Raw genomic sequence first — 237047 nt, forward strand, 5'->3', positions numbered from 1 at the left:
CGTATCAGTGTTCGTCCAGATGGATCCGGCGTTTTAGGCGCCTGAAACCGGTATATTTTTTTAACCGGGTGAGTGGAGAAATCTGAAACTGACACCCTTGCGTTTTCGTGTGTACAGCCAATCCATATATTTTGTGAAACGGCGATGTCATCACACCCTGTCCCACACGGTAAAGACTAGAAGTAATACAGGTGGGGGGGTTGGATGTGGCCATAGTTCACTAAGTTTGTGTCTGACGAAGACCTGTCGGTCGAAACGTTGTAATAAACTGGAGCAGTTATATCAGTGTGGGGACATTTGTTTTTTCCTTCAGTTGTCTTCTTTGTCCTGCCCTGTTTGGGTTTGAGGATTGTGCACACTTTTTTTGTATTTTTGACTCCTGTATGGACACGCAAAGATTTTTTTTCCGCTTTCCATAACATCTTTGTTGATCCTGGAACATGCCAATCAACCAATCAGATTTGAGGGACAAGTTTAGAGGTTATGTGAAGTATAAGCTTACAAAAATGGATCTATATGGACCCACTGACGATGTCTGAATGTGCTGTACTCTTAAGTCCGGGGCTCTCAGCGTTCCGAAGTCCAGTTTAATGAAAAATGTTCAGGGTGGAATTAGTGTATTCTACACAAAAAAAAATATATATTAACTTTTTGCATGCTAGATATTATTTAGATTAATATACATGTATTTTAATTTGCCACCCAAGTTCAGATCTGATTCAGAGTCATTGGCAGACCCCCTCTCTGCCTAAGACGACTGATCTTCAGAGGATAGACAGCATGTTGTTTTAACAGACGAGGGGTCGGTTGAACTCCTTATGGACCCACTGTTCTCCACAAGCAGAGATAGAGGGATTTGAAATTAAAAGAAGAGGGAACTTGAAGGAGGATGGAGTCCCATCACTCGCAGAGACGAGACGCCCACAGAGATAACTGGTGAATGAATGGGCTGCTTATTTTGCTTTTATTTCATCTCGTCTGAGGATGGATGGACTGAGAGAGGGAGTGAAAGAGAGGAATAAGTAGATGCACATTTATCACGTTTGGACTGTATTGTTCTGTTTAATCTGGGCCACCATCTGAGAGCAGGAGACGTGTGTGGAGAGAGGAATGTGTGAAAGAGACTACAAGAGCCACATGAGTGAGCTGCAGCGGCTCAGACTGCAAATGTGTGTGTGTTTGCACAATTATTTTTTATAAATCTTTAAAGGGATAATTTACCCAATAATAAAAATTGCGTCATTATTTACTCACTCTCATGTCATTCCAAACCTGATAGCATTTCTTTCTACAATACAAAAGAAGATATTTTGAAAATGTTGTTTTGGACCCCACTGACTTTCATTTCTTTTGTGTTCTGTTTTGGATATGAATGATACATGAAACCAGGGGGCTTGTTGAAAAGATGTGTACTGTTACTTTTCCAAGCAATCAATCTTGTGATTTGACTTAAACAATGAACTACATACTGTAAAAGTTGGGTAAGATTTTTTTTTTTTTTTTTTTTGAAAGCAGTCCCTTATGTTCACAGAGGCTGCATTTGTATTTAAATATAGTTAAAACAGGAATAGTGTGTAGATAGACAGACAGACACAGAGACAGACAGACAGACAGACAGACAGACAGACAGACAGACAGACAGACAGACAGACAGACAGACAGACAGACAGACAGATAGATAGATAGATAGATAGATAGATAGATAGATAGATAGATAGATAGATAGATAGATAGATAGATAGATAGATAGATAGTCTTGTCTGTCGATATCGACTTCTATAATTTTATATGTATGTTTCCAATGCGCCTTTCATAAAAGGATTCACATTGTATAGCCACAATGTGTGTGTGTGTGTGTGTGTGTGTGTGTGTTTGTGTCCAGTTTCCCCTACAGCTGCAGCTTCAGCGGATTACCCATCATCCACACGGCAACATTACACAAGTCGTTCTTTGAACAAAAGTCATGGCTGCTATTAATGAGATGGTAATCCCGGGCACCGCTACCTCCCAGATCTGCTTCCACTGACAGGGGAAGAATGTCCAAACGGCCTGCTCACAACACCCAGCACAACACTGAGGCCATTGTCACCAGCGCTGGTCTGAGCCCTGGACCCAGCTCAAGGAGTTATCCCCTTCCATCCCGTTCCTGTCCCCACACCCCCGTCTCAACCCCTTCACACCCCATGAATAAAAATGAAAGCCCTAAATGGGTGGAGGGAGGAAAGGAAAAAGAGAGAGGGACCGAAGAGAGAGAAAGAGGAAAAACAAAATGTTTTGCTGGAGATTAGGGTGGGATATCTGGGATTTTGACGTCTGAGGTTCCCACACGAAGATCTGACATCTACACATCCTATGACTGCTTGGTTTCTTGGTCTCACCATAGGGACCACACAAACTGTGAGGGGCCCAACAGCCCTTTAGGCCACTTTAAAACCATAGAGAGAGGCAGACAAATCGAGCTAAATCGAAGCTGATGAAACTCTCTTAACACTACAAGTATAACCAGATGTGTACAGTAAAAAAACACATACATATACAAACACACACACACACACGTTTGTTTTTGTGAAATGTGAGGACATTCCATAGGCGTAATGGTTTTTATACCGTACAAACCGTATTTTCTATCCCCTTACACTGCCCCTGCCCCTAAACCTAGCCCTCACAGGAGACTGTGCAGTTCACTTTCTGTGAAAAAAAACTTGTTCTGTATGATTTATAAGCATTTTGAAAAGTGAGGACATGGGGAACGTCCTCATATTTCACCCTCTTTTTGTAATACCTGTGTCATACCCATGTCATTATACACATTTGTGTCCTGATATTTCACAAAAACATGCCCACACACACACACACACACACACACACACACACACACACACACACACACACACACACACACACACACACACACACACACACACACACACAGAAATACATATATATTCATACTCCCACGCAGTATAAACAAACATAACGGAAGCAGAGCCTTCAAATGTGAAGAGGGAATAGAGTAACGTGAAATTCATCTTCATGGATAGGACTATACCTCCTTTTATATTACATTATATTATATAGATACAATTATAAATCTTTATATTATAAAGATGCATTTAAACATATTCCATAAATTCTGCTCATTTTAAACATCACATCATCACTTGGCTCCTGCTCCTCCCAACATCTGACTGAAGCTTTAACTTGAGCTGGCTGACTTTGTATAGCAATATCTGACTGCCTCCATATTACACAGTTTACATAGTATTATCCACACACATGTACATTTATTTTGTATTGTTGCTATTAAATGTCCAATATAAGGTTCAATAATGTGATTAAACTCAGAAGAAAGCTAGAGCGGGATGCGAGCGATGTTAATCTGGTGAGCTCTGAATGTTGACAGCTAAAGCTCTGTTTGACTAACATGTCAAAGTTTCACCAAAACAGAGGAAATGCCACACAGGAACTACTGACACTGGGATCAGGCCGCTTTGGCATGAATGATTTAGCATTTCTCATGGGACAGAGGGAGAGCGAAAGGGAAAGAGCGAGAGTTTGTAGCTGTCATTGGCGAGGCATGGCCAGCCTTTCTCACTGTTCTCTGCGAGTATAGAAGTTCTAAAGTTTTCTTTCTCTCTATTCAGGAGGTCCCTTGGTGCATGGGCTTTTTCCCCACTGTTAGTATTACAAAATCCCCATTCAGTATAACCCTTGTCACCTGTCAACTAAGCCAGGCTGGTTTTCTAGGTCTTTATCCCCTACACACACTGAGAGAGAAAATAAAATGAGCTAAGCTTATACCCTACCCCCATTTGATGCGTGCACACACCCTAGACACACAAATACACACACACACACACACACCACACACACACACACACACACACACACACACACACACACACACACACACACACACACACACACACACACACACACACACACACACACACACACACACACACACACACGCACACACTAAAACCACATGTCTCAGAGCTGCTACTCTAGCAGATTAAAATTCATTACCCTGTTCTATTTAAGAAACGTTTACATTGCGCTGGTTATTGTTGGTCATTCATTAGGTGGTTAGGGGAGTTCACATGGGTCCCCCAGGGTGGTCAGAACCTAATCCTCATATCCAGCCATTTTAAAGCATCTTCGCACAAAAACAAAATATGAGGGCTTATTGCAAGAAATACGTACCATATACAGGTTATTCCTATATTTCTCTATTTATTTGTTCCCCAGCAATGCATGTGTTGCATTTATTTCATCATTGGTTCACTATTGTGTTTTCAGCAACATAAAAGTTTGGTTAACACTTTTTTTTGATTGTCCACTTTTGACATTCTACTAACTCTAAGTAACTTTGCAACTATGTCAGATTCCAGTCATTTGAGTATTATTTTGTCGGGGTGTAACAATATATCGTGTCACAATATATCGCAATCAAAAAATGCAACAATATGTATTGTGGATAGTTCACCCAAAATGACAAATTCAAGTTTACAGAGTTTTAGTAGTGTCAGTATTACATAACTATAATGTTGAATATAATGTATAATAATGCAATGGGGGAATGTTTATAATGGCAAGTAAAAAGTGACCTACATTATTTTAATATTTATTCAGTGACAGAGTGCAAGCATATTTGTCTAAAATAATTCTGTATTTTCAGCTTCAGAATCATGCATATTTTTATTCTGGTGTCACCATTGTCCTGTGCATTGGGTTACCAGCACCAAGTACAAGCCTATTCATTTCCACCCCCAATGTAATTTAGCATTTTAATCAACAGTACATTTTTTGTTAACCTTTTACCATATGTCTTGGAGTATCGCAATAATATCGTATCTTGAGTTCAGTATCGTGATATGTATTGAATCGTGACATGAGGGTTTCTTTACACCCCTATTATTTTGATATTCCCCCAACAGACAATCTACTGACTATAAGTAACTTTGTAAGTACATGTAAACTTATTCTACTAATCCTAACCTATCAGTCTACTAATACTCTCATGAGATTTAGTTGACATGAAATTGAAATAAAGTGTAACCAATGTTTGAGTTCAAAGCATTCTGAGTTTGAATCAAAGTTTAGATATCTTAGTTCAGTTGATGTGGCAATTGACAACATTCAATCATATAACTTAAAACTAGTTTAAAATGAACTGAAATTCATATCTGACTTACATGCTCAATTCTAGGATGATTGTTCTTGCAAATTAGCTTCAATCAATCAACCAATGTTACGCATACACTTGCACATAAGTTGTTTTATACATTGTATATTTTAGGCTGGCGTAGGCTATTTCTTTCTGTGGCATCCTACTGGTCAAGCACAATGACAAAAGCTAAGGAAAGAGCCACCCCGAAGCATGATGTCATAGAGACCTAATCTCTTCCCTCTTTCTGAATACAAATCAACTGTTGTAGCCATAAATAAAACACACACACACACACACACACACACACACACACACACACACACACACACACACACACACACACACACACACACACACACACACACACACACACACACACACACACACACACACACACACACACACACACACACACACACACACAGATCACTCACTACTACACAATACAATATCAAATGCTTTTCATTTATTTGAGCAAAAGAAGGATTAGCAAAAGGAAGTTTGTTACTTGTTGCTGAGATTGAAACCAACAATAAGATACAGACATGACATGTAATTTCACTGTAATCAAAGAATGTCATTTTTGTTCTTGGATTTTCAGCATTTGGTTAAAGTCTGTAAAATACAACCAAATTAAAATGTTTCTACATTTAAATTTTAAATAGGTAAAAACCAAGTAGAACCTTCTAGTTGGAGACTATTTTCACAAATGGTAATACATTTAAATATTCTAAATAATCAACCAAACCATGCAATTGAAAATGGCATGTCTTGTCACCAATTTATAGGTTAATTACTTTTTTTTCTAAAAGAGATTTTCTAAATCTCTTAGGGATCCTTGAAACTAATGCTAATCAAGATCCCAAAATGACATCTTTTTTTAACTTGAAAGCTTACTAATTCCCACAAAAATGACCAAAAATTATTCAGACACCAGATATATATTTTTACTACTCGGTGCAGGACACTATAGTTCATTTATGTAAGTGAGTATAGCAAAATAAAGTAAACTGTGACATATTACACCCAAACATTCTTCATACAGTTGACTATACCAGTAAAATTGATAAATTTGGGACCAAAATTATTCAAAAACTTTGACCTGACCATGTTTTGCTTAAGTATTTTTTCTTTAATTGCTAATTTGACCTTTTACACCACATACTGAACAAAATGAAGCATTGCTTGGTAATTGGTTGACCAAAATTGGTATTATCTAATTGTGTACTTAAATTTAACAGCTGATTGGTTGATTGTAATCTATTACATACCTTTCTATCAAAGTTATCTAACGTTATCAAGATTAATTTTTGACACATGTTTAACTGAGTTCTTGTCATATTTTATCACCATTTTCTAAACTATAGTGAATAAACTGTGATGTGAGAAGTGTCTGAATACATTTTGTTTTGACTGTACCTCAGTGTTCAAAACTAGTGTGCAGTTAACATAGCAAATGTTAAGCTGACCGGTTTAAAGGCTATGTACCTGCTGTCAAAGGTTGCCATGAAGATCGGGTACTGCACATTTCCGTGGCGGTCAAGAGGGAGCCTGTCCAACAGCTGCTCAAACTGAGGGTCGGAAATCTCCAGGCCAAACCTGTGGAGAAGGTCAGGGAAAGGTCAGCACGAGATCACTGATGTCACCAGAGGCAGAGAGTCCACTCATCAGGGCTGACCAGTGCAGCAGGCCTTAAGCATACGCCACGCATTGACCCTCTCGCACACTGCAGAGTCAAGAGGTCATAAGGTCAACTGCCCTCTTCACCCGGGCATCGCACAGAGCTGGACACACACTGGCCAGTCAATCAAGGGATTAGACTCCACATACACGTATGCACACCCTCAAATATTCACTCACACAAACTACAACCTTCACTCGCTCCAGAAAACACAGATAAAGGCAAATTAACCTATCAAAGATTATGAATAAAAATGTGAGATTGTCCTTCAGATCTGACAGACATGGTCCACACTGAGTACAATACTACATACTCAAATAAAGAGGATTACGGTGAGGTAAATGTGTTTTAAAAGATGGAGACAAAAGACAGGGGAGTTTCAAACTTCAATAATATGAGTAAATTAGGTTCTCACTCAGTTTAGACTAATAAGGCAGAGTCTTTTTTGAGGGGGCACCAGTCTCAGTAATGACTTACAGTAGGCAAGATTACACGTGACCGAAAAAATACTTTCAAACAACTATTCATCATATACACATATAAGTCTTGAACAGTGTTTTCAACCAAGGGGTGGAGGGATGGGGGGCAGAGCCCACTAGGGGGTCTCAGCAAACTTCCAAGGGGCCACAAGATGGCTTAAAAACAAGAAAGGTAAACTTTAAAACAGCTAAAACATAAATAAATATGTAAGCTGACATTGCTGTCATTTTTATTTATGAACCTGGATTCTCAGTCTTGGAAAACCTTTTTAAATTTTTATTTGTTTTCTACCTGGAAAAGTCATACAAATTCAAATAAACATTTTTCTAGTTATGTCATACTCTAAAATATTGTATTGGGTAGACATTGCTGAGAAATTGCAATTTGTGATTACAAAAAAATTATAATTATAAACTGTAATCACGGTTCACACGTATGGGGCCCTATCATACACCTGGCACAATGCGACGCCAGGCGCAACATAAGTGTTTTTTGCTAGTTTCAGCCCAACGCATTTATACATTTTTAATGTCCAGCGCAACGTTGTTTAAATAGCAAATGCACTCGTGCCCATCTGCTTGCCCATGGCCGTGCAGGTCTGAAAACGAGGTGTGTTCAGATTCATTGCTATTTTGAGGCAACTGAAAACGACTGCGCCATTGACCAACAAAAAACGCAAAAAAATGCAGTATTTTTGTGTTATTTAAAGGGCGCAATATTGTAATATGCGCCAGGCGGGTGCACAATGCACATACACTCTGCTTATTACATATACAGGGATGCGCAGCAGCACACAAACATTTTTAAATATTAAAAATAAAAATGATTCCTCTCTGGAGAAGCGTTCAGTCTTTCAGCTCACAAATTCCCCCATGTAAATAATGAATCCGCCATGGTACAAGCGCAACTGGCTTTTAAAGGGACTGGGAGATGAGACTCCCTGATTGGTTTATTGCACGTTATGCCCAAAACAAACCCATGACTCATTAAAAGACTAGGTACAACCCTTTTGGAAAGCAAGGGGACCCAGGTTCCAATCCTATGATACATGCCTTTTGTGTCATTGTGATGTGATTTATGTCACCAAATGGGAGTGCTGATGATGACGACAGGATTTTAAACATGTAAATATGCTGAAAGTGAGACTCAATCAGACCATGTGAATGTGATTTCTGCCACACATTTTTAGACAAACATTTTCTGCCTACAATAATCATGCAGCTTAATTATCAATTAGTTTTGTTTTAAAAGCTGCATTCACACTCCACAAATCTGAGGTGTTCCATGAGAGACATTGAAGAGAAAATGATTTTATGAAAGATGAAAAATGTACCTGCTCTCCATAGCAGCTCTAAATTCTTCTTTACTAATGGTCCCTTTATTAAGTTTGTCAATGTTCCTATACAAATACATACAAACAGAGAAACACACACATATTGTATTAGTAAATTAAATTACATTCTCTTCTCAACATATAATAGAGCATTTGCTAAACGCATAAGCTGTAGGTAAGTAGGCGAATGGGCTTTTCAAACTCAAGAGAGATGCCTCTAGTTAGAGGATTTGGAGTTGAAGGAGTTGTAAAGGAAACTCATTTGAGCACAAGGGTTTCTGTGATGAGGTTCTTAGTAACAATGCAAAGGTATAATTAAAGAGACCAAAAAAAGTGTCAACCTTTGACCCAAAAGGTAGTAACACATCTTGTGTGTTAAAAGAGAGAGAAAAGATACCTGTTCTCAATTTAGAGGGTGTTAATGGGGCCTTGTTCACGAGGAGAAAAGAGGAGAAAGAGTTGAAGGAAAAAAGAGAGAATGGGATTGTACTCACTGAAAGGTCTGGAGGAGAGAGAGGTATTCGGACTGAAACAGGCGAGTTAATTTAGCCTCTATGGCACTTAAAGAGGAAGCACAACTGAGCTTCTCATCAGAATGAAACCTACAGAAAACAAAACACGGCATATAAAAAACATTTAAGGTTCAAACATCTACTACAAATGACCCTGGAAGCATTTGACTCAAATAATGATGATAATAAAATTCTTGCAAAAATATATAAAGTGAAGTTAGTTCAGCCGTTTTTGTTTACAGACTGCATTAGATCTATAATATGTTGTTATCCACCGCAATAAAATTCATAGATTGTAAAATGTGGCTCAAGTGTCTAAATACTTTTGGGGCCACTGTATATTGTCACCATGGTGAAAGGTTTTATACATTGTAACTGTTTGCCTGGCCCATTTTATTCATCCGCCAATCCTTTAAGCTGTGGACCACCCTAATCAAACCAAACACAGTCAGTCTAGGCCTAGTGTTCAGCAGCTGTTTACTGATCCCTGTGTGCTGGGTGACCCAGGGCAGGGAAGAACTATGGGCCGTAAGCTTGTTAGAAATGGAAAGAGTTTGACTACAAGGCTTAAAGATCACTTTCTCTGGATGCTTCTGTGTAATTTGGGCTCTGTGTAAGCAGAGAAAAGAGTTTCTGTTTCCACACTGCTCTGTTACTGATGACAGAACGGAATTATCGACACTTTTCAGAATCAATATTGTATGTGCGAAAATGTTCAGATGAAATCCTACCATATACAACACCATTCAAAGGTTTGGTGTCTGTAAGATTTTTAAAAGTCTATTCAAGTAATTTGACCAAAAATATAATAAAAATAGTAATGGCACAATAAAAAACACCTATTTTTAATATATTTTAAAATGTTTTTTTTTTTCCTGGCAAAGCTGAATTTTCAGGATCATTACTCAGTGTCTTCAATGTCACTTGATCCTTCAGAAATCATTCTAATATGGTACGTTTATTATTATGTAATGATTATTATCAATGCTGAAAAAAGTTGATCTGCTTAATATTTATGCTTATTAAGCTGCTTAATATTTTTGTGGAAACTGTGATACATTTTTTCAGGATTCTTTGATAAATACAAAGTTCAAAAGAACAGCATTTATTATAAATAGAAATATAAAATGTACATTTGATTAATTGAATCCATACTTGCTGAGTAAAATTATATATTTTTTGAAATACATTTTTTTACTGACATCAAACTTTTGAACACCAATGTGTACAATGATTTCCTGTTTTGTTTGTTCTCCATTGGCAAAATTTAGAGAAATATTCTGATATTAGATTTATTTAAACATATTTTGGTTAATATTCAGTTGTATGTGTCATGTAAATCTAGTGATGTGATCGTCATTCCCAATCAATTCTGGTTTCTCGAAATCCAAATAAGGCAGCTAGCATATGTCTGTATTAATCCAATTGAGTATGAAATATTTATTTATTTCTATGCATCTATGCGATTGAACCACTGTCATTGTTAATGCAGCTTAATACATGCACATAATTTCTTGATTGAATATTGGAGATTTTTGGAGGGTAACAGAATATACTCTAAACATTAAAAAAAAAAAAAAAATCTCACTCATATTCTTAAGAATAAAACTACTAAAATATAGCTTATGAGACTCCTATAAATGTAGGCCAGGCCTGGATTTCCCGAAACCTTCTTAACACTACGTCATTCTTAAGTTATACCTTAAGGTGTATCTTAACGTTAATACGTGTTTCCCGAAACGATCTTAGTTAAGACCTTCTGTAAGTCATACTTTCGTAAGGTTGGTCTGGACCACTCTTAGCTACCTTATCACTATTGACAGTTCATTCCGATAGTGGCCACGACTGTTTCTTTACATCTCAGTCTATACGAATATAATTCTGATAATTGAAGTGTTTTCATGCAAAGAATACAATTGTCATTACACTGATGGTTGTTAGCTTTTTATTTATATTATCCAAATGTACATCAGCTGGCAAACCATTATGGAGTCTATTTAAAGGGAATGATTGTGGAGGGGAGTTTGGTCAAACTATGGCAGTGATACAGCGAATAGTTGTGCTAAATCAAAGACGGGGCGTCCGCGGAGCCATTTCAATGTGCACTATTTCATCCGTGAAAACTTTAGTCCCCTGGCTACCATGTCAGAAGCTGCAATTCAAAATAAAATTTGCCTGCCACGGCAGCAAATTCAGCAACTTTTAGATCTTGTTGGTCCGACTTTGTCAAGACAAACTTGATGGAGCTCAGCCCCGAAATTCAGCAGTTGCCGCTCTTTTCTTTCTTTACTTTTTCTCCACTACAGTAGCTGTTGATTGTTTCGCGTGTTGCCCTTTTATCGAGTAGGTCATCCAGTAAAATAAAGTGTGTGAAAAAAAGAGGGATTTACACCAATAATGTGATGCAGGCAATTAACCCTGCTTGTGGAGTAAATGGCAAAATATATTATGATAATATAAACGGCCTACTGCTAGTTTGTGTAGTGTTGATTCATGATACGTTTGGACATGAGAGGTTGCGGATTCGCACAATCATTTCAAAATTATATAAAATATCCACGGTTGGATTTAGTTTGCAATTTTGATTATATTTAAAAGATCTCACAAGTCCTGATAAATGCAATTTCAACTATTTCTGAAGTGCTTCTATTATAAAGAACACCGCTTTCTCACATAATGCAGTTAAACAGCCCCTGCATAGAGTGAATAATCGATTTTTGAGCCACTGATAAATTCATTCAACCCCACCGCCACGGACAGCACCTGCTAACATCGCACTTAAGAAGGTAGACACCTCCTAAGATATAGTTTGGGGAACATGCCAAGAAATAGGATACATTTAGTTAGGTTATACCTTTAGAGTCTTCGTAGCGTGCTAAGAGACAACGTTATCGAGAAATGCAGCCCAGGGTGTTTCTTTTCATGTTTTTAAAATCGTTAGCTAAAGTGTGTTGCCTCTTTGCCGCAAAGAATTGCAGATGTTGTGAGACATCAAAGCTCCATATGAATATATATTATTAGGATTATGCTATGTTGTAAATCTGACCGGTGTTTTGGATTGGAGATGATCTTGTGAGTGATGCCATCTGAACTTCTGTCCTGGAAGGAGCGCAGGAAGTTCAAGTACCGCACGCAGCCCTTTTTAAGCTTCAGACCACACCGAGACAGAAACAGACCCAGGTGCTCTCTCTTCAGATGCAGGCCAAACTTCCCTAGCACCTGCACAAAGTCTGCACCCCTCACCTGCAAACAGAACACAGACAATATTTACATCAATCAATGTTATAAACCAGCCTGTTTAGGAAGTGCAATGCTGTTTGTTACCTTCCCGCTGTTCTCAGGATCCAGTTGATCAAACTCTGTTTTCATCTTCTGAACTCCTTCTCTGAATCTATCCTTCAGCCATGTCTCTATGGCGATAGATGTGTGACGCTCCTCTTCGGCTTTAGAGAGTGTCCTAGCAGGAGCTGCAGTGAAGAGGAAAGCACGACAGGAAATTATGGATGAACATTTAAACTCTCTAATGACAGGTCAGGATTCATTTAATCTTCTGATTAGTTCAAATTAGACCAAGCTAAGACTAAATCATTAGTACCGTAAAGGAACAGGACCACGACACCCTCTACAGGTCGACTGTTGCTCAAATACACATCACTATAAAGCAAATTGAAGCTAATTTTTCCAAACTCTGCTTCTGAGACAATCAATACTATTGCTCTATAACAGTTTCAATTAATAATTTTAGTACAATAATAATTGAACTTCTGTTTACTTTCACTTATGACTGAAAATGTTTGAATACTGATTATTTTGTAAATTGACAGATGAGGATACTTCATAAAGCAGAAAAATTCAGCAGTACAAATTCTATATTATTAGCCAACAGGTACCTTTACCTTTTGTGTCCTCAGCTTTAGTGTGGCAGTTTTTCTCATTGTTTGGTTCAATCCTTCTGCTCAATCCCAATTTCTTCAGAAAAATAGTCTGTTTAACTGCTCTAAGTCCATCCACATCTAGCCTGTTTTCGATAGAAAATTATATTCTAAAAAATTCTCTGTATTGATTTGATGGTATATTTCATATCAATGCATAAATAAATAAATGCACAAACAAATACATTCAAACCTTTTCCATAATTTTTCAAAATCAGGATCTTTCAGATGAAGTTTGAGCTTGTTTAGAATATTTCTGAACTCTGTGGCCGAAATCCAGCTTTCAGTAAGATTTTCTGATTTACACAAAACCTCTACACACTCCAGAAACCTACAGTGGGAGAAATGGGTTCACAATCAGGGCAAACAGCAACTCGGAAGCTCATCTTTCATGTTTAAGTCCTACTGTTCGAAAGTTTGGGGTCGTAAGATTTTTAATGTTTTTGAAAAAAGACTTTATTCTCACCATGCCTCCATTTATTAGAACAAAAATACAGTAAAATCAGTAATACTGTTATTATATTATACTATATATTAATATTGTGAAATATTTAAATGTTATTTTTTTAGCAACGCTACATTTTCTGAAATCATTCTAATATGCTTATTATGTGCTCAGGAAACCGTGATTAACTTTTTTGGCAGGATTCTGTGTGGAATAGAAAGTTCAAAAGAACAGCGTTTATTTGAAAAATAAATATTTAGTAAGATTATAAATGTCACCAAAGTAATGTCACTGACTAATTGTATGCAATTTTAGTATAATATTAGTATAAAATAAATATTTAGTATTAATATTAGTATAAAAAATACCTAAATGATCTACCTAAAATATTTTAATAGTGTATGCTGTGACATTGGTATCATTAAACATTCAACATATTGTCATATTGAAAATCCCTTATTTATTTATCATGTGTACCATTCCTTTATTGAAGACAGTACAGATTTAAATAGACTAGCAGCTAAAATATATATAAAATACATAGTTTTAATAGTAGTAGCACATTTTCTTGTTCTAAAAACAGTTTTGTATTTTCGTCACCTTGGAATTACAGTATCTGACATTTTGAGTTATTCACATATTCTTATTCTGTGACAATTTATTTACATTATGTGATGTTTTAGGTTGTGTACATTTTGGGACTTCTATCTACAGAGTCGAATGGAATGCAAAAACGCTGATGCTCAATATTATCTCAAAACCGTTTAGAATGCAGATAGAACCTTATAATTCCAAGTGGCGATTTGCAAGTTATCAAAATAAAGAGTCATAGTTAACTTTTATTAATTTTTATCTGAGTGTGTGTGGGGATGTTAAAGAAATTAAGTATTGCACAGATCGTTTAAAAGCCTGTTTTTTTGTTTCTCCTCTTTTTGTCCCTCACACACACACACACACACACACACACACTGTTAATCATGCATATGAGGAAGAGAGCAAGAGATTAAAAGCTTCTCTTTATTACGTCCCTCCATCTCTTCCACTTATTCTTTTCTCTTTTTTTTCAACCTTTCTGGACCCATAAATCTGCCTTTTGGGCACTTTTTATGCATGCCACGTTTCTTTTCTTTTCCTGTTGCTCTTTCATCTTTATCCCTCTCTTGCTGTCTTTTTATTCAGTCTTTTTTCTTTTCCTCATCCTATCTTTACCATCTCTCACTTGTACTCTCATAATCAATGTGTCTGTAAGAAAGAGAGGGAAAATGTGTGAGATTAGTCACAGAGATTTCTTTCTTTTTCTTTCTTTTTTTGCTCACGGCTGGAGTGTGTCTTGGTCGGACCAAGTCTTATGCAATCAGTACGACACACACACACATACTCCGACCAAACTTTCGCAGTCTTGCACACTCCCTCTACAACATCATTGTATTCCATTGCTGCTTTAAACAGTTAGATACAATAGTAGCACTAGCAGTAGTACAGAGAAGGAGAAATGGAGGGGGTGGCAGATCAGTAAGCTGCTTTGCTGATCATCCTTTTGCCTTGAGTTGCTCTCTCACTCCCTGCTGGTGAACTTTGAGTGTGAGTAGTTCACATTCTCTGTTTCTGAATCGTCATGTCTTTCTAGAGTATTGTTTGTGTGATTTTTTACAATTTAGATTCAGGAATCGTCATACAGTGACCCCAAAATTTATTTGTAGACATAAGCGATGTTTGAATGTCGCATTATATACAAAATATTAAAATAAATAGCATCTATTAATGATGCTAGATCCATGGTTCTCAACCAGGGGGCTAGGAATGACTACCCAGCTAAGAGGGAACATTCTTAGAACGTTTGGCTAACATTCTGGCAAGGTTCTCTCAAAGTTATACATTCTTCCAGTAAAATGAATAGAATGTTTATTCAAAATTATCTGGTCTTTATTAATATTCTCAAAACGTTTGCCCAAAAACGTCTCGGTTACGTATGTAACCCTCGTTCCCTGAGGAGGGAACGGAGACGTACGTTAGTGACTAACGAATGGGGGTTTCGCTTAGAAGCCAATTACCTTTTAGGATTTTAACAGCGCCCAATGGCAGTGCCAATGCCATGGGCATGCGGAATTTGCATGCGTAACTCCGCCCCACCTCGTGGGTATATAAGGAAGTACGCTGGCAACATCGCATTATGTTACTGCTGCGGAGCCAAGACTGAACTCCGCGTTCCAGCAGCACAGCTGATGTGCCAACGGAACATACGTCTCCGTTCCCTCCTCAGGGAACGAGGGTTACATACGTAACCGAGACGTTCCCTTTTGTTCAGTCACTACGACGTACGTTAGTGACTAACGAATGGGGGTTCCAATATAACAACGCCACTCAGCTGTCTTCCAGTGCCCTGCGTAAGTGTGAGATCCCTGCCGTATATGGCCGAAGGACTCCCACTTATCACAGGAATACCAAGGTACACTGGGAAGCATATTCCAGTGGAGATATGCCAAGAGTGCCTACCCGTAGGGAGGACTTAGAGAGTACGCATGTGACCCGCTAAGGGCTGCATATGGAAGAACTCTAGGGTACCAGCCGAAGGTGGATTTTTAACCCTAGGGGTGGCAGAACCATGCACACAGGGCACCTGGCCGAACATGAGGGTCTGGGCTCGAAAGGGCAGACTGAACTGATGTCGGCGTCGACAGTGCTGGAGGAACTCAGGGCTCTCGGGGAGCTCACCTGAGGAAAATATCGCACGTGTCCAGTCCGTGGAGTGGAATGGCGAGCAAGCGAAGACACCTTTGCCTGGTCCATTACCGGCCACTAGTAGAGGCGAGTACATAGTCGGACACTGGCTCCACTCGGAGATTGTAGAACCTGGCGAATGTGTTAGGTGTCGCCCAGCCTGCAGCTCTGCAGATGTCTGTTAGCAAGGCGCCATGCGCTAGAGCCCAAGATGAGGTCACACTCCAGGTGGAGTTAGCCAGCCCGAATTCTAGGCACGTTTCATCAACCGAAAATGCCTGCAGGTCCCCGACCCTCTTAGCGGAGGCCAATGCGGTCAGCAGAGCCCTCTTCATTGACAGGAACTTAATATCAACCGACCGCAAAGGCTCAAAGGGAGGCCTCTGCAGAGCACTTAAGACTACTGAGAGGTCCCATGAGGGAACGAGAGGAGAGCGAGGATTCAGTCTCCTTGCCCCCCTCAGGAACCTGATGATCAGGTCGTGCTGACTTACCTTTTTGTCCCCCAAGAGATCGTGGTGGGCAGATATTGCAGCCACATACACTTTAAGGGTGGAGGGAGACAGCCTTCGCTCCAACCCCTCTTGGAGGAACGAGAGCACGGACCCGATCGGGCATTTCCAGGGGTCTTCTTGTCGGGAAGAACGCCAGGTGACGAAGAGGTTCCACTTCAACGCATAGACATGCCGAGTGGACTCTGCCCTAGCAGAAGTGATGGTGGCGACCACCGTAGGTGGTAGGCCACTCAAACCTGCCGTGTCCCATCCAGAAGCCACACGTGGACAGCACGAAGGGACCTCAGGTGCTTCTAACTCCATAAAACGAGATGGTGGGCGAGTTGAGACATACGGCGGGAGCGTAGACCGCCCTGGTGGTTGATGTACGCTACTGTGGCCGTGTTGTCTGTCCGGACTAGTACGTGTTGACCCCTCAGCAACGCTCGGAAGCGGGGCAGGGCGAACCGTACTGCCAGCAACTCGAGGCAATTGACATGCAGAAGGCACTGGGGTCCTGTCCAGGAGCCCGCGGCTACTTGTCCATTGCACATGGCACCCCAGCCCGTGGAGGAGGCATCTGTTGATACAACAACATGCCTGGAAACTCGTTCTAAGAACACTCCGGTCCGTAGAAAACTGAGGTTCGACCACGGGGTGAGCGTCTATAAGCAGGCCCGAGTCACTTGTACCCGGAGCGTGCCAGACCGCCATGCCCATCTCGGGATCGCGTAGCCAGTGCTGAAGCGGTCTCATATGTAGCAATTCGAGCGGCGTTACCGCGGCTGCAGATGCCATATGCCCCAGGAGCCTCTGAAATCGTTTCAGTGTAACCGCACTCTCGCTCTCGATTTGTCGGAGGCAAGTCAGCAGAGATTGCGTGCGCTCGCTCGTAAGCTGCGCGCACATGGCGACCGAGTCGATATCCATACCAAGAAAAGTGATCCTCTGCGCGGGGCAAAGTTTGCTCTTCTCCCAGTTGACCTGAAGGCCCAGACGGGCTAAGTGATGGAGCACTAGATCTCTGTGTTCGCAAACCTGCTCTCGAGAGTGACTCATTATGAGCCAGTCGTCGAGGTAGTTCAGGATGCGAACCCCGTGCTGCCGGAGAGGCGCAAGGTCTGCCTCGACAATCTTCGTAAAGACGCGAGGGGACAGAGATAGCCCGAATGGGAGGACCGCATACTGATATGCCCGCCCCTCGAAAGCAAACCGTAGGAACGGTCTGTGTCGAGGTAGGATGGAGACATGGAAGTAGGAGTCCTTCAGGTCGATCGCTGCAAACCAATCGTCCGGACAAACGCATTCGAAAAGGCGTTTCGCTGTCAACATCTTGAACGGAAGCCTGTGAAGGTAACGGTTCAAGATGCGCAGGTCCAGGATCGGTCGTAACCCACCGGTCTTTTTGGGTACAATGAAGTAGGGGCTGTAGAACCCGGACTTCATCTCGGCTGGAGGGACAGGCTCGATCGTACCCTTCGCCAGTAGGGTGGCAACCTCCGCTCGCATGACAGGGGCATTGGCGAGGTCGGAGGGCGAGGTCGGTGGCGGCAAGCAAATCGTCCACAAGCCCCGGATCAACTCCACCCTCGTGCATGTCCCTGAGGATCCTGGCCTGGTAGACCTGGAGGATCGCCATGGCATGTAAAGAGGCGGCAGCCTGCCCCGCAGCTCTGTACGATTTCGACACCAAGGTTGATTTGAATCGACAGGCTTTGGAGGGGTGCTTAGGATCACCACGCCAAGTTGAAGCGCTCTGCGGACACAGCTGCATCGCTACAGAAGGTTCAACTGGAGGGACCCCAGTGTACCCGTTGGCCACGGCCCCATCAAGGGTGGAGAAGGTGGAGGAGGTCGCAGAACGGTCACGGGAAGACAGGACCGCGCAACCTCCTCATGCAGCTCAGGAAAGAAAGCTATTGGAGGCGGGGACTGACGGGTGTCAGCGCATTATGTTTCTGACAGTAGATCGGGGTGTGGTAGAGGGGACTCTCACTTCGTTACGAAGGTCATGGAGTCTAGACCGCAGCACCGTGATGGTCATGTTCCCGCAGTGGGAACATGACTCATCCACAAACGCTGCTTGAGCATGCTGAACGCTCAAGCATACCAAGCAGAGATTGTGCCCATCGGAAGATGACAACGACCGGCCACACCCAGAAGTACACGGGCGAGACATCCTGAAAAGGACGTGCCACGTGTAAGCTCTTTTGTGAGAGGAAGCTTCGCAGAGAACGCTGAAGCGCCCAGGGACCACACACCAGCTGTCTAGCAGACCACTGCGCAGATCAGCAGGCAGGCAGTATGCGATCACTGGAACACGCCGTAGACACCAACGCCTCTGAAAAGCTGATCGTCTCGAAGGCTGACAAAGACTCAGTTAGCAGGCTTGAAGGAGTGAAGAGATACTCTTGGCTCCAAAGCAGAAACATAATGCGATGTTGCCAGGGTACTTCCTTATATACCGACAAGGTGGGGCGGAGTTACGCATGCAAATTCCGCATGCCCATGGCACTGGCACTGCCTTTGGGCGCTGTTAAATTCCTTGAAGGTAATTGGCTTCTAAGCGAAACCCCCATTCGTTAGTCACTAACGTACGTCGTAGTGACTGAACGAAAGGGAACCTAATTTATACATCATTCATTGAAGGTTTTTTTAGACTGTCCTCGATGCGGCCTGTAGCACGATGACGTACTGCATTAAATCCAATATGTAGTGAGCTCATGCTTTTTATTTCCCAAACATGTTTAGCGCAAACTCCACCCCGCAGTCCATTCTAAAGTTTTCATTACTCATGTCAATCACAGTGCTGATCTTCTACATAATGCTATACTAACCCCTAAACCTACCCTACACCCTAACCTTAAACTGGTTTGGAGAAAAAAATGTGTCCAATGTGTATTGGATTTTTAATACAGTACGTCATTGCACTATAGGCTGCAATGAGGACATCTTTTTGTTTTTCTGAAACGTTTTCTTGTTTCAGAATGTTGAAAGAATATTAAAAAGTATCTCATAATATTTGCTAAACTGTAAGGAAACCTCCAGGGGGGATCTAAGTCTTAAAACTATTCAAAGCTAGTCATATTAACATAATCTTAATTGAAATGCTAAAAAATAAATAATAAAAAAAAACGTTTCTAAGAATAATAACTTTTATTTTTTTGAGCCACAGGTGGCCTAGCAGAATTACCACAGATGTAGTTCATAACTGGATGTGTTTGACAATAATAAAGTAGCCTCTATAGATATAAAAGCAATATCGCATTATTCCTGTTGTTCTGAATACCAGCAGAAGTAAACACAGCACACAAAGCATTCAGACCAACAGCCCAAAACAAGTGAGAAAGAGTATGACATTGCTTCTATACAACCGTTCAATAAACAAGAAGTTACTTTACACTTTAGACACAATGGGCCCTATTTTAATGATCTGAGCGCATGGTCAGAAGTCAACACGGTCTCGCTCCTATTCGTCACATATTGATGCTCGGTCAGTTCCCTTTGGTGTCACTTTTTAACGCACAGGGTACCCCTTTAGGGTCATTTTTCGACGTGGAGGATACTCCTTTGATTTCAATGAGAAACCTTTGCCGTCATACACAGACAGGTTGGGCATGGTTATTGTCATGATGAAACTATATTTTGGGTTATGATTTTGCCATTATGATATGGAGTGTGATTCTCAATTTAATCAGCCAGCATACTTTTATTTTCATTTTCTTATTTTTTTTATTTACGCTATTTAGACACGTTTGAACACGTAACCCGACCCCATCCCATCCCTAAACCTACCCATTTGTGTATTATAAAAAGAAGAAACGACTGCAGCAATTTATTCAAAAAGTACAAATATTCCAATGTTCTGAGGCCAAAAGATTGATTTGTGTGAAGAAAATTCCCAAAAGCGATCAGTGTCTCCATCCGCCGAAGATCATGAACACATTTCAAAAATTGCCGCCCGAAGAAACGTTATGTCAGCTTTGATAGTGAAATTGCATTGACTGTCGTATGTCTCGTGACCAATTGCGTCATTACGTCAGCTTTGATTGTAAAATGCCATTGGCTCTCGTGTGTCTCGTGACCGATCGCGTCATGCTAAGAGTCGGGTGTATCATTTGAATGAGATATGACTGAGTGGAGTGTATGTGTTCACGGAGTGGCATGATCATCATTTCAGTGATTAAAACATTAAGATCAACTCTGTTCTTCACATAAAGATATTGGGCCCTATCTTGCACCCAGCGCAATTGACTTTGTACACCGACGCATGTGTCATTCCTATTTTGCACCCGCGCAAAGCGCGCTTTTCCCTCCACAGAAGCACGTCGCTAAACTAGTGAATGCACTTGCGCTCCCTGGGCGGTTCAGCGCAAAAAAGGAGGCGTGTTCCGGCGCAAACAATCCCTGGTGCTATTTTGCTGTTCCATTAAACAATTGCGCCACTGACCAGAAAAAACCTAGTCTAAAGTCAGTGGCGCGTTGCGCGTTGTTCATTATGCTATTTTAAGGGCACATGCTTGACCATAATGTATAGCGTGCACAACGCGCATACACTTTGCTCATGTAATCTACACAGATGCAACAGTTATTTTTGCAAATCATAAATTGTTACACTAAAAAAATATTAACACATGAGATGACGGAAATCATTGTGGTGTGCCACGAAGATGTGAAAAAATAGGCATAAATCTAGCTTACAAATGATTCAGGCTAATTGTAATAATTAAGGATAAGACCTGTTTGCCCAATAGTGGCAAGACATATATGTATATAAGGACATCTGACAAATTGGTTTGTCCGTCAAGAACCAGGAAAAAAAATCGACTGAAAAACTGAAAAAACTGAAAGACTGAAAAAAAAAGACTGTGAAATCACCTTTACCATAATGTACAACATTACAACTTCACTTCTCTGTCTTTCACTGCTCTTACAAGAACATCAGTCTCCTCGGCTGTGAACCGCTCCTGGCGTGCGCCTGGTAAATACGCCATAATAATAGCAATCCATAATGGAACTTGCGCACCTGCTTTTAAAGGGAATGTTGGATGACGCTCGGATTGGTTTATTCACGTTACGCCCAAACCACACCTATGAATAATGAAGCTACTTCAGACCAACCCATTTTAGATTTGCGCCGGGCGCAAGAGCCATTTATCCCGCCGGGAAAATAGCAACAGCGCCGAGACCCGCCCACAAAGTTACTTGCGGTTCGCGCTCTGACACTTGCGTTTCAGATCGTTAAAATAGGGCCCATTGTATGACTTCAGAAGACTTGGAATGCAACATGAGTTAATAGTTCTATACTGTTTTTGCAAAAAATACATGTGACTGTACTTTTATTTGCCTGTTACATGTTTTATATTGTTGAGAAGTGGGTAGGTTTAGGGTAAGATTGGGGTTAGTTGCTCCAAAATATAAAAGTAGCCTATAAATATTCATAAAATCATGTCTACTTTTACAAATGCAAAGAATTAAATGCGTCTTGATCAAACAACTGAAATCAAACGGAGTACCCTGTGGTCGGAAAATGACGCTAAAGTGGTACCCTGTGCGTTAAAAAGTGACGAAGAGGGGTCCTGACCAAGCGTCAATATGTGACGAATAGGGGTGAGACCGCGTTGCAGAAGTGCATGGCACAGGTTCACTTAGGGCGTGTCCGAATCCACTTTAGCTAGTTTAACGACGGAAAAAAAAAACAGTGCATGTTCAAAAGGATTCTTAATGAGTCATGGGTGTGTTTTGGGTGTAACGTGCAATAAACCAATAAGAGTCTCATCTCCCATTCCCTTTAAAAGCCAGTTGCGCTTGCAACATGGCGAATTCACTACAGTATTTACATGGTGGAATTTGCGAGGGGAAAGACTGAACGCTTCTCCAGAGAGGTGTTGGCGTGTTGTGGACCCACATATAGGCGCATATTACTAACGCGCCCTTTAAATAACAAAAATACTATTTTACTATACATATATATAACATAAAACTTGTGAAATGTTTTGCTTGAAAAGTATGCTTTTCAAAAAGTATATTTTTCTTTAATATTAATGCTTCTTTTATTCATTAAATTATCTGAACTGTATTTTTATGTTGCTTTTTTTTCTTTTTGATAATAGAGAATTGTGATATTTTAATTTCCACTTTCACCCAGATGACAGATGACACCAAAAATATGTATTCAACATGACAATTAACTGGACTATTAACTTCAGCAAAAATACTGTAGTGTGTCAAGACTGCAGAGATCTCACCTGCTGCGTGCAGGTCCTCTCAGCAGGGCCAGTGTCTGAGGAATTGTAAGAGGACCTGCAGGGTTACTTTTATAGGAGTCTGGGTCTTTCAAGGCACCATAAAACTCATCAAAACTGATAAGCACCCGGTTAGAGAGGTGCAGACTACACAGAAAGAGCAAGAGAGGACATTTTTATATGGTCAATGTTAGACAATGCTTTATAGCATAACAACTGTTTGTTTTGAGAGTTATTAGAGCACTGCCATCGTGTACCGGAATAGAAGGTCTTTCAGCTGTTTAGCTGTGACAGGCCGCCTCAGGAACTTTGTAAGGATTTCAAGTAAAACAGGTCTAGGAAAAGAACAAACCATAAGAATATGGAAACATTTTCTAGATTTACATCTGTGTGTGCCTGTGTTTTTACCTGTTGACCAGAGGTTTGCCATCAGGGTTGTTGTTCTTGAACAGGATTTTGAGTGTCAGAGCTCCAGTAGTTTGAACGCGCTCTTTTAGTTGATCTTCCAGCTTTAAATGAAAGGGTGAAATCGGTATATTGGTTAAGTGTAGTTTCTGTATTTTTTTTTAAATAATGATTTATAAAAACCTTCCACTGCAACACACTGCTGCACAAACCAAAATGGACATGTTATTGATGCAAGACGAATAACAGAGAAGAACTGAAGGCTTAGGTAATCAATGGAACAGGGAACAGGTGTGACACTAAGGGACTATGGCAACTAATGAATGACTAGGGGTGGGTCTCAATCAGCTCCCTAGTTCAGTCAGGGCACTGATCAGGGAGTGGGCCATATTAAGGGCTTTCTCAATCGCAGAATCCTTCCAGTGCACTGAAACGTTCGCTCCCTAAAAAGTCCCACAATGCACCGCAAAACTCAGGGTGCATCGATGCTCACTATGTTCCCTTACCGGAAGTTCTGAAGCGCGAAACTTAAAACACGTGAGCCAACTCACTACACATAACGACCGATAACAACACGCGATATAAGTTTTTAAAAATAGAAACCATATATTTTTTATGTATTTCAGCATAAACATATAGTACATCATTAGACAGGTATGAACACAATCTAGCAAACATTTATAATTTATTTACGGATGAAATGTTGCACATATATGCAACGAGCAATGTATTTTTTCATTATGTACTTTAAATAACATTACAAGTAATGTCAGAAAGATATCAGCTCTGCTGTTGTTCATAAATACCAGTAATGATGTTGTACAATCAGGAAGTTCTCACGTCACCAGAAATAGAGTCATCAGTGTCCCAATTTGCAGTTAGCCAGCGTCCTATACCATCCTTAGCAGTGCCCAAATGCAATTTGTGTACACGATATACTGATTCACGAGCCCGGGAGCTAGGGAACTGATTGAGATGCACCCTAGGGCTGTGTCCAAAATGCCCCCCCCCCCCCCCCCCCCATACCCTAAAATAGGGCTCTATTTGAAGGGACAGCCATTTGTAGTGGTGTCCCAAACCATAGTGGACGTTACTGAGTGCACTCATTCTATCCCACATTGCACTGCAATAACGAGTGTATAACAAGTGTATAACGAGTGTACGCTCAACTGCTAGATAATACCCATAATGCACTGCGGCGGTCGAATGTGGGTACAGCGTAATATCATCCAGGTATAAATTCCTTTTTAATTTATTATGAAATAGTCCATAACAGAGTTCAAGATAAATCTTTTCATAACTACTGAGGCTGCCAGTTTGCTAACTCTAAAATGATTATTAAACGGCAAGCACAAATGATGCAAAAGCAACAGACGCAATTAGTGTCCGAATTAACTCACTCGTTTTCATTCTCTTTCAAGTGGACTATATTAGTTGAGTAAAGTAGGTAATAGTGAATGAGGATATAGGGGACGATTTCGAACACAGCCTAGAACTATGGCAAAACAGTGACTATCAGCTCCCGAGCTCGTGAATCAGTATATTGTGTTCACGAATTCGGGCACTGGTAAGGACAGTAAATGACGCTGGTTCATTACACATTGGGACACTGATTGGGACAACGTCCTCATTGTACAACATCACTACTGTTGAGCAGAGCTGATATCTTTCTGACATTACTTGTAATGTTATTTAAAGTACATTATGATAATTACTTTACTTGTTACATATATATGCAATATTTCAGCTGTAAATAAATTATAAATGTTAGCTAGATTATGTTCAGTCTATCTAGCGATGTACATTTATGCTGAAATATAATAAAATAATGGTTTGTATTTTTAAAAACATCTATCACGTGTCATTATGTGTAGTGAGTTGGCTCACGTCATTTAAGTTTCACGCTCAAACTTCTGTTAAGGGAACATAGTGAGCATCGATGCACCCTGGTTTTCACAGTGCATTGTGGGACTTTTTAGGGAGTGAACGTTCCAGTGCCCTGGAAGGATTCTGCGATTGAAACAGCCCTTAAAATGGCTGAGGGAGCTGATTGAGATGCACTCAATGAAACTAAGGGTGTTTACATGATAGCGATGTACTTTTTTAGTTTTTGAGTTTTTCGCGTACAGACGACAATATTATCAAAACTATCCCAGTTCACATGGATCCATGAAAACGACTAAAACGCTGCATTATGGATGCCAGGCCAGTAGTTGGTGATGACACTTTGTAAAGAAACTGTCACATGTCTGTCTTGTCTTGTTTAGCACATGTGGTGTTTTGGTTTATTCCTGGGCCATGTGCTCTTGTCTTCTGTCTTGACCCCACCCCTCTTGTTATCTGATTATTGTTTAATCTGCCCCACCTGGTTCCCTCCTGATTTGTACCCTTTATAGTCTCGTGTATGCAGTTATGTGTTGGATCGTTGTCTTTTGTCGTCTGTTCCCCGGTGTGCTACATGTTTCTGCTCCCGTATGTTTTATTGTATTTGTAGTTTGGTTTCCCCCTCGTGGGTGCTTTGGTTTGTGTTTGTTTTATTTTATTTTATTATTTAATAAAAACCCTTATTTCCTCCTGCAATTGAGACCTCGCTCCATTTCTTCCTCCCGGACGTGACAGAAACACTAAACGCCTAGACTGAACACGTAATACACATGTGCATGACGTCAGTGTTTTCACAAATTCATGTTTTGGTAGTTAACATGGAGACGATAACAGTATAATTTCCAAAAAGCTTGCACTTTGAAACCGGTTTTAAACAGTTTGCTTTTTTGGCCCTAAAAATCCCTTGTTGTGTATGGCCAAAACGCATAAAAAGTTTTCAGTTTTAGTTAAAAACAGTGTTGTGTAAACAACTAGGACTAGAAACTAGACAAAACAGAACATGATCGTGACAGAATGATTACATGCATATATATATCTGAGAGATCATATTTCCATGTATTAATGTAAGCCTAAGATTAGCATGCAGATTCATTTGAAAACTGCACTAACTGAAAGATTTTAAAGTAGGCCTTCTGATTGTATTAAATATGATGAGTGACAGCATTTCAAGCTTCTTTTGTGAGCGTGATGGGATGGAGGGGTTGAGTGTTCATCCAGACACCCTCTCTGACTCTTGTGACGGGTGTGTGAGTTTGTGTGTGTGTACCCCCACTGTGTGACTAAGGCAGCTCTCGTGACCAGGCGGAGTCGAGGGGGCCTGTGTGCTGGGTTCAGTCGGTCAGACAGACAGGACCCCAGGGATAAGACTGGCAGGGTTAATCACACACAACACCCCCTCTAGAAGACAGACACCTGCAGATTTGCAGGACTTTCTCTCTCACACTCCCATTTGCACATATACTCCCCCCTTCTCCTCCTCTTTATCGCTCTTTGCTAATATCTCTCCTGGGTAAACTCGGCTATGCATTGGTGTTAACCACTGAGCTGCAGCTGAGATTTTATCAGTTCTTGTGTTTTATTCTACATGAGCAGTAGCTTTCTTTCTCAATGGGATAAATCCAGGCTTTGATGTCAAAAAGGAGGAACACAGGCCAGCAACACTGTCATTGAGAGGAAAGCACATGGGGATACTTGAGAATATGCCTGTATTAGTGCACTGCATTCAGAATTAAACTCTGTATAATCACAATATGCATGGAGACCTATGCACAGTGGCTCCAAACATATGTTAATTAAAATGTATTGTTTAATTGCATTAAATAAAATATGAAACCAGGTTGCATCTGCAAAAAAATGTTTCTTAGCTCCAATTTCACTTATCTTTCACATTTATTTATTTATTAGATTTTTTTGCCATATTTTTTTATCAACTGGTACACAGATGAAGTGGATGTGTTAAAGTCAGATAACCCTAAGTTTGTAATAATTAAAAGTTTGGAATAATTCATATTTGTAATGCTTTTGAAAGAAGTCCTAATGCTCACCAAGGCTGCACTTATTTGATCAAACACACAGTAAAAAACAGTACTATTGTTAAATTTACCATTTAAAATAACTGTTTGTATTTTAATATATTTTAATTTATTCCTGTGATGGCAAAGCTGAATTTTCAGCAACATTACTCCAGTCTTCAGTGTCACGTGATCCTTCAGAATTAATTTTAATATGGTGATTTGGTGTTCAATTATTATCGGTGCTTAAATATTAATAATGGTCCTTATTATTATCATCAATCATCATTAATTATTTTTGTGGAAACAGTGATAATTTTAATAGTAAATTCCAATGATTTCAAATTAATAATGTTTCACAATTGCATTTTTTGATCAAATAAATGTAGCCTTGGTGAGCATAACAGACTTTAAATGTAATAAAAAATGTAAATGTAAAAAACTCTTAATTACTCCAAACCTTTGACCGGTAGTGTATTTGTCTTTATTTACAGTAAACAGTACATTTATTTTATATTGTATGTAAAAGCTAACCAATTATTTAAATTAAATTAAATTATAAATGATGTAATTTGAAAAATAAAATGATATTTTATTATCAAATTTAATGATATTCATGTATTAAGTGTTCAAATAGTGCTTCATAAATACTTTTTGGGCTACTGTATGTAATAGAAAGCCACTGTGTCGTTTAACCCAATAATCCTAAACATATCACTACATAGTACACCCCACTTTATATTAGGTGTCTTTACCTACTATGTAGCCTATTTACATTTAAATTAATCATTTGATGCAATGCACTTATTGTGTATACATGTTTTTACGTTTAAAATACCTGTATGTAATTACATATGCAAACCATTTCTGTAATTACATCTATAATAACACGGTTAACCTTCCCTTTATACCTTAAACCACCTTTAACCACCTACCCTTGCCACAAACCTAACACAAGTGTCTTGCAATACAACATCACCACAATATGAACATTGTACTTTTTTTTTGGATGTAAGTACATAGTAGTTAAGGACACCTAATATAAAGTGTGACCAATGAGTAAATGTGTGCAATACCTGATCAGTTTGATTTGTCATCCATGGAGCAGTGCTGGAGTATGTTATATGAGAAACCCTACTAATGGATCGGTTCTCTGATGCCGCCCTGTGACCTACCAAACACACAAACCAGACAAACATGAATATAAATTACTACATTTAAAGGGTTAGTTCCCCCAAAAATGAAAATTCTGTCATTAATTACTTACCCTCATGTCGTTCGACACCCGTAAGACCTCCGTTCATCTTCGGAACACAAATGAAGATATTTTAGTTGAAATCTGATGGCTCTGAAAGGCCTCCATTGGCACAATGCACGGTTCACTCTCAAGACCCTTAAAAGGTACTAAAGACGTCGTTACAAAGTCAATCTCACTACAGTGGTTCTAAAATAACTTTATGAATCGGCGAGAATAGTTTTTGTGCGCAAAAAAAACCTAAATAACGACTTCTATAGTGATGACGATTTCAAAACACGGCCTCATGAAGCTTCGAAGCGTTATGAATCACTGAGTGGAATCATGATTCGGATCGCGTGTCAAACCGCCAAACTGCTGAAATTTGGCGATCCAAACTGCTGATTCGACTCACTGATTCATAACGCTTCGAACGCTTTGAAATCGTCATCACTATAGAAGTCGTTATTTAGGGTTTTTTTGCGCACAAAAAACTATTCTCGCCGATTCATAAAGTTATTTTAGAACCACTGTAGTGAGATTGACTTTGTAACGACGTCTTTAGTACCTTTTAAGGGTCTTGAGAGTGAACCGTGCATTGTGCCAATGGAGGCCTTTCAGAGCCATCAGATTTCAACTAAAATATCTTCATTTGTGTTCCGAAGATGAACGGAGGTCTTACGGGTGTCGAACGACATGAGGGTAAGTAATTAATGACAGAATTTTCATTTTTTGGGGAACTAAACATTTAATACATCCATTAAGCTATTTAATGGGGGAACAAGTTAAATAGCAAAAAAGTTTCCAAACTTGGTTGTCATGAAAATATCAAAACAGAATTATGTAAATAAAAAAATATTTTATATAAAATATTTTATATTTTATTTTATATTTTATATAATTTTATATAAAATTATAATACTTAAAATATTTTATATAATTATATAATTATGTAATTTTATATTTTTATATGAAATATGTTATATATTTTATATACAATATTTTATATATTTTTATATTTAAAAAAAAAAAAAAAAAATATATATATATATATATATATATATATATATATATATATATATATATATATATATATATATATATATATATATATATATAAAAAAATATATAAAATATTGTATATAAAATATATATTTTTTTTTTTCCGGACCCATAGGCTACATGTTCCTGAAAAATGTCCTACGGTCTCTGAAACTGAGTAAGAAGAGATACTCAAGTTTCACTGACCACTAGACAATTCAGTCCCCTGATGAGACAGCGCCCTCGTGTGGTCGAATACGTGACAGCTTGAATATTTATGAAATTGAGAACGGGTAAAGGGGTAAACCTAGCCTGGGTAAACCTTTTCAAATATACCAAATTATATATCATATATCAAATTTTCATGAATAAAAGTTCCTTTAAATGTTCTTGAATGGACATTCTTCTACAACATAAAACCACAAGTGTGTTTTATTTTATTTTTACTTAGCCATAAAATGTATTTTGATCCAAAACACTCCAAACCGCAAGTAATTAGCCTACCTTCTGAAAATAAAATAAAATAAAATTGGCTACTTTTTAAAGCATTTTAGGCTATTCCATAAATAGGACGATCCGTCTACTGCATCAAATTCAGTTGGATTTGATGTATTTTTGTTATTTGTGTTGAAATCTGAAATGATCTTATAAATTGGCAACTGACTGGTGAGTCAGTCTTCTGGTCAAATATACAGTAATTATGTAAATGCATATATGTGGTCGGTGGCTCATTGTTTTTAAAACAACTATTATAGATGTTTCACAGTCAGCAATTTATTTGTCCTCTAGCGCTGTTTCAGGTGCTTAGGCTACATGCTGATTTACAGCCAGACCTCCATAAATTCACAAAGCATTAGCTACATTATCACCAGCTGTAGGTGGTGCAGCCCCTTCATACTAGTAAAAGGTCATTAATGTCAGGCTATAGTGACTCACGGAAGGCTGTTAGTCTGGCTTTATCCTGGTCGTGGATGCCCTCGTCTCCTTCGGGGATTTGCTCTGGAATATCTAATCCTCCTCTTTTTCCTTTCTCCATCAGAGAACTTCTATCACTTCTGCTGCTCTCACTGCGAAAAGCAGAATCCAGGCTCTCCGTGTCAGGAGACTGAGGTCTGGTTCCTTTTTGAGGCATCCAGCATCTCTGTTCTCGGCCGCAGTCTGTGGAAAAACCTCGAAGAGAGATGAGATCTGGATCTCCAAGTCTCGATGAAGGGTGTTGAATGGCCGGGAGCCGCACAGAAGCCACCGTGGACATCCTGACTGAAATGTTTACGTTTTAATACAACTCTCCCGGAAAGCCCTTTTCCAAAGTGCGTTACGCACGAAGAGATTCAATTAGATAACTAAATTGCGCATCGAACTCAGTCGTTTTATAATGGCTTAAATGTTAAAAGTTCCGTGTTGTACAATGTTGAAGAACTTTTATGAGAGGAGATTCTGTCTGCCTACTGTTTCACAAAAGAGAAGCCAAGTTGCCCTTAGCAACAGCAAGCGCTCGCGCCAAGGGTTGCAGGTTACGCAAGCAAATCTTAAATGCGCGTTCATACAGGAGTGTTCATACATGAGACATAATGCACATTTTTAAATTGTAGCCTAAATGTAATAAATCCTAACCCAACCCGTAAAAGAAAACGTTTAGCATGTTCCTAATCATTTGAGGTTTTGTCAGATTTAATTCCCTTTTGGGGTCCGTTTTGTCTCCAACAACCTAACAAATTATTTTAATTAAATGGTACTTGTATGAGGTTTTATTATCAATTTTTATTTTAAGTGTTCAAATACTGCTTCATAAATAGGCTACTACTTTTTGGCCTACTGTAGCCGATGTAACAGAAAGCCGTTGTGTATTTTAATCCAATAATCATAAACATATCCTCCTGGGACCCAGAATTTTTTATTTATTTATTTTTTTTTTCATGTTTTTTTTTTCATTTTTCATTTCATGTTTTTCATGTACATTGTTTAGAGCATAAGAAACAAATGGGGGTGGAACATTTTTGGAAAATATGTATGTTCTGCTATGTCCTCTGCAGTGGACACCAGAACGATGATTCTCAACTATGAAAGATATAAGGGAATGATTTGATATACCATTTTACTTTATGCAATATGAGGATAAAATGGCCATACAATGTATATATAGGCTGCACTGCATCTAATTTGCAGATGAATGTTTTCTGCATTAACATTTTCATAATACTATCTAATATTTCATAGGAATATGTAATTTCTTTGCCTATTCACTTGTTGTGTCTCCCAAAATGCCTGATAAACATGATTTAAATCCTAGTGTCCACTACAATGGGCATGTATGAAATCAATGCATTCCCCAAACCCCATAACATTTTCCTGCAATGTTGAATTATAACAAACAATTTGAAAATAATCTGATTTATATGATAATTAAAAATATGATCATATTTCCATAAGAGTGCTAAATTGAATCACTAAACTAATGTCAGTCATTTTTAAAGACAGAGGAGAAGTTGGAGAAGAGGGAGAATGTTTGGATGACCTCCAGACTCAAAACTGTGACATGTATGGTGTCAGAGAAATCCACTAAAATATAATGTCCACTACAATGGACAAAAGTTTATTCCTGGGTCTCATATTACACAGTATGTCCCACTTTATATTCTAAGTAAACCCACCTACTTGATTTAACTAAATAAAATGCAAACATCCTCAGTAACAGAAACAAACACTTGTCAATCTGGCGTGTTTATTAATGTCTGAGCATAATATTCCAGCTTCAAGGGAGAGAGAAAGTGAATAAAATAATTGTAATCCTGTGACTGAGGAAATTTGAGCTGACGTATCAGTCCTGCTGGCACCCAATCAAACTCTCATTGTGTTGTTAATAAGAGTCTCCCGCATTGTTTTTAGTAACATTCAAAACTACTTAAGAAGAATACGGCTGTAGCCGACTGTAGCCAGGCAACAGACTTAACTAACAGACTGAGGGGGAGAAGAAATGGGCAAGTGGTTTCAAATATCTAAAACTGCAATCAAAATGCGCAGGGGTCTGTGCTCTGAACGCATATCGTAACACTCTTGTAGAGTGTTACGATAATATCCATGTTATATACAGTAACAGCAATAGGCCTATTACTCACAAGTTTCCACAAAAATGAATTACTCAGAACGAACATGTGTGAACACACAAACAATTAGCATCCAAACTTTGAAGTTGTTGGGTATCAGGCAGTAGCACGTTAATACGAAAGTATTTCAGCATTGTGCTTAAATGATAACAATAAATAATAAATGTAATCTCATTTGCCACTATGCAATAAATCAGCGTATCATTATAAATAGCTGCAGAAGACGTCCTGTGTATTTTAGGACAGTCTGTCACGTGACACAGGTGTGCAGGTCAATGAGATCAGCAAAAGTGAGATGGATTTCTTCAAGCATTTTCTTGATAAATTTTCCTGTAAATATCAGGAGGCAAAATGCGTGAAATGCCGTTCAAAAGTCTAACATTGTGAAACAAATTAATTGTGACGGTTAATTGTGGCATTACAAAAACTCTGGGGAGAGATTATTGCGAATACCTAGAACTGTACTTTTTCTTTTTTTTATCTTAATGTAATTGTGTCTCTTGTATTTTTAGGGCTATTTACCTTTGAATACTAATGTGAATCTATACAATCAAAAGAATTTGAAATATCACAATGCTTAGACCTGTAACTATAGACATTTACGAATATGCTGCTACAGTTTAATCCTGGAAGCATAAATTAGGGTAGAGTGGGGGAAAACGCCCCCCTTAAGGAAAATGTGACATTACAGTGAAACAAAACATAAATGTGACTTGAATTGCCATCCCGGTTTTGAGTGACTATGGCAGGAGTTATTCACCAAATATTAAAATTGCACAGCCTTCATAATTAATTAGTATTTTGACTGAAAATATTTTTGTACAAAGGGGGCGTTTTGCCCCAGCGGTGGGGTAAAACGCCCCCCAAGGTGGGGTAAAATGCCCCCTTTCTTCCCAACCAGTTTGCTTCATAGATCAACAGCAAAATGAGCAGACTATAGTTTTTAATCTCTCAAAGTAAAAGGCAAGTAATGTATCAACATGTATATATATTAATATTTATTTGAGGAATATCCAAAATATCCAAATTTTTACCATTTATATTTATATATAAGCCATGCAAACAAATATGTTGTAATAAATAAATGAACATTAATTCATTAGCCATTCACAGCCATTTTAACATTTATATTTATACATATAACTAAGCCATGCAAACAAATATGTTGTAATAATAAATAAACAAATAAATAAATATATACATAAATAAACATTAATTCATTAGCCATTCGCAGCAATTTTACCATTTATATTTATATAACTAAGCCATGCAAACAAATGTGTTGTAATAAATAAATACATAAATAAACAAATAAATACTAAATAAACAAATAAATAAATACATACATAAATAAACTTTAATTCAGTAGCCATTCACATAATCTAATATGTTATTATAGTAATTATGATAGAGAGAAACTATGCCCTTTGGGGGGCGTTTTACCCCTCAGCGTAGGGGGCGTTTTACCCCACAAGCTATGACTTTAAAAAAAAAAAAAAAAAAATTAAGAAATAATTATATTTCTTATAAATAACATTTCCTCTCAAACTACAGACTTCACTATTCATCTATCATACATCACTGTGATATCCTGCAGAACAATATTCTCTTAAACACTTGTTTACTAATATCTGAAAATTATAGCACTTAGCATGTAATCCTCTTCTCTTCAAATACGTCGCTGGTGTCAGCTTCTCCAAGGAGATTTGTTTATCCCCGTTGTCAACGAAGTGCATAGCAACAGTGAAAATATATCTTGACTCCCTCTAGTGGTTATTTTGGGAAAAACAGGTGGGGGGCGTTTTACCCCAGGGGGGCGTTTTCCCCCACTCTACCCTAATACATAATTTAGTGAGCAAGGCCTTATTTTTTATATATTGCATTTTATTTAACAGTTTAGGCCTAATTTATTCCATATAATATTCCTCTAGGAATGCTTTCGGTGCAAGGCATGGTTCTGTGGTAAAATGGCTTCTCAATAATATATGTGAGAAATAAAATGTGTCCTTTAAATGTCCTTAATTCCATGACCCAGGACATTAATGAACTTGCGCGAGACTCTTGGCCTGTGACACGGGATATTTATTCAGCTGTGAGTTTCTGTTTGGTCCCTCGTTGATCCATCATCTGCTCCTCTCGCGATAATGAGTCTGGATATATTGAGAGCAAACACGAGCACTCGTCCATTTGAAGGGGCGTCGCTGGGGGTTCTTTTAGGGTGGTGAGTTCTTTCGTGGTGAGATTGTCTTCCAGGAGATAGGACATCATGTCTGACGCAGTGGTCAGCTTCTTGAAGGATTTCTTGGCCGGTGGTGTGGCCGCTGCCATTTCCAAGACAGCAGTGGCCCCCATTGAAAGAGTCAAACTGTTACTGCAGGTACGTTTTAAAATCCTAATGCATAATTTCAGAATTATACACTCTAAAAAATGCTGGGTTGTTTCAGCCCATGTTCGGGTCAAATATGGACAAACCCAACCGTTGGGTTTCAAATTAAACCAACGGTTGGGTTTGTCCATACTTGACCCAAAACATGGGTTGCAACAAACCAGCATTTTTTTGCCTATCCTCATAAATGCATTAGAAAAAAGGTACAGTGAATGTGTATGGCAAGTTAGTTTAGTTTAAAAATGTTTCATTAAAATAAATGAATCAAACATAATAGACCAAACAGGAGTTTTGCTTATTATTCATATACAAATCATGGCGCTGTCCATGGTGCTACTTTATAAAGCATTACTATGAACTGACAAAAAGTGCAATTTCAGCACAGAGTAAGTTTAATTAATGTTTGATTAATGTTATTTGGTCATTTAAATGGTGCTTTTCTAAAAACAACAACAACAACAAAATATATATATTTTTAAATGTTTAATAAAAATGATTAAATATATTTAAATATTTGACCTTGTCGACTTCCGTCACTGTTTCCACCAGAGTTTATAAAGGCCAATCATGTGGGTTAAGATCGTGACTGTGAAGAGCAACGATATTTGGTGTAAGTTTAAGGTTAAAAATAGTCTGGAGGCTGCAACCCAATACTTAAACCCCACGCGCAAGTGGGGTGTGACGCCAAGTGCTGCTCGCGCTTGTGGACAGACTGATCCCCAAGTGAAAAAAAATCACACTTTTTTTATTTATTTTTTGTGTATACAAAACTTATACAAGAAGATCATGCAACACTGACACATGGAAATAAATGAAATTACAGCTCAAAAATCCATATCCCTTTAATTCACATCTACCAATCCAAACTGTGCTGCTTCACAGGTCCAGCATGCCAGCAAACAGATCACAGTTGAGACACAGTACAAAGGCATCATGGACTGTGTGGTGAGAATTCCCAAAGAGCAGGGATTCGTGTCCTTCTGGAGAGGCAATCTCGCCAACGTCATCAGATACTTCCCCACACAAGCCCTCAACTTTGCCTTCAAGGACAAGTACAAGAAGATCTTCCTTGGAGGAGTGGACCAGAAGACCCAGTTCTGGCGTTACTTTGCTGGTAATCTGGCCTCTGGCGGTGCCGCTGGTGCCACCTCTTTGTGCTTTGTCTACCCTCTTGACTTCGCCAGGACAAGGCTTGCTGCTGATATCGGCAAAGCAGCAGGGAGAGAGTTCACTGGTCTTGGGAACTGCATTTCCAAGATCTTCAAGTCTGATGGTCTTAAGGGTCTCTATCTTGGATTCAATGTGTCTGTCCAGGGCATTATTATCTACAGAGCTGCTTACTTCGGTGTCTACGATACAGCTAAAGGTAAGCAACTATCGGGGAACATCTGACATGGATCAAATCAATTGCTTGTTAAAAAACAACTCGGTGACATTGCCGAACTCTATCACTTAGGTATGCTGCCAGACCCCAAGAACACGCACATTGTCATCAGCTGGATGATTGCCCAGACTGTAACAGCTGCCGCCGGTATCATTTCATATCCCTTCGACACCGTCAGACGTCGTATGATGATGCAGTCGGGACGCAAAGGAGGTAAGCCAAAGGACCATGCCATTTTGGCACAAACGAATGTTCTATGTGTATGATTTTGTGTAATGACCTGACGGATCATTTTCTTTCCAAAAGCGGACATTATGTACAAGGGCACAATCGACTGCTGGAAAAAGATCACCAAGGATGAGGGTGCCAAAGCTTTCTTCAAGGGTGCCTGGTCCAATGTGCTCAGAGGCATGGGCGGCGCTTTTGTGCTGGTTCTGTATGATGAGATCAAGAAGTACACATAAACATTCTCCATCCATCATGTCGATTCCATCAAGAGAACCCCTGAGCACTGTGTATGTCTTAAGTGTGTAGAGTGTTAACAACCAGGGCGAATTAGGGAAAGTGTACTTAGCTAAGCTGGCCCCAGGGGTGGATTGTGATCATGTGATCGTAGCCACTGAACCCTCCACCACTACACTTGTAAATATATTTAACTCTACCTACTGCCCCTCAGTTACAGATGACATTCAGTCAGGTCAGATTGAAAGTGATCTTTCTTTTCTCATTTATTTATTTGAATCATCCCTCGAAACTCTGAGAGTCTACATGTTCTACAGTGGCTCTTCTCTTCTGTAGCTATCTGAACACTCCCAGACCGAAGCAAGGGGCTTCAAATCAGCCGGAAAGCTGATTGTCTTGTGGTTTACTCCACCTTATGTGTTCTTTTAATAAGAATAAAGCTGAAAATACAACTTCTGTTCGGTGTTTGTGGTTTCTTTCTTTGACATTATTTCTTACTGCCTGATTTTATGATGATAAGTTTTGTTACAGCTCAGTAATAGTGTTTTCACAAACATATAAATGAACAGAATTAATGAAGAAAAACTGTAAACATTTCATTCCCATATTACATCAAATACGGAATATACAGTTTTTGGGGATGTTTTAAAGACATTTTGTAAAGAAATCAGTACTTTTATTCAGCGGACGCATTAAATTGGTCAATAGTGACAGTAAAGGCATTTATAATGTTACAAGTTTTCGATTTCAAACCAATGCTGTTCTTTTGAACTTTTTATTTATGAAACAATCCTGCAAACATGTATCAGGGGTTCCACAAGCAGCACAACTCTTTCCAACATTAATAAGAAAATGTTTCTTGAGGACCAAAACCGCATATTGCAATGATTTCTGAAGGATCATGCGACACAGTAGCCTGGATGCCAGCCGAACTTAGCCCCGCCCACAACATTTTTATTCTGACTAGAATTGAGTATGACGACGTCAGGCTAGCGACACAGAAGACTGCTGAAAATTCAGCTTTGCTATCACATACATAATTTACATTTTAAGAAGTATTTTGCAGAAAATAGCTATTTTAAATCATAAAAATATATTTTATTTTTGATAAAATAAATACAGCCTTGGTGAGCATAAAACACTTCCAAAAACATAAAAAAAAAAAAAAAACCCTGAACAACCACAAACTTTTCTTTTCAACGGCAGTATATAGATAATATAATACAATTAATTATACAATTATATTATAAGGCTAATATACACTGCTCAAAAAAATTAAGGGAACACTCAATCATCACAGTTTAACACCAAATCAGTTAAACTTCTAATATCACTCTGTCCAATTAGGAAGCATAAGGGATTCTGAATCAATTTCAACTGCTTTGGTGCAAATTAAAGTGACAACAGGTGCACTGGAGAGGTAACGGCTAGTCAACCCCCCAAAAGGGAATGATTTTGCAGGTGGTGGCCATAGACAAATGTTCTCTCCTGATTTGTTTTTAGTTCTGTGTTTTGTTAGGGTCCTTGTCACTGTCTGTAGCTTGAGGCAGTATCTGCAACCCAATCAGGTTGTACAGGCAGTCCTGCTCCTCAAGGATGCCGTCGCAAGGAGGTTTGGTGTGTCTCCCAGCACAGTTTCAAGAGCATGGAGGAGATACAGAGAAAAAGGCTGTTACACAAGGAAAGCTGGACAGGGACATAAAAGGGCAACAACCCAGCAGCAGGACCAGTATCTGCTCCTTGGTGTGAGGAGGAAAAGGAGGAGCACTGTCAGAGCCCTAGAAAATGACCACAGGCAGGTTACTTGTGTGCATGTTTCTGGCCAAACTGTCAGAAACAGACTTTGTGAGGGTGGCATAAGGGCCTGACATCCTCTAGTGCAGAGATGCCCAAACTAGGGCCTGCGGGCCAAAGTTGGCCTGTGATGTACTTTGATTTTTCCTGCCATTTCTTGAGAGGAAAAACATATATTTTTAAAAACTGCCGTTGAAGTAGCCTAGATGTGTGCCGCCAATTCGGAATTACTGTTTATTGTGGCAATTAATATACACCAAGTGATCTTATTCCTCAACTATTCTCCTTTGTCTATATTAAACCTTTGACAAAATCACACAGGAAGATTTAAATCTGCGTTTGCGCTGCAGCTGAGCCAGAGTTGTATGAAACAGGTCTTTTTAACCACACAGTAGCGTTATTTCTGTCTTACAATCATTCAGATTATCACAGAAGTACTGAGATAAAGCTTTATAGTTCAGATATAAACACTGATGTCTAGCCTGGATGCCAGCCAAACTTAGCCCCGCCCACAACATTTGAACTCGGGCGGTTCGGTCTGGACTCCGGAAAAAAATGGCATTTGGGGGGTAAAATATGTGTTATATTGGCAGGGCTGCCTGCTAAAATTTGCATTCCTGGGTCTGTATATCACATAATTGGGGTCGCTTCAACCCGCGGACTTGGCAACACACTTGGCAACACAGTGCAGTTGAGTTCTGTTGACATTTGACAACTAACGTTATGCGTCGCTCCGTTGCTCTGATTGGTTGTAGGTCTATCCAATTGAGGTCTTTCCTGGTTCGGTTGAAACACGCCCCATAATCACTGCCCAACGGAGCAGTATCAGACTCAAATTCGGACTAGAATTGAGTATGACGACGTCAGGCTAACTGATGTCTACAGTAGCGATCAAAATAGAGTAAATCACCTTTTAAAAGTAACTTGACGCTTCAAATAAAGATTATTTTGTTATTGAATCATTCATTCAAGAGATTCGTTCAAAAATGCTGATTCATCCAGTAATGAAACTAGTGAAGTCTTTATGAGTGAGTCATTGAATCATTCATTCAAATGGATAAAAAAAAAAAATGCATTCATTCAAATTGATTCAACCTTTTTAAATACTCTGCAGCAATTAACATTTTGTAAACTACATGTTATTTTGTTTAGTTATTCGTTCGGAATCATGGAAGAATGGTGATCGCTTTTTGTAAAAAAAAAAAGACAAGAAAAGGTGATTCTCAAATTATCCAAAATCGTGCAGCTCAATACGGTGTCTTTTGTTTATTATATGTTATGTAAGAGATAATGTGCAATCAGTAACAAAAACACTGACAGGGTGCAAACATATTACAGTAATATTAATACTGAACTGAAGCTCTCTGATATCTTTTCTCAACACAATCAATAAATTAAACGCAAGCTGGCACGTTCAAGATTCTTTTGCTTTTTATTACATTTTTCTAAAATACCAGTTGGCGTTTAAAAAGTAACTAAACATTAAAAACAGCAATAAAGTTTCATTGTATTATAAAACTTTAAAACTAAAACTGGATTAGTTAAGCAGATTGCTTAATGTTTTAAAGTTATGAAATCATAAATTGGGGGAACAAAGGCTAACCACTTTAAAAATAATACTGTATAAAAGTTTGATATAATGCAATTTTTACTTTCGGCCCACGGACTTGTAAAAAGTTTGGACACCTCTGCTCTAGTGGGACCTGTGCTCACAGCTCAGCACTGTGCAGCTCATTTGGCATTTGCCAGAGAACACCAATTGGCAAGTCCACCATTTGTGCTCCGATCTCTTCACAGATGAGTGCAGGTTCACACTGAGCACATGTGACAGACATGAAAGAGTCTGGAGATGCTGTGGGGAACGTTGACGACTGATGTCACACATAATTTTGCTCTTAACAAATTATAGAATGTATATAAATAAAGATTTTTAAATTGAATATTCATTCATTCAGACCCAATGTGTGATTTACGTAAGTGTTCCCTTATTTTTTGTGAGCAGTGTATCATAAACTATAAATCACCTTTAAAAGTATAAAAACTTTACTTGATGTTGAATGCACATTAAATAACGATCTGTAAAGAAATATATAATGTATAATGTTTGTTTTATAATTCTAGTATAATAGCCAAGTAAAGGCTAGTAACAGTAACTAGTTACAGTAATGTGAGTGAAACAACATAACCGTGTCTTCCGCAACAATGACTACTGTGCCAGTCTCTGTGTTTGCATAACCTTGTTAGTCTGCTATGTGTCATCAAGTGTCAGTCAGGCTTTTCAAAAGCAATTTAAGAGTGACCGGTGAATGACTGGCATTGTTACACTGATTGTAAAAGACGGAACACTGTCTGAGCATGTGTGGCACTTCATACCAGCATTCAAGTGTCATACAGCTGGGTCAATAAACAAACCACTTTTACTTTCTGAATAATGTAACAACACTGGATATTACATAACATAAAGCATTTATTTTCACATGAAATGTACAGTTTCCATACAGATGTGTCATGTGTCATAATTCTAATAACAGCAACATTGACTTTAAAATTATACGCAGCTTATATACAAATTATTTTTGTTGTCTGTCAAATATAGGCACTGGTTTACTTTTGAATGTCTCAGAAAATGGAATGTCCCACTTTACAGTCCCCAAACAGTTTTGATTGAATTTATTTAGTCTCCAACAATAACTAAAATGTATATAAACCACACATTTTCAAGTAATGAACAACAAATATTTCATTTTTATATCACTCCACATCTAGACAAACTAATGTGAGCTCAAGCAGTTTATCCCGAGTGTTTCATGTTGTGAACTTCAGTCATATTTTCTACTTACAGTCAGAGCGGAACAAGTATGTGAAAGGGACCGGGGGCAAAGAAAGAGAAGGAAAATGTTGGAGATCAGGACCATGCAGGCCGCGGTGATGCCCTGCGGAGTTTAGCATTTTCCGGTCTAGCTCTGTGAGGACTACTGCCAGGTCTAGAAGTCTTCCCTGTGTTCATGGAAAGACAGGAGTTGGTATTATTATTATTGTTTATTAAAATTGTTCATTTGAGATTAACAATTATGCATTAAATGCATGCATGCAGTTAAAGCATTTAGCCAATCTACATGACAACAGTTGTTTGTGTTCAAATTCAGTGGCTAGACTCTTGTTTATCAGTACATTACGGAGAAAGACCAATCTAACAGTTAATAATATTTTTTTTAAATCAGATGTGACTAATTAAAAGTTATTTGCAATGGCAGATTTTAATTATCACTAACTAAAACTAAAACAAGTACAAAACAACTCATACAAGCGGATTTCTATTTTCACAGCAGGAGTTGGATGCAAACTGAATGCACTATTTTAAAGGGTAAAAGTATAGTATATCATCAATAGCCCAAGTTATGAATGTATTATTTCTGGAATCAGCGGCACACAGCTGAATATGGGCTGATGTAATAGTGATGACATGCTGAACATGTCTTCATTGAAAGCGCCTAAAGCAAACTTTTGCATAAATTGTGTGTGTGTGTGCGTGCGTGCATGTACCAGATGTCTTGCTGGACAGGAGTTTGCCCGATGGAAGAGCTGTAACGCGCGTTCCCAGGTATCGGCACTGCCGCTGATAATCAGACAGCTGCTCATCTCGGGTCATACCAGGAGTGGGCTTCACAGATTCTAGGCGTTTCAGGAATGCCTAAAAGCACAAATATTTACACATACAATAAATTATCCTCAGAGTCTCAGAATCCTCTGAATTAGCCCTCTGCTGTAGTAAATATTTTGCAGGCAACAAATTCGTTGTTTTATTCAAATTGTGTGTGACTGAATTGGTTAAGGATACCTTCTAGTAAACCCTGTGTTATGCAGTCTTCACAGACGGGTCAGAAATGTAATTCCCTTCCTGAAGTGAATTCAACATTGGAGCTTGCTAAATTACAACATGATTTATTAACACGTATTATTATTAACATGCTGGCCAAGAATGCCAGTTATTTAGCTTGGCCAAAATCCTTATGGAAAAAGAATCCAAATAATTGTTGAAAAAAAAAAAAAAAATTTGCATTATATAAATTAAACATTAAAACGAATTAACATATTAAACAAAAAAAAACAATAATGATATTAACAGCATTAATAGTCAATTGTTTATTGTAAATTATATAATGAATACTGCCATACCATAAAAAGGTTTACTACAATAATGAAAATTTTTTTTGCATTACATTAATGAGAATTTGGGAGGAAAATATACTTAATTTTCACAAAAATACCACAACGGTCCTTGAAAAAATAAAGGCATATTTATTTATTTATTTTTATTTAGGATGAAATACGACAAGTGAATTTTATGCGATTCACCCTAAAGCTAAAAACTTTCAGACATCTATGTATGAACTCACATTAACTTGCCTCAAACAAGATGACCAAGTGAATAGTGTAGACTACAACTATGAACTCTGAAAAGCCACAGTGAACCATTGAGAATAAAAATAACCTGTGCACAAGGATCAGAATGTCACAGGCTGTCATGCCTCCGTATGCCGGCACAAACACCCCTTTGGAAACCACTCAGTAAGCAAAGCCCATGAAAAGAGCTGGGGCTGGAAATAGAGTAAAGGTGAAGATAGAGGACAGCTCGCTGAGTTCTCTTAAAGAAAGAGAGTGACTGTCTTGTACTCTTGTTCTTGTGCTCCAGCAGTAGTTGCTAGGCAGTAAAACGCTAACAAGACCTGTCCTGGAGGAATATGCAGTCTGAGTCACAGCTCATATTCCCTGCTTCCATTGATTAAGGAGTATTTTATTTTCAGTTTTCTTCAATAAAAATTGACAAAGAGGAGGATATGACTCTGTAAGGCTCTGTGAGGATGATGTTGCTTCAAAAAGCACAGAGCAAGAGAGAGATCCTCATCATTTACTCGCCCTCCTTCAAATATGAAGAGTTGCATAATCTCTCTCTCTTTCACTGAAGCTTAGATGAGGAAAGTACGGGGTGAATTCGCTATAATGTCAAGACCACCATGTGCGCAAAACTGCTTCCACCTGTCTCTTCTCGTCTGAGTCTGGTGGTAACTGTCTCTCTGCTTTCACTGGCTATGGCCGACAGCGCCCCCCACCCCATGTACACTTTCACAGAACACCATAACATGAATGAATAATATCACCAAAGAATCTGGTGATACATACTGGGACATCTGAGTCTAAGAGGCAGAGCACTGTAAATGACAGAATCGAAACATACATCGTTCAAAAGTCTGGGGTTAGTAAGATTTCTTATTTAAAGACAATTTTTGAAATAAGTCTCTTATGCTCACCAAGGCTGCATTTATTTGAACAAAAATACAGCAAATAGAGTAATGTTGTGAAATAGAACTACAATTAACCATTTTATATTTGAATAGATTTTAAATGTAATTTATTCCTGTGAAGGCAAAGCTGAATTTCCAGCATCATTACTCCGGTCTTCAGTGTCACATGATCCCTCAGAAATCATTCTAATATGCCAATTTAGCACTCAATAAACATTTATTAAAAGTGGATTTTGGTGGATATAGGATTTGTTGAAGAATAGAAAGTTCAAAAGAACAACATTTATTTGCAATAGGCCTTTTTGTAAAATGTCAAAATATTTACTGTAACTGGTGAGTTTAATGCATCCTTGCTGAATAAAATTATTATTTTCTTTAAAAAAAAAAAAAAACTCTCATCTTATTGACCCTTAACTTTTGAATGGTAGTTCAAAAGTTCAAATCTAATCTAGTGTTGAAGGGGAGTTCACTGCATAACTAAAAAGATAGGGAATAACTCCCTCTAGTGGAGGGAGAGGTAAGATTTTCTTGTTAAAGAGGCCATTATGCTTTTTCAACTTTAGTTAATGTGTAATGTTGCTGTTTGAACATTAAAAAAAGATTTGCAAGGTTACAAAGCTCAAAGTCTAGCCTGGTCCTACCAGACTCTCTGTACATTTCATTTGTACAGAGAGTCTGGCCACTCTCCATTGACAAGTGTTAACTTCCTTGAAGGCGGGTACTCTGTTGAAGTTTATAACTATTGGATCTGCCCAGAGCCACTCTGGATCTGCCATAACCAATCAGTAACGTTTGGTCGTGACCAAGCCAGTAGTGCTCCAGTCAGAAATTGAAGCTTTCGCGCCTCGATCGCCCCCCGGTGGCCGGTCCCAGTACAGCTCCTAAACCCCGCCTCTCCATGTATTTGAATGGGCGCGAGACACACTAAACAATTTAATTACACTTCAAATAATTGTCTCCTAAAGATGGTTTCTGTCATTTTAGGCAGTTTTTATTACATTAATTTCATTTCAAGTGTTAGTTTTTTAAATAAGTTTAGTTTTAGTGAGTTATTTGATGCTATAAAAACGGGGGGTGTGACGTCATGATTGACAGCTGAGATTGACGGCTTCTCTGAGTGAAGTTGTCACTGAGGCACTAACGGACTTTTTTCTGGATTTTTGGGAGGAGATTAGAGCTTTAGCTTTAATTTCTACATTTCCATAACTGTTTATTTCACACCAACATAATTAATTGTTCTGCATCTGCGAGAGTGTGGGCGGGCTTTTGATAATCGCACCTCTACTTCCTGTTCTCTACTGCGCAACTCCGGTCCCAAGATCGCTACTGCGCAGACTCGGTCCCAAGATGTCAGCGCCGTGAGCGGGCCTATGAAAGCTTCAACTTTGGTCAGCGGAAGTCAATGAAGTCGCGTCGTCCATATTTTTTTACGGTCTATGGTCGTGACGCATGAGGCGAGACGACAACAACTATCGGCTTAGCCCCGCTAGCTTTCGCCTTAGCCAACTCCTTCACCACTAACGGAGCGAGCTGGAAAATCAAACTTTTCCCAAACCCGTGGGGAGGAGGGCCACAACATCATGGCCACCAACAAAACTCAGCAAAGATTGTTCTTGCTCCGGCTTTAACTTCTGGATATTCGGCAGCGTTGCCACTACGGACCGAATGGCTTCGCTCGCATCTTTCTACCCCGCCATTACTGAACTACAACTCAAACTAGCGCACAACACCAATGTCATCGTTCTCAGCCACTCCCTGTTTGCTGATTGGAACGGTTAAAATTGGGCCGGAGAAAACCAGCGAATATACCGCAAACCCAGACGACATACTGAAGGAAGTACGTAGGAGGGCGGAGCCAGCCTACTCAAAATCCACTCCAAAGGGAGATATTTTATTTAACAATATCCACTTTCCGAGAACTGCAATGAACGACTCGTTTGGACTACAATGTGTTTTTTCCAGATCTTATGAAGTCATAATGTTACTCATTAAATAATCCTGCCAACGGGATATGCAGAAAAGGGGACAAGGCCTGGTTGAGTTGCGTTAGAGAAGACAGTGTTGTCGCTATTTCAAAGAGGCGTTTTTTTCCACCGTTTCAAAAACTCATTTGTCTGACGTTCCTAAGGCTGACGAACTGAAGAGTGGTTCAAATGAATTTGAAACACTGTTCCTGAACATTAAAACCCAAACATTTATCTGTGTGCTCCACATTTTATGAAGAACAGCTTGTTTTCTGTAGCTTTTGTAAGCTCTCGCTTTTATAAGACCTCCTTGGGAAAATTAATGGTTTTGTGATCGATTACGGTTTGCATTACCTTAGGTTTCTGACAAATATCTTGATTAAATGGTGGATAACATCATATCTATAATGTATAAGGAAAATACAAAAAACAAGGAAACGTCCGGTGAAATGCGTGCTTGCAAATTCTGTGCATTAAATCCGTTCTGGACAATCCCCTTGTTCGTTAACATTGTCGGGAATCGGGCTCGAAATGGTTTGAAATTGCCATCATTAAAATGCCATAATTAAAATTTACACTAGAAGATCTCGCAGTTATGGAGGAGCGGGACATTTCCTGAATACGCACTAATCATTGCCAATCACAACACACTGGGCCAGCTAATCAATTCCGGCACATTTCGTATTTAGGAAGGAGGGGCTTCATCGAAATCGCTGTGTTCGAGCCAGACTGGGGTAGTGGTAGTATTTAAGTTTATTGCCATATCAGCATCACTGGCTATTACATGGCAGATACAGTGCAAACGGAAAGTATTCACAGCGCTTCACTTTTTCCACATTATGTTATGTTACAGCCTTGTTCCAAAATATTTTTTCCCTCAATTTTAGAAACAATACCACAATGACAACAATAAAGAAGTTTGTTTGAAATCTTTGAAAATTTAACAAAAAAATTAAATTAAAATCACATTATACATAAGTATTTACAGCCTTTGCCATGACACTCAAAATTGAGCTCAGGTGCTCCTGTTTCCACTGACCATCCTTGAGATGTTTCTCCAACTTGTTTGGAGTCCACCTATGGTAAAGTCAGTTGATTTGTACATGATTTGGAAAGGCACACACTTGTCTATATAAGGTCCCACAGTTAACAGTGCATGTCAGAGCACAAACCAAGCCATGAAGTCCAAGGAATTGTCTGTAGACCTCCGAGACAGGAACAACCAGAAGAACAACCATCTCTGCAGCAAGCCACTCCTCAGTAAAAGGCCACCTGGAGTTTGCCAAAAGGCACCTGAAGGACTCTCAGCCCACGAGAAACAAAATTCTCTGGTATGATGAAACAAAGATTGAACTCTTTGGCCTGAATGGCAAGCGTCATATCTGGAGGAAACCAGGCACTGCTCATCACCTTGCCAATACCATCCCTGCAGTGAAGCATGGTGGTGGCAGCATCATGCTGTGGGGATCTTTTTCAGCTGCAGGAACTGGGAGACTAGTCAGGATCGAGGGAAAGATGAATGCAGCAATGTATAGAGACATCCTTAATGAAAACCTGCTCCAGAGCGCTCTGGAACTCAGACTGGGGCGAAGGTTCATCTTCCAACCGGACAACAACCCTAAGCACACAGCCAACATATCAAAGGAGTGGCTACAGGACAACTTTGTGAATGTCCTTGAGTGGCCCAGCCAGAGCCCAGACTTGAACCCAATTGAACATCTCTGGAGCGATCTGAAAATGGCTGTGCACCGACGCTCCCCATCCAACCTGATGGAGCTGGAGAGGTCCTGCAAAGAAGAATTGGAGAAACTGCCCAAATATAGGTGTGCCAAGCTTGTAGTATCATACTCAAAAAGACTTGAGGCTGTAATTGGTGACAAAGGTGCTTTAACAAAGTATCGAGCAAAGGCTGCGAATACTAATGTACTTGTGATTTTTTTTAATTTATTTTTTATTCAGGTTTTAATTTTAATAAATTTGCAAAGATTTCAAACAAACTTCTTTCAAATTGTCATTATGGGGTATTGTTTGTAGAATTGAGAAGAAAAAAAAATATGAATTTAATCCATTTTGGAATAAGGCTGTAACAGAATAAAATGTGGAAAAAGTAAAGTGCTGTGAATACTTTCCGGATTCACTGTACATATTAAATATTTAACAACACAATTCATAAACAAACATTAAAAAAAATAAAGTACATGTACAGAATGAGTAAAATTGTATAAAAGATTATTTAAATGTACTAAAAATTTGTAAACGATTTTCTGAATCCATAAATAAATCCTCAAAAGTTTGTCCTGATAAAAAGCACTGTCCCATAACATAAAAAAATTGGGCAGTCCAAAAGCATATGTTTTACAGTCAAGCTGGTACTACAGTACTGCCAGACTGGGGAGAGAGGTGCTGTAATAATTGAAAATATGCGGAAAATAATTAATTGTTTTAACAATCAAGCATGAAAACATATTCTAGTACAGCCCAAAAAAAAAATAGCACCCCTTTAAGAATCTGAACTGACCAGGTTATCCTTTTGGATTCGCTCTTGCTCTCGTTGTCTGTTGAGGGTGGTGTGGTAAAGGCGTACAGCTGGCGCACTGCTCCTGCGACTGCTGGTTTTGGAGCAGGTGGAACTGCCACTACGCGAACGTGCCGTGGAATGGGATAGTTCTCGTAATAGTCGCTGATTCTCCCGGTCGATGTCCCGTACCTCTTCATTGCTGAAGGAATAGTTCTTACGGCTGCTGCCAACACTGCCAGGGCTGGAGACTACAAGTACTCTGTCTAATTGTTTCTCTACTTTTAAAAACACTGCAAGGGAGAGAAACAGAGATTCTTAAGAAACAGCCACAACAAACAAAAAACATCTCTATTCCTTGCACAAACCTGATCCATTCTCTCCTTCAGAACTTATACTGCCCTGACTGTCCGAACCATCATTCACAACCATCTCCTCAGCAACACTGGGCTGTTGTTGAACATCTGCTGCCAAAGGTTCAGAGGGCAGAACCAAATCAATGGACTGAGAAGGACTAACATTTGGTGTCGAGAGAGGGGTAACATCAGTGACTGTGTCTTCAGATTCTGCCACTTCATTTTGTCGCACTTTCTGGTTAGCTGAACCTACCCGCTGATGTTTCTGTGAGCGAATTGAGCTTCGTTCTTCACTACTGTGGGAGGACTCGGAATCAGATGATGACGAGCAGCTGCGGCTCAGCTTGTGGAATTTACCAGCAGATTTTTTAGGTGTTCCGTGAGATCTCTTATGTTTTGTTGATCTCACATCATCCTCACTTTCATCATCACTACGATGATATCCATCCTCATCATCATAATGGTTAACAATACCATTGGTTTTCCTGAGTTTAACATCCAGCTTCTCATCCAGCTCTCTTTCCTCATCAGAGGAGTATGAATGCACACTAGATCCTTCTTCTGATTGGCTGTTGTTCATAGTCTCTGAGCTTGTGGCACTTGGGAGTGTTGAGGAGCCTTTGAAAAGTACATCACTACTTTGTCGCTCTCTTTTATATTCGGTCTCTTCACTCCGTCCTTGTCTGCCCTGCTGGTTTGAACCATCCTCCAATCTGGCTTTAACTTTAATGTTCCTCCCACTTTGAACTCCACTCCCTATCTGATCCATTGAAACATGCGTCTCTTTTCCGGTTCTCTCATCATGTTGTTCTGAGGCCTTCTGTTTATTGAGCCGTCCTTCCTCAGAACCATCAAGTCCATTAGCTTCACAGTCACTGTCAAAGAACGAGTGGTCAACTTCTTCCTCTAGCTCTTTGGGGCTGTACATGTCTGTAGTGTGCTTTCCTAATGTGCCCTCATTCATTGGAACCTGAATGAAAAAGGAAAAGGTTTAAAAGCTTTTTTACTACCAGCAACTGTTATAAGGCTCAACATGTGGATAAATTAATTGTCTAAACTATTTTGATGTTTACTAGAGCAGTGTTTCTCAAACCATGGGAGGTGGGGCCTCAGCAAACTAACAAGGGGGCCTTTAATTTTTTTTAAGGTAACTTAAAATGATTTAAAATAAGGGTTAATTACTACAACTACAGTTGTAGGGTTCCTACTTCCTAGAAAAAAAAAAGTTATTGATTCAATATAATTATTTTATACAATGGTGTAGTTATGCCAAGATTTTAAAACATTTTTTAATGACTGTTAAAATATTGATTCATGCAAACTGACTGTTTCTAACAATTGTTTTGTCTTAATTAATATTTGTTGTTGTCTAATGATTTAAGTAAATCAACAACAATTAACACAAACACAGCAATTTTGAAGTCTTATATAATAAAAACAATAACGGACAAAGTCATTACAAAGTTGGAATGTTTCTGAAAAGAATTATAAAAAAAGATTTTTCAATTTATCAGTAGATTCATTACACCCATATTAAGGGGACTAATAACAGAGTATAAAATAATAATATCAAACCAATCACCAGTGTATCTTTAGTGTTTTCTGACATTCCCCCAAAACATTTAACGCTTGAGACCTTGGAAAGCTGTTCAGGTATCAGGAAAATGCTCAATTAGCACTCTTAAAGTAGAGATGCTCATAACACACACACACACACACACACACACACACACACACACACACACACACACACACACACACACACACACACACGGGACATGTTTCTATGACAAGAGCTTTAACAAACAGTTGACAAACAGCTTTAACAAACAGTTGATTTAGCAATGCTGCCAGACATTCACGTTCAGCAGACTGGCGTGTTCTACGTTTAATGTGCATATGTTATTTATAATCAAGACCACAAACCTGTTTACTCGAATGGCTCGAGCAGGACAACGCAAACGCAAACGCAAACGCATAACTTACGTTAAAGCTAATGCAGTTAGCAGTGCCTACCTTTTGACATTCACACCCAAAACATGCGGGGCCGCGACACTGTCAGGCAAAGTCTCCAAACCACAGAGCTGACGTACTTCATTTTATTTCGCTTTAAATCTCCACAAGCTGTTCAGAAAGATAAAGGCTGAAGATAAGAGTTAAAACAGACTCTTTCAGCTGTTCAGCTCGCAGCACAGATGAGTGTGTGGGCTCGATAGTTACGGTAACTAAGTGACGTCATTTCCTCAAATAATTTGGCGCCGCATCAGGAGAACGAGGCTGCGTTTAAAGGGACAGTTCACCCAAAAATGAAAAATATGCCATTAATTTACTGTCACTCCATGTCGTTCCACACCTTCATAACAAAAAATAAGATCTTTGGACGAAATATGAGAGCTTTCTGTGCAACTAGCTATGCAAGAGATCGTAAAACTAATCCAGATGAATTGAGCGGTTTAGTCCAAATTTTCTGGAGCACTTTATATGATTAACAGAATTTTTATTAAAAAATGTTGGCTTTTTACTCACATTTTATTCATTAATGAATCGACTGCTTGTATACTAGTCTAAACAATATTTTTGTAGATTTTACCTTTTGTAGATTTTACGATATGTAGATTTTACCAAGGCCGGAACCATGTCTTGAACGTTTTCTTTTCCTTTAAAGAAATTACATATTTAAAGGATTAAAATGGATTTAAGTAAACAAAGAAGAAATAAGAACGGCAAAATAAGATATAAATAATATAGCCTATAGTTGTGAAGTAATCCGTTTAAAGGGATAGTTCACCCAAAAAACGAAAATTTTATGTTTTTCTGCTTACCCCTAAGGCATCCAAGATGTAGGTGTCTTCGTTTCTTCAGTAGAACACAAATGAAGATTTTTAACTCCAACCGTTGCTGTGTGTCACTCATATAATGCTTGTCAATGGAGTCTAATTCTATTAGAGTAAAAAAAAACATGGACAGACAACTTCAAATTAAACCCTGCGGCTCGTGACGACACATTGATGTCTTAAGACACGAAACGATCGGTTTCTGAGAGAAACCGAACAGTATTTATGCAATTAATTTCACCTCATATCAGACGAACGCTTCAGCTCTGCAGACTACCATCACTTCCCGTAGGTGGGGTCAAAATTCCGGCCAGGTCATAGATATGTATATGTAGATTCCTCATTCGAGCGATCCATACCATGATCCACGCAGGCACTAATGAGGTATCTTTGTATATATCTAAGACCCGGCCGGAATTGTGACCTCACCTACGGGAAGTGATGGTAGTCTGCAGAGCTGAAGCGTTCGTCTGATATGAGGTGAAATTAATTGCATAAATACCGTTCGGTTTCTCTCAGAAACCGATCGTTTCGTGTCTTAAGACATCAATGTGTCGTCACGAGCCGCGGGGTTTAATTTGAAGTTGTCTCTCCATGTTTTTTTTACTCTAATAGAATTCGACCCCATTGACAAGCATTATATGAGTGACACACAGCAACGGTTGGAGTTAAAAATCTTCATTTGTGTTCTACTGAAGAAACGAAGACACCTACATCTTGGATGCCTTAGGGGTAAGCAGAAAAACATCAATTTTTCATTTTTGGGTGAACTATCCCTTTAAACTCTTTGCAAATAATATTTTATTTCAATGCACACATTCACTCTTGTTAGTATATCTAATATGTCAAAAATTAAAAAAAAAAATATATTAACTGTCTGCCATCTTAACAACAAACGTAGCCAAGCAGGCCAGGCTGGCTGGCAGGCTGGCAGGCCTACACACACATCAAGCCATGTGTGTGTGTGGGACCGTTCATCCTATTTTCATGTGATCGGATTTCTTCAGTCAACGCAGAACAAATCGATTGCAACTTCAACACCATCAAACCGAACTATCAAGACTTTCTCCTGTGACTGTACATCGAGCGCTCTTCAACCGCTCAGGCAAATACAAGTAACGTACGACATACAAAATCGCTGTTTAGTTAGTAAAAGCTGTGAACCCCTTTGTTTAACAAAGGATCTTGCAGTCATAACTGATGGTTCTCCCAGGTGTTTTTCATAGCTTCATTCCTCTGTTCTGATCCGGTTCTTCAACCACTTTAGCCAACACCTTAAACACGTTGTTGTGCTCCTCAAACCATTCCTAAACCATTTGTGCTTTGTGGCAGGGCTCATTATCCTGCTGAAAGAGGCCACAGCCACCAGGGAATACTGTTTCCATGAAAGGGTGCATGGTCTGCAACAATGCTAAGGTAAGTGGTACGTGTCAAAGTAACATCCACATGGATGGCAGGACCCAAGGTTTCCCAGCAGATCATTGCCCAAAACATCTGCCTCCACCGGCTTGCCTTCTTCCCATAGTGTACCTGGTGCTATGTGTTCCCCAGGTAAGTGACCAACACGCACCCGGCCATCCACGTGATGTAAAAGAAAACGTGATTCATCAGACCACACCACCTTCTTCTATTGCTCAGTGGTCCAGTTCTGATCCTCACGTGCCCACTGTTGGCGTTTTCGTGGTGGAAAGGGGACAGCATGGCCTTGCCTGTTTGATCGGATCACACAGGCCAGCCTTCACTCCCCACGTGCATCAATGAGCCTTGCAATGCAAGCAATTAATTTAATATATATTTAACGTCTTCCTATTTTTGCACTGCAATTTTGTTACAACTATTAACCCTCTGGTGCTCTTTGGTAATTTTTGACTGAAAAATTATACGTTTAGGTTTTTTTAATAGATTTTTTTTACTTTATCGGAGTGCTAAACTTTGCAAAGGTTTTGGAATTGGCAATGCATAAACCTTGGCATAGGCATAAGGTCATAAAACACACGCACACACACACACACACACACACACACACACACACACACACACACACACACACACACACACACACACACACACACACACACACACACACACACACACACACACACACACACACACACGCACACACAAACAAAAACAGACATGATTCGAAAAGGTTCAATGTTCCTGAAAAAAAAAGTAATACTTTTACTCCTTGCGGTCATAAATGCAGCAATAATCAAACTTAAGGGATAGTTCACCCAAAAATAAAAAAAAGTAATAATTTACTCACCCTCAAGAGCTTCTTTCTTCTGCTGAACACACTGCTTGAACAAATAAAGTATACAAAAAATTGAAGAATGTATGTTATCAAACAGTTGACGGTAGTCATTGACTTCCATAGTAGGAAAAAATACTATGAGAGTCAATGGCTATCGTCAACTGTCATAAATGACTGAACCAATTATTATATTAATATAGAAAAGAAAATTAAGAGCAACAATTTAATGCAAGTCAAATTATGTACTATTATTAACTCATTTTCACTGTCTTATATTGTTTTGGACTAAATCATGCATTCATTTATTTGTTGACGTCAGTGACAAATCAACAATCTCCACGTTAACCATCTGAGCTGCATTATCTATTTCATAATATTAATTAAGCTGTTAAACAAGCATTGCCTTTGTGTGTGATATTATAGTACGTGACCACTGTGCATGTTTAATGATGCTGTTGCCAACTCGGTCTTAAAGTAGGGCATTGTGCTAAATTGTGGGCGTGCAGCACAAAACATTCCCCCAAAGCCCCTTTCATCTTTGCTTGGCACAAGTGGCATGACAGATGATCCATCATCCTCACACCATGCAAGGCCAGACTTGCAAGTCCACAATCCCTATTGACATTGCCACCTTTTTTCATTTCAATAAATTTGGCTAAATATGTACACGTGTACATGAGCAAGTGAAGGACAATGTCAAATAGTGCCACATTGCCATGCGGTTTACATTTATGACGATTTTATTAGCTTTGTTCAACCTCATTTGTGATGGAATGTGTTGTAATTCTGCAGCAAAGAAAAGAGTGTTAATTTGGGAAAGCATCAGAAGCCAAATACACTCTGGGTCAAAAATGCTGGGTCAAAAACAAGTTGGGTTGAAAATGGACAAATCAGTTGGGTTAAATGTTTGCCCAACCTGCTGGGTAGTTTTATTTAACTCAACTATTGTTTAAAAATTACTGTATTGCTTGCTTAAAATAGGCAAACATTTAACCCAACTGCTAGGTTTGTCTATTTTCAACCCAACTTGGGTTAAAAAAACAGCATTTTTTTTACAGTGTAACCATCGAATAAAAGAAGAAGAAGAAAAAAATCTGCTTCTTAAAGCAGAGTGTCTCAGAGTACGTGTGAATTGATGGACAAAGTGCCTACGTGTGGAACTGCACACAGCTTGTTCGAGAGCGGTAGGCGGACTGATGCATGGTCACGTGACAATGATTGCCCATTCCCGATTCTGATTGGTCAGCATCAAAGAACCATGTGGTGTAAATAGCGTTTACACTTCTGCTTTTCTTTAATATTGTGCATGCATGTGTGCTTGTTTGATTGCAGAATCAGCAGCGGGAGAGCTCTGTCACGCCCAGCGAAACGGCATAATTCTGTGTTGAACTATCCAGACATCAGCTATGTTTTTGCTAGAGACAGAGTCGGTAAGTTAATTTAATAAAAATGATAATAATAATAAAAACTATTATGAGTATAAAAAGAAAGTGCTATGTTTAAAGTCGTTAAAAAGTGCTTTAAGATATTAACGCAAGTTATTCTTTTTGTCAAAATCATTTCATAGCGCGCTTTAAAACTCCTTGAAAATATTATAGCTGTCTTGGTTCAAAAATGGGTTCTGTTTCATTGAATATCCTTCAGCTGGACTGCACGGGAAATCTTTTTGAGAGCGGATTTGCTGTGAATGGTTTGAATGGTCCCGGACACGGACAGTCTCCGGCGCATCTCGCGGCATGTGGAGGTCAGGCTTTCTGCTTGCTTTGGCTGCTGCAGACCGGTGCTGATGCAAACCAGCAGGTACGTCGCCAATAAAACGTAAAATAAATAAATAAAACACCTTAACCCAGCGGTAGTTACTTGGGTTTATGTTGTTGATCATGCCATTCTTCTGTTCTTTAAGGACGCAAGTGGAGAGACACCCTTTCATAAAGCAGCCAGAGCGGGCAGTTTGGAGTGCATCAGTGTGCTGATGGCAAGCGATGCACATTTCGAGTAAGTATATATTTTCTGCTTCCTGCGTTTGTTTGACAGAGAGAAACTGCTAAATATCCACAGTATTTGCATATTTACAGATTAATAGTGTCGTTCTTGTTACTCGGTACATTAATGTAGTCATAGTAGTTGGAATTGGAAATCATAGTATCAGTCTATGCATAGGGATGAACTTTTAACCTTTTTTCTTGAGAATATTGTTTTAATTGCTTACGAGCTTATGGATTCTGTGACGTTTTATGGTAAGCCTATTAGTCGTTTTTTCACTTTTAAATATTTCAACCTATTAGATGCAATTACATGCCTTTATTTGATTAAAAATAACTATTGTGAAATATTATTATAATTTAAAAGTTTTATATTTAAAATTCCTGTGATGGCAGAGCTGAATTATTCCAGTCTATCAATGTTGAAAACAATTTTTGTGGAAATCGTTAGACATTTGCAGACTCTGATGAATAGAAATATTCAAATTTTAAATCATTTTTTAAAGTGTAAAAGTCTTTACTGTCGCATTTTATTCAATTCAATGCGTCCTTGCTGAATAAAAATATAAATTATAAATGTATTAAAAAAAACTCAATCCCTCACTGAAAAATGACTACGTTTCTTTTTCCTGTTGTTACCATTGTTCATATAATCAAGCCACGTCCCAGTTAAAGTGTTTGAGATTGTCCCCGTGCTTATCTTAAAGTCTGGTAAAACATTATAGACGTACACAGGCGTATTGATTTAAAAAAAATTCAAAAGAGCTCAAACATAACAGGAATGCCCCGTTATTGACCTGTTAATGCAAATGCCATCTTCAAAAACTACAATATTATGAATATGAACACTTCTCCAATTATTATTATTTTCCTTCTGTTCAGCATTTGCAACAAAGCTGGACAGACCGCTGAAGATATTGCATGGTCTTGTGGGTTCGAGGAATGCGGGAGGTTTTTAAACATGCATCGCAGAACACGGGACATGAGGAACGCTTCATCATCACCTCTCGCTGAACGCCATGTGCTGAGCAGCACTCTCGCAGGACAGAAGAGAGGCCGCGCCAGCTCCAGTGCTCAAGACGGGAAGAAAGCACGGGACTGGTGATCAATGCTCTCATAAAGAGAGACAATTTAAAGTATCATAGGCTGTTTAACCATTACTGGAGTGAATGGTAAACAGATGATGTTTCAGGACATTTGGTATTGAGCCTGAAGATAAATTGACCCTGTTCTGGGGGGGTCAGTGATTTGGGTTCTTAAGTTCAAGCGGGATCACTGACACTGTAGATCTGCTCGGAGTGGACATTATACCTGCCAACACAGGGCAGATGGCGTTCAAGGCAAAAGCAGAGAATTTCCCTTAAAGGTGGAGATTGCAACTTCTGGGTTTCTCTCTGGAAAAAGTGCAATATTTAACTTGGATCACATACGTCTTGTGAATCAATCGTATGAAATGCCTTCAGGGTTTTATATCAGTCAGTCGGGGACAGTGGAAATGAGTGGATATAAATGAGCAAAACAGAAGACATCTGACTTGCTGTCAAACTTGGCTAATCCAGGGTACCTGCAGGTTTCACCAAGTCAAATTTAAGACATTTTTAAGACCATTATAATTATAAATTACATTTAAGACCTGTATCACGCAATAAAAAAACCTACAAAGGAAATGCTGTCTTGCAAAGCAAATTTATTCAAATTGATCAAAGTATTAGTAAACTTGCACTTCCTCATAGTTCAATCCCACCAGGATTTCACATATGTGTGTGTATATATAGAATTTAAGACTTTTTAAGGCCTAACATTTTTATTTTGAAATGTAAGACTTTTAAAAGACCCAGCAGGAACCCTATAATCAAGACATTCTTCATAAGGCTTGATTAGTTGTATGTGACATTTTTGGACTGAATAAACAACTAAGTTAAAACATACTTTATGCTGTGGCAAATATTAGAGGTGCAGTGTGTAGTATTTATGAGGATCTATTGACAGAAATGCAATTTAATATACATTGAGTGGTGTATAAAGACCTTACATAATGAGCCATTTCTATCTACATTCACCACGGGTCCCCTTACAGTGAAATCGCCATTTTGCTCCTTCATGTTTACATGTCTACGGAGTGCTAGTCACTCTCTGACGACAGCATTTTTGCCCTGTGTCGGCCACCATAGCTTCTCCATGTGCTTCGAAAGGGAGGGGTGAGCAGTGGGTGATTGCAATTCACAACCTCACTGCTAGATGGTGCTAAAATTTACAGACTACACCTTTAAAGTCATCATCAAATCAAAATTGACCCTATTTACTTTGTTAGCACACATTACTGGTCTTAGGGTGAACAATTAATCTGTGCAAGTTAATAAGCAGAAAAAAATAGTTTGTCGTGGTAATCTTTAATCAATATCTGAAAAGTTACTTCCGGTCTGGAATGGCGTTCCTTTTTCGTTGACGGCTTGACGTGAAAAAGCTTAACCACTCCCCACCAACCATCAGTCTACTATGAGCGAGAGTTGGAGAGGAGGTGTGCTAAAGTAAAAAACCCTGGCCTCTATTCAATATTCCGTTTCACTTGGAAGTACGTCACAGCACTGAAATAAAATCAGTTGCAACTTCCTGTTCACTGGGACTTTAAAGGAATGTTGGACATCTTTTAGCTGCTGTTCCTTTTATTGAATTGCAATTTGCAGCAAGCCTTATCTTGATGGTTCAAAGATATCTTGTGAATGTGATGTATGATGTACTAATAAACTTTTGTAGTCAAGTACATTGTCATTGCAGGGTTTTTTATGTTTTTTACAATCGCTAGGACCCATTTGTCTAAACTCTTCACACAGTGAGCACAACAGCAGTGTATGTGGGCTAAACTGTTAATTATTTTCCATTCTGTGACCCAAAATAATTCAATGACTACTTTCAAATTTTTTTTTCTCACTTAAGACTCAACCACAGCCAAAACGCTGTACCTACAGGCAATTTTCATGTTTAAACACTAACACAAAACATAATGCAAAACTGAATAAGACATCAATTTGCTACATTTTTCTACAGTACTACCATATTGAAATGTATTACAACTGTTAATATATATATATATATATATATATATATATATATATATATATATATATATAATCACATCACAAAACAATTAGATGTAGCTGAACATCTACACAGGTGTCAGTCTTTCAGTTTCATTACCATTTATACAAAATGGGGCAACTTAAGAATAACTTTGTGAGGTAATGAAAACATGGAACATGAATTCAAAACAGTAGAGAGATGCAGTTCTTGTTCTGTAAAGAAACGCTACAAAAGTAAACTATAATGCCAGCTGTTAGTGTTTTTTAGGTCATTGGTTTATGAGTGACAAAGTGTGTTTGTTGGGTGACAACCTTTGCTAGTGTTATGGAACACTGAGATTATTTGAGACATATGTTTTGGTAGTTTTAGTGCATTTTAGATGTGAAATGAACTGCTGTGCCAAGCTGGAAGTTGGTAAAGAGAACTGTGTAAAGAGTTGACAAAGAGAACTACTGAAGAATTGAGAAATGTGACCTAGTGATTGTAAAAAAACAACTACAAAAAAACCTGTAATATCTGAATGAAAATCACATGAGACTGAAATCATTGTAACCTTTAGCATGACTGAAATCGGATGTTAAAATAGGCATGAACGTTTAAAACATTGTAAGAAGGACAATGGGTAATAAATGATAAATCACTGTTTACTGTGGAATATAGCTTTGTCCTCATTAAAAACAATGAGACTTCCTGTGAATCCATGGACTCGCAGGAGGAGTACGAGTGAATAAGTGTCATGCACGTGACTCAGATGGTCTTCGGTCTCTGGGGAAGGCAGAGGTTGTAATAGGCATTTTGATCCCAGAACTCTGGCCCCTTCCATCCACACCAGCCCTGAAGAAAACACACAAATTATTAACAAATGACCTACTTAAAAAAAACACTGAGCTATCTATTCCCAAATGATACAACCCATAATACACTAACGTTGGGGCCAATATAAATAGGATATTAGGGAAATTGTAGGTCCAACTAAATCTGGCAGGTCATATTTGACTTACATTACTTGAACTTTAGACACCATTAAAAGGTCCCATGGCATGGAAATTTCATTTTATGAGTTTTTTTAACATTAATATGAGTTCCCCTAGCCTGTATATGGTTCCCAAGTGGCTAGAAATTTTGATGGGTGTAAACCGAGTACTGGGTGTCCTGCTCTGCCTTTGAGAAAATGACAGCTCAGACAAGCCGATCTGCAATCTTGCCTGTTATGTCATCATACCAGGAAAGGTTACCTCCCCTTCCTCTGCTTTGCCCGCCCAGAGCATTCGGAGAAAATGGATTCAGTTTATGTCAGCACAGGCTTTACAAACAGACTTTACGATATGGATTCGACAGCACCGCGACAAACAGTGAGTAACAGTGTTCATTAATGCCTGATCTGTGATCAGTGATTTCTGATGTGTAGCTAGACATGTGCCGGTAAACGGTAATACGATATACCGCAATAATGAACATGCACAATATTGTTACCGTGGGCACTTCAAAATACCGTGAATAATTATTTCTTACATATTATTCAGATTTTTAGAATGCATTTTAAGAATACTTTACCCATCAACCGTTTAAAATGAACAATACTTCAAAGAGGAACTCGCACTGATGTAAACAAAACCCAACGTGCATGAACAGAGCACATGGCGGAATGCGTGAAGGAGACGCGCTGAAGTGCACATTCACTTTCTGACAGCAGAGGGCGCTGACGGAACAGCAGAAATGCAGCCGTTTCCCCGGTAACCCTCATAAACAAAAAGTTTTCTGTATTCGCCACGGTGCTCATCACACGACCAACTTGATACTTAAAGACTTAAGGCTATTCATTTTCAAACTTAAACATTTTATATTTTAACCTGGACTAAATTACATGCCCTAGATATTGTTTGAATGTGTTCTGATTGTTATTCAGTCACACACACTTTACAATAAGGCTCCATTATTTAACATTAGTTCATTCATTAACAAACTGACAATGAAAAATACTTCTAAAACATGTATTAATCTTAGTTAAATGTAAATTTCAGCATTTAATAACACATTATTAATATCAAAAGTTGTAACTGTATTATTTAATGGACCTGAGCTAACACTAACAGTTGCTTTTTTAACTAACATTATCAAAGAATAATAACTGTAAAAATGTAGTTATTCGCTCTTTGTTGATGTTAATGCATTAATTAGTGAGACTTTATTGTTCTTTTAAATATTTGTTTACTTTATACATTTGTGTGTATTGCTTTATTGTATTTAAATGTTTGGTTATTTTTGTTATAAGAAAGTTATTAAACCTGTTATAGTATGATAACACTTTTTTTACAACAAATTTCAATACCGTGATAATACCGCATACCGTGATAAAAGCTTCAGCAATTAATCGCAACATAAAAATTTGATACCGGCACATGCCTATGTGTAGCTAATCATTCAAGTTCACTCAGACTTTCTTTCTAAATCGTTTAATGATCGCCGTCTTGATGCCCTAAGCGTAATGCATCAGTGAATCAAGCCAGTGACTAAAACGATCGTTTCTGTTAGTAGCATGAAACAAATCTGTTTTTCAAGTGATTAAACTACAGAGAGCGATCAAAGAACACTCTTTATAATGTCCGAAGCTGTCAATCACACGTCGCGAGTGTATCTGCACACTTGCCCAAACTGCCGTTATAATGAATGATGCTGTTATGCTGCACAAAGCTCTTACTGTATTCATATCGATGTCGTGTTTGCTGTTAGTTGTGGTGAAAGCATTTTGAGAGAGAAAACGCGTTGCAATGACGAGATCACTGCATTCACACGATCAACAGACTGTCTGTGGAGCCGTTCATGTGATGAGAAAAGATCTAAAAATAATGCTATAATCCACACTTTGACGATTCGTTCATCTCGACGGCTGTTATGGTACATTACATGTGTTACAAAGTCCGTAGAATAAGGTGGAAGAAGTGGAGTTGACGTGACTGGGACTGTTTATTCAGAACTCTCAGATACAAACAAAATAAACTCGCGCTAACAGCACAGCACTCTCAACAACTCAGTACAATAAAACTTCCTCCAGCTCTCCGTGGTTCACGAGTGCCCAGTCAGTCTCTCTCTATCATGCAGTGCCTCTCTAAACCACGCCCCCTCCACAACATAATCTAACACTCATTTCAAATGCAAAGATGTCCGCCAATCACAACAGTGGGCGTTTTCACTGAAGTCTCACAGCAGACACGCCCATTGAAACAGGGCATTCAGCCAGAGGGGTAATAACAGTATAGAAAAAATGCCTTTTATTTCTAAATTATGACATTTTTTAATGTAAAAATTATACTAACAATATAAGTACACCTCAGGAAACATTATAAAATAATAGAAAAATGCCATGCCATGGGACCTTTAAACAGTTGCTATTACCTGAACAAGCAAGTGATGTTTTAAACCATGTTACACTTTAAATCCCATGTGTGTCTGAGAGTAATGAAAGAATGATTATTATTATTATTCTTTAAAAAGTAGTTTGTTATCATTAGGACAGAACAGAAAAAGTAGATGTTGTCAAATGTACCTTGTCAGTGATGGTTTGCAGGTCCTCTCCACCAGTATAGTGAGGGTCGAGGATAAGAAAGCGTATTTGTCCAGAGATCTCGCTCCACGCTACGCCTAGAATAGTGTGTGCAAGTACCCCCCCACCTGGTGAGAAAGAATTACCAAGCTTTTACAACTAAAAACAGCAGCATTGTTTTTACAATTTTATACATTTTAAAATCTTTTTTTTTTCCCTGTGATGGCAAAGCTGAATTTTCAGCATCATTACTCCAGTCTCCAGTCACATGATTCTTCAGAAATCATTCGAATATGCAGATTTGTTGCTCAAGAAACATTTCTTATTATTATCAATGTTGCTAGATCAGAAGTTGATTATGATAATATATTTTTTGGGGGGAAAAAACCTTGCTCCCATTCAAACACAATTTTAACACACCAATCATGATAGGAGTTCCTTCAGTCTGGAAATGGTTGGCCAGCTCTCTGCCCTTGGTCGCCAGCTCAGATCCCTGACTTTAACAGAAAGACAACCATTTTTACAATTCAAACCATTCAGAAACTTTTATTGTAAATATTGCATCAGCTTTAGTTGGAATACATCACATGACTTTTGCCTAGATTTTTGTCCTGATTTACAGTCTAGAGAAGTTGACGCTAGTTACCGAAAGTCAGAGCCAAACTTGGGCAGTAGGTGTTGCAGAAAATCGCATATTATGTGATGGATGGGCAAATATATGATGCCTAGTGTTTTAAAATTTGGTCAGATTTTAAAAGTTGTGTAGAGTATTCCAGGTTTTAACCAAAATGCATGGGTCTCTGTATCTAATTTTTCAGAAACTACCCCAACGGAACCAGGCCATTAAAAAGGAAAAAAGCATAATCACCCTTAATAATAAACATACAAAACCTCAGTCTACCTGACAAACAAGATCTTTGAGGTGACCCCCAGCAGCTGGTTAAGGACAGCTTGAACTTCAATGGAGCCGATCCACTGACGTGAACCCACAAAACGTGGCTCTTTATCCCCAACATCCACAAGAGCCTGACAAATCAACAAATATATAGATTATAAGAAGGGCTATAAGATATAAGACCGCATAACTTTAACACCATCCCATATAGCAGGGGTTCTCAACTCTAGCCCTCGAGGTCAACTTTCTGGCAGATTTTTGCTCCAACCCAAATCAAACCATCTGAATAAGCAAACCAAGGTCTCCAGGATTACAAGAAAGTTATAGGCAGGTGAGTTTGATCAAGGTTGGCACTAAACTGCAGGAAATTGGACCTCAAGGGCCTGAGTTGAGAAGCCCTGCCATACAGTGACAGTTTTGATTACCTGTTGGATTTGCGTGTGTGTAGGAACAGCTGTCTCCACATATCCTTGCTGCTGGAACCAGGAGCAGATAGTCTGAAGGGAACGATATGCACATCCCCAGCCATCATCGTCCACACGATCCTGCATGTAGTGATGATAAATGTACACACCCTGCACCAGATACAGCTAGAGAGACAGACAAGAAAAAAAATAATGTTAATTGTTAAACTTACTACTATTGGTATCAAGAGATTTGGCATATTAAACAATACTCATGAAAGACTAGGCAAAAAGTACCTGGATGATATACGGTGAGTCTGAAATTACATACTGGAGTAGGTACTAAATTTGAATTTGAATGTATTTCGCGACCATTAAAAAAGTATGTTCTATATAGCATGAATGTGTGTATGAATGTAATCCGGACGCACTACATCCGCCACGTTGCCATTTTCAAGTGACCTACCAGCATCATTCACTGCCATTCACAAATCCTCTCATGTGCCCTCATGGGATAGTAAAGCACTTAAGAATCTCGCCGGAAGTAGTAGGTCATACAGGGACTTTTCGCCTACTGTTTTTCGCATACTATATAGTATGAATTCCAATTTTGAAGTATACCTACACTGGACACTTTACTATCCCATGAGGCCATGGAAGAGGATTTGTGAATGGCGGTGAAGAAACTCAACTGGTAATTACTTTGTCAAAATAAGTACCTACTAAGAGAGAGTATGTAATTTCGGACGCAGCCATTTTCTTTGGTGTCATCAATCACATCAGTCTGACATGTCTAAAGTTACCATTTTTAAAGTGAACAAACCAAAAGTGCCTTTTTAAAATAAGTGCAGAGGGAAGAATCCGTGATTTACAGCTTAAATCTGTTTCTCACACAAAACTCTCATATGACTTCAGAAGGCTTGGAATAAAAAGTTTATTTTTCTCATTTATGATGCATACTGGTAGACTGGGTAAACCCAGCCCGATCAGCCGGTGATTTGATTTCGCCCTGCAGCTCAGGCTGGAAACCTGTACATCTTTTTATCCTGCTTCTGTTACAAATTTGCGTGAACCAATCACAAATCGGCCTATCCACCTGGTGCACTATTGGCGGGTTTAACACGATGACGGATAGAGAATCAAAGTCTTAAAAATTCTCCTTTTGTGTTCCACAGGTAAAACATTAGATAACAGGTTTGGGATGACACGAGGGTGAGAAAATGAATTTAATTTATGGGTGAACAGTCTCACCTTAGCATCCTCAATGTTGGGTGGGTTCAGGTGTATGTGGGGATTGCGGAGATAACCATCTTTATAGGCTGCATCAGGGAAATGAAAGGCATTGGCACGTCTCAGGTAAGGCCTGTCACTTGGCAACTCAAACTTCCTGTGCAGATCCTACATACAAAGGAAGCTGACTTGATTTAGAGAACACCCATGTGGATTACCAATAAATAGCAAGGCTTAGGATTGAGATGCCACAACTAAGAATAAAAAAAAATATATACTAAAAATGGTCTGCATGTACATTACTGTTCAAACGTTTGGGTCGAAATGACTTTTTTAATGGTTTTGAAAAAGTATCTTATGCTCACCAAGGCTGCATTTATTTGATCAAATATATAGTAAACATGGTAACATTGTGAAATTTTATTAGAGTTTAAAGTAACTAATACATATTTTTAAAATAGTGCTGTCAAATTGATTAATTGTGATTAAATCCAAATATAAATCCAAAATAAAAGTTTGGGTTTAGATAATATATGTAAATATTATATATATATATATATATATATATATATATATATATTAGGATACATTTGTTATATTTACATATAATATACATTATATATGCAGTATATACACATGCAAATATTTCTTAAATATATACATGAATGAGTGTGTATTCACATATACATCATAATTATACACAGTAGACACATATATTATGTAATAAACTTTTATTTTGGATGTGATTAATCGATTTGACAGCACATTTTGAAATGTAATTTATTCAGCTGAATCAACAGCCAATAGTCTTCATAGAAATCCAGTCTTCAGTCACATGATCCTTCAGAAATCATTCTAACATTTTGATTCGGTGCTCAAGAAATATTTCTTATGATCATCAATGACGAAAACAGTTGTGCTGCTTTATATTTTTGTGGAAACTGTGATACAATTTTTTTGTATCACATTATTATATTTCTGAATAGAAAGTTCAAAAGAACCAAAATGATTTGAAATAGAAATCTTTTGTAACAATGTAAAGGTGTTTATTGTTATATATTTTGATCAATTTAATGCAGCCTTGCTGAATAAAGTATTAAACATTTTAAATGGTAGTGAATCTGTGCATGTCTTGCCTCTCTGATAGCCTGTAACTGGCTGTCTGGCACTCCTGCTGGGTAGATTACAGTGGTGAGTCCAGCTGGTTCAGGCAGTTGAAAGTGAAATGGCTGTGGCAACAGAAAAGAGGAGCCCTTCCTGTGCCGCAGCACCACCTCTTCCATGTCTGTTAACTGCTTCCTTAAGGTCTCCACCAGTCCTGTACACACACTGAACAATCACACACACAAACAATCATTCTGCTGAACTTCACATCTAGATAATAGCATTAAAATCATTGCAATAAAAACACCACGTCCTTACAAACCTTACAGTTTTAAGACAGAAAAAATGCACTCACGATGCCAGGCTCTCATCAGTGGTCAAAGACAGAACACAGTCTAAGTGCAATGGCATCTTCACACAGTGCTGCTGTGTTCCCACTCGAATGAGACTAGGCGCTTCATTCCCAGCAGGGTCTGTGACCTCAAACAACAGCTTCATATTCACTACAGTCTAGAAAAAAAGAGTTTCTGTTAAAGTGACTGTTAACCGTCAGCACACTTCAAATAGTGCAGGGGTTTTCAAACCCCCAAGGGGTCCATGAAAAAGTTCAGAGAGAAATGTAAACAAAAATTAAATATGCAAATAAATTAACAAACAATATCAAAGATATTATTACATTTACAGCACTTGACATTACAGTTGTATTCTATTTTCTAAAGACTAGTCTGTAATCATGAGATGAATGACAGTTGCATTTTATGTTTCTCTTGCGTGTTATTTAAAAGGGCAAGGGGTTCCTCGTAAAGAGAATAGCATATTTAGGGATCCATGATATCAAAAAGTTTGAAAACCACTGATTTCATGAAAGGCACTCACAGGTCCAGATCTTTTTTTATCTTTCTTTTTTAATGTCTTCTTGCTGCCACCATCATCTGATCTGTGAAAAGCAACAAGGAAGTGTATTAGTTTGAGAAAAAAAAAACAAGAAAGTGTAAGCATTTACCAAAATAGATCACTTACTCTATATACTGCAGAATGTCTCCACATGCCGATGCTTCTGTCAAGCTTTCCATGCTTGACCGGAAACCAGTGTTGGGCCATATTAATATTGGACTGTTACAGACAGTGAAAACAATATTTTTTGATGATACTTTGGATCGGAGACCCTGAAAACTTTTGGATATGGTGCTTTGACTTTGTGAACCTGCAAAAAAGGAAAAGACGAAAGAAAAAAAGAAACACATAGACAATTTGTTCATATCCAGTGTAATGTTTAGATGCAATTCATAAAAGACAGCTAAAATTAAAAGTTTTATCTGATACAAAATCCACTTCCCTTTTATATTTATCTAGGTTGAGCACTACACCTTATCAGTCTAAGTTGTGGAAACACTGGTAACATTACTGTTGTATTTTTGTAACGCATTGATGTTTTTTTGTTTGTTTTTTATGTTGGTTGTGTTTTAAAAATTGGACCCTGAGTCTGTAATAAAGTTTGAATTTAATTGAATACAATTTGAGCCTTACCATTTGGATTGTCAAGCTGGCAAGCAAACTCCAAGATTCCTTTCACCCGAAAAATAATGGTGCACTCCTCTGGGATAACCTAAGGGATATACACCATTAACAACTTAAGATAGAAATAATTAAGTTCATAGGTCTTACTGTTATTTACAGTATACACTTTTTACTCTATGAAATATATGTTGACAATAGGCTAGTTAATACTATATTAACATGGTGTGCAAATAGCGTTTTACGGAATACAAGCGGTTTGTTTTCAACTACGGTTTGTTTAAAAATAAAAAATAAAGCATATTACCATAATTCCCTCGAACAAGGATCAAATTCAGCTGCTGTCACCAGGAGGCTGACATATTTGATGACGTATCATAACATGTCCACCTCTTCCTCGTACACTTGATGTCGTTTCACAGGGAACTGGGATCTCTTACTGCCCCCTGCTGACCTGAAAGTGACTGCTCAATGTGTAAACAATCAAACTTTTCTGTTTTAGAAGTGATTTTATGACTGTAATTGTTTGTCTCCAGTCCTGCTATTATATCATTTTGGAATGGTTAGGTTGATCTGGAAACTTGGAAACTTCCTCATAAATATCTAATCACAAATGAAATCAAAGAAATGTATCTTATTATTTATAAATCAAATCAAATCAAATCAAATCAAATCACTTTATTGTCACACAGCCATGTACACAAGTGCAACAGCAGGTGAAATTCTTGAAATTCTAAATATTACCCTTGTAATTATCTTGTAAACAGATTTATATGTGTTATTGATATAGCCTATTTTGTACATTTGCCTATGATAAATCTTATCATAAGGAATATTACTGAATTCATCTGCAACTTCTTTTTGCTAAATAATATCCATAAATGTAAATTTGTTTTATTGTATTGTGATGTCTTATTTTGTTGATTCAATGTACCCCTGACTGTATTTGTATTTCTTTAAAACCAATAAAAAAAGTGATTGTAATTGTGAATTGTAAGTAAAAATGTGTTCTTTCAAAACAAGTAATATTGCTTGAGATTTTAATTTTTAGCCTTTAACAGTAAAGAGAGATGGGGGAGAGAGAGGGAACATGGCAAAAACTTACAAATAAACAAACAGCATATTTAATAACAGAATATTGTTGATCAACTTTTTCACCAGAATAGATTCATTTAGAATAATAATACAATTAAAATATGAATATGTTAAGTAAACACTTGTATTTCCTCATTCTCCTTGGTTCTGTCTTCAAATTTCCCCTTTATCTGTTATGTTGTGTCTCCTCCTATCAGTAAGAAAACAATCATTATGTAAATAATGATCATCGTCAAAATGTAAACCATGTGACAATATTTATTGTGTTTCATCTAGTCTTACCTATACAGGATTCTGAACTGGTGGACTTTGTCTATACAATAAAGCATTGCTCTCAAGGGGTTTCCCTGAAAACCCCCTGAGACCGGAAGCTTTGTTGTTTTCTTTCAGCTGCAGTGAGATACTGTTAGTAAGGCTGATGTATTCCTTATGGAGCCTCTTTACTTCCTGTCGCAGTAGATTCCTCTCCGTCTGTACAGTGAGCAGACAAGACTCGAGCTCATCCAGCTCCTGCTGAACTCTCTGGGCTCTACTCTCAGCATCTTTTATGACCTGACTGTTGTGGTCCAGACTCTCTCTTAGAGTCTGGTTTTCCTGTTGCAGCTGAGTAACAATCTCCCTCTCTTTTGTAATTTCCGAATCCTGTTTCGTTCTTTGAGATTCGACTGGTTCTGTTAAGTTCTTTGCCCCCTCTTGGTGTACAACAACTGCTTCTCTCAGTTGCTGCTTCTCCTGACAGTGGTGTTCACAGCATTTGGTGACTCTCGCTAGATCTTCGGACTGAGGTCTGTTCTGCTTTAAGACCTCTGTAATTCTTTGCCTCATTTGCTGGTTTTTAATGAGAAGGTGCTTGTTCTTCGAGTCCAGGTCTTTGTTGATGTTTTTAAACTCTTTAAACCTCTTCACAAATATCTGCAGTTCTGTTTTGCATTCCTTGGAATACTTCTCCGTCTTTTTAAGCTTCTTCTTAACCTCTAGGTTTTCCTTCTCTAATTGTGTGCACTTTTCTAAATACACCTCAAATGGACATTGACGAGTTGGCTTAGCTGCAAGACTGTAATCATTCCAGCCTGCTTCGGGTTTCATGGCTTTATTTTCTTTCTTACTCAGGATTAAGTTGTCCTCTTCGAGAGGCACCATTGCTTTGCTCAGTTTCCGCACAGTGTCTTTAAGGTCTGTGGTTGCTTTAGACTTGCTGTCCATAACATTGGAACGGTCTCTTCCTACACCTTCACTTGCTTGCATGGCAGGGTCAGAATTTAACCCACATGGTAAACTACTGTCTGAAAATCTGCACTTCTCCATGATGTCCGTAGCCTATAGCATTAAGAGTTCTGTTGTGTCTCCTTTATCTGGTCTACACTTTTTGCTTTCTCCTTCAACCTGTTACTACAGAACTAAGCAACTTATTTTCTTTTGTGCGTGATTCCTGAAAAGGATAATCTAGTTATTTAGAGTAGCAATTAATTATTAGAAATGTATAAAAATGTAAGTTTAGTGACGCCAACACATTTGCTCTCATACAATATGATGCATCTCATACAAATGTGACCCTGGACCACAAAACCAGTCATAAGTCACACGGGTTTGTGGCAATAGCCAACAATAGCCTACATTGTATGGGTCAAATTGATCGATTTTTCTTTTATTACAAAAATCAATAGGATATTAAGTAAAGATCATGTTCCATTAAGATATTTTGTACATTTCCTACCGTAAATATATAAAAAATGTATTAGTAATAGTAATATACATTTGCTAAGGACTTCATTTGGACAACTTTAAAGGCGATTTTCTCAATATTTAAATTTTTTTGCACCCTCCGATTCCAGATTTTCAAATAGTCGGCCGAATATTGTCATATCTACATACACAAACCATGCATCAATGGAAATTTTATATATTCAGCTTTCAGATGATGTATAAATCTCACGTTTTGTGGTCCAGGATCACGGTAGCTACTTCTTTTTATATCAAAACAAGTTCAAATGTAATAGACCTATCATATTTTAATACTCTAATATAATTTTAATTACCAAAAATGGGAATTTTAATAGAGCAAGAGTATTTATTTATAACAGGCCCTATTTTGTATCATTTAGCCTATAGCCTACATTGTATATGGTACCATTTTAGGACAGTCTCTAAGCCTACGTCTCTTTGTGGATGAAAAAGTAGACTACATACCGTGAAGAGGACACTTCAGAAGAGGAGGTAACGTTAATTTTATTACTTCTGGTTTCTACTCACATTTACAGTCGTTTGACGAGTGTATGTGGTAACCAAGGCGATAGTCTCTCTCGTGCGGTTCACGTCAATTATGCTGCCTTCACGTGCTCTCGGAATTATCGTAAATACGAGTTTCCTAGGTAAAAAATTGCACATGAACGCCCTCCTCTTTCGAAATTTTAATGGGATGAGCTCGTAATCTCGACTTCAGAAGTGGGAATTATCAAATTTCCGATAGCACGTGAAGGCAGCAAGTCGCCTTTGTGAGCTTTTTTTCACCCAGAGCTCCAATAATCAATTACATGCTAAGTTACCCGTTTAAGTGTAATCGATCAAAGATAACGTATTAGACGCGTGATTGTTGAATATGTTTTTTTCTGTAACTATAAAGGGTAGGTAATATTAGATTAGGATAGAAAGGATCGATTTAAATGTAAATTGTAACATGTAGCCTGTAGTGCAGCAACGGTAACCTACGCATCAACTCGTTTGTATCAGGGAATCGGAGTTCATAACTGTTCGCCGATCACCCCCTTCTTATGGGAGGACAAAATATACATCTGGCCATCTGACAACATCATATAGGCTACACGCTGAGCTACTTTTATCTTCCAATTTTTGCTTCATTAAAACAAATAGTTTTTATGTTTGAATGTCACCTCTAACGGTCTTGTAGCCGAACGATTTTACCATGACATTTATTTTTGCTACTTTTCAAATGACTTTTATGTAGCCTACAGATTTCATTGTCTTATACCCTTTAAGGCCTTTAACCCTTGTACCAGACCCAGAGATTTTCAATAAAATTCTATCAGTTATTTTATTTCCACCAAACTGAACAATTTTGCCACTAATAAAGTTGAACCAAACGTTACCTTTAAGTGACAACAGTGTCAGTGAAGGGCATGCTTGAGATGAAAAGACATTAAATGTGATGTGTGCAGAAAACACAACAACAGTAAGGCGAACTTCACTTGTGTAGGCTACATTACTCCAGGTGACAGTACAATCCCGAAGTAGGCTTTTCTTTAAGACAGAAGTAGAACAAAGAACATTAAGAAATGCTTTCTTGTAACTCTATAAGACTCATTTTGAAATTCTTCCTGTGACCTCCAAGCAAATTAAACATGATGGTAATGATGATGTAAAGACACAAAACTACTTGTTGTGAGTCTTGTTAGACATTATGTTTTATGTGTCAGGAAAGCTCTCCCCTGTCCTGCTTAAACACAGATAAGAGATTCTCATCAAACAAAATCTTTATTCATACAAACTTACATACAAAATGTAATTGCAAAATACTGCATCTCAGCACACACGACATGGCAATGCACTATCCATAAACCTGTGTCCCTTGGTATCTTGATATGATTGTGCATGATTTGTGGCAAAATCTTTGTGTCTGTGGTTAAAACAAGATGTTCATGCACTGAGTAGTTGACTAATCAGAAGAGTGAGAAGTTCAGAGGTCTGGACTCTCAGGAGGTTTTGCCCGGGCATGAGCGTGGGTTTCACAGTACAGCTCATCATCTATGAAGTAGTATCCTTTCTGCTTTAGGTTTTCCTCACATTCTGTACACACAAAACAGTCCGGGTGACGAAACTTATCCTGAACCTTCACAACCGTTCCACTGAGAAAACAGAGAGAGAGAGAGAGAGAGGGAGAGCACCATAGAAAAAGAGAGAAATATGTTAACTTGGATTCATGAAAAAAATAAGTCCTCATCTTACAGAACTAATATTGTGAAATATTATTAAAATATTAAATAAAATAACTGGTGTCTTTTTTAATATATTTTAAAAATGTTATTTATTCGTGTGAATGCAAAGCTGAATTTTCATTAGTCATTTTATTGTTCAGTGTGATTTGGTGCTCAAGAAACATTTCTTATCAATGTTGAAAACAGGTCTGCTGCTTAATATGTATATAAAATAAAATTCAAAAGAACAGATTTTATTTTAAAGTTACAAAAATAATTTTGTAACAAATGTCTTTCATTTTTACTGCATCATTAATTGTTGAATAAAAATATTAACTTATTTCAGAAAAAAAACAATCTTACTGATTTTACATTTTAAAATAATTATTTCATTCATTTCGGTGTGCAACATTGGGAAGTGTAAAAAAGATTATCAGAGATTTGTGGGGGCGAAAATTAAGGTTAAAATATTAGAGATTTTTGATTGGAGAACAATATTGGATATTTATAAACAATTAAGCAAATCTCAAAATTAATATCCATTTTCCATCCTGTGCAATTGTAATGTTGTGATGCCTAAATTCACTTTTAGCTTAACATTTAAAATAATACATTTTTTAACATATTAAGCTAAACCGTGTTGATTTTTAATAATGCAACATTTATCATTATCAGCCATAACATTATTATTATTATTTTTTTTTTGTATATAGGACTGAATTTTCGTTGCATATCTAGAAGAAATACTTGGTGGCTCGTATTACCAAGAATGTTGGTCTATGTAGATAAATGTTTTGACAATGCAATGGCTCCAGTGAGCTGACTTACACTATGCCGTTACCACACTTATCACACATTGGTAACTTGTGCAAGTTCCCCGCAGGAGCAGATGGCTTGGTCGTGGGGGCACAGACTTTCCTTGTCACTAATGGACGTGTACCTGTCAAAGATCAAAAAGATTTAAATCCCGGTATCACGTTTGCTGAATAAATCCAATCTGATTGCACATTTTTTAAGTATTTGTAGGCTATACCCTAAACATTGCAATTTGATTCTATTCGTTTACATGTGTATTACATCTATTCAGAAATCAGAGCAACATGTAACTAAATGCACATATAATTGGCATATGCCTTCATGATCTAAAATATGTCCGACATTTTTTTTAACAATCCAAGATTTACATGACTAATATTGTTATATTTAAATAATTTTTGATCTTTATCCATTACTGTTGATACTGTATATTTCTTAGGTTTTGTGTGTGTGTTTGTGTGTGTACATCTGTGTCATACCCTCACTGTTGATAAAGCTCTGTAAGGCTTTAAAGGATCCAGACTGTCGTGGTTCATGGGGTTTGTCCTCCTCTTGATTTCTCTGCAGCATCCGATACACATCTGAATCCTCGATGTTGCTAAGCTTCCTGGGACTAGACACACATCATTTCACTTTAGTCCCCTCCAAATCAAACCAAGCTAACAAAAACATTTTCTTAAAACGTTCCTATTAAGATATGAAAATGTTATTTCTGAATGTTCCCTGAAAACTGGTTCAAAACTGCTCATTTTTTAAAATATTTTTTAAAGGTACAATACATTTGATAATTTTGCTAACATTATAGGAATGCTACTTTGAATGTTCTCTTAACATTGTTTTACATTTTAAAAATATTAGACAAACATCCAACTAAAACGTTTCATGAACGTTCCATGAATGAGAAGATTATTAAAGACCAGATAATTTTTAACAAACATTCTATTAATGTTACTGGAAGAATGTTCATAACTTTGAGAGAACCTTTTCAGAATGTTAGTCAAAGTTCTGAGAACGTTCCCTATTAGATTTTATAGTTCAAATAATGATACAAACCATAACAATGTTTCCTGGTAAGCTCAGCGCTACTAATATTCTGTTCTGATCATTTACTGTACTAGAAGGATTTAGATTAAGGAGTTTAGGTTCACGTATGAATACCTGTAACATTTACCTTTCTGATTTGTTATTGATGAGGCCCTTGAGTTGTCCTTGTAAGGCATCCTGGATATTGCCGGAAGAGTAAAGGCCAATAGGGGAGTTGTAGGTTGGGCTCACCACCTGATGCGTTTCATCGATGTTGGCTGCAGCCACAAAGGGCGAAGCCCTTCGATTATGGCCTGTTCCTATTGGTCTGTATTCCTGCCAGTCAAAATTATAAGCATCAAAGATAATATCAAACTATATACAATTGTGCAGACAGACATGCAAACTATGAAGACACTTACTTGTCTCTCTGCCTCTAGGTTAATTTTAAATGGATTGGTTTTGTTGTCTTCAGTGATATTTGGTGACCACAGCTTAGTCTCTGGTCTGCAAAACAATAACATTATTTCTTGTTTTTCTTATTTGCTCGGAATACATTTTAATCATGATACATAGTTTTGGCATGTTAATGACAATGTTAATATATTTGGTGTTGATCTAGATCTACTGCTGCAGAGCATATGAACTAGCTACTGCTATTATACACAGACAAGCCGCTGTAAGCATGTAAGATATTATATAGTCCTGCATGAATTGACATACATAAATCCTGTAGCAGATCTAGGCAGGTGGAGCTGGGGGAGGTGGAGGGTTTCAGAGGAACTCTGATAGCACTCTGCAGGACTAGCCTATATAGCAAACACTGAACCAGACTATTTAAATGTTGAGCAAGCAATCTCATTGGCTGCAGAATCAGCTCGTGCCATGGTACTGCTGTGTTCAATACTATTTCACGACCAATTTGTACGTATTTGTACGAGGTGGCTTATTCGTACAACCTTACTCGTGTGAATTTGTATGATTTGTCTAAACCAAAGTGACAGGTAGGTTTAGGGGCGGGGTTAGGGGTCATTAGTATAAATTCTCATCAGATATGTTGAGACGAATGAGGTTGTACAAATTAGTACGAATTAGCCACCTCGTAAAAAACGTTGCCGTGAGGTTGGTGTGTTGCATGTAAAGGACAATGTTGATGTTGATTTTAAAAAAGCTCACGCACATTAACTACCCCTTTATGTGGGTGCAGCGTGCAGCAGTTAGTCAATTTTTCTCAAGCACATTCATATGGACCTATAGGTGACCTCTGACCTCTCAACAGTAAGTGTGAGCTGATAGGTGGCATCCTTGATTCGATTCTGAGCCTCAGAGAGCATCATGTTTTCTGCAGAAATGCCATCTATCGTTAAAATCATGTCTCCAGGAGAGAGGTTGACTCTGGAAGCTTTACTTCCTGATGATATCTGAAAACACAGAATAGTAGACAACATCAGCAGAAGCTAATTAGTGTTAACAAATGGCAAAGATGCAACATTGGTTCCTACTGATGGTTGATATAATTTGTTATGTTGTTATTAATAATTATAATACTAGTAACAACTTCACTGCTTACTATAAAGCATACTGTAGCATATATGACTTGGTCGTACATTCTGATCTCATACTGATTTAGTATACTTTTAAAAATGTTGAAGTTGTGGTATACGTGTCTTATTGCAGTGGAATATTTACTTATTTTTATAAAGTAACTGGTAACACTTTATTTTAAAGTGACGGTTACTGAAGTGACATGCACTTACTATAGTAATAACAGTAAAGTATGCATAATTACAAGCAACCTAAACCAAACCTTAAGCATAACCATAACCCTATAAGTACATGTAGTTAGTTAATATTACTCAGTACTTATTTGTGTAATTACACTGTAACAATGTCACCTTAAAATAAAGTGCAACCAAATTTTTTTCCCTCAAAAAATAAAACAACTTTAATAAATTTAATAAATCAAGCCTTTGAGGAATGTTTATTGCCTCTCAATCATCATTGTATTGCACTGCATAATATGTTTTGCCTCCATAATAATACAGAGGAAAACTAAAATATCATCTTACTAAGAGATATTATTGGAAGAAACAGTGACAACTGATATTTATATGTATTTTATGTAAGTAGTCTGCTATACTATTATGAAAATCTCATTGTTTTACATTACAGGCTATCAGAATTTTATCTTATTTTTTTGCCATATAAATATTAGCAACTGCACCATAATTGCATGCTTTTTCCCCCTCCTTAAGTATGAGCGCTATATTTTCTTATCATTCTATATGAGCCATAGAAGCCTGATGTATCAAATATGATACTCAACTATTTTTATTTTATTTTATTTTATATTTTGTCATTTTTTTCTGACTTTCATTCCATATATGAGGCTTTACATGTGACCCCCCCCCCCCATTTTTTTGTATATGAATGAATAAGCCATGATATTTTGTAAAATATATATATATATATTTATAGTGTTTATAATTTCAAATATAAAACAAAATCTGTTTTGAAAACATGAAACCAACAAAAATACAAAGCATATTTATAAGAACTTGTTACATGTGTTTTGATTTTTTCTTTTCTTTATTATTCTTTATCCAGGGTTGGAACAACATAAAAGTGAGTAAATTATGACATTTTTGGTTGAGCTATCCGTTTAATATCTCAAGATTATTTGTGTAAGTGTGTATTTGTAAATGTAGGCTAAGTCCTTGTCATCATTGGCATGTGTACCCGTGTAAACTACTCTACAGTAAACATAGTGGAGGAAATAACAATCTCCAGAGCAGTTCTGCAGTCCTGCTGAAGCTCTAGAGATGAATTATATGAAGCTACACATGCATTGCATTATTTGACTTGCATTACATGAGCAGAATGGCATGTATATTGGTCTAAGAACCAAATGTAAAGGTGCATCCATTATATCAGCCATACATCACGGCATTCTGGATGCAGTGCGCTTTTCTGTGGAACTGCACTGGTTTGGCTTTGGATCAGGCCCTGACTACTAAATGAGCTCTTTATCAGCAAGCAGAAAGAAGGATCAAGAACTCAATATGTTTCTTATAGTCTCTTATCCACTCATCCCAGATGTACTTTCAAATAATGCAGACCAGCCATCCTATAAAAAGCAAAAATGCATCCCCCCCCCACCCTTAAATAATGATACAAAATTGGGTAATGTCAAGGATAAAACATACACTATATTGCCAAAAGTATTGGAACACCCCTCCCAATCATTGAATTTGAATCTACAAACATTTGTGAAAGAATGGGGCTGTGTCCGAAAACCTAGGCGGCTGACTTGTTGCCTCGCTGCCTTATCAGACAATGACTTGTAAGGCAGCGTTTGTGCATGAAGGCACCTCACGAAACTGATTTCAGACAGACTTCTAAGGCAGTGTAACAGTTTAATGATCTACAGCAAAATAGAGAGAGCTTTGGTGAGAACTAAACAAATATTTAACTACTACATTAGTAATTTCTCGCTAGAAATGACATCAGAAGTGGAAAATGTTGGTCAAAAACATACATTTACACACAAACTGACCAGCAAACGCAACTTTCGGACGCCAGCTTTTTTTTTTCTAGCTCAACTGTCACAGAATGGAACGCATAGGATTGGGGGATATCAAAGGCAGCGAAGGATACATTTATCCTGCCTTTAAAACTTGATCAGATGAAGGCCTATCAAGGGAACAGGAATTGAAGCTAACATTAGATTCGGACGTGCCTTGATGCCTTCCTTCCTTGAAATGTGTCCTAAAGCAGCGTTGCGTACAAACACAATTTTCATTTTGGGGTGAACTAATCCTTTAATTATACATTGATTTCCCTAAAATCGTGTGATTGTGGATTAGTAATCTGGCCCCTTGGTAAGAAGGAGAAAAAATGCTGACCCTTATCACTATCGAAGTTTCCCATACCTGGTTTATACAAACAAATGTATTTGCAGTATTATTATGCAGTTCTGTAAATCTATTGCATTAGAAATGTTTAGATATTGTTACTGAATCAAGGCAAAATGCCACAAATCTAGACTAAATCAGTTTTAAACTTAATATCCCTCTGCTGCATCAGTTCCACACAGTCTAAAGGCCAACAAATCCCACTCTTATATTTTGAGCACAGTCCAACAATCTGCTGCTGGTAAAACAGGCTTGGTTTCCAAACATACTTTGATTAATAAAGTCCAGGTTACAGTCCTAGCTGTAAGCAACAATTCCCAAGGCCGAGAGACAGAGGACAGGAGGGTGTTTGACCAAAAATGGCTGCGCGATGTTGAGATTAGGTAACAGTGTCATGCTGAACCCCCAGAGTGAGCAGAGAATGTTCCAAGTGTGAAATCTCATTAAAGCAAAGTAGAAATCCAAAACTAGAGCTGCACCAGGAACAAAAGCATAAAACCTCTGTGCAAACAGATCAGCACAATAACTTCATTGTGTATTTCAATACTGGATCTTTGATTATGTAATAGGTTGTAACTTTTTAAACACAGCAAAAGTTACTGAAACAATACCTCAGGATGAAGAATAAGAAGATGCAGTTTGTATAACATCATGTGAATTTTAAGCATCTGTTTTCAAAAGACTTAACCTTAAAGTGAGTTCACACAAATATGAATATTGTAATCATCATCGCTCAAGTTGTTCCAAACTTGTATGAATTTCTTTCTGCCATGGAACACAAAAGATCCGGTCCTCGTTTGGATAAGAACAGCCAGGATATTCCTCAAAAAGTCACCTTTTGAATTCCATGGAAATTTGATGACTTCATTTTTGAGTGAACTATCCCTCTAAGAGCCAAAAAGACGGATCTGTTTGAATAAGTATGCGCTCCTATCTCTCTTTCTTTTTACTTTTGGACTCACTTTGACATTTGTTTAGATGTAGAGTACACAAATCCACTGCCACAACAGGTGTGGGGATCCAAATGTTAGTCCCAACATGAATGATTCATCAACAATTTTAGCTACACCCATGCACACACAGTGCAACATAAATAGAGCATGAGGACAGCCATTGTTCTTCCCCATAAAACATCCTCATAAGGCATCTTATAATGCAAACCTCGATTCATGCCAGATTTTGTTTTATACAATCAAGTTGTCATTATTATTTTCTTTTACTCAACCTTTTGGTGTTTGACGTATTTTACTATTCCTTCTCTATTCAATATTCACTTAATTGTCATGCATTGAGAAGGGTCCTTTTCTAATTGAGCTATGTAATGATTTTTTTTTTTTTTACATTTTAAAAATATGTATTTATACAGATATGTCTATATAATAATAATGTTCTAATTGAATTATATAATTTTATATCATATTATATTTTATTTATATTTTTACATGTGTATATTATAATATAATAATCATATTACAATATGATGTGGGAATGAATCAATTTTGTATAGGACATATAAATACACACTTAAGTCTATTTGTATGTCTATATGGGTGATGTAAGATGCTATTTCTATAAATAGTCAGCTGCCCTTTTGAACATGAAACAGTTCTTTATAGCACAAAGTGCACTTTTGTTTTTAAATGAATTACAACTTAATTCAATTTTAAACAGGTAAAAGTACACACACTCACTTTGGCGACGGTGAGGGGTTGGCTGAAGTCCTGTCCTCCAATAAGTCGAAAGCCCCACGGCGCGGGTCCATCCAGCACAACAGTGAACGGCATATCCACAGCAGGTGTGTGTGTGTGCCTCGAGTTTGATGGTGTGTTCGGCTCTAAATCCTTTTGAGCAGAGGGAAGACCACTCCTCCAGAGTGAGGGCTATCTCTCTCTCTTTCTATCTTTCTCTCTCACTTTTTTTTTCTTTTTAATAATGCTCTTCCCTCTCTATCTGTCTATTCATCACTGTTTCCATCTCATCTCCCCCTGCTCCCTTCCACTAAGTTCTCATTTCACTCTCTACATTTCGGTGCCACTCTCTTTATACATTTACATCTTAATCCGTTTTATCACAACTAATCTTGCACCTCAATTCTATATCAGAACAATACAGCAATATTAGGTATGCCAAGCCACGTTTGCACATTCGTTTTCAGAACTAAGATAATTTTTTCCAGTGGTAGTTCACCCAAAAATGAAAATTCTGTCATCATTTACTCACCCTCAAGTTGTTCCAAACCCATATGAATTGCTGAACACCAAAGAAGATATTTTGAATAATGTGGGTAACCAAACAGTTGATGGACCCCTTTATTTTAAGATGGCATAGTTACACGTTACTACATGTACTTGCTATAGTAATAAAAGTAAATTATGCAAAATTTCAAGTAACTAACCCTAAACCAAACCCCAGCACTTCACCGTAACTTTATGGAAAGTACATGTAGTTAATTAATAATGAAAGAGTTTGCAGAATGACAATATCAGAAATGGTCTTCATGTGTTTGAGGAAATAGACTTAACTTTTTAGAGTTTTTACCTTGAATTGATTTCTTGATTGATTGCAGGCCTTCCCTAGCTCCCATTGTAGCCTGGCTACTTGTTATATAATTTGTTTAACTTTGGTAACTTTTTTCAATGAGTCTAATAGTGTGTGCACACCAAAAGCGAAACCAATATTCACATTGCGTTACTCGCTCTACTCGCAGGATTACTTGTTTTTCGTATCACTTGTGTGAATAAAAACATTGCACAATAGTGTCTTAACGCACATCATCATCGTCAACAACAAAAAAAAATTGTCATTTTTTTCTGTCATCAACCATGTTGGAGATAAATGCTATTGTTGCTCTGCACCTGTTGTGGAAGTCCCAAATACACCGGAAAGCCAAACGCGATGTGTCTTGGTCAAGCGATTAGGGACAGGCTCTAGAAGGGAGCAGAATCTCATTGAGCCCCATGTTAAAATGCTCAACTGTACAGCAGAAAAACACACGTTTACAGCCTGGTACAAATTGTGGTTTTGTTCTATACGGCTAATTTTGCTTTTCATGACAACTGTGAGGGGGGTGAATTTTTTGATAACTCATTCGTTTACATTATATAAAGCCTTAAAGTTCTGCATAATTAAGGGCGTGGCCGCTTTGAGTGACAGGTGGATAGCCATTTATCTGCTGTCTGTTAGTCATCGCTTCACTTCAGCTCCACCCAGGTCTCGCCTCTTTGCCCATTTTCTGTTATCCGGGAGTGACACGCGATGACACGCTGACAAGATGGCAACGGCCAGCTAATCCCTACTTTGCGCTTCAAAACGGCTCTTCAGAATCCTATGGGTGACGTCATGGACACTACATCCATATTTTTTTACAGTCTATGGTCTGGGTTCACAGCACCATCCAGAGGTCCACACAATTTGGTGAATTTCACTGTCTTCTCCAGGAACTGCACCTGGATGACAGCCACTTCCAGCGATACTTGAGGATGGCGGATGCCCAGTTTGATAACATGTCAATAAGCTCTTCGCTGATTGGCTTGTGCGACAGCGTGTCATGCGAATTTTCCACTCGAGTTTACATTTTTCAACTTATGTGGAAGACGTAATTGAGGCACTCGCGTTATATGTGTTGCCCAATTTGCGTCACCCGGCGCGAATTTGCATCTATTCGTGTCTTTGCATTGACTTTTTATGCAATCTATTCGTGCATATAATTAAATTTGCTTTTGGTGTGCACGCACCATAAGTGGTCATTGTCACTATTATGTTATGTTCAGTGGACTTTTAGTTTGTATTTTTTTCAGTTCCATGTTCCTTTGTTTTTCCCGCGCCTCATTTGTTCACATAGGTTACCAGCTGTGTTTCATTAGTTAGTCTCGTTTGTGTTCCTTTATAAGTTGTTCCCTTATGTTCATTCTCTGTCAGGTCACCGTTATGTTAAGAGTGTTTGCTACTGCCTGCCTGCCTATTGGTATTTATCATAAAACGTTGTTCTTTGAATCATCTTCTTCTGCCTTCATCTGTCTGTCTGCAATCAACTGTGACAGATGACCTGACCTGCCCAAGATGGATAATGAGACTCTTAAGAACTTGTTGGCTTGTTCCAAATCAGGGGAACATTCAACCAACATATCGGCCTCCCAGACACCACAGGATTGCCCCTCCACTGCTGGATGTTTACAGCCCTGCTATGACGCCGAGCCACAGGTTGTGCTACCACCAGCAGCGTCAGTTCAAGAGGATCTTGCGGTTCCGCCTCCGGCCTCAGATCTCTTTGCTCCATCTTGGCCTGTTGACCTGTCGGCTTGGCCTTGGCTTTCCCCACCTTCGGCTTCACCAGAGACCCTCGGACTTTGGGCTCCACCAAGTTTTCTCGTCCTGCCGGCTGCGCCCCGTCCCTCCACACCTACAGCTGCAGCGGGATCCTCCTTCCCCTTGGTGTCACCTCTGTCCTCCATCACACCGGCTCCACCTCCGCCCTCAGGTACTCTGGCTCTGCTTTTGACGTTTGGCGCAGCGGCATCGCCTTGGTCTCCAGTGTCAGTGATGTCGCTTGTCTGCCTGCATTTTGGTATTTATCATTACATTTTGTTGTTTGGAATCAATTTTCTTCTTCTCTCTTCCTCTATCTTCCCGCAAACAACTGTGGCAGTCATAAAAAAGGGTCGCTGTGATTTTGCAATGTTCCTGGATCAACAGCTTTTGTTGATCCTGGAACAACATTCTTGTCCAAAAACATAGTCCTAACCCTGTCCCTGTCCCTACCCCTAAACCTAACCCTAATCAGAAAATCAGAGATAAATGAGGTGAATAAGAATGGTGTAGAAGCCCCTAACCCCTGTTGAAGGCTAAACTTGACATTAAAGGCCCCCTGAAATCAAAATTGAAGTTTTTTAGCTTTTAGTAAGACTATGCTAGCCTTAAGGTTATGAATAAGTTGGTGTGTTCAAAACAATGACAAAATTCGCATTTAGGAGATATAAGCATTCAAAACGTACAGTCTCTCACTCTCATCTTCTGTCCAATCAAATGGTCTCAAGAATCTGAAGCGCCCGCCCCCTGCACTATAAATAGACACTGAAGCTGTGGTTGAAATCGGTCAGCTGTTCACACATTTACTATTTACTACATGGTGAATGGCACATAGCGCACTATATATGTGATAGGAAACGATTCAGACAGTGTAAATATGCTTTCAGTTGAGGCGAATGAAGTCTGGTTTCACGTTAGTTTCACGCGCACCGCCGCAGCGCACACACATTGTCTAGACCAGAGCCGTTGGCTAGACACACGAGAGCGCAGATCATATGGGCGAGTCGGCGCATACAACAAAACGGACCCATTTAAATGCTGCACAGAATGCTGTATTTCAAAGCGATATGGAGGAGATTATTGGCTATTGGCTGTTTCAAAAAAGGGGAGGAGCTGCTAACAGCTGGAGCCATTTCAGGGGAAATTACGTCAACACATTGAATAATGCTGCACATTTCAAGGCACTTCAGTGGGCCTCAAATTTGATTAGTTGATTGGAATGTTGTTCCAAGATCAACAAAGATGTTGATCCAGGAACGTGCACTTGGTGAAATCATGTTCACCCATGAAAAGTCATACCGTGGCCATTTAAGATAAAAAAATGACCACAAACAGTCAAGGTGTGACCATTTTTGTCCTGCTTAGGAGGGTTAAGCATAAGTTCAAGGTTCACTTTTCTGCTAACATAAAAATATTCTACCATATTCCTGGTAAGAGAGACTGATCTTAGATCAGAGCTACAAAGAAACATTGACCACCCTGTCATGCATCCACTAGAGATGTAGGCAGGACTCTCTGGTCCTCATGGCTGGCCGGGCGCTTGTATATGGGCCTGGAGACAGGGCTCACTGCTTCTGCCCTTATTTGGTGAGTGAACGAAGTGGAGGCTTGTGAAGTCTCACAGGCACATTCTTTTATTACCAATCTGGATTTCGCTGCATCTCACATGTAGTTAAGACAAGCCCTGTTCAGTTTCTCTCATTTTTACATCTTCTCCTCTTATGTGACCTATTTTTATATTTCCACTTTGTTGATAGTAATGATAAATTCAAGGCAGTGGACATGGATCCAAATGTAAACTTTCCTTTCATTGCTTTTTTTCGTACACAAATAGTTGGGCTTCCTCCCTTTCTTATCTTATCTGACTGATTCATTCCTCAATGTTTTGGTTCAGTCAACTTTAAATATATAAAAATAAATGACAGAACTCTATTATAATACATGTTTATACCTCTTTAACAACAGAGTAACAATGTAACCCCAAAGACACTGCCAGAATTTGGACTTCAACAGGCCTGATTGATTTATTCCATAAAAGGTTTTGGGGAATATGGCCAAACAAAATAAAAGTCAATGAGAATAAATCAGATGCTCATATCTCTCTGGCTACAACTACTACACTGTGTGTTCACAGTTGTTATGGTATTAAAAAAAACCTCAAATACACTAACAAAAAGTGCCGTGGTAATACATGTTTTTGGACACACTATCATGGTAATTAAATGTTTTGGTGATTAACCATTATAGTACCACAGACTTTGTACTGGTAATTTACAATATTATTAAAGTATCAAGTATATTCTTATACATCAGGCAAAGTTATTTGGACACTTACAAATGCATGAATGTCATTACATTATAAATATACCGTTCAAATGTGAAAGTAAAGACATTTATAATGTTACAAAAGATTTATATTTCAAATAAATGCTATTCTTTTAAACTTTCTATTCAAAAAATGCATCACAGTTTCCACAAAGCTGCACTTTAACATTGATAATAATTAGGGCTGTCAAAAGATTAATCGTGATTAACTTCTGAATGGCCTATCATGTATCATCATATAAACTTATATTAGTGAAATGCTTTTCTTGTCATGTTTGCCTGTGTTGTCTTTACAATAAATACCAATCGCCTTCCTATTCGATTTGTAATTTACACTTTGTAGCTGTGCAAAGAAAAACATAAAAAGATTGCATAATACTTGAAATGAATTAAAAATTACAGTCCCTGTGTTCAAATATCAGAATTGGAGGCAATGGATAAACATACAAGCTCAAATAACTGAGCAGAAATTTATTGGATACAGAACAAAACAAAAGAGCAGGCACACAGGGGGAGAGATAGAGAAAGAAAGAAAATAGGAAAGAAAGGGGGAGAGAGAACTTTATTTGAAAGTGAGCAGGTTAAAGATCCTCTCAAGCTCACCAGTTCATCAAGCACACACACATCAAATAACACTATATGTTATATAGTGTTAACACTAACACTATATGCCTATAAAGAAAAAGGCAAACGATATCCTCCAAAAAATCCACTGTCTTTAGAGGAGAGTTTGTGGCTGTAGCAAAGGCAAACAGTGGCTGCAGTTTGACTACAGCGTGCATCAGTATCCATCCTGTGCTGAAGAAAGTCCTTTATTAGTCCCAAAAATGTTCTTTGCTTATGTCTTTTTTTGCATACATTTTCTTTCTTTTTTGCACTAAAGAAGATGGCTGTGTAGAATACATTTGGCACATGGGATGAAGTATAAAGGACTAAAAACAAATGAAAGAAACCAAAAGGGAGAAAGGAAGGGCTTTAGAATGGAAGTGAAACTCATGTACAGTACAATACAAAAGGACATATAAAGTATCAGCAAACACAGCTGTGAAGCTGGAAAATGCAAACAGTGTGATTAAAATATTTAAAGCTGAAGTGTGTAATTTCTGCATCAACGAATGTAACTGCAAATGTTTTCAAACAGGTTTCCAAGGCCGTGCCTGCTGTTTTGTTAAAAATCTGATGGAAAAAGTTTGAATCAGGTCTCCTGTGTTGGAGTACAGTTGGCTAGATGGCGCTGTCACAAACAAAACTAGGGTCCAAGAAATGCAGTCCTGAAACTGCGGCGGTCCTAAAAGTGCAGCCTCCGGTATTGCAGGCAGATAACATTGGTTGGACAGCCAAACAGATAACCCCGCCCCAAACTCAAACTATTGGCTGTGCTCAAATCAACAAAGTGCCACAGTGTTCACACTTGGATGAATCAACCTATTAACATGCGTACACACTTCAACTTTAAAGAAAACAAAAATAATAAAACTAATGTTTAAGGTGCTTTCAGATTGCTCTGCTGTCTGTGAAATCCATAGACACACTTTTCCATATACTGAATATACGTACTTGTAAAAGCCGATGCAACACAAGCTATGTTTTCAGATGAGAACACAAGTGATACACTTAGTGCAGAAAATACTGATATACAAATCCTTCAAAAACGAAACGTGAACTTTTAGACAAGCATACAAGCTACAACATTCATCAATGACCAACTACTCTCTCTATTGCATTATATGATGCAATCTCTATATGAGTGAACCTCATGAGAAATGTGGCAGATAAATTATATCATTTAAGTTTTATACCAGAGATCAAACTTTCAAAAAAAGTGAAAATTGAGAAATTACCTTTCAGATAAATTAGTTATTTTAGGTTAACAAATAAAACAAAACAAAACATTATAACAGGCTCACCTTGTTATTGTAACATTTTTGCCATTCATTACTAAAACCAGCAATGATTTAATCTTGATTGATTTACATGTTTTTTACTGTATGAAAGTCTGGTTTACAATTCTAAAACTCAGTCCATTCATAAAATTCTCAAGTAGACATTAGAAAACAGGTTCATTAATCAAATATTTGTTACCAAATCCCATAAAAGCATCTTACCTTTCCAGAATGTCAATGCACTTTCTTTTTAAAGACAACTTATACAAATACCTACAATGCACTGATAATTATGTGAACATTATCCTATACATGAATGATTGCCACTTAAAGCTACACTATGTAACTTTTCCGTCCACTAGATGTCGCCTGTTCAAAACAAAGGCGTAGTTTGATGACGCCACGTTTGAGCGCAGAATCTCGGGACATGTGGTCTTCACCTCACAGCCGGTGGGAAACAGTCAGGATAGGACTCGGGCAGAAATCATGTTCATGGATGCGATTATTAACATTACTGTAGTCTGAAGCAGAGCAGGAGCGAGTGTTGTGGAGCTGAGCAAGGCCACAGGAGCGATTGAAGAGCGGGACTGTTATTATGGCATAGTCGCCGGCGGGACTTTTATTATGACACTGTTGCCGGCGGCACTTCCTCTTCTCCAGTCATGAGTCTGAGGTAACGCAGCTCTGTTTATCGTATTAGATATATCTGAGTGTGTTGAAAAGGAAGTTATGACGTTCGCTCGGCGGCTGCTATGACACTTGTTCACAATGCAGTGAGAGTAAAGTGTTTCACTGAATAAAACCGGAGACCGAGGGTGACGCAGATATGACGCAATCGACAGGCGACTCCCTCACACGCATAGCTCACACGTCCCGGCTCCTTGGTTAAAATAGCAATTTTCTCACGATTTACAAATAGTTGAAAACATTTGGGATATTCTAAGTACTCAACTGAACAAAATATATAACACTGGCCTAGTGATTTCTGGATGTTTTACTGCAAAAATCCTACATAGTTCACCTTTAAACCATAGCAAAATTGCTCCATGACAGTTATTTTCGTAATTCTGTATGGCAAAAGTAGGGGTAAATTCAGGGTGATTGGGACACTTTTTTTTGCCATTGAGAAGACAATCATATAGTTAACTATACAATTAATGGTTAAAAACACATCTGTTTCTATCACTTCCATATTTTGGCCACATAAGGGGAATGAGCAATTTCATAATTGTCCATGATAATCACCTGTATAGCTCATTTTAATGAAACTATACATCCTCATCTATAACCAGCAGTCTCTATATTGCTATTAACCGTGCACTGTTTATTACACTACACACAGACATATACACACACTCAGTTTAACACTGATGCCTGAGGTTTCTCCTCAGTGCCATTTATACTGTTCTACTGAGCTCACTCAATACCTGAATCCTCACTGTACTAGCTCTACTGCATCCTGGAAAATAACAAAATGTCAAAATAGCAGATGAAGAAACAGTGAGGAGACTGTGTGATGGCACAAAAAAAGTGCTCGAAGTGAAATCAACTGAAATTAACAGTGGTTTGTCTGTGCAGAAATGGCAGGGCTAAAAATGTTGTGTTTGTGAACACACTCACACATAAAGACACACACACACACTTTCTCAAAGGTGAGGTGCCTCATTGGCCCTACACAGTAGGCACTGGAGTGGCCGTATTTGTGCCATTGCTTCCTCTTTGTTAAAGCAGTTTAACGTAGTTTCCTGGGAACGTTCCGAATAGCTTGGTTCTACGAGAGGTACCTAAAATAAAGACACAGACAAGATGAGTATCAGCAATACAATACATTAACTTTCGTGAACAGTTTTCATGATGAAACATGATTACGTTGTACATCACGTAAACATCTTTTTTCATGTACATAATAGTCAAAACATGTCATTAAACTTATGTTGTCATACACACACACACACACACACACACACACACACACAAAAACACACACATACACAGTTTGGTTTATTATCTCTGTGGCAAATCTCCATATACGTAATGGTATATTCTATCCCCTTACACTAACCTTACCCCCTACCCATCACACAAAACTTTATGCAGTTTTACATTTTCAAAAAAACTCATTTATAAACTTGTTTCCTCATGGGGACCTCAATTTAAGTACCCACGGTGACACAAGTGTGCATTCAGGTTGAAGTCCCCACCGGGATAGAAAAACATGAACACACACATACACATTTTATATATATATATATGCAGTATATCTATAAAAATACACCGATCAGGCATAACATTATGACCTATCATAGGTAAAGTGAATAACACTGATCATCTCTTCATCACGGCACCTGTTAGTGGGTGGGATACATTAGGCAGCAAGTGACCATTTTGTCCTCAAAGTTGATGTGTTAGAAGCAGGAAAAAATGGACAAGCGTAAGGACTTGAGCGAGTTTGACAAGGGCCAAATTGTGATGGCTAAATGATTGGGTCAGAGCATCTCCAAAACTGCTGCTCTTGTGGGTTGTTCCCGATCTGCAGTGGTCAGTATCTATCAAAAGTGGTCCAAGGTAGGAACAATGGTGAACCGGTGGCAGCCAAGGCTCATTGATGCACGTGGGGAGCGAAGGCTGGCCCGTGTGTTCCGATCAAACAGACGAGCTACTGTAGCTCAAATTGCTCAGGAAGTTAATGCTGGTTCAGATAAAAAGATGTCAGAATACACAGTGCATCACAGTTTGTTGCGTATGGGGCTGCATAGCTGCAGACCAGTCAGGGTACCCATGCTGACCCCAGTCCACCGCCAAAAGCGCCAACATTGGGCACGCGATTATCAGAACTGGACCACGGAGCAATGGAAAAAGGTGGCCTAGCCTGATCAATCACATTTTCTTTTACATCACGTGGATGGCCGGGTGCTTGTGCGTACTTACCTGGGGAACACATGGCACCAGGATGCACTATGGGAAGAAGGCAAGCCGGCGGAGGCAGTGTGATGCTTTGGGCAATGTTCTGCTGGGAAAACTTGGGTCCTGCCATCCATGTTACTTTGACAGGTACCACCTACCTAAGCATTGTTGCAGACCATGTACACCCTTTCATGGAAACGGTATTCCCTGGGGGCTGTGGCCTCTTTCAGCAGGATAATGAGCCCTGCCACAAAGCAAAAATGGTTCAGGAATGGTTTGAGGAGCACAACAACGAGTTTGAGGTGTTGAGTTGGCCTCCAAATTCCCCAGATCTCAATCCAATCGAGCATCTGTGGGATGTGCTGAACAAACAAGTCTGATCCATAGAGGCCCCACCGCGCAACTTGCAGGACTTAAAGGATCTGCTGCTAACATATTGGTGCCAGATACCACAGCACACCTTCAGGGGTCTAGTGGAGTCCATGTCTTGACGGGTCAGGGCTGTTATGGCAGCAAAAAGGGGGACCAACACAATATTAGGATTAATATTAGGAAGGTGGTCATAATGTTATGACTGATTGGTGTACATAATGTATATATTATAATAATTACATTTACTCTGGAATTCTTGATTCTGATCGGTCAATCACATCATTTGGTCAAACATTTTTGTATAATGATTGTATACTGAATATACTGGCCAAAGTAACTGATTTCTTACATACCTAGCGGTGCAGTTAAAAAAAAAGTACAGTTAAAGTAACTTCAAATCAAATCATTCATTCATTGATTTGTTTGGTAATAACAGTAGCTCTGAAAGTACAGCCAGCCACTCATTAGTATATATAACCATTTGATAAAAAGTTCGGGGTCAATAAGATTTTATAAATGTTTTTAAAAAGAACCCTTATATGCTAACCAAGGTTGCTTGTATTTGATCAAAAATACAGTAAAAACAGTAATATTGTGAAATATTATTACAACTGTATATTTTAATATATTTTAAAATGTAGTTATTCCTGTGATAGCAAAGCTGAAAACAGTTGTGTTGCTTAATATTTTGAAAACCTTGATACATTTTTTCCGGGATTCTTTCATGAATAGAAATTTCAAAAGAACAGCATTCAAGCAAGTCTTGCTAATGAAAATGACAAACCATTTGCAGAGGTGCTGACTGTATAGCTTTATAAAAGACATACCCACAAACCATCCATCGTCACATTTCTCTATGACATCAACAACGTCTCCCTCCTTCAGCTCCAGCTCATCCTCATTACGAGGCACATAGTTGTAGACAGCTTGGAAGCTTGAGCAACATTAAAATAATGTTTTTAAAATGTGCTGTTTATGGTTGGAAAGTGAACAAACAAAACAACACGGACAGTGTCAAAAACTGTGAAATGTACTTACGGGTCACCGCCTGAATGCTGGGAATCCTGCGTCATTTTCTGGGAGACAGAGAAAGAGAGTGGAAAGTGTCACTATAGTGTACATGTAACACTTTTAGAATATCATGCCAAATCCAGGCACATGATTTCATTCTATGAGTCTTCATCGTCATCACAGAGCTTATAGAAAACCTGTTGTTACAATACACACATAGAGGAAATCCACCCATGATGCGACCAGAGGACTATAAAAGAGATTAGAAAGGACTTAATTTCCCAGTCTGCACTGCTGCTAGTGTCACAGCACACTCCATCCTACCCTTCGTGCTCTACTGGGTGATAAACAGGGAGATAAACAGCGCCTCCTGGTGGAAATGGGGCTACGCGGTGGCTTACCCTCAACCACCACTTCCTGCCTATAAACTGTCTGGAAGAATCAAATGCAAGGCAACCAATCAGAGTTCAGCATTCTCATAGAAATGCATTGCTGGTATTGAGATTAAGACCATGAATGGGGTTATAAATAGTGCTGTGTTAATTCCATTTCAGTTTTAGTAGTAACTCCAAAATCTTGAAATATTAGGGATTTGAAAAGTAAAGTCCAACTTTGGGCAAGTAAGAGACACAGACATTCATGCAAAAACACACCTGTCTCACTTGCATTATTGTCCTTAGACAACAAATTTCCAGTGATCAAAAATAAGAAAAAGCATGGGTTGAACTCATACCCTATAGGGATAATTCACCCCGAAAAATATAATTATTTCATTATTTACTGACCCTCGTGTAAATAAAAACCCATATGTTTTTTTTCTGTAGTATAGAACATTTTATTAGAATAAAAAAAAAAAGCATGCCGCTCAATAAACTTCATAAAACCACTGGCTGTTTGCAATATTAAAAATCTGGCTGATATTGATAAACTGATTAATATTTGACCCATCATGTTATGCTATTATGATGTTATGCTATCATGTTATGGCTGATTATTGATAAAATGCTCATATTAAAGTTATATACTATTTTGTTTAAATTAAAAAGAAACACTAAGACAATCATTTCAAGATTATGTTCATTTTGAGATCATATTAATTAATTTAATATAAGATTATATTATTTTGTTTGTTAATATAAAAAAAAGGGGACAAGCACAATTAAATATCCAATATCGGACAATACTGAAAAAAATAAAATTCGTTAATTCCGATATGCTAGTGATATATTTTCCATAACTATACAGAAAACACAGCAAAGGCCCAAACGTGGTCCATATGTTCTTGCTTGGTCCTGGTCAAAATACGATATTTCTATTTTAGGTTTGGAACAATATGAGGGTGTACTTATAATGACAACATTTTGAACTAGCCCTTTAAGACTTGCAACATGACATCTAAACTGACAATTCTTATTTTTTATGGAATTTTGTGGTATTTATTATAAATGATTTATCCATGCACATCTATACAGTTTTGGAATTACAGTTGTCAGAATTATTGGCACCACATGTAAATAAGATCAAAGATGGCTGTCAAAATTAATCAGAATCTCTCCAGATCCATCAGATTCCCAGCTCCATATTGGTGCTTCTTCTCTTCAGTTAACCCCACTCATTTTCTATAGAGTTCAGGTCAGGGAACTTGGATGGTCATGGCAGAAGCTTCCTTTTGCGCTCAGTGACACATTTTTATGTTGATTTTGATGATGGTTTTGGATCATTGTCTTAATGGAAGATCCAACCACTGTCCTTTATAAGATTTCCAGCAGAGGCTGTCGTTTTGATTTTTTATCTGTTGGTATTTACTAGAATCCATGATACCATGTATCTGAACAAGATGTCCAGGACCTCCAGCAAAAAAACAGGACCACAACATTAAAGATCCAGCTGTATTTTTAACAGTGGCCATGGGGTACTTTTTATCCCTGTTTGCATCAAACCCATCTGGTGGGTTTCTGCCAAAAAGCTCTTTTTATAGTTTCATCTGACCACAGAACCAGGTCCCTTTTGAATTTCCAGTCATAAAAATCTGGATGAGCCAGAAGGATTTTTCTTGAATCCCTCCTAAACAAAATGTGGTGATGTAGGGGTTGTTTGAATTTTTTTTTTAGGCTGTCTGACCCCAAGACTCAACAAATCTCTGCAATTTTCCATCTGTGATCCTTGGAGAGTCTTTGTCCACTCAAACTCTCCTCCTCGCCTCAACAAACTCAAAAACTTTTGCTGTACATCAGAACTATATTCTTTTTTTGAATGATAGATCAAAAGGACAAACAATGCAGATTTATTTTTACATCCATTCTTGATCATATTTACCATAATTCTGACCACAACTGTATTTATTTATTTTCTTTATTTCTTTTAATTCCTGTGTCCTCGTAATCTTTAATCAAAGTAATTTCCCCTCCCTCTTGCAACAATATCTCCTCTCTTCTCTGACAACCACTAACATGAGATCAAAGCAATTGCAAACAATGACGATCCAATCAGTTTCTGATGGACAAAATCAAGTCCCGCACTACATTTTTTCTTGTTTGAGAAGCTGTTTTACTTGGATATACATTACAATAGGGAAGAAAAGACTATCGCAAGGTCCTGTCATTTGCATTAAATGAATGTTTCTATTGCACACATAGCCTTTATGCTTTTTTTCTGAAGGTTCTGGGTTTGTATCCTCAAATTATATGACTATTAATGTTTGGTTAATATAAAAAATGTCAATGTCGCACATCAATGCTCACGTACATGCACCACACCCCTGCAACCATTGTTTTGTACATTCTTTTTACCTTAATCTTAGGAGACCGAGGCTGAGAGTGTGGGGAGAGAGGACAAATAGATGTAGAGGATGGGGGGATGGATGGTAAGGGCTGAGTGGAGACTACAGGTACAGAGGAGGGAGGAGGAGAGGAAAGGAGTGTAGGAGATCTGGGAGGAGAAGGTGGAATTTCAGGAGTTGAGATGTGGTCTGAAGAAGATGGAGGAGGAGAAGGAGAGGAGGGTGGGGAGGCTAGAATAGTTGGCAGAAGAGGCTGGCAGGAGGAATAAAGAGGAGGATGGAAAGAAGGAATAGGAGATGAAGGAGGAGTTGGCGGGATTGGCGAGATATGAGGAGAGGAGGGAGGAGAAGGTGAGTGGGAGGAGGGGATATTTGAGAAATCTGGAGTGGAAGTAGGAGAGTATATCTGAGGAACAACAGAATAAAGAAGGGGTTGTGGAAATGAGGGAGGAGGAGAAGAAGACGAAATGTAATTAGAAGACAAAGAAGAGGCCGAAGGAGGAGAAATATTGAGAGTCGCTGAAGGAGGGGGAGGAAGAGGGATTGGGGAGTTTGGAGGTGACAGAGGAGGTGAAGGAGTGGAGAGAGATAATGGAGGGAGAGGAGAGTCTGAAGGGGAATAAAAAACTGAGGTTTGGAGCAAAGAGGAGCAATAGGGAACCAAAGGAAGTGGTGAGGCAAAAGAACATGGAGAAGGTTTGGAAGAAGATGGCGGAGAACAATGAACAGCAGAGGCAGATGATTCAGTGTGTGGAGGAGAAAAGCTAGTGGAAGACAGAGTAAGGGAGGAATTAGGGGCAGGGTTGGAGGATAAGGGGAGAGATGGAGTGATGGAGGAGGATTCAGCCTGGCAAAGAGAAGGACAAAGCTGAAAATATTGAAGTGAACTAGCCTACTTTTTACAAATTTGAACCGGACTGTCAAAAATTCACAAACTAGTGTGACAAAGACTATTTAAAGGAGCCATATCATGGTAAACAGGTCTTTTTCCCCCAGGATGAATAAAATCAGTGAAATGTGAAATCAGAATACTATGCAAACCTCCAATAATTACATTTGCCCCAAAAATAAAACTTTTTTGTTATTAAAAAACAAAACAAAACAATCAAGACCAGCCCAATTGAGAAAAAGTAACGCAAGAGTAATGTAATGCCTTATTTTTCTTAAAAAGTGACGCAATTAATTACTTTTTAATGAAGTAACGCAATATTGTAATGCATTACTTTTTAAAGTAACTTTCCCTAAAAAAAAAGTAGTTCATGTTATATAGTTCCCTTTCGAGGGAACTCGCACTGCGTCGGTAACGACACTTCGGGGGTGCTCCCTTAGTGTAGCGCGTCTGAAGTATGAATGCAACTATTCCAATCCTGATTGGTGCTGCGTCTTGACACAACATGTGACGGCATTCATGGAAGCTACAAAGGAACACCAGCACATAACAGAGTTAGCTTTTCGCTCTTCAGCAAGTATTCTGTGTTGTTGTCTTATTTGGTGTTGTCTGTCAACATACTGTTGTAAAATATGTAGAATGAACAGTTTAAACATTGTGTGCACCCCTGCCCTAGATTTATTACAGGTGGGGAAGCGCATCAGTTGTGTGTAAACTGTTTTGGAGCGCAGCACGCTTGGGCAGCTCTCGAGGGAGCCCGGGTCCCGTGTCTGCCGAGGCGGTACGACAGCTCAGATCGTGGGGCTCGCAGATGGATCTGTCAAGAGGGCTTGAGACTACTGAGCCACTTTCTCAGTCCTCTGATAGTTCCGGTACCCGATTGCTGAGCGATCTGATTCTGAGGGATTAGATGTGCTCAGCATCGAGGCAGTTAAAGTTGTAAATGAGAGTTTGCCACTTCATAATGCAAGGCTCGATCTCGTGTTTGCCGAGGCAGCGCGTAGATTGCGGGTCTGCAATAAGAGTGACACACACAATCGGTGTGCATGTGATACTGTTTGGGTGCTAGGCCTGCAAAGTCAGCTCCTGAAGGTGCTGGCTGTGTTCATTTCGAAATATCTTGACGCGTACAGCCGTGCGTTTTCGGGTGTTGACTTTCTTTGCGAGGGATGAAAGCCAAATATATTGTGAATGGCTCGAATCTTGCGTTGCCGTAGATTACGAGACCGTATAAATAAATATTAAAACAGTATTGTCTGGTGATTATGGCTGCAATTTTATTTAAATTCTGAGGAATTAAAATAAAATATTATCTGACTTTGAGAAATATATATTTTAATTCAGCCTATCATTCAGACCAGGTTTCACTTGTTGGGTGATTATGGCGGCATTTAATTCTGAGGAATTAAAATGGAATATTATCTAACTTTGAGTTAGATATTTTAAATCATCCAAACCTTGTTTCACTTGTCTAAATAATAATCTAAGATGGGAGCAGTGCATGCATGGGCAGTTTCTGATGGGGCTGCCTGCCTGCATTGTGAGAATTTCGCTCCTCCATGGAGCCCTCAGGAAATCGATACTTGTTCTCGCCACCTTGTGCGCTTCGGGACACATTGGTTTCCAGCGATTGCTAATCGCAGTGTCCGTCCGAAGCTGTTGCGGCCCTGTGGGGATGCTCCCTTAGATGAGGCCTGTACAAAATTGTGTTCGGTTTTCTCCTGCCAGTCAGCCGCTTCAGGGCACCAAACTCAGTAAATTTAAAATACCCGTGGTTAGTCTTGAGAGGCTACTTCGGAAAGAGGTCCTAGCTCTGGCAGCACCTCTAATTGAGGTTGCCTCCTCCACAGAGCCCTCTGGAAATCAATGTTGTGATCCCGCTGTCCAGCACGCTTCGGGCCACTTCTGTTTCCAGCGAACGCATGCTGCCTTGTCCACCTCAAAGGGTTTCGGTCAGCCAGAGGCTCCGTCCACACACCAAAAATCGCTCTCGTCCTCTCCCTGCCAAACGATACCCGAAGTCACCATGCTGATTCCCTTAGTACATTATGGAGCATGGTTATGCCTTCCGAATATATCTGCATGGGCCTTGCGGACTGTAGAAAAGAAGTACAGATTGCAGTTTGGTTACCATCCCCCGAAGTTCAACGGTCTGGTCTCTCTGTTGGTAAAGGAGGCCATAGCGTGTTCCTCCACCAGACAGAGAGTCTGGGTTCTACAGCCGATACTTCATAATTCCCAAGAAGGATTGCGTCCAATTTAAGATTTGTGGCACTTGAATCGTTCTCTGAGGAGCCTAATTTTGTACAGCCTAAAGTGGAATGTGTTTTCCACTTAGTGTAGAGAGTGCGAGTTGGACCCAGTTAACTGCCCGGTAGCTTGAGTGCTAGAGTTCCTTCAAGATCGTTTCTCTGCTGGTCTTACCCTGTCCACACTTAAGGTGTACGTGGCTGCCATTATGGCACGCTCCTGTAAGTGATGGGCCTCTGGGGAAGCATCAGTTGGTTGTACGTTTCCTCCCTTGGAGGATGAGGCTTGCGACTAGTTCCAGAGTACCAATCTGGGATCTGGCAGTGGTTCTTGAAGGGCTGTCACTAGCTCCCTTTGAAGCGTTTGAGTCGGCTGAGGCGAAGAACCTGACACTTAAGATGGTCTTCCTCCTTGCAATCACTTCTCACAAGAGAGTGGGGGACCTCCAGGCCTTGGCTATCTCGCCGACTTGCCTGGAGTTTGCCCCTGGCGGAGTTAAGGCCATCTTACATCCCAGATCTGGTTACATGCCTAAGGTGCCATCCAGTGTGGCACGGTTAGTGGTTCTTCAGGCCTTCCAATCTCCACCGCATATGTCGGCGGAAGAAGAGAGGCTTCATCTGCTCTGCCCTGTCAGAGTATTGGACATTTATATTCAGAGGTATTCTCAGTGCAGGAGGTCAGACCAGTTGAGGCTTCCTGCTTCCAAGCAGACAATCAGCAATTGGATTGTCAAGGCTATTGCCTCGGCCTATCAGGTGCGCAGTTTGCCTTCACCTATGGCCTTGAGGTCCCACTCTACTACTCTACCACTCTACATAGTGGGTATTTCGTTCCCCAAAGTGTTGTTACCGACAATGCAAGTTCCCTCGATAGGGAACGTCTCGGGTTACGTCTGTAACCCTTGTTCCCTAAGAAGGGAATGAGACACTGTGTTGCGTTGCCACGCCTCTCCATGCCTGGGAGCGTCTTCATTGCGATAGCTAACTCGGTTATGTGCTGGCTAACCTTTGTAGCTTCCGTGACACAGCACCAATAAGGATTGGAATAGTTTTATTTATACTTCAGACACGCTATGCTAAGGGAGCGTCCCTGAAGTGTCGTTATCGACGCAGTGTCTTGTTCCCTTCTCAGGGAACAAGGGTTACAGACGTAACCTGAGATCTTTATAATTATGGTTCTTGGTGTGAACAGGCTATTATGGTTCAGATGCAAAACCAGTCTGTTTAAGAAACACTGAAAAACACTATACATACTGTATGTGGACTTCAGATAATTTTTTTTACAAACATGTTGGATATGGCCCCTTTAACTTAGTCAAATAACATGCAAAGAATTGGAAAAAAATTAAGTTAAACTTAAAGGGGTCCTATTATGACCTTTTACGAAGTCTTGATTTAATTTTTTTTTTTGGGGTGGGGGTGCTCTAGAATATGTTTTCATGCTTGATTGTTCATGAAACACATTATTTTTCACATATTTTACATTATTACAGAACCTCTCTCCCCAGTCTGGCTCGAACACGCAGATTTCGATGAAGCCCCTCCTTCCGAAATACGGAATGTGCTTTGATTGGTTAGCTGGCTCAGTGTTCCGTAATTGGCACCGCTTAACGCATGTTCGGGAAATGTCCCGCCCTTCCATAACGCCATTCTTCTCTAGTGTTAATATAAATAAGGATGGCATCAATTTCAAACCAATTCAGAACCTGCCAATGTTAATGAACAAGGGGATTGTCCTGAACGGATTTCATGCACAGACTTTGCAAGCACGGATTTTACAGGACTTTTCAGAGTGGTATGTTTTTTGTAATATTTTTATACATTATAGATACAATGTTATCCACCATTTAATCGTAATATTTGTTGGAAAACTAACACAGGTAATCGATCACAAAACCATGGTTAATTTTCCTAAGGAGCGAAAAACTGTCTTACAAAAGCGAGATCTTACATAAGCTAAAGAAAAGCACAGATAAACGTTGGGGTTATAATCTTCAAGAACATTATTAAAATCAATTTTAATCACTCTAAGTTCGTCAGCCTTAGGAAGGTCAGACAAATGAGTTTTGGAAATGTTGCAGAAAAAAATGTCTCTTTGACAAAGCGACAACACTGTCTTTTCTAGCGCAGCTCAAAAAGGCCTCCTGCCGTTTTTTGCGTATTCTGTGGGCGGGGATTATTTAAATGAGTAATATTATGATTTCATAAGATCCGGAAAAAATGCGTTGTAGTTCTTGAAAAGGGGATTTTGTTAAATAAAATATCTCCCTTTGGAGTGGACTTTTAGCTTTGTAACCTTGAAGATCTTTTTTTATGCTCAAACAGCAACATTACAAACTAACTAAAGTTGAAAAAGTGGAAAAGCATACTAGGACCCCTTTAAGGTTTAAAACTTGTTCAAACTCGGCACACAACCAGACTATCATGCTTCTGTCACACTGCATGTTGCACCTCTTTTTTTGAAACAGCCTCCAAGGCTGATCTGTTGATCGTTTCATCATCCTCTTCCTGTATGTACAACTCCGGAAGCTCCTCCCATTTTAGCGCAGCTACTGGACTGTAAAACTCAGTTTTCTCATTCAAAATGACTGACAGCAGCTCCTCAGCCTTTTTCTCACAGATATCGTGATGCTTATCCAGTTTATTTTCTGATTTGTGGCTTGAACTAATGGACAGTGGCCTATCAGGTAACACATATTGAATAGCTATGTTTTTTGATCGATTGGCCAATCTGCTTTCAAGTTCATTATGAAGTTGATTTTTCAGAAACCTCGACATAAGCTCACCATATGGATCAGGTTCGCTTATCAGCCTAGATGGGTCATAGTTTTGTTTCAAGCTTTGCTCCTTTACATACATATCTTCTAAGAGCTTTTTACCATCACTCTCCTTTCGTTTCATTCTTAACAGCTGTTGGTTATGGTCTGTGATCCATTTCATTGGTAAACTGAAAGTTTCTTTTACATCTATTTCTGTCAGTTTATCTCTGTCGAGAGGTTCATGGGAAACATTTGAGGACTCTGAAGTGATTGGTCCATGGCTGAAAAAAGTGGAGGGAAGGTTTTGTGGTGGGGTAAACCTTCGCACAAGTGGAGCAGGGGATTGGTGGCCTATGTATTGTAGGTTGCTGGGTAAGGGAGGAGGGGTGGGGGGCACTGGACTGCCACAGGAAGATGGGGAAGTGGTGGACACACCCAATGTGAGTGACAGCCATTCGCTAGTGACCGTTTGAAGGTGTGTCCTAGTGGCAGAATCAAGCCACAGGACATGGGAGTCTGTATCGTGCTTGAGCAAGGAAGAAAGAAAGCAGAAAGATGAACTTATGAACTTAATAAGGTCTGTAGGACAACCTGTGTGGGTGTGATGGTCCAAAACTGGTCCAAGACTTACCTTCTGTACCCTATGTGTGTGTGTGTCTCCTTGGTGACTGGGGCTCTTGGAAGGAGAGCCTTTGATCACATCGACATAGGACACAGGGAAAATGCCTTGTTTGTTTGAGCCAGGAATCTTTCCTTCATACCAATTTTGATCCACCTTCCTTAGGAGGATCACTCGTTCCCCCTACAACAGCAAAAACACGCATGCATGTTTCAAATACACTATTAAGGCTAGGGTGAGTTAATAAGTGCGTGTTTTAGAGCTTGATATATGGTAAGTGTGTTATAAGTGTTTACACTTGCCTTTTTAAGAGAAAGCTCTACGTTAGTGTCAGCATTGAAGTTGTATCGTGCTATGGCCTCTCCCATCTCTCGAACCTGAGCTGGAGGAGGAGGCCTGACAGGCTGCCTCCGCTCTGGAGATGCCACCTTCTGAAGGAGAGAATAAAAGATATTTAGCAAGAGAGAATTTTATTTTGTTTAGTAGTTAGTTGGGTTTAGTTTAACTCAATAGGTTACATAGACACTGACCTCAACATAAGAGATGGGGAAAATCCCAATCTGTCCTCTGTGTTCCCCCTCATACCAGTTACTGTCGATCTGTCTGATGATGTTGACTGCATCACCTTTCTTAAAGGAAAGTTCCCTGTAAATGCACACACATACAGGCAAAACATGGATTATGTACACAGTAAAGAGAATATATTTATACCTATTTATTTATACATATTTGACACTGAATCTACCTTCTGCATCAGTCAGTCAAATCTCTACTTTTCTAACAGAACAATTCAGAGACAAAAATATTCACCATTAATGGCAATGATAACTAAATGCATAAGGACACAATGTAATAGCGTATATATCACCAAAATTCATTGTCAATATAACAAAAAGAAAAGTACCACACACAGCTTGTATATATATATTTTGGAATTTTGGTGATTCAGGCTGAAATTCATGGTCCTTAAAATTCTCTAATGGTTTTATTAACATTGGTTTTCATGCAAGCTGACACTTTCATGCAATGACTGACAGCTCAATTGCGATGTGGAGGCAATTTCACTTTAGCAAGTCAGTATGCAGAAGCCAAAGAGCAAAAATGCGACATAGCAAAATGCAAAACAAAAGAAAGAAAAAGTTTTGAATGGCTGGCGTAAAATTTAAAGAATTTTCACAAACAAAAAGCTGGCACAGCCAATTTTGAAGATTCAAATTCAGTGAGATGCTGTGATGATGTTATAGTCTCTCAGAGTTTTATACTCACTTGGCAGACTGAGCTTTAAAATCATAAATAGCCCTGGCAGACTGTTTCTGATGGAGGAGAGAAGACAATATAAGATAGGTCATCTGCTTAGAGGAGACCTATGAGGCAAGCAAAAAGACCATCAGCTATCCAACATATGCATGCCTAAGCCATAATTTCTCAGAACTAAACCAAAATGAAGGTTACAAGATCGTGGGATTTATGGCATAGTACAATAAGGATTCAGGATTTGCTCTGATTGGTTCCCAAACTTCCCATCACCATATATTTATTTACTCAATGACACTCAATTTAATCAATTATGTTTTCCCCGCAGGTTTCAAATCATGGTTCTAATTAAATGAAAACTAGTTCATGTAAAAATAGATATAAGGGATAGCAGCATTTCTACCTCTCTTTCTGGAGTGGGTCTTCTGCTTTGTGGTGTGAGACGTCCTGTATCAGAGCCCTGATCTGTGGAAGCACAGAGAAAATCAACAGAAAGAAAACACACTTCTGTAGTGTCCATGGTGGCACCACATGCATTCTATTGGTCTCAAAAGGAAAATTAAACAATTTAAAAATGTAGGATTATTTATTTCACATTTGGGGTCAAACGAAAATAAGGGATGATCTGGAGCAGCACAATATGACATAAAATGGCATGCGCTTGACATAGAACACTGTATTTAACCAAAACTTAACATAAAAATGTATAAAAAAGGAAACAAATAAGCGCCTTAACCACAGTATTCCATACATCAGCAAATAAAAATAAAGACAAAACATAAAATTAAGCTCAAATCATGCATAAACTAGACAGACATTAATTGCACCACAAACTGCTAATACTTCTTTTCCACTTGTATAATCGCACATAAACAATATGAACTGCAGTGATGAGACAGGCAAAGAAAAACAAAACTGTTCAATTCCCCATGAATTTATAATTGGAGTTTTTGTGTTAGCATTAAAGCTAACTATTAGCTAATGCACTAAAAAAGTGCCATTGTCTATTGTCAAAATATTGTCTATTGTCTCTAATCAAATATGTTTTAGAATCAGAATGTCCCTCCTCCTAAAACCACTGGCAACCGAATTACCTAACCCACTGATACAAGTCAGACACTAGGTGCCATGCTGAAGAAGCATGCTGATTATGTAGAAAAGAAGTGAAAGCGTTTGAATGTTTTTGGTTGGTAACATCTTAGGTAATGACGTGAGGATTCTGCAATAATGATACGGAAGGATAAAAACAACTTTAGAGAACTAGCTGCACCTGAGTAGCAGTGCACATTAGCATTAACATTATGCTGGTTGTTGTTGGAGGCGTCTGCATGGTGTTGCTGCTGGTAGGAGGCACATTGGTGAGCTCCATGGTAAGGCTGGTGGACTTGGGACGAAGAGGGGGAGCCGGACCCTCTTTGAGCCCGCAAGGAGGAGCTACGCTTGGGCACGTCTGGTAGCAACTCTTCCAATAACCGCCTCAATATGCTATCATCTGGCATCCTAGCTGGTCCTTGCCCCTTTTCCGCCCTTATGTGGTCATAAATGTCCTGCAAAGCAGCATCTAAAGCCTCATAAATTGCAGTTTTGGATTTCGGCCGTCCGCTTCTGCAATGTCGTCGTTGGGTCGGCGGGGAGCCTCGTTTCCGGCGGAAAGGCACAGGGCTGACGAGGAAGGCCAGTTTTGAAAGGCCTGACTCATTGGGTGACTGTTGGGCTAATGGAGATGTAAGGGCAGGGTGGGATTCCTGCCGAGCCCTTTCCTGTTGTCGCTCGTGTTTTAGCATGGTGGTGAAACGTGTATAGGATGCAGGACAGCGACCCTTACAGGAGCTGATGAGGTGGCGGTGTTGGTAACCTTGACTCTGACCCACACTCTGGTGCAGGTGATGGTGGCGGTGATGGTGTCCATGGTGATGGTGTCCATGATGGTGATGTTGCCCAGAACCGTAGAAGCTCTCCGATGAGGTGAGCGAGCAATGATCCAGGTCGCTCTCGCTACACAATGAAGACCCTTCTATGTGGATGTCGCTCATTTCGGAGGCACAGGCGTCCTGTTCACTGTCCGAGTAGTCTTGATGCTGCCTCTGGTTCTTCCCATGAATTGGCACCTGTCTACTGCTGTCTGGTCCTGGTCTTGGATGTCCCTCAGGGGGACTTCGAGCCCTTTCTGGAGGATCTTCCTCCTCCAAAAGTGATTCAACAGAAAAGCGTCGTTTGGGACAGCTGCTGGCCCTTGAGGACCCTGGTGTAGTGGTGCCCGAAGGGGCATTTTCGTCACCAAGGTCTGGCATGGATTTTGATTTCTGGATGAGCTGTTCATATTCCGATATACGGTTTGGGACCATGTGTTGAGGCACCTCATGTCCAAAAGGTGTCCAACCATGGAGGTTGTGCCTCTGTTGTTGCTGTAGCCGTTCCAACTCGAGGATTCGTGCACGTACAGAACGAATCACCTCTGAGGGCAACAGTTGCTCACGGTCTATGTGGTGCATCTTCTTGTAGAGCTGAAGGAAACCTGGAGCATCATGTGCCATCTTACGCCGGTGATGTCGGCGCCCCCTGGGAGATGAGGTAAGACTTTTTACTTGAGGCTTCTGTGGAGCGTCTTCATCGAGCAATGAACCAGCACTTTCCGAGCGAGTAGTAGTCACAGAAGTGGATGCTCTCCCGTCATTACTAGCACCATGTCCATCAGACAACAAGTCATCACAGCTGCGTGATTTGAGCCGTGGTGATGAAGGGGTCATGGCAGATTCATCGTCAACGCTACTCCAAGTCTCTGCAGTTTCATGTCGGCCTGTCTGCCAACCGTTCTTGAAGCAGATGGAGCGCTTGGAGCCACGCCAGGTTGGCGTGGAGATAGTGAGGGAGTCTGAGGAGAGACGAGAGGAAGGACGCTCCATACCTGGAGAGCTCATACAGGAGGAGAGTGACTCACTAGCGTCTCCAGCTGTGAATTAAAATAACATCCAATGCAGCATGACAAAGAGGAGACAGGAAAGCTGGTTAGTGACTTCAGCAGACAGAGAAGGACATAGCGAGAGAAAACAGGTATCAGTGAGAAAGTGTCAGTATAGTTATATGAAAACATGCAGTCTCACGTAATTATGATCTTCTACAAAGATTCAAACGTTCCACAGATTAGGTCTATCTAACCACAAATGTGACCATCTAATGACAGAACAAGAGAAATTAGTATTTTCGGTTTCTGACATTAATCAAATAAAACATACATTAAGAATTTGTTTAAAAATTTTAATACGTAGAACAAATCCATCAAACAGTTATTCCGCCCCAAAAAAATTGCAATAATTTAATATGCCCTAAAGGCCCGGGTACACCTTAAAGCCTGGCTCAGTTGAGAGCGCAAGACTTTCAAAGTATACTCGTTTGGCCACATGCGTGGGAAGACGCATTTGGCACATGCGCTGTTGTACGCGCACCGTCCACACGGTCACAAAAATTGGGCTGCACACGGACGGTGTGCGCGGACATTGATGCATTATCAACAAGATTCAATCAGTCTAACAGCTTCTATTTGCATGTGTAGTTGTGTGAGTCTGTCTGAAGTTACCTTTGGCTCTGGATGGTGAGGAGGGGGAGGAACGTATGGTGGGCTTCTTCAATGTCTGTGCTTTATGGGAATCCTGAGGGCGGGAAGATACTTGACTGGCATTCTGCTCACTTCCTGTGTTGGCTTGAGTGACAGATGGTTCTGACTTTCGCCTTTTCCTGTAGTCACTTGCAGAACTAAAATTCCCAGATCAAAAATTAAGTAAAGTGTCCAAATCAAAACATTATTACTGACAAAAATTCTATAAAATTACTGAATAATTTTATAACACTAATATATGTAAACAGGATTACAGAGAAATAAGGGAATAAGGAATAAGGGAATAGCTGTGCAGTTTTAATGATTCTATAACAGCGAATAAACAAAATTAATAAACTGTTTACGCTATTTTGGAAAATGGAAACAACCCAGAATAGTGGACAAGTGGACAGCATACTCGAGTACATATATTGACAATGACACTCCGATTACAGGGTTTTCTATACAGGAGGATATAAATAAGGGTTCTCATATCCTGTATCCTATAGATGCCATATGAACAACAGCAGGTGTCACTGAGCTAGAGATGATCTGAGAACAGTAGGAGGTATGAAGAACGCGAATACACACGCCAGTATCAGATGTAAAATTCATATATACTGTAAACACTAAGTGACTCAAATAAAGAGTGGCAGAGCTTTTAAAACATGAACAAATTAGATTAGACAGAGGATGCTTAGTTTCTGTCCTCCAATGGATATCCAATAAACATATCCAGAGTGAGAAAATAAGACACAAAAATGAAAGAGGAGCTTACCTTGAAGGCCCATCAGGCCGCTCGGAAGGCGAGAGATAAAGGGATGACTGAAAGAGAGCAGACAATAAAAGGGAAGAGTAAGATCCATGGGAACAAAGAAGTGTAACGTACCCGTCCTGTGCCTCACTCACAACCTTCCCCCCGCATGCGCAAAGAAAGCGATGACTGACAAGGGTTCCACATCTCTCTATCCTACCTTAAAGGACTGTGAAAATGAACTGTGACCTCCTGTAAGAATAAAAAAGGGGCCAGGGCCTCACAGTAACCAGAGCCCAACAAAAGCCAGCAAACAAAACAGTACAGATTCAGAGAGTCTGCACGTGGCACCAGGTCACAAGAAGCCCAGTCTATTATGTTGTCCAAGATCGCCACGCCTCCTTTCCTTTGACACAGCCTGGGGTGAATTACAACAAATCTGAGCACAATACAGCAGACTCTGGTGCTTATCCATGCGACATGGATCAGAGAAAAGAAAGGAAAGTAATTAACAACACAGCGTTTTTAACACACCAATGCTGATCCTAAGCCAGTTAGGAAAAGAAATAAAAAGCCAAACCACAGGCACAGAAAAAGAGTATTTCAGTATTACTTGTGAGCATGTGACTTTTCTCAAACAACATTTTGAAAGAAAATGGATATCCATTCTCTCATGCACATGAACGCATTCATTCATCACAGGAAATGATAAAACCAATCCCCAAAAATCCAAAGAAATTACGGGGATAGTCCACCCAAAAATTTTAATTCTGTCATCATTTACTCCCCTTCATATTATAAAAAAAGGTTATGAAAAAGCATATCAAACCATAAAATGCATATGTGAGTGTTTCATCTGATACTCCAGGAAAGCCTCAATTAAAGTGACCTTTATCATCTGAACTAATTATTTCACATTTAATGTGATATTTGTATAGTTTACATAAGGATTTACATGTTGGTCAAATTGATTTTCATTTGCCATCTGGAAAATAAATGATGGGGCAGGAGGAAATGTGAAAAGTGAAAGATTAAGATATAATAGATGGCAAAGTGAAAAGCAGAACTGCACATTGTAGGATGAGCAAAGAAACAAACAAAGGAAGGAAGGATGGATAGATGGCCAGGAAGGTAGATTTACCTGTGCCACAGCATGTGTGGAGTAGTCAGGATTATAATCCAACCTCTTTTTAGGAGGCTAGATGCCCCGCCCCCCGAACGAACGGACAGCACAGAGGTGAAGAGGTGAAGATGAGGTGGAGAAGCAGGTGCATCATGGGAAAAAGACACATGTGGAGAGAGTGAGAACGTTAGGACATGGAGAAACAGAGATCACACAAAACACGCAAACAAACAAAGGGTGAATACTAGTGTCGAAAGTAATCGAATGCAGTGCCCGCACATGCTTCACCATACCTTACACACACTGACGATTGTGTGTATGTATAATACACACAACGATGGAACTACAAAAGGCTTCACGCATATTTTGCTTGTTTACACATTGTGGCAGCAAACTCAACCAGTAAACAAGCCAGGAAGTGTGTTCTAAAAGCTGGAGGAACTGCGCATAATATCTAATTTATGAACATACAGTACAGTGGCCACCAAAAATATATGGACACTTGAGCCACACATTAAAAATGTTTATGAATTTCATTGCATTAGATAACTTAGATATAAATAATGATCATTTATAAATCATTATTTTTTAATGGCATTTGCAGCTAGTGAATGCTCACTACCATTATACTTAAAAAGTTAACACTTTTGTTCAGCAAAGATGCATTCAATTGATACAAATTGACAGTAAAGACTTTCATACTATTATAACATCTAAATTTCTATTTCAAATAAATGCTGTTCTTTTGAATTTTGTATTAATCCGACAAAAAATGCATCACATTTTCAACAAAACTTTTAAGCAGACAGCCGTTTTCAACGGCAATGAGAAGAACAAATGTTACTTGCGCATGTTAAATCATATTAGAATGATTTCTGAAGGATCTTGTGACACTGAAGACTGGAGTAATGGGTGCTGAAAATTCAGCCTTGCCATCACAATAATACATTACATTTTGAAATAAATAAAAATAGAAAACAGTTATTTTAAATTGTAACAATATTTCACAAAATTACTGTTTTTACTGTATTTTTTATCAAATAAATGCTGAGTGTAATGACCATTTCCCTCAAATTCACTGCATAAATCAGCACAGACGTTGATGGTGGCATGTCCTCATCAAAATTCAGATTAGTGGTCGTAAATTTTTACCTTTGTTCACCTAATCGTGATTATTTGATTACATTCTAGTAGTGTAGTACATGCTAAAGTAAGGTTGACAACGGCAGGTTTTGAGTGTCTGACTCTGAATACTTTTTCACGAGATTGTGTGCCCATATAATCTTAGCGAAAAGTGGTGAACAGATTTGGCTTGCTGTTTGCTATAGAGGGGCTTGGAGAGGATATTCTACTCGAGCTTGCCGAATGCAAGCTCCGATTGCCCCCCTATAACAGGCAAAATTGTACAAAGGAGAAGGGATGCCGAAATAACTAACAACTAGAAGAGTTAAGATGCTGGTTTTATACCTTGGTATTAATTGGAATATTAGATGGGCGGGCTCCTCCCGAAATTACGTTTAATAACTTATACACACACCTAAAGGATTATTAGAACACCTGTTCAATTTCTCATTAATGCAGTTATCTAATCAACCAATCACAATGCAGTTGCTTCAATGCATTTAGGGGTGTGGTCCTGGTCAAGACAATCTCCTGAACTCCAAACTGAATTTCAGAATGGGAAAGAGCGTGGCATGGTTGTTGGTGCCAGACGGGCCGGTCTGAGTATTTCACAATCTGCTCAGTTACTGGGATTTTCACACACAACCAATTCTAGGGTTTACAAAGAATGGTGTGAAAAGGGAAAAACGGTATCCAGTATGCGGCAGTCCTGTGGGCGAAAATGCCTTGTTGATGCTAGAGGTCAGAGGAGAATGGGCCGACTGATTCAAGCTGATAGAAGAGCAACTTTGACTGAAATAACCACTCGTTACAACCGAGGTATGCAGCAAAGCATTTGTGAAGCCACAACACGCACAACCTTGAGGCGGATGGGCTACAACAGCAGAAGACCCCACCGGGTACCACTCATCTCCACTACAAATAGGAAAAAGAGGCTACAATTTGCACAAGCTCACCAAAGTTGGACAGTTGAAGACTGGAAAAATGTTGCCTGGTCTGATGAGTCTCGATTTCTGTTGAGACATTCAGATGGTAGAGTCAGAATTTGGCATAAACAGAATGAGAACATGGATCCATCATGCCGTGTTACCACTGTGCAGGCGGGTGGTGGTGGTGTAATGGTGTAGGGGATGTTTTCTTGGCACACTTTAGGCCCCTTAGTGCCAATTGGGCATCGTTTAAATGCCACGGCCTACCTGAGCATTGTTTCTGACCATGTCCATCCCTTTATGACCACCATGTATCCTCTGATGCTACTTCCAGCAGGATAATGCACCATGTCACAAAGCTTGAATCATTTCAAATTGGTTTCTTGAACATGACAATGAGTTCACTGTACTAAAATGGCCCCCACAGTCACAGGATCTCAACCCAATAGAGCATCTTTGGGATGTGGTGGAACGGGAGCTTCGTGTCCTGGATGTGCATCCCACAAATCTCCATCAACTGCAAGATGCTATCCTATCAATATGGGCCAACATTTCTAAAGAATGCTTTCAGCACCTTGTTGAATCAATGCCACGTAGAATTAAGGCAGTTCTGAAGGCGAAAGGGGGTCAAACACAGTATTAGTATGGTGTTCCTAATAATCCTTTAGGTGAGTGTACGTTTATCTATTGTTTAACATTTAGAACATTTTGATGTGATATTGTTCAGCTTGAAAAATACAACGTTTTTAAGTGGATTCAGTGTCCAAATCCTTTTTAGGGCCACTGTATATCTGTTAATCTTTCTCATGACAAGAGTAAGACATGTCAGAATGCTTTCTGCACAGGTTCTGCAGCTATAAGAGCTGTAAGCTGTATAAGAGCAGGTGTGTGATACAGCAAACAGAGCCAAAGCAAAAACACAGTGTTTCACACTAAAAGTTAAAAGTGATTAAAAACTAATGAAATTCCTGTAAAACAACACTGTACCCCATAAACAGAGCACAAGTACAGACAAGGTTGCTTTTCGGTGAGTGTTTTGAGAACAGAGCATGATTATTTACTTGTATTGGGTACTAGCCTTGTGGTTTAACATCAGACATGTCTGATGTCTGACCTGCTGCCTCTAGCATTGTTATTGTGCTAATTTGGTCAAATAAGAGTTTTTAAAGCCAATGTGCACAAGAACTTTAACTACAACACACACACTCACACACAGACGCTTGTCATTACACAACAGCATTTGTGCCGGATTATAGCCTACAGCATGCCAACCTGCCGCACCCTCATTCAACTTACCGGCCGTCCAAACTCCAACTCGGAAAAGAATTTAAACCAAGGCTCGTTCTCTAAATCTATGTCATCTGGGTTTAAATCAAACGTCTGGAGCAAGAAGCAATGTAGAAGAATAGAGGTAAACAGAGAGGAAAACAATGAGAGGAAAAGAGAAATGCCATCAGGGTTAGGACCAAAATATGCTGCAAGGCATGATGGGTAAACAGAAGAGGAGGATGTTGTGGGTCTTCAACACATTTTCTTTCACACACAAAATATGCAACATCAAATCATAGCAATAATTAGGGCTTAAAGGTATAGTCCACCCCAAAAAGAAAAAAAAAGTTATCATTCACTCACTCTCATGTCATTCCAAACCTGTATGACTTTCTTTGTTCTGTGCAACACAAAATAATATATTTTGAAGAATGATGGTAACCAAACAAAGAATGATGGTTTTGGTTCTCATTGACTTCCATTGTACAGACAAAAATACAATGGAAGTCAACTGGACCGAAAATGTTTTGCTGTCAACATTCTACAGAAGAAAGTAAGTCATTTGGAACAACATGAGGGTGAGTAAATGATGACAGATTTTTCATTATTGGGTGGATTATCCCTTTAATAGAAGTTGTGTCTCTCAGTACTATCCAGAAGGGGGAGACATCATGCTTCCTCTCGTCTCTCTCTCTCTAAAGTCTCTTTCTCTCAACCTCGAGCTATGACAGCACATGCTGAGAAAGCTGCCCACTCATTTTGCCACCTGGGACATCACCCATTGCCACATCCACAGCATTTGCGCTGAGGGCAGTGCTGTGATTCAGCCTCCTGACATTTCTATTCCATTGTTCCCTGTGAACCGAGCCACTGGCTACAACTGCGCCGCTTTGTCTGACACCCTTCCAGCTTTTTACATCTGCAATGCAAAACAAAAGTTCAACTGCTCTCGGAGGAGAGATAAAACATTGAGGAAAATCCTCAGCTGAGCCCTTTTGTTTGTGCTGATTTTTTAGACAAATACAGTAGAAAGAGACATTATTAAGGGGAGAATTAGATTAGGACATGCTGTATTGCTGGAAAATCCAAACCTGCATCGAACGCATGAATACCATGGCTTAATGTTAACCACAGCACTATAGCTACAATTGATTGCTTTTAGAGCAAACCTTTACCAATATTTTACCTACTACATGAACTAATACACAAAGCAAAAGAAAGCTTGCTACAGCATCACATTGCTCATGATAAGCAAACTCATGGCTGATGGTCCATTATTTGGTCAAATGATCCATGAAACAGAGGGGGAAACCCAGCCTTAACACATGTCCAATCAGCTGGCTGGAAAACAGCAGTTCTTGCAGTTTGATATTGTACTTAACAGTTAGGCCTGTGAGCGACACCTTTATAAAGGTGAATTCAAACACAAACAATGAAAAAACAATGAAATTGAGAGTTTTCATACATTAAGGGTTGGTAAGATTATTTTATGTTTTTTATAAATAAGTCTCTCACCAAGGCTGCATTTATTTGATCAAAAATACAATAAAAAAAATTAATAATATATATATATATATATATATATATATATATATATATATATATATATATATATATATATATATATATATATATATATATATATATATATATATATATATATATATATATATATATATATATATATTTTTATAACTGGTATATCTTTTTATATATTTAAAATGTTTAACTTATATTTATGTTTACTGTGATGGTGAAGAATAGAAAATCAATTCATATTAAAAAAAAAAAAAAAAAAAAAAATATATATATATATATATATATATATATATATATATATATATATATATATATATATATATATATATATATATATATATATATATATATATATATATATATATATATTTGTAAACTATTAATATCTTTACTGCCACTTTTGATCAATTTAATGCATCCTTTCTGAAAAAAATATTTCTTAAAAAAAAAAAAAAAAAAAAAATGTACTGACCCCAAACTTTTGAATGGTAGTATACGGTACATAATTAGTGAGAGGAAGGAAGAAAGGTCCACAAAAAATGTCAACATACAGAAATTAAAGGAACAGTTCACTGAAAACTCTAAACTGCCACAAATGACCACTTACTTGTACTTTTTTCTAAATATTTCTTTCAGTCAAAAAACATGTTGTAGAAAAATGTTTCGGATGTTCTTTTCCAAAAATATGAAAGTGAATCAGTTTACACACTTAAAAAAAGTTGAATAAAAAGCACCAGAAAAGTTTAATAAAAGTGGTCCATGTGATGTGTGCACTATATTTCACTATATTGCACTATATTTTCTGAGGTTATCATGACCTCAAAATTCACCATTATTCACTGAAATATGACATGAATATGACATCAGTGACAAATATGAGAACCAGTGACATCCTCATAAAACCTGGTGGGATGCATCTTTAAATGTCATATTTGAATTTAAGTATTTGGGTTCCACATAAAAAAAGAAAGCCATAAAGGTCTGGACCGACATGAGGGTAATAATGAGTAAATAATGACAGATTATTCATTTTTGTGTGTGTGAACTACTTCTTTAAAACTTTCTACAGTTTCTGGAACACAAATTTGGAAAAAAGATTTTCAAAAGGCAAGTCTCTGCTGAGAGAGAAATTTAATCCAGGACAAGGCCTAATCCGTGTAGGAGACTGACCCTGTATATTTAATTTTGTGATTACTGGAAAAGCACTGAATTACTCTAAAATGAAGGAGAACCCCAGAACAGAATTTCCTTTAGACCTTAGCAACTTTGAGTCCATGTTATGTGAGGATTTTTATGCCAGTTTAAATTAAATTAATGAACAACAATCACTTAATCACAATGATTTCATTGAGTATCATCACTCACAGGCCTTTCTTGCTCGAGGATGGAGGATTTTCCTGGCTCATACTCAAAGATGCTCCGTGGTTCCGCCCGGTATTTACGCGTGTCCACTTTACGATCTGGAGGACCCCACTCATTTCTGCAGATAAGAATAAGAAACAATCAGAGTGGTTGGGCGCCTTTGAAACGGAGCCCATAGCATGAGGTTGGGTGTCTTACGGGTCGTGTGAAAACTCTTTCTCTCTGTCCATGTCCCGCGAGCGGAGCTGAAGGAGAGACGGCATGGGAGGGGGAGGCGGGGGCACAGGTGACTGTGAGAGCTCCCGGTGGGCAGCACCGTCTGGTGTGTCTGAGGTATTTCGTGAGAGAGGCCGGTACGTGTGTGTTTGAGGGGGTGGGTGGGCATGGACAGGAGGGTAGTTGTCTAAGAAAGAGGCACGAATATCACAGTAATATGACAGATCAATAAAACAAATGTACAGTGGCAACATTACAGCAAAATATCAAATATATGAACATACACTACTATTCAAAAGTATTGGGGAAGATTTTTTTAATGTTTAAAACAAGTCACTTATGCTCACCCAAACTACATGATTAAAAATACAGTAAAAACAGTAGTATTGTGAAATCTGACTACAATTCAAAATACCTGTTTCCTATTTTAATATATTTTAAAATGGAATTTATTCCTGTCATGGTAAAGCTGAATTTTCAACAGGCATTACTCCGGTTTTCAGCGTCATATGATCCTTCAGAAATCATTTTATTATTATGGTAATATTATACTTATTATCAATGATGAAAAAAGTTGTGCTGATTTATATTATATTTGAAATATAATATTTTCCAGGATTCTTTGATGAACGGAAAGTTCAAAACAATTGAATGCATTCTTAGCTGAATAAAAGTAATAATTTCTTCTTTTAAAAAAAGAAAAAAACTAATCTTACTGACCTCAAACTTTTAAAAGGTAGTGTATGTTACATGATACAATTATAAAACAAAAAAACAAAACAAAATTGGGGTTTATTTTAAAGAAATAGCAGCAATATCACAATATAACTTTTTAGGTTAAAAAAACCCCCTAAATATATAATATTATAACATATATTTATTGTTCACAATTTAAGACAAACTTTCTTTATTCTATTTTTAACATGATTGTAACTCAAATTTCATGTCCATTTTTATTAATGTGGTATGCAGATATGTATATGCATATCGAAAAAAAACATCTAAATAGCTATATTGTACAATTTAATACAAAAAAAACACTAATATACAATGCAGAAACACAGATAGATGATTCAGACTTTTATTACACTATTACACAGCTTTAGATTTTAAGCAAGCAGATTCAGAGTCTTCGGATTTAACAGAACTTACCATTGTTTATGACAGCATATGTTGCATTATATGTGTCTGCATAGTCATCATCTGTTAAAAATAGCATTAAACAGAAATAAAATTAAAAAAAGTCTAAAAATACAGTATGTGTTTGTCAGTTTAAATGAATGCTTCAGAATATGTTCTGTCATCCTCTCACTCACTCCATCATACACACCTGCTTTATGAACCATGTGGATCTGTTTGAACATGGTCTTGTACCAGTCCTTGGGTCTGTCCACAGTCTAAACAGAAGCACAAACATACACAGAAACAAGCAGCCTGGTCAGTTAGTAGGTTAAGCGCACAAAAAGCTAACAGCATTTGTCATTACCTGACAACCAACAAAATCACCAGAGCACAGAGCACGAAACAGACAGGGAGTAGCATAGTAACCTGCCAGCAAAGAGCCAGGAATGTCCTCTTCTCCTCACAAACACACATTCGCAGACAGTCTGAAATGCTGAGAGCTCAAAAGCATTCCTCTAACCACAATAAGAGGATCAAATGTCAAAACAACTCGAACACAAATCAAGAAAAATGCCCTCAAACAGATCATTAACAGCTATTCTGTTGTTTTAATCTGATCAGTGACAGTCAACAGATGTCATACTGTTAAAGTCACCATGAAATCAAAATGGACAATATTGCGGTATTTATTAAAAATGATTTGTCCATGCACGACGTTCTTTCTTTCTTAATTCTTATGTCCTCATGATCTTTAATAATAATAAAAAAATTATCTCTTGCAGCAACATCTCTTCTAGGGCAGGGATAATAAATCGTTGCGTTGCGATTCGTGGATTGATTCTGAGATTTTCCGAATGCATCGCGATTCTCTTTCGAATTGATTCTGAGCTTAGTTTTTAACAGCAGATGGCACTGTGAGCATTAGAAACAGCCGTACTCTGCTTGCTTCCAATTCCTAATGCTGTGTTCACACCAAACGCGAATAGAGCGTCAGGAGCGAGTGATTTCAAAGTCAAGTCAACTTTATTTATATAGCGCTTTTTACAATGCAGATTGTTTCAAAGCAGCTTCACAGTATTAAACAGGAAAATAATGCAACAGAATTTTATCCGGCCGTACAGCCGCTCCGGAGAAAATGGTGATGTCATCTAGCTCAATTCAATTATCATACAGTGACAATGTGGGCATTAGATTAGTAATTAGATCAGTAATTTAGTGTATATGGTTAATTTAGTTTACTAATTAGTTTTATTTGGATATTTAGTTGAAAAATTTTGTGTCCCCAACTGAGCACGCCAAGCCAAAGGCGACAGTGGCAAGGAAACCAAAACCCCATCAGGTGACCTAATGGAGAAAAATAAACCTTGGGAGAAACCAGGCTCAGTCGGGTTGCCAGTTCTCCTCTGGCCAATTAACAAACAGCGTATATTCTGGCAACTTTACAGGGCAGAGGTCATATTAGATCGGATGATCGATTCATATTAGATTAATCGGTCATATTAGATCGGAATATTCAAAAGATCCGAGGCAACACGGCAGAGACGGGTTTATTGAGGATGCTGTAGTGATTAAACAATTATTAAATTGCAATATTTGAAAGATATGAGTCAGTTAAGTCAAAGATCTGAGTCAGTTAAGTCAAGGGAAAGGCATGTTGACGCGCGTCTGGAGGTCCTGCGGCGTGATAGACGCGATAGACTGCGTCCAGTTTGTGCGAATTACGCGAATTTGATGCGAATTGAGCGTCTTGCGCGATATGCGCTAGTGGTGCTTTTTGTGCATTCACGTGTTTGAAGAGAATTCGCGTCTGATGCCCGAGATGAAAAATGTGAACTTTGGCATCAGTTCGTGCCGCGTTAACCAATCAGGAGCCTGCTTGCTGCTGTAACGTTGTAAAGTGACGTGATGAGCAACCCCGCATAATTTAAAAATACTACTATTGTGTCACAAAATGTAGTTTTAAGATTTTTTCAGGTGAGAATGTAGTTGTTTAAAGCTCAAATCTGTGGTTTATTTATAAAAAGAGCGTCAATTTAAAACAAATAATCTTGCGTTTTTGGAGTTGTGAGATCCAGGCAATCACCGGGCGCTCAGCGCTCATTAACCCCAGAGAGAGCAGCCTTTCCTCGGCCAGTCCTTCTGGCGTTTACTGCTGGCTCTGATGTCATGAATCTATCATTTGTTGTCTGCCAAATCATTTTGACTGAGGGCAAAGAGAAATTTCATATCTTTATTTTTTTCAAAAAAATAATCATTCATAAACTTCAAAAAGGTTACCGCGGATTACAACGGTGTTTGCAGTTGGCTGTTTACATTAATCTTGCGTCATAAAAGCATTTCAAGGTGCAAGTACATTCTCAGATTCAGCCGAATGCACTAGTGCTCTTCTTTGTGAGCATTTGAGCGTACGGTTAAAAACTAGCCTAGAGCTCCATCTGCTGTTAAAAACTAAGCTCAGATTCGATTCGAGAAGGAATTGTGATGCATTCATAAAATCTCAGAATCACAATGATTTATTGTCCCAGCCCTAATCTCTTCTCTTCTGTAATGATGCATTTACTTAAGATTGTAGTAACAGTAAATGACAACGATCCAATCAATTTGTGACAAAATCAGGTACCGCCCTACATGTTTTCTTGTTCGAGAAGCCGTTACACTTGGATATATGTCACAATACGGAAGAAAGGACTATCACAACTTTTTTCATGAAACAAATTTCATGTGACTTTAAAAAGAGGATAAGTGTTTGGTTTTGTTCTGTTACACTGGGTCCTAACCAGATGCGTCGTGATATTACCACAGATGATAAAAGATCATGTAAATCTCAGTTTTTGTACTAACCAACCGCAACCGTGACAAGAACATTCCGTCGATCATTTTTGGTTTCTATTTCTGCTGCGTTTCTTATGTGGCGTAAGAAAGTGACAAACTATGCAAAATCCTATTAGAGTGGTCAGACTGAAACGGATTTACAGAAATGCAAATTAAATAGGGATTCAAACCACATATTAATGTAGCTCAAAACAGATTTGTAAACAAAATTTGCCATACACACTTGCTAAATATGATCGGATTCCTATTGGATATGCAAAAATGTCAGTTTTGGATTGACAGTCTGAACGAGCTTAAGTGAACAGAAGGAACAGTGCTGTGAATTAATTAACCAATGAATAACCATAGCAACCAATGAACAGGGACAAAGGAAACACAAACTAACACAGGTAAACTAAGAAAATCTCACATGACATTCCATTAATAAACTTGTAATTAAATCATAATTAAATGTTTTAATTACTGCTTTCAAAAAATTATTTTTAAAATGTAGTTTGTAATTTCTGTCATTTTTGTCAGTTCCCTTAAAAATGCCTAGATATCACTCACCGTACGGATGGCGATGGGAATGCCTGACTCATCCACTGGTCCAATGCCTTCGTAATGGGGCGCTTTTATGACAGACACCCTCTTCTCTTCCTCCGAGAAACGAGCAATGGGCACAGAGCTACTGACCACTGTCTGACCAGAGACAACAGTCTCTCTCTTCACCGTCTCTGAACCCTCTGAGAGAGAGAGAGAGAGAGAGAGAGAGAGAGAGAGAGAGAAAGAGAGTGAGAGAGGGAGAAGGGTTGGAAACAGATTAGAAAAGACTGCTGTGCAGTTTTTTTCTGTCATTGACAATTTTCTTGTTTCTTATCAAATTGTATATGACCCCAGTGAGATCCTGGGTAACAGCAAATGTAGACAGTGCAACAACCTAGTATCAACCTTTTTAACGGAACGTCTCTCCCTCTCTGTCACTCTCTCTCACACACATCATTAATTGCTATGCTGCTATTGGCTCTTCAATAGACTGCTTCCATAGATACGGTCACAGAGCAGGACTCAAAATGTGTAACTGTCAGGACTTTGTCGGAGGCTAAGATTCATTGGTTGTCCATGAGCATGTCACACTAAGCTATCAAAGACTGCCTTCGGCAAAATAACTGTAATGTTCCCCAAAATTTGTCACAGATGGCAAAATCATGGCAAATATCGCGCAGTGTCCACCTGAAAAAAATATATAAAGCACAGTGACAGAAATTGGGAATAGAAACTAAATGACGTGCCTGAGCTTGACAGTCACAGTCAAATCTAATCCAATCGAGCAGGAACACTGACATGGCACAAGCTTTCCCTCTGACTAAGCACCCTGAACTATGAAATCTGTATCAAATGACACAGCATAAATGAGACAGCAACATTTATTTCTTCACATCTATGCAGGTTTGCAGTAGCAAAAAGGTAATGACGTGAGGAAATACTACAGCAAACTATTTGCCAGCAACTTTTTTCAAAGTACTACAATTGTATGAAATTGCCATCCTAAGCAAATCCCCACCAAAGAGTCAGAGTTTTGCCTCTCCTCAGTTTCCCTTTGTTCAGGTATTGATTACTCTGGTCTGACCTAATGGATGTAAATGCATTATATCCTGAGGACTGGATTGCACCGTTAACTGCCAATACCAGCATCCACTAACAACAACTGTGCGTTACAAATCCATTATTTCAGAGTACCAAAGCTAGGAGTCAATCAATAGAAGGACAAAGAGACAACTGAGGGAAGCCTACGTTCTTAAAAGATTTGGATTCTGAAATTAAAAACGTTATTATTTTTATATGGAAAAATATTTTGAATACATATAGACAAAGACAGACCTACTGTGAGTTCTAAGGTTTCTAATCAAAGGTAAATGCTTTTGTTGAAGCATCCATTCATATTATTTCAACTTATTACTAAAATAACACTGAATTTGTGGTGAAAAACTACATTATCCATGATGCTCTCTAATGAAGCATGCACCACAAATGATCTCGCTATGCTGTCAAACTACTTAAATATATATATATATATATATATATATATATATATATATATATATATATATATATATATATATATATATATATATATATATATATATATATATATATATATATATATATATATATATATATAAATCTATAATATTTATAGTGAATATATTGTATACAAACTTTATATATGTTGTTTCTATAGATCTAATCAACAACTTTAAATGAGTAGTTTTATATTTATTTTATTTTATATTTATCATTTTTAATTTGATTGTGTCATTCACATTGCTTCATGGGGTTGTGGTTATTTTCCTCACTAAACCATTAAGTACACAACCTTTTTGTATGATTTTCAAATACATTTTTGCTTCAAATAAAAGTTTGTAATGTTGTAATTCACCTCATAGCTGGTTGGCTTGGTTTATGACTTATAATTCTTTAACAAATACCTTTTTAAAAATTGGAAAAATTTATTTAAAAATACTTACGGAAACCAATGCTTCCTAAAAAGTGTGTGGGCACTAACGCACTATATGGCAGTGAAGCGACGCAACTGATGCCTGACAGTGACAATATAGCGAATGCAGTACATCCAAATTTCACACCACCCATATTCATTCTATATACAACATACTTTTTAACAGTCCCAAAGTAATTTTAAAAAACAATTAAGTTCCTGCTAGCTAGACTATTTGATTTCGGACACAGCTGTTATTAAAGGTCCCATGACATGGATTTTTTTATTATTTTATAATGTTTCCTGAGATCTACTTATATTGTTAGTATGATTTTTACATCGTAAAATATCATAATTTAGAAAAAAAAAAATTCCATCCTGATTTTAGCCCTCTGGCATGAATGCTCTGTTTCAAGGGGTGTGTCTGCTGTGAGACTTCAGTGAAAATGCCCACTGTTGTGATTGGCTGACAACTTTGCATGAGTATTACATTGTGTGGCAGAGGGGACATGGTTTAGCGAGGTCTGCACGAAGAGAGAGAGTCGGGAGAGTGGCGGTGAGCACTTGTGTCTAATTGCAGTGATTAGTGCGGAGAGACGGTATAAGCCAGAGGAAAGCAAGAGAGAGAGACGGACTGGGCACTCGAGGACCAGAGAGACAGAGAGCTGGAGAAAGATTGCTGAGAAAGTTTTATTGTAATGAGTTGTTGAGAGCGCTGTGAGCGTGAGGTTATTTTGTTTGTATCTGAGAGTTCTGAATAAACACAAGTCCCAGTCACGCCAACCCTGTCTTCTTCCACCTTATTCTACGAACTTTGTTACACATGTGGAACCCCTCACGAATACTTTTACCATGTTTTTTTTTTTACTATTACAGCTGTCGAGATTAACAAATCGTGAAAGTGTTGATTATAGCATTATTTTTACATCAGAAATCACTGATCACAGATCAGGCATTAATGAACACTGTTACTCACTGTTTGTGGCGGTGGTGTCAAATCCATATCGTAAAAGTCTGTTTGTAAAGCCTGTGCTGACATTGCGACTAATAAACTGAATTTATTTATCCATTTTCTCCAAATTCTCTGGTTGGGCAAAGCAGAGAAAGGGGAGGTAACCTTTCCCTGTATGACAACATATAGGGAAGATTCCAGATTGGCCCATCTGAGCTTTCATTTTCTCAAAGCAGGATACCCAGGGCTTGGTTTACACCTATCGAAATTTCTAGACATTTGGGGACCCTAGACAGGCTAGGGGAACTCATATTAATGTTAAAAAACCTCATAACGTGAAATTTTCATGTCATGCGACCTTTAAATTAAGATTTTGTTTGATGCAGCTAGTATCTCTTTTTTTATGTCCATAACATACAAAAACTTGTTTTACATGTGGCTCAGACATCCTCTGTCTAAGTGAGTGGTTCTTTCCTAAATTAGCAACAATAGCCAATAGTCAAAACACTGCACTGCGATACTAGCCGGAGGTCTGTGTGGAGCTTTCCACTGACCTGAACTACGACCCTGATGGATCTTTACCAGGCCTGGACTGAGGGTTGGGGGTGGAGGCGGGTACACAGGTGGAGAAAAGGGCCTCTGAGACCGAGAGCTTCCATTTACAGCCATCTGACCCTGGACAACATAAAAGATGAAACTGTGGGTAATGTAATTTATAGTCACTTTAAGTCAAACAAGTATGAGTGGGTAAAAGCTATGGAATATTTAGTTAGAAGAATAAAAAAAGACATGAGATTACACATCAAAAGACAAATTTTAAAATATTACAGATATGTGAGAGATGTCATTAATGAGAAGAATGGTGTGACAAAAAAGACAAAGGTTGTTGGTGCTTCTGTAGAAACGAGAGAAATTAATGGACAACAAATGGAGAGGTAACTGAAAAACTGTTAGACCATATGACATCAACAAACACACATTAAAAGAACCTTTAGTAGAAAATGAGTGCAAGACTATGTAAGAAAGGAATATGGTTCCATTACACACTCATATTCCAATAATGTTCGAGTGACAACAGTGACAATATAAAGACGAGAATGGTGTTAATCTTGAACAAACATCATGAAAGGACACATGGATAATCTGAGGTCATCATAGGAACCTTAAAGTCAACATTAAATTAAATATACCTTATTTCTATTTCAAGTCAACATTAAATTAAAATTTCTCCTTTCTTCATACATTTATCAGTGCACATTACTCCAAAGAAAAAAGTTAATCACATTAATAAAATCTTTCATAAAAATTTAATATTTTATATTATATAAATGCAAATTTGCATATAAGAAGCATCTTTCAAAAACACCAAAAATATTCTTGACCCCAAGCTTTTGAAAGGTATTGCACATTTATAAATACTATATTGCCAAAAGTATTGGGACACCCATCCAAATAATTGAATTCAGGTGTTCCAATCACTTCCATGGCCAAAGGTGTATAAAATCAAGCACCGTGCAGACTGCTTGAAAGAATGGGTCACTCTTGGGAGTTCAGTGAATTCAAGCGTGGTACCATGATAGTTTGCCACCTGTGCAATAAGTCCATTCGTAAAATGTCCACACTACTGCGGTAAATGGTATTACAACTAAGTGGAAGCAATTGGGAACAACAGCAACTCAACCATGAAGTGGTAGGCCATGTAAAATCACAAAGCGGGGTCAGCGCATGCTGAGGTGCACAGTGCACAGTCAAGGGAGAGTCAATAGCTACAGACCTCCAAAGTTTGTGTGGCCTTCTGATTAGCTTAAGGGCAGAGCTTCATGGAATGGGTTTCCATGGCCGAGCAGCTGCATCCAAGCCAAGAGCCACATCACCAAGTGCAATGCAAATCGTCGGATGCAGTAATGCAAAGCATGCCGCTACTGGACTCCAGAGCAGTGGAGACGTGTTCTCTGAAGTGATGAATCACGCTGCTCTGTCTGGCAATCGGATGGACGAGTCTGGGTTTGGCGGTTGCCAGGAGAACGGTACTAGCCTGACTGCATTGTGCCAAGTGTAAAGTTTGGTGGATGGGGGGAGTAGGTCTGTCTTTATACACAAGTTTTTGAGCCGTTTCCGCTCAACATCGTAAACTCCTCCCATCGATGCAATCCACTTCCGTTCTGGAAGGGCTGGGTTTGTTTCGCTAGCTAGCTCCGTTGTGCCGACAAAGCACTGATATCGCAGTTACAAAGAGGATATAACGTTAAACAATTACAACATGAAGAAAAGTGGCTCGGGAACGACGTGTGCGGTAGTTGGTTGCAAAAACTCGAGAAAGCACCTGAACGAGTGGTTAGACAGAGAGTGCTACGACCACAAACCAGCCACGAAGAGGCAATGTCCATGCGCTCCATTGTTTACATCAGAGTGCCTCATGAGGTTTAGAATCTTGCCTTGTGTCCCTGTCTACCAACACCCAGCCATGTTGTTCATTAAATACAGATAAACACAACAAATACTGCATGCATTGTATTTTTTTATATTATATATGAATATTTTCATAGTAATGTAATTGTGTGGGCTGCTTTTGTATTTTACTACTTAATACCTGTTAGGATTAAACACGCAATCTTTCTCGTTGAAGCCATTTGTTTAGTTTCCTCGAAACAATTAATTCATCCAGTGTTATTTTATGTACAGTATGAGCTTACTATGAATGATGAACTGTGTTAAAAGAAATTGTAGCACTCTAAGGAACATAAGGCCTATCATTCATGATCGTAGTTCAGTGCAATAATTAAATAATAATTAAACGAAATGAAATGAAATAACATCAAACTTTAATTTTCATTCAAACAGTACAGGCACACTGATATATTGCACAGCATAAAGAGATAATTTAATGTACCGGTAGTTTATTTTAGTTTTAAAATGCTAAGATATTTACTGCAGAACTGTAACCTTCCCTCAACAAAATCATCAACAATTTTTGGGAGCATGTGGGCAAAGTAGAATGTGCGCAGCCTTATGATATGCCCCTGGACAAAGCCTTGGTCGTAGGGTACTTCGATTTCTAGGTGCTCAGTGTTGTTCCAGATCACCAACTTGGAGTGCTGAAGCCCTGTGCAGTACATCCCAATTTGTACCTGCATGTAGTAGCCTTTTGGACCATAGCAGGCAATATGGTAATCTACCCTATCTCCGTTTGCCACAGTTGTGATTTCGCAGTTCTTTGTTGCCAAAAATTCTGCAAGTGACTTGTTTCCCATCACAGGTGATTTGATCTCCAACAGATTGTCTTTGTTTATCACTCCATCAGGAGATGCTGCAAGCCACGGTTCCTTTTCGCACACCACTAAGCCTTTGGTTAGCATCGTGATCGCTGTGTTTACACCGGCAGACGCTGCGCAAACATCTTCCGGCGGAAATGAAATGCATTTGTGTAGAGTAATGGCACCGCCCACGATTTGGCGCGTTAACTTGTGTATAGTGTGGGGTTGTTTTTTAGGGGTTGGGCTTAGCCCCTTAGTTCCAGTGAAAGGAACCATTCATTCTTTTTTGGACAATTTCATGCCCCCAACTTTGTGGGAATAGTTTGGGGATGGCCCCTTCCTGTTCCAACATGAATGTGCACCAGTGCACAAAGCGTTGGTCCATAAAGACATGGATGAGCGAGTTTGGTGTTGAGGAACTTGACTGGTCTGCACAGAGTCCTGACCTCAACCCGATAGAACACCTTTGGCATGAATTAGAGCAGAGACTGCAAGCCAGGCCTTCTCGCCCAACATCAGTGCCTGCCTCACAAATATGCTTCTAGAAGAATGGTCAAAAATTGCCATAAACACACTCCTACATCTTGAGGAAAGCCTTCCTAGAAGAGCTGAAGCTGGTATAGCTGCAAAGGGTGGGTCAACTCCATATTAAACCCTAGGATTTAAGAATGGGATGTCATTAAAGTTCATGTGCATGTAGAGGCAGGCGTCCCAAAACTTTTGGCAATATAGTGTAATAATAAATAGTACGCAGTAATAGCAAATTACAATAGTTTTTCCCCATATAAATATTACTACATTTATGTCTGGCTCCATTCTGCCAAGGCTTCCCACTTTTCAATGCACGATGGTTAAAATCTAAGTCCCGTCCTACAGTTTTTACATTCCGTTTAATTTTAAAACATGTCACATTCACATGCATATTGACTTTGAATGGGAAACAACATACATAGCACACAATGAAGAACTGCATACATAGAACAGAGTGAAAACCAAGGCAGCCACTTGCTGTAAGCTGACACATAAAGCATGTGACTCAAAGTTAGGCATTCAATAGCGCTGAAGACATACAAACACGAGTAGATTCGAAGAAACGTGACAGCAGACTGAGATGATGTGCGCCAGTCGAGCGTGATAGTTACGTTAGTGCCTGTGGCAGCTGATGGGACGGTAGGAAGCTCGTCAGGAGCATTGGAGGCGTGGCTGAGTGTGGGGGAAGGGGTGGGTGTGGCCGCGGGGGAGGAGTCCATGCCGCAGATCTGCAGCTCCTCCAGCCCGGCCGTGGATGATGAATAATGACTCAGCGCAGACACGGTTACCGGTGACGCAGAAGGTGAGGCCGAGATTAGCCCAGAACGTTCCAGAGGGGCGTAGGGTGTCGGTGAGAGGGCTTTGGGCAATAGCCCCGACAGGAAGTCGGGGGAATCCTGACTCGCCCGGCTATACGGTGACCGACGAGCTGATGGGTCTGGGGAGGGGGGTCCAGAAGAAAGCATTCCTGTGCCCCCTCTCACAGGGGAAAACTCACGCTGATGGAAGTGGGTGGGGATAAAAAGGAAGGAAGACAAGAAATTAACGTGAACACAAAACAAAGCCAGTGAGCAAGAAGTGATTGAAGCAAATTAACCATGTTGAGTGAAGAAGAACAGGTAAATCTGTGGGAAGAAATAAAAGGTTGACTGGAAAAATAAAACAAAATGAGTAATTAGCAGTAAACACACACGCTCTTTCATCATGCCGTCTGTGTTTGTTCACTCTATCCCATCAGATGAGGGTCAATGGGTGCTGTTTACACAGTTAGTTTAAGAATAAGAGATACTCTACCGGCCAAAAGTGTGGAATAATTAAGCTTTTTAATGTTCCTTTTAAATTGTAATAATATTTGACAACATTACTCTTTTACTATTTTTAATGAAATAAAGTAGCTTTGGTGAGTGTATCAGACAAAAATCTAAATTATTACAAACTTTTGACTGGTACAGTAAGTGTACATTATCACTGTAAATGAATGACAGTAATACCACCAAATTGCTGGCTGGTCTTGGTGGTATGACAGGGACTCGCATGGTGTCAGCGGGGTCCAATGCGTTAGTCCTGGATTCAGTCTCAGACCCTGATTGGGTCTCTGCTTGGGGTTCTGGACTGCGGGCAGCTAACTGAATGGAGAGAGAGGCTACATGTGAAGTGGCAGTGGGGTCTTGAGGTGGGGGAGCGGATGTACCTTTCAGCTTAGTTTTAGACTTAGAGTCAGTTTTAATCATATTCATCTTGTTAGGTGCTGCAGTTAGATGGTCAGTGGTGAATTTGGAAGAGGACAATTTGCTCCCAAGAACCCGAGTGATAAAACTGTTAGCATTAGCCTGTTGGGACAAGGGGGGCTCCTCGAGGGGGGCTCCAGAGGTGCTCGTGGAGGTTCGGGTGGTCTTAGAGTATGAGTATGAGGAGGTGGCACTAGATTGGATAGTGCCAGAGCCTGTGTAAATAGCATCATCATTCTGTGGTGGAGAGAGGAAGGTGTCTGACAGTATTGCGAGGGAACTGTAAGATGGGGGGTTAGGGGTCATGTGATAGCTCTCTCTCCGAGGGGGCGGCAAGGGGACCTGACAGAAAAAAGGTTAATTCAAATATATAAAATCAGTTCAAATAGAGTACATTTTCTCAGAGAAATTTCAGTTTGACTGCATAAGTGGTCAAGAAAACACACTTGATATAAACCCTTGTCTAAACACCAAGAAGTTGTCCTTTTGGAAAACATGACCAGTATTAATCTAAACAGTTGTGAAGCACAAAAAAAATAAAAATAATAATATATATATATATATATATATATATATATATATATATATATATATATATATATATATATATATATATATATATATATATATATATATATATATATATATATATATATATATATATATATATACTGTATATATATATACATAACAGCCGTATAATAATGCATGAACAGCCTAATTGCATTATAAATAAATAAATAAATATGTACCGGTGTAGGAGATTTCTTATCCTGTAGATTTGGTCTAACACTGCGGAAGCCTTTAGCAGTCAAGGACGAGCTGCTGGCGTCTCCATTCCTCAACCCCTCAGACACACTGCGTGAACGGCAGGCATCTACACACAAAGATATTATAAGATATTAGATATTATAAGTGCTGGGCAATCGATTAATCCCGATTAAATAAAAAGTGCAATTAATGTACGCAATTAATTTTTTCCAGTTTAACGTGTTACAAAATATTTAATGCAATTAACGCAGCATCCGTTTTTATATCACCCTTTGGCTTGTGTTGCATTTTATGATCACTCTCTTATTCATGCAAATGCTTTTAAACCATTCCGGCGTGACAAGACAAAAGAGAACGTCTGTGAATGCCCTGGGTGCGTCTCAATCAGCTCCCTAGTTTCCTAGGTCGTGAATCAGTATATCGTGTACATGATGAATGTGGCCAACTCCCTGATCAGTGCGCTGACTGTTGAACTACTATAGGGAGCTGATTGAGACGCATCCCTTGCCTGAAAGACGCGCACCAGAGTAGAGTTCTCTTTCAGGCTTGAACAAACAATAACACACATAATTCAAAATCAAATGCCCATTTTGTCGAGTATTCTCACAAGATCATTCTTAAATTAATTAAATAACGTTTTGAACTTAAAAGAGTTGTGGAGAAAATGAGATGCGCGTGACAGTGCGTCAGATCTGCGTCATGTTCGGCTATGGCAGATCTTAAAGTGACAGCAGCAACTAACGCTGTCAGTCATTAATGTTAATCACAGAACAAAGGGAACAGAGAAAATTGTGGCTTTAATAAGGAGTTATTCTATATTTAATTTAAAATGTATGCAGTGCAGATTGTTTGATAACTTCAATTTTAACTTCAAGAATATTGATTATTTTGAAGAATACAATATCTGTATATTGCCTACCTGTTAGACAGGTAGGAAGGCCACGGGTAAATATGACATTTATTATAATGGGTTAATGTGAAGATTGTTTTAAGTTCACTTGAAATTGATATAGCTTTTCATTGTCAGTAGCAGTTTTAGTATCAGTGATTCTGGCCTTCATAAAAAGATGCCATTACAACAAATATTTCAAATATACTGTATTTAAGTTGTTTCTACTTTAATTTGGAGAGTAACTGTGAAATTATTACAATATGAAAATATAAAAAACACAGATGTTTTTAATCATGATTAATCGCGATTAATTACAGAAAAATGTGTGATTTAATTAGTTCATTTTTTATTGATTGACAGCACTAGAATATATATATATATATATATATATATATACACACACACACACACACACACACACACACACACACACACACACACACACACACACACGCACGCACATACAGAATCACAAACACATCCAACAAATACTTGCCTGAATCTGATGACTGGGAATCACTACCTGTGGGGAAAAATATGTATTAATATAAATATAAACATAAAATTGTAACAACTACATAACTGAGCTAACAATTTGGATGGGAATTTTCCACCAAAAATGAATTTACTACTTATGGTAACACTAATGACCACATGTAACCAGGACAAATATATGACAAAAGATACAAAGCATGCAGAAGGTTCATTCCCATTCAAATTAAGGGGAAACATGACACATCACACAAAAAAATTATTGCTTTTTGCATAATGTGAACCAGTCCTGCTATTGGTGCACCCTCAAAAAGTAGGTCCATTATGCCTGAAAACATCTAACTGGAGGACAGACACAATATGGGAACAAAAAGAGAGATGCAGAATTATAGAGGACAGAAGATTAAAGAGCAGAAGCTGCCACTGAACACAGAGAGAGCTAGTAAGACCACACAAAGTTTGAAGTTACCTACTCCTCTCACACTATTTAAAGAGTGGAAGAACAAAAATCTTCTATTGCAAAATATACATGAACATGTGAAGATGACAGAGGTTTCAGCATTGTATGGGCTGTTACAGTGAAGGGTATGGTCTCCATTTTGCTATTTAAACTGACATCTGTTTTAATTTTTGTCAAACCAGAATGCCTTAAACAATTCAACATTCAACACTGCTGTGGCCAGTAGCTTTTAAAATTTTAGAGATGTGTTATCATATCCCTAGCAGGTCTTGACAGCATGTTACTTTTACAGCAAACTCACTTAAGCAGCAGAAAATAACAATGAAATTGCCTGGATCCTTGTAACTATCAGCACAGAAAAATGGCAACGAGTCTCTGTTTTTACATGACAACAGTGTAGTGTAACAGAGAGTGTGTTTTTGGGAAAGGGTAAATTGTTTTATTGATTTCATTGAAACCTAAACAGTGTCTACACTATTTACCACATACAGCTGACTACAGAATGAGTATTATTTTTAAATTAATAAGGCAGATTAGGTTACATTCAATTGGAAAACTGTTATAGGACACCCTGCGTTCAGAGAAAATGTGTCCTGTCCAGTCTCTCATTTTACTGATATATATTATAATTGTTTCAAAACCTCTTATATAATGTAGGACTAGAAAGTTCCATCAAATTAACTTTAATAATGAATTGCTCTGATGGTAAGATAGAAAATTTCATATTACGGACATTTACATATGGGTTAAGGCACAAGGTTAATAGCATTAACCTTTTTACTGTGTAATAATCACCCTAAATTAACATGTTAAATTGAAAGGCTTAATTTAAAGATTAATTGTCTTGCACAGGCCAGAGTTTTCTGTTCTTTTAACTCTGATGAGGAATATTCAGACTGAGTGTAAGTAAAAAAATACTATTCTATTAAAATTGGATCATACGGACGAAATAGAAAAGCCTAGATCTTATACCTCTGTTATCTTCAGACTTAACAAGTATGTGTATAGACTCACACATAAACAGAAGACTGGGCAGAAAACCCATCTAAACTACTTAGACAGATGGAACAATGATATGCAAAAAGACATTCTATAAACTCTATTTTAAAGATCTGTATCTGTTAGATAGTCCTGCTCCATTACTGGTACCTGTAGCAGCGTACAGGTTGGGTGAGCTCTGGACCCTCTTCACAGGCCAGAGAGCGAGCGACAGGGATGCTCTTTTATGAGCATGTCCTCCGCTATCTGGAGTATGTTTGTTTGCACACGCACACGCAGAAGCATACATGCAAAACAAACAGAAAGCAAAGCACATGCCTTGTTAATGCCTTGTAGATGCAAATGTTATTGCACCAAATGATAATGCAAAAAAAAAAGGTAAATAAAATGAAACAATGTACACTACCGTTCAAAGGTTTGGGTTCAGTTTGATTGTTTTTTTTAACTTTTTTTGTTGTTGAATTTAGTACTTTTATTCAACAAGGATGCAAATAGATCAAAAGAGAGATTACTTAACCCCTTAAAGGTGCTGTATGTAATTTTTTGACAGTAGGCCTACTAAAGCATAAAAAACATAATATATTTGCAGATATTTAGCAAACGTGCTGAGTTCACATACTCGTTTCTCCGAAAAACAATGCTACAGCCAGTTATTTTACTTTGAAATGTGCGTTCCGTGTAGGAATGTCTGTTTTTGTTTTGGTCTGTGCGATAACGCACGTTGCCAGTTTCCTCAATAGTATTTCGACACCACAGGTTGCCAGTTGGAAAACATAGCGTATTGCTGCCATGGGAAGCAAGCAAACAAACTGGGTCAGAGATCGCAGATTCTCCCCGACCTAAAAAGCCTTGGCATCCATCTAAAATCTCTATGAATTGAAGCACATTAAAATGGGGATAAATCAACTCATAAACTTACAGAGTAGTCTCCATGCCTTCCATTGTCAATTTGTGCTCATTCCTGTTGTGTGTCCTCAAACTGGCAACCCGCATGAGCGTTGAGTCTGAGGAGGAGGGGGCGGGGCAAACAATATTTTGAATTTGGACTGCAGTACTCATTTCAACCACTAGGTATTTCTTACATACAGCACCTTTAAGCTGAATTTAAATGATATAATTCAATCCAATATTGACTCCAATATTGACAATTTAAGGGTGCCTCCATTTTCATATATGGTTTGAGTGATCTGAACCATATATTTCCATAATTTTCATACAATTTATGAAGTAGACATCCTATTCAGAAGTGCTATGGGCAGTTTGGCAGTATTTGATTTGGATTCAACCTCTAATAAACACACGTATGTGCGTTATAGCTCACCGCCACATCACAAATGGAGAATCTATAATATTTTTCTTTATATTTAAAACATTTCAGACTTTTTTCTCTCGTAAATTTGAACGCATGTTATCTTTTGAGCTCTTGGCATGAAAACAAATCATGTTCATGTTCATAGGTATTTCAAAATAAAGGTCTGAACACGACTTTTAGTATAAAAATATTCTTGTTTCAAATTGATAAATTACTGCTCCTCTGTAATATATTTTGAAAATTATTTTCCAAAAAAGACGCCTAAGGGGTTAATAAGACATTAAATAAATGCTGTTTTTGTGAACTTTATATCCTTCAAAGAGTCCTGAAAAAATTGTTTCCTCAAAATATAAACTGTTTTCAACATTTATAATAATAATAAGTTTCTTGAGCACCAATTCAGCTCATTTTAATAATTTGTGTTTAAAAAAAAAACATTTTAAATTGCAATAATATTTCATAAAATTTGTGTTTTACTGATCTAGTGTTTTTGATCTAATACATGCAATTGATGAGCATAAAATTGTATCAGCCCAAAACTTTTGAATGGTACTGTACTATACCAATTAAAAGTTAGTCCTTCACAGAACAGCATACAACTTGTGCATTGCAAGAAAGCTGACAGGATATTTTAGGTGTGTTTGGCGCAGACAATTGGTGTATGACATCAAAATACCGCGAGAGTGTTTCGAAAGCGTACGGAGCCGTCTACCTTTAATCGCTCTCGTGGTACTTTGATGTCATGCAACAATCGGTCTTCACAGCGCCGCTTCAAGTCGAACACACCTAATGACATTGTTTCCTAAACAGGTGTGATGTGAACACATTTGATATGTAATATAGTAATGCAGTAATATTATTGGTCTGAAGTCCTGCTCCACATTTTCCAAAATGAGCAGTATACAACAGTGCTTACTGTGTAATTAATTATAGCATATCCCACAATGCAATCTGCTTGGCTTGACCTTTTATTTAAAGTGTGTATGAACCAGAAGCACTTATTGCACATCTTTCTGATCTCTTTCTTGACACAATTTCTTATTAGACTACCGAATGTTATATTTTGCACAAAATCTGTGCGCTAATGGCAAATAAATTACACAGGTATTTTAATAACGGACTTACCTGTATTCATGATGATGATCTCCACTGATCTGTGTTCTGAAAAAGGACACTTTCACCTGTAAAACACATTAAACTATTTTTAATCTCAAAACTATTTCTTCTATATCTACATAAATAGATGCTAAAAGTATATCTAATTTTAAAGAAATAATTAGCATGCTAAATTATTAGCATATCTATGTTGTTTAATGTCCAATACTGCGTGCTATAATGCCTAAACTGTTTTGCGACCGTGTGTTTCACCTAGCTGTTCTATGACTAGCACAAGTTATATTTATTCAGTGTGGCAAATATAGAAGATATTCTGTTTTAAGCATGTTTGTTGTGTATCAAATGGAGACACAGACCTTAATATGGATCATGACAGACAACAGCTAGAAACGGTGGCGTCGGTGTGTGTGCACATGTTGTAATACTCTGACTGACACCAGACAGTCTGGACACCAGGAATTGCACTTGGTGTGCCTGCAATGTGTTAATTTTACAGTGTGCTACACACGTATTTCACTCTCTCTCTCATCACTATCAGTATTTGCAAATATGAGGTGTGTGGTGGGATAATCATAGCATTTGTATCTATAAATACTAAATAATGCTGCCCAACATGTTAGCCCAGCTAACAAAAAAATATGTTATTAAGGGCAATTCCCACAGAATGCATTTTAGTTAAAAACGTGCCACTGGAATGCACTGTAAACCCGAATAAGTTGGAAAAACACGTTTGAGGTAATCAGTTACATCAAAATATTTAAGTTAAAGGTCCCATGGCATGGCATTTTTCTATTATTTTATAATGTTTCCTGAGGTGTACTTATATCGTTAGTATGATTTTTACATCATAAAATGTCATAATTTAGAAATAAAAGGCATTTTGTCTATACTGCTGTTTGCCCTGTGGCTGACTGCCCTGCTTCAAGAGGCGTGTCTGCTGTGAGACTTCAGTAAAAACGCCCACTGTTGTGATTGGCTGACATCTTTGCATTTTAAATGAGCGGAGGGGGCGTGGTTTAACAAGGTCTACGAGGCACGAGCAGGCACGAGCTGCTGCCAGAGAGACGGATGGACCTGAGTTCACTTCACATCAGTTCTGTCAGTCTCAGTTCAGTGCTGTTGTAGTTACAGCATATACTTCAGGTTATTAGTTTATTTCTAGTCGGAGGGACTGTCACTCATGTCAGAAAGTTAGTAACTTTAGTAAATTATGGATCAGCGCTGACTGGAGACGCGAACAGTTTAGAACGATTCAGTCCGATTTGGTGAACTGATTCGGTTCACTAAAAAGAACCGGTTCAATAGAATGATTCGTTCCCGAACCGGACATCACGGAGACAGAGCGATTGCTAACAAAGTTATTTATAGTAACTAATGAGTTATGAGAGCGCTGTCTGTCAGCGCGAGTTTATTGTGTTTGTATCTGAGAGTTCTGAATAAACACGAGTCCCAGTCACGTCAAGTCCGTCTTCATCATTATTACCAACTTTGTAACACATGCAAAGTACCATTACAGCTGTCGAGATGAACGAGTTACGAGTAAGTGTTGATAATAGCATTATTTTTAGACATGTTCCTATCATATGAAAAGCCTCAGTGACGCGCATTGAGTACACAGCGCAAACAAAGACACAACAGCAGTAATCGAATGTAATCCAGTTTATTTGGGGAAAGCTGGCTAGCCTAGCCTAGCCGGATACTCTCACGCTTACCCCCCTTCTGCTTAATCTCGCGCCGCGTAAGGCGCCTCCGCTGTGGGCCAGATGCAGTACTGGGGGTCGGGGATGTTGAAGGCCCACCGGTCAGCCGGAGCTTCGGCGTGTGTGAGGTTTATCTGTAAAGATGTGGCTCTCTATGTTGAGCAGAAACGACTGTATGCACATTTTAGAACAGATAGACGCGACGAGGACGTACAAAAACACTGACTCACAAGATAGAAAACACGAAAACACCGTTCTGTCGAGAGAGAAAGAAGCCGCAGTGTGTGCACGAATAATAAATAATTAGCTACACATAAGAAATCACTGATCACAGATCAGAAGGAACTGAAAAAAGACTTCTGTTTTCATTTGTACATTCAAACACTGAGAAACTGCCAGCGTTCACTCGTTCACAACCCATGATCTCTCTCGCGTTTGCATGGGCGTGCCAGATTCTCTGGGCGGAGGAAAGGGAGGGAACCGTTCCTGCTTGGACGTCAAACCAGGAGACTTCAGGATTGGCTCGTCTGGCCTGTCATTTTCTCAAAGGCAGAGAGAGACAGCCAGAACTCGGGTTTACACCGATCAACATTTCTATCCACTTGGGGACAATATTCAGGCTAGGGGAACTCATATTAATGTTGAAAAACCTCATAAAATGAAAATTTCATGCCATGGGACCTTTAAGAAATTCAAAGTTTAAGTAAGCAGAACTGGAAGATTTTTATTTTGTACACTAAGCTAATTCATATATTTAATTAATAATTATCATGTAATCTCAACTTAAGTATTTTAGTAGTGGAAACTTGGCTTGCTTTAACTGGCTAATTCATTAAATGCTAACTTGCTAATTGGTGACACAATGCTTTGATGGCATTAGCTTAGAATAGCACTTGCTGAATGAGTACAGCAATATAGAACATTTAGCATATGTCGCTTCTCAAACCAAGCTCATGCTCTACTCCTCACCATTCTGGTAACCCCCCCAAAACCCCACATAACAGAAACTCTTCTAAATTAGCATTGCTAAACACTAAACACTACTAAATATAAATTTAGCATTTAATCTCCTTTTTGAGTGTCATGGCAAACCATGCTGGGAAATAGAAATCCCAGCCCAGTTTCAGTTAAATGTAAGTTTGTCTAAATTCAAATAAACTAGTTAAAAAAAACTCAAAACAATGAAACAATTCAGATTACTTAAATGTGTCCGTTTTGTGATCTCAAAAGAAAAAAGAAGTTCCAAATACTCATAAAAGTTGATTTGATTTAAGTAATTTAAGTTCACCCTACTCAAACGTTGAACTTCTTTTATCTTGAGTGCTGCATTTTTAGAACAAAACGTACAAAACATTGCAAAAGGCGCAATTGTCAACCACGTCCGTTTAGGGTCCGTCTAAGGATATTTTGCTAACGTTCCCTTTAAGTTATAACAAGGTTATGTTTGAATGCTCTCTGAATGTTTAAAATGTCTAGTTTTTAAAAAATGTTTTAAAAATGCTTTTTACTTACTGGACGAACGTTTGTTCATAACTTTAAAAAAGAACTTTAACAGAATGTTATCCACACTTGTAAGATTGTTCCCTGTTAGCTTAGAACATGATAATGCAGACATAGCAGATAGAAATTATGTCGGGATAATGTTATGATAATGTCACTACACTATGAATAGCAACAGTCGAGGATTTCCAAACCCATTCCTTACAATAACTGATAATGTGTCTCTCATTCACTGAGGCTAACGCGGAGCAGACATAACGGATTAAAAAGAGATAGAGAGCGCATAAGTGAGAGAGCATTTAGACATAAAAATAAGATGCAGTTGTCAGATATCCCTTTGGCACTGACAGATTTATAACTTACCAAGAAAGACGTGTTACACTCAGGGAGTGAAAACGCTGTCAACACTATTTGAGTCTCAGTAACTGAAGCTATGGCATTCACTTAGTGGCTTTATGTCCGTTTCAATTGTCCCCTATACCTTGAAACTAATGCATATAGTAAAAGAACACTCTAGAGGGATTTTCATAACATGCTGTAGGAACCATGTAGGAGCTAGTGGCGTGAAGTTTCTTCCCTGACTTGTTGGGCCTAAAATAAAGACACTAAAAGCACTAATAATAGGCTGTAGCATCTTTAAAAAGAATGAGTCTCTGGGTCATCATGAAAAGGAAGCAAAACACAGACTATTTAAAGGGTACATAACACACACAGTTTCTGCCAGTCTCATGTTAATCTTGAGTACCAATAGAGTAGTATTGCATCCTTCATATCTCTGGAGAGTCTTTAGTTTTATCATATCTATAAAAGACAGATACGCTGTACCGATTCTTTCCGAAAACACCTTGCTCGTGCAGGTGTGAAGTGGGCTGAGATAAAGAGTCACAAGCTCACACACACATTGCTCCGGAAAAACAAACTGCATCCACTGTTTCCTTAATGCTGAGTTATTTGGAAAGCTGAACAAGGTGATCTTTCCGAAACTTGTTTGAATCCTGAAGGAATGTATTTGGCACAGAAATACTCTGCCATACATCCAACTCGTTTTTTGAAAATTTGGCCATGTTAACTATGAGAATCCATAGCATTAGACCTTTAGGTTTTCGGGTTGGATTTTCATGCAAAAAAAAAAAAAAATTCACACAACTCATATTGTACAAATTCATACACATTTTTTTTACGAGATCGGGTTTCATATTTCAGAAAACTCTTACTTTATTGAAATGGATTTGGAATCAACACCAAATAAACTGACAAATGTGTTGCACTTATTTTTCAACTCCTTCTCAACATCCATCTGGCTTCATTGTGGTATACATAACTCCAACCTTTACACAATCCAATTCCCGATGGGTAAAATCAAGTCCATCCAACTTCAAAATGTTTTATTCTGATCCACAGCTGCAGCTTAGAGCACCTGATTAGTTACTGGCAATATTAGTGCAAAGCCCTCTGGGTGCACTTGAGTGTGACAAACATTCAATGCCATCTGCAGCTTGTGTTAAGGGGCAATTAAGCTGGCATTTCCGTTATGTAATGGACAAGCTGCCACGGCTGTGCACTTGCCCATGAATACTGTATTCTCCATTGTTTGACAAGGCTCAGATGGTAGATATTTGTGTTTTTCGGATAGGTTTCTGGAACAAATAGCCAGAGTCAGTACCTTTAAATGTTTGTTTGCCGTTTTCTTGACATGACTTAGACGCTAATAACATTATTCTTTGCCATTTCCTAGCATACATGCAGGCTTTCACACTTCACGATTGGTTATCGGTATGGCCTCTTCAATTCACTCGTCTTCACGCTCACACAGCCTTTAGAATGTCGGCACTATAGATCAGCATACAGTGACAGGACAGTACATGGATAGTGTTTCAATGGGCAGACCGGAGGCGTCACAACAGCTGTACGCACACAAGCATATGATGAAATATACACTACTGTTCAACAGTTTGGGGTCGGTAAGATTTTTCAACTTCTTTGAAAGAAGTCACTTATATCCCATGAACCTTTAGAACAAATTCTAATATGCTGATTTGATGCACAATTTTCATAATTTATTATTGGTACTCATTTATTATGGTTCTTATAATTAACAATGTTGAAAAGAGTTGTGCTAATGATTGTACTATTTTCGTGGAAACCGTGATATATTTTTATAGGATACTTTGATGAATAGAGTTCAAAAGAACAACATTTATTTTTAAATAGACCTTTTTTGTAACTTTATAAATGCATTTAATGTAATGTAATGTAATTTAACGTAATTTATTTAAATAAATAAATAAATTAATTAATAAATAAAATCCCACACACCCCAAACTTTTGAGCGGTATAGTGTAGCCTATATTTTTTTAAAGTCCAATTCTGAAGTGTTAAATAAAGCAGTGCAAGACCTCTTGTATGATCCAGTTCTCTTTCTCATTTTGTGAAATGGTATAGGAAGCAATATGACGAGTTAGAAAACAATCTCAAATCGTGAAATCCATTATAAAGTTCTTGCATGCTTCTCAAAAACGTTCTCGTGAATGCAGTAAACTGATCTGACAGCTGATTCAGAGTTCCGACAACCATGAGAACATCAATATGCACCACATGATAGAAAATATTTCACATCTGACAGCACTACAGATTTATTTGCTATTTTTAAATTTATATCCATCCATCAATCTCTCCATTAAAGGGATAGTTTTCTCAAAAATTTAAAGAATTAACTTGTAGCTTTAAAAAAAAAAAAAAAAAATGACAATATCTTTTTTGCATTCATTTTTGGGGGTTTTCTTTTTCTTTAAGCCTGTAGCATAATGCATTTAAATGATTAATTGTTATTTAAGAATATTTGGCAGCATTTGTAAGTTTATATAAGCACCTATTAATGTCCTGTAATTCTTAATAGAAACAGCTTCAGGACTGTTATGTACTTAATCAAACATGGCCTGTATTGATGATATTTACGTTTACAGTAAAGAATGGCCCCTAATAAGCAGTGACATTTAATCATCTTTATATGACAGAACTGGTGGCAGAGAGCATGTCTGTGTAATAAGGTCATTTTTTATCCCATAACAGCCGTTGAGTTAAATGTAGAACGATGATATATTACGAATCTGCTGTGTCTACGAGTGAATGTGTGTGTGTGTCTTGTAAGCACAAATAAAATCACTCTGAATAGGCCACCATCGACCGCCAAAGAATTTGATTTGGAATATTTTTAAACCACCATGACAGATTTAAGGGGGCCAGAGAATTTGAGTCAGCTAAATAAATCAAGTCTGCATAACCTGATGATAGAATCTACAAAACAGGGGAGGACAACATCAAGCATGAGCTGGAACAACAAAATTAATGTTGATGTTCAGCCAGATAAGCTATTCTATCTAAAGCTAGTGGAAGTGAGAGGAGGAAGCTATAAGAGGTTGTTTTGCTGTTGTGTGTGTGTTTTTGAGCCATTAAAGAGATGTGCAGGCCATGTGGGTTTCTAAAGTTATACAAAAGTTGTCATTAGTGTACTGTTGGATGCCCAAACGAATGTGTGTGTGTCTAAAAGTTCTTTGTAGATCCTTTACGGTCCTGCCTGCTCTGTCCCTGCCCAAACCACAGACTCTGTGCCTCCCTCTGTCAGAGATGCTGATTCATTAGTGGCTTCGGCTGTAACGCCACAAACCACATTCCACTTCCTATTAGTGCAGTGAAGCGTCTGGCACAGTACACAACATGTAAACTATGTTAATGTTTCGAACTAAACCAGATTTTTCAACTGAGTTTATGCTAAAGCAGTGTTATTTACGAACACAATGTTAAATGCTAATAACATAATGCTAAAATCTAAAGGAAGCAAGAATGGGATGAACATCTGTATAGGTCTTTCTTATACACTTTATACTGAGCAATTCTGAAACATGTTTTGCTCTTTTTTTACTGCCTCCCTATGAAACACTTACACTACTGTTCAAGTTTGAGGTCAGTACAAATTGTTTTTTGAAAGAAATTAGTGCTGTCAAACGATTAATCGTGATTAATCGCATCCAAAATACAAGTTTGTGTTTACATAATATATGTGTGTGTACTGCGTACAATTATTATGTGTATATAAATACACACACATGCATATATATTCAATAAAAAAATATATATTTATATATAAAATATTTAGATGTATATATAATATAAATTATATAAATATATATACAGTATATACATGCAAATATTTCTTAAATATATACATGTGTGTATATTCGAATATACCTAAAAAATATGCACAGTAGACACACATATATGTTATGTAAACACAAACATTTATTTCGGATGTGATTAATCACAATTAATCATTTGACAGCCGTAAAAGAAATTAATACTTTTATTCAGCAAGGACATTCAAAAGTAAAAATTGGCAGTAAGGCTTTCAAAAGCTTTCTAAGAAGCACAGCTGTGTTCAACATCGATAATAAGAAATGTTTCTTGAGCAACAAATCAGCCTATCAGAATGATTTCTGAATATTATATATATATATATACACAAATAATATCCTTCACAGAATAATGGGAGAAGCTAACACAGGTGATCAAACAATAAATGCCACTGACCCTGTTTATTGTTTCATAAAGGTTTAGAGGCAGGAATGAACAATCTGTCCATAATATTGTCATGTAGGGAATACTGCCCTATTGCTAACTTCACCAGATTCATTTCATCGTGATTGATATCGGGTAATCATTAAACAAACAATAATGTTAGAGCAAACTGGCAAATGATTCTAGAAAGTACTCCTGCTGGCAGTACTCCAGTATTTTCTTTTTAAAGCGCAATGTGGTTTACGGTAGAATGCAGTAGATTATATTTATTGTATCATGTGGTTAACTGTGTGACACAGGGCAGTATGGTAACATGAGGAACTCAGAAAGCAATAATGCTGTGAAATAAAACAGAGCTCAATCAGTCAAGTTTAATTCAGTTCGGTGCTGCCTCGTATTATTTTAACCGATATGATTGGAACATGATCCAGATTCCTGCTACTGTGACAGACATAGAAAAACCTACACTGGTGAAAGGCATAACCACAAAGAGACTTTGCATGCAGAAATAAACCGTCATAAAACATATAACAGTCAGCCCATGTGTTATACTCATATTCTCAAGGAATCATGGGAAACCACACACACACACACAAAAAAAAAAAATCCAATAAATAACTCGACACCGCAAGAAACAAGCATTCATTGGAAAAAAGAAAGAAAGAAAAAAGTAAAAAAAAAAACTAATTTTAGGGTGCTTTCACACTAGCAGTTTTGGTGCGCACCCGGGTTCGATTGACGTCAGAGTTCGGTTCGTTTGGATGACGTGAACGCGGTCTTCCGAACTCGGGTGCACACCAGTGAACCGTACCCGAGTCCGCTTGAAAAGGGTCCTGGGGTTCGGTTCATGTGAACTCCGGTACAGTTCACTGCTGATGTGAACGCATTCGTACTAAATTGCAGAAGGAAACCGCTATTAATGGCGTTTTATTTGATAAAAATGTGTGTTTGTGTATATTTCACTCATTTTCCTGGCGAGCGTGACTGACGTACTGCAAGCAGAGAGCTGTAGATCTCATTTCTGCACGGTTCGGTCCAGGCAATCGAACCAAGTGTGAAAGCACCCTTAATGTACGACGTTAAATTTCTATGTAGTGGTATACTTGTTTCTGTTTGCAGTAGCCCCACTGTGCTGTGACATGGTGTGGTAAAGCTGATAAAATGACGCTACCCTCTGTTTGCTGATCCACTCCAAAGACTTTATATATAGAAAAATGGTGCACTCATAGTACTATGCAGGGCCGTGCGGCCACTGGCTAGAGCCACTGCCTCTCTGCCCTCATCAGCTGATGTGCCCCTCTCGCAGTCTATGGTCGCTACCCATCCCCGCTAAAAGTGTCACTCAGAGTCTGTGCACGGAAATTTGGAAAGCGGAGACGACAGTTCCAGAATGTCATCGCATTAACAGTATGCATTACAATCCTGGGAATTAGTAATTTGGTAGTATGTTTTTGTATTTCTGTCTGTATTATTTTGCTCCTGATCTTCTAATAGTGCTAACAACTTGTACAATATACACATTCTTGGAAGAGAATTATAATTCTTGTCTAATCAAGTTTTTGTACCCAAACTTATCTAATATAAATAACACCAACTTTGCTGTTGATGGCACACTTTGTAGAATATATATAGGCCTAATTTCATATAATCACCCATAAACTGTTACAGAATGTATAAGTTACTTTTGATATAATTCTTATTACTATTTATATATCTTCCGTGTCATTAATGTAAAATACTAAAAATATTCTACGTAAAATTTTATTTGACAATTTAGTAGAATAATTGAATAACAGATAACAGAAAAAATCTGAATCCCAGTAAAAGATAATCATCTGAAAAGCATATCAATATTTACTTTACTTACTTAATTGCCCATATTTTAATTGAAGATATGTCATAATAAAAAAAAAATATATATATATAATAAATTTTGTCATAATAGAAATCACTCAATTAACCTAATAGGTTTTAATGAAAGTGAAGATGCCTGAAATGTACATCTAATTCATGAAAATATTAAATAATAGCCCCGTTAATCACAATAAGTATTACATTTAAAAACAATAACACTAGTAACAACATGCCACTTGGGTCCTTCTGTGCCAAATATGGCTGGGTCATCTTACCCCAAGAATCTAATTTTATCTTTTTTCTTCAAAATAAAAGCTATAACATTTACTCCACAAAGCCAAAAACATTGTATTATGTTGAATATCAAAGTTTTTGTGTCTATTTGTTAATGAAGGATTTGTGGACACAATGTCATATATCACTATTTTCGATAGACACAAAATTAGATCAAAACTGTTTTGACTGACTAGTAAGAGTAAGATGGATAATTTGTATGGACAAGCACCCAATCCTCACCCCCAATGCCACACCACCCCAGTGCCCCTTTTTTTTGGTTTGGGCCACTGCCCCTCAAAATGTCTGAGCACGGCCCTGGTACTATGAATGGGAGAAAGTGCAATGCGCAATATGGCAGAATTAATCTAAAAGAAAGAGCCAATCGCCGATCAGTAAAGTCATTGCATCACTGCAGCTGCCATTAGAAGCTCCGGTTCCTACAGAAACTGAAACAGAAGCTGTGCAAAACAATGTGTTTTTTTTTGTCATGATTTGAGCATTTAGAAACAAGATTTGTGATACAGTTGTTGACAGATTTCATCTATGATTTCAAATATGAAATTTAATCGTAAGCTTGGCAAACAGTTTTGGAGAATTAGATGTTTTCCCATTCAAAGAGATAGGAGCTGTACTTGCATGTCCAAGAGGCGTTTCAAAGATGGATGCCAAGAGAAATGACTTGTCTAAAAGGGACTTTGTCCGCTCACTGCTACACTATCGTTATTCGACAAAAAAAAAAAAAAAAAAAATCAATTCTGTTAAATCTGATTTTGTTGCTGTGAATAAAGAATAATATATATATATATGGATATTTCATATTAATATATTTTCTGTCCAATTTTAGTTTGTTACTATAAAAGCCTGGTTAATTTATTTTATTTGGCTTTTTTTTCATTTTTATTCAGAATCATTAAAATTATTTAAAAAGTCTATTCATACAATTATTAAAAAATCTTGTTCAAAGAACTTTTACTGGAAAACAAGACAAAATACAGATAAAGTAAAGACATTTGCAGTGCACTTACATGTAAAGGGAAGACCTTTAAAAAAATTGTGATGGAGATAAGGTGACTCTTTCTTTAAGGGAAAAGGTCATGACATGTCAGGGCCACTATGGAGGGCACACTCACAGACTGTCACCACTTAAGAGTATGTGTGTGTGTATGCGTATAAGTGTGTGTGTGTGTGTGTGTGTGTGTGTGTGTGAGAAAGAGAGAGAGAGTGCATACGCCCCTATTTAAAGCAATACAAGAAGCAGTAGATAAACCGCTTTAACCACCAGACTCACCTATCTGTACAGTTTTCATTCTTTGATAAGTTTGGAACAGGCAGCTATTTCTGGTTGTGAGTTACTTTACATTTATTTTCACAGTCAATTTTGGAGTTGACCAACCAAACACATACCACTTAAATAATTTCACTTAAACACTTAAACAATTCTGAGGGCAGCAACGGTATCATTCCTTCACAATTTCAAGCCAGACGTTCATATAAATCTGAATGTAGACACACCAAGTCTCAGTTTCTCCAAATACAAGATCTATCCAAATAAGGAAGAATACAGTTTGTTTTGTCTCAGAACAAGCTTCTGAAATAGTGCCAAGATATTTGCTTGGTACATTTTTTGAGGGATATTTGTCAAAGCCTCATATCTTAAAAACGTTCTGTGAGGAGTTGCAAAAAGGAGTTTGAGAGACTCTGGGTGGTTAAATACCAGCTGCTGTTGCTGGGTCCAGATTGCTCTCTTGGTTTCCCAACTGACCACGGATATTCTAGTTAACTGCAACCAGACACTTCTGTTTCCCTGGAGCTTTACCCTTATGATCTCCAAAAACAAAAAAGACCATAAAGGCTAATGAAACACTGCTGGTCCAAAAGAGTGTTTAAAATTAAATCCAAAATAATGATATACTACATAGTCTTTGTCCCTGCTGCTGTGTTAAACTGAATAGGAATAGAATAACCGTTCAAAGTTGTGATCTACATTCTTTTATAGGAGTGTAAAGAAGTTGAGCACAGTGCAAATCTGAATTTCTAAAAGTCAATATGAAATCGAAATTGACCCTATTGACTTTCTTAACGCACATCCCTGGTGTTATTGTGAACAGTTCCCAAATTATCTTCAGTGTACAGTGCTCCAAATGGACGAAAAACTTTTGTGTTTGTAATATTTCATCAAAATATCGGTCACGGTCACCAACTCCATTCTGGAATTTGTATTTATTTTTTTATTTTTTATTTGGAATATCCAGTTTCACTTCTAAATGTGTTAGATTACAAAAGCAAAATGTAAAGGCCGCTTTATGTCAAACATGGTCAAATTAACATAATGCATGTTAATATCTGCTCAGTGTTTCATCGTATTTTCTACTCCATAGTTTTACATGCACATGTAACACATGGCAGGGAATCTTGAAGCCACTGTGATTTGATTATGTAATGCAGCATCTCTTCAGAGCATAAAGGGCCTGATGACATATTCATCATGATAACCTGTTACTCCTTACAGAGCTGACAAAATATTCATGCCTTGGGTGAAAAAAAGTGATGACTTGAAAAGGGAAATTAGGGAGCTTGGGGACAACAAAAGCATGTCAGACAGAGAAACACCAGACAAATAAACAAGTGATAGCCCTGAGCTTTGGAAAATCAAATTTGGTGAGAGAGGGGGGGGGGGGGGGGGGGGGGGTTAACCAAAGAAGCCACAAGGACAGAGAAATGAGAAATTCATTGAGAGCCTGTGGCATGCAGCAGTATTATGTAAGATGAATGAGTTCCTCCAGTGCATGATATTAGCAAAGACCAATTCCTCACACACATACACACCACAGTGTAAACTTCATTAGGGTTCGGTTCTAATTGGACTAATTGCTGTGGTTTGTGTGCACCATGAAAGACAATAAGAGTCTGGCTCATGAAAGGAACATGAACAATATCTCTTTTATTCATACACACACATGGTTTTGTAATATGATTTATACGTTGTTTCCTCATGGAGACAGAATGTTGTCCTCACAGCATCAAACATTTCAGGTTTCCTATCCTTATGTGGATAGGTTATACTATCATTATTCCCCACAAAGTAGGGAATACCTGCAGACCTGGATGTCTTTAACCTGGTTAAAATAAAGAATTAATCTTTGTGGGGACTCTCTACAGACGTAATGGTTTTTATACCGTATAAACTGTATATTATATCCCCTTACACTAACAATACCTCTAAATCTACCCACATTTTCAAAAAAAAATCATTTATAAGCTTGTTTCCGCTTGGGGACGTTAATTTAGGTCCCCACAGTCCCTATGAGTCAGTGTGCATTCAGGTTAAAGTCTCCACCAGGATAGAAAAACCTGAACACACACACACGCACACACACACACACACACACACACACACAAATTTATTATATTTCCTGTGTCCATGAGTCATATGGACAACGTGCTTTTAAGATCCAAACGGTCACATTTATGAAATACATCATGATTATGTGGAGATCAGTTTATAACAAATAGCATTTACACCGAAAAACATGCAATGTTTCTGCTTTGACAAAACACAAAGGTGTGAAATATTTCGTCGTCTTCTCATCTATGTACTATGTACACAAACACTCCTTTAGAAACTTACATCAGATGGGAAAGTCCTAACAGTCACTGGACGGCACAGGCCCCATCACATGCTTAACTTTGAACATAGTCAACGGGTAGACAGAGGAAGCCTGAACAGAATCACCTGCAATCCATCCATCATTCTTCAGTCTTTGAATAACGTCACCCAGCCACTCCAGTCCAAATTCCACTGATACGATGAGTCTAAATATAAAGCCATGCACCTCTATCCTGTCTGAAAAGCATGCTCAATCATCTACAAAAATACATTTCTACAAGTGTTTGGAGGGCATATGTTTGTTCAACTGATAATACTTAAATACCGTTTAAAAGTCTGGGGCCGGTAAGGGAACGAAGTCTTGAAAGAAGTCTCTTATGCTCAGCAAGGTTGCATATATTTGATGGCAAAGCACTATACAGTCTTCAGTGTCACTTCATCCTTCAGAAATCATTCTAGTATAGGCTAGATACTATTTTTTTCAGGATTCCTTGATTAATCGAAAGTTCAAAAGAACAGCATTTATTTGAAACAGACTTTTTTATAACAGTGTACTGTATCTTTACTCCCTCTCTCTTTGAATTAATTACATGCATCCTTGCAGAATAAAAGTAATACATTATTATTTTTTTAAATTACTGAATTACCCTTATTTTTGAATGGTAGTGTGTGTGTGTGTGTGTGTTGGGTGTAATGAATATGAAAAATTCTAGTCAGAAAAAATGGCAATGGTTTATATCAAATTAATATATTATAACAGCTGCCAACATAAAACACAATCAATATATTGTCACTGTGTGTAAAAGTGAAAAGTTTGAGTTTGACTGGTAACATTGTATTGGTTGTTGGTCTGTTAGGGTTAGTGTAGGAGTTTGGGTTAGTCTCCAGTTTTTAGAATTAGCCAAATATAAAACAATAGATCTCTATTGTATGTACACATCTAGGCAGATACATGTGTATGTACAGTGTGTGTGTGTGTGTGTGTGTGTGCCTTCATGCCCTGTTTGGCCAAGTTTCCAAGTATTCCCAGACCACTGAAACTCAAACTAACTCACTGTGTTCCCTTTTGAGGCCTTTGTTGTGGTGAGAGCTAGTGAGCTTAAACAAATCACACACAAACAGGAATGAGGAAGAGAGGGAAAATACACATAAAAAGGCGGTACACACATCCTCTCGCTCTTCCCATTTACTGTATCTCTAATACATAAACCCAGAGAATGTCAAATAATGTGTTGGTGTGGGTTACCAAGGTGTTTTGTTTGATTTCTTTTTTTTAGATCTGCTACGGTACTTATCAGATAAAGCATTACAAATTGCAGCTGTTACTGGAAGAGAATGAGATGTGGTATTCAATTTTGGGTGTAGATGCGCAAGCGTGTTTGTGTGTGTGTGTGTGTGTGTGTGTGTGTGTGTGTGTGTGTGTGTGTGTGTGTGTGTGTGTGTGTGTGTGTGTGTGCGTGTGTGTGTGTGCGTTGCAATCAGAAAATTCACTTTCTATGTACTTTAGGGGGGATGAGGTCAAGGTGACATTCCAGAACACCAGAGACTAAATTGAAGACACACACATACATGCACACAGAAATAAGACAAGACAGACAGCTTTTAATCCTATAGCATTTTGTGCTCCCAGTGAACTTTTAAGAAAGTTTGTCAAATATTCTTACATAAATTATTGTGTTAAATTGACTGTATTTAAGAATTTAAGAACTGATTTATGCAGCAATTAGTTCTCCTCGCATTTCATGAATAAAGGCCAAAATTAAAACAAAAAATCATAATAATAATTTGTGGGAATAAATGGTAAATATCTAAGCAGTTAACAGTGCACGCAAATAAGTATAGTTTATCTCATAAAATGAAAACATTTTCATTTTGGTTTTGTTTGGTCTAAAATGCAGACTGACTTTTTGTGTAGGCCTATTTCTAGGAATGTGTTGGGCTAAAACCACAACCTTGTTTTGATGCTGGCTTTATTATGTTATCGAAAGGAAGAAAGAAAGAAAGAAAGAAAGTAAGAAAGAAAGAAAGAAAGAAAGAAAGAAAGAAAGAAAGAAAGAAAGAAAGAAAGAAAGAAAGAAAGAAAGAAATCCACATAATTCTAAAAATGTGGTTAGAAAGTGTATGACAATTGAGGCTGATATTGTTTTATCCAATAGAAAGACACATAAACTACAATGGAAACAAAATAAATCAATGTGAAACTCACATGATTATGCCTAAACATAGGACGTGGCTGGATAAATGGTACCAATTTTATTGCACAGTATAAAATATTGCTTTAGTATTTCTGAAATGCCTGCATGAGCCAAAGTCTGTCATCAAAATGGTTGGGTATAATTACCTCCCATTATACCAGGCATCTGCCTCCAAATGCAAGATAACATGCCAGTGTCTATTATGTTTTGTCTGCCCACTCTGAGGTGCAAATCATTCATGATGTACAAAAACAACAAAAGAGCTACAGTGGTCGATTGCAGCAACTTCCATTTTTATTACAGACATTTTGCACCAATTTCTCAGGAAGTGATGATTTTGTTCTCTTTAACACACGGGATGGAAACTGTGCTTTACTCGCAAATGTTTATGCAATATTCCAATTTTGTACATAAGTTAAACTTGCAACTTTGGATGGAAACATAGCTATTGATAACTGTATGAGAATTGTATATGAAGCACCCTGAAGCAATTCTGACAACTGTGTTCAGTTGCTGTATGGGCGTCTAGCCTTCCTCTTAATAGTAGCACAGACTGGATTGCTGCATATACTCCCTGGGAGACTTACTGCAGCTTTTGCAGCAATACAACTTGCACTGTGCTGACCTACTCACCAGTAATTTCTCTGAACATTTCCATTAAAAGATGTCAATCTATTCTGACTTCAATGATTTAGTGAAAATGTAAAGACCATTCGTTTTTCAATATCCAAGTCCCCTCAAAATCTATCGAGTTCCTACATAGGCAGCTACCTTCTAACAGTATCCAAATGTCATGGAAACTCACAATTGAACATGTTATAACGCTCTACATAGGCAGGAACTCAAATAGCGCTCTGCATAGAAGAATCAACAATAAAGTTCAATAGATTATTGTTAAGCTAACAACAAAATACTATATCCAGCTTATTTTCCAATGCGGAAGTAAGCCATTTCCTGTGAATGTAAGACATCCGATTCATTAGGCGCTAAAGATAAGTGCAGCAAACAGTAAAACTATTTGGTTTAAGAGTAGGATTGTAAAATACACTAATATGATAACAAATACCAGATTGCAACATAATATACACAACACAAATATACTGTATGTTTTATATAGGCCTAATCAGCATTACTGAATAGTTTTACACTTGTGTTTGGTTCGATTTGGTTCGTGCATGTTTAGTTCGATTACAACAAACCCTGGTGCGATTGCTCTGTTAGTGCGGTTTATTTGAACGTGTGAACGCTGTCATCCGAACCCTGTTGCGCACCAAACAAGCGGACGAGACCACTGAAAAGATGGTTCTCTGTCCCCTTTTGAATCGAACTCTGGTGCGGTTTGAATGTTAAATGAACCCAACACGGACCAAAGACATGTAAACGGGCCAAAAACAGGAAGATGAGACCCTAAAAAGGACAGCAATTATGTTTTAGTAACAAAGTTCAGGAGGATCACGTTTAGATAATTGACACAAGTGGAGAGCACTCAGCTAATCATCAATAGAGGTGTATATATATACTAAGCAGTCTTACCTCCATCCATTGACAGTTTATCAGCATCCCTCCACCACCCATTCTCCACACTTTCAGTTCTAACCACTTATATAACAGGGGGGGGGGGTACTCTAGGTTCGGGCCAAATTCCGAGCTCAAAGCCCATTCCCCCGGACAGCACGGCAAATACGCATTTAAATTTACTCTCCATAAATGATATGCAAGTATGAACTCATGAATGCTCACGCATATCGGTAGTCGCAAGTTTGCCCATCACAGAGCATTGTTTTGGATGTTCCGTCTCAAAATAGGCAATACGTCAATTGGAATATTTTGATTCAGTGATAAAAATGCCAATCTGAACGCTAATCGGACCAGGACAAAATTATTTTTTTATTTTTTTGGTCCAGACCAAAGGAACCAAGTGAACCGAACTACAAGAGTGAACGCACCCTTAGAATCTCCCTTAGAATTGGGCACAACAATTGATTCGTGCAAACTGCTTATCCTGCCTCCACAGAAGGTGCTTCACTAGGTTTAGGACCAGACCAGAACATCTCTTTCCTTAATTCTGACATAATATCAACTGGATCTATCACCATATACTAGCCGCACGGCTGATAGCGCAAAACTTTCTGTCAGTTTTTTGACATAATAGAGATGTAGTCAGATACATGTAGAGACAATGCCATTTCACTCAAGTAAAATATACGTGATCAGCATAACAAGAGAAAGCGAGAGATGTGGGGAATAGCAAGAGACAGAGAACAAGCATGATCCTACCGTCATATAAATTCCACTCTCGCTCCTATTCAGTCAGAGAAATGTCAGCATGGCACTTTTCTGCTTGTCTTGAACCGCTTTGATCCTTTATTTTAATTAGTTTTTTTTTTCTTCTTCTGTATTCAGGCTATCATTGTCAAGTCTTACCATCCAGAACAGAGCACCGCTCTGGGGAGACAGGAGAGTTTAGACAGTAAAAGATAGGTGGGGTGAGAGAGAAAAAGGGAGAGATCAGATAGGTCTATTTTGGTTGTTGGACATGCTTCTGTAGCGGTTAGAAAGTTCCCCTCTGAGGTCTGCATGGCTCCACCTGTCATGTCTGAATCAGTGACCCAACCTCTTCACATCCGCTGTAAGCGGCTCATTGACCTCAGGGAAATTTAACAAGCCATAAAAGCACCTTAAAGTGTCAAGCGATTTTGCTTCACATGTAAATTATGGTCCCAGAGAGAGACTCTAATGTACAGCAGAGCAGTTTGAGAAATATGAATGCCTTATCTACTGACTTAGCATTTAGGAGACACATTCATCACCACATCAAAATGCTGTCTGCTGATGAAGAACTCTGGCTAATATGTGTGAATTTGTGTGCACAGCTTTTTTTACTGTGACTGTAAGCAACTGTACAACTGAATTAAAGCAACTGACAAATATATCTGTACAATGAAAAAAGTGAATTAAATATCTTTTTTTTTTCATTAAAAAAAGTCTAACTTTTCATAAAAACTGGCAGCTGTTACCAAAAGTTCAATGTAAAAAATATATATGGTAACAATGTTTTTGTCATTACAGATACTTTGATGTCACATTTTGTCTGTGTTTTAGGCTGGCCACACTCTTTTTAAGCCCAATTTTGGGCCTGATTTACAACCCCCAATGATCTGGGGGGTGTAAACCAATTCAAGGCTTCTCACAACCACAGTCTGCAATTGTGTGGTGTCATTGCGATTATTTTACTGCTCCTGATCGTGTCGGAGCCCACACAATCCCAAATTGTAACTATTAAACATGTTTATCTTTATCATGCTGCCTCTGACGTGATACTAATGAGCCATACATGACGTGATACATGACGTGATAGCCAATGAGAGCAAGCAAGCTTCACCAACTGGATGTTGCGTGCTTCTATAGCTGAAACTTGGCAGCCACAAACATGCCACGAAAGTGGAGTATTGAGAAAGAAGATCAACCTTTTTTTTTTTTTTTTTTTTCTGTAAAACAAAACTCACGCCAAGAGAACCAGCTGACGACGTCGATCGTTCTCCATTTGTTTTTCTTCTCAAGTCATGTTTGTCTCACTGTGAAAATGTTACAATCAACAGGTGATTATGTCTGTGGTCTCCTACAGTTTTAAAATCAGCCTTAGTTGGTTGGTATGCACTGTGTTTTGTTCAGTTTGTTAGGTTCACTTTGAACCTCATGTGTTACACCTGTGTCTTGTTAATATTTTGTTCAATCCCTAGTGTTCCCTGCAATTAACGCCCTGTGATTATTTCAGTCTTTAGCCCTATTTGCACGGGATTAGTATTATCTGGGGACCTCGTGTGATTTAGAAACCCCCCCCCCCCCATGCATCTGAATTTGCGTGGCGCATTCGCACGGGATAAGCAAAGCCTGTGATTTTACTCGTATATACTGACTTATCTCCCGGATATGATGTCAAGACTTCTAAATGTTTTTTCGTTATAGATATAGCTGTATGATATATCATACCGGTTACATCACTTTCCCACAGTCGTTTGGATTTTTTATAGTAATAAAAATAATTTAGTTCAGTTAGAGAGCAGACGTTACAATTAAAAACTGAAGTGAGCACAGACCAGCAGCAGGAATCTTCATTTATCACAAGAGTGAGGTGCACAAGAAACAAAAACCTTGCAAAAATTATATACAACCCTCCAAATCCTGGCCAAATCACAGAGATGCCGATTCGCACGGGACTAATATTATCAAAGGACCTCCGTGTTCTGCGAAATATGGTAGGTCATTTGCAGGGAAATTTTTACTTTAAAAATTACAGACATGGCCAATTCGCACGGGATTAAGATCACAGACAACCTCCGCAATTATTACAAATTACTAGAGGTCACCAGGTAATACTAATCCCGTGCGAATAGGGCTTTTGACAGATTACGGCTGCGTCCGAAAATAGGAAGGCATCAAGGCACGTCCAAATCTAACGTTAGCTTAACTTCCTGTCTCCTGAGATACTTTTGAAGGAGTTTTGAAGGCAGCATACATGTATCCTTCGCTGCCTTTGATATCCCACAATCCTGTGCTTTCCATTATGTTACAGTTGAGCTATATAAAAAAAAAGCTGGCTTCCGAAAGTTGCATTTGCTGTTCAGTTTGTGTGTAAATGTACGTTTTTGACCAACATTTTCCACTTCTGATGTAATTTCTAGCGAGAAATTACTAATGTAGTAATTCAATATTTGTTTAGTTCTCAATAAAGCTTTCTCTGTTTTGCTGCAGATCATTAAACTGTTACACTGCCTTACACTGTTTCGTGAGGTGCCTTCATGCATAAACGCTGCCTTACATGTCATTGTCAGCGAGGCAACAAGACAGCTGCCTAGGTTTTCGGATGCAGCCCTCGTCTCATAAGTGGTTGTTCTGTTTCCTGCTTTTGTTACATGCATTCCTGAAGTGTAATTTTGAGTTTGTTTGATTAGATCCTGCCTTTTTTATTTTTTTACAATTTTATTGCATACCTTTGCTGACAGGTGACTGTATTTTATATCATTTTATCAATTTATTAAATACATGTTTAATATACCAACTTAAAATGTACTAATAACCACCCTAATAATGACTTGAACTACTTCATATGTCACATTTCCATAAACTGTGGTCAGTACTGTAGATGGTGCATAATGTCATACACACAACAAAACACAAAAATTATGTGATAAACAATGGTAATACATATGTAATGAATTATGACATTAATAAATATGAATCTTAAGTTCAACAGCTATATTGAAGTGCTCTTTACGCTAAGGTCTGTGGTACCAAACTGTCATTTAAGGTTATGTAACATATCTCATAGGATTCTATAATTAGACTTAATAAGTACACCCTCAAAAATAAAGGTGCCAGGAAGAACCAAAAAGGGGTTTTCACAGTGATGCCATAGAAGAACCATTTTTGGTTCCCTGAAGAACCATTTTGTGAAAGGTTCTTTGAAGAACCATTTTTATCTAACCATTTTATTGTCTAAAGAACCTTTCTGCGCTACAAAGAACCGTTTGTGCAATGGAAAGGTGCTTTGGATATTAAAGGTTCTTCATGGAACCATATACCTCGCCAAAGAACCATTTAAGAACCTTTATTTTTAAGAGTGTATGCATGTGAAGTGAACTTAAATCCACTCTAAACCTCATTTGGTTAATCAGTTCAAACAATTTTGATTTCGGTTCTGTTGCCCTTATTTGCTATATTTTCCCTGGCCACGGCCCAACTGATTTAATCAAACATTTAATAATTTTTTTTAGCAGTTATAATGTCCATTATTTGTATGATCGGTCAGTGTGAGGTGTAGAGAATCAGACGTCTGCAAGGGGGTTGGTGTGTGAGTTTAGTCTGAAGTGATGCATGACACGACCTCTGATACAACGGCCTGCTGGCCGGTCAGCGATGGATGAAAAAGGACGTGATCACAGGTCCTGTACATGCCAGGGATGACTGTGCTATCGCAACAAGCTGCAAACTGATACTACGCACAGCAATGATGTAATGGTGAGAAAATGTTCCAGTAGCCTGATAAAACTACAGTCATGAACAATACAAATGAGAGCTGTTCTAGGTGGAGAGATTACACCGATAACAGCCAACAAGGTATGGCTAAGAGGAAAGCTGATCCTAAGCCACGGATTTATGTTATTCAATTTACATCATCAGTTCACCGGAGAACACGATACTATGACACAGCATAAACTTCACAAACTAAGCTAATCAATTTACCTAAGTAAAGGAAACTTTAACATACTGTACGGTGTATGGTAAATAAAAAATTATAACATTCATTTAACTGAACGTATCCCTGTTTTCACAATGTATGTTCAAACACAGTGAAGGGAATGGGTAGACATTACCTCTGTTGACCCATCTCAACACTCAATCCATTATCATAGTGAATACGAGCTAAACATTCCTGACACGGCAAGTGAGAGGTTATAAAAAGCATTGCCGTTGAGTAAACACGTGTATAATCATATATCTGTGGGTCGATACAGCAGTCACTGCTACTGTATTGCCATTTGCCCTATGGCAGCACTAGTTTTATATGGAGATGATAAATGGAATGTACAACCAAGGACCACATTTACCAAAATCATTGTAAGTGTAGAAACCATAAAATCATCTTAGTTTTTATGGCCTGTTTCCCAAAAGCATCATAGCTTCAAGATTCACCATAGATCCACAAGTACTCTTCAGTTGCTAAGTGCATCTCCTGCTTGTGACTGCAACATTACACCTAAAATTAATGCATTTGAGGTTATGCTTAGGGCTTATGCCGCATACAATGCCAGGATATGTTTATTTAAATATTTTGTTTAAATCTGAACATATAGCTATATTTTAGTTTAAATTAAAATAATACAATAAAAAAAAAACAGCAATACTGTATATACTCAATGATTTTAGTCGCGTCCGCATGTGCCATCTCTGTAATGATACGGACAATGTCAGTAAAGATTACAGCGACGTTTACCTTCTGTAAAAATGTCCAGAAAAATCACCTCAGGTAATGCTTATCATGTGCGAATAGACCAGCTGTAAATATTTACGTAAATATTCCGTCATTTCCTGTTTAAAAGTAGTTTTCCGTGCTTTTTCAAGTATGGAGGCGCTTGAAGAAGCATTCAGTCGCGTTCTAGTCGGTGGGACAAGTCTGTGGCAAACATCAAGTGTTTTCCGCATACCATTCAGATCAAAAAGGTCGAAATCGCTTTAGTTCTTTTAGCACTTAGGTAAGTGTCTATTACCAACAGAATCCAATCAGAATTTTATTAATTTAAATAATAAATCGCTCGACCGGACCTAACTTTTTTATATTTGTGTGTTTGCGCACCTAATATCAGGAAGCAACGTAATACGCACATGGCGACAGGGAGGTGAGGGCGGTGCATAAATCGAGTTGCCCCTCCCACTTCTGTTAGTTTTACTGAGGTGTCTTGTCCTGTGCGAATTGGCCATTAATATTTCAGATGTCCTGTGGTAAAATTACATTACTCCATCTACCCTGGTAAAATGAATCCCGTCCAAATAGGCCTTTAAATGGAATCTGCCAGGTAAATAAATACGGTTCTTGTAAAATGCATTCAAAACCTCGCATGAGAAAGCTTTTAAAAGTCAAGATCCATTATTATCGAGACGCAAGGCCCAGGTTTCTCTGAAAGTAGTGATCAGAGCATTTCCCTTGTCTCCACTCAATATGCTTCTCAGTCCGATAGATACTGTTGGGCCTATGTAGAAAGTAATCTGCATTTTATCCGACACTATTCTAGGGATCTCTACCCAGTAACATTAGACAAATGTACACAGGCACCTTGGCTTCAGGCATGCAGATCTCATCACACAAACACTCAGCGTTGGGTTAACAGAGATGCTTTCTTTAGCACTTCACACCTTTTTGACACTGACACTCGGGTGCATGTCTGTGTTACAGAATTTCTGGTCAACACAATCCTGCAGATTATATTCTGCATTGAACACGCCAATTTAGGGCAGTTTTTCAGCACAGCTCATAAACTTTGGAAATATAAGCCATAAAGCATGCATTAAATATGAATGATGATGAATTCAAGTTAAGTAACTTCAGAGAGAGGTTCATTTGCCTCAGGGGATTTCCTCCCAAGCTGCTTTGGATAGTCCTCTTTATTCTGGTAACTTTCAGTTTCATGTATTCTATAGTACATAGGCTTTAGAAAGGTAGCCACTAGACTAGAGTGGCAATTAAGCGCTCTTATATACAAGTGAATCAAGTTAATGTATTGAAAACCTTTACATTTGATTGATTACATAATTCTGGAACTATTCCAATGCTGAACACACACAGTGTGAGGTCAAGGGTGTGATCTGATCTTTCCCCGCTAGTTAATCTCACACAAGAATAGTATTTAAATGAATGTGTAATGCAGATATCGAGATATAAAGAGAGAGGGATAGAAATCCAAATAGCCTCTCACTTTACCGCCATTACATCATCCTATACACACAATATCACACATATCTACTGTAGTTCACAAAAGATTAAAGCACCTCTATTGTCTCTGTTCTGACACATTAACATCCTGTCCCTGGGCCATATAGTCAGCTCATCAGATTTGACTATAGAAACATCACCATTTAAACAAGGAATTCAATCTGACTTCTGCAGTGAGTTCATCAGTATACACCATTTGAAGATACTAATATAAAAGGAAAAAGGATATAATAAAACATTCAATCTTTTTTAAATGTTACTTTCTAAAATATAAAGAAAAGTACAAAAATACTGAATTATTACTATTATTATATAAAATTAAATAATTATTAAATAATTATTAAAAAAAAAATAATAATAATTAGTGGTGGGCCGTTATCAGCGTTAACGTGCTGCGTTAATCTATTCTCAAAGTTGGGTTGGGAGCTGGGTCTATACTACGCAAGCTATGATGACTTTCACCTTGATATTTTAGCGTGGATGTATACCTAGCCGAATTGCACTAGTAGGGGGCGAGAGAACGAGTTTTCGAACTTGTGTATGCCTACTAGTGTTCACTAGTCAAAAATATTGATATTTCGCTATGTATCGATACTGAAATATCTGAAACTATACGATACTCATTTTCTACAGTATCGATATCAGTTGCGCTCTCCTCTCCAACCGACAGCGAGTTGACACGCACCCGCCTCCTCTCATTCAGTCCGTTTAATCCTCTGAACATTGCGAACGGGTGTTCTGTTGGATTTTTCCTCATGACAGCTTGTTAGTATTGGTGTGACCGGTCTGAATTTCGCGCAGGGTTGCACATAACGTTAATTCTACTAATTCCCGCAGATTTCACGCTCGCATCTGAAGCGCACATATACATACCGTAATAAAGCCGCCTCTGACATATAAGTGCAAAAATGAGCTCCTTTTTCCAGCTTATTAATGGTCAAATACACTCAAAAATGTCTCAATGCCCATATTGGTGAGTTTTAACGTAAACACAGTCGTTAAAACCGAGTTTGAAACCAGCTCACAGGAACAGTGTTTGGGATCCATGCGTGCGTCAGGTCTTAAAGGGACAGAAGTTATTTATTATTCAAACTACAAAAAGACAAACGATCACTTACGAGCACACATATTCTGAATGCCTTCGGCAGAATTCAAATGAGCCATTTTAATCTAGATTAATTCCAAGATTACAGTGAGATTAATCTAGATAAAAAAAAATGTATCTATGCCCACCACTAATAATAATAATAATAATAATAATAATAATATTAATATATATATATATATATATATATATATATATATATATATATATATATATATATATATATATATATATATATATATATATATATATATAATTGTATATTAAAATATAAATACATCTTGGTAACAATTTATTTTACAGTGTCATTGTTACATATGTTACATGTACTTATGTACTTGTAATAACAGTAAATTATGCATACTTACATGCAACTAACCCTCAACAAAAACTCCAACCCTAACCCTATAGTATGTAGCTACATGTAGTTAATTCATACTCAGTACTTAAATATATAATTACACTGTAACAATGACAATAAAGTGTAACCTAAATCTCCTTTCTAACATAAGCTGTGTAACAGACACAATTATGATTGAATCAGATGATTGTGGACAAAGTGCTGAAATTCCTATGAAATAACATAGCCCCATCATCAGATAATAAAATGCAAAGCCACACACTTGACCATCATCCGTGATAAGAACACAGATCGGTCATTACCGCCACCGCTTACTGGACCTCACTAATGAGCTGGTAATGACAAGCCTCTTAATTGTTATGTTAATCAATTAAGCCAAAGGATCTTGGCGTAGGATTTTGGGACACAAGCGTTCTTTGTTGTTGTGGAAGGTCATGCTAGATTGAGTTACGGGTAATCAGTTTCACTCTCTGCAAAAAACTTAATTCACACGCCAAAGCATCGGAATTAGGACAAAACTGACACAATTCTATTACTTCTGACTACACTTGTTGGGTCAACTATTACAACACATCTGAATCAGAGCAAAACATCTTAAAAGGAAGCTGGAATACAGCACCATCTAAATGTGCAGCAGTGCTACTGTAACCAATGCCTACACTGCAAACTGAGAAGCAGCAGAGAATAAAAAAATAGGTGATGGGAAAGTGTTACAACATCTGATAGCTGTATTTTGTTTTGAGGTCATCAATCTGGTCATAAACAGTTCAGTTTAGTTTACATATAGTCTTTCCATTAACGGGTCCATGCAGTGCCTCTTATACCAGTCTCTATTTAATCCTCTATAATGTTCTGAAATATCCACTTGGAATGATGTGCTTCTGGAATGTGCTGAATTATGGTTCTGAAAATGCTCTGCCTCCTTAACTAATATATCTGCCTTTGAAAACTGACTCTAAAATGTTGTGCCTCTGGAATGCCATGCCTCAGAAATCTGCAGCTGATTTTGTATCTCAAATTCTGTGCCTCTGAAGTCTACATCTAACATAGCTACCATCTCTAACATACTGTTTATAATTTGTCGTTTGTCTCTAAAATGCTGTTGAATTTGCGTGTAAAATGCTGTGTCTTAAATCTACCACTAAAATCTGCCTCTGCAATTTCAAACTCTGCTCATTCCATCTGCGCTATTGTGATTCTGTCAGTGTGTGACCGTGAAACAAGCGTTTCTTACCCTGAGTAATAAACACGCATAGGGAGTCATCCACCGCAGTTACACACTTACGTGCCGTCACATGTAAGTCCATCAAAGTCAGAGACAAGAGAGAGAGGAGGTCTGAATCCAGACTGAAAGCGCACACCTGCCCCGCTTGGTTCTTGTCCGCTGTGCCGACTCCAGATAAACGCGTGAACGCGCATGGACTATGCCAGTGCGCGGCACCACCCTTTCCTCTTGGGTCAGTGGCTCTCGTGCGGAGCTTGAGAGCTATTGGAATAGCATTGCGGTAAAACTGTCTCTTTACACATGACGAAACACCTCTCCGTGTCGGCACCGGGAGGAGGAGGAGGAAGAGAGAGGAGATGGGAACGCAAGATCACATTCGTTTTGTATACTCTAAAGGACGCGACGCTTGCGCGCGAGAGCGCGTATGAGTACGTCACGAACGCAAGGGGCTAGTCCTTAATAGAGACTTTATCCAGACATCATCCAATCGTCGCTTGTTACTCAGGGAAGAGGAGTATTTTAAAGCACAGCCTATAGATTCCGCGCGCGCATGTGTGAGATGGAGAGCAGCGCCGCGCATTGGTCTCCTCACAGGTTCTCAGTAGTCATGGCAACCAGAACACTTCAATCAGCGTGCGGGCTCAGGGGAGCACAAACTGTGATGTGAGATGCTGAGGTCACCTCTGCCACTAAAGGGCAAAAGCACCGCATTGAACTGTTGTATCAGTCTCTTAAGTTTGATGAAAAGCTAGTACAGAGGTAGAACTGAAAAGGCACCAATATTATTGCTGCCTTTTGACCTGCCACCAATGTAGGCCTACTAGTCCAGTTTGCCAAAAAATCAAATTGTTATTTGGGTTATGTGCATCTTAAAGAAGGAGTTGTTTTTGTATTTAATATTACCTATTATTAAAATAGTATTGTGTGAGTGGACTTGTCTTCATTCTATATGTCTAATAAACTGGACATAATTTCCACAAAAAAAAAAACACATTACAAATATGATGTGGATATGCACAAATTATACCATCCTATAAATAGTGGAATTTGTTTTTGTTAAAAGTGCCATTATTAACATAAGGCAAAACCACACTCTAAAAATGTTAGGTTGTTTTAACCCATGTTTGAATCTAATATTACTATTATTAATATTATAACTAATATTAATATTTTAAACCCAATGGTTGAGTTTGTCCATATTTGACCCAAACATGTTGAAACAACCCATAATTTTTTTTAGAGTGCAGTTAATTTAGAGGACACCACACATTTCAATGCAAGTGCACACATATTATACCATGGCTCCTTCTGTATTACACACACACACACACACACACACACACACGCACGCACGCACGCACGCACGCACGCACGCACGCACGCACGCACGCACGCACGCACACACACACACACACACACACACACACACACACACACACACACACACACACACACACACACACACACACACACACACACACACACACACACACACACACACATACACATACACAGTGCAGTGATATATTATTCAGTGGCAGCATGGTGGGTTCCCCTACAGTTTGACCCACATATTAAAACACCAAGTCATACAGCAGCCCTCACAAATTCAAACCTACCAACCCAAACAAAATGCATAATCAGACAAATAAACTGGGACTATCCTATAACACTTGTAGTCTATATTTACCTTCTGAACCTCTATGTGTTATAAGGACAGAAAGCAATGGGAATACATATTCATAGCAGCTGTTAAGTGGAATTTTAATAGTTTTTCTTATCATGTATTCAGGATTTAGAACAGAATGGTTTCATCTTTGCCAGTATATAATTATGTCACAGAGAGGAGTCTGAAAGCTAATATTACACAATGCATCACAATGTCTTTTTTTCATTATGCTCTTACATGTGATAAAACATAAGAAATAACATATTTATTGTTTTAGATTTTATCAAAATATTATCTAATTGGAAAATTCATTTGCACAAATAATACTAAACAAATAACCTGCGTAACGGTACTGTTTTCTCTGGTTAATATACAGTGGTTCTGATCTCTTTCTTAATCAGAAGTGACTTAGGAAATAGACATATCATATTTTATATACATTTTTAAATAATAATATAATATAATATAATATAATATAATATAATATAATATAATATAATTAATATAATATAATATAATATAATATAATATAATATAATTAATATCATATATAATTAATAATATAATATAATTAATATAATATAATATAATATAATATAATATAATATAATATAATATAATATAATATAATATAATATAATATAATATAATATAATATAATATAATATAATATAATATAATAATAAATTGCTACTGCACTGTTTTGGCAGTTATTGGGACATGGCAAATCTGGGGACTTTATGGCAGAATGCCATGTTCTCATGAAATTTTAAAATGTTTTTCCACAGAATAGATTTAGCCATGTCTGGTGAGACAGAAAGACAGAAGATATAGGACAGCTTTGTCTGGTTTTCATGTTATTGTAATATCTTAACTTCACATGCATTTTATGGCAAATAGCATGGGAAATAGCAAAACAGTTTTACAGTTTTTACAATTTCCTTTAACAACAGAGTGCATTTACAGTGATATTTCAGCTCTGTCACAAATACCCCACTGTACTGTTATGCTGCTGTGGAGACTGAGTCTCAAATACCCCACATCAATAACACCTCTGACTGCAGATCAAAGATGTCCAAATATAATCTTTTCACTCAGAGCTGACCTTTGCAATAGAATATGACTGTACATGTGTGCATGTAGGAGAGTGACCGTGAGTATGTGTTTAGTCTCAGCAGAGAGCCAGGTGTCTTGGTTATCTGAACTGGATTTTTTAAATATAAATATATAATTATATATTTATATTATATTATATAAATACACACAAACTAACCACACACACACACACTATATTGCCAAAAGTATTGGGACACCCATTCAAATCATTGAATTCAGGTGTTACAATCACTTTCATGGCCACAGGTGTATAAATGCATCTAGGCATGCAGACTGCTTCTACAAACATTTGTGAAAGAATGGGTCACTCTTGGGAGCTCAGTGAATTCAAGCGTGGTACCGTGATAGGTCCATTCATGAAATTTCCTCACTACTAAATATTCTATGGTCAACTGTTTGTGGTATTATAACAAAGTAGAATCAATTGGGAAAAACACATGTCCTCCAACCAAAACGCCTATATAGGTTGTTTGTCACTTCCCTGAAATACGACCCATAGGAGTGTTTACTACAGTTGTGCCCCTATCGACAACAGGACACGTTCATTTTCATTCATTCATGGTGGGGTGGGTGTAGTTGTTAATAAAAAAAAAGATTTTTGTTAAATGGAAATATGACAAATGGTGGTAAAAGTCCAGACATTGCATTGAAATGATCACGCATTTTGATTGGTAACGACAGTCACACGATGTAACACGACACTGTCATTATTTTTACGCCAGCTAGAGAGTGCACGACTTAAAACGTAAAAAAAGGTCGTCATAAGGTGCTTGAAAAACAACCTATAGAGTCGGGGGGTTTTTTGAGGACATTCTGGAAAAACAGCAACTCAGCCACGATGTTGTAGGCCACGTAAAATCACAGAGCAGGGTCAGCGCATGCTAAGGCGCACAGTGGGCAGAAGTCACCAACTTTCTGCAGAGTCAATAGCTACAGACCTCCAAACTTCGTGTCACCTTCAGATTGGACGAGTCTGGGTTTGGCGGTTGCCAGGAGAACGGTACTTGCCTGACTGCATTGTGCCAAGTGTAAAGTTTGGTGGAGGGGGATTGTGGTGTGTGGTTGTTTTTCAGGGGCTGGACTTGGCCCCTTAGTTCCAGTGAAAGGAACTCTCAATGCTTCAGCAAACCAAGACATTTTGGACAATTTCATGATCCCAACACATATATACACTCACCTAAAGGATTATTAGGAACACCTGTTCAATTTCTCATTAATGCAATTATCTAATCAACCAATCACATGGCAGTTGCTTCAATGCATTTAGTGGTGTGGTCCTGGTCAAGACAATCTCCTGAACTCCAAACTGAATGTCAGAATGGGAAAGAAAGGTGATTTAAGCAATTTTGAGCGTGGCATGGTTGTTGGTGCCAGACGGGCTGGTCTGAGTATTTCACAATCTGCTCAGTTACTGGGATTTTCATGCAAAACCATTTATAGGGTTTACAGAATGGTGTGAAAAGGGAAAAACATCCAGTATGCGGCAGTCCTGTGGCCGAAAATGCCTTGTTGATGCTAGAGGTCAGAGGAGAATGGGCCGACTGATTCAAGCTGATAGAAGAGCAACTTTGACTGAAATAACCACTCGTTACAACCGAGGTATGCAGCAAAGCATTTGTGAAGCCACAACACGCGCAACCTTGAGGCGGATGGGCTCCAACAGCAGAAGACCCCACCTGGGAAACCACTCAACTCCACTACAAATAGAAAAAGAGGCTACAATTTGCACGAGCTCACCAAAATTGGACAGTTGAAGATTGGAAAAAAGTTGTCTGGTCTGATGAGTCTCGACATTCAGATGGTAAAGTCAGAATTTGGCGTAAACAGAATGAGAACATGGATCCATCATGCCGTGTTACCACTGTGCAGGCTGGTGGTGGTGGTGTAATGGTGTGGGGGATGTTTTCTTGGCACACTTTAGGCCCCTTAGTGCCAATTGGGCATCGTTTAAATGCCACGGCCTACCTGAGCATTGTTTCTGACCATGTCCATCCCTTTATGACCACCATGTACCCATCCTCTGATGGCTACTTCCAGCAGGATAATGCACCATGTCACAAAGCTCAAATCATTTCAAATTGGTTTCTTGAACATGACAATGAGTTCACTGTACTAAAATGGCCCCCACAGTCACCAGATCTCAAACCATGAGAGCATCTTTGGGATGTGGTGGAACGGGAGCTTCGTGCCCTCCATCCCACAAATATCCATCAACTGCAAGATGCTATCCTGTCAATATGGGCCAATATTTCTAAAGAATGCTTTCAGTACCTTGTTGAATCAATGCCACGTAGAATTAAGGCAGTTCTGAAGGCGAAAGGGGGTCCAACACAGTATTAGTATGGTGTTCCTAATAATCCTTTAGGTGAGTGTATATATATACCGATCAGCCATAACATTATGACTTGTGTGTTTGTCCCCCTTTTGCTGCCAAAACAGCCCCGATCTGTCGAGGCATGGACTCCTGAAGGTGTGCTGTGGCATAAGATGTCAGCAGCAGATCCTTTAAGTCCTGTAAGTTACGAGGTGGGGCCTCCATGGATCAGACTTGTTTGCTCAGCACATCCCACAGATGCTCGATTGGACTGAGATTTGGGGAATTTGGAGGCCAAGTCAACACCTCAAACTCATTGTTGTGCATGCTCTTCAAACCATTCCTGAACCATTTTTGCTTTGTGGCATGGTGCATTATCCATTATCTGCAAAAATGCTTGGGTAGGTGGTATGTGTCAAAGTAACATCCACATGGATGGCAGGACCCAAGGTTTCCCAGTAAAGCATTGCCCAAAGTATCTGCCATACCATACCACTGCCTCCGCCAGCTTGCCTTCTTCCCATAGTGCATTCTGGTGCCATGTGTTCCCCAGGTGAGCCTTTGCTCCCCACATGCATCAATAAGCCTTGGCCACCCATGACCCTGTCGCCGGTTCACCATTGTTCCTTCCTTGGACCACTTTTGATAGATACTGACCCCTGCAGAATGGGAACACTCCACAAGAGCAGCAGTTTTGCTCTGATCCTAGCCATCACAATTTGGCCCTTGTTAAACTCACTCAAATCCTTACAATTGCCCATTTTTCCTGCTTCTAACGCACCAACTTTGATGACAAATTGTTCACTTGCTGTCTAATATATCCCACCCACTAACAGGTGCCATGATGAAGAGATAATCATTGTTATTCAGTTCACCTGTCAGTGGTCATTATTATGCCTGATCAGTGTATATATATATATGAAATAGATGGTGTTTCTTACGTCACAAACTACCTTGTATTCAATCAAGTCAATGCTCAGTTGGGCTTTAGCATATCATCATTACTATGCTGCGGAGCAGGGGAGTCTCAAGAGAAGCCAGGCTATCCCAGTATTTTTCTGTTGATATGAAAAATTGGGTACTTTTAGTAATATACTGGGTGAATTATGTATATGATGAGTATTATGATGTTATGATGAACTATATGCCTTTCATGGTCAATGATGTTCAAAGCATTTTTAAGGATGATGATTTTTAGAAGGCAAACGATGGACGGAACATGGTTTGTGTAACATTAGCAACACATTATTAGCTGTTTGATAACGTATTCAATCAAAAGGCTAATCATATTAATTACCGTTATGTGTCCGACGTTGTAAAGAGTGATACCTTTGTACAACGTTTATTACAGTAACTGGAGTAAAAGTTGAGCGAGTGTCTCTGAGCTGGTGTGAGTGGAGGTGGGGATAATTTTTGCATATTCATGAATTTCATGTATACTAAATGAAGCAAGGGTGCATAATTACATTCAAGCTATTTTAAGGCATTCATTTTTTTTCAAAGGAAAAAAAACATTTAAATATGTAATTTTGGTGATCAAAGATGAGTTTCAAGGGATACAATTATTGACTACAGGGGGACTTTAAACAAGTTACACTTTAAAATAAGGTCCCTTTAGTTAACTTCGTAATGCTGGCAGGAACAAAATAGATGGTCTTCATTACCTTTCTGGGCCTTGAAAGTGGTAATAACGTTGCAGTCTATGGTAATTCAGAAAGCTCTCAGATTTGATCAAAAATATCTTATTTTTTGTTCTGAAGATGAACGAAGATGCCACGGGTTTGGAATATGTCATGAGAGTCAGTAATTAACATAAAATATAAATGTTAACTTTAAACAGCCTGGTTTTTCTTGTGATGCTAAATGACCATGAATGTTTTGCTGGTTAAGATTCAAGGTTTTTGGAGAGGGAGACTAACATTCTAGCTTCCAAAATCAACATGCTGGTGACTTTTTAAGCAAGGTTTTAATTTTGTATGAATTTATCTGCTGAATGACAAGTTTAAATTGGTAGCTGGGTAAGCTAGTTGACCTCATTTAGATCGTGGCACAGTATACACTCTGAAAACAACCCAGTTTACACCGTGAAAACACATGCATGAGTACACACATGGCATGGCACATGTCACAGCCCACCACTTATAGCATGATGTCATGCACTAGTCTCTAATTACCTCGCATGTGAGCACCAAAAATACCATGGAATGTGGCTTGCATGCTTTCTATTCACACATACACACACATAACCACACTTTGTTGCGTCTACATACGTGATGAAATACACAGGAAAAAATAACACCCTTATCTCCTGCTACTGTTCACTTTGCATTCCCTGCACTTGATAGTGTGGTTTTATCTCTGTCTGCTTAGCTTTAGCCACATATAGCATTCCGGACAGAATCATTCCTGCATGAGGTCATTTTCCTAAGAGTAATGAATGGATTCAAGAGCACTTGGGCTCACCTTTGATCTTGAGATGGTGGAATTATTACTGAATGTGGACTTTTGTTGTCCTGGCCAATATGGCAGCCATTTTGGAGAAGTACTGACAACGAGTGGTTTCACCCAAAAGCAAAAGTTTTCAGCTAACAGTGGTGTTGTTGAAATGAAGTATAGGCTAATATTCTGCTGGTCATGTGATCTCAAAATGGTGCCCCCATGCGGTGACCTGCTCCATGTAAAATATAACAGATTTTATAAGACTGATTTGACTGGAGTCTCATGTAAATGAACACATGCAAATGTGTAGATATAAAACTGCAGCTTATTCACTAAACTATCAGCAATTCAAATATAGTGGCTGTGGTCGAGAAAATCCAAAATCCAATATCGGTCGAGTACTCTTTCCTAAGCTGATTAATTTGGTGTCTTCTGTCTTATTCTCTACATTTCTTTAATTTCATTTCTTTAATGTCCCCCCCCCCCCCCCTTTGTCTATCATGTTGAACTTTATTGACTCTGCATTCAAGCAGAATTAAACTGTGCAGTATTGATCTTGCTCTAGCTGTACAGCAGTGGATTATTGCTCTTTCGCTCTCCCTTCTTCTTTGTTCTCTCAGAAAAAAATAAAATAAGGTTAAATACAAAACTGCACCATGTAAATTGTTGGTCATGCTTGCACTGTTACTTAGCCTGCTTCTGCCTTAAAAAGAATAAAATAGCTATTGTAAAATAATATTTAAAATAAAATCACATTGCCATAATTGCATTGCAATTATGAGAAACAAAGTTGTTACTGTGAGATAAAAAGGAATATTGCAAGATCTTAAATTAAATTGTGAGATAAAGTCAATTATGAAAAACCTAGTCACAATTAGGAGAATTGCAACTGTGTATAAATGTCACAATTACCTTTTAATTTTTTACTCTTTAATTGGTATTCTTTTATACATAATACCCCATCAAACACACTCTTGCCACTCTACAGACCTCAAGGCGCCTGAACGCTTACACAGGCTATTTATTTATTTATTTATTTATTTAAAGAGAGTGACACTCTTATGACGGGATGCAATGGGAGCGAGAGCACCTAAGGAAACAGACTGAGAGGGGAGAAGAAGAGAAGAGAAAGCAGAAGTGAGAAGAGTGGAACAGAGGTGAGATTCTGTCATGTTTAACAGCTCCATCACATTCTCACAGCTGAGAGATGAGAGTGTTTGGGGGAAGGAGAATGATTCCCACTTTCACACATTAATGCACACATGCACAAACAAGTTTACCTAGCTATCTAAATGATGGCATACTTCTATTGTTTTAATAAAAGGTAATTAATTCATTCCTATGGCTAACCCAAACCTAGCATCATTCAGAGCTGAACTGAGAATGCCATTTCTGAATTTGAATTGAGAAACAGGATTGCAAACAGGATGTATAGAATTTCAATTCAATTTAAATTTAAGAAGTAGAAATTCAAAAATGTTTAACTAAGTTTTTAAATAGAAAAACGATTAATGCTGGTTTTACAAAGCCATGTTTGAACATCTTGGAAGATGGATGGATGGATGGATGGATGGATGGATGGAGACCAATTGCATGGGAGCCAATTCTTCAAATATGAATTTTGCCAACCATTACTCAAACTCACACCCTTTAGACTAAGCTAAAAACCTTTAGCATTTTTTTTCATACTGAATGTTCCCAAAATGTTGTAACTAAGCATGTACTATAAAGACGTTCAAACGGTCGATGCAAGTTTTTTGGTATTCACATATCTTGTGTCTGTGATGAATGCAAAAATAAATGTCTGGAATAAATGTTCTGCTGTGCCAGGGTGTGGTTCACACACACTTACCATACTTCACTCAAAAGGCATCAAAGCCACCTCTGCAGAATAATAGAGCATAATAATAGAGCCGGCTCTCAGCAGCACTTAGCAATCAGCATCTCTCCCACACTTATGACGGCTAGCACCTACACACTCAGACAAAGCGAGACACGCACACATTCAGTCTGGTCATATGAACACTGTTTAGAGGTGCAGGTCATTTCGGTGAACTTATATTATTTCACTATAGAAAGAATTTTTCCTGTTCTTTGCCGCCCTCTCATTAACAGTGCAGATGCTGTGGATTGGCACTGGCACATTGGCATAAGGAGAAGAAGCCGACAATTTGATTGCTCTGCCACAATATGTAAATACACCCACGCAGAGAGGCAAACAAAACACAACATTATTTCTGTTGTAGTAAAGCATTGTGTGAGTGTCCGTCAGATTTGCATGGCTATTAGAACATCTTATCTCTCTTGAATCACAGATGGAGACGAAAGGGCTTATTTTGCCAAGTAGGATGTGTTCCCACATCAACATCCTGCTTAGTCCTGGAATAACATTCCTGTCAACCAGATTTTAAATTTAGGTTAGGGCTAGTTTTTTTTATTAATCTGCCTGGAAACAATTGTCTTTAAAAGGTACCTACTTGATACAACATGTGTTTTGTGGATAAATCCTCAAAATCATTGGATTTGCCAGGATAATGGAATCAAATCTTTATAAAGATATTCAGTTTTTTTTTTAGATCATTTTTAGCAAGATAATTAGATATCCCTAAGACGAACTGTATATATTTTGGTTTGTTTTCTGAGATATACCTATGAATTAGTCTGCACTGTGAACTGCACTGCGCTTAATTTTGGATGGGAAGAAATTCAAATCACAAAATCTATAAATATTTCCACTAGATTGTTAGTATTTTCTGTACAACTGCAGTGTATCTATCTTTGCGTAAAAAAAAATTGCGTTGATAATTTTAAGATAAAGTTTAAAATAAGAAAGCAAGTCATAGATATAAAGTTGCAATTATGAGGGGGGAAAAAACGTAGCAATAGTGAGACAGATTGTCACATTGTAAGATTGTAACCGATTGTCACTATTTTATGAGGTGGCAATTTCGTATAAATTTGTACAATTATTAGAAAAAAAGCATGAAGGTCCACCCCTAAATATACCCGTCACTGGGGTGTAAACAGTATGAAAACATATGAATGACATCATGTGAATTCATATGAATGTGTGAACAATTCACCAAAACGTGGATATTACACTAAGAGATATAAAGTTGCGTTCTGAGATATGTCACACTGCGAGATATAAAGTCAGATTGCAAGCTATGGACATTGTGTGAGATATAAAGTCACAATTACAAGAAATAAAGTTGCAATTACAAGAAATGAAATAGCAATTACGAGACATAAAGTTGAAATTAGCTTTTTGTTTTTTTACTCTGAAATTGGCTTCCATGACCAGGGTTGATGCTACATTATTTGAAATATTTATTTTCATGCCATTCTATTACTGTGGTATAAATTATTTCCATAAATGGCCTGTAACAAAATGTTAAGATGGTCTTTTCCTTTTTAAGTGTGTGATTATTGGACAGAATAAGCTGCAATGTGGACCAGACTTTATGGCATTTAGTCAAAGTTCTGGCTATGTAAGACAACATATACTCCGGAAGAACAAAATGTTTAACAGGAACGTTGATCGAGGAATACATCCTACATGGCAAAATCATGGTCACCAAGAGGGAGATCCAGTCAGAGGTCAGAGACATTACTCATGTGTGCTGACTTTTCCACTGGTTAGAATTTCCACAATTTGTTTATGGCTCAATCATTTCTGGCAACCCACTGGAGTAACAAAAGAGGCATTACAATACGGAATTTATTAACAAATGTAAAATCTCCCATTCTCCATCTAAATCTTCTTTGGGCATGATTTTCTTGACATAACAGGATTAGGGGTCTTCTGAGCAGCTGTACTGAATGGAATCTGGTTTATTTTCTTTCCCTTCTTTGGTAACAACTCTATATATCTTCTGTCACATGGCAAAGAATTATCCTATCATATTCACACTATCATCATCATAGCCAAAAAGGGACTGAGGACGGATATGTTTTTCACAGATGCAGAAGTAAGGCAGGACAAAAATGTAATGAATGAATCAAAGAATGCATTCCCACACATTCCACAGCGAACGAAGTGGAATTTCCTGGGAGGGTCAACTAGACTGTGCAACTTCCTTTAACTAATCAGAATAAAAGAGCATGTTTCATGGCATGGTTGAGTCTGACATTCTCAAAATGAGAGAGAGAGAAAATAATGCTTCAAAGAAAAAGGAAAAAAAACAACCTTATGACATCCTTATTCTCTTATTCTCTGAATTGTCTGAACAATTCTGTTCTGTTAAAGGGTTAGTTCACCCAAAGAAATATGTCATTAATTACTTACCCTCATGTCGTTCCAAACCCGTAAGAACTTTGTTCATCTTCGAAACATAAATTAAGATATTTTTGACGAAAGGTATTATTACCAGAATGGTAAAGACATCGTTAAAATAGTCCATGCGACTCCAGTGGTTCAACCATAATTCTATGAAGCAACGAGAATACTTTTTGTGCACAAAAACAAACAAAAATAACGACTTTATTCAAAAATGTTGTCTCCTACGCAGTCTTACAGGTTTGAAACAACATGAGTAATTAATGAGAGAATTTTAATTTTTGGGTGAACTATCCCTTTCAGGACTTCAAGGCCTATTTGAGATACTCATTTCTCACTACTCACTTCCTTAATTTGGCACATTGGATCAAAAATCATGGCTTTTCATAATTTTGATTCAGCTGATTAAACAATGTAGAATTGTATAATCTATTAAAAGTTTAAATATTAATACTTTATAATTATTAAATACAAAAACATAATGAATAATATTGATGATAAAATTACCAATTGATAAGAATTTTATGAACATGTAAATAATATGTAATAACAATAATAATAAGAATACTTATATTAGATCCTTTTTAAATTATAATTATTATTTTTACACATATATCATGGGGGCTCTAGGAGCCTAACACAAAGAAGGTAAAGGAGATGTAACAGAAAAAGGTAAAGGTAAAAAAAAAGGTAAAGGAATTCAAAAGGGTAAAGAATGTAAAGGTAAAGGAGATGTAAAATGAGCTGCATGCAAGGATGAAACAGGGCCTTTCTAGGTCAGAGCATCTCAGGAAAAGCCTTCAATGAAATCTAACCGGTGCTTCCTAGTTTAATGTGTTACTCTTGCTGTTTTGTGTTGTATTAGAGGTATTTCTGCTCTGCTCTATGCTGAGCTATGCTGCTGATCTGAGTGTAGTATTGATGCCCTGCTGCCCCAGGGGGCACATTATGTGTGTGTGCTTGAGTGTGTGTGTTTGTGTGGCTGAGTCAGCGATTGGCTTGCACTGCAGCCCCTGATGTGAAAAAAGCGCCATGAGCTATTGTTTTCACACACATACACAAACGTCATCACAAAGCACTGACTCTACCAATTATCCACATAAAGCTATGAGGGTTTTATGGCCCATACTGTAACGTCTTCCTGACCTTCCGTTGAAAATACATTTTATCAGGTGATTGATGCTGTGCTGAGACGTTTTCAGTTATTAGATATTGACAGTAGATCTGCCTTGACTCTATTTCAGCACCATTGCTTAACCAGTAGGACTTAAATGAAATTGCCCACCACTAGTAACCTACAGCAATTTCATTTTCAGCATGACATTCACACAACACTCTACACACCCACAAACACAATAGAGTAAGATGACCTCTAAGCACTATTTGTCAGCAAATGAGAATCCATGATTGCTGCCGCAGTGTAATATTCTAAGAAAAGTGTAAACACACTTCACACCTCACTCTTCTTTTTTTCATTTTAGTAGATAGATGTGCTGTACAAGACCAGAGTAATACGCATACACACAAACTCAGTGAGCTCTTACCTTGTCTAGAGTTTCAGTACGATCCAAATCCAGAAAGCGTTTATATTGTATGTGAGTGTATGTGAAGCTCAGATTGAGGGTTTACTTTGAACACGCTGTTAGGCATTCACTAGCTCTCTCTCTCTCTTTCTTTCTGAAACATACTCTATTCAGCTGCAATCCCTGTGGTTATTCCATCTACATGAGTGGACTTTGACACGTGCACTTAGACAAGAAATGTCCTACTGTATCCAAGTATGTGTTTCTTCATAAGTAGATTCCAGCCTGTGAATGTGACAGTAATCTTTTCCCACAACAGCTCTCTCTGTTTCCCTCTCCATTGCTGACTCCAGTGCACGGCTGATTTCTGCAAGGTTTGCTCTCGCTCTCTCAGTTTCCTTTCTCTCTCACTTAATTGTCCATCAATTTTCTCTAAACCTCCCTTTTCTGCCTCTCTCCCTGCAGGAATATTTTTCACCTGCATCCTTTCGTCTGTAAAATGCCACAGTGCAAAGTCTCTTTACCGATAAATGCCAACAGATCAAATCGGAGGGATATGCGACTGCTCAACTTGATTGCATTCTCTTTTGATTTTATACTTGTTTTCCTTTTTCTTTTAGGGAACAATGTTACAATGCCTTGAAATGACATACCGGTCAAACGTTTGGAACAACTTTTTTAATGTTTTTGAAAGATCTGTATTTCTGATCAAATAAATGCAGCCAGCTCACCATATAGGGCCTTTATAATGAAAATACCAAAAGAAAAGTTTGTTTATTAAGCAGCACAACTGTTTTTACAACATTGCTAATAATAAGAAATGTTTTCTTGAGCACCAAATCAGCACACTAGAATGATTTCTGAAGGATTTCCCACTTTATATTAGGTGGCCTTAACTACTAAAGAAACGAAAGAAATACATTCAATGCACTTATTGTGTTCATATTGTATTGCAAAACACTTTTGCTGATATTGAGGTGGGATACGGGTAAAGTTAGGGACAGGTGTGGTAAGTTTAAGGGTAGGGTTAGGTGTAAGGGAAGTGTCAACAGTGTAATTATGAATCTATAACAGAAGTAATTGCATGCAGATAATATTTTAAATGTAAGTACAATGTAAAACATGTGTACACAATAAGTGAATTGAATCAAATGATTAATTTAAATGTTAGTACATAGTAGTTTAGGCCACCTAATATAAACTGGGTCCCTGAAGAGTGTATGACAGCTGAAAATTCAGCTTTGCCATTATAGGAATTAATTACATTTTAAAATATATTCAAATTGTCACAGTCACAGCAGCTCACTCACCCTCAGCACTACACTTCCCAGCATCCTCCTTGGCTCTCACCTGCATGCACTTCTTTATCACCCCCACATGCACGTCATCTCATCATCACTTCAGCCAGCATAAAAGCACACACCTCACTCTGTCACTCACTTACCTGGCGTTACTTACCAGTCTCCAGTGTTTACTACGTTTCTCCGTCGTCTCTCCTGATCCTTCATGTCCCCATCGTCTTCCTGGTCTTCTGTGTCTCCCTCTACAAGGTTCTATTACCAGTCTCTCCACGGAGGTGTCCTCCTTGCCATCCACGACCTCCTCGAACATCTGCAACACAGTAATAGTGTCAGTATTCCCATTCGCTATTTTCCATATACTCACCTTCAAGTGACATTCTTCGTCTGCATTTAATAAAGCTCATTGTCATTCTAACCATCCCTGTTGTGAGTCTCTGTCCTGTAACACAAAGAGAAAATGTTTTTCTTTTGTAGTAATAATTAAATGAAATAAAATGCAGCCATGACAAGAATAAGAGACATCTTTCAAAACATTTAAACAATCTTCATTTTAAAACTTTGACCAGTAGTGTATAAATGTGGCATGCAGTTCCATTTTGACTTTACTTCCCAGACAGAGTATACAAACTAGTATAGAGTATGAGTTTTGACTTATTATAAAGACTTTTATAATACGACAAAAGACATTTATGTTTATGCATAAATGTGCATTATACAGAACAATTTACAGTATATAAGTATACAGGTTGAGTCCCAAGATTACAGATACTATATTATGAATATAACATGTATCAATATATTATACACATTATGGATATATTGATGTAGAATACAGACAAAGTTTAGAGTATGACTGAGGTATACAAAACTGGCATCACTTCGAGGTCAGTCAAAGGTCATATCTTTCTGTTCTGATCTCTGAAAGAATGCTTGGGAATAAACTGAAAGATATTGTTGAGAGGAGAGATAAAAGGAGAAGACAAAAGAGTTCTGTCTAGAGAGATGAAGAGAAAAAAAGCGTATTATGTTATCAGTTCAATTATGCATGAGTTGAACAGGTATAGAGGCAGGTTTTTATTTAGGCCATATGGGGAAAATACTTTTGTATATAGCCTACTTAACAGAAGTTAATGTTTTTTGCAAATTGTATTATCAGCATATAGATCAAATTTGAACTATTGTTTCCCCCAGAATGTCTCAGAAATGTATGACAGATTCACTTTGAACTTTATGCAAAATCTTTGCAAAACCTGATGGATCATATTTTGAGAATGATCCAAAAGATTTTTGATGGATACAATTAAAGGGGTTTGTCGTATACATTTTCATTCCTGCACTTGATGCTCCTAAACAACATGATATAATCTCTGAGCAGCACAGTCACTGGTAACCAAACTAGCTTTCACTTTATCTATTTATATGCAAATTTATACACTCCATAAATTATGCAAAATTTCAAATGGTTCAGACATTACCTACCGCTGATTCTTTCAGAATCATAGAGCATACTTTAGAGTCTGTGGTGTGTGGGTGCCTGGACTGATGGATTGCCTGCAGTAAGTATCTGTGAGAATAGCTGCATGTTACTATTAACTGTGTCAGCGAAACATGGTTGATCAGCATCACACACACATAATATTGATCTCTTGTGTGGAGTGAATAATTGCTGACCATGAAAGGACACAAATACACACACATAATACCTGTCCAGCATTGTTCAGTCACTATAGCATGGAGAGTTATATGGAGTGTGGGTAAATCAGGAAGGAAGGGCTTTACTGATGTGGCTGAAATTAAAAAGGCAGCGTTAAACATATAGTTTGTCTATTTCATGTCATTTTCCAATACAAATTTGGCACACATCTTTTTTGAATTACTTTATCTGTATTTAACAAATGCTGATGGAATAAACATCCTGAAAGGTCTCCTGTCCCAAGCCCAAACGCTATTCATACACATAGCTACGGATGCAGAGTGGTAACCTGCTGTTTTGGCAATGAGTCATCAGATTCCAGGTGTCCTTCCACTTCCTGCTCCAGTTGCTAGGTAACAGCACACATCTGACTTCAAATTCTTAAGAACCACATGCACACCTATTCCTCGGGACACCTGCTAAACCCTGACACCAAGATGTTCAATGCAATGATTTTTTTCTCTACATTAAATTTGAATTAAAATGATTAGTGACTGTGAACACATACCTCAGAATTCAGCCAGGGCCGAAATCCTTCAACGTGAGTAGCAATTTATCTATCTACAGTCAAATAGTTAGACATTCCAGATTCATGTTTTTTTAATTAATATTCGCAATACCGATTTATTAAACTGATTGTTATTACAAACGTGTTTTTCTTTTTCCTGAATCTTGCCAAACGTCATCATTTTGAAATCTCTGGCGCCCCCAGCTGGACATTTTGATAAATGACTCCTGAAGCGATGTTGCATTTATAATAATACATAAATTACATTAAACAACCAGTTTTATTTTTTTATGAATAAATTGCCTAATTAAACAAAAAAAAATCATCATAGTTATTAATTATTTATCAAGTGTTCACACAAGCGGCGGGAAAGTCTGCACTGCAGCGAATCTTCTGAGGGGAAAAAAGGGGAAATCCCTCTCAGTTTACTCACTTCCTATCTTTCTTTTTTTGAAGGCCAGTAAAAAATATATATTGAGGGGGAAAACTATATTAGAAATAGCAGAAGTGATATGAAATTACGCACGTTCATATGACAATGAGGAAGTTTTTTTTGGGGTTTTATTTTTATTTGATCTTGGTTGCTGACAGTTGAAATGCAAGATTATATTGCAACAAGGATTTTGCAACTTGATCTATTTTGCATTCAAATAACGAGGGGAACATGTAATAACTTGCATATATTATTTATGTAGCTATGATTAATCATTTGACCTCGCTGTCGAATCAAGTGACGAAATTTGATATCTAGGACACGTCATGAAAGGACCCGCCTATCTTTGTTTCACTTCTCAAGAAAGAGGAATTATTCTTTATTGAAGGTTGTTTTCCCCTGCAAAGATTTTATGGTTATACAAGAGGACTGACTTGAGTTGCTTCACTCTTTAACCACCTAACCATGCAGATTTAAGCTGAACGTGGGAAAGTAGATCGTCACAAAGTAAGTCCATGATAAATGAACACACATGCTAAATGTAACTGCAGTAGCCTACTTTGTCACAAAATGTATACGTTCTCGCCCAGCATTTTGGAAAGACTCACAATTATTTTGTTATAGCGTTCCTGAGATGTAGCCTAATGTTTGTTAAATAATGTCGTAGGGTTGCCACCCGTCCCGTAAAATACGGAATCGTCCCGTATTTACAAGCAAAATGACGCGTTCCGTATCAAACCAATACGGGACGCGATTTGTTCCGTATTTTACATAGGCCCACACGTAGTTCAACAAACACACAAGGATTTTGCAGTGTGGAGAATACTTATAGCAAATATAAAGAAATCAATTTCACAATAAGTAGTACAGGAGCTCATTTGTGCGTGATTGCGTTTTAGCGGCTTTGTTGCCATAGCGGCGGAGTCTCGAGAACATGCGCTGTGCCAGTGTGCCTGTAAACTTGCCGGTTTTTTAAAAACATGTCGAGCTCGCGTCGCGTCCACCGTTTAAACGCAAGAGGATCTCCAGATATAGAGCTGAATATCAAAAAGGTATCAATGGGTCTGTCCAGTTACTCATGATGAACCTCAGGCCAACTGCACACTTTGTGAGAAGCATTTCAGTGTCTCAGACTGACTGACTTAAAGCAACAGCGGTGACAGACACATCTGTGCTTCTAAAGTTAGCCTATAGTTTTTTTTTAATGGATAATATCTTAATATAATATTATCAGAGCTTTGCAGACAAAATTATTATTTTGTAGACAGGTTAATTAATAGATTATAGCCTAATAAATGTAATTATTAATTTATAATTTAGCTACGCTATAATCATACATAAACAATAATCCTGTCATATAAAGTTTATGACATTTAAAAAAAATTTTTGATAAAAATGGGACAAATAATTACATGATAATATAGTCACAATTTAAGTAAATTAATTTAAAAAAATTACATTTTTGAAATTCAAAAAAGTGATTACTGGTTCAGAATGACTGCTTAAAGGGACAGTTCACCCAAAAATGAATATTCTGTCATCATTTACTCACCCTCAAGTTGTTCCAAACATGTATACATTTGTTTATGTTGAACACATAGGAAGATTACTATGGAAGTCAATGGTGCCCCCAAAGAAGCCTGGTTACAAACTTCTAAATATCTTCTTTTGTGTTCAGCAGAACAAAGAAACTCATACAGGTCTGGAACATCATGAGGGCGAGTAAATGATGACAGAATTTTCATTTTGGGTGAAATATCCCTTTAAAGTGCACCAAATAGGCTACTAAAAAGTTCTTTAGAAATAAATAAAATAATCAAATGTAAAATAATATAAAATGTGTTCTGTTGCAAGTTCACATACTTGATCTCATGTTTTCTTATGGTTTATTATTGAGCTGGGGGGGGGGGGGGGGGGGGGGGGTGTTGGTTCATGAATGGGTGTCCCTTATTTTGCCACACCAAAGGTGGCAACCCTAGAGTGGAGACCAGAGCTAGTTGCAAATTTTTTCTTCGAAAATCTCCCATCTTTAGATAACTTTTGTGAAATATAAATGCTTAAAATAAGCCTACAGTATTTAATAAGGATAATGCATGTATTTAAACATTATTATATGCAATGTATTGATGACTTTCAGCAGCAAACAGCTATAAAGCAAAATATAACAATGAAACAGCCAAAAAGCAAAAGGCACCATAAAATACAACATTTAAAGGATCAAGTAATTGATTGTATAAAATGACCAATGTGACAACCTGACCCAACCAGACATAAGACATAAATACACTTATCTTGAGGTATTAACTTCCTCATAAGAAAACTAGCCCTGGTCTCTTTTAGATCTTTCCATAATGTACCAAGTTGTATTGTCTATAAGCGTATACTTTGCTTAAGAAACATTGTTGTCAATAATATTTTTATGTTTATTGCAGTTTTACTTGGTGAAAAAAGCTCGGAAGGAAGGAAAATATATGGAACTGATGAAACTCATTTTGTTCCCCCTGTTCTGCACTTGTTTCCATGTCCACTGTGCAGGCTCTGCATATCCACACAAGTCAAAATGTACGATTGAAAATGACAAAGCAGACTGTAGTCATATGAATCTGGATGTAGTTCCAACGAACTTGCCCAAAAATATCACCACATTGGATGTGTCTCACAATAGACTAAAAAATCTGTCTTCCTTGCTTTTGTACTCGAATCTGGTGGATGTAGATGCCAGCTACAACTCTTTAACTGCCATAGACAAGGATCTATGTCTTTCTCTGGCACACCTGCAAATTCTTAATGTGCAGCACAATGAAGTGTATTTGATGAACGAGAAAGACCTGAAAAACTGTTGTCATTTAACACGACTTGACCTGTCTGACAATAGGCTGAAGCTGCAAGGGGAGCCCTTCTCTGTTCTAAAGGTATGTTTATGAAGACACATTTTCCCACAAAAGGAAAAAATATAAAAATCAATCAAAAGTTTGACGTGTTTTTATGGACTTGTTTTTTTTTTCAGTTGTTGCTTTTTTATGAGCTACAGTATGTTTAAAGCATAATTTATTTACGCTGAGCTAGAATACTGTTATATAGCAGCACTACTATTTGCATAGAGAGGTGGAATACATTATGAGTGTTTTAAAAGATATGGTCAGTACTGACACCTATGACTGATAGTTTAATGTATAACTGAAAATACTGTCTGCAGTCTCAATGGTTTGTCCAGTTTTTTGTTGTTTTTTGGTATAGGATGCACCAATATTAAAATTCTGTCTAACATGGATAAGCCAATTACTGATTTCATGCTCTGGCATCTAACCAGTAATACCATTTTCCAGTCTGTTATGGTCTTATAGGTAATACATTTCATTAACATTTCCTCCCTATGTAGAGTTTGACATGGTTGGATGTATCTCGAAACAAACTGAAATCAGCTAAACTGGGCATACAGGCTCAGCTGCCAAACCTGGTGACCCTTGTTCTTTCAGGAAATGAAATTTCTGTACTGCAAAAGGACGACTTCTCATTCCTCAGTAATTCCTCTGCATTTCGGGTTCTGATACTTTCGTCTCTGTCTCTTAAAAAGGTAAGAGGAACAGAATGTCACACGTTACATTACTTTCACTGCACATCAGAATCTGTATATAAAAACCCTTTCAAAATGTCAGACTCCACTATACGTGTTTGCCACAGTGTGTGTGTGTGTGTGTGTGTGTGTGTGTTTGTTGTTTACTCACATCTACCCTTATCTTTCTTGGAAAGCTGTTAGGACCGTATTTCTCTTTGGTGCTCAGACAATTGGACTTTGCATGATGAAATAATATTGAATAACTTTTGAGTCTGATTACCGACATAACATAATCTCATGCTAATTTATGAAGTGCTTGTGTAACGTGAGAATATAAAAAAAAAACAATGCAATTTGAACCAAACCTCAAAATAAAAGGCAGATAATTAGTATGTCTATGCATTTGTTAAAAGTTAAATTGTTTGTCTTTTTAAAAGTCATGTAAATGCTCAATTCCATTTTTTAAATTGTCTGTTTTTTTTTTACAAAGTTAAAGAGATGACACGTGATGTGCACGATTTATCCTTCAAATATTAGATTATGCATTGTCACAGATACTTAGACAGACAGAAGAGACTTTTGCTTGACTATGCAAAAACCCGCTGTGGATTATAACTGTGCATGTAAACAAACTCAATGACATGCTAAAAAGTGTAGTTTCATGAACCTGGTTTAGCTCTACCATTCTCACTCCAACAAACTTTGTCTTCTTTTTCAATTGTTTTGTTAACTCAGGTTGAGAATGGCTGTTTCCAGGCTGTTGCTAGGAGACTATCTGACTTGGTTCTGGATCGGAGCAAGCTCAGCCCTCAGTTTACCACTAATCTTTGTGAAGAACTTGCTGGGACAGCCTTGCGAAACCTTTCCCTTAAGAACACTCTCCAGGTGACGCTCTCAAACACAACTTTTCAAGGTCTAGACAAGACTAACATCACTGTGCTTGACCTTAGCTACAACACAATGTCAAAGATTGCTGATGGTGCCTTTCAGTGGTTTCCCCGACTGGAATTTTTATCCCTGGGGCATAACTCCCTTAGACACCTAACTAAGGACACCTTCAGTGGACTGAGAAACCTGAGGCAGCTTAACTTGCAGAAAGCACTGATTAAGAGTCATTCATCATCCTTACCAATTATTGAAGACTTCGCATTCCACCATTTAGTCCAATTGGAACATCTGTGTATGGAAAATACTGCATTCCGAGGGATAACAGAGCACATCTTCTCTGGACTTCTGCATCTGAAGACACTGGATTTAAGTTGGAGTATCACAGGGTTGAAGACAGTCACAAACATAACCTTTGCTTCTCTGCAAGAATCTCCACTCCTTGAGACTCTTAATCTTACGGCGATGGGTGTAAACAGGTTGGGGCCTGGTGCCTTCTCAATTTTGGGCAACCTCACTACACTCCTACTTGGCCGAAACTTCATTAATCAGCAGTTGAAAGGGGATGAGTTAGAGGGCCTAACCAGCATTAAAGAGATTGACATGTCTATAAACCAGCAAAGTATTTCCCTTACCAATACATCATTCATTCACGTCCCTTGGTTGAGTATTCTAAAGCTAGGGCGTGCCCTAAAAGGGACCTTAGATATGGAACCATCTCCATTCAGGCCATTAGTCAACCTCACAGTTCTAGATCTCAGTAATAACAATATTGCAAACATAAATGCTGGCATGCTGAAAGGGCTGTATCATCTGAAAGTGCTGAAAATGCAGCACAACAACTTGGCTAGGTTGTGGAAGACAGCCAACCCTGGTGGTCCAGTGTTTTTCCTCAAGGATGCCACAAAACTGTCTTTTCTGGATCTGGATTACAATGGCCTAGATGAGATTCCACTAGATGCTTTGCGTGGCTTCCCTGAGTTACATGAGCTAAGTCTCCGTGGTAATCTCTTGGATCAGCTGCATGCCTCTGTTTTCAATGACCTAAAGTCTTTAAAGTATTTGCATCTTCAAAAGAACCTAATAACATCCGTCCAGCGTGCCACATTTGGCGTGCCGCTGTCCAGTCTGACAGAACTTCACATGGACCGCAACCCCTTTGACTGCACCTGCGAGAGCATCCTGTGGTTCTCCGAGTGGCTTAACTCCACCAATGCAAGCGTTCCTGGATTTCCTCAAAGTTACATCTGCAACACCCCAAATGCCTACTTTAACCACTCCGTCATGAACTTTGACCCATTGTCCTGCAAGGATATGACACCTTTTAAGGCACTGTACATTTTGAGTAGCACAGCGGTGTTAATGTTGTTATTTACAGCTTTCCTGGTGCACTTCCAGGGATGGAGAATCCAGTTCTTCTGGAGCATAATGGTAAACCGTATGCTGGGGTCGCTGAAGGATAAAAGCGTTACTGAAGGTAGATACATGTATGATGCTTATATCATTCACACGGCTAAGGACAGACCATGGGTGGACCGAAGCTTGCTCCCCCTAGAGGACGACAATTTAATTTTTTTCCTTGATGACAGAGATGCAATACCTGGCTTTTCTCAACTTGACACCATTATTGATAACATGGGACAATCCAGGAAGATCATTTTTGTTATCACAGAAATGCTTTTAAAGGATCCATGGTGTAGGCAGTAAGTAAAATTACTTTATCTATAGATTATTCAAAAAGGTTTATCCTAAAATAATATTTAATCACCATTAATTAAATGCAAACCACTGACCAGTTTCGGTTCTTTGAGGTATAGATTCAGATCCTAAAAAAACACCTCACATGTTCACCGAACACAAGCTTCCTTTTTAGGACTGCACAGGTATTTTAGCCTATTCAAAGGTTCAGAAGTATTTACACTTTTTCCCTTTTTTTCTCTGCAGATTCAAAGCACATCATGCACTTCACCAGGTAATGGAGGACAACCGCGACTCCCTGATTCTGATTTTCTTGCAAGATGTAACTGATTACAATCTAAACCGCTCTCTGCATCTTCGTCGTGGGATGTTTAAACCATGCTGTGTTCTCTACTGGCCTTTACACAGGGAACGTATCCCAGCTTTCCACCAGAAACTCCGCTCCGCATTAGCCTCTACCAACAAGGTTAACTAGAAAATATTTTTCCATCATTTTTATTTTATGTCTGGGCCTCAATATTTGTATTTACTGTTGAAAAGAATTTGGAGGTCAGAAAAGGTTTAGCACTGATTCCTTCCAAAGCCAGCAGACCACCCCCCTACCAGAAATTACATCCAATGGCTTTGCAAGGAAGCTACCAAACTACCAAATTCTTTTAATCAAACACGTACTGTGCTCTCACAAGAAGTTTCATTACCTTTTTTATCCCCTAGTAACCACAATCCATTTACAACCCCAAACAAGATACTTGGGCAGATGCAATAACGCCTGTCTTAGGTGCTATTTCCTTATGCCCAAAGAGATCCTTTTACTCAAACTGAATGTAAATGTAATTTAATCTATCCATTTGCTGGCCACTGCCATCAGATCCAAATATAAAAGGTAAAACATGTATTTAGCCAATCACCTTCAAGGATCTGTTGAACTAAAATATATATGTATTTTTTTAATTGATGTATTATTTTCCCCCTCAGTTTATTAATAGTTTTTAGTCTAGTGATGTGTCGTTCATGAACGATTCGTTCATTTTGAACGAATCTTTAATATGACTCGGGACTACCGAGTTGTCTCAGAGAGTGATTCGTTCATTTTGTGTTGACCGCGCATGCGCATTACGCTGAATCTGTACTGAAACAACAAAAATGATTAGTTCATCTTTCGAGTCTCGAGTTCGGGTTTGAGTCTTTCGTTCTTCCTGTCAGTCCCATAGAGTCTATGCTGTCAGTAGCGGAAACAGAAAAGATTAGTTCATCTTTCGAGTCTCGGGTTTGAGTCTTTCGTTCTTCCTGTCAGTCCCATAGAGTCTATGCTGTCCGTAACGGAAACAGAAAAGATTAGTTCTTACAAGTCTTTCGGGTTTGACGTTTGAGTCATTCGTTCTTTTGCCACGTGACTTGTCACCGTATTGAACACTAGTTCACAACCTTTTTACTAACAAGCACGTAGTTATTTATTTATTTATTTTGTATATATAATTCTCAGTTAATATCAGACATATACAAATATGGGAAATATATTGACTATTCAAGTCTAACATCACAAATTCAAGTCAATTAGACTATTACTCGTTTTGAATCATCTGTATTTTATTTTTCTCTATTGAGTTGTTATATATATTTTTTTGTCCTTGTGTTATTAATGAATAAAAATCAGTTTAAAAATGTTACCTAAATCTTTGTAACATAGCTTATAGGCCTATAGCACCTATACAAAAACATATTACACACACACACACACACACACATATATATATATATATATATATATATATATATATAATGTATGTATGTGTGTGTGTGTGTGTGTGTGTGTTTGTGCTATATGATTCAAAATGAGTAATAGTCTAATTGACTTGAATTTGTGATGTTAGACTTGAATAGTCAATATATTTCCCATATTTGTTTATGTCTGATATTAACTGAGAATTTTATATACATAAAAAATAAAATTAAAAAAATAACTACGTGCTTGTTAGTAAAAAGGTTGTGAACTAGTGTTCAATACGGTGACAAGTCACGTGGCAAAAGAACGAATGATTCAAACGTCAAACCCGAAAGACTCGTAAGAACTAATCTTTTCTGTTTCCGTTACTGACAGCATAGACTCTATGGGACTGACAGGAAGAACGAAAGACTCAAACCCGAACTCGAGACTCGAAAGATGAACTAATCATTTTTGTTCCCGGACCTGTGTCACTTGGCCCGGCCCAGCCCCAGATCAGAGTCAGACACAGACGAGTCGACAACTAACGTCTCAAGGAGTTCGAAGACACGAGAGGCGGAGAACAAACGTGATAAATATGAAGTTGCAAAAGAAAGAATGTCTTGGACCAGGAGGTGAGGTGAACTAACAGAGTTAGACTGCAATAGCCTGACCCAACAACTGATCAATTAATTAAACGTTTCAGTTTCTTATCATTTGGCTTTGGTTGCAGTACCCTATAGTTTATTTTTATTTAGTTTTACAAATGTAATCAACATTTTCATAAGTACTAGATGGGTTGGGCTTTTTAACATGTCATTTTAATTATATTTTTCTGAAATGAACGAAATGACTCGAAAAAAGATTAGTTCATTTTGCTGAACGAGACTCAAAGATCCGAGTCAGTAAAATGATCCGAACTTCCCACTACTATTTTAGTCAAACAAAATACAGCAGACCAGGATACGTTTTTGTAGGTTGAGTAGCTTTGGCATGTTACCTCAGGTACCGATTATTTGATTGTTTCAACCTGAGAAGGGGCAATTACTAAAAACTGATGATAAATGTTGCACTTTGTTTGTATTTAAAATCAGTGTTAATGCTAAACAATATCAATGTCAATGTTGTCGCTAAGAAAGCAGCTTATGTCTTAAGTATTTTAGAATGCTAACTAATTGCATTTTTTTGGTACAATGCAGCCACCCAGTGGTCATTTCTTTACTCCATGGAATATTTCTTGTCTGTTGTCTGTTACTCTGTAAGCACATGCTTTAAAGTCTAAAAATGCTTTTTAACATTTCATTTATACTGCCGTTTGGGATCGGTAAGTTTTTTTAAAATGTTTTTAAAAGAAGTGTCTTATGCTTACCAAGGCTGCATTTATCTGATTAAAAATACAAAACAAACAGTAATATTGTGAAATATTATTTACATTTAAAATAGCTGTTTTGTAGTATAATTTATTCCTGTGATGCAAAGCTGAATTTTCAGCATCATTACTCCAGACTTCAGCATGATCCTTCAGAAATAATTCTAATATGTTGATTTGCTGATTCAGAAACATTTCTGATTATTATCAATTTTGAAAAAAAAAAATACTTTTTTTTTTTTCAGGATTCTTTGATGATAAGAACGTTCAAAAGAACAGCACTTATTTATTTTTAAATATTATTATATCTTTACTGTCACTTTTGATCAATTCAATGCATCCTTGCCGAATAAAAGTATTGATATCTTTAATTTGTTTCCAAAAAAAATAAAAAATCTTACTGACCCCAAACTTTTGAACGGTAGTGCATAATGTTACAAAGATTCTATTTCAAATAAGTATTGTTCCTTTGAACTTTCTATTCATCAAGGAATCCTGAAAAACATTGATAATAATAATATTAAATGTTTCTTGAGCAGCAAATCATATTAGACTGCTTTCAGAATAATGATGCTGAGAGTTCCAGAAGTCTTTATAATTTTTTTCCATGAATGGTTAAATAGCCAAAATCAAAATTGTGGTCAAATGCTTGTACAGAATAAACAACTGAAGTCTTTTTGTGTATTTGAAAACCTAAGCACGTCCCATGTCCAGGGGGATGTAACGTACCCCATTTTCAAGTCGTCATTTAACAGGCGAGGAGCTAAAAAAAAACATCTAACAAAACATCAAAATGAATGTGGAAGTTGGTGAACTGTTGAACGGATTTCTAATTTTTGTCTCAGTTCTACTTGTGCTAATTTTCACAACATACCAGTTGTGTAAAGATTACTTGCATAAATGGAGAGAACTAAAACCTGTCCCCGGGATTAGTCCAACTTACCCGTTCCTAGGCAACGCCCTCAACTTTAAGTCTAACAGAAGAGGTAAGTGCAAACAATACGATTATTAGGCTAACGTTACAGGATACAATATAAAAAAGTATAATATAATTTAGCTAGTTTAGTTTATGCCAACTTTATTTTAATTGATTTTTAAAAAAGTAGGCTATTCTACTATTTGTGATAAACGTGTATGTATGATCTGTATCGAACTACGTTAAACTTAGTAAAATATTAACACCAATAAAGACAGCAATAAAACAGTTAAATGAAAAACCTGGCTGGCCTAGAATGAGCTTCAGGGTTTTGTCTGTCCCTGACGACATATTACAAAACAAAAGAGATGTCTAGGTTGCCAGGATACGGCGATCAGAGTTGCAGTTATTCAGCTCTGCGGGAGAGGGAGGCATTGTGCGCGTGGAAGTCTTGTTGGGACGCCGCAGGGACAGACAAAACAACCTAGCCAAACTTCACGTTATGCTTTACACGCAGGTAAATAACATAATCAATAAACATTTTAATATATTATTAGTGATTTAGAGATAGGACTAAATTACAGCCACAACTTTCACCAATGTTAATTTCATAATAGAACCTTTTCACAGACTGCAAGCGTTTTAACGGTCAAAGGAATATTATAATTTTTTGAATTATGTACATTTATAACACTAATGCTTTGTATTATTACTTTTGCATCAAATTACAAAAAAAAAACTAGTTAACAAGGGTGTTTCTAATAGCCAATGGGAGTGATGCATTATTGCTGTTCATTTAGCTTTAATTCCTTTTTTTTTTTAAAAAAGGTATGCTTAGAAACTAAATATTAGCAGACACAAGAGTAGGCCAACTTAAAGTCACGCTAATTCAGGCGTGGCATGGGCAGACTATTGCAGCATTCACGGCATGACATTACCGTAAATAAAGCTCAATATGCGTTTTAATCAATAGGGCTGAATCCGAAATCGCCCCCTTAACATTCACTTTTCTCTAAGTTAGTCCACTAATATAGTTCACTTGAAGGAGCGAATGAAAACTACTGAGGCCTTGCTGTGTCTCAATTCAGAGGATGCTTCCTTCGAAGGACTCTGACTTCAGAGGCTGCAATGTGATGATCTAGCCTACAGAGGACTGTTCTTTTCACCAAGCAACTGTGACAGCGGCCATTGATGAATGGCAGTAACGTTTGTACTTCTTTGAAAATTAAACTGTCTAAGAAACAAAACAGGGTTCACATTTGAACATTTGAATAGCTTAAAGGTTTATTTTTACATTTGTATCATTAGATATTTGAGTAAGCTGAAACCAAATATTTACAGTAGGCTATGTTTAAGGCGAGACACTACAGGTGAATAGGGATTTTTTTTTTTTTTTAAATTAGAAGATATCCCTGTGAAACTTCTCCAGTTTATTACTGGCATAAACATAAAAAAAAGTTTTGTGTAAATTAAGGTTTTAATATACAAATGAGGCCTTACATATATAAATAAGCTCATTTGCAAACATTTCCAAAAACAAAATCTGGAAACTCTAAAGGACCAGGTTTAAAATTATTGGTTCTATTTGTTGACAAGACGAAAGGGCTTTTACAGAGGGGATTCTGGATATCTTATTTTGTGCTTTAGTAAATTGAATACTGATAATAGCCTTAAAAAAATCTTGTATGCTTGTAGGTGCTGCTGAAGTGGATATATCTGACTCTGAGTGTGAGAAACGTTTCGGTTACTAACGTAACCTCGGTTCCCTAAGATGAGGGAACGAGTATTGCGTTTTGCTAAAACGCTATGGGGGAATTCCTTTCCTCGAGATATTGAATCAGATTTTTATCCAAAAATACCATGTACACTCAGTGCAGCTGCACAACTCTCAGCAGGAAGCAGCTGCGTGCTGATTGGCTGTGCCGCTGCAACTGCAGCAACCTATGGCGAGACTGTGGGGCGGGACGGACCAATCAGGTCCTTCTAAACTCCCGCCACAAGGGGCAACAGAATTTGCATAGCCAAGGGTATATAAGACCCCGTCTCGCAAGGTTAGTCAGGTTAATCGACTGAAGCGACTCCTGAGCAAGTAAGCAAGCACGGCAAGCAAAACGCAATACTCGTACCCTCATCTTAGGGAACCGAGGTTACGTTAGTAACCGAAACGTTCCCTTACGAGAGTACTCTCGTATTGCGTTTTGCTAAAATGCTATGGGGGACCAATGCAAAACGCCGTGCTTGCTTAACGGCTCTAAAGCACACAAAGAGCTGTTCAGTTGCCTAAGCAGCGGAACGCTCTATGTATATCCTCAGCGCTCTGACAGGACAGAGCAAATTAGCATCTTCTTCATCTAACAATGATGAAAGTGCTGAAGAGAGAATGACCTGTGCTCTGAACGGAGTTGAAAGCACTTAGGTACATATCCATGTCTTGGTTTGAGGACGACTTGAAGTCGTTTGGCCCAAATTCCAGACACGAGGCGCTCACAGAGAGCCATTCGTGGGCCAACGCATCCTTGTGCTTGGAGAATTATATTCGGCATTGAGCATAGTCTTGTGAGGCGAAAAGATCCACTTTTGCCTCTCCAAGAACTGCCCCAATTGTCTGAATTGCACCTGGACAGCATGTCCGGACCCAAAATCAGAATGCCTGGCACATGAGTCGCTCTCAGCGAGCTCAGATTGTGCTCTGCCCATATTAGGACTTCTTCCGCCATTGTGTGCAGATCGATAATTTTCAGACCGCCATGGCGATTTATATACCGTAAATCCTCTAATATTGGCCTGTATTCCATTAGCGGCCGGGTCTCCAACATTGGCCGGTCTCGCTGTCACCGAAGGTAAATAAAGGCCGGTCTCTAATAGCGGCCGGGGCTATTATTAGAACCAACGTTTTTCTGGGCAGGCCTCAACATTATGCTTGCTTGTGATAGTAACATGCAAGTACCACAGGGTACTGGTCATGTCAATCACCCAGACATTATATTATACATTTATAGCGGCTCCCTGATGCCCGCAAATTAGTAAAATTCTCCCGCAATCTAGAGCGAGCGAGCAAGAGCGCGCATGCGAGACACAAACTGTGCACGCGCGCACGGCAGAGAGGGAGAGAGAGCGAGAAACCTTACGTGTGTGTGCTAGTGTGCACCTAATGAAGCGCATGTAAGACGGAGAGCGTCCTGATTGGCTTGTTTCGGTAAGTCAACCAATCAATTGTCAGTGTGGGCGGGCTTTTATCTCTTCTCCCGAACCGAATTAATCAGTTCAGTGTAATGTATTTAGAAACTGGAGCGCCATGGCAAAGGGAGAGTGCCCCAAAAAACGAAAGTATAAAGTATAAACATAATGACAATCTTGCACGCTCTACAGTTTGTAACTAACATGTTATGGTTGAGTTAAACAAGTTTAATTTCATGTGCATATTTTTCAGGTCGGCTAGTTGCCAAGGCTACATGAAAACAACAAACTCCTTAGACCTGTTTAAAGTTGCAATGAAATATAAATAAAAGCAGTTTACATAAATAGTATAAGCAGCTTATGTAAATAGTAAAAGTGATCTACATAATTTTAGGAGAGATACCTCCCTGAAATGACTTTTTTCAGGTTGGGATGTCTGATCACCTCACTCTTGACTCGCACGTGAGACTTCAATCACCGGGTCCGGAAGGCTAACGTTTACGGCGCGAGGATGAGAACAGACGCGCAGCGGTCAGCGGAACATGAGGAGGACGAAGAGGAGCTGTACAATAATTAACTTGTTGTCGAGGCTGGCGCGAGTGATGAGGAGTTTACAGGGAGAGATGAAAAGGAGGAGGAAAAAGGAGGACGAGGATTAAACAGAATTGGAGTATTTTTTTTTTATAACTTCAAACCAAACGAGACAGGAATGGTTAAACTTTGGAGCGGTAAGGTGTCTGTTGCCTTTTGTTATGAATCAATAACCTAATTATCACCGTGTATGGTTAAGTGTTTACAATGCACTACCGGTAGCCTATGTTTGCTACGTTTTTGTTACCATATTTCTACACTGGAATTTAGCCTGAATTACCGGTTTTTGTTGTTAATGTTCTGTATGCATACCATAATGTTATGGTAACTGTACGTTTTCAATAAATGAACCTAGTATTTTATAGGTTGAAATAGACGCAAAATCTCATTTTTAATCATTCTACTGGTAGTTTGATTTGCTCAAATAGAAATTGAGGCCTGCCTCTAATTCTGGCCTCCTTTCAATAAAGGCCTGGACCGCGATGCGCTTGAGTAAAATAAAGGCCCGGGCCTATATTAGAGGATTTACGGTAGGCTACCACCGACCTGCTGTCCGTTCGGACCAGGGCATGGTGGTGCTTTATGTACAGAAGGAAAGCTCTTAGCGATAGCGTGACCGCTTTCATCTCTAGACAGTTTAACTGTAGACTGGCCTGCCCTCGTGAAGGGCTCCCCAACCTAGGTTGGATGCATCTGTCGAGATAACTTTCCACTTCGTAACAGTGCCCAAACTCACGCCCGTCTGGTACCAGACGGGATTTTTCCAAGGAGCCAGAGCCAACACACAGCTGTGGTCTACCTTGATTTGCAATCGACCCGAGAGCCATGCGTGAGCTGGAACGCGGCGATTCAGCCAGTGCTGTAGGGGGCGCATGTGCAACAGACCTAGTCTGAGAACTAGCGCCGCCGAGGCCATGAGACCCAGCATCCTCTGAAAGTGTTTGAGAGGAATGCGTGCACCGGACCTGAGGGAAACCGCTCGGTTCTGAACAGAGAGCGCGCGCTGTGACGTCAGTCGCACGCTCATCTGCAGTGAGTCCAATACTGTTCCCAGAAACGAAACTTTCTGTGCGGGAGACAATAAACTCTTTGCCACGTTGAGTCCCAAGCATTCTAAATGGTTGAGACGCCAAGATCTGTGGTTTAATAACTGTATCTCTGACTGAGCTAGTCGTCTAGATAATTGAGAATTATCATTCCCCGAAGCCTCAGCGGGGTTAGCGCTGCTTCCATGCACTTCGTGCGGGGAGCCAGAGATAGACCAAAAAGGTAGCACCTTGTATTGGTAAACTTTCCCCTCGAAGGTGAATCTCAAGAATGGCCTGTAATGAGGGGCTATTTGTATGTGGAAAAAGGCATCCTTTAGATCCACAGTGAAAACCCAATCTCCCGGGCGAATGTGCGCGAGGATTTGTTTCATTCTCAACATTCTGAATGGGCGCTTCATAAGGGCTTTGTTCAGATGTCTGAAATCTAGACTGGCCTGAGACCACCACCCTTCTTTTGGCACAAGGAAGTAGCGACTGTAAAAGCCTGACTCGCTCTGTGAGGGGTGCACGGTTTCCACCGCTCCCTTTATTTAACAGTTTGATATTTCGGTTCGAAGCACGTGACTCATGTCGCTTCTCACCGCTGTCTCTACCACAGTGCGAAAGCACAGTGGTCTGTGAGCGAACTGTAGCGAGTAACCTTGTTATCGAAGCCAAGGGTTGAATTAATTTGTGGGGCGGGTCACTGAGTAACAGGGACCTGTTAGCCCGGATACATTGTGCTAGTAGCACTGTGAGAGGTGGCGTGCACTGAATGGTGACGCACGCCTTATTGGGTCGCCGTGGAAGTGGCGCTTACCAAGGGGATTGTGTTTGTGTACAGAAGAGCACGTTGCTCACGGGCTCATAAACTGTGGAAATAGTGTTCCCAGCCGCCTGAGTGCAGGGGGCCGGAGAACGCGGAATAGCGGCGAACGCTTTATTTGTGTCGCCGGGGAAATAGTGCATGTGTACAGGCGAGCGCGTTTGTTTGCGGGCTCGTCGATTGTGGGAATAATGCTTCCAGCCGCATGAGTGCAGGGAGCTGGGGAACATAGGGAAGTGCTTGAGTGTAGGGGTACAACTTTGATGTTGGCACCTGCCTACAGATGAACTCGTAACACTGTGTTTGGATAGAGTTACTCTAAAGTGGACGCATTCTTGCGGATTAGTCCACGTGCACGTTAGCGGCAGGGCTAATGGATAGCGCGTGCTCTGCAGGCGAGGGTCTACCTAGCCACTAGAAAAGCTCTGATTCATTGTAAATAATGTGTGGTGGCGCGCACTGTATAATGGGAGCCACTACATTAGAGTACTCGCGGCGCACGCCAGCGAGCGAATTCACAGAGGTAAACGCATAACAGCGTCAATGTGCAACTGAGCATGTTTGGCCACAGGCTAGTTATTGCAATGTTACATCTCCAGTCACCTGAACTAAGGGAACTGGGAGAATATCAGGTTTATTGAGTGATTTTGTGGCACTGAATTAACAGTGCTTATGCAGGAGTGCACACTATGTAGTGGACACATTACCTACAGTGTTGAACCACTCCAGCCGCCTGAATAGGGGGACTGGGAGAAGTGATATTTGAGGGAAAAAAGGCCATTTTATGACATCGTTATGCTCTAGACGGAGAGCGCGTGTTATGACACGCTCTAGTCAGCGAACGCGCGCTGTGCAGCGAGAACGGCTGTGACGTAAGCGCGTTCTCGGTATATCCATCAGCCTGAGTTCGCTTGCTCCTCTAGGATTCTCTGCCCGCGGCATATCAGGGCGGCGGAGCGAGAGAGAAGGAAGAGTGAGGAGAGCTTATGTTGAGTTCACTCGTGTGCAGAAGTGCACATCTTCTGTCCGCGGCGCTATCCGCGTGGCGGCAGTATCACATTCTCTGTCAGCGGCCATTTCAGGGCGGCGGAAGTAAGAGAAGAAGCGAGTGAAAAGCCCCGTATGCCTGCGGCGCCATTAGCACGCCGGGAATAACATTCTCTGTCCACGGGCATTTTAGAGCGGCGGAGGAGAGAGAGGGAGGCGCGTGGAGAGCTCCATATGTCCGCGGCGTCATCAGCGCAGCGAGGATATAACATTCTCGGTCCGCGGCGCATTTCAGCGCGACGGAATGAGAGAAAGGGAGAGCTCTGTATGTCCGCAGCGGGGATATAGCGTTCTCTGTCCACGGCCATTTTAGAGCGGTGGAGATGAGAGAGGAAGGCGAGTGAAACTCTGTATGTCCGCGGCGTCATCAGCGCGGCGGGGAAAACATTCTCCGTCCGCGGCGCTTCTCAGCGCGACGGAACGAGAGAAAGGGAGAGCTCCGTATGCCCGCGGCGCCATAGAGCGGCGGGGGGTATCAAATTCTCTGTCCGCGGCGCATTTCAGCGCGACGGAACGAGAGAAGAGGAGCGCTCCGTCTGTCCTCGGCTTTATTTGAAGCGGCGGAGGACCAATGTTCTCTGTTCGCGGCGTAAACACGCGGCGGACACGAGAGAAGAGAGGTGGAGAGCTAGAAGCTCTTAGAAGTGGCGTTGGCAGCAACGCACACATCATATACACACATATACATAGTATAAAGGATATTTTAACGCCGGATGGCGCAGCTGGAACAGCAGGCGGCTGAAGGCGGAGACCAGGTTGGAATCCGTCGTCCTCAGGGCTGCAGGGAATTCCGCTGGGTGCGTGTCGACGGCGGGCTTCGATCTGGAGCTCAACGATTGCAAGTCGCTGAAGAAGAATTAATCTGACTAACCTTGCGAGACAGGGTCTTATATACCCTTGGCTATGCAAATTCTGTTGCCCCTTGTGGCGGGAGTTTAGAAGGACCTGATTGGTCCGTCCCGCCCCACAGTCTCGCCATAGGTTGCTGCAGTTGCAGCGGCACAGCCAATCAGCACACAGCTGCTTCCTGCTGAGAGTTGTGCAGCTGCACTGCGTGTACATGGTATTTTTGGATAAAAATTTGCTTCAATATCTCGAGGAAAGGAATTCCCCCATAGCGTTTTAGCAAAACGCAATACGAGAGTACTCTCGTAAGGGAACAACTCATTTTGAGAAAACGGCCTTTAACCTCTTAACCTGCACCCCTATTTTTGAGAATTTTTTGAAAACGACAAACCCAAATGAAAATGTCTGCAGCTCTTAAACCCTATGGTCTATATTCATAAATCTGGTCTTATTTTAAACTAGGTTCTTGAAATGTTGCTACCCAAGAGTCATAATAACTCAAAGTAATATGGGAACAGAGTAATATACATGTAAATATACATGAGTGACTCACTTTTTTTTTTTTACTTATAGGGAAAAAAAATATGAGAATTTAATGTTAAGAGCCTGAAAATAATTTATAAAAAATATATAAAACTGAATGTCTAACCATGTCATGATTCAAATATGAGGATGATTCTCTCAGTAATGTAGCTTCTGTAAGCTTTTATGTCAAGAAAAGTCTAGGCGTCCTTTCAAAAAGGCCATTTATTTCAGAACATTTGCAATTGTAAAGAGTAGTTTTTCATTCAAATAAATCTGCAATAACCTGCAATAAACTGCTAATTATAATGGATAAACAGTTACTGAAAAACTAAAGCAACTATTTACAGAAATTACAAAGTGTAAAAAACTAATTTAGTTGATAAGAAGTGTCAGTCAGAGTCTGCGCGCTCCACAGCAGTCGCTACCCTAAACACTGTCAGGCGCGTGTCATTTTTTGAGTGAGATGCTAATGGTCTAGTCAGATTCAATGGCTGCGTCCGAAATCGCATACTATGTGAGTAGGTACTACATTTGAACTTGAACGAACTTCGCGACCCTTAAAAAGTACGTTCTATATAGTATGAATGAATGTAGTATGAATGTAATCCGGACGTACTACACCCGCCATTTTGTCATAATCATGTGACCTACCAGCGTCAGTTGCGTCCCATCACCTCCATTCATAAATCGTCTCCCGTGGCCTCATGGGATAGTAAAGTGTACATCGTATGCTCACTTCAGAATCTCGTCAGAAGTAGTAGGTCATCCGGGTACTTTTCGCCTACTGTTTTTCGAATACTATGAATTCAGACATACTACTCTGTTGGCATACTGTTTTTCGCATACTATAACTACTAAGAGAAGTATTCGATTTCGGACGCAGCTAATGATCTATGCTAAGCTATGCTTAAAGTGCTGAATGGATTCGAGAGATCGGCTGAATGGATTCGAAAACGGTAAAACTTAACTGTTTAATTCTAGGGGAAATGGAAAATGAGCCTATTTAAAAAAAATGGAGTGTTCCTTTAAGGGAGCAAACTGGCCCAAAATCTCAAAACTGACCACTAAATGAAAAAACATTGTTTTCACCTGCCGTGTCTCGCCTTAAAAGTGTTCATTCGACAATCTCTCTCTCAAAAAAAAAAGTCCTGTCATTGGCACGCAATGAACTCTGGGGTAGGCAAGGCTACGAAGGATTCACCTGTTGTATCCTTAATTTCATAGTATTCTAAATAATCGGCACTGGTCAGGTGGTACAGCGGCCACGTGGTACAACTCGTAACATCTTGGTTACGTATGTAACCCTCGTTCCCTGAGGAGGGAACGGAGACGTATCGTTAGTGACTAATGAATGGGGGTTTCGCTTAGAAGCCAATCATCTGAAGAATTTAACAACGGCCAATGGCAGTGCCAATGCCATGGGTATGCGGAATTTGCATGCGTAACTCCGCCCCACCGTGTGGGTATATAAGGAAGTACGCTGGCAACATCGCATTATGTTATCTGCTGCGGAGCCAAGACTGAACTCCCGGCCGTTCCAGCAGTACAGCGGATGTGGCAAAGGGACGTTACGTCTCCGTTCCCTCCTCAGGGAATGAGGGTTACATACGTAACCGAGACGTTCCCTTTCGTTCAGTCACTACGACGTAACATTAGTGACTAATGAATGGGGGTCGCAATACAGAGACGCCACTCGGCTGTCTTCCAGTGCCCTGTGTAAGTGCGAGTACCCTGTCGTAAGACTAGTACGGACGAAGGATTCCCACTTATCACAGGAATACCAAGGTACACTGGGAAGCATATTCCAGGTGGAGATATGCCAAAATGCCGTAGGGAGGACTTAGAGAATACACAAATAACCCGCACAGTGTCTTCACTTTTATCTTTTTACACTTTAATTTCCCACATATAATTGAATGAGGAAAGGAAAAACAAACAAAAAACAGCAACAACAGACTAGCATGTTGACTATTTGAACTTAAATTTGGCTCTCCTTTCTTTCTGGCCAGCAAATTTCTCAATGACTCTTTAAAGTCAGTCATCTCAGTAGTGTCATGACGTTTGCATTGTTCAGTTAGATATTTGAGGTCTCTTACCCCTGTTGTTGTCCACAAAACTTCAGTACCGACACTTTGAAATAAAAGACAGGGAAAGCAATAAAGGGCATTGCTAACAAAACATCCAGCCAGCCACCTACTTTTCTCATAACAAGCGCGTGAAGCTCCGAGTGCAGCTACGTCCTGTCACTGGCTGCTGCTGGATTTGTAAATCGTGTTGGTCCGGTTCGGGATCTTCCAACGAACGCCTTGTGAAAGAATTTGGTTTAACTGCTGCCATCTCTACGAAAGTTATCATCATAACAAGGTTTTGGCGGAGTCGGAGTGACTGTGTCGCCTGCGCACTTTCGCTTTAGTGGCCAAGAGCGGAAAGTTGAATGACAGGTGACGAGAACCAATCAGATTGGATAAAATAACACGCATCCAATTCTGATTCGCCAGGGACACAGCGACCTGCGTCCGGAGGAGGATCTTTAAAAACCAATTAAAGACCAGCTTCAGGTCACATGCTGTCCGTATATTTTTGTACTCAGATAGACATCCATTTGTCCGGCGTCCCTCACCCATGAAACCGCATGAAACATATTGAAGAACATATTAGTTAACCGATCAAAGTATGAGTCACGTCGTATGAGTAAACTATTTTATTTTTATTTCATTTTTATATCATTTTTGTATACATGTATATTTCTGGAATTTTGATGGGGGCGGCGCCCCAGCGCCCTCTATTGACCAGCCGCCACTGCCCTACCCTCTTGATGGAGGCCAGTGCGGTCAGGATCGCTGTCTTCATTGAAGGGGGGCCTCTGCAGAGCATCTAAGACTACTGAGAGGTCCCAAGAGGGTACGAGGGGAGGGCGAGGAGGAGTCAGTCTCCTCGCTCCCCTCAGGAACCTGATGACCAGGTTGTGCTGACTTTCCTGTTTGTTCTCAACAAGGTCGTGGTAGGCTGATATAGCGGCCACGTACACCTTGAGGGTGGAAGGAGACAGCCTTCGTTCCAACCCTTCTGAGAGCATGGACCCGATCGGGCATTTCCAGGGGTCTTCTTGGCGGGAAGAATACCAGGTGACGACGAGGTTCCACTTCAACGCATAGGCACGCCTAGTTCATTGGACTCTGCCCTAGTGGAAGTGAAGGTAGCCACCTCCGGAGGTGGTAGGGTACTCAACCCTGCCGCGTCCCGTCCAGGAGCCACATGTGGAGGTTCCAGAGTTCGGGACGCGGGTGCCAGAGGGTGCCCCGTCTCTGAGTGAGGAGGTCCTTCCTCAGAGGGATAGGCCAGGGAGGGGCTGTCGCAAGGAGTAAGAGTTCCAAGAACCAGGTCTGGCCGTGCCAATATGGGGTGACCAAAATTACCTACTCCTTGTCCTCCCTGATCTTGCACAGGACTCGTGCGAGAAGGCTCACTGGGGGAACGTCTATTTGCGCAGGCCCCGCGCCAGTTCATCCGTGCCGAGCATGCCCTCGTTCAGGGAATAGAACAGGCTGCAATGGGAAGAGTCGTGGGAGGCAAACAGATCTACCTGTGCGTCGCCGAACTGTTCCCAAATCAGCTGGACCGTCTGGGGATGGAGTCTCCATTCTCCAGGAAGTGGCTGAGACCGTGAGAGCTCGTCGGCTGCACGGTTTTATTTCTCCTGGGATATGGACAGCACGAAGGGACCTCAGATGCTTCTGACTCCATAGAACTAGATGGCGGACGAGTTGAGGCATACGGCGGGAGCGCAGACCGCCCTGGTGGTTGATGTACGCTACTGTGGCCGTGTTGTCTGACTGGACTAGTACGTGTTGACCCTTAGCAATGCTCGGAAGCGGTGCAGGGCGAACCGTACTGGCAGCAACTCGAGGCAATTGAGTGCTGGCGGTGCTGGGGTCCTGTCCAGGAGCCCGCGGCAGCATGTCCATTGCACATGGCACCACAACCCGTGGCGGAGGCATATATTGACACAACAACATGCCTGGAAACTCGTGCTAAGGGAACACCAGCCTGTAGAAAGCAAGCCTGTCTGAAGGCAGGCCCGAGTTACTAGGACCTGGAGCGTGTCAGACCACCATGCCCATCTCGGGACTCGATCGCGAAGCCAATGCTGAAGCGGTCTCATATGAAGCAATCCGAGCAGCGTCACTGCGGCTGCAGATGCGATATGCCCCAGGAGCCTCTGAAACAGTTTCAGTGGAACCGCACTCTTGCTCTCAATTTGACGGAGGGAAGTCAGCAGAGACTGTGCGCGCTCGCTCGTAAGCTGCGCGCACATGGCGAGCGAGTCGATATCCATACCGAGAAAAGAGATCCTCTGCACGGGGGAAAGTTTGCTCTTCTCCCAGTTGACGGGCTAATTGCTGGAGCACTAGGTCTCTGTGTTCGCACACCTGAATTTGACTCATTATGAGCCAGTCGACGAGGTAGTTCAGGATGCGAACCCCGTGCTGCCTGAGTTGCACAAGGGCTGCCTTGACAATCTTCGTGAAGACGCGAGGGGACAGAGCTAGCCCGAATGGGAGGACCGTGTACTGATATGCCCACCCCTCGAAAGCAAACTGTAGGAACGTTCTGTGTCAAGGTAGGATGGAGACATGGAAGTAGGTGTCCTTCAGGTCGACCGCTGAAAACCAATCTACTGGACGAACACATTCGAGAAGGCGTTTGCCGCCAACAGGGATCGGTTCAAGACGGGCAGATGCAGGATTGGCCGTAACCCACCGGTTTTCTAGGGTACAATGAAGTAAGGGCTGGGGAAGCTGGACTTCATTTCGGCTGGAGGGACAGGCTCGATCGCACCCTTTGCCAGTAGGGTGGCAACCTCCGCACGCATGACTGGGGCAATAGGCCACCATGATGAGCGGGCTCCCCGGAAGCAGGGAGGAGCCTGTGCGAACTGAATCGCGTAGCCGAGCCTGATGGTCTTCGCGACCCAGCGGACAGTCCCGGAAGCTGTAGCCAGGCTCCCAGGAACTGCACCAGCGGGGTCATTCGGACCACAGACGTACCCCGGGTGGGGCAGCGAGGCAGTGTGACTGGCCCAGACGTGGGAGACGTAGCGTCCCGGTGGGGGCACAGTCAGCAGCTGCGTCCTGACAGAGGAGACCAGGGAAGGACGCACGTTCCACTGGGGTCTGCTCGGAGAGGAGCCCGGGGACCAGCAGCGGAAGGATTTTCCGCCGGCCCTCCACCGGGGGAAGGAGAGGCCCTGCTACCATCCCCTGGAAAGAATTGGAACCCATCTCTGAGTTGTCCACCTTCAGCCTGGCGTTTAGTCAGGCTGTGGAGCGGACTGGGCGTCATCCTGCAACGTCCTCCACGGCGTGGCCCAGGTGAAGGCTGCTGCTGGGGCCGGGCGGGAGGGGTGAGGGCGCTCTCGGCGGCGAGCGGACTGAGGCGACTGAGCCGGTGGCTGGGTGCAGCAGCTGGTCGCCGGGGCAGTACGCGGCTTTCGGGCGGCCGAGAACCGCTGGGCGCAGTTCTCAGCCGCACCACCGAAGAGGCCAGTCTGGGATATATGGCGAGTTGAGGAGGCGGGCTCGCTCAACCTCCCCCATATCACCAGGTAAGGCCAGGTGTTTCTCCCGGACCACAGCTGTGGACATCGCCCGACCCAGGGAGCGTGTGGCCACCTTCACCGCCCAGAGGGCGGGATCAGTGGCAGCATGCAGCTCATTGAAGAGCCCCGGGTCGGCTCCACCCTCGTGTATGTGCAAAGGGGCGGCGGCCTGCCCCGTAGCTCTGCAGGACCACGCCACCGAAGTAGACGAGACCATAGGCTTTGGGGGGGTCGCTTAGGATAGCCACACCACGTCGAAGCCCTCCGTGGACACCGTAGTGTGCAACAGAGTGTTCAACAGTGGGGGGACCCCAGTGTACCCTTGGCCGCGGCCCCATCGAGGGCAGAGGAGGTGGAGGAGGCCAGGGCAGAGTTCCACACCAGCCCGAGGCTTGCGGCTGCCCGAGATAACATGGCTGTCAACTCTAGGTCGGATCCGGCAGCGCTGGCACGCCCGAAGGCAGAGCACAGCCTAATCGTCATCCCCAAAGGACTCTAGCCCACCTTGAGATTGGAATGTGAACGAAACGAACGGGGCGTCAGAGACGGTCCCGCCGCTTCAGTCCAGCACTCGCGGGAAGCGATGTGCGAGAGGGGGGCGTGGCCCGAGAAATGATCGTCGGGGTTCTTCATACCACGACACCGCCCTTAGGTCACCCTGGCCACCAGCCAAAGTACCACCTCTCTCTGAGACGGTAGATTGGGGTGTGGCAGAGGGGACTCTCTGTCCTCACGGAGATCACTGAGTCTCGACCGCGACATCGCGATGGTCACTTTCCCACAGTGGGAACATGACACATCCACAAACACTGCCCGAACGTGCTGAAGCCCAAACACGTCGGGCAGTGAATGTGCCCATAGACAGCAACGGAGATCGATCGCACCCGGAAGTGCATGGGCGAACCATCTTGAAAAAGACGTGCCACGCGCAAGCTCTTTTTGTGAGAGGAAAGCTCTGCAGAGTGCCGAAGCACCCAGGGAAAACATAGTGAAAACAAAGTGATCTGTTGCAGATCACTTCACAGATCAGCAGGCAGGCAATGTGAGATCGCTGGAATGCGCTGTCACACCAACACCCTGGAGAACCGCTCGTCTCGAAGACTGAAGAGAGGACTTCAGAATTCAGGCTTACAGGAGTGAAGAGATGCTCTTGGCTCCAAAGCAGAAACATAATGTGATGTTACCAGCGTACTTCCTTATATACCCACACGGTGGGTTGGAGTTACGCATGCAAATTCTGCATGCCAAAGGCATTGGCACTGCCATTGGGCGTTGTTAAATTCTCAAAGATGATTGGCTTCTAAGCGAAACCCCCATTCGTTAGTCAATGGAAGCTTCAGCTTAAGTTCTGCCAGGAAGACTTAATCACTTCGTCACTTATTAATTTCATCTCTATCCAATCACGTCTTCATATTTTCTGTATAAAGGTCGTACTTACACATGTTTGAGTTCGCAGATGCCGATGCGACAACAACCTCCACCCTCCCCACCACCACCAGGATGGTTCCGTCCATACCTCCAAAGGGGGGTCGGCTGCGCCCCTGCCTTCATCTTCAGGCAGGGATATGCTGATCCGCTACCCTCGGATCACAAATTATGGACGGGGCCTATGCCAAAACTTGATTATGCTTGCTGGGCTGTTAATAAATGTATGCTTCATTCATCATTCTATCTCCCGAGTCTTTCTGGTAGAACTAACGTTACGTCGTAGTGACTGAACGAAAGGGGACTCGAGTTTACACATTGTAATTATAAGTTCTACAAGCATGAGAAGACTAAAGTTTAAAATTGTTGCAGTAATTACGACATGGCGTGAACGTACCTTTTCAAAAGTGAATTTTACTCCCAGATATATTGTAGCCTATAGTACAAGTATTATATAAAACACATATTTATAATTTGTTAAATAAAAAAATATATTTAATAAATGAACAATATGTACGATGTTTGCATTAAAATATCCAAAAACCACAAGCACAGTTATATTTTTTGTTCATTTGTGTACTTACATTATCCCAAATGTTTCCAACAATGTTTAAATCCAGCAGAAATCTGTTTGCAAGCAGGTTCTGTCAAAGATTACAACAAGAAATATAAATGTACGGGTGAATAAAATGACCCAAGAGTTTTGGAAAAGAGGAGAAATTAAAAGTATTAACAGTGTGACATTTATAATACTGTTTAACAAGTCTGGTGAATAAGTCTGTAACTAAATACAGTATGTGTTATTATACATACTGTAAATAGTAAGTCAGCCTTTTTGCAAATGCTCTGGGTACTTTGTTACTTTTAGTATGATTGTTTTGAACATGTAAAACTGCACTGTGTTACCCCACCATTTAATTTGACAAATAAAGTGACGAGTATGAGTAATTTAGCATTAAACATAGCTGTTACTTGCAGCTAATTCATTAGAATAAAATAAATCCCATAATTTCCGGCTCCTTCACAGTATCAAGTTTTTTTAAAATTATTGTTTTGAATATGTGACCTCTAGCGGCGAAGATTACATGGTGTGCCTTTAAGTGTCCATATGTTTCTTATAAAAAGTAAAACAAGGGGAAAGATCCATAATGGAGAGAGACTAGTAATCTGGTTCTCTTTAATTTACGAACTTATCAGGTTCCCCTTCGAGGGAACTCGCACTGCGTCGTCGAGTGACGACACTCTGGGAATGCCCACAGCGTTACGCATCTGAAGTATGAATGAAATCAAGCCAATCTGATTGGTGGTGCGTCGTGACGTAGTAGATGGCGGCATACCCGGAAGATACAAAAAGGAAGCTGATGCAAACACACACTTGCTTTTTTGCTCTTCAGCGAAGCGCTCTGTGTTTTGTCAGTCTTATTTGATGTTGTTTGTCTACCAACGTTGTTCACAAGCAGGGCTCGCGAACACCGTGGCTGGTCCCGTGTCTGTCAAAAAAAAAAAAAAAGACAGCACGGTTGATCAATCATGGGACTCGCAGATGGGCTGTCAGGGGAACTTGAGAGTGCTGAAAGGCATCTTCTCCTTCCCTGGTGACAGTTCCATTGTTCTCCTTCCCCGTGTGGAAGCCCGCGCTGCGGCTTCTTCCCCCGGGTTGGAGGACCCGATGCGTGAGCTGTCTGATTCTGAGGAATTAGACGTGCTCCGTATCGAGGCTCACCATTTCCTAGTGCAAGATTCAATCTCGCGTTGCCAAAAAAAACCAACAGAAAAAAGGGCAGCACGTAGGTTCGAGTCTGCTAGTAAAGTGATACAACGTGATACGGTGAAATGTGTTGGGTGCGAGGCATGCGGTCAGCGCCTAAGGGTGCTGGCCGTTTTTCATTGAGAAATATCTCGACGCGTACTGCCGTGCGCCTTTCGGGTGTTTCAGCCTCGCGCCTGTTTGGCTTTTTTTCCAGAGGGATGAAAGCCAATTGAATTATAACGGCTCGAGCCACGTTGCTGAGGCAACGTGTGGTTACGAGCCATATAAATACAATAAAACAGTATTGTCTGATGATTAGGGCTGCATTTAATTCTGAGGAATTAAATAAAATTTGATCTGACTTTGAGGAGTTAGATATTCAGCCTATCATTCAGACCATATTATGGCTGCATTTAATTCTGAGGAATTAAATTAAAGTATTATCTAACGTGAGGAGTTAGATGTATTTTTTATTCAGCCTATTATTCAGACTAGGTTGCACGGGTTGGGTGATTATGATGGCATTTAATTCTGAGGAATTAAGTGTCATGTTATCTGACTTTGATAAGTTAGATACTTTAATCGGTCTGTCACCCAAGCGTGTTTGACTTGTCTGGATATTCATCTAAGAGGGAGCTCTCCTGAAGTTGATGTCGTTCTCGCCGCCTGGTGGCCTGCGGGACACATCAGTTTCAGGCGGTTTCTAGGCACAGTGTCCGCCCTAGTGTTGCGGCCCTGTCGAGCTGCTCCCTTAGATGAGGCCCTTGCTAGCCAGCCCCCTCTCCCGGGTATGAGCGACCGAGGTCGTTTTCCCCCAGGAGCTCTCGGGAAATCAGTGCTGTGTTCCCGCCGTCAAAGACGCTTTGGGCCTCACTGATTTCCCGCGCACACACGCCGCCTTCGTCGCCTCCAATAGGACTTGCGACTGGGCAGCGAACGTGTGCGCCCACCGAAAATCGTTCTCGACTGCTCCCTGCTGGTTAGCCGCTTCAGGGGGGTCGGGACAAGTTTCTGTTGACACCCGAGGCCAGCTTCGAGAGGCTGGTTCCCTTAGTAGATTATCTCGGCGCATGGTCATGCCTTCCGAGTGTGTCTACGTGGGTCCTGCAGACTGTAGAGCTGGGTTACAGACTTCAGTTCGGTTCTCCTCCCCCAAAGTTCAACGGGGTGGTTCGGACTGTGGTCGGCCCAGAGCAGGTTTGGGTTATGGAACAAGAAGTACAAGCCCTGTTAGCCAAGGAGGCCATAGAAGGGGTCCCTCTGGCAGACAGGGAGTCCGGGTTCTACAACCGGTACTTCGTAGTTCCAAAGAAGGATGGTGGGTTGCGTCCGATAATAGATCTCAGGCTCTTGAATCGGTCTCTGAGGAGATTCAGGTTCAAGATGCTCATAATTCCAGCCATCGTGAGTCAGATCCAGTCCGAGGACTGGTTCGTCACGATGGATCTAAAGGACGCATACTTCCATATTTCCATCCTTCCATGTCACAGGAAGTTCCTGAGGTTCGCTTTCGGGGGCGAAGCGTACCAATATCGGGTTCTTCCCTTCGGCCTGGCACTCTCCCCTCGCGGTGGCGGTTCGGCATCGAGATGTCGTTCTGGCCCACATCAGATGCTTGGGGCTGAGACTCAACACGAAAAAGAGCGTGTTGACGCCCTCCAAGCGGACTACGTTCCTGGGGGTTGTATGGGACTCCATGTCGATGCGGGCACAAATGTCTCCCGCACGCGTGGAGTCCATACTGGTGATGGTCTCCTGAGTGAAGCCAGGCCGCAGCCTTACTGTGAAGCAGTTTCAGAGACTGCTGGGGCTCATGGCAGCAGCGTCCAAGGTGATACCTTTTGACCTGCTGCACATGAGACCCCTACAGTGGTGGCTGAGGGCCAAGGGGTTTTCCCCGAGGGGAAATCCATTTCATATGATCAGGGTAACGCGCAAATGCCTTCGTTCCCTCATTATATGGCGGAAACCTTGGTTCCTGTCCCAAGGACCAGTGCTGGGAGCATCATGTTGCCGGAGAGCCGCTTCAACAGATGCTTCCCTCACTGGCTGGGGCGCGGGCATGGACGGCCGCTTTGCGAGAGGTCTGTGGGAGACCCGGCATTCTTCATGGCACATCAACTGCCTGGAGATGCTGGCGGTCTACAAAGCTCTGAGGAGTTTTTACCCGGATCTCCGCGGCCACCATGTCCTGATACGCTCAGACAACACCTCGGTTGTCACGTATCTCAATCACCAGGGGGGTTTGAGGTCGCGCCCTCTATGCAGACTGGCGCATCAAATCCTCCTGTGGTCCCAGGGGAAGTTATCGTCTCTCAGGGCGATGTACATTCCCGGGGACCAAAATCAGGGAGCAGACATCCTGTCGAGGCAGGGGCTGAGGCCCGGGGAGTGGCGACTCCACCCAGAGGTGGTGGAGGCCATGTGCGAGAGATTCGGCCCAGTGGAAGTGGACCTGTTTGCGTCTCGAGAGACGTCCCACTGTCCACTGTGGTTTTCTCTCAGGCATCCAGCTCCGTTAGGGCTGGACGCCATGATGCAGACGTGGCCGAGGCTACGTCTGTACGCATTTCCCCCGATCGCTCTGCTCCCGGGAGTTTTGGAGCGGGTCCGCCGGGAGGGCATCAGCCTGCTCTTAGTAGCACCCCGGTGGCCCACTCGAGTATGGTTCTCGGTCATCATAGCTCTGCTAGACGGCTCTCCGTGGCGGATCCCTCTGAGGAGGGATCTGCTCTCTCAGGCAGGGGGCACAATATTTCACCCCCGGCCAGAGTTATGGAGCCTCTGGGTCTGGCCCCTGAGGGGGCTCGGTACCTAGAGGCGGGCCTGTCAGCAGAGGTGGTCGAGACCTTACTCAGCTCCAGGGCTCCTTCTACCAGGAGACTGTACAGCCTCAAGTGGAACCTATTCTCCACTTGGTGTAGAGAGCGTGAGGTGGATCCAGTTAACTGCCCAGTGGCTTCAGTGCTGGAGTTCCTCCAAGATTGCTTCTCCTCTGGTCTTACCCCGTCCACCCTGAAGGTGTACGTGGCTGCCCTTGGGGCTTTCCATGCACCTCTAGGTGATGGACCCTTGGGGAAGCACCACCTGGTTGTACAGTTCCTCCGTGGGGCTCGGAGGATGAGGCCTGCGGCTCGCTCCAGAGTCCCAACCTGGGACCTGGCGGTGGTTCTTGAAGGGCTGGCTGAGGCCCCCTTCGAGCTACTGGAGCTGGCTGAGCCTAAGAACCTGACCTTGAAGGTGGCCTTCTCCTCGCCATTACCTCTCTGAGGAGAGTGGGAGATCTCCAGGCCTTGGCGGTCACGCCAACCTGCATGGAGTTTGCCCCCGGCAGAGTGAGGGCCATCCTTCACCCTAGACCGGGCTACAGTCCTAAGGTTCCATCTCAGGGAGCCCGGTCTCTGGTTCTTCAGGCTTTCCATCCCCCTCCCCACCTGACGGCGGAAGAGGGGAGACTTCATCTGCTCTGCCCGGTCAGAGCGCTGAGTATTTATTTGGAGAAGTCTTCCCATTGGAGAAGGTCAGACCAATTGTTGGTGTGCTTTGGCTCACCCAAGAAGGGACTGCCTGCGTCAACGCAGACGATCAGTAATTGGATTGTCCAGGCTATAGCCACGGCTTATAGGGTGCGCAATTTGCCTTCACCCATGGCCGTGAGGGCCCATTCCACCAGGAGCATGGCTTCCTCAGTGGCCCTCCTTTCTGGCGTCTCGCTTCAAGAGGTATGCGAGGCAGCCGGGTGGGCCACCCCGCACACCTTCATACGTTTTTACAGTCTGCACCTCCCAGTGACGCCTGGTGCTCGAGTTCTTGCGTCTTAAGTGTGCCTGGGTTTCCAGCTTCACACTGGGACGTGGGGTGATTTCGGTGTGGCCTAGTGGGTATTAACGTTCCCAGAGTGTCATCACTCGACGACGCAGTGCGAGTTCCCTCGAAGGGGAACGTCTCGGGTTATGACAATAACCCTTGTTCCCCGAGAAGGGAACGAGACACTGCGTCTCGTCGCCACACCTATCAAGGCTAGAGCGCTTGCTTCATCGCAAAAGAGCTAGTGTGTGTTTGCATCAGCTTCCTTTTTGTATCTTCCGGGTATGCCGTCATCTACTATGTCACGACGCACCACCAATCAGATTGGCTTGATTTCATTCATACTTCAGATGCGTAACGCTGTGGGCGTTCCCAGAGTGTCGTCACTCGACGACGCAGTGTCTCGTTCCCTTCTCGGGGAACAAGGGTTACAGTCATAACCCGAGACGTTTTGTTCGATCAAAATTAACTCTGGTTGCCCTGTTAGTGCGGTTCATTCGAATGTATGACCGCTGCCATCCGAACCATGGTGCACACCAAACAAGCAGACTGATCTCCTGAAAAGGTTGTTCTCAGCCTGCTTACAAATTAAATCTGGTGAGGTTCGACTGAAATATGAACTCAACGAACCCTGCTTCTATAATACATGTCCAAACATAGCCTATACATTGTAGCCTAGACCTTCCAATAATTCTCATGGGGAATTTTCCAAATGCCAACATATAGCCTACACATCAACCTTAATTTCACAATTTCAGAGTAGCCTACATTTCAATTTTGAATGTTTCTGCAATTCTTTGGTAATTTCAGTGGGTTGTAACAGCGCTTGTGAAATTATTGTCAGGATGATCCAAAGTCCGGTAAATTCACTGGAGAGCTGATAGAGATACAGAAGACTCGCCGTCTGTCTCGCTGTCAAGATGGTCGTGTTTGCCGGCGTATATACTTTTGGGTTTGTGGCTGCGGCAGTATGCGTTATTCTCTTGACATATATCACCTACCAGCTGCTGAAAAACTACCTGCACAACTGGAAAGAGCTGAAGCCCATCCCGAGCATTGGAAACACATATCCATTCATTGGGAACGCGCTGCAGTTAAAATCGAACGCGGGAGGTAAGAGGAGCTTTATATCGGCCCATTTCCCTTTCCCCCCAGTATCTTTAGGTCGTTTACTTTAATCTGATATATTCTAGTCAGTAAAAGTAAATATATAATATATGATAATATTTCAAAGTAAATTATAAGAGGATGAAAACAATCAAATGGGTAATTAATATGATACGTCAACTAATGCACTGTAATATGCTAATTCCTTTTCTTTTCTAATTTTTGTACTTACTAATGCAGTCCTATGACATATGAATAATTGAAAGACAAGAGTATTGTATTTATAAAATAAAAAAAACTTCATTCCCTTTCAGTTCAGGCAGGTCATGTTTGTGGCAAATTAATAATTTGCCCAATTCAAAAATATTCCTGATGAGAAAGTACAAATTGATTATCTAAAAATGTTGTTCTTGAGATTAAGAGGAGGTTTATTCTCAAATCTCCTGATTCTCAATAATGGGGAAAAAACATAAAAGAAACAAAGTTATAAACGCCTAAAATGTACAGTTTCCTTCACCATATTTTAAAAGTAAACATGGGACTAGATGTCACATTTTTATTCTATAAAATATTTTGCATAAGTGTTTGTGCAATAATTTTACTTACACAAACCTTATAGTTGAATAATATATTTTCCAGAATATGTGACAACTACCTCCAGTCTCCGTTAAATTTAACATAAAAGTTCATGTCCAGGTTACTGTCAACAACACCAATTGCACTTGACATAAAGTAACCCTTGAAATGCATTAAAACACAAAAGTTGAAAACTCTCTTTCAGATTTCTTTTGTCAGTTGGTTGGCTACACAAATGAATTCCGGAATTCTCCTCTGCTTAAATTATGGATTGGACCTGTCCCATTTCTCATCTTATACCATGCTGAGACTATTGAGGTATTTTACACACTTGCATGTCAGAAAGACACACACACACTCACTTGTTATGATCAGGGTCTTTGAATATTTCACAATAAGAGTGAATGTTTGACAATGAAGATAACCTTGGTGAACAAATCTGACGGCACAACAAAGTTGAAAATATGCATTAAATATCAGAAAATGATAATATATGTATGTTATCTATGTACATACATACGGTGTTAAAGATTAGAAGAGAATATTCAAAGAGAATTTTCAGTAGAGTATCAAAGTCCAATGTGAAGTGTAAATAGTGCAAGATTCACTGTGTACCAAAGACATACATACATATCAGCAACAGGATGGCTCACACTAGTGAAACAAGACAAGATTGTGAAACTAGTCTGACACAGTCTTTAGGAAACCTAATTGTCAAATAAAAAGTGCATTAAAACTGATAGGAAATTAAAATGTTGCTTAATTTTTATAAATGTTTACATTGCAGACATGAATACTCAAAACCCTAGTGGTAACACTCATGCAAATTCGATTTATTACAAAGAGAGTTTTACAAGTCCTCACTTTTCTGTTTTATATGTTGCTCTTGGCAAATCTATACAGACATTGCTGAACAACCCTGTTCACATGGACAAGGCCTATGCATACAAATTTCTGCACCCCTGGCTGGGAACAGGACTGCTCACTAGGTAAACTGTTTACTAACTTAATAAGAGTAAACATCTTATTATCCCATTGCAAATAATTAGTGAATGAATTCATAATGAAATATATACACTGAGGATATCTGCATTATATTTTTCCTTCTATTAGTACTGGGGATAAGTGGAGACGCAGACGTAAGATGCTGACTCCCACATTTCATTTCTCTATACTAACGGAGTTCCTGGAGGTGATGAATGAGCAGGCGGAGGTGCTCGTAGAGAAACTAGAGAAGCAAGCTGGAAAAGGGCCTTTCAACTGCTTTAACCACATCACCCTCTGCGCCCTTGACATCATCTGTGGTTTGTGTGATTTTCTGAATGCAATTTATCCTCTGCAAGTTTACACTTTAACATTAACCTGTTAACCGTCACCCCCTTTTTGAGCATAGAACTTAATCGCTGTAATTCATGGTTGTGTCAACAGATCAATGCAGAAGTGAAAGCACTTCAAGTTTGCTGTAAAACAAAATATATATTTTACAAAATAATTTGGACTCTAAAATTGCTAGAAAATCAAAAGTCAAAGTAATTTCTAACCAAAGTGTGTTTCAAATTGGTAGTTGATAGAGGACGCATAAAAATTGAGGCCGCTAAAAAAAGTACAGTTTTTGTGGTAATGCAATGTCCAGTTTCAAGTTCATGTCAAGTTCAAATTTCATGAATTTCAAGTAAGGTTTCGAATGATACATAATTTATGACAATTACTCAAATATGTAATAGGAAAATAAAAAAGGGCTGCAAGTGTCACGCTACCAGGACACTGACATTTAAATGACTAAGGTACTGATATGAAGAGTAGCATTAGTTCTGGCTAATCCACGTCTACCTATAGGAATACGACACCTATCAAAGCATCTATAAGGTCCATCAGTATTATCAGCAGCTTATCGCATTACTCAGGAGCTAATTACCCTTCTCCATCCCCAGCTCCTCCTCTCCTCCAGTCAGGATTTGCCCTTCTGATTCCCCTTTGAATCAGACTAATTTCTCAAATTATGTTGCATATTAAAATTATATCTGCGCTACATTTATGTTTATTCTGTTCTGTTTACTCTAAGGAGAGTTCTTGAGCAGAATAGAACTATACCACCAATTCTAACTGTATGCTAATTGATCATTTACAAATATTGTACTGATGTTATAATCTCTAGACACAACTCATTGACATACATTTTTGTGTGTTTTTACAGGGGTTTTAGTTTTTAGTGCTGATGACAATATGAAGTAGTTTGTTTGAGGATGTGGAGCAAGTGTCAAATTTCAAAACAGATCTTATTTGCATTTCAGAGACTGCCATGGGAAAGAAGATCTATGCACAGAGCAACTATGACTCTGAGTATGTGCGCAGTGTGTACAGGTAAGTGTTTTAAAATACATTTATTACCTACCAACATTGTGATTGTCCTTTAGCTTAATCATTTGAAATAATAAAATTACTACTTTCTTTAATAACTACATAACACAATACTTGTACTTTTACTTTCAGTACTTGAGTAGTACATTTTAAAATAAACTACTTGCAATACTTAAGTACAAAAAATGTTGAATACTTTAGTACTTCTACTTAAGTGTGGTGCTTAAAGTGCACTTCAACTTCTACTCAAGTCACTTTTTTGATAAGGAACTTGTACTTTTACTCAAGTATGTGTCTCTAGTACTTTATACATCTCTGCTCTCTTCACCGTTATATTAGAAAGACCCTCAAAGCAGTGTTTTTTTCTCATTGGTGCAGAATGAGTGACATCATCACCAGGCGCCAGAGGATGCCCTGGTACTGGCCTGACTTTGTGTATAACTATTTTGGCGAAGGCAGAGAACACAACCGCAGTGTGAAGATCCTTCACTCCTTCACAGAGAGTGTGAGTGTGTATGTGATATCTCTCCACATTCATTCTGGTCAAGGCTTCGTTCTGATCACCTGTGTTTTTCTTTCTGACCCAGGTGATTTATGAGAGGGCAGAGTACATCACCTACATTGAGTCCGACAGTGAATCAGATCAAGGGATGAAGAAAAGACGGGCTTTCTTGGACATGCTGTTGAAAACAACAGATGAGGATGGGAAAAAGTTAACTCACAAAGATATCCAGGAGGAAGTGGACACCTTTATGTTTGAGGCAGGAACTGTTACAATAAGTTCATGTTAGAGTGCTGTTATATCCTGATTTCTTGATTGAAATTAGTATTTTTGCAACATTTTGTAGGGTCATGACACTACAGCGGCTGCCATGAACTGGGCCATACACTTGTTAGGTTCCCATCCAGACGTCCAAAGAAAGGCACAACAAGAACTATTTGAGGTTTTTGGTGTGTTACGCCCACTTGTGGTTCATATTATGCAGTTAAACTCCTAGAACAGTTGAAACTGGTTGTGAGGTAAAAGAGCCTGAAACAGCGTGGAACTCATTAATAATAATTTTGCAATGTGTGTGTGTCAGGTGAGTCTGAGAGGCCTGTTAACACAGAGGATCTGAAGAAACTGCGTTATCTGGAGTGTGTGATAAAGGAGTCTCTGCGTCTCTTCCCCTCTGTTCCATTTTTTGCCCGAACCATCTGCGAGGATACACAGATCAGTGAGTTCCTTTTATTAGTCTTCTTACATATTCATCGATTCTTTAAGTCATGCATGCATGATGCATTGAGTAATGAGGTATTTCATTAATTTACACTGTTTAGTATCTTTTTTTGTGCCCATTTTGCTGTCTATTATATAGTATATCAGTTAATAAAATAAATCCAGCATGAAATGGAAGTTGCGATAATCTTTTCTTCCCTATTGTGGCATATATCAGAGTGAAACGGCTTCTCGAACAAGATAAACTGTAGTGCGGGACTTGATTTTGTCCATCTGGAATTGATTGGATTGTTGTGGTTTGCTATTGCTGTGATCTCATGTAAGTGAACACGTCAGAAAAGAGATGTAATAAGAAGGAGACGAAAGTTATGTTGAATGAAGCTTTCCACTAAAGAAAATAACAGCATACACGTTTTAAGCAACATTAATATCATTATAATTATATTGTCATTATTTATGAATTTTCATGCCCTTTTTTAAGATATTCCTTTAAGAAACTATAAGGATGGACATCTGACATAATATGTATGTGTGTGTGGTAAACACTAAATTATGGGGACAAAATGTCCCCACTGCAATATCCAAAATCCTTGTCCTTGAGGAGACATTTTTTTGGTCCCCATGAGGAAAATGGCTTATAAATCATACTAAGTGATGTTTTTTGAAAATGTAAAAATGCAGAAAGTTTTCTGGGATGGTTAGGTTTAGGGGTAGGGTTACTGTAAGGGGATGGAATATACAGTTTGTACAGAATAAAATCATTATTGCTATGGAAAATCCCCATGAAAACACAACGTGTGTGTGTGTGTGTGTGTGTGTGTGATATGCCTTCTGTAGATGGCTATAAAGTCCCTAAAGGAGCAAATGCCATCGTCATAACGTATGCCCTTCACCGTGACCCACGCTTCTTCCCTGATCCTGAAGAGTTCCGTCCTGAGCGCTTTCTGCCAGAGAATTGCGTTGGTCGACATCCTTATGCCTACATTCCTTTCTCTGCCGGTCTTCGCAACTGTATCGGTGAGACCTACACACAAACATCATACTTTTGAGTGATGTGTTATACGAGCTTTCCACATTTAATAAATAAATAAATGAATAACACAGTTTTATGTTTATTTGTGTTCAGGTCAGCGGTTTGCTATAATGGAGGAGAAGGTTATTCTGGCTTATATCCTGCGCTACTTTAACATAGTGGCTTGTCAGAAGAGGGAGGAACTCCGGCCACTGGGCGAACTGGTACTGCGACCAGAGCAAGGCATCTGGATCACATTGGAGCGCAGAAAACGCTAACACACACATAGCTAACACAGTGTCATGAGAATTCGAATAAAATGGCAAAAATGTAGAGCATATAATTCAAACCTAAATGTAACCATAAAACTCAACCCCTGAACCTACCCGTTATTGTTCTATAATTTTTTTTAATTTAGATTTTACCATCTTGTGCAAATTATTGTCAGAAGAGTGTGTTAATGCAACACACCTACATGTTTATTTTCAGCAGTGAAACTGTTCGCTAACTGAAAGTACTACACAATTATTAAGGACTTTACAAAATATACTATAATATGCTTTTTACAAAAACAACAGTGACAATTAGTAAAATTCTAACATAATCTATACTTAATCCATACTCAAATGAACACTGGTGAACATGGGATTAAATGTTAGCAGATCTTTTTTGAGTCTTCTCTTTTTACTTGTAATTTTTAAATTGATAACTGAAGATTTAGTACTATTTTGAGAAACAAGTTTAACTAATTATTAAAAATACTATTGAAGCATCTTTAGTGTCTCTTTTTCATTTTCATCTTTGAGGTCTCATGCAACATTTGGTTGGTTTAGCATTTTGCACTTTAGCTGTGAGGATCATCAACACAAATAATTACTCAAACATGCACCATATGGCACATACACCATAAGAATGAAGAATGTTGGATTGCACATGTATACATGAATGCGTATAACTCATTCTATAGGTCAGTGAAGTCAGCATGAAAAAGTCTGCAGTTATGGGATAACTTCAGAATAAATGATGGAGACACTAATGACGTGTGTTGAAAAAGATCAATTGTTTTATAAAAGTCATTAGGGAGAGACAAGGGTCAGGGAACTAAAGTCACTCGGCGCTGTCTTCAATTAATTAATAATTATTCAGTGTTCAAAAATGAGTTATTGCCCAAAAAGACTCCTACATGGAAAGCACTGGATGGGGATTTGTGAAATCCTTTAATAAATATTATAATAATACAAATTAGCAATTATAGAACCCAGAGTCTCAGTGGTGATATGAATAGTTAAAACTTGAAGTGAGGAGATGGGGTGCTGGAGGAACAGGCACGTGCAGAGGAGCGGAGGGGGGGGGGGGGGGGGGGCTTTGGGTGCTCGAGCCCCTGCCCTTTTTCAAAATTAATCAAAAGTGCCCCTCTCAGACAAATATCAATGATAATATCGTGGTCAATAAAACTAAATAAATGTGATTATTATAACATGACAATGTATACAATAGTGACGAATGGCTCAAATGTCGGATAATTTCTGTTGAGGCGTTGTCATAACGCGTTGCTATGGGTTGCGTGCGTTTTGATTGACAGCTGATTTTCCACTGTTCGGAAATGGCTCTCGAGCCAAATATGGTCCTTTCAGAGAGTGTGTGGCCTCACGGGAAAAAAGTACGCCAATATTTTTTTTTCATCCATAATCAGAGCTAATGTGTTGATTAAATTACAAATCTATATATTAGCTATATATTTTAAAGTATTACACAATTCACCAATGCCCGTTTGTCATGTATATATACCAACCAATCTGGCAAAGCAAGTTCAAATTCCATTGGGCGATGTGAAACGGTAATTTTCTGTTCTTATTGATAAATCGGTTGAAAATTACATGGACAGACGAACTAATGTTTGTGGAATGATTTCCTGCGGTTTGTCTCATTTTAGTATGGCAGATCCAGAGTGGGCAGATCCAATAGTTTTAAATTTCAACAGAGTAGCGGCCTTCAAGGAAGTTAATGCTTGACAATGGAGAGTGGCCAGACTCTCTGTACGAATGAAATGTGTGAGAGTCTGGTAGGACCAGGCTACTCCTCCTCAGACTCAGTTGCCAGTTTGTTACCAATATTTTTAATAAAATCTGAACTAGTTCTGTACTCTCCATCTCGCAACTACCACTTTGATGCTTCAAAAAGTTCATGAAGGGATCGGCAAAACATGCATATTTGTTTTTTTTTTACTTCCTTTTAAACTTAATTTTGTTGTTATTATCTAAAATTTTCCATTGGCCCCTACCACTACCTTCCATAGCTGACCCAATACTGAAAACACTTGCACCTTGGGGTAAGGTGGTAAGAATGTAAAGTGAAAATGGAAATTAGTTTTAAGCATTTTATTTTCACTTTAACCCTCGTCCTAAACTATTTTAAAAATTGAGAGTTCATCGGAGTGGTCCAAGACCCTAGGACTTTTGTTGCACGTGAACCACGAATGCACAATTTGTTTTACTGGATTCAAGGAGTTTTGTTGTTGAAATTTAAAAAAGAAACAAATCCTTCCCAATTTTACCCCCATAGGAATGAATGGAATGTGAGGAATGCTTCAGTACACATATAAAACTTAAAATGCTAAAACTTTACCAAATGTATCTGAATGCATACTGAGGAGAAACTGACTTTAGAACAGCTCATTTGCTCCAGAGCTATAAGGCCATCTAGTGGCAAGAGTCATGAAATATCATGTTATATTATCTTTTTTCCACAAGAGGTCAGCAAAGACACCCAATGTAAGATATTTTGAGCTGGATTCAAAGGGTTATGCATGAAATTGTGAGATATTTTGGCCAAATCGCTAACCGATTCCTGGAATTAATAGTTCAATTTGCCAATACTATTGTTCAAGTCACTGAAATTAACAGATTAGGATACTATTTTATTTTTGACAATGGCAGAAAGAATAGCGCTGCTCTCATCAATTGCCCACTCTTATTGTCTCGTCTTCATGATCTCTTTGTCAAGGAACCTGATACAATATAGTATATAAAACCAATTACCATCATTATATTTTAAATTGCCATGCTGGATCATATCAATTGATTACAGCTAATCATCAAATGTTTTGCTGTATGTTATCACAAAGAAAACAATCCTCTTATTATCTCTTCGCTGCACACGAGAGCTGTCAAAAAACGTGGACTGCGATACACAGCACGTGCATTCTGCGCTATTTTCGGCAAGGTTTAATTGTTACTAAACCCAAGTCAAACTCTAATGACTTTCTCCTCTCTTCAGACATCATCCAATCTAGTCTCTCTCTGTCCTCATTCTTCTGCTCTCTCTCTTCTTTTTTCTTCTCATCTGTGTACATTCTCTTTTTACCCAACCAACAGGGTCCTACGAGACCCCTGAGCAGTGAGCAAACGTTTTTGGAGCTATTCAACACCATTTCCACCAACTTCCTCTAATGGCATAACTCTTATCTTCTTGACATGCCAGATTTGGCTTAAAAAAATAAGCCACTATGTGTTTTGGTAGGCTCATTAGTACAAATAGTCACGGGCTGTCATGGTCAGCTTGAACTGTATTTGCTTGAAGGCCCAGGGCTCGATTTCCTCTCCCTTTCTTTTCTTCTTCTCATCTCCTCATTTAGCGTCTGCTTTTCGCTTTCTGCTTGTGCTCAAATGTGTTTGTCTGGTAGTTGTGAGAAGATACAACACATTGTCCCTCTAAGCTGCAGTTAATTAAAATGTTTCCTCCCTCCTCTGGCTTTTGTGTTCTCCTATATAATCTTCTCATTCATTACTTCTTTATTTTGACAGTAAAGCCATTGTCACTGTGCGGTTACCCACAACCCGGATGTACAGTGCATCCGGAAAGTATTACAGCGCTTCACTTTTTCCACAATTTGGCTGTTATGTTACAGCCTTATTCCAAAATGGATTAAATTCATTATTTGTTTCCTCAATTCTACAAACAATACCCCACAATGACAACGTGAAAGAAGTTTGTTTGAAATGAATTAAAAATAAAAAACGAATAAATAAGTATTCACAGCCTTTGCTCGATACTTTGTTAAAGCACCTTTGGCACCAATTACAGCCTCAAGTCTTTTTGAGTATAATTCTACAAGCTTAGCATAGCCTACCTATTTTTGGGCAGTTTCTCCAATTCTTCTTTGCAGGACCTCTCCAGCTCCATCAGGTTGGATGGGGAGCGTCGGTGCACAGCCATTTTCAGATCGCTCCAGAGATGTTCAATTGGGTTCAAGTCTGGGCTCTGGCTGGGCCACTCAAGGACATTCACAAAGTTGTCCCATAGCCACTACTTTGATATGTTGGCTGTGTGCTTAGGGTCGTTGTCCTGTTGGAAGATGAACCTTCGCCCCAGTCTGAGGTCCAGAGTGCTCTGGAGCAGGTTTTCATCAAGGATGTCTCTGCACATTGCTGCATTAATCTTTCCCTTGATCCTGACTAGTCTCCCAGTTCCTGCAGCTGAAAAACATCCCACAGCATGATGCTGCCACCACCATGCTTCACTGCAGGGATGGTATTGGCAAGGTGATGAGCGGTGCCTGGTTTCCTCAGGCATGACGCATGCCATTCAGATTAAAGAGTTCAATCTTTATTTCATCAGAACAGAGAATTTTTTTTCTCGTGGTATGAGAGTCCTTCAGGTGCCTTTTGGCAAACTCCAGGTGGGCTGTCATGTGCCGTGTGGTCACTCTATCATACAGGCCTGATTGGTGGAGTGCTGCAGAGATGGTTGTTCTTCTGGAAGGTTCTCCTCTCTCCACAGAGAAACGCTGGAGCTCTGTCAGAGTGACCATCGGGTTCTTTGTCACCTCCCTGACTAAGGCCCTTCTCCCCCGATCGCTCAGTTTGGCCGGGCAGCCAACTCTAGGAAGAGTCCTGGTGGTTCCAAACTTCTTCCATTTATGGATGATGGAGGGTACTGTGCTCAATGGGAACTTCAATTCTGCAGAATGTTTTCTGTACCCTTCCCCAGATCTGTGCCTCGATACAGTCCTGTCTCGGAGGTCTACAGACAATTCCTTGGACTTCATGGCTTGGTTTGTGCTCAGACATGCACTGTTAACTGTGGGACCTTAAATAGACAGGTATGTGCCTTTCCAAATCATGTCCAATCAACTGAATTTACCACATGTGGACTCCAATCAAGTTGTAGAAACATCTCAAGGATGATTAGTGGAAACAGGAGCACCTGAGCTCAATTTTGAGTGTCATGGCAAATGATGTGAATACTTATGTACATGTGAATTTTTTTTATTTATTATTTTTTTTATATAAATTTGAAAATATTTCAAACAAACTTCTTTCACATTGTCAATATGGGGTATTGTTTGTAGAATTGAGGAACAAAAATTATGAATGTAATCCATTTTGGAATAAGGCTGTAACATAACAAAATGTGGAAAAAGTAAAGCGCTGTGAATACTTTCCGGATGCACTGTATATGACCACCCACTTCTTACATATTAGAGTCTAAATATAAGAGTCTCCTGTGGAGGAAAATAGATTCAAGCAGTAATTTTAGCCTTGCCTAGAGCAACATAAACGTGCAGTTATTATAGTAATGTGACTGACAGTTGTTATGCTCAGATTGCTAATGAGAAACTGTTCCAATCCAAATTAATTGTTGTGATTTGTGAAACAACAACTGGTAAAGGAGTAGTAACGTTGTTAAGAATGATAATTGTGGAGTTGTAATTGTTGACTGACAGTCACATTGAATATAAAAGGGATGCAGTGATGTCTTCTGAGCACAGAGGGGTGGTGTTGTTCCTCTTTAAGTGTATTTGCTCATGAATCCACAATCTCCACAATTAAATGCACCAGACACATGAATGCACATGCAAAGCATATGCACTGGACCCTCTGGCAAACTCTAAATCTTGACACAGCAAGAACTCACATTTTATCAAGAAGCAGATATCTCTGGTACAAACGTTGTAAACAGACCTTTGTCTACACTCTGAAAATAATCCAGTGGCTTTGTAAATACCAGTAATAAATAGATAAGCAACCTTAATAAAAATCTCTGTATATCACTTAAGTGATTGTTTGAGTTGGACATACCATATGCCTAAAATCCAACAGTTAATTTTGAATATATATGAATATATATATATTCAGATTCATAAGTATTCCTCTGGCATATATACATAGGTAGATAGATGGATAGAAAGTTTGGATTCATTGTCGGATAACCTGAATGATCAGACCATTGTGTGCTATAATGAATCATGACGTTTGGAGCATTTTAGTGTTAAAACTAAAAATTTGTATGTGAAAGAAAGATACAATTAAAGTGAGCTATTTAATGTAAGTATAACTGCACTTCGGTATTACATTCTATTATAACTCTAAAAAGAAATATTATACTTGCAAATTCAATAAACAAGGTATAAAATAGCTTATATGATGGATTGATGGACGGATGGACGGACGGACGGACGGACGGACAGATAGATAGATAGATAGATAGATAGATAGATAGATAGATAGATAGATAGATAGATAGATAGATAGATAGATAGATAGATAGAACGTGCAGTAGACAGTGTGTTCAGGTATGTGTGTTTGTTTGAGTGCAGTGCATTGTGTCGAGCACACATGTATTAGCAACTGGCTAGCTCAGGGCTTCAGATACTGGCGTGACGGTCTTCCTTTTGAAGTGTGCGCTTTGGTAATCTTACACCTAAATTGGCAGAAATGTGGGTCATGCCACCAATTTTATCCTAGTTAACACACACGTAGCATTTCATATTTTCTTACTGAAGCCCTCCAAGGCAGAGTATTTTCAAAACAATTCTGTTAAATTAATTTAAATTTAATCAAAGTATTTTTAAATAGCCCAGAGATAATGAAATGTAAGAGGTCAATACAGACGCACTGAGAGGGACACTCAATCATTTCAACAGAGCTGCTGCCAGAGCAGGATTCTCATGTTTTTCATCTTTCCCTCAAAGTAACCTAGCATGATAAAAGTTAGTTTTAATACATCAAATGTATGCATTCTGTTGAATTTATACTTAATTAATTAAAGTAAATAAACTCTTTTCATATATTTATTGTAGAACAATTGTACAAACAATGTAATTTTTATGGAAAAGTTGATCAATAACTATGAACCATCATTTGCTCCCTACTGAATGAGAGCTTAACTTTGGCTTCATATGCAACCCTGGCATAAACTTGAAATGCTGTTTCCTATTCTTGCAAATTTATAATTTATATATTTAATATACTGTTGTGGGATGTGTCTCCAGGGTGTTTTAGTTTGGGACAGCTCAGTGCATGTGTGTGAATTACGGTGAGCGCGTGCGCATGTCAGAGCGTGCGCGCCCCCCTGTGTGAGTCCCCGCAGAGCAGCGGATGAATGTGTGTGCGGGTAATACAGTGACGGTACAGATAGTGTTACTTTATGCAGTGTATTCCTGTGCAACCAGAGAAATAAAAGCATTCCAACGCCACGGCAAGACGGGCTCTTTGTTTTCATATGCCACCGTCACACTAGCAGCGTGAAGGTTAGGGAGTTAACCCTGGGATGAGAACTTCCGGCCCTGGAGAAAACGAATCTCCCCTGTATCTCCCGACCACGGTTAGGAGATAGAAGCAGGAAAGGTTTAACAATACTGTATGTGTGTCCCGTGCTGGAAAAATTTAAATTTTGGTCGAATCTGTGTTTTTCACAACTGAGTACATTAAGCCCTTGTCTAGTGATCCCAATGCTCCAAATAGCAATTAAACATGTATGTTTTCAGAGAGGAGTACCCTACCCTTGTCTATGAAAAATGCAGTTTTTCTCTGCTCGCTTCTCCTCAACACAAGTTTGGTATAGTTTTAAAGTGCAGCATTCCAACTTTGTGAATAGTCATAGCAAATTCTGAACCAATGAAATGTGATTTTCAAACTCGTGCTGATGTAAACAAAACGATGTTACTCGCGCTGATTATCAGATCTGAAGCGTGCGCACAAAGACGCCTAAGACAGCGTGTTATCCCCACACATATACACATAATTACAGTATTTCAAAATATTTGTCTTGCAGATTATTCACGCAAGCATTATCTGTTATGTCTTAAATGAACGTTTGGTTAACTGTTGGGGAAAAACATCTGATGTGTAGCATTATTTTAGATCCGTGTAGTACAGTATGTCTTAATATTTGGGCTGTTTCATTAATGTTAATTGTGGTCTCATGGAAAAAAAAGTTTAATGTATATTTTTCCTATAGATATTTGGTTTTTACTTTGTGTGTGCCAAATTTGGTGTTATGACCAGGGATTTTAAGGTATGGTTGCTAGGTGATTTTGTTTTTCAACCTTCAAAAAACTTTTTATCAAAATTTACTTTGCTGACTCTATTTACTTCAAACAGGTGTAGGTCAGTTATTTTTTGTCGGATTCCAACAAATACATAATTTAAAAGGTTTTTTTTTAAATATGATAACTCGGTTTAGAAAATGTGCTTATTGCTTCCCATTTTGCCAGCACGGGTCACATAGCCTATTTTATTTTAATTATAGTTTATTTAATGTGCATTGCTATAAATGTACAAAATTACACTAATTGGAAGACTGAACTATTGTTAGACATATCCGAAATTGTAGTTTTGTTAATACTGAAGATGATTATTCTATAGAAAGGGTTCTGAAAGTGATTTCAGAGTGGTAAGTTGTTACTATCATCTTTTGTACATGATGTGTAGGTGAGTTTTAGAGAGTGGGGGTTACAATAGTGTGGTCTGAATGGGCACAAAATTGAGAACTTAGGCCTTATTTTGTGACATAATGAGGTGTGTGAATGCATCAAGGTTATTTTCGTAAACGAAAACTGAAACTAAGACTAAAACTATTGGTCAAAAAACATTTTCGTAAACTGAAATAAAATTAAAAAATCATAATAAATGAAAAACTAAAACTAAACTAAACTAACAATTATTACTGAAAAACGAACTGAAATAAAATAATAATTAGCAAAAATAAATATTTGTTTTCGTATTTAATAAGCTCTCTTTACTGTGGCGGAGAATCTGACCTGTAGCGGTTGAGGGAATGTGTGTCTGTGGAGCTACAGCGCGTGAAGTGAGCTGAGCTGAGGAGATTAACCGCTGTCCTGAGACGCAACGCGTGCAGTGAACACATCGCTATTCCCGTTCAACAGCTGTTCACAAAGAATGCGTTCGTGGCAGTGAAATGGGAAATTACACAAGGTAATGAGACGCACGTTGAACTTAAAGTCACTGCTTTTAGAACGCCGTTACATACGCGCCGACGAGAGACGCAGGTGCAACAGAAACTATAGTAGCAAGTGCTACTGTGTGTTTGAGATTTCATGTTCGCATAATATTGACAGGCTCAAAGGTGTTATCATTGTTTTTACAAATCATTTACTACTAATAATGTTATCATCCGTGTGGAGACATTTCCCCACAAAGTAGGGAATACCAGGACACACACTAGTGCTGGGCGGTATGACCAAAAATGTATTTCTACCAGAAAGACTCGGGAGATAGAATGATGAATGAAGCATACATTTATTGACAGCCCAGCAAGCATAATAAGTTTTGGCATAGGCCCCGTCCATAGTTTATAATCCGAGGGTAGCGGATCAGCATATTCCTGCCTGAAGATGAAGGCAGGGGCGCAGCCGACCCCCCTTTTGAGGTATGGACGGAACCATCCTGGTGGTGGTGGGGAGGGTGGAGGTTGTTGTCGCATCGGCATCTGCGAACTCAAACATGTGTAAGTACGACCTTTATACAGAAAATATGAAGACGTGATTGGATAGAGATGGAGTTAATAAGTGACGAAGTGATTAAGTCTTCCTGGCAGAACTTAAGCTGAAGCTTCCATATCACGGTATTTTTCAAAATTATATCGGTTTCACGGTATATGACGGTATTTTTTTCCCCATGCATGACCGGGTTGTAATCACATTTTCTACTGTTTGAGAAAAAGGAATATTGCAGTAGATTGACTTGGAATGCCCCGTTTTATGGAATGCCCTATTTTCATGATGAATGAATATTGTAGATAAACTCCACACCAGTATTAATACAGGTTTGCAAGTCCCCACAAAATTACGCTGTTAACAAAGAGGTGGCACTCACTCATGATTCTAATGAAGTGAAGGAATCAGAATGCATGACAGTTGCAGTCAACATACAGAACCTTTTTATTGTGCAAATTTCACAAACTTAAAAAAACATCTTTTGTAAACTTTCCCTATAACTGCAAAGTTTGAACTGAACAATAAGCAATGGGAACTTGCATACATAATATTTAAACAAATAAATAGAGGTGTGCAAGGTGTGCAACTTGCATTAATAATACTATTCCTACAAGTTTAAGCCCAGGTATACTACACAGTATTCAAGTAAATATTAAAAGAAAATATAAAACAAGTGCAACTTGAAGACTTCTTTACCAACTGAATCTTCATGAAGGCAACTTGCATTAATACAGACTTTGAGTTTGAGGTATACACACACTCAACAAAAATAGTAAAACAAATGTATGCAACTTGCATTAGTAATAATATTATAATAATAAAATGAAAACCAGGTGCAGTACACAGTATTCCAGAATTGAACATATGAAACAAATATAAAGTGCAACTTGGCTAGCAGGATTATCCTGTCGCATAGAAACAGACAGTATTCACAAGTTTCAACATTATGGACAAGCTACATAAGGCATTTTTTCGACCATTACAAATTTTGAGCCAGGAAAACCAGACGGTCCACAACATCTGGTTTGAGTGCTGCCCTATGGCACGTTACAATGTTGCCACCAGTGCTGAAGACTCTCTCAGATGGAGCACTCGTTGCAGGGATACATAAATACTGCCGAGCAAGCTTTGCAATGCGGGGGAAATTCACCTGATGGCATCTCCACCAGTTCAAAGGGTCTGCATCACTGTCAACCTCTGTGGCTTGTAAGTAGGTTCTCAGCTCCATTTTGATGCTTTCCTCCTCTGAGAGTGTGTCTCTGCAGCCCATGCTGCTGGTGCTCTGGCTTTTGAAAAAGCTGGACAAACTAGCTTTTTTTATTTTTTCCTCAGGAGGAAGAACAGGCCCTACTGCTGCAGCTGCAGCTGCAGCCCCTGAGGGAGTGTCTCCCTGTTGATCCTTTAGTGACTTTATTTCTTCGACAGCTCTGGCTATAACCTGCTCCACCTTTTCTTTCATCATGTAGGTGGTTCTGAATCGTGGATCAAGAAAAGAAGCAATATCAAGGAGGTCGTCTGTGGCCAGATCTGAATATTTATCATTCAAGTAGGCTAGAATGTTTCTCTTCACATCCTTGGTCAGCTGAGTATCATTCTCTTCCTCAGCCAGAATGGATGTGTTGAAGAGATGGAGTACTGGCTTAAGGTAGGAGATGCTGACATATTGCTCTCCAGACAAGGCATCTGTGAAGCGGAAGTGGGCTCAACACCTTGTTTACAGCCTCCAGGACATCCACATCTTGCCAACTGAGGACCAAGTGCCTTGATTTCCTATCAGCTTTTAGAACCTGACTTATGGCCCTCTCTTGCTCAAGTACTCTTTGTATCATCTTGTGACGTGATCCCCACCTGGTAGGTGTCTCAGTTGTGAGCACGTGCTTTGGAAGACCCAGTTCATCCTGAGCAATGGCCAGGTCCCTCCTTTTCTTCCAAGAGTATGAGAAGGCCGACACAATTTTTTTGCAGACACCTACTGCACGTTGTATGCGGTCATCTTTCACACCTCTCTCTGTAAAAATGACAAACAGTGATATTAGTTTGCTTATCCTCATTAATCTATAGCCCTGAAATACTCTCATTTATAACACCCCACTAATCTCATATCAGTCATGCATTGCTGATTATGATGATGATAATAATAATGATATTGATAATAATAAAGATAAAACAAATAGGCAACATGTATTATTATTATTAATACAGTGTTTCACACAGACTGAATTGATTGAAAATGCAAATGAATAATCTTCCAGCGGGAGGCGCTTTATTACCAAACATAACGGTTTCCCCGGTAACGGCTGTACAGAAAGCGCTCATAAACGCTGCTTTATCAGGAAAGATAAAAATTAAATTAAATAACATTACATATAAACTTTTCTAAAGGCAGTCAGTTACCTTCAAATATATATTCATATACAAATCACGCTTTGACTTTGATATTGTCAACCAATGTATGGGGAAACACTGTAATATAATTTAACAACTAATAATTATAGTTTAATATTAATATAATAACTATTGCTTACCTATGGCTAGGTGAAGCCTGTGACCAAAGCACTGGAGTCTTGTCCAATTGTTCAGCTCGATAGCCTTCTTGATGTTGGCTCCACTGTCTGTTGTGATGGCTACCAGCTTCTCCTCTGAAAGCCCCCAGCAATCCATTGCCTCTTGCAAGCCTGCTGCGAGTAATTCGCCGGTGTGGTCATCAGGGAAGTAGCTTGTTTGCAGACAATGACTTCGCAACACCCAGTCGTCACTTATAAAATGTACCGTCAGGCTTCGGTATGGCTCCATAGTGCGACTAGACCACATATCTGTCGTTGCTGAGAAGTGTGGGACGGTCGCCAGGTCTACTTGTAGCTTTGTTCTGTGCTGTTGGTACAAGTTGGGGATTGCTGTTTGGCTGAAATATTTTCGACTTGGTATAACATATCTGGGATCGAGTGTCTTTATCATCATCTTAAAACCTTCCTTCTCAACAGTATTAAGCGGGACCATATCTTTGGCTAGGTGGATAGTGATAGCGTTAGTAATCTCGTTCCACCATTTGCTTTTCTTGTCATAGGCAGTCCCTCTAGAAAACGCGTCTTCAAGTGACATCTGACTCGACTTTTCTTTTGCTTTTCCAGTGTTAACGTTACCTGCTGATCGTAGTTTCATGCATTCTTGATATTCCACGACATGTTTGCGGCTAAGGTGGTGGAGCAAATTGCTTGTGTTGCCGCCTCCGGCGACAACTTTAGCCCAACAACATTTGCAGAAAACAGTTGTTTGGTCAACGTCTGATATTTTAAAACCAAAGAACCTCCAAACAACAGACAGGGCTCCTTTTTTTGCCACAAGTTCTTCCGTGTCATCACGTACAGCTTCAGTTTCAGAACTTTCAATGTCTGTCCTATCCATTTTCACCGTCACGCTTAGTAACACATGCAGCTGTAAACAGTGCAATGGTGAAAAGCGTCCCCTCTCAAACACTGACGCGCCGTGCTGCGTTCCGAGCGTTGTTTAAGCATATATACCGGTATGGCGGTATATTCAAATTCCATATCATAACAACAATAAAAACCGGTATTCGGTATGAACCGGTATACCGCCCAGCACTAACACACACACACACACACAGACAGACACACACACACACACACACACACACACAGACACACACACACACACACACACACACACACACACACACACACACACACACACACACACACACACACACACACACACACACACACACACACACACACACACACACACACACACACACACACACACACACACACACACACACACACACATGCATACAGCATATACACTTCATTATTTAATCCCACTGTCTTCACAACAGTTTGTGTTGGCTGTAGTCAGATGACTTTAGCTGTGGTCACACTGCTAGCCTACATTGTACTACTGAAGAAATAATCTTTAAATAAATAAGCTTTTAATTATTTAACAATATTTCATCTGGTGTTGGTTCTTTGTTCAATCTCAGACCATTTTTGTCGTATAGGTCATAGTTTGACTCAAGCTTTTTTGCTTAAAGGTAAAGACCCAACTTTATGCATGTTTTGTAGATTCCCCTCTCTGTTAAACATATTTTGTTGGACTGGCCTGGGTTAAAACAAGAATGCTCTTTTAACAAGTTATTTCACTTAAGAACTTATTTAGTAAGATTATGCATGAAAAGGTTTTGGATTTTTTTATCATAAATTGATTTTAAAAAATCTTGTATATGACGTGTTTGTTTGCTTGGTTTTATTGTATTTATATGATATTTGTATTTTTGTAATTTAATTTTTGCCATGAATATAGCCTTAGCTGCTGACATGGCATTGAAGGATTAGTTCACTTTCAAATAAACTTTTGCTTATATTTTACTCACCCCCTTGTCACCCAAGATATCCATGTATTTCTGTCTTCAGTCGAAAAGAAATGAAGATTTTTGATGAAAAGATTTCAGGATATTTCTCCATATAATGGAAGTCAATAGACCCCAAACGGTTTAAGGTCCAAATGAGAGGTTCAGTACAGCTTCAAAAGGGCTTTAAACCACATCAAACGGTACAGAAAAGACATGGATATCTTGGATGACAAGGGGGTGAGTAAATTAAAGCAAAAGTTTATTTGAAAGTGAACTAATCCTTTAAATAAAACAATCTTTATTACATTATATTATTTATATTATTAAGATGTCTGCATAAGAGTAAACTCTAATCGGAGCAAACATTAAACTTTGCTGAAGTTAAAAATCTTGATTTGGTCTCTACACTGCCTTCTGGTAACTCTGCTAAACTATAATTACTAAAACTAACACTGAAACGAAATATATAAAAACTAAATAGAAATGTGTTTACAAAATAAAAACTAAACTAAAACTAGCAAAATAATTTCTAAAACGAACTAAAACTAAACTGAAATTTGTTGCAAAATCGAAAACTATAATAAAATAAAAACGAATTTAAAAATGCAAAACTATAATAACCTTGGAATGCATGTGTGTATATGTAAGAGTGCGTAAAAAGGATGCGTTAAGATCACAGGAGTTACTGATAGCTTCTTCAAAGGGAGTACCATCATGAAATCCTTTCTGACTCACACAGACATACTCTCACCCTCACAGTCACACTTCTGGGGTGCTGATTAGTTCAGCCATCTACCAATAATAATAATAATAATAATAATAATAATAATAATAATAATAAATGAAGACAAAAACAAAGAATAAAAAGAGACTGTTAGAAAAGATGAGCTCAGGCCTAAGACCTGTTTAACAGCACATCACAAATCTGTCATGATTCCGGTCTTGTTTTTCCCTGATCTTGTGTGGACTTCTGTTACTTCCTGTTTTACGCCATGTTTTTAGTCTTTTGTAATTTTTATTTTTGATTAGTTCTTTGATTGTTCCCAGGTGTGTCTTGTTTGCCCATTACCCCTTGTGTACATGCTGCCTTCACATGGTCTCGGAAATATTGTAAATCCTAGGTGATCCTAAATTTCCTAGGTGAAAAATGCACATGCACGTCCTCCCGTTTCGAACTTGAATGTGTTAAGAGCTCGTAATCACGACTTCAGAAGTGGGAATTATAAAATTTCCGATAGCATGTGAAGGTAGAGTCTTGTCCTACATGGATGTTATGTTTGGTGCACTCATTCTGTTCCTTGGTTCTCCATGTTGTTAAGCTGATATAAAATGCTAATGTCCAACTAGGATCGTGCAACGGCATAATTGAGCTGAGCAATTATTAATATTTACCAGTAAATAGTAGGCTACTTAATTAATTGAATTCATAAAAACAATAATTTTAATATATATATATTTTTAATTTGATTTCTATGAAAATATTTTGTGTTGTGTATGTTCTGGTAAACAAATGAAGACATAAACATTAATTTTATTTATATTTTAATTTAATTAAACCTTTTTGTCAAACAAAGTGCTGGACAACTGAGCTTTATACTGTTAAGAAATTTTTTTATTTATTACTTAAAAAAGAAAGTTTTGATAATTTATTATTATTACATTAGTGTTAATATTATTACATTGAGACATATCTAAATTCTACTGTACAACAGGAATATATTTGTCAAGTTAACTTGAACATTTATTTTGACGGGTTGCCGTGAAGACCTTTGATTCAGTGTGTGTAAGGTAAATTAAACCGCGCATATGCGCCATTCACTCGTACAGAGACACGTGGGACATGCAGGATTCATATGTAAATAGACTATATCACCAGATGCATTCTCAGGTACCGAAATTTGACACCGATTGATTTACTGTGAATTGGTACTCGGTAGTACCGACGTAATTCGGTCGGTACCCTTAAAAGTACTGAGTTCAGTAGCCAACCCTGCTTGATAGAGACACACAATCCTCTCTGCTGCGTCCATGTTTGGTTGAGTCTTCTGTTACATAGAGTGAACTTAAAAACAACACGGAGAACCATGGAACCAGAGAACAGAATAAATGGTCCAAACATAACATCCATGTAGGGCAAGACTCAACAAGGAACACGGGAAACACTAGAAACACTGGGGTTTAAATACACAAGTGGTAATCCGCAAACAAGACACACCTGGGAACAATCAAAGAACTAATCAACAAGAAAAAATACAAAGGTTGCGTCTGAAAACCTAGGCAGCTGACTCGTTGCCTTGCTGCCTTTTCAGACAATGGCTTGTAAGGCAGCGTTTGTTCATGAAGGCACCTCACAAAACTAATTTCGGACAGACTTCTAAGGCAGTGTAACCGTTTAATGATCCACAGCAAAATAGAGAGAGCTTTCTTGAGAACTAAACAAATATTTAATTACTAAATTAGTAATTTCTCACTAGAAATAACATCAGAAGTGGAAAATTTTGGTAAAAAACATACATTTACACACAAACTGACCAGAAAACGCAACTTTCGGACGCCATCTTTTTCCCCCAGCTCAACTGTCACAGAATGGAATGCACAGGATTGTGGGATTTCAAAGGCACCAAAGGATACAAATATGCTGCCTTCAAAAATGTATCAGATGAAGGTATCTCAGGAGACAGGAAGTGAATCTAACATTAGATTCGGACGTGCCTTGGTGCCTTCCTGCCTTGAAATGTGTCCTCTGAAGGCAGCATTTTCCCATAGATAGTGAAAGAAATGGACACAGCGACCCCATAGACTTCAACGCAGAAAATTGAAGTCAGTTAGAAGCACTCACTTCCTGATGGCTGAGCATACTGCACAGCCTCACACTGAGCTTGACGATGTAGATGTGACGTGAGCAACCTGTCTGACAGTTGTATGTCTTCTAGTAGTTGTGCAAAGTGAATTCTGAATCACCGAATCTTGTAGAGACAGAGAGAGTGACCAGGAGCAACTTTTGATGAATGAAGCAGGATTTGCGTCATTTCTATCGGCGTTTATGCCTCCACGTCCCCCAGATTGCCTCAAAGACAGTAAAAGATTGCCTGTGAGCTTCTCCTCGGGTCTATACGGTACAGCGCGATGGAGTCGCGTGGTTATGATATGTAATTACAATCGTTAGCCTATGTTTTACAAAAATGGCTTATACAGGGCGATAGTGTAAGATACAAGGTAATGGAGCATTTCATACATTGTCGTGTTTGTTTAGAAATGAACAATGGACAAATGGAGTCTTTAAACGCCTCAGATGTAAAGATATTTGCTGTCAAAGTGAGACCAAAATGAATGGGAGTCAATGGGATGCTAACAGCAGGTGATGGCTTGGTTAGCAATGGCTGCCCCTATGGAAGGTACACTTTCCGAGGGCTGGATTACCCCCTTGCATTTTCCAGTTTTCGGACGCAGCCATAGACATTGAAAACAATACCGGAATCATGACAAATGCATATTGCATATTTATTTTGGCCAGGTTGTATTTGGCCAGACGGCATCACCTGGCAGGATCGCGTCTCCAACTCAGATGTTTTGGCCCAGGCAGGCTTGTTAAGCATGTTCGCCCCCCTCTCTCAGAGGCGTCTGCGCTGGCTTGGACACGTATGCAGGATGGACAATGGCCGCATCCCAAAGGACATCCTCTATGGCGAGCTCACCACCGGTACACGGCCAACCGGTCGACCCGCCCTGCGCTACAAGGATGTCTGCAAGAGGGATCTGAAGTCATGTAACATCAACCCAGCAGATCTCGAAACAGCAACTTCCGACCGCTCTAGCTGGCATGCAAATGTCATAACCGGCGTCAATCAGGCTGAGGAGAAGAGAGAGATCCAGCGTGAGGAAAGGAAGAGCCGCAAACAGCAGAGAACCCAGCCTACCACTGCTCCCCCCATAGTACCCACCTTGGACCACACTTGCAGCAAGTGCGGCAGGAACTGCCCCACAATTAAATAAATACTCAGGTGCAGACTCCATTGTTTCTAGAGAAAGAAGGATGCCAGAGATTTATTTTGGTGTCCATATTAACAAGTTATGCTCAACCTTCGCACTGGCCATAGAGTAATCAGCTCAGTGCAAAATAGACTTTTATGAAGCAACATAAAATAATAGAGATTTTTTAAAACCTACCAATTTTTTTTTTTCTGTTGGGCTTGATCCAAGTTATACACACAGTAATGAATAATTTCCAAAACATGTCAAGTTTGTTTTAATAAAAAAGTAATTTAATTTAATTTAGTAAGTAATTTAAAGGCTAGGTATGAGGTTATCCCATTCAAGCATTGAGAGGCCCAGGCATTACCCATAATTTGCAACAGAAACACAAGCCTTTAACATTTATACTTCTGCTTCGTACATGCTCACTGCTTGTGCATGTGGTTATAAGAAGCTTGAAGAAGCTTTTTCATCTACTCTTTATGTGTGAGTATACAAGTATTTATGAATATCTGAGTGTTTATATGTCAATGCAGTCATTTTTTGACATTTTTGGCTTTAAAATGTGAAGTATTTAGTTTAAGAGAGTGGGATTTACAGCAGTGCGATCTGAAAGAGTTCAAAATTGAGGATTTAGGCCTAATTTTCTGACATAATGAGGTGTGTGTGTGTGTGTGTGTGTGTATGTGTGTGTGTGTGTGTGTGTGTGTGTGTGTGTGTGTGAGAGTGAGTGTGTGTGTGTGTGTGTGTGTTTGTAAATGTAAGAGTGAGTTAAAAGGATGAGTTAAAATCACAAGGGTTCCTGAAAGCTTCTTCAAAGAGTACCACTATGACATCCTTTTTGACTCACACAAACATACTCTCACCCTCACTTACTCTGGAAACACTACAGCTTGGTGACATTGATCATTTTTGCTCCAAAACGTTAAATTCACTACTATGTCTACATCAGACATCCAATATCCATGTGTATCCAAGCAAGCAACCTTTCCCACAGGGTCCCATTATATTGTCCAGCTCTTTAAAATTAACAAACCAAGCTACATCATTACACAATATAATGGCTGAAGAAATCGATGCAGTGCAAAGGTTTTCAGTTTATACCCTATCAAGGCATTAGCCTAATTACCCTAGTTAAGCAAGTTTGTTTATTTGGGGCAAACAATTTAAGTTCTACTCTAAGAAAAGTACAGCAGCCAATTAATAGGAAATAAAACCTATCAAGTGTGTAAGTCACAATATGTTTATTACAGTGCATCTATTTGTTTTGGATCAATATGACACCGCTTTGATCTCTGATGTTATTATAGAACAGAATGAAGAAAACTTAGCCAGCCATACCACTTTAGGTATAAACTGAAAAACTCTGCTAACTAGCTTAAGAAGGTAATTCTGTTGTGATTTTGAGCTCACATTGGGACATTTAGCAAGCTGCACCACCAAAATAAACAATTTGGTCCTGGGTTTTAGCAAAGGAGTCAAATCTACTATTTTAGTAAAACATCATTCCACAATCTGTGAGACGTCTTTCCATGCATATTGGACCTTAGTCAGGCTGCCTGTGAATGAAAGAAGCACAGCACATTCCGTTGGTTGTACTGCTGTGTAACTTGGTGTACACTGTTCAACTGACGAAACTCTGAAAATATGCCTCTTTAAAAAAATTCCAATACACAAAAAACACGGGTTCGAAAATTTTATTTTAGTACAATCTATTGGATTGCCCTTGTTTTCATTTAAATAAAATTAAATATGTGGCATGCTTAAGGTCAAATTATTATGATGACCCAACTGTTGAGAGACAATTTTAAATTACTTAGACATTTGGAAACATTTTGGAAACAATTAAAGGTCCTGGAAAATTTGTGAAATGGTAGCCTTAGTGCCCTGTGGATTTTGCTATGACACAGAAACCTGTCTTTGTCTGACACAGAAACATTTCATATCTGGAAGGAACACATATGCATCCATCCATCCATCCATCTTCTTCCGCTTTATCCAGATAATTAGCTGTTCTTTGGTTATATATATATATATATATATATATATATATATATATATATATATATATATAACAGAAAAAGTTAGAAAGGTAGAGAGTCATGATTTAGCATACTCAAAAAAAATGTCATAATTTACTCACGATCATACCAAATCTTTATGACGTATGAAAAAAGGAGAAATTGCAGGTGGTGCTGGTCGCTGTTCTCCATGAAATTACAATGAACAGGGATTATAACAGGTGTCAGGTAAATGAGAATCATAGCAACATTTTAAATGTTGGCTGTTTTATGGCGCATCATGGCAGTTCGGAAATGAAATGTCCAGTGAACCGTGCTAAAAGGTTTACGCTCTATTGCGTTTGAATATAGTACCGTCTAGATTAAACCCTACCCTTAACAAAACCAAACATGAGATAAAAAAATACATTTTCTGAAGAAAACATGCCAGTTTAACTTGCTTCAATGAGTCGCTGAGCTCTTTCAAAGCAAGTGCAATGCTGTATCAGGTGAGCTATCAAACAAGTTTACCACATCAGAAAAGCCATACATATGGAGCTTATGTAATGCAAATATCAAAATGTATTAGTTTACATATCATGCAAAAGTGTTTCATAACATAGCGTTGTGCACAGAACCGCATGACAATATGAGTTTATTTTTCGATAATTGATAATAGATCACTCATGTATAAAAATTGTTGCCTTTTTGTTGCACTGTATAAGTTAGTTTTTGGAGTTTAGCGAAATTGTAGGTGGAAGAACGTTTTTCTAATGAGCCTAGATTGGATTATAAGCTTTAACTCTTCAAAAATGGCAGAAAATGCACCATAAAAATTCTATAAAACTTGTAATTTGCATCTTTTTTGAAGCTTGAAATTACATTTCAAGCCACCTTTTCCTCTTTGGTTTCCATGATGGAGAATCTTTCCAAACAGTTTTTTGGTCAACTTTTCCTACATGTGTTGCTCCAGGGCACTATGGTGATAGCCAAACTCATTCTAATTCAAAATACACCCTGAATCTAAAACACTCTATCATTTCATTCAAGGTTGTTCCTGCTTTCATGGTTTTAAGAGTCAGTTCAAAAAGCAGCAGTTACCGTAGCAGCACAAAGTTGGTGCAAGAATAATGGGTTAGTATGGAACAAAGTACATGGTCGGAGTGCCGGCCTCAGCATAACCGCCGCCCAGTGAGTTTTTGAGAATTCTTGCACACCCAGTCCAGGGCTGTACACTTTGTTAGGCCCCAGCACAGATGCTATGCTGCAAAAATCAATAAAACGTATTCATTATCACACAGAGGAGTTGTTTATTATTTATTATTTCTCATATCACTGCTATGCTGATGACACTCAGCTCTACCTTTCATTCCAACCAGACGACCCCACAGTAGCTGCACGAATCTCCAGCTGTTTGGCTGCTCTGCATGGATGAGTAAAAATCACCTACAGCTCAACCTGGCAAAGACTGAGTTCCTCATCTTTCCCGCCAGTCCCACTATGCAACATGACTTCACCATCCAGCTAGGTGCATCCCTGATCTCCCCTTCAAAATCAGTCAGAAATCTTGGAGTTACATTTGATGACCAGTTGTCCTTCAGAGATCACATTGCTAAGACAGCTCACTCTTGCAGGTTTGCGCTCTACAACATCAGGAAGATCAGACCGTTCCTAACAGAACACGCAACACAGCTTCTTGTCCAGGCCCTGGTTATTTCTAGACTTGACTACTGCAATGCGCTTCTGGCTGGACTCCCCTCTTGTGCGATCCAAACACTTCGAATGATCCAGAATGCAGCGGCACGTCTGGTCTTCAACGAGCCCAAAAGGACCCACGTCACACCACTCTTCATCTCTCTGCACTGGCTACCACTCGCTGCTCGCATCAAGTTTAAGTCGCTGACGCTTGCCTACAGAGCCACCACGCACTCAGCTCCTGCATACTTTGACTCGATTCTACGTCGCCACACCCCCACCACAAGCCTTCGTTCAACCAAGGAGCGAAGGCTTGTGGTACCTTCACAGAGAGGCAAAAAATCCCTTTCCAGAACATTTTCATTCAACGTTCCCAGCTGGTGGAACGATCTGCCCACCGCCATCCGAAATGCGGATTCATTGACAACATTCAAAAGTCAACTAAAAAATCATCTCTTCCGTGAGCACTTAACCTCCTAAAAAAAAAAAAAATTCCTTTCCTCTTTTCCTCCTCTTTCCCGCCCTACTCTAACTTGTGCTACACTGAGAAATTTACACGGACCAAGTATTTCAGGCACTTGTTGCGCTCACTCGACTCTTCACGACCAATCGCTTATTGTACCCCCAAGTTGTAAGTCGCTTAGGATAAAAGCGTCTGCTAAATGCATAAATGTAAATGTAAATGTAAATTTAACAGTGATACAATTGTCTCTGTAATCTGAGTCTCTGTTAACCAGTCCTTCTCAGAAGTTTTCATTGTAGCCACCTGGTAATGTAACAAAAGTTTGCTACCTTGCAGATTGATTGTGCACCTGTCTCCCATAACGTTGTATAGCAGCCAGTTTGGAGTAGAACTTTGATATATAATATTATTATTACACTGTAAAAAAGTATATGATGAATAACTAATGACAACATTTTTTACATTACTTTAACATGTCAAAATAAGATAAGCAAATTTCAACTTATACAAGATTCAACTCATTTTTAAAAGCCAGTTTAATGCAATTTAAGTTGAAAAAAATAGCTGAATTACTTGAATATTAATCAAGTGATCATACAGCTGTAGTAAATTAGATGGTTTATTTGTTCATTTTGACGTGTTCTGCATGTTGCATCTTATCTTGAGTTTGACAAATATGTAAGCTTCTGACGCAGTGGTGTGTAATACATTGCTCTATTTTAACTTAGTGCATTTGTCCGTTAAATCAAACTGCTAGATTATATGTAATGATAAGCATTTGTTGGAAAAAGCATGTGTTCTTCTATCTAATTTTAACTAAATGCTAAAGCCAGTTGTGTTTTTCAATTATTTCAAAGCTGCTTTTTGATGCGTATTGATCATGACGGTCATGGTCATCTTCAGTTTTATTTACAGTTTAGTTAAAGCTGCAGTCCGTAACTTTTTGCTCTCTCGTGGTTAGTAAACAGAA

At 39.1% G+C, this 237047-nt stretch overlaps 10 protein-coding genes across 11 annotated transcripts; 4 read left to right on the forward strand and 6 right to left on the reverse strand.

The window, feature by feature from the left end:
• Window positions 1-34802: 34802 nt before the first annotated feature.
• slc25a4 (solute carrier family 25 member 4) lies at window positions 34803-38071 on the forward strand. Its single transcript, XM_079813078.1, has 4 exons — window positions 34803-35070; window positions 35962-36445; window positions 36536-36676; window positions 36770-38071. Exons 1-4 carry the CDS (start codon window positions 34960-34962, stop codon window positions 36925-36927), a joined length of 894 nt encoding a protein of 297 aa, XP_079669204.1. The 5' UTR covers window positions 34803-34959; the 3' UTR covers window positions 36928-38071.
• A 3098-nt stretch (window positions 38072-41169) lies between these two features.
• cfap97 (cilia and flagella associated protein 97) lies at window positions 41170-51102 on the reverse strand. Its single transcript, XM_079813080.1, has 5 exons — window positions 50874-51102; window positions 48870-49827; window positions 48505-48794; window positions 42263-42410; window positions 41170-41716 (listed from the first exon to the last, which is right to left on the reverse strand). Exons 2-5 carry the CDS (start codon window positions 49819-49821, stop codon window positions 41625-41627), a joined length of 1482 nt encoding a protein of 493 aa, XP_079669206.1. The 5' UTR covers window positions 49822-49827; window positions 50874-51102; the 3' UTR covers window positions 41170-41624.
• A 4079-nt stretch (window positions 51103-55181) lies between these two features.
• Window positions 55182-58690, forward strand: ankrd37 (ankyrin repeat domain 37). Its single transcript, XM_079812506.1, has 4 exons — window positions 55182-55375; window positions 55590-55745; window positions 55849-55940; window positions 56810-58690. The coding sequence occupies exons 1-4, from the start codon at window positions 55352-55354 to the stop codon at window positions 57030-57032; spliced, it is 495 nt and encodes a 164-aa protein (XP_079668632.1). The 5' UTR covers window positions 55182-55351; the 3' UTR covers window positions 57033-58690.
• Window positions 58691-59363: 673 nt separating this feature from the next.
• Window positions 59364-68093, reverse strand: ufsp2 (ufm1-specific peptidase 2). Its single transcript, XM_079812507.1, has 12 exons — window positions 68002-68093; window positions 67707-67785; window positions 67200-67383; window positions 67056-67116; window positions 66535-66689; window positions 66212-66404; window positions 65097-65243; window positions 63867-64031; window positions 63448-63572; window positions 62967-63043; window positions 62550-62674; window positions 59364-59839 (listed from the first exon to the last, which is right to left on the reverse strand). The coding sequence occupies exons 1-12, from the start codon at window positions 68002-68004 to the stop codon at window positions 59753-59755; spliced, it is 1401 nt and encodes a 466-aa protein (XP_079668633.1). The 5' UTR covers window positions 68005-68093; the 3' UTR covers window positions 59364-59752.
• A 4168-nt stretch (window positions 68094-72261) lies between these two features.
• pdlim3a (PDZ and LIM domain 3a) lies at window positions 72262-80300 on the reverse strand. The gene is made up of 7 exons (XM_079811863.1): window positions 80163-80300; window positions 75827-75978; window positions 74980-75064; window positions 74706-74893; window positions 74014-74147; window positions 73547-73658; window positions 72262-72649 (listed from the first exon to the last, which is right to left on the reverse strand). Exons 1-7 carry the CDS (start codon window positions 80253-80255, stop codon window positions 72481-72483), a joined length of 933 nt encoding a protein of 310 aa, XP_079667989.1. The 5' UTR covers window positions 80256-80300; the 3' UTR covers window positions 72262-72480.
• Window positions 80301-85645: 5345 nt separating this feature from the next.
• On the reverse strand, window positions 85646-159868 carry LOC307123153 (sorbin and SH3 domain-containing protein 2-like). The gene is made up of 25 exons (XM_079811569.1): window positions 159558-159868; window positions 132675-132730; window positions 128783-128809; window positions 127376-127500; window positions 126387-126965; window positions 125508-125894; window positions 121666-121786; window positions 118233-118408; window positions 115060-115126; window positions 114882-114932; window positions 113712-113916; window positions 113517-113631; window positions 110640-110723; window positions 107311-107367; window positions 106194-106240; window positions 105398-105573; window positions 103094-104773; window positions 102227-102288; window positions 101836-101933; window positions 101100-101214; window positions 100872-101000; window positions 100582-100752; window positions 91299-91336; window positions 91088-91194; window positions 85646-88768 (listed from the first exon to the last, which is right to left on the reverse strand). The coding sequence occupies exons 2-25, from the start codon at window positions 132682-132684 to the stop codon at window positions 88707-88709; spliced, it is 4689 nt and encodes a 1562-aa protein (XP_079667695.1). The 5' UTR covers window positions 132685-132730; window positions 159558-159868; the 3' UTR covers window positions 85646-88706.
• LOC307123152 (uncharacterized protein) lies at window positions 92313-100269 on the reverse strand. Its single transcript, XM_079811568.1, has 2 exons — window positions 99643-100269; window positions 92313-94897 (listed from the first exon to the last, which is right to left on the reverse strand). Exons 1-2 carry the CDS (start codon window positions 100129-100131, stop codon window positions 93989-93991), a joined length of 1398 nt encoding a protein of 465 aa, XP_079667694.1. The 5' UTR covers window positions 100132-100269; the 3' UTR covers window positions 92313-93988.
• Window positions 159869-177229: 17361 nt separating the features above from the next.
• Window positions 177230-184274, forward strand: tlr3 (toll-like receptor 3). Of its 2 annotated transcripts, XM_079812067.1 has the most exons (6): window positions 177230-177330; window positions 179256-179735; window positions 180203-180397; window positions 181115-182741; window positions 182854-182967; window positions 183209-183339. In XM_079812067.1, the coding sequence occupies exons 2-5, from the start codon at window positions 179295-179297 to the stop codon at window positions 182946-182948; spliced, it is 2358 nt and encodes a 785-aa protein (XP_079668193.1). In that variant the 5' UTR covers window positions 177230-177330; window positions 179256-179294; the 3' UTR covers window positions 182949-182967; window positions 183209-183339. The 2 variants fall into 2 exon arrangements, with proteins under 2 accessions (XP_079668193.1, XP_079668192.1); XM_079812066.1 differs by having other exon boundaries at window positions 181115-182967; window positions 183209-184274.
• A 23895-nt stretch (window positions 184275-208169) lies between these two features.
• cyp4v2a (cytochrome P450, family 4, subfamily V, member 2a) lies at window positions 208170-214616 on the forward strand. The gene is made up of 11 exons (XM_079811844.1): window positions 208170-208683; window positions 209459-209571; window positions 210157-210242; window positions 210367-210557; window positions 211545-211614; window positions 211990-212116; window positions 212199-212372; window positions 212460-212562; window positions 212694-212828; window positions 213668-213847; window positions 213957-214616. Exons 1-11 carry the CDS (start codon window positions 208491-208493, stop codon window positions 214118-214120), a joined length of 1536 nt encoding a protein of 511 aa, XP_079667970.1. The 5' UTR covers window positions 208170-208490; the 3' UTR covers window positions 214121-214616.
• Window positions 214617-224560: 9944 nt separating this feature from the next.
• Window positions 224561-226680, reverse strand: LOC307124128 (E3 SUMO-protein ligase ZBED1-like; the record flags this gene model as incomplete). The annotated part of the gene is made up of 3 exons (XM_079813167.1): window positions 224561-225264; window positions 225374-225589; window positions 226107-226680. 3 exons carry the CDS (start codon window positions 226678-226680, stop codon window positions 224561-224563), a joined length of 1494 nt encoding a protein of 497 aa, XP_079669293.1.
• Window positions 226681-237047: the final 10367 nt, after the last annotated feature.

The sequence above is a fragment of the Gobio gobio genome (genome assembly GCF_949357685.1).
Source record: "Gobio gobio genome assembly, chromosome: 3".
In the NCBI taxonomy this organism is placed as follows: domain Eukaryota; kingdom Metazoa; phylum Chordata; class Actinopteri; order Cypriniformes; family Gobionidae; genus Gobio; species Gobio gobio.

Excerpts from the sequence above, each read along its gene's own strand:
- slc25a4 (XM_079813078.1), top strand. The coding sequence starts at position 34,960 with ATGTCTGACGCAGTGGTCAGCTTCTTGAAGGATTTCTTGGCCGGTGGT. Across the intron at positions 36,446-36,535 it reads TGTCTACGATACAGCTAAAG|GTATGCTGCCAGACCCCAAG; the intron begins GTAAGCAACTAT and ends TCTATCACTTAG. Across the intron at positions 36,677-36,769 it reads GCAGTCGGGACGCAAAGGAG|CGGACATTATGTACAAGGGC; the intron begins GTAAGCCAAAGG and ends TCTTTCCAAAAG.
- ankrd37 (XM_079812506.1), top strand. The coding sequence starts at position 55,352 with ATGTTTTTGCTAGAGACAGAGTCG. Across the intron at positions 55,746-55,848 it reads GTGCTGATGCAAACCAGCAG|GACGCAAGTGGAGAGACACC; the intron begins GTACGTCGCCAA and ends CTGTTCTTTAAG. Across the intron at positions 55,941-56,809 it reads GCAAGCGATGCACATTTCGA|CATTTGCAACAAAGCTGGAC; the intron begins GTAAGTATATAT and ends CCTTCTGTTCAG.
- cfap97 (XM_079813080.1), bottom strand. The coding sequence starts at position 49,821 with ATGAATGAGGGCACATTAGGAAAGCACACTACAGACATGTACAGCCCC. Across the intron at positions 42,411-48,504 it reads GAATCCAAAAGGATAACCTG|GCATTCCTGAAACGCCTAGA; the intron begins GTCAGTTCAGAT and ends TTGTGCTTTTAG. Across the intron at positions 41,717-42,262 it reads CCTGTCCAGCAAGACATCTG|GGAAGACTTCTAGACCTGGC; the intron begins GTACATGCACGC and ends CCATGAACACAG.
- cyp4v2a (XM_079811844.1), top strand. The coding sequence starts at position 208,491 with ATGGTCGTGTTTGCCGGCGTATATACTTTTGGGTTTGTGGCTGCGGCA. Across the intron at positions 210,243-210,366 it reads GGAACAGGACTGCTCACTAG|TACTGGGGATAAGTGGAGAC; the intron begins GTAAACTGTTTA and ends TCCTTCTATTAG. Across the intron at positions 210,558-211,544 it reads CGCCCTTGACATCATCTGTG|AGACTGCCATGGGAAAGAAG; the intron begins GTTTGTGTGATT and ends TTTGCATTTCAG.
- ufsp2 (XM_079812507.1), bottom strand. Across the intron at positions 67,117-67,199 it reads GACATTCTGCAGTATATAGA|ATCAGATGATGGTGGCAGCA; the intron begins GTAAGTGATCTA and ends TGCTTTTCACAG. Across the intron at positions 66,405-66,534 it reads ACTGATGAGAGCCTGGCATC|TGTGTGTACAGGACTGGTGG; the intron begins GTGAGTGCATTT and ends GTGATTGTTCAG.
- LOC307123153 (XM_079811569.1), bottom strand. Across the intron at positions 125,895-126,386 it reads GACCAGCCAGCAATTTGGTG|CGTGAGTTTTCCCCTGTGAG; the intron begins GTATTACTGTCA and ends CACTTCCATCAG. Across the intron at positions 101,934-102,226 it reads GACCCACTCCAGAAAGAGAG|GTCTCCTCTAAGCAGATGAC; the intron begins GTAGAAATGCTG and ends CTTGCCTCATAG.
- LOC307123152 (XM_079811568.1), bottom strand. The coding sequence starts at position 100,131 with ATGAAATGGATCACAGACCATAACCAACAGCTGTTAAGAATGAAACGA. Across the intron at positions 94,898-99,642 it reads AGGCTGTTTCAAAAAAAGAG|GCTGAATCCTCCTCCATCAC; the intron begins GTGCAACATGCA and ends TCTCTTTGCCAG.
- tlr3 (XM_079812066.1), top strand. The coding sequence starts at position 179,295 with ATGGAACTGATGAAACTCATTTTGTTCCCCCTGTTCTGCACTTGTTTC. Across the intron at positions 179,736-180,202 it reads AGCCCTTCTCTGTTCTAAAG|AGTTTGACATGGTTGGATGT; the intron begins GTATGTTTATGA and ends CTCCCTATGTAG. Across the intron at positions 182,968-183,208 it reads AAGGATCCATGGTGTAGGCA|ATTCAAAGCACATCATGCAC; the intron begins GTAAGTAAAATT and ends TTTTCTCTGCAG.
- pdlim3a (XM_079811863.1), bottom strand. The coding sequence starts at position 80,255 with ATGCCGTTCACTGTTGTGCTGGATGGACCCGCGCCGTGGGGCTTTCGA. Across the intron at positions 75,065-75,826 it reads CTCACACTTACTGTTGAGAG|ACCAGAGACTAAGCTGTGGT; the intron begins GTCAGAGGTCAC and ends ATTGTTTTGCAG. Across the intron at positions 74,148-74,705 it reads ATCAATAACAAATCAGAAAG|TCCCAGGAAGCTTAGCAACA; the intron begins GTAAATGTTACA and ends ATGTGTGTCTAG.